Consider the following 288,358-nt stretch of genomic DNA (forward strand, 5'->3'; position numbering starts at 1 on the left):
ACAGCGTTTCAATTTTGGGTGATAGTTTAGAGAAAATTTGATCTTGATTAACAGGCAATATTGTTGCCTGGAGAGAAGAGATTTAACAATGGTAAGGGTTGGTAGGATTATTGGTAATCTGTGGATTACAGCCCCATACCTTAATTACATGTAAAAGTATTAGTACGGTAATGTATCACCATGACACAAAATTAGTTAAGGGAGGAGTGGGCCACTGAAGGGAGGAGTGAGCCTAGGCTCACTCCTCCCATGCACTGTGTGGCTCACTCCTCCCAAAACGACCCGCCATTGCTTCTGATGTCGACCTACATTTGAACGGAAGGATGTGGCCCAGGTTATGTCATCACACAATACCATAGTACATGCCTAATAAACAACAACAATGTGATTGTTATCTTGGTTTATTAGACAATAGGATGAAAAAACATGTTAAGTGAAATATTTACTTACTACCTTGAATTTTAGACTTTTGTTCTCCTATTGTGAGCAGGGTGCCAGGCTTCCATCCACTGTGGGTTGAAGTCAGGGGAATTCCCTGGTGACTTCATATGACAAGTTAACTGGGATAAACCCTGGCTAAATTTAGAAAAATTTTAAGTGGTTCACTTCTCCCCATGGCTCACTCCTCCCCACTCTCCCCTACTTGGGGGATCCGAGATCCCCTGAAACAGACATGAGATCCCTTGAAAACATGATTTGGGAAATGTTGGGGGGTCTCTAGCCTGACCGATTCGTTCATGTTTGTGGTGCCATTTGTTTGTTGACGCGTGTTGAAATGGAAGATTGGTTGTTGACATGATTTCCAGTGATGCTTTGGTGCTGCTGTGGATCAGATGTGTTGAGTAGCCTGACTGTTTTTTTTTTTCTTGCGTGTGGTATCATTGTTGACGCGAGGTTGTTTTTTGAACATGCCAATGCGGACACGATTTCCCCTGATGAGTTATGACTTCAGACTAGACCCCAAAGCCGTTTTGTTAGGACTTGGACTGTTTTGGCCTCTAGAGGCCGCTGTTATTTCCTTTTCGTGTCTTGTTTATTTTGGCCTCTAGAGGCCGCCACTGTTCCTGTGTTTTGTGTTTTTGTTAATTGCCTGTTAGTCCTAATTATCTTCACCTGTGTCCTTAATTAGTTTGTGTATTTATACCCCTGAGTTCAGTCCTCTTGTCACGGAGTCTTTGTGCTGTTATGTTTATCTCCAGTTTCCTTTGTACTGTGTTTTGTGGATCTTCTGAGCTTTTGCATTTTTGCCTTTTTCTTTTTGAATTATACTCTTTGTTTTTGTTTTTTTGTTTTGCCCTGGATTGTATATAGTGTACATAGTATAAATAAACCTTTTGTTACTTTTTCTACTTCTGCCTCACGCCTCTGCATTTGAGTCATTCCCCTGGTGGCCTAGTGGGGGTTTGCTGGATCATCACACCAACGAACCAGGTTCGAATCCCAGCAAAACCCTAACAGAAAGACTCCGTCATGACCGACTCAGCAGAGGCTGCTTCAACTGTCTACCCGGCCAACCTTCAGGGAATTATGGCAGCTTTGACACGCTTCGGAGCGACCATGGACGCTCATGGACGTACGCTCACCAGCCAACGTGAGGCCCTTGCTCGCCACGAGGAACTGCTTCAGCAAATTGGGAAAACCCTGGCACAGCTGACATCTCTGCCTGCATCTCCTGCTCCTGATCCAGTTCCTGCTCCTGATCCAGCTCCCACTCCTGATCCAGCTCCCACTCCTGCTCCAGTGCCTCCTGCCATGCTGCCTTCTTCACCTCACGAACCCAGCCTTCCTGCACCACAGAGGTATGACGGCAAGCACAGTGAGTGCCGAGAGTTCCTTACCCAGTGTCAACTCACCTTTGAGCTTCAGCCTACCACCTACACTACGGATCGCCGCAAGATTGCCTTTGTGATCACCTTATTAGCTGGTAAGGCGCGAGCCTGGGCTACTGCTATCTGGCAAAGACAGGGACCTGAGTGCTTTGATTTCCAGCTGTTTTCTGAAGAGATGCTTCGGGTCTTCGATCAGGCAGACATCAGTACCGACGCAGCCCGAAAGCTCATGTCCATCCGGCAAGGAGGAAGCGTCGCAGATTACGCCATCTCGTTCCGAACACTCGCAGCAGTAAGTGGATGGAACAAGACTGCCCTGGTGTCAGCCTTCCACCATGGTCTGTCTGACCCCATCAAGGATGGTCTGGCCTCTATTGGATGCCCAAGTGACCTCGAAACCCTCATCTCACATGCTATTCGTCTGGACAACAGGATGAGAGAACGCCACCAAGCCTTGAGCCCCCCCAGCCTCCCTACCTCTACCTGGAGACCGTCTACCTCCTTCAGTGACTGTCCAGAACCCATGCAAGTGGGTCGTACTCGCCTCTCCGCATCTGAGAGGGAGCGCAGAAGGAGGGACAAGTGCTGCATCTACTGTGGCAAGCCTGGTCACTTCCGAGCATCATGTCCCGAACTCTTGGGAAAAGGACCGCCCCGTCCAGCCAAGGGAGGGTTGTGACGGGGCCTACCCTCTCTCCCGGACTCCCTGGTCAAGGAATCTACATCCCGGTCTCCATCTCCTGGGGTGAGTCTGTCCACTCTTGTCAAGCTTTGATAGACTCAGGGGCAGCTGGGAACTTTATGGATATTCACTTCGCCCAAAGCATCAATATACCTACTGCACCTCTTGAAGTCCCTCTGTCTGTGTCTGCCCTCGATGGCCAAGCGTTAGGTGATGGAAGAGTCACCCAAGTTACTTCTCCAGTCTTCCTCCAGTCTCAAGGTCACAAGGAAGAAATATCCCTGCACCTGATTCCTTCACCTGAGTTCCCAGTTATTCTAGGCCTTCCTTGGCTTATTCGCCACAACCCTCGCATAGACTGGGTAACAAGCCAGGTTGTGGAATGGGGCCCTGCATGCCATGCCTCTTGTCTGCTCTCTAGCTCTCCTGTGTCTCCTGCCGAGCCCCCTGATCTCACCGAGTTATCTCAAGTTCCCACAGAGTACTGGGATCTCAAGGAAGTATTCAGCAAGAGCAGGGCCGCCATTCTTCCTCCGCACCGGGCCTACGACTGTGCCATCGACTTGCTCCCTGGGACTACCCCTCCTCGTGGCAAACTGTTTTCCCTCTCTCAGCCAGAACGCAAGGCTATGGAGGAATACCTCAAAGACGCCCTGGTCTCTGGGTTCATTCGACCCTCCACCTCACCTGCTGGTGCCGGCTTCTTCTTTGTCGGCAAGAAGGATGAGGGGCTTCGACCATGTATTGACTACAGGGGCCTGAACAAGATCACTGTGCGCAACCGATATCCCCTTCCGCTGATGTCCACTGCTTTCGACCTGCTCCAAGGCGCCACCGTCTTCACCAAGTTGGACCTACGGAACGCATACCACCTCATCCGTATCCGACAGGGAGACGAGTGGAAGACTGCCTTTAACACCCCGTCTGGGCACTACGAATACCAGGTGATGCCCTTCGGACTCACCAACGCACCAGCTGTTTTTCAGGCCCTAATCAACAACGTCTTAAGGGACATGATTAACCTGTACGTCTTTGTCTACCTCGATGACATCCTTATCTTTTCCAAGACCATGCAGGAGCACCGCCACCATGTCCGCCAGGTTCTCCAGAGGCTGCTACAGAACAATCTGTTCGCCAAGGCCCAGAAATGCGAATTTCATGTTCCCGAGGTCTCCTTTCTGGGATTTATTGTACGGACAGGCCAACTCCAAATGGACCCTGCCAAGACCCTGGCCGTCCGGGACTGGCCTACTCCCAAGTCCGTTAAGGAGGTTCAGCGGTTCTTAGGATTCGCTAACTTCTACCGCAAGTTCATCAGGAACTTCAGTTCTGTGGCAGCACCCATGTCAGACCTCACCAAAGGGACAGGTGGATCTTATGGCTGGTCTCCTCAGGCAGAAAAGGCGTTCAAAGACCTCAAGGCCCGCTTCTGCACGGCACCCATTCTGGTCCTCCCGGACACCTCCCAACCATTCATCGTGGAGGTGGACGCCTCGGACAGTGGTGTCGGCGCGGTACTCTCTCAACGTTCGGAAGGAAAGCTGCACCCCTGCGCTTACTTCTCCCACCGCCTGAGTCCTGCGGAGTCCCGGTACGATGTGGGGGATCGAGAACTGTTAGCGGTCAAACTGGCCCTTGAGGAGTGGAGGCACTGGCTGGAGGGAGCACAACATCCATTCCTGGTTTGGACTGACCACAAGAACCTGGAGTACCTCCAGCAAGCCAAGAGACTGAACCCTCGACAGGCTAGGTGGGCCCTGTTTTTCAGTCGGTTTGACTTCACCCTCTCGTACCGTCCCGGCTCCAAGAACACCAAACCTGATGCACTGTCCAGGCTGTTCTCTGCCACTAACAGGGAGAATGAAGTCGGGCCTATTATCCCGGTGTCCCGGATTGTGGCCCCTGTCCGCTGGGGTATTGAGGAGGCTGTTCGACAAGCCCAACGCCAGGACCCCGGTCCTGGGACGGGGCCACCGGGCCTCTTGTACGTCCCACATCAAGCCCGGGCCAAGGTTCTCCAGTGGGGTCACTCTTCCCCTCTCACCACCCACCCGGGAGCTCGGAGGACCCTGGACTTCCTGAAAAGACGCTTCTGGTGGCCTAACATGGAGCAGGAAGTAAGGTCATTTGTCCTGTCCTGTGAGGTTTGCACCAGAACCAAGAACCCACGACAGCGTCCCCAGGGTCTCCTGCATCCTCTGACCATTCCCCGGCGTCCCTGGTCCCACGTGGCAGTCGACTTCATCACGGGTCTCCCTGAGTCACAAGGTAACATGGTCATTTTGGTCATTGTTGACAGATTCTCCAAGGCCTGCCGCTTCATACCTCTGTGCAAACTCCCCTCTGCTCTTGAAACAGCGAAACTTATATTTAATCATGTCTTCCGAGTCTTTGGTCTTCCACAGGACATCGTCTCAGACCGAGGGCCCCAGTTCTCCTCCCGAGTGTGGCACGGGTTCTGCAAGGTCATCGGAGCCACTGCCAGCCTCTCCTCTGGGTTTCACCCACAGTCCAATGGTCAGACGGAGAGGCTCAACCAGGACCTGGAAACCACCCTGCGAGGCCTGGCTATGGATAACCCGACATCATGGAGCACCTGGCTGCCATGGGCAGAGTATGCCCACAACACCCTGCAGTCATCGGCCACCAAGCTGTCGCCATTCCAGTGCCAATTCGGGTTCCAGCCACCTCTGTTCCCGGACCAGGAGGAGGACGCGGGGGTGCCCTCGGTCAACCAATATGTGAGACGGTGTCGCAAGACCTGGAGCAAGGTCAGGAAGACCCTCATACAGACCTCCAGAACCAACCAGACTCAGGCCAACCGCCACAGAAGACCTGCACACACTTTCCGCCCTGGGCAGCGGGTTTGGCTGTCCACTAAGGACCTTCTGCTGCGGGTGGAGAACCGCAAGCTTGCTCCTCGCTACATTGGCCCCTTCAAGGTGGTGCGCAGGGTGAACCCTGTCTCCTACCGGCTCCAGTTGCCTCGGACTCTGAGGATCAACCCCACTTTCCATGTTTCCCTGTTGCGGCCTGTACTGACGTCTACGTATGCCCCTGCCCCTAGGAACCCCCCACCCCCCCGCATCTTCCAGGGGCAGACTGTGTTCACTGTGCATCGCCTGCTTGACTCCCGCCGGGTCCGCGGCGGGTTGCAATATCTGGTGGACTGGGAGGGCTATGGTCCTGAGGAGCGCTGCTGGGTTCCTGCTCGGGATGTCCTAGATAAAGAACTGTGTCGGGACTTCCATTCGGCCCATCCGGATCGCCCTGGGAACGTCAGGAGACGCTCCTAGAGGGGGGGGTCCTGTTAGGACTTGGACTGTTTTGGCCTCTAGAGGCCGCTGTTATTTCCTTTTCGTGTCTTGTTTATTTTGGCCTCTAGAGGCCGCCACTGTTCCTGTGTTTTGTGTTTTTGTTAATTGCCTGTTAGTCCTAATTATCTTCACCTGTGTCCTTAATTAGTTTGTGTATTTATACCCCTGAGTTCAGTCCTCTTGTCACGGAGTCTTTGTGCTGTTATGTTTATCTCCAGTTTCCTTTGTACTGTGTTTTGTGGATCTTCTGAGCTTTTGCATTTTTGCCTTTTTCTTTTTGAATTATACTCTTTGTTTTTGTTTTTTTGTTTTGCCCTGGATTGTATATAGTGTACATAGTATAAATAAACCTTTTGTTACTTTTTCTACTTCCGCCTCACGCCTCTGCATTTGAGTCATTCCCCTGGTGGCCTAGTGGGGGTTTGCTGGATCATCACACCAACGAACCAGGTTCGAATCCCAGCAAAACCCTAACACGTTTGTTTTCAGGATAATGGCTGGCTGATGAAATTATTGGCTGGCTAGCTGACTCAGCCAAAACCTTAATGGCTGCTGCAGCCACCAAAATGTTTATGGCTACAAATGGCTGATACTGGACGTCACTGTGTGGCATATATCCGGGCGAACGGATCAAATAAATGGGGGGAATAAATAGCAAATTACCACAGGTCCCCTGGTCTCTTACTTCATTGTAAATATAAATCTAGCAAGATTGTAGTTCAATGCTAATAATAAGCTAATCTGGATTGTTCGAGGAAGGCATCTAGCTATCTACTCTCATTAGCAATGACCAGTGAAGGACTGGCAGCTATCTTACTATGATGAAAGTAGAGTGGTGGAGTACTTTTTTTTTATCAATCTCGAAGTATGTGAAACAAACAAACAAACAAACAAAAAAAAAAACCTTTACACTTTCCCTCAGCAGCGGCAAAGAATGCAGCCATCTCGTCGATATCGGAGTCGATTGATGCTCTGGGTGGGTTCCCGGGTTCCCCAGTGTATCGTGGTAACGGTGTGAGGGGCGGGAAGCCAGACAGGTAGTCACAACGGCAAGCTTGTGGTGGCTCTCTGTGCTGTGATATCAGTTCTAAATCTCTACAGTGTATGCCTATACGTCTCTATTGTGTTACTACTAGTGTGTACAGTTGATCATGTTTGTGTCACTTTTCTTGTAGCTCATGATGTGGATAAACCCATTATTTGATGTACACAATTCTTAGTGGCGCAGCCAAATTTTATTAGATAGCGGCTCAAATTGGCTTACAAAATTATTGGCTGGCGGCGGCTCAAATTCTAAATGGCGGTTTTAGCGGCGCCTGGCGGCGGCTTCGGGGTCTACTTCAGACGCGATGCGTGTGTGAAGGTGTGGAGTCCGCGTGATATGTGCGTAAGATAGGCTTCTCATGTGTTTGGAGATCCGCGCTCCGAGACAAGCGCAAGCACACACACACACACGAAAATATCGGCATAGTTCGAACACTGCCGATAGACATGTTCGTCTATCCCTAACTGCTACATTGAGCAATAGGCTTACAATAGAAGGATAAAGTCTAAAACATAACAAGAGTATCATACCTTGTCTGTAACTGTAATTACATGCCTTACCTTTACTGAGCCAGTATGGTATAAAGTTGACAGTGGGGCATGCACGTGCGGGGCAGGAGTCATCATAGATGGACGGGAGTCACTTGCAGGTTGCATGTTCTCGTGGGATTTCAAAGTATCTCGAGAATTCAGAAAAAATAGCTCGAAAAACAGGGGGGAAAATTTGCACGAAAAACAGAAAAAAAGTTACTACGAAAAACGGGGGAAAAAATTAGCAGGAAAAACAGAAAAATAATTACTCAGAAAAACAGGAAGAAAAAAAATACTCAGAAAAACTGAAATAATTACCCCGAAAAACAAACCAAAAAAATAAATTACTCAAAAAAACTGGATTCTTTTTTTTTTCCAAGTGAAAGCAATACGCTTCCGTAATTCTGAACCTGTGATTGTCTGTTTTGCTGATATATCCTGGAAGTCACACAATCTCAAAGAATTCCAAGGTGTATGAGTGCTATTGGCTGTAGCTTGGTAAGTGATACATTCTTGCTGCATTGGAAGTGATCATAATAATTTGGAATATACCATAATTTAGCTGTTTGGTAATTTATTATTAAGCACCAAAATTAATGGTATTATTAATGAGACTGATTTAATGAGATTGATCACTCAAGACCAATTGCACCCACACAGTTGTGCCATCTACTCTACAACAGTTAAGAGCTGCTTGCATATTCACTAAATTGGACCTTAGGAGTGCTTACAACTTGGTGTGACGAACGGAAGACTGCATTCAGTACTACTTCAGGCCACTTTGAATATTGCATGATGCCATATGGACTTTCTTGCGCGCCCAACGTCTTCCAATATCTCATGTGCTCAGGGACATGCTGGGACATTATATTATTGCATATATCGATGACATTTTGATCTACTTCCTAGATGAAGTCACTCAGTGCAAGCATGTTAAGTCAGTACTAACCCAGGTCCTAGAGAACCAACTCTATATCCAGCGATGGGAATAACGGCGTTAGAAATAAACAGTATTACTAACGGCGTTACTTTTTTTAGTAACGAGTAATCTAACTAATTACTTTTTACATCGTTATAACGCCGTTCCCGTTACTTACAATAAAATACTATGCGTTACTTTATTAACGCTGTTTTAATCTGGCACACTGCTCGTTCAGCCTTTCTTTACTCTGCTTTAGTGTGGGGCGGGGAGACGCGAGACAACGGCACAATAAGCCAATCAGAGTAGATTTGGACAACATACATAGGTAGGCCATGCCTACTGCACTACTGCGCACTCTTTCAATCAGAAGACAGCGATGGCGAGCGGTCAGCCCAGCACTGCACTTTCAAATTGGAAATACAGCCATTACTTTTCATTACTTGAAATAAAAGGCAAAAATGTGTACGTGCAATGCACATTATGTCGAGGAACAAAACGTTTGTCCTCGTCAGTGGCCAGTAATTAGTAACAATTTTAATAACTACAAAAATAAATTTGATGTCTTCTCACATTGTCCCACAAAAATATTAATATAGTGTAGATAATGTTACTGATTGGTTCTGTTAAGTGTCCATTTCAGTCATTAAACACATTTAACATTCACTTTTATTATGATTACACTAATTGAATTTTATTTTATTTATTTTTTTTGGGGGGGGGGGGGTAACAAAATGTAACGGAATAATTACTTTCCCTGGTAATTAGTTACTTTAATGACAAAGTAACTCCGTTACTAACTCAGTTACTTTTCGGAAAAAGTAACTAGTAACTATAACTAATTACTTTTTGAAAGTAATGTGCCCAACACTGTCTATATCAAAGCTGAAAAATGTAAATTCCATGCAACTCAGATTTTGTTCCTGGGATACATCATCAGTGCTGAAGGCATAAGCATGGACATACGCAAGGACTTGCCTGTTACTACCTGGCCCACACCCACTACAATCAAGGAACTAGAACACTTCCTATGATTTTCCAGTTTTCATCGCCAGTTCATCAGAGGGCTCAGGGCCATTGCCTCTCCTCTCCTCTCACTGCCTTGCTCAAGAAAGGTCCCAAATGCCTCCAGTGGAACCAGGCCTTCAAACAGTTCAAATCATCCTTCACAACAGCATCTATTCTCAGACATCCAGATCCTGCAATCGAGGCTTTGCATGGTCACGTGACCCCATAGCAATGGTAACTATACTGCCATGACAGGGGGCACGCTTGGAGTGCTTCATTCAGCCAAGTTAGTTGTTATTGATCAATATCGGAAGGTTTTGCTGTGTTTTTGGATGTGAAAATTGTTTAGAACAAAACAAAGACATCAGATTTTTTAATTTACCGAAATATACCATCATGGGAAAACCTAGAGAAATTTCTAAACATAGCAGGGAAAATGGGGAAAAAACATTCAGTGGGGCTCAGTGCCGAATGGAGAGGTCAAAAACCCTATGGTATGCTCACTTCATTTCCATGAAGGTAAATATAACCAAAATAATAATTTCACAACTGCAGCAAGGTGCTCATTCTTATACAGTGAAGTGAACATGAGCAACACAGCAGCTTGGCACAGCCTCACCTTCACCGAGACTTAAAAAATGCATTTACATTTAGGGATCCTTCGGAGCGCATTGTATGCGCACTCGGGACCCAGTTGTTATGGGAAACACCTGATGCTAATTTGAGCACAATCGGCACGTGCATGTACAGTAAGGACACAGAGGCTTTGTGAAGTATTATCATTATCACTGTCACATTTGTTTCTAGCCATGTTGATGGCTCTGCTTCTGGTTTCATTTGTGTTTTGTTTTTGTAAATATCACGCCTGCTAATAAACACTCTTACTGCACTTAGAGCCGTCTACTGCCACATACCTGACAGAATACTTGCAAAGTCTCTGTGAAAACAGCATGCTGATTGCTCTCAAATCAGCATCAGGCATTTCCCATAATGACTGGGTCCCAAGCGCATGCACAACACGCTCTGAAGGATCCCTGAATGTAAATGCACTTTTTAAGTCTTGGTGAAGGTGAGGCTGTGCCGAGCCACTGTGTTGCTCATGTTCATTTCACTGTAAAAGAATGAGCGCCTTGCTTTAATACTTACCTTCATGGAAATGAAGTGAGCATACCATAGGGTTTTTAACCTCTCTGTCCGACAGTGAGTCCCATTGAATGTTCTTCCTCCATTTTCCCTTCCACATTTAGAAACTTCTCTCATTTTTTACTCCAATGATGAATTACTTTTGGTAAATTAAAAAACTTGATGTCTTTGTTTCATGCAAATCGTTTTGAACTACACCCTGTTGCTCTTTTTTTTTTTTTTCTAAAAAACTCTCACCAACTCAACAGAATTATGACAACAGGAATCTGGAACTTTTTGCAATTAAGCTTGCCCTTGAAGAGTGGAGACATTGGCTTGATGGGGCCACACATCCATTTGTAATTCTCACTGATCATAAGAACCTTGAATACCTAAAGACAGCAAAATGGCTGAATCCACATCAGACAAGGTGGGCACTCTTCTTCACACAATTCCAATTCTCCATCTCCTACTGTCCTGATTCCAGAAACACCAAGGCCGATGCGCAGTCCAGAATTCACACAGCCACAACTCTCAACCAAGAACCCACTCTTATCCTGCCACCTAAATGCTTTGTTAATGCTATCACCTGGGAAATTGACAAGGAAATAGCTCAAGCCCAGCCTCACAACCCTGCAGAATCCTTTCCTCCTGGTCTCATGTTCTTCCCTCCACAGTTCTGAGGCCAGCTCATTACCTGGGCTCATTCATCCCCTGCCACCAGACATCTTAGTAATCAACACACATATCAGCTCATCCGAAACAAGTATTGGTGGATGAAAATGATGTCTGAGATCAACCGGTTTGTTTCCTCCTACTCTGCCTGTGCCCAAGCCAAGGTACCCTGGGCTCCACCCATGGGCAAAATCTGTCTGCTGCCTACACCTCAAAGACCCTGGTTCCATTTGGCCATAGATTTCATCACAGACCTACCCAAGTCTTAGAATAATACAGTCATCATGGTGGTCACTGACCAATTGTCCAAGGCATTAAGACTCATTCCCCTGCCTGGCCTGCCCACAGCCTTTGAAATTGTCGAATTCCTCTTCTCACATGTCTTCCGGTACTACAGGATCCCTGAGGACATTGTTAAGTGACCAGGGCCCTCAGTTCACTTCCAGAGTATGGATCAAGTTCATGGACAAACTAGGGGTTTCAGTAAGTCTAACCTCGGGACATCATCCACAGTCCAATGGCCAAGTGGAATCTGCCAGTCAGGAGATTGGGTGCTTCCTGAGGGTGTTCTGTATGGAAAACCCCAAGGACTGGTCACAATTCCTCCCCTGGGCCGAGTACACCCAAAATTCCATAAAGCACTCTGCTTACACCATTTCAGTGCATTCTTGGGTATCAGCCACCACTGCTCCCCTGGAATGACTCACCCTCACAAATCCTGGCAGTGGACTCCTGTTTCCGAAAGAGTGAACAAGTGTAGGAAGGGGTTCACCAGTGGCAAGAACAGGTGGCTGGCAGGTATATGTTTCCAGTTGAGAGTATGCTGTGCGCGTTCTGGCTGCCACTTCTCACCAGAGCCTTTTATTTTCCCTTTTGTTTTTCTTTTTTGTGTTTGTGTAGTTTGATGTTTTTTTTTTGTTTTTTGTTTTTTAGTGTTTTGTCCACTGGTTGTGGTGTAGCTCCGAACCCAGTTTTGGACATTGGTTCCCTCCAGGCCTTAGTGCACTGTGGGTGATGCCTGTGCTCCTCGCTATGGACTTCAGTGAGATTGTTGCTCTTTTAACATCGTGGTTGTCAAGCGCTCTGTGCAGCAGCTTTTGTGTTTGGTGCAGTGTTCCAAGCGATGTTGCTTGGTGGTGTCATGGCGGCTGTGCAGGTGGTTTGGGACATACCAGAGCTCTGCATGGCAGTGCTTCTGTGCTCGCTTTGTGGCTCCATGGTGCAGTGTTCCAAGCAATGTTGCCCAGCTGTGTCGCCGTGGCTGTGCACACAGTATGGGACTTATTTTCATGTGCCTTTTGGTGGGACTGTGGCTGCTACACCATTGGAATGGCATCCTGACCTTCTTTTGGTAGACTTTTTTTCCCCTACAATTGTAAAGCGACCTTGGATATGAGAAAGGCGCTATATAAATTTAACTGATTATTATTATTATTATTATTATTATTATTATTATTATTAAAGTCTATGCAGACAAAGACAGAGGAAACACCCATGTGCTCGCTGGGAGACAGATTGTGGGTGTCCACCAAAGACCTGCAAGATCCCAATACATGCCGTAAGCTCCATGCCCAATACATTGGTCCCTTCAGAGCCCTCCACAGAATTAATGAGGTGTCTTACAGACTAGTGCTCCCACTATATTGCCGCATGTCACCTACCTTTCACATGTCATGCCTAAAACCTGCTATTCAAGGGCCCCTAGCCACCAATACACCAACCACTGAGCCTCCCTTATCCCCAGAACTGGAGGGACAACCAGTATATCAGGTCCACAAGATCCTCAACTTCTGTCATATGCACAACAATCTAGAATATCTGGTGTATTGGGAGGGGTACGGTCCAGAGGAATGCAGCTGGGTGCCTGCTAAGGATATCCTAGACCCGCTCCTCACCGAAGAATACCACGCCAAACATCCTGATAAGGCAGCACCCTGGAAAAGAGGTCACCCCAGAAAGGAAATCGCACTCAGAGTGAGTGCCTTGGGGGGGTTCTGTCAGTAATAGCACCGACAATCTGAGTTTGGAGTGGCCTCCAAATATGGCCACCACAGACTCCAATCCCCAAGCGCCACAGTGCCTTGCCTCTCCTGAATATTGAGGACACACCTGTTCCACATTTCCTGGTAATCAGCTCCCCCTGTTTAAGGACAGCAAACACACATGCACTTTGTGCACTCAGTGTTTCCACACCTGATCATACCAAGTCGTTGTTCCTAGTTATTGACTCTCCGTGACTTTGAACTTTTGCCTGATCTCTGACATACTGTCTGCATATCTGCTGACCCTTGCTCGACCCTGACTTTGTCATTTGTCTCACGATTTGGATTTGGCTGCCAGTTTGCGACACACCAGCTCTCCCCTGCGCTTGCATCCATACTGTAAGTGCTTGCACCCTGACGGTGAGCAGGAAGACAATAGCATGAGGATATAACATATACATCACACGAATATATCGTCTTCAGTAACTAAAGTATTTTTGATATTGGATTATTATTATGGCGGCACGGTGGTGTAGTGGTTAGCGCTGTCGCCTCACAGCAAGAAGGTCCTGGGTTCGAGCCCCGGGGCCGGCGAGGGCCTTTCTGTGTGGAGTTTGCATGTTCTCCCCGTGTCCGCGTGGGTTTCCTCCGGGTGCTCCGGTTTCCCCCACAGTCCAAAGACATGCAGGTTAGGTTAACTGGTGACTCTAAATTGACCGTAGGTGTGAGTGTGAATGGTTGTCTGTGTCTATGTGTCAGCCCTGTGATGACCTGGCGACTTGTCCAGGGTGTACCCCGCCTTTCGCCCGTAGTCAGCTGGGATAGGCTCCGGCTTGCCTGCGACCCTGTAGAAGGATAAAGCGGCTAGAGATAATGAGATGAGATGAGATTATTATTATTATTATTATTATTATTATTTCTACATTTTTCTGTATATAGATGTTAAACCAGATTTGTCCTTAGGAGCGAGCTACAACTAAGGTCCAAAGGAATTTAATTGTTTCTTCGTCAGCATCATTTTCATTTTTCCAAAACTTTACATAATATTCTCACTGTTGCTAACAATGCAGTCTTTTGGAGATGTTCTGTTTTAATATTCACGTTGATCTTTTTAATCCGTTGACCTAACTTATTTGATACTGCTCCAATCACAACTGGGATTACTTTCAAAGACCAAAGTTTTGCAATTTCTCTATTCAGTTCTTGGTACTTTTCTATTTTCTCATTTTCCTTCAATCCAACTCAGCTATCTCAGGGCACTGCTATATCAATTATTTTACAACACTTCTTTTTCAGGATTATTACAATGTCTGGTCTCCTGCACTCTATTTCATGATGACACTGAATTGTGAAGTCCCATAGAATTTTTACACTGTCTGTTTCAACTACAGGAAGAGGAACTTGTCCATACCATTTTTTCCATCCTATCCATTTGGAAGACTCCACATAAATGCCAATAAACTATGGTTGCCACTTTGTCATGCCTTTTCTTATATTTTGTTTGAACCATTTTACTGCACTCACTTATGAGATGCATAACTATCTCTCCCTTTTCTCAGCACATTCTGCAAGCCTCTGCATCAGAACTCTTGTCTATATGGGCCTTGATATAGTTTGTTCAGAGTGCCTGTTCTTGAGCAGCAAAAATAAGTGCTTCTGTCTCTGGCTTTAGGTCTGGTTTTGTCAGCCAATGCCACGATTTTACTTTGTCTATATCTTCACCCACCTCTTTTGCATATTGCCCATACATCCTTTTCTCCTACCAGGTCTTTTCTAGTTCTTCTACAATTTTGCTCTTGTATTCAACTGGGCTTTGACATCCTTCAGCTTCTATTACCTTTGCTGTCTTCACTGCTTCTAGAAAAGGTTAAATGCTGTATTTGACATACCACCCCAAGTTGTTCTCCTCACTTCTTATACATCCTTCAAAACTAATTAATCCTCTCTCTCATCTTGTCCTTGGTAAGTAGAGTCTACTCACGTCACTTTTAGGGTGCAAAGCCCCATACATACAGTTAGGTCCATATATATTTGGACACTGACACAAATTTTGTTTTTTTACCTGTTTACTGAAACATATTCAAGTTATAGTTATATAATGGACATGGACAGAAAGTCCAGACTTTCAGCTTTCATTTGAGGGTATCCACATTAAAATTGGATGAAGGGTTTAGGAGTTTCAGCTCCTTAACATGTGCCACCCTGTTTTTAAAGGGACCAAAAGTAATTGGACAATTGACTCCAAGGCTATTTCATGGGCAGGTGTGGGCAATTCCTTTGTTATGTCATTCTCAATTAAGCAGATTAAAGGCCTGGAGTTGATTTGAGGTGTGGCGCTTGCATTTGGAAGATTTTGCTGTGAAGAAAACATGCGGTCAAAGGAGCTCTCCATGCAGGTGAAACAAGCCATCCTTAAGCTGCGAAAACAGAAAAAAAACCATCCGAGAAATTGCTACAGTATAAGGAGCGGCAAAATCTACAGTTTGGTACATCCTGAGAAAGAAAGAAAGCACTGGTGAACTCATCAATGCAAAAAGACCTGGATGCCCACAGAAGACAACAGTGGTGAATGATCGCAGAATAATTTCCATGGTGAAGAGAAACCCCTTCACAACAGCCAACCAAGTAAACAACACTCTCCAGGAGGTAGGCCTATCAATATCCAAATCTACCATAAAGAGAAGACTGCATGAAAGTAAATACAGAGGGTTCACTGCACGGTGCAAGCCACTTATAAGCCTCAAGAATAAAAAGTCTAGATTGGACTTTGCTAAAAAACATCTAAAAAAGCCAGCACAGTTCTGGAAGAACATTCTTTGGACAGATGAAACCAAGATCAACCTCTACCAGAATGATGGAAAGAAAAAAGTATGGTGAAGGCATGGTACAGCTCATGATCCAAAGCATACCACATCATCTGTAAAACACGGCAGAGGCAGTGTGATGGCTTGGGCATGCATGGCTGCCAGTGGCACTGGGTCACTAGTGTTTATTGATGATGTGACACAGGATAGAAGCAGCCGGATGAATTCTGAGGTATTCAGAGACATACTGTGTGCTCAAATCCAGCCAAATGCAGCCAAACTGATTGGTCGGCGTTTCATAATACAGATGGACAATAACCCAAAACATAAAGCCAAAGCAACCCAGGAGTTTATTACAGCAAAGAAGTGGAATATTCTTGAATGGCCAAGTCAGTCACCTGATCTCAACCCAATTGAGCATGCATTTCACTTGTTAAAGACTAAACTTCAGACAGAAAGGCCCACAAACAAACAGCAACTGAAAACCACTGCAGTAAAGGCCTGGCAGAGCATTAAAAAGGAGGAAACACAGCATCTGGTGATGTCCATGAGTTTAAGACTTCAGGCAGTCATTGCCAACAAAGGGTTTTCAACCAAGTATTAGAAATGAACATTTTATTTACAATTATTTAATTTGTCCAATTACTTTTGAGCCCCTGAAATGAAGGGATTGTGTTTAAAAAAATGCTTTAGTTCCTCACATTTTTATGCAATCATTTTGTTCAGCCCACTGAATTAAAGCTGAAAGTCTGAAATTCAACTGCATCTGAATTGTTTTGTTCACAATTCATTGTGGTAATCTACAGAACCAAAATTAGAAAAATGTTGCCTCTGTCCAAATATTTATGGACCTAACTGTAGTTATTGTCTTTCTGTTTTTTTGATCCATCTGTGCTAGTTCTTGTTTATTCCATGTCAGTACTCCACCTCCGTACCTCACTAATGATATTGTCCATGTGTTTATGGCCCTTATTTTATTCTTCCCATTCAACTTTATTTTTAGGATTAGCTTTAATCTTTGCATGTACTCTTTTCTAAACCTGTCTTTCACGTCTTCTTCCTTAAGTTTATCTAACTCTAGTATCCCTAGATACAAGGGTAGGTCAAAAAGTTCTAAGACAAATTGAAAAAAATCTTTATTTATGAAAATAACAAAGCTATTTCTCTACATATCCTCTGTTTAAGTCTAAACACTTCTGCAAGTGATGTTTCCATTGGAGAATTCCTTCTTTGTATTCCTTTTTTTTAATCCTTTTGAATTCCTTTTGAAATTATAGCATTTGTCTTGGAACTTTTTAACTTACCCTTGTATTTATAACCACTCTTATCCACTTCTTTGATAACTTCCCCTCCTGGTAATTCTGTTTCTATACATTTTTCCATTTTTCCTCTTTTCATGATTACTGCTCCACACTTTTCAATTCCAAAATCCATTCCAATATCACCACTGACAGTGTGAACTGTTTGTACCAATGAGTCAATTTCTTCCTCACTCAACATACAGTTTCATATAATCCATAAACAAAATATGATTTATAATCTGTCTTCCTTTGATCTTATATCCTGCTTTCACTTTCTTGAGTACTGCTGTTAATGGCATCATGCTGATAACAAACAGGATAGGGGATAAGCTATCCCCCTGAAAAATACCTCTTTTTATTCTTACCTGACCTAGATTCTGTCCATTACATGATAGTTCTGTCCTCCAACTTTTCATACCTTGCTCCATACCTGGCTCTGACTCTGGCACTGGAGCTAGCACTGGCTCTGGCACTGGCTCCAATTCTGGTGCTGGCACTGGAGCTGACTCTGGCTTTTGCTCTGGTTCAGGTGCTGGCTCTGGCTCTGACGTAGACTCCGGCTCTTGCACTAGCTCTGGCTGGGGTTCAGGTGTTGGCTCTGATGCAGTCTCTGGCTCTTGCACTGGTCCTAGTTCTAGCTCTGGTTCAGGCGCAGGCTCTGGTTCAGATGTTGGCTCTGGGATTGACTGTGGATCAGGCTGTGGGACTGGCTCTGGAGCAATGGCTTCTAGGAGGAATTCTGGAGCAACTGTCTCCTCTGCTGTTGCTGTGTTGGCCACTGGAGGGAGCCCTGGAGCAACGGCCTCCTCTGCTGCTGCTGTGTCGGCCTCAGGCGTGATGGCCCCTCTCCAAAAAATTTCATGGGGGTCCTCTTTTTCTAATGATTCATAGATGAACCGGTGCATGGCTAAGAAAGTCTGTGAGCTCCGAAGGCACGGGTGCTCTACTTGGATAAGTTAATTTGCCCATCGGCGTGCTTATCCAGTAAGCAAAGTGAGCATGAAGCTTACCAAGATAGGTTCTGGAGACTTGGGCTCGTTGAGGTCTGTGTAGAAAATGTTACACTGTAAGCTGAATCCCCTAGGATGATATATTCCATTGTAGGGTGCCAGGGGGCTCATTCCAAAATGCCGCTGGAAATAAAAGACTAGGGGCTGAGATACGGAAACCCAGAAGCGGCGTGGAATGGAGTACTGTAATAATTTCGCGACATTCATTGTTAGGTGAAGTATTCTGTGAGGGATTGGTAGGACACATATGCAAGTGCAGAAGTGTTTATTAAGAACAGAGTAACAACAGGCAAACAAACCAAATTGGCAGACAAGCTCATTAACATTAAACTAGAGAAAGATCGGGCGAGGCACAAACAGACTAAATCAGGCAGAGACAAAAATGGAAACTAGGAACAGGAACAAGGATCAGAAAACCAGGAAATCTTACACTGAGAATAAGGTTCGGTAATGCGCACTAACGTAACATTATGCTTCACGCTGAGCGTGTATTAAAACAGTTTTTATATAGATGCATTGATTGTGCCTTAATCCAGCGCAGGTGTGCATCATTAACAGCACGTGTACGAGCATCCGCTTGGTGCGCACAGGCCAGAACACGCCCAAGAGTTCTTCTGGTGTGCATGCCAAAGCACACAGGACTGACAAATGGCCTAGGTTAACCAATAGTCATGAATGATTTTATTTATTGTTTCATCCAATGCTACAAGGAGGCACGTTCTAGTCAGGTGGGTTCACTGCATGGTATTGAATTTTTCTTTGTTCCACAAAATCAGGTCCAAGAAAATTCTGGTCAAATTCAAATTGGCTGAACAGTCTAACTGTAAAACAATAGCTGGTGTAAGGTCATACCACAGTTTCATTCCATGTCCAGGAAATAATCTTGAAATAAGATGTGTACACAAATCGAGGTAGTTAAATTTAAAAACAGATTACTGCAAAGACTATCAACCAGGCAAATATGTAGCATGCATTTACGATGCCAACTGGTATGGGAATACCATTAGGGATACCCTCTCACTTGCCAAAAACATTCTTCTCACTTTAACCAATGAAGCTTCCCTTCAATCATTTTTCCCATCCATCCATCCATCCATCCATCCATCCATCCATCCATCCATCTATCCATCCATTATTGCCTCAAGCAGTCTGAAGCTTACTCAGTACCAGCACCTACATAATGTCCACACAAAGAGTGAAGCAAAGTTGCAGCCTTATAAGGTCTTCTTCTTCTTCTTCTGAGCTGGCCATTCGACAAAAACAATGAGAAATTGTGCAGAGCACAATACTTGCGAAAATCACAAAGAAACGGAAGTTATGGCCAATTAGGTGTTTTTACAAGATTTGACCTTGGTGACCTTAACCCAGCATGGTGGTATAGTGGTTAGCACTATCGCCTCACAGCAAGAAGGTCCTGGGTTCAAGCCCAGCGGCCGATGAGGGCCTTTCTGTGCGGAGTTTGCATACTCTCCCTGTGTCTGCGTGGGTTTCCTCCGGGTGCTCCGGTTTCCCCCACAGTCCAAAATCATGCAGGTTAGGCTAATTGGTGGCTCTAAACTGACCATAGGTGTGAATGGTTGTCTGTGTCTATGTGTCAGCCCTGCGATGACCTAGCAACTTGTCCAGGGTGTACCCTGCCTCTCGCCCATAGTCAGCTGGGATAGGCTCCAGCTTGCCTGCGCCCCTGTAGGACAGGATAAGCAGCTACAGATGATGGATGGATGGACCTTGACCCACCAAAGACTAATGATGTCTTTGTATGACCCTAGTGAGTTTTTTCCTGTGCATTTTGGTGAAGATTGGTCAATCACAAAGAAACAGAAGTTATGGCCGATTAGGTGTTTCTATAAGATTTGACCTTGGTGACCTTGACCCACCAAAAACTAATGATGTCTTTGTGCGACCTTAGCAAGTTGTCTTGTGCATTTTCTCCTTTGTTCGTGCCATGATACACTTCCACAAACGTGTTGTGAAGATCAGACTTTGATAGATCCATGTTCTTTAAATAAAACAGGGTGCCCACTCACACCTGATTGTCATCCCATTGATTGAAAACACCTGACTCTAATTTCACCTTCAAATGAACTGCTAGAGGTTCACATACTTTTGCCACTCATAGATACGTAATATTGGATCATTTTCCTCAATAAATAAATGACCAAGTATAACATTTTTGTCTCATTTGTTTAACTGGGTTCTCTTTATCTACTTTTAGGACTTGTGTGAAAATCTGATGATATTTTAGGTCATATTTATGCAAAAATATAGAAAATTCTAAAGGGTTCACAAACTTTCAAGCACCACTGTATTGCTCCTGCTATAAAAATAACCAGGTTCATTTTTTCTTTCCAGATATTCTTTTCATATTCCATTTGTGTTTCCTGTCTACATTCCCCAATATCCTTTCCAGAAATTACTTGATCCCTTCTGGTGCTCTCTTCATTCGCCTGTTTCAATTCCATCCTTTTAACTGCTTCTGCATATGAAACTCTATCCCTGACTTTTATTTGCTGAATTTTAGTCTCTCGCTTCAGAACTTCACATCCCCAGTATGCAGCATTATGTTCCCATCCACAATTACAGCATTTTGGTCTTAATGCCTCCCCACATTCACCATAATCATGATCACCTCCACACTGAGCACATCTTTGCTACTGTATTTGTGCAATTTTCCGACACTTAAAGCACCTTGCTGGTTTCTGGATGTATTCCCTTACCCTATACACGTACCTCATAAATCCAAAGGACAATTCTCTTAGCATATCCTTTGTATCAAATTCTATCAGGACTGACATAGTTTCCTTTTTCCTCAACCTCCTTACTCGATCTTGTAACACTCTTAATTAGCTTACATCTCATCCTTAGATTTTCGATAAGCTCCTTCATACTAACTGAGAGAGGAATTCCAGGAATCACTCATCCTTTGCTCCCTACTCTCATTACTTTGGTTACGTTGATATTCCCGACATTTTGCATCCTTTTTGAATTTGCTCTTCAGATTTACACCGTTAACAAATTTCCGTAATTTAGAACTCTAGCATGCATCATCTCCCCTAATTGTTTTCTGATTATTTTTGTCAACTTCATTGGTTCTAGTTTTTTTTTTTTAACACCTCCTTCCCCTTCAGCCTTCACAGCGATAATCAGTGATTGGTCCTCTGGGTCCTCACTCTCCAACTCTCCCATATTGTCACCATCTATCCCCAGTTCTACCCTTATCATGATCTTTCCCATCATCCTGCAGACTGCTATCACTTTCTTCCTAACATATTGCTGTAGCAGTGGGGAACACTAAGCAAGAGCACCGTATACTGGACCTTCCCAGGCCGTTCACTTCAGGACCTGTGTAAGGAAGTATGGGCAGATGTGGTGCATTTGGCTGATTGCATGTACATACGTGACCATTACCTGGTAAGCGGCACCCTGCCTGCTTTAAAGGCCCATGTAGGTGGTCACAAATTTGACTGATCAGAAGTTTGTGGCATTCCAGAAAAATAATAATTTATATACCATTTTGCAAACCTGCATGCACAAAAGTGACATGTGTACTTGTGCAATTGATCCGTAGTTCTGAAAGAATTCTTTAGATTATGAACCATACCATAAAATGACATGGTATGTTTGGGATTATGAGCAGTTCCTTCCCCTCTCAATACTCTTCTCTTCCCATCATTCTGGAAGAAGTTTGATCTGTTCAAAGTATATTATTTCAAAACCTTGCAGGCTAGACAATCTTGTCAATGTCCAAATATTTATGGACCGGTCTTTTTTTTTTTTCCAACCAACAGTTTTAGCTTGCATGATTACAATCATTTAAAAAAACGTGTACACACACATTCTCAAACAAACTTTCCAATGATTTTCAAGTCCCACTTTAATTTCACAGTTAATTCTTAGGATTGTCTTTTAACAATACACAAATAATCTTTTTATTTAAACATGATTAAATAAGCTAAAATGACGTTAAATATCGAATATCAAATACAGAAAAAGCTGTGTTCAATGAAAATGGTCAATATATTAAAGCTAAGTATTACTGACTGGAGGAAAGCTTTATAAAGTCATGATTCTTATAGAATGTACATTTACTGGTTGGAGGTATGTATTAAGAAATATAAGCTATGACCAAAAAATCCTTCACTAGTTACAGAAATCTGACTTAAAAAAAAAAGCCCACCTTTGTTCCATGGTTGCCTATTTTTGTCAATTTTCATATAGTACAATTTTAAAGAATTTTAAGGATTATCTATGGAAATTGACTCAAAGGTGCAACACATTTTGTTGTGCTTAAATACAGGACCCAGTACAAAAGCTCAACCAAGCAGATCAAGTCAAAAGCAAGCACTTACTCAATGGAAAGTAAAAACAAAACCAAAAAAAAAGATGGAAAATCTGAATAGGCAATAATAATAGTAGTAAAAATATAGTGTTAAGATTAAAAACTTAGTTAAATGTTTAAAATATAAGTGCAAGCTAGAAAGTGTGTGAAGGATGAAGGATTCTGCCTGTATTCCAGGACAAGAGTCAGTCTCAGTTTCTTTTTGTAAACATAAACAAGCAAAGAAACAAATCATATTCTTCATGTATGAAGAACTCCAACCTGTGTCCTAGCCTCACCAGTGTAGACGTTCGTTCAATCCACAATCTTCTCATTTTTAAATAGTGAAAGAAGGTAATACACTGTACATGTGAACAGAAACAAACACCCCAAAATGTTCTGGTACAAGCTGATACTAGAACTTGCATCAGTATAAAAGTTTATATCATGGCTGCGATGAGCAAATCTATGTATGTCATGAGCCATGGTTTGGGCCACACCCAATACGACTGGGTATGAAAACTCGAGTCGCTTTCAAATTGGACAGTGCATAAAGGGCGACGTTAAATGTCCACGTTGACCAAATTTATCCTTTAGTTCAGCACAGATGTGCCCAAGTCGTGATGTATGTGTACTTTCTGGAGCAGGTTCTCAGGATTGTGGTCTGTAAACAGACCAGAAATCAGTAGAACAGGTAGCAAGTCACCATCTCAGCTAGGTTTTTCTCGATATTCTGTAATAGCTTTCCATAGCTTACACAGGATCCCACCCCTGTGTGTGTGTGAGAAAAAGAGAGAGAAAACAAATCAGCAACTGCAACCACTTGATACGTGTTACTTGAAGATTTAAGAGGCACTCTTTTCTTTCAACGTTTAGTTATCATTTGTTCATTTCAGCTCTCTGTAAGCTTTTATATAACTTATCATTAAATGTAAACCAATGGTGTCACGAATGCACTTGTTAATTTACAGCTGATTTGCATTTATCAACGTATAAACACGGATACAAAGGAAACCAGCAGAAACTTTTGTAAATCTGGCAAGAATTTTTAGTTCGGTTTGGCCTGATGAGAACATTTAGACAGAACTTTATAAGAAAAGAATGATAAACAAGACCTGTTTTGGAAATACAGTGGTGCATGAAAGTTTGTGAACCCTTTAGAATTTTCTATATTTCTGCATAAATATGACCTAAAACATCATCAGATTTTCACACAAGTCCTAAAAATAATAATAATAAGTTCAATTTATATAGCGCCTTTCACAAACCCAAGGACGCTTTACACAGGAGTTACCAAAAAAAAAAAAGAGCCACACTAGGAAGAGTAGTGTGAGGTAAAGAGAAAAGTTTTCAAGTTAGCTTTGAAGGAAGAGAGAGTGGAACAGTCACGAAGCGATTGTGGTAACGAGTTCCAAAGTTTAGGAGCAGCAACACCGAATGATCTGCCACCCATAGATGCCAGTTTAAAATGTGGAACAGTCAGAAGTCCACAGACAGAAGATCTGAGGGAGCGGGAGGGACAGTACAAATGAATTAACTCACAGAGATGGGAAGGGGCGAAACCATGAAGAGCTTTATAGGTTAAAAGCAAGATTTTGTATTTGATCCGAGAAATAACTGGCAACCAATGCAGTTGCTGTAAAACAGGAGTGATGTGAGCAGTGCGCTTGGTGAGTATGAGGACTCTAGCTGCTGAGTTTTGAATGTACTGCAGGCGATTGAGCAATGTGGCAGGGAGACCATAAAAGAGAGAATTGCAATAGTCAAGACGAGAAAAAATAAACGCATTGACCAACATTTTGGCATCAGTTTCCAAGAGAAAACGGCGGAGACGTGCAATATTGCAGAGGTAAAAGAAAGCATTCTTAGTAATTAGTTTAAGATAGGGTTCAAACGTAAGGGTGGAGTCAAAGAGAACTCCAAGGTTTTTTATAACTTGGGAAGGACTAATAGACACACCATCAACATCAATAGTAAAACTGGAGAAGTTCAGAACCTGTCTTTTGGTACCTACTAATAGAACCTCTGTTTTGCTAGCATTAAATTTAAGGCAGTTCTTATGCAACCATTGCTTAAGGTCAGTGATGCAAGTCCTTAGCAGCTGAACAGAGGCTATAGAAGGGGTGATAGTGATGTAGATTTGAATGTCATCAGCATAACAATGAAAGTTAAGGCCATGATTACGAATAATCTGGCCTACAGGAGAAACATATAAAAAGAAGGGGACCAAGGACAGAACCCTGAGGGACACCTTGAGCAACAGTAGCAGTGGATGATTTATGAACACCAATAGAGAGAAACTGTTGCCTGTTTGCTAGATATGACTGAAACCAGGCTAAAGCTAAGCCAGTAATAAAAGTAGATAAAGAACCCAGTTAAACAAATGAGACAAAAATGTTATACTTGATCATTTATTTATTGAGGAAAATGATCCAATATTACATGTCTGTGAGTGACAAAAGTATGTGAACCCTTTGCTTTCAGTATCTGGTGTGACCCCCTTGTGCAGCAATAACTGCAACTAAACGTTTCCAGTAACTGTTGATCAGTCCTGCACACTGGCTTGGAGGAATTTTAGCCCATTCCTCCATACAGAACAGCTTCAACTCTGGGATGTTGGTGGGTTTCCTCACATGAACTGCTCGCAACATTTCGATTGGATTAAGGTCAGGACTTTGACTTGGCCATTCCAAAACATTAACTTTATTCTTCTTTAACCATTCTTTGGTAGAACAACTTGTGTGCTTAGGGTCGTTGTCCTGCTGCATGACCCACCTTCTCTTGAGATTCAGTTCATGGACAGATGTCCTGACATTTTCCTTTAGAATTCACTGGTATAATTCAGAATTCATTGTTCCATCAATGATGGCAAGCCGTCCTGGCCCAGATGCAGCAAAACAGGCCCAAACCATGATACTACCACCACCATGTTTCACAGATGGGATAAGGTTCTTATGCTGGAATGCAGTGTTTTCCTTTCTCCAAACATAACGTTTCTCAAAACATTTTTCCAATAGCCTTCTGGCTTGTCCACGTGATCTTTAGCAAACTGCAGACGAGCAGTAATGTTCTTTTTAGAGAGCAGTGGCTTTCTCCTTGCAACCCTGCCATGCACACCATTGTTGTTCAGTGTTCTCCTGATGGTGGACTCATGAACATTAGCCAATGTGAGAGAGGCCTTCAGTTACTTCGAAGTTACCCTGGGGTCCTTTGTGACCTCGCTGACTATTACACGTCTTGCTCTTGGAGTGATCTTTGTTGGTCGACCACTCCTGGGGAGGGTAACAATGGTCTTGAATTTCCTCCATTTGTACACAATCTGTCTGATTGTGGATTGGTGGAGTCCAAACTCTTTAGAGATGGTTTTGTAACCTTTTCCAGCCTGATGAGCATCAACAACGCTTTTTCTGAGGTCCTCAGAAATCTCCTTTGTTCGTGCCATGATACACTTCCACAAACGTGTTGTGAAGATCAGACTTTGATAGATCTCTGTTCTTTAAATAAAACAGGGTGCCTACTCACACCTGATTGTCATCCCATTGATTGAAAACACCTGAAACCCGGAGTGTAACAATGAAAACAGTGTAATAATGGTCCATCCTGGCGCCCCCCCAGGGGTGTGTGCTCTCCCCACTGCTCTTCTCCCTTTACACCAACGACTGCACCTCAAGAGACCCACCTGTTAAACTCCTGAAATTTGCAGACGACACAATGGTCATTGGCCTCATCCGAGACAGTGACGAGTCTGCATACAGACAGGAGGTTGAATGGCTGGTCTGTTGGTGCGGTCAGAACAATCTGGAGCTGAACACGCTCAAAACTGTGGAGATGACAGTGGACTTTAGGAGGAGCCCCCCACCCTGCCGCCCATCACCATCACCAACAACATTGTGACTGCTTTTGAAACCTTCAGGTTTCTGGGTTCCACAATCTCCCAGGACCTGAAGTGGGAGACCAACACAGTCACCATCATCAAAAAGGCCCAGCAGAGGTTGTACTTTCTGCACCAGCTCAGGAAGCTCAACCTGTCTAAGGAGCTGCTGACACAATTCTACTCTGCCATCATTCAGTCTATTCTCTGCTCTTCCATCACTGTTTGGTTTGGATCAGTCACCAAACAGGACAAGAACAGACTGCAACGGACAATAAGGTCTGCAGAGAAAATTATTGGTGTCAGCCTGCCCTCCATCCAAGACCTGTACCTGTCCAGAGTCAGGAAACGGGCAGGTAACATCTCTGCAGACCCATCGCACCCTGGTCACAAATTGTTTAAACTTCTCCCCTCTGGGAGACGCTACAGAACACTGTACGCAAAAACAACCAGACACAAGAACAGTTTTTTCCCTCCGGCTGTCTCTGTGATGAACAGCTAAAACCGGACTCAAATATCAGTAACATCAACCGTGAAATATCTGCACACTCATACCGTCATTCTGTGCACACTGTATATTTATATTTACTAATTTATCCTTGCACTATGCTGTCTATACATATATTTACCTTTCTACATGTACATAGCTTTTTGTTTTTGTCTACGCTTTTTATCTGTTTGTACTAAGAGAGCTAAGTGAAACCGGAGTCAAATTCCTCGTGTGTGTTCACATACCTGGCAAATAAAGTTTTTATTATTATATTATATATCTAATTTCGGGGCGGCACGGTGGTGTAGTGGTTAGCGCTGTCGCCTCACAGCAAGAAGGTCTGGGTTCGAGCCCCGTGGCCGACGAGGGCCTTTCTGTGTGGAGTTTGCATGTTCTCCCCGCGTCCGTGTGGGTTTCCTCCGGGTGCTCCGGTTTCCCCCACAGTCCAAAGACATGCAGGTTAGGTTAACTGGTGACTCTAAATTGACCGTAGGTGTGAGTGTGAGTGTGAATGGTTGTCTGTGTCTATGTGTCAGCCCTGTGACGACTTGTCCAGGGTGTACCCTGCCTTTCGCCCGTAGTCAGCTGGGATAGGCTCCAGCTTGCCTGCGACCCTGTAGAACAGGATAAAGCGGCTAGAGATAATGAGATGAGATATATAATTTCACCTTCAAACTGCTAATCCTAGAGGTTCACATACTTTTGCCATTCACAGATATGTAATATTGGATCATTTTCCTCGATAAATAGATGACCAAGTATAATATTTTTGTCTCATTTGTTTAACTGGGTTCTCTTTATCTACTTTTTTAGGACTTGCGTGAAAATCTGATGATGTTTTAGGTCATATTTATGCAGAAATATAGAAAATTCTAAAGGGTTCACAAACTTTCAAGCACCACTATAGATTAAAAAAAACCTCACTTTAATCTCAGACTTTTCAGGTCATCTCTGGTAATGTAATGAAGGAGGTCATCCAGAGTGTAGTCCTCTGCTACAATCTACAGTATGAGAAATGCTAAATTAAGCATCACCAGTATATAGTGTTTTGTAATTTTTTTTTGTTTGTTCGTTAAAAAAAAAGCAATGTTCATCATGAAAGTGGAAGGATATGTTACCCTGTTTATAGAGTCTGCATCAGCTCCGTGGAGCCTGAGCCATTTGAGCAGCTCAGGGTCACCTTCGCTTCCCAGTGAACTCTGAGTACTCACCGAGGGAGTAGCAACACCTACAACAACAACAAAACCCTTAGCAAAAAGAAGTTTATTCAAGTGTACTATGAGTATACTTATTTTTTACTAAAACTGAGGAAGTATACTTGAAGTTGACTTTTTATAAACTATATTTTATATACTTAAGAATAGTATAGTGAAGTATACTTGGCTTATACTGAAAAGTATAAACAAAAGTCTAAGACTAAGTACATTAATACTAAGACTTACACTTTAATACTAAAACTTATACTTTAGTATACTTTTTACGTTTTTCTGCCACAAAGTACTAATACTTAGTATATCTTGCTCCAAGTGCATAATAAGGTCAAGTCATTGACTCATGCTTAACATTTAATTTATATATTAATATAATATAATGCTGGAGTTTAAAACTTTACAGCATATAGTATGTGTGCTCAATTGCATTATCGTTACACTACCGTTCAAAAGTTTGGGGTCACCCAGACAATTTTGTGTTTTCCATGAAAAGTCACACTTTTATTTACCACCATAAGTCGTAAAATGAATAGAAAATATAGTCGAGACATTTTTCTGGCCATTTTGAGCATTTAATCGACCCCACAAATGTGATGCTCCAGAAACTCAATCTGCTCAAAGGAAGGTCAGTTTTATAGCTTCTCTAAAGAGCTAAACTGTTTTCAGCTGTGCTAACATGATTGTACAAGGGTTTTCTAATCATCCATTAGCCTTCTGAGGCAATGAGCAAACACATTGTACCATTAGAACACTGGAGTGAGAGTTGCTGGAAATGGGCCTCTATACACCTATGGAGACATTGCACCAAAAACCAGACATATGCAGCTAGAATAGTCATTTACCACATTAGCAATGTATAGACCCCTTTCACTGACGTCACCCGAAACCGGAAGTAAACAGACCCTGCGCCATTTTGGAAGACCAACAAACTCATGATTAGGGGACAATAACGGCAGCGGTATGTGAACCCACGAGAATAAAGTGGAGTGGCAAACGACTTAAACAAACAAATCTGAGCTGTTTTATTTATGATTTATTGGCCCAACAGTAGACTTGAAAGAAACCTATGTGAGACTTGGCAAAAAACTGTGGATATAATGGATAAGTCTGTGCATGATCTGCGGACACTTTGAGGTAAGCAAACGCAAGAAATTCAGATTTAAAACATGCTAAATTGGCCCCAAGTTGATAACTGTATGAGGAGCAAGCCTCCCAGACTTCTACAATTTAATAATAATAATTATTTAGGATGGTTTGGGGCTTGCTCGCTGTTGCCAGGTTGGTTGTTGAGTAGCCTGACTGTTTTTTTTTTTCTTGCGTGTGGTATCATTGTTGACGCGAGGTTGGTTTTTGAACATGCCAATGCGGACACAATTTCCCCTGATGAGTTATGACTTCAGACGCGATGCGTGTGTGGAGGTGTGGAGTCCGCGTGATATGTGCGTAAGATAGGCTTCTCATGTGTTTGGAGATCCGCGCTCCGAGACAAACGCAAACGCCCCCCCCCCAGGGAAAAAAGGGACCCCCCGAAAATATCGGCATAGTTCGAACACTGAGTGTAGGCACTGGGTGTAAACAACAAATAGTTTACAATGTCTGGGTAGCAAACAGATGGCAGAATTGGTGTCCGGTCCTCCTTATGTTTCCATTCTCCCTTGCCCCGAGTCTTATCATATGGGTCAAACCCATCAATCACAGCCAGTTTCTCCACATACCGTGCCCTTTCTGCAGCTGGTAATGTACTCACATAACCAGAATTATCAGCCATCGTGTCACTTTACTCTTGCTCGTACTTTGTTTTATATTGTGAGTGCATGTACTTGGTCTTCCAATATGGCGCCTAACAAAATCTCGCGGCGCGGTGACATCATGTGAAAGGGGTCTATAGAGTGTATTTCTGATTAGTTTAAAGTGATCTTCATTGAAAAGAACAGTGCTTTTCTTTCAAAAATATGGAAATTTCAAAGTGACCCCAAACTTTTGAACGGTAGTGTATATACCTTAAAATCATACACAAAAACAGAAAAACTTTTGACTTGACTTTATTGATCAAGAGACCATTATGTTTACATTACTTTTTCCTTTCATTTTCTCCAGTAAGGAAGGACTTGATTTCATAGGTCTTTGTTTTTGAAATGTTTGAAAACATATCAAACTTGTTTTCAACATTCTGTCTTGTGATTTTGTAAATGCATCACACTCTTGTGTACATACCGGTACAGTATGAGTAAACTTTAAGAATACTTTAAGGAGTATATTTCCAGTATATAAATAGTAAGCTACAAGTAATATGCCAAGCAAACTTAAAGTATAACAAGTAAACTAGTGAAATAACCAACGTTTATAACAGTATACTTAAAGTATACAATATACTAAAAATAGGGACTCGAAGTATATAACTAGTACAATGGCAGTATATCGATAAGTGTACTTGTGGTATACTTTAAGCATACGAGAGGGATATACTGTACCAAGTACATTGATAGTATATAGATGAGTGTACTTGTTGTATACTTTAAAGTGTACTTTTGCAAACTTAAAATGAACTTTAAAGTATACTTTTATAAACTTGAAATGTTCCAATTTAGTCTGAAAAAGTATTAAATTTGTATACTTTCTAGTACACTAAAAGTACATGGTCTGTAGTATACTTGCTATACTTATACTGAAGCATACTTAATAAAATCAACTTTAAGTATACTACTTTTTGCTAAGGGAAGCCCTGAGTAACACAAACGCTTAATTATATAGTAAAATAGTGAAATTGCTTAATGCTGTGTGTGTGTGTGTGTGTGTGTGTGTGTGTGTGTGCGCCTGCCTACGGACTAACCAATGGGCTCAGAGCGAATCTTCAGTAGTTTAATCTCCTTCTCCCTCTCTTCCAAAACCTGATGCAGGATACACTGATACTCTCGTTCCCTCTCCACCAACTCTTCTAACAACCTGCACACACACACACACACACACACACACACACACACACACACACACACACACACATATATCAAGACCACCAAACAGAACTGTTTTTATTTTATCAAAAGTGTTAGAACTCCACCTGTTGGTCTCGAGCTTCATGCGGCCGAGTTCCATGCTGACAGAGCGCTGCGCAGTTTGAGACTCTGAGACAGTCGAACTGAGCGTGCTCACTCCAGACGTGGCCACCGTGTCATCATGGTTGGCAATGGTCGGGCTTCTGTTTTTACTGGTGAGGCTTCCATGATGGATGGCATCCTCATCGACGTCTTCCTGGTCAGCGGGGTCGCTTTCCGACGCCAAGCTGAAGTGTGGCCTGAGCTCTGAGAGAGAAATAAAAACCCAGACACACAAAAACTTAACACCAATGTTTATCTACATCAAACTATTAATCCATTTAAAGTTCTTGAACATACTATATATTTTTGCATTTTCCTAAACAAATGTATCTCAGAATGGCTCAAAATATTGTGTCTTCCTGTGATGCTTTTCTGTTCACCATGCTTGGAAAGAGTGGCTATTTGTGGAACACTTACTGTTAATATTTTCTTCCAAATAAAAGAATATACACCCAGTTAGGGTTCAGTGGCACAGTGGAGAAAGAGTTACTACCTGGCACCAGGATGGTGATGGCGGTCTGTACAGCTTTTCGGATGATGTTATCCAGCGCGAACATCCAGTGAGGTTTGATATTGTGATTCCGCAGCACTTTGTTCATCTGCGGACATGAGCAGTTCAAACACACGTGTATACGCAAAGACGACGCAGAGTAGACATTTCGCGATAATCTGAGTATTATATGTGAAGATTTGCTGTTATAGCAGCATGCCTTGTCATGTTTTATTTCTCTTATACAACCCCGATTCCAGAAAAGTTGGGAGAAAGTACAAATTGTAAATAAAAACGGAATGCAATGATGTGGAAGTTTCAAAATTCCATATTTTATTCAGAATAGAACATAGACGACACATCAAATGTTTAAACTGAGAAAATGTATCATTTAAAGAGAAAAATTAGGTGATTTTAAATTTCATGACAACAACACATCTCAAAAAAGTTGGGACAAGGCCGTGTTTACCACTGTGAGACATCCCCTTTACTCTTTACAACAGTCTGTAAACGTCTGGGGACTGAGGAGACAAGTGCTCAAGTTTAGGGATAGGAATGTTAACCCATTCTTGTCTAATGTAGGATTCTAGTTTCTCAACTGTCTTAGGCCTTTTTTGTCATATCTTCCGTTTTATGATGCGCCAAATGTTTTCTATGGGTGAAAGATCTGGACTGCAGGCTGGCCAGTTCAGTACCCGGACCCTTCTTCTACGCAGCCATGATGCTGTAATTGATGCGGTATGTGGTTTGGCATTGTCATGTTGGAAAATGCAAGGTCTTCCCTGAAAGAGACGTCGTCTGGATGGGAGCATATGTTGCTCTAGAACCTAGATATCCCTTTCAGCATTGATGGTGTCTTTCCAGATGTGTAAGCTGCCCATGCCACACGCACTAATGCAACCCCATACCATCAGAGATGCAGGCTTCTGAACTGAGCGCTGATAACAACTTGGGTCGTCCTTCTCCTCTTTAGTCCGAATAACACGGCGTCCCTGATTTCCATAAAGAACTTCAAATTTTGATTCGTCTGACCACAGAACAGTTTTCCACTTTGCCACAGTCCATTTTAAATGAGCCTTGGCCCAGAGAAGACGTCTGCGCTTCTGGATCATGTTTAGATACGGCTTCTTCTTTGAACTATAGAGTTTTAGCTGGCAGCGGTGGATGGCACGGTGAATTGTGTTCACAGATAATGTTCTCTGGAAATATTCCTGAGCCCATTTTGTGATTTCCAATACAGAAGCATGCCTGTATGTGATGCAGTGCCGTCTAAGGGCCCGAAGATCACGGGCACCCAGTATGGTTTTCCAGCCTTGACCCTTACGCACAGAGATTCTTCCAGATTCTCTGAATCTTTTGATGATATTACGCGCTGTAGATGATGATATGTTCAAACTATTTGCAATTTTACACTGTCAAACTCCTTTCTGATATTGCTCCACTATTTGTCGGTGCAGAATTAGGGGGATTGGTGATCCTCTTCCCATCTTTACTTCTGAGAGCCGCTGCCACTCCAAGATGCTCTTTTTATACCCAGTCATGTTAATGCCCTATTGCCAATTGACCTAATGAGTTGCAATTTGGTCCTCCAGCTGTTCCTTTTTTGTACCTTTAACTTTTCCAGCCTCTTATTGCCCCTGTCCCAACTTTTTTGAGATGTGTTGCTGTCATGAAATTTCAAATGAGCCAATTTTTGGCATGAAATTTCAAAATGTTTCACTTTCGACATTTGATATGTTGTCTATGTTCTATTGTGAATACAATATCAGTTTTTGAGATTTGTAAATTATTGCATTCCGTTTTTATTTGAGTGATTCCACGCTTATGGGTACTGAAATGGGGACATGAACTTATTCACCTAAAACCATTTCTTTTTTTACCATCAGGTCACAAAACATGTAATCTTTAATGAATAATATGTTAAAAGATAACTTTAATTTTCTGAGATGTAATAAAAACATATTTATATGCCAAAGTCAAGCCTATGAGTTCCAAAATGATGTCTGTTACATTACTTCTGTTACGATTGTCCATCTCGCGTCTGTTACAAATTAATTACAATCGAGCTATATACCATGTTAATCTTATTGAAAGAATGTGTATGTTTATTCTACTACACATGTTTATTAATTATATTTGCTAAAACATCACCTTCCTATGTTTCAAAAAGTAATTCTACATTGTTAAAATTGAGAATATATATGTCCACAACGCTTCTGTTACGTTCTGACTTTGGCATATAAATATGTTTTTATTACATCTCAGAAAATTAAAGTTAGCTTTTAACATATCATTCATTAAAGATTACATGTTTTGTGACCTGATGGTAAAAAAAAGAAATGGTTTTAGGTGAATTTTTAAAAATAAGTTCATGTCCCCATTTCAGTACCCATAAGCGTGGAATCACTCATTTACAATTTGTACTTTGTCCCAACTTTTTTGGAATCAGGGTTGTACCACAGCTATGTATATGCGAACACTTCAAATTATCAAACTTTCCATTTGAGACAAGGTTGCTGTCTAGGTCAGACATTGGCCATCGATGACCTGCCAGTCAGTCAAAAATAAACGTGTGCCATCCTCTTTGACGTTTGGTGTGTGTGGTTTGTTTTGGGTTGTTTTTTTTTCAGTACACAACAGTGTTCTTGCCACTAGATGGTACACAAACACAACACAATGCAATACCATCCAGGCAGATTCTTAACATTCCATGTTGCTCCCTATATTAGTCTTTGCTAAAAGGTGGTTGCTTTTTTTCAAGCAGGTTTTAATTTCTATAAACTCAGAAGAATTAAAGAAGAGTTCACTTCAGCAGTCACTCTGTTTAACATAGACTTAAATTTCAGCTACAGTCTGCAGATCTTGTTTGAAAATACATACCAAATGAAAGTTTTGCTTGACGAAAAACAATCTAAGAATTGTTTTTTTTCCCTTTTCTTTGAACCTGCTTGTCCTCAAAAAATATGAAATCTTCTTGTAACAGACACCTGCGCTACCGATTTGTACATCTAATGTTAACCAAACATGTTATACTTTGCATCGCTCCTGATCTCAAATTCGCTCTGCGAATGCTGAAACTGAGCAGAGACTCACCGCGTCCTGGAAACTGAACAGCACCACCTGCAGCTGGCTGATAGCGACGCTGTCAAAGTCCAACTCCAGTTTGAGCTGAGACAACGTGTTGGCAATAATCTTCCGGTCAGCCATTCGTACAAAATCTCCCAGGCTGGCCACCAGAGTGGAAATATGCTCATGCTTTAGCTTGGTCTCCTCCGCACCCTATACAGAGAGTACCAACTCGTCAAGTTTGTTTTATTATCATCATATCCATAGATAGTGCTTTCTGTGTACAGTATGCTCACCTGTGTGAGTGCTTCCTGCAGGTTGGTGACTATTTTGTCTCTGTCCTCGGTGAGGATGTGGTGCAATGTCGCCCTGCGCTCGCTGTCCTTTCTCAGCATAAAGAAGCCAGGATCCTTCTCTTCTGGAGACGGAGGAGCGCTGTGGTCCTCAAACTGCTCCACTGGGATGCTTTTGAACACACACATTCTCAGTCTCTACACACTCGTGACACAATTTCAGATCAATGGCCCAAGGTTGTCCCGATTTACTGTTTCTCCTCCTGTCTCTAGTTACCTGAGGAAGAGTGAGCGATGCCCTTTGACCTCTCTCTCACTAAGGCACTTGGTGCTGGGCTTGAAGACGAAGGGGTTGGCGCTCAGCTCGTTGTCTGGAGAGACGGAGCCATATTCACTGCTGCTGCTCGTATCCTCAACCACCACCGGAACAGGGAGGGAGATACTGCGCACATATTCTGGCAAAACATAGCAGGGATTAAGCTCCAGTTACCGTACACATCTGGACATGCTTTGTCATGTCCTCTTTCTCAGTTACTATAAAGCTCATTAATTTCATTAACAGATAGCAAAATCTAAAGGGATTAGCAGACTCACCAGTTGCTGGGGTCAGAGCTAGAAAAATACAAAAACACACATTCTTAGCATTATTCTTTTAACATGATGAGAAATTCACTTTAGCACTTTTAAAGGAAGCAGCTAAAAGCGCTTTGGTAAAACTGTAGACCAGAACGTGGACATGTCTTCGTGGAAGAAGGAAGTCATTAGCATTCAGAGATATGCATGTATCTTGATTTACCATGTATACATGTTTATATTCTTCAAGCAAATTTTAAAAACGTTCACAATCTGCACTGCTAATACTCGCCAGATAGGTACCTGACAGGATTTCTGACAGAACGATGAAGTAATTTTCCAAAAACCTCACAATCTACACCGGTATTGCTAGCCTCATAGCAAATATAATCTAACCTGACAGGATTTTTGAGAGAATGTTTAAGTATTTTTTTCCACAACAGTCTTCACTGTTAATGCTAACCTTATAGCTAACCTGACAGGGTTTCTGAGAGAACAGAAGATAAACTTTATTCATCCCTCGGTGGGGAAATTTACATGTTCCAGCAGCTCACAGATAGATAGATAGAAAGTGTCAGGAACAGACAGTAACAAAAAGAAATAGAGTGCAATAAAGGTATAAAATATAATAATAAAATTAAATAAATAAAAAAGTAAAAACACAGCGGGCGGCATGGTGGTGTAGTGGTTAGCGCTGTCGCCTCACAGCAAGAGGGTCCTGGGTTCGAGCCCCGTGGCCGGCGAGGGCCTTTCTGTGCGGAGTTTGCATGTTCTCCCCGTGTCCGTGTGGGTTTCCTCCGGGTGCTCCGGTTTCCCCCACAGTCCAAAGACATGCAGGTTAGGTAAACTGGTGGCTCTAAATTGACCGTAGGTGTGAGTGTGAATGGTTGTCTGTGTCTATGTGTCAGCCCTGTGATGACCTGGCGACTTGTCCAGGGTGTACCCCGCCTTTCGCCCGTAGTCAGCTGGGATAGGCTCCAGCTTGCCTGCGACCCTGTAGAACAGGATAAAGCGGCTAGAGATAATGAGATGAGATCTTCACTGTTAATGCTAACCTTATAGCTAACCTGACAGGGTTTTTGAGAGAAAAGAAGATAAACTTTATTCATCCCTCGGTGGGGAAATTTACATGTTCCAGCAGCTCACAGATAGATAGAAAGTGTCAGGAACAGACAGTAACAAGAGTGCAATAAAGGTATAAAATATAATAATAAAATTAAATAAATAAAAAAGTAAAAACACAGGGGGCGGCATGGTGGTGTAGTGGTTAGCACTGTCGCCTCACAGCAAGAAGGTCCGGGTTCGAGCCCCGTGGCCGGCGAGGGCCTTTCTGTGCGGAGTTTGCATGTTCTCCCCGTGTCCGCATGGGTTTCCTCCGGGTGCTCCGGTTTCCCCCACAGTCCAAAGACATGCAGGTTAGGTAAACTGGTGGCTCTAAATTGACCGTAGGTGTGAGTGTGAATGGTTGTCTGTGTCTATGTGTCAGCCCTGTGATGACCTGGCGACTTGTCCAGGGTGTACCCCGCCTTTCGCCCGTAGTCAGCTGGGATAGGTTCCAGCTTGCCTGTGACCCTGTAGAACAGGATAAAGCGGCTAGAGATAATGAGATGAGATGAGATGAGTAAAAACACAGGCCATGTATGTAATGTACACAACAAAATAAGAATAGAACTTAAGTAAGAGAAGTACTTCACCTGAAGTAGCAATATTGCACTAATTAAAGACTGGCAACTGAAATAGGAGTAGAAATATTGCACTAGGGAGTGAATGTTATTGCACAGCATAACATAACTAATGAGGATGCAATACGTGTGTAAAGTGACCAATAAATGACAAAAAAAAAACATCACAGGCTATGGACATAATTGTACACAACAATTATGAGAGTGAGACATGAATAAGAAAATACTTGCACTGAAAAGGATATGGTACCAGATAGTATCTGATATACTGTATTGTTGCACAGCAGAAGATGATGGCAATGAGATGCAGATAAAGTGACAAAAACTTGATTTTGACATTGAGAAAAAACAGTGCGACATTATGCCAGGTTGTCATTGAAAAGTCTGGCAGCAGCTGGGATGAAAGACCTGCGGTAGTGTTCCTTCTTACACCGTGGGTGCAACAGTGTGCTGCTGAAGGAGCTGCTCAGAGCACCAACAGTCTCGTGTAGGGGGTGAGAGCTGTTGTTCATGATTGGCATTAGCTGAGCTAACATCCTCCTTTCACACACCTCCTCAGTGGAATTTAGAGGGCAGTTCAGGATGGAGGCCCTTTTCACCAGCTTGTTAAGCCTTTTCCTGTCTCTCTCAGAGCTTCCACATCCCCAACAGACCATGGCGAAGAAGATAGCAGATGCTACCACAGTGTCGTAGAATGTCCTCAACAGTGTCTTGCACACGCCGAAGGAATTCAGTCTCCTCAGCAGGTGGAGACGACTTTGGCCCTTCTTGTACAAAGCATCTGTGTTGGTAGTCCAGTCCAGTTTTTTGTTAAGGTGAACGCCCAGGTACTTATGTTCCCTCACGATCTCAATGCCCATACCCAGGATGTTCACTGATGTAATTTGTGGTGCTCTCCTGTGGAAATCAATCACCATCTCCCTTGTGTTCCTGGCACTGATGTGGAGGTTGTTATTTCCACACCAGTTGACAAAGTCATTGATGTCCCCCCTGTACTCCTGTTCGTTCCCCTCTGATACACTTCAACAATGGCTGTATCGTTGGAGAACTTTTGGAGATGGCAGGTGTGTGTGTTATATCTGAAATCCAAGGTGTACAGGGTAAAGGGGGGGGAGTACTGTACCCTGGGGGGCTCCTGTGCTGCAGACTACTATGTCAGACACACAGTCATGATGTCTGACATACTGTGGTCTGTTAGTGAGGTAGTCGATGGTGCATGCAGCCAGGTGATGGTCAACTCCAGCTCCTTCTAGCTTCCCCTTAAGCAAAGATGGCTGAATCATGTTGAAAGAACTTGAGAAGTCAAAAAACATAAACCTCGCAGTAATTCCAGTGTCCTCCAGATGTAACAGGGATCTGTGTAGAAGTGTAGATAACAGCATCCTCCACACCGATGCCCGGTTGGTACACGAACTGCAGGGGGTCCAATTCCGCATTCACAAGGGGTCTGAGGTGATTGAGGATGATCTTCTCCATAGTCTTCCTCAGGTGAGAGGTAAGTGGTTTGGCTCCCTGGGGTGTGCAGTCTTTGGAACCGGAACCACACAGGAGGTTTTCCACAGGACAGGAACCTTTTTCAGACTGAGGCTCAGGTTGAAGATGTGTAGAATCACTTCAGAGTTGATTTGCACAGCCCCTCAGCAGTCTGAAGCTGATGCTGTCAGGACCTGTAGCCTTGTTTTGTTCTTCTTGAGCTCTCTTCTCACCTGATCAACTGTTATGGAGAGGCTGCAGGAGGGAGGGGTGATGGGTGGCTCCGAGTGTAGTTGGTGGGGGGAGGGAAGTGGTGCAAGAGGGGGAGTTGAGGGGTATGAGAAGGGTGCAACTGATGTCTGTGATGACCTAGAGGAGGGGGGAGAGGTGTGCCAGTAGGGGAGTGATAGGGGCACTGATTGGTCTGGGCTTTGGTGGGTGAGGGAGGGAGTGCGGGCAGAATCAAACCTGTTGAAAAACAGGTTCAGTTTGTTTGCCCATTCCAGGTCTCCAGATTCAGGGACCCTCCCACTGTCTTCACTGTGGACAGAGATGGGTTTCAGGCCCTTCCACACCTCTCGTGTGTTTTTCTGTTGCAGGTGCTCCTCCAGCTTCCTCCTATAGCACTCCTTGCTCTTTCTTATCTCCCTCTTGAGCTCCTTCTGCACTCTCCTCAGCTCCTCTTTGTCCCCAGATCTGAAGGCCCTCTTCTTCTCATTCAGCAGGGTTTTCAGGTCAGGAGTCACCCACGGTTTGTTGTTGGAAAAACACCGTACCTTCTTGGTCGGCACAGTATTCTCCACACAGAAATTAATGTAGTCCGTGATGCAGTGTGTAAGACTGTCAATGTCCGCTATGTGTGGACTACACAGCACTTCCCAGCACTTCTGTGGTCTCAAAAAAGTCCATCAGTGCCATGCTGCTCTCCTCCGACCATCTTCTCACACACCTAGTAGTGAGGGGTTGTTTGTTCACCATAGGTATGTAAATGGGGACTAGATGCACCAGGTTGTGGTCTGAACGGCCCAGTGGGGGGAATGAGCTGTATGTACCCTTGATGTTTGCATACAGTAAGTCCAGTGTCTTTCTGTCCCTGGTAAAGCAGTCAACATACTGAATGAAAGTGGGGAGAGTGGAGGACAGGAAAGCATGACTAAAGTCTCCTGAGATTAGGAGGAAGGCTTGTGGGTGCGATGTTTGCAGCTGTGATATTACAGTGTGTAAAAGCTCGCTCATCCGCGGCCAATGCTGCTGCGGCATCAGCTGCCAGCGGCATTTACACCGTTATCATGATAACGTACGAGAACTCCCTTGGGAGGTAGTATGGCCAAAAGCTAACAGCTAGCAGCTCAATGTCCCATGTGCAGTGCTGCTCTTTAATACCATTGGTTACACCATCTCTCGTTCACAAACATTGCTACCACCCGCCCATCCTCTTACCAGTCTCATTCGCTCTCCTGTCCACTCTCATGAGTTGAAAACCATCCAGAGTGATAAGTGAATCCAGAGTGAGTTCATTCAGCCAGGTCTTTATGAGGCACATGATGCTGCACTCCCAATACTCCCTCTGCAGCCTGGTCAGCACTGCGAGCTCTTCCATCTTATTAGGGAGTGAGCTTACGTTCCCCATAATAACAGACGGTATGGATGGTTTATACCGTCTTTTCCTCTCACAGCGCTTAACTCAAGCTCTGCATCCCCTTGTCCTCCTTATTTCCACAGGGATCTTGTGGTTCTCCTCAGGGAGTATCCTCATGCTGCACAATGCCAGCAGCTGATCGCAGGTATAAACAATCAAGCCGTGACTGAATGGCTTACCTGATATTGTTTTAAAAAGTCCCAAAACAAGTAAAAAACACAAAACTAGTCTCATCAAAAGCACATCCATACTAGCATGTGAACAAGTAAGGTTAAATACTTAGAAGGGTACGACTAAAGACGATAAAAAGAAACATAAAATAGGAAGAAAAACTAAGAGCTGCTGAAACTGGCTGCCACTCACACGGCGCCGGAAGTAGAAAAGAATGTTGAAGTAATTTTGTTCACTACAATCTTCACTGCTATTGCTAGCCTCATAGCTAACATAAGCTAACCTGACAGGATTTCTGAGAGAATGTTGAAGTAATTTTACAAATGCATGATAATCTACACTGCTATTGTTAGCCTCATAGCGAACATAAGCTAACGGTTTTAATTTTATGCACATTTGAAACTTTATATGTTAAAAAACCCTCTGTAATTTTCTTCTGGTCCCAAGAAGTATTGTTAATAAGTAATAATTAAAATAAGTTAGCGCAGATCGTGGCGAATTTCTGTCGGCTATTTTCGTGACCACTCAGCGCGTGACATCATTTAAGCCAAACAAACCACTTGAGTTGAGTCCACTTCCGTTTACTTGCATTGCCATTCAGTTTGAGTGCAGACGTGCGTTCAGGAATTTCCAAAGAAAAAACATGCCTTATTGTTGTGCAGTGAACCGTAACAACGGGACCGGTTCAGGAAGAAGTTTTTACCTTTTTCTGAGAGAGAAGAAGAGGCAGAGAGAGTGGATTGGCTTTGTTCGGAAGAGGAGAAGAGGCGGCGCGAGAGGATTGGCTTTTTCCAAAAAAGGAGAAGAGGCGGAGCGAGAGGGTTGGCTTTTTCCGAAAAAGGAGAAGAGGCGGAGCAAGTGGGTTGGCTTTTTCCAAAAGAGGAGACAAGGCAGAGAGAGTGGATTGTGCGCGTGAAACCAGAGCGTTGGCTTTTTCCGGAAGAGGAGAAGAGGCGGAGAGAGTGGATTGTGCGCGTGAAACAAAATCAAGCAGTCAAAGTCAAAGAAGAAACGGAGCAGCAATGCTCATGCAAAAAGGAGAAGATTGGAGGTAAACGTTTTTACTTTTGCTTGCAATTGACAAGTCAAGAATCCTGAGGGATCCTGTACAATCATTGTGGAAATGAGACAAAGGGATATTTCCTCGCTTAGAGTTGGCTATAAATAGTATAATGCCGCGGATGGTAGGCTAATGTGGCCTACCGGCGCACTGTCAAGTCATCGTTCCCTATATCCACTAGGGAGGGCGGTTTAATTATTCTTCAAAAGGGCTCTTATTTAGTATTACGACGAAAGTAGGAATTTATCATAACTACCAGGATAAATCGTTTGGGCACGAGTCTTGTTGAGGTCCGGGGTCACTGCGATCAGAGTCGGCCGAGTCGCTGTCCGATTCCGAGGCCGCACGGTCAAACCAGTGAGCCACATTCGCCGACTGCTTCGCAACGGCCATAGGTTAATGCATATATGGCTTCACCTCTCGATATTTAATTTGGAGAGTTCCTACTTCAAAATCGCTATCGCTTTCAGACATTTTACACAACCTCTCACGACCAAAGTCCGTACACGTGTGCTCGGTTCACAAGTAAACACAGAGCTGCTCCCGGTCTGTTTGGCTTAAATGACGTCACGACGACTCTCCCCTGTTGGTGAAAGTGCGCATAAGTGAGATGTAAACAAACCTTTGGAAATTGGGCAAAGCAGTATATTTTAACCGTTTTATTCAATTTTAGGGTGCAAATTAGACACCAGGAAGATTGAATTCGCTTTTTGGGTCGTTCTTCTAGACAATAAAGTTGATATTCTACGTTTCACCTCTGACCGTTGCCTATGACCTTTAAGTATTTTTTTTTCACAATAATCTTCTGTTAATGCTAACCTTATAGTTAACATAAGCTAACCTGACAAGATTTCAAAGAGAATTTTGAAGTAATTTTGTTCATTGTACATTGTGTGAACATTTTAACAGTAAAATAGAAGTTATTTATTTATTTGACATAGACAGTGCACATTAATCAACATAAAATGTAAATGTACCAGAATTAGCCAAAATGGCTATTTTTACATCTGTTATCTATGGACTGATGTTAAAAGGTCAGATATACCTAAAAAAAATTACACAGAGTAGTAAAATTAAATTAAAAAAAAGATGACAATCACAAACCACACAGACCATAACCTAATCTGTAAAATAGCAATTTATACAGTAAAATACAATTTGTGCATGTGCATACTACTTAATAAAGACACACCTGTGAAGTTGCTCCCCTTGGATTTTTTCCTGCGTGACGTGACGGTGAGGAACTCATGCATGAGCAGCTCGTTGGCTGTAGCGCGCAGGTCCGGGTCCGGCTCGAAACAGTGCAAAATGAATGCCTTGGCCTCAGCTGACATGGTGTCTGGAATTTCTGGATGGATCTTAAACATTCCCACCTACACACACACACACACACGGCAGCTCACTTAAACAGAATAAGATCACAAAAGTTAATCTATATAATTAATAAACAAAGAGGTACTTCATGGCTTAAAACCTCTATTTTATGAAGGCCTTAATGTCACTTTGCACAGATCAGCAAAACCTTTAGCACATGTCAGTGCTGGCAGCCTCTGTAACTGCATTCTCTCACTGACCGCATGGGATTATGTGTAATCCCCTTTTTTGGCTCTACTGACATTCCGTACATGGCTGAGGAATGTAGAGCTGAGTCTAAGAAATAGGACAGAATCAATAATACCGGGCTTTAACTAGACAATGAGCTGTCTGTGTTCACGAGTCCACTGCCACGAAAATGTTTATTTACATTCTCAGGATTCCTGACTGTAAAAATTTCCATGGAAAGTTCAATCAGCGTTTTTTTTTTTTTTTTCCATGTTCTCAGGAACTCCACTGGTGTACTTTCAGTAACTTCAGTGACTCAGCTACAAAGAAGGCCAAAAAAGTGTTATCTTAACTTTATACATTTAAATCTGACGATTTGTAAGATAACATGCCGAGTTGTTTTGTTTTAATAGAATAATAAAATAAAGTAGAAAGGTCAGTGACTTGTACAGCCGAAATGAAAGACTATTTTTATAGTGTACATAGGGAGTGCAGTCTGCTAAACAGTAGAAAGCACACAGGTTGTGTTTCATGTGATGATGTGCACTATTGAATCGCAAATTCCAAGATAATTGCATTACCAAATTGAATGCAAAATTTACTTTCATCTGAAAAGAGGACTTTGGACCACAGAGCAACAGTCTGATTCTTTCTCTCCTTAGCCCAGGTAAGACGCTTCTGATGTTGTTTCTGCTTAAGGAGTGGCTTGATATTACAACCCCGATTCCAAAAAAGTTGGGACAAAGTACAAATTGTAAATAAAAACGGAATGCAATAATTTACAAATCTCAAAAACTGATATTGTATTCACAATAGAACATAGACAACATATCAAATGTCGAAAGTGAGACATTTTGAAATTTCATGCCAAATATTGGCTCATTTGAAATTTCATGACAGCAACACATCTCAAAAAAGTTGGGACAGGGGCAATAAGAGGCTGGAAAAGTTAAAGGTACAAAAAAGGAACAGCTGGAGGACCAAATTGTAACTCATTAGGTCAATTGGCAATAGGTCATTAACATGACGGGGTATAAAAAGAGCATCTTGGAGTGGCAGCGGCTCTCAGGAGTAAAGATGGGAAGAGGATCACCAATCCCCCTAATTCTGCGCCGACAAATAGTGGAGCAATATCAGAAAGGAGTTCGACAGTATAAAATTACAAAGAGTTTGAACATATCATCATCTACAGTGCATAATATCATCAAAAGATTCAGAGAATCTGGAAGAATCTCTGTGCATAAGGGTCAAGGAAAGAAAACCATACTGGGTGCCCGTGATCTTCGGGCCCTTAGACGGCACTGCATCACATACAGGCATGCTTCTGTATTGGAAATCACAAAATGGGCTCAGGAATATTTTCAGAGAACATTATCTGTGAACACAATTCACCGTGCCATCCGCCGTTGCCAGCTAAAACTCTATAGTTCAAAGAAGAAGCCGTATCTAAACATGATCCAGAAGCGCAGACGTCTTCTCTGGGCCAAGGCTCATTTAAAATGGACTGTGGCAAAGTGGAAAACTGTTCTGTGGTCAGACGAATCAAAATTTGAAGTTCTTTATGGAAATCAGGGACGCCGTGTTATTCGGACTAAAGAGGAGAAGGACAATCCAAGCTGTTATCAGCGCTCAGTTCAGAAGCCTGCATCTCTGATGGTATGGGGTTGCATTAGTGCATGTGGCATGGGCAGCTTACATATCTGGAAAGACACCATCAATGCTGAAAGGTATATCCAGGTTCTAGAGCAACATATGCTCCCATCCAGACGACGTCTCTTTCAGGGAAGACCTTGCATTTTCCAACATGACAATGCCAAACCACATACTGCATCAATTACAGCATCATGGCTGCGTAGAAGAAGGGTCCGGGTACTGAACTGGCCAGCCTGCAGTCCAGATCTTTCACCCATAGAAAACATTTGGTGCATCATAAAACGGAAGATACGACAAAAAAGACCTAAGACAGTTGAGCAACTAGAATCCTACATTAGACAAGAATGGGTTAACATTCCTATCCCTAAACTTGAGCAACTTGTCTCCTCAGTCCCCAGACGTTTACAGACTGTTGTAAAGAGAAAAGGGGATGGCTCACAATGGTAAACATGGCCTTGTCCCAACTTTTTTGAGATGTGTTGTTGTTATGAAATTTAAAAATCACCTAATTTTTCTCTTTAAATGATACATTTTCTCAGTTTAAACATTTGATATGTCATCTATGTTCTATTCTGAATAAAATATGGAATTTTGAAACTTCCACATCATTGCATTCCGTTTTTATTTACAATTTGTACTTTGTCCCAACTTTTTTGGAATCGGGGCTGTAGGATTGCGACAGTTGTAGCCCCTTTCCTGAAGACATCTGAGCGTGGTGGCTCTTAATGGATTGACATCAGCTCCAGTCCATTCCTTGTGAAGCTCTCCCAAGTTCCTGAATCGACTTTTCTTGACAATCTTCTCAAGGCTGCGGTCATCCCTGTTGCTTGTGCAACCTGCCTTTCAGCAATGACCTGTGGCTTACCCTCCTTGTGGAGGGTATTGATGACTGTCTTCTGGACAACTGTAAAGTCAGCAGTCTTCCCCAAGATTGTGGTTGCGTGTACTGAACTAGACCGAGAGATACAAGGTGTTTATTTTGTTTTACTCAAACTTGAAATGAAATATTCAAAAATTTTGAGATATGGTGAGGTTTTTTTGCACGTTTGGCCATGTTTATCAAAATTAAAATAGAAAAATGCTTCACACATTTTAATTTGCATGTGATAAGTCTAGAATATATAAAATTTTCATTTTTTTTAAATAACTGATGGAAAATATTGAACCTTTTCACGATATTCTAATTGTTTGAGATGCACTAGTAGATATGCACTCTCTGAGTCACTTATTAGAAACGCCTGCTCATTATCACAACTATCCAATCAGCCATGAGTCTGCCTACAGGTGGGAGATTGACCATCTGGTGTCCTGGTGCAGGCAGAACAACTTGGAGCTCAGTGCTCTAAAGACATTGGAGATGAACATAGACTTCAGGAGGAGCGCTGCCACACCCTCCCCCATCACTCTGTTTGACTCCCCAGTGACCTCTTTGGAGTATTCCCACTTCCTGGGCACTACAGTCACTCAGGACCTCAAGTGGGAGACTCTGGTCTCACACCAATACCCCTTTTCCACCAAATCAGTTCCAGGGCTGGTTCGGGGCCAGTGCTGGTTCACAACTCGTTCAACTTGCGAGCCAGCTGAGAACCAGTTTACTTTTCCATAGCTCGCCGTGCTAAGGGGAGCCACGTCATTACGTCGCTGTATATGTCAGTTACGTCGCTGTATACATCAGTTACGTCGCTGCGTTTGCATAAACCTTGGCGCGAACATCGAAGCAACAACAACACGGAGAAGAAGAAGCAGCAACAACAACAATAATGGATGACTTCGCATTTGTACAGCTGCTTCTTCTTGACGCTTAAAAATGGCAGCCTTTCATGGTCTTGCGATTGTTGTTGGTCTTAACAACTCCACCCCGCCCCCCCGCTGACATAAGCGGTTCTTTCCTCTGGCCCAGCAGAGAGTTGGTGCTAGCCTGGAACCGGTTTTTCTGGCCCCAGAGCCAGTTCTTTGTCAGTGGAAACAGAAAACCTGGTTCCAAACTAAGCACTGGCCCCGAACCAGCCCTGGAACTGCTTTGGTGGAAAAGGGGCACAAGAAAGCACAGCAGAGGATGTACTTCCTGTGGCAGCTGAAGAAGTTCAAGCTGCCAAAGATAATGATGGTGCACTTTTATACCACCATCATTGAGTCCATCCTCACCTCCTCCATCACCGTCTGGTACGCTGCTGCCACTGCCAGGGACAAGGGCAGTCTGTAGCGCATCATTTGCTCTGCTGAGAGGACGATTGGCTGCAACCTTCCATCTCTTCAGGACCTGTATGAGTCCAGGACCCTGAGGAGGGCAGAAAGGATTGTGGCCGAGCCCTCTCACCACGGACAGAAACTTTTTGAGTCATTCCCCTCTGGTAGAAGGTTGCGGACCATTAGAAGCAAAACCTCACGCCATAAGGCCAGCTTTTTGCCCACTGCAACTGGCCTCATCAACAAGGTCAGAGACTCTAAACTCACACTTTCATTCTGTAACATTAATGCACTTCCTCTCTGAACTGCCATTTTGCACATTTCTTGGTCATGTCATACCATCTTCATTCTGTGAATTTTGATTGCACATTCTGGCACACACTCCACAGCTTGGCTATTTATTTAACCCACTGCACATATCCTCTTCTCACTCTTACCCCTTTCCCACCAAATCAGTTCCAGGGCTGGTTCGGGGCCAGTGCTGGTGCTGGTTCACAACTCGTTCAACTTGCAAGCCAGCTGAGAACCAGTTTGCTTTTCCATAGCTCGCGGTGCTAAAGGAAGCCACGTCATTATGTCGCTGTATATGTCAGTTACGTCGCTGTATACGTCATTAAGTCACTGTATACGTCAGTTACGTCGCTACGTTTTCATAAACCTTGGCGCGAATATCAAAGCAAAAACAACGCGGAAGAAGCAGCAGCAGCAACAACAATAATAATAATGGATGACTTCGTGTTTGTACAGCTGCTGCTTCTCGTCGCTTAAAAATGGCGACCTTTTGTGGTCTTGTTATTGTTGTTGGTCTTAACAACTCCGTCCCCCCACTGACGTAAGCGGTTCTTTCCTCTGGCCCAGCAGAGAGTTGGTGCTAGCCTGGAACCAGTTTTTCTGGCCCCAGAGCCAGTTCTTTGTCAGTGGAAACAGAAAACCCGGTTCCAAACTAAGCACTGGCCCCGAACCAGCCCTGGAACTGATTTGGTGGAAAAGGGGCAACATTCATGTCATGACTCTTCTTCATCCTGTGACCTCATCTCATTATCTCTAGCCACTTTATCCTGTTCTACAGGGTTGCAGGCAAGCTGGAGCCTATCCCAGCTGACTACAGGCAAAAGGCGGGGTACACCCTGGACAAGTCGCCAGGTCATCACAGGGTTAACACATAGACACAGACAACCATTCACACTCATATTCACACCTACGGTCAATTTAGAGTCACCAGTTAACCTAACCTGCATGTCTTTGGACTGTGGGGGAAACCGGAGCACCCGGAGGAAACCCACGCGGACATGGGAGAACATGCAAACTCCACACAGAAAAGCCCTCGCCGGCCACGGGGCTCGAACCCGGACCTTCTTGCTATGAGGCGACAGCGCTAACCACTACCCCACTGTGCCGCCCATCCTGTGACCTGTTTTTGCACATTCCAGGACATAGTGTACAGCTTGGACTTCTAAACAACTCATGAAAAAAGGGAGCCCATTTGGTGGCATCTGGTGACTTTTAGGAGCATTTTATGGTGGTACTGACACTGTACCAGCATGGGGTTCACATGAGTAATAAATAAAGTCATCATCCGACAACAATGTAGTATATAATAATGCTGTTTTATTACCTGAACCACTGCCAGAACACCACTAACCAAAAGTTTAAATGAGTTCTGTTGCAGTTAAAAAAAAATAATACCCCCTACAGACTGCGTTTACTGCACAAATGCCACAATCTTGAGTAGCACCTTTATACTTAGGCCTACTTAATACTTGAAACACCTTTAAGCACCTTAACAATCTACTGTGTCAACGTCTTCAGTTTCACTTCTTTCCTCTTCTCTTTCTGGCTCTTCTGTCCTACTCTCATTTAGCTGTCAAAAATATGAATCTTTGGGGCGCTGAATGCCATTCTTGCCTCTTTTCAGCATGATTGAAATGTGGAGATGTATATCCATCCATCCATTATCTGTAGCCGCTTATCCTGTTCTACAGGGTCGCAGGCAAGCTGGAGCCTATCCCAACTGACTATGGGCGAGAGGTGGGGTACACCCTGGACAAGTTGCCAGGTTATTGCAGGGCTGACACATAGAGACAAACCGCCATCCACACCTACGGTCAGTTTAGGGTCACCAGTTAACCTAATCTGCATGTCTTTGGACTGTGGGGGAAACCGGAGCGCCCGGAGGAAACCCACGCAGACACAAGCAGAACATGCAAACTCCACACAGAAAGGCCCCCGTCGGACGCTGGGCTTGAACCCTGGCCCTTCTTGCCGTGAGGCAACAGTGCTAACCACTACACCACCATGCCGCCCCGTATACCCACCATACAAAAACCATAAACTATGATCTCACCCGCGCACTAAACTGTCATGGTACCAGTGCAGCAGTAAAGTGATTGAGGGCATTTGTTGTGATTGGGGATTTTTCAGAGGTATTTCCAGTCTGCCTGAGTGCATCATGGCAGGAAACCGGCCCAAAACACTGATTTTCCTTCAGAATACGCCCAAAACATCGCAAGGTTGGAATCTGACATGATTTTTCAGCGAGTATCGGAGAAAAAAAATATAGCATGTTGGCATGAAATTAAAGCAACACGCAAAAGTACTCTGGGGGGAACAATTTTATATGGATTCCTACTTATTTTTTATTCTATTTATATTACTACGTTTGTCAATTTTTAAAAAATTTATTTTATCTTAACCGTTCAAGCACCAACCACCAAAGCAAATTCCTTGTATGTGAGGAGGTGCTTGGCAATAAACTCGATTGTGATTCTGACATGGCAGCAGCACAATGCATAAAATCATGCTAATACAGGTCAAGAGCTTCGGCTAATGTTCACATGAAAGATAACAAAGGGTCAAAACGTGATCTTAGTGATTTGAGCATGGCAACGGTAACTCAAACATTGCCTTGCACATTAAGAATGGGTTACGACAATGTATCGGGTTTCACCCCTGTCAGACAAGAACAGGGATCTGAGGCTACAGTGGGGGCAGAGGCTCGCCAAAACTGGATAGATGAAGACTGGAAAAAAAATCAAGCAACATTTTTTAATCTTAAACTTTCCAGATGAGTCCATTCACCTCAAGGTTTGATGTCTTGCTTTTTCGCTCATCACAGTGGTACATTATTTGTCGCCAGGTCATCACAGGGTTAACACATAGACACAGACAACCATTCACACTCACATTCACACCTACGGTCAATTTAGAGTCACCAGTTAACCTAACCTGCATGTCTTTGGACTGTGGGGGAAACCGGAGCACCCGGAGGAAACCCACGCGGACACGGGGATAACATGCAAACTCCACACAGAAAGGCCCTCGCCAGCCACAGGGCTCGAACCTGGACCTTCTTGCTGTGAGGCGACAGCGCTAACCACTACACAGTGTTTTCCCTGAGTCTGTAAAAAGTATTTTCCTTTGGAGTGGGAGCAGCCTACCCTATGAACAATAGGACAGTAGTAAATGTGTATTGTACAAATGTACATCAAAATAAAAGTTTGGTGCGATTCGAAGGCTATAAGGATTTTATGTTGATTTTATGGATTTCTTCCTCTGATACTACAGGTGGACGCCCAAAGGGGTTGACATGTATGACCTTCCTGGCCATTCTCCTCTGACCTCTCTTATCAACAGGGTGTTTCTGCCTGTTTCAGACATTTTAAACAAGGTATGTTTTTTTTTTTTTCTTCAGTACTCAACTGCTTTACACTCACTTTGCCAAGCGGGTATGCAAACGTGCATTTGACCTGCATATTTTCTTTCCCACGTATGTGCACTTCACTCTCCTTTACTTTAATGAGTGACTCATGTTATTGAACCACTTTATTCACACATTACTGTAATCATTTCATGACTTTGTTAATGATTAAAGTGTTGATAAGTCACAATGGTCATAAATCAGCTGCTTTTAGCGCTTTAAAGAAATCATAAATGAACAAAATATACATACAGGAAAAAAAAAAATCACAGACCGTGACTTTTTCTAAAGGCTTCCTAAACTAAACTAAACTAAACTAAACTTAAAATGACTTGCCATGAATTCTTGCATTTGGGACACCAGCCAAGTCTCTGCAAAAGCTTGTGAAACAAATTAGCAGAGGTTCTCTGACCTTAAACATGGCCGCCTGTGGTTCTCCCAGCTCATAAAAAGGTGGTTTTCCTGTGGCCATCTCTATAATGGTACAGCCCAGTGACCAGATATCCGCTGGTTTCCCATAACCACGAGGGCCTTTGTCTATGATCTCAGGAGCCATGTACTGTAACGTTCCTACAAAACAGATGAACAATAGTGCCATGTTCCATTAACATCGCAACAGATCTTATCTTGTGATTTTCTAGAAAGTTTTAAAATACCAAGTATATCTTATCAGCTACATTTTAAAAGCATAAGCATTTCTTTTAAATTAAAAAAAAATGTTTGAGACTCTTTGATACTATCAGATCAGTCATTTATCTGATGGTTCTGTTTTATTATTACTCTGAACTACTGAACACAATTAGGGTTAAGGCCACACCAATTCAATTAGTTGGTTCTCGGAATCGCCGCTTGAAGAAAATGCAAAATGAAAAAAAAAAAATCCAAATCAAACTCCCGCCAGCAGAAAAGGTCACGTGACATGAGGTCACGTGACGTCGAAAACCAATCAAATCGCCCCTTTCACTTTCGATAAAGACTTGTGGAAGAAACATGCCTGTGGAGGGGAGTCCTGCAAAGCCCATGTTTGTGATTGTTAGGATATTCAGCGAACAGAAGCGTAAAATCTTTGACAGGTGTGTTGAAATTCTGTTTACTGGTTTGCCTGTATTGTTTGGTCTATTTCTATGGAATCAATTTTGTGCCAAAATGTTCATACAATACTTTTGAAATATCAAACAAAAACGATAAATCAAAATTTAAAAAACATTTTTAAAAAGTAAATTTTTTTTAGACTGGCAAACTAATTATTCATGTAATCATGCAAAATATCAGTCTATTACTCTTCAGAAACCTTTTATTTTTGTTCCGCGCCTTTCTCAGTTTTGTTTGACGTAATTTATTTTGGTTGCGATTCCAGCTTTCTCGTTTGCGCTCCCTGACTTTTTGCTTGCAGTTTTGGCACAAACTTCACGTGTGGGCGGGCTGTCCAGGAATGCATTCCCATTGGCTAACTTGTGTTTGACTGACAGCTACGCTCAGCCATTCCCTACTCGGATTCTGGCGGACTGTTTGACGAGTGAGCGATCCATTGACGGTAAACAAGGATCGAGTGGACTTCAGTGGCGACTATGATATTGAATTAATTCAACAAAGTGTAAGTACGGGACAAATGTGTTGTATTTGTTGCAGTAGTACACAAGTCCACTCGATCCTTGTTTACCGTCAATGGATCGGTCACTCGTCAAACAGTCCGCCAAAATCCGAGTAGGAAATGGCCGCAACAGCTTCCGGGGGAATGGCTGAGCGTAGCTGTCAGTTAAACACAAGTTACCCAATGGGAATGCATTCCTGGACAGCCCGCCCACACGTGAAGTTTGTGCCAAAACTGCAAGCAAAAAGTCAGGGAGCGCAAACGAGAAAGCTGGAATCGCAACCAAAATAAATTACGTCAAACAAAACTGAGAAAGACGCGGAACAAAAATAAAAGGTTTCTGAAGAGTAATAGACTGATATTTTGCACGATTACACGAATAATTTGTTTGCCAGTCTAAAAAAATTTACTTTTTTAAATTTTTTTTTTATTTTGATTTATCGTTTTTGTTTGATATTTCAAAAGTATTGTATGAACATTTTGGCACAAAATTGATTCCATATATTTCCACCGCTAATTTTACCATCAGAGCATTTTTTTAAATTTTATTTTTATTTCGCCCGCTCACTTCATATTTCTCCTGAAAAACTCCAAGAACCAACTAATTAAATTGGTGTGGCCTAAAGCTGAATTCCGAAAGCCTGAATAGAAACACCAGAAGGTTCCAACACACATCAGTTCTAATGTGTGACAAGCCTATTAATGTCACAAATGCAATGTGATATCTTTCTATAATGTGTGTGAAAGTTAAGAAAGGCTCTGAGCAGATACAGGCATGGGACAAACACACTGCCTTTAATTCTCTGAGAAAAACCTCAGGGGACCAAATGTTCTCGAAAGAGCAGCTCAGTCCAGATTGTGAGTGCCTCTAGGGCTAAAAAGTGCCTAAGTGTTTAGCCAAGGAATGAAGGCTTACCAAGAAACGTTTGTTTAAAAGAACTAAATGTATTCTTCTACTGTATGTATTTTTTTTTTATAATCGCACTCATTAGTTTCCCAGGCAAACCAGTGCCCAAGTCAGGACTTGACAGAAAGTGAGCGAGACTGTGATGAAGATGAATTCAAGAGAAGAGACTGATTGTACGATAATACAACATTATTCGAGAACATTTATCACATTAAAAAAATATATAGTATTTTTCCATCTATGAATACCTTTGACTTATTTTATTACTTATCATATTAAAGGAACATCTGTGAAGCCTGACACTCAGTAATCTGTTTGTTTTCTCCAGTTTGCCTTAAGGGTATGTTACAGTTCAGTATGTACCAAGTCCACAACTATTTATAGATGAACTGAATATCCTGCGAGTAGAAACTGTAGTAAGAATAGCAATTGTTGTTTCTTAATTATATTAAGAAAGGAACAAGTCACTCGGTGGTGTGCTGTTGTAGGTAAATAATCACTGTGAAATGTTAAAATCACAAAGGTTATTATTATTATTTTTTATAACAGCACATCCGGAAGTGTTTTATTCCTTTTATACTGCAGCAATTGGTATGAGTCAATGATTACATTTTTTTAAATTTAATAAAGAATGCCTTGTCGCATTGCGTATATTTAACAGTTATTCCACGAAATCGAGTCGTACATGAGCTGATAGCGGACGAGATGCGTGTCGTGGCTCAGGTGGATAAGGCGCCATACCATAAATCCGGGGACCCGGGTTTGATTCCGACCTGAGGTCATTTCCCGATCCTGTCTCTCTCCCGCTCATTTCCTGTCTCTACACTGTCCTATCCAATAAAGGTGGAAAAAGCCCAAAAAAAATCTTTAAAAAAAAATGTCCGACAAAATCATTCCCACTGAGAAGGTAAACAAACCGGCGAAATAACAGTAGCAATTTGTGAAAAATGCTATAATAATAATAATAATTCATGAAAAATTAAAAAAGATACGTTCTTACCATCAAATACTTCCATTCCATATTTTGTTGCTTTTTTTTAAATATATATTTTTAGGGTTTTGTTTTCGAATAAAGTTTTTATTTCGTCCTTGGTTGGTTCATCAATATGCTCCGCCATCATCTTCTTCTTTAGGGTTTTTTGGCAGTTGGCAAACCAACTTAAAGGTGCATTACCGCCACCGACTGGGCTGGAGTGTGGAACAGGAGATACTGGGGGGGGGGGAAACTATTCTTTTAGCTATTTATATTTCTACTTGATAAGAATTTTTGGGGTTTTGTTTTCGAGTCGAGTTTTTATTTCTCCTCGGTTGGTTCAGCAACACAGTCCGCCATTTTGTTTTTCTCTACTCATGGTATATGAGCTGATAGCCTAGTAGTTGAGTCGCCAGTCAGAGCACGCGATTGCTCATATCCAGTGAATGTGGATAGAATAATGATAGTTATAGGTACATACTGTGGAACGAACTCAGATGTAGCTTGCCTTGGGACCACTAAACCAGAAAGCGCAAAGTTTTCCGTCCTCAAGACTTTCCTGTGCTGGAAAACTTCCTGACTGTTACATGACACTGGAAACTCCTTCCAGAAAGATTCACCGTATCGATTTGTTAAAAAAAACAGCACAATCTGTTTATTATTAGATTCTAATTATGTAGCGTGTCCGCCATGATGTCCAAGATAAGAGCTGTAATATACAGTATAAACCTGTGATTTTGCTCCTGTTACAGCAATTAATCAACACCTTCCAAGATTTCAACACTCCATTCAGTCATGAACGGCTAATTCTCTCAATCCAGCCATGACCGGATTATATATCAATCTGCGTCTGGGGTTGGTATATGATCAAATCACTGGAGCTGACAGATTAGAGAAGAAATTGTATTCGTTTTGCACATAATAAGTTAGTTGGTCGTTCAGAATTTTTGGACACTACGACAATGAATGGTAAAACTTCATTTGAAGGTGCTCGGGATGAAAGAGCCACCTGAATAAACTACAAAAAGTACATTGGAGAACATATAGTAGATACTCAGGAATGCAATTTTATTTGAGGAAACGTGTTGGATACCAGTGAAGGTCTCGGTGCAGGGGTTGATGCCAGCCAGGCGCTTTGACGTGCCAAAATCGGAGATCTTCAGAACTCCACTGTAGGTGTTTATCAGGACGTTGTCTCCCTGTGTAGGTGGAAACATATATATTTCTACACATGAGATGAGTCATCATAAGAAACGTGCATGACACTAAAACTGAGTCGTTTATAAATTTTAAGCAGGTCAGTTATGAAAATGTAGTAAAGGTGTGTGTTCCCGATTAGTTTAGATTTAGACAGAACTCCCACTTGCACACACACACACACACACACCTGTTATACAATCAACGAAGCAAGGATTTTTAAACATGGCAAAACAGATTCTTGAAAAACTTCATAAATCTTCTCGGTTACACAGATAACAGATAGCAACTTAATGACGTTCTTATCAGCATGATTCCTCAGAAACTGTGGCTCTGGTCCAAAACCATAAGAACACTGTATTTGTGCACTCAGAGGGATCGTCTAGCAGCCACGCAGCAGATGTCCATAAAGACAGTTCAAAAACAGATTAACATTTACTGGCGTGACCCGTCACACAGACTTAAGTAAAGAAATGAGGCGTGTATGATGTCATATTGTCACTCCATAACATGAACAACCCACGCATTCTAGAAAATTCCCCTCTCTCAACAGGACAGAGAAAGGCTTATCATCAAGGCATACCACTAAACGCTCGTGGTTATGACGTAATGTCTTTTTATTGTTTTGGTCTTAGCTATAAATAGAGAAACGACGTTGACAAGGAGGAGTGTCACTGGTTTCATGGAACAGATAAACAAGTAAAATGTTTGAGGAAATTCCACTGATGGGAAACTTACTCATTATTTATAGCACTGGATCATGTTCACCACCCATGAACCTCTGTGCTAATACACCATGAGTAATATTAAACAAGTAAACAACTTTGGTATTCATGACTAAGTCCACTTAAGGAACCAGCATTATTTCAAGGGTAATTGTTTAAATACGTAAGAAAGAAAACACCTGGGGTGTGCTGTTATAGGAAATGCTGCAGAGTTACTCTTCCATGCCTGTAGTTAAATATTTTCCAATAACATGACATCTTTTAATTAGCATTTATATTACACTGATTAAGTTATTCATCTGTTATGTTATTCAATTTTGGCCTGAATTAATATTTCCGTAATACAACCCCGATTCCAAAAAAGTTGGGACAAAGTACAAAATGTAAATAAAAACAGAATGCAATGATGTGGAAGTTTCAAAATTCCATATTTTATTCAGAATAGAACATAGATGACATATCAAATGTTTAAACTGAGAAAATGTATCATTTAAAGAGAAAAATTAGGTGATTTTTAGGTGGACAAGGCCATATTTACCACTGTGAGCCATCCCCTTTTCTCTTTACAACAGTCTGTAAACGTCTGGGGACTGAGGAGACAAGTTGCTCAAGTTTAGGGAGAGGAATGTTAACCCATTCTTGTCTAATGTAGGATTCTAGTTGCTCAACTGTCTTAGGTCTTTTTTGTCGTATCTTCCGTTTTATGATGCGCCAAATGTTTTCTATGGGTGAAAGATCTGGACTGCAGGCTGGCCAGTTCAGTACCCGGACCCTTCTTCTATGCAGCCATGATGCTATAATTGATGCAGTATGTGGTTTGGCATTGTCATGTTGGAAAATGCAAGGTCTTCCCTGAAAGAGACGTCGTCTGGATGGGAGCATATGTTGCTCTAGAACCTGGATATACCTTTCAGCATTGATGGTGTCTTTCCAGATGTGTAAGCTGCCCATGCCACACGCACTAATGCAACCTCATACCATCAGAGATGCAGGCTTCTGAACTGAGCGCTGATAACAACTTGGGTCGTCCTTCTCCTCTTTAGTCCGAATGATACGGCGTCCCTGATTTCCATAAAGAACTTCAAATTTTGATTCGTCTGACCACAGAACAGTTTTCCACTTTGCCACAGTCCATTTTAAATGAGCCTTGGCCCAGAGAAGACGTCTGCGCTTCTGGATCATGTTTAGATACGGCTTCTTCTTTGAACTATAGAGTTTTAGCTGCCAACGGCGGATGGCACAGTGAATTGTGTTCACAGATAATGTTCTCTGGAAATATTCCTGAGCCCATTTTGTGATTTCCAATACAGAAGCATGCCTGTATGTGATGCAGTGCCGTCTAAGGGCCCGAAGATCACGGGCACCCAGTATGGTTTTCCGGCCTTGACCCTTATGCACAGAGATTCTTCCAGATTCTCTGAATCTTTTGATGATATTATGCACTGTAGATGATGATATGTTCAAACTCTTTGCAATTTTACACTGTCAAACTCCTTTCTGATATTGCTCCACTATTTGTCGGCGCAGAATTAGGGGGATTGGTGATCCTCTTCCCATCTTTACTTCTGAGAGCCGCTGCCACTCCAAGATGCTCTTTTTATACCCAGTCATGTTAATGACCTATTACCAATTGACCTAATGAGTTGCAATTTGGTCCTCCAGCTGTTCCTTTTTTGTACCTTTAACTTTTCCAGCCTCTTATTGCCCCTGTCCCAATTTTTTTGAGATGTGTTGCTGTCATGACATTTCAAATGAGAAATTTCAAAATATCTCACTTTCCACATTTGATATGTTGTCTATGTTCTATTGTGAATACAATATCAGTTTTTGAGATTTGTAAATTATTGCATTCCGTTTTTATTTACAATTTGTACTTTGTCCCAACTTTTTTGGAATCGGGGTTGTAATTTCCAATGTTGAAGGTAAAACTAATTTATATTGCTTGATTACCTTGACCACTCCCAAAAAAAGGGTGACCTAGGATACACCAAAAATTACAGAGGAATAAGTTTATCAGTAATTGCAGCCAAAATCTACAACAAGATGCTACTGATCAGAATTAGACCTCACATTGAACCACTTCTCCATATAAATCAAAATGGATTTTGCCCAAACAGATCGACTTCAGCACAGATATTAACTCTTCGTAGACTAATAGAAGGAATCAAGGCAAAGAATTTATCCGCTGTTCTAACATTTGTTGATTTCCACAAAGCTTTCGATTCCATTCCTCGAGGTAAATTAATAGAAATCCTAGAAACATATGGTATACCAGCAATCATTGTCAATGCTGTGAAAATACTTTATGAAGATACAAAAGTACAAGTTCTTTCTCCTGATGGTGAAACAGATTTCTTTGAAATATCGGCAGGAGTTCTTCAAGGTGACACTTTAGCACCTCTCCTTTTCATTATTGCATTGGATTATGCCATGAGGATTGCAACATCTAATCCCCAAGAAATAGGCTTCACATTATACCACAGTCGCAGTTCAAGAGATCCTGCTACAACCATTACTGACACCGACTTTGCCCATGATATCGCTTTAATTTCAGATACACTAGAAAAAGCACAGTTGTTACTGCACCAAGTAGAAATCGCTGCTGAAACAATTGGTCTACATGTCAATGAATTCAAGACAGAGTATATGGTATATAACCAGTCAAAAGTGGATATTACTACATCAAATGGCAAAATACTAAAGTGTGTTGCCGACTTCCAATATCTGGGATCTTGGATTGATAATAGCAAGAAATACATGGATATCAGAATAGCAAAAGCATGGTCTGCAGCAAATAAAATGGAAAATGTGTGGTCATCAACCCTAAGCAGAAAATTAAAAACTAATTTCTTCAGAGCTGTTGTCGAAAGTGTGTTACTGTATGGTGCTGAAAGCTAGACGCTTACAAAATCATTAGAAAGAAGGCTTGATGGAGTCTACACAAGATTATTACGATTAGCTCTCAATGTTTCTTGGAAAGAGCACAAAACCAACAAAGAGCTTTATGGCAATCTTCCACGAGTGTCGGAAACATTAAGAATAAGAAGACTTAGGTTCATTGGTCACTGCTGGAGAAAAAAAAAAGATGAAATAATATGCAAACTTCTACTCTGGGAACCTACAGTACACATGGAAAAAGAACCAGAGGACGTCCCTGTTTCACATACATAGACCAATTAATTGAAGATACTGGACTGGACATACAAAATTTGCCAGATGTGATGAACGGCCGAGAAAAATGAAGGAAATTGACAAATATTTGACCGAGTATTTCACTCGACAAATCATCATAACCACCTTGACCGCAACGGAATCAGTGGAGCGAGGTATTGTAATCAGTGCGGTTTGTTTGTGTGTCTGTCTGTTAACAATCTAGCGTCTAGACCAGGGTTTCCCAAAGTGTGGTGCGCGCACCCCCGGGGGGTGCACGAGCTGCCACTAGGGGGTGCGCAAGATAAAAAAATGTAATGGCGATTTTTAACTCTTCTTCTACGCCGTAACGGTTCTGCAGTAGTTTGTGGCTTCATTCATTCATTCATTCGCGATGCTCAACTGGTTGAAATCGGCAAAACTAAATGCGCCACACTGCTATGCAACGAGATGGGCAGCGAACACAAATCCTTGCTGCTGCATACAGAAGTCCGCTGGTTGTCCCGCGGCAAAGTGTTAACAAGGCTCTTTGAGCTCCGACACGAGCTTCAGGTGTTTTTCGAGGACAACCCCTTTCCTTTGGCTTCAAGACTGCACGATGAAGACTTTCTGAAGAGGCTCGCCGACCTGGCGGACATCTTTTCTGCTCTGAATGAATTGAATCATTGAAGTGCAGACTGAGCCGCCAGCGCTGCACTTCACAATCAGATGGATCCTCTTCTTTATCTGTTCCTGATATGCTCCTTAATTGTTGTATCTCTTTAAAATGCATATGTTCATAATTATCATTGTTATTTTTACTGTTATTATATGTTAACTTTTTTGCAAATTAAATCCATTCTCAATTCATTTTCATAACCTTGTAATGACAGGGTTGTGTTGCTAGTGTTTTAAACAGGGATGAAAATCATATATTTTCCCCATATCTGGCTGGTAGACTACATGCCTCGATGTGATCTCCCTTTGTAATGAATTTGTGCATTTACCGTGTTGCAACGTTTTAAAACTGTTACATTTCAATCAAATTCTATCTAATTCAAATACGAGAGCACATAATATGTTAATGTGATTTCGATGTTCTCATTCGAGCACGACGTGCTGCCTTAAAGCTTTGGTGTTTTTTTTTTTCACTTTTGTGGTTTCCTGCAGGTGTGGCAAACGATGTTTGTTATCATTTTAGCAAGATTAAAGATGCTGCCTTTATAAGAAAGCGTGTGTTTTTTGAAACTGGGGAACTGGGGGTGCGTCAACCTGGTTGGAGTATAGAAGGGGGTGTGCAGCCAAAAAAGTTTGGGAACCGCTGGTCTAGACAGTTGCACCGATTAACTTCAAATTTTCACAGTAGGTGGACAATGGCCCATAGATTACCTGATTAAATTTTGGGGGTAACTGGGTCACGGTGAAAGTCAAGGTCACCGGAAAAGTCAACCATTTGGTCAAAATAACATATTTTCCATTATAACTCAAAAACATTTGCTGATAGACAGATGTTTACTATTATGAGCACATAGGAACTTGCATATGACCTTTCATTTGGCACCATGATCTTTGACCTTGAGTGACTCTGAAAGGTCAAACTCAAGGTCACGGATTTTCAGAGAGCTGTAACTTGAAAAAACGGTTGCTGGTAGACAGATATTTACCATTATCAGCTCGTAGGAAGTGCCATATGGGCTTGCATTTGGCGACCGTAAAAGGTCATGGGTTTTCAAAGGGCTATAACTTTAAAATGGTTCATGATAGACAGATGTTTACTGTTATGAGCATATAGGAACTCCCATATGGCATTTCATTTGGCACCAGGATCTTTGACCTTGAGTGACCTTGAAAGGCCAAACTCAAGGTCATGGATTTTCATAGGACTATAACCTGACAGCTGATGATTGAGAAATATTACCATTATCAACATATATATATTCTGACATGAAGGTTGGTACCTTGATGTCTCGGTGGGCGATCTGGTTATCATGCAAGTATTTGAGTCCCTCTAGGATTTGTTTGGTGTAGAAGCCAATGGTTGGCTCGTTGTTCTTCAGTGGACCCCATTTGGATCGCAGCAGTGCCGAGAGGCTGCCTGTAAACAACAATACACACCAGTTATAATTAACGGAAAAGAAAACTACTACTACTACTACTACTACGACCAAAAAAAAAAAGCATTTTTGTTCAGTGAAGCTAAACACATTAACATTAAAAACTAGAAATATTTCCTGCAAGGCTTAAAAATAAAATAAAATATAGGAATTCATTTGCGTCACTTCTAGTTTAGGGTGTAAAATCGTAGCAGGCGGGAAAAGAGACAATGTGGTGTATTCTACAGGGTGCGTCATTTCAATATGGTTAAAAAAATTGTGTTTTATTGGATATTCTAAATCTACAGATAATCATCTTTTAATTAAGGGGAAATTTGTTAACTTTGGTGGAGCCAATCCAGAGAACTTAACGAAATTCTTGAAGGTATCATCGCCTTCACGGCAAATCAAGTTTGGAGAAAATCAGCTGTAAACTTTGATGTGTAAATTTAAATTAATGCCAGCACACACACACACACACACACACACACACACACACATCACATATTTGGCCTACAAAGTCATATATATATATATATATATATATATATATATATATATATATATATATATATATATATATATATATATATAGGTTGTTTTACAGTATAATAATTTGGTGACAGACACATTATAGATGAAGGAATATATTTACGGCAAAAGTGAAATTTGATCAATGATATGTGGGTCATTTTTTAACGTGCTCTCGTTTCAAATCTTGAAATGTGACACTGGACTCATTTTGTCGAGACGTGCCCCATATTATGTGGAATAACTGAATTCTCTATCATCCAAAATGGTCTTATTTTTAATTCTTTTACACAATCAAAAACATGTCCAAGTTGGTTTGGTATGGAACATTGCAAAAATCAAGCAGAAAATCCCACCAGCTTGAATGTGAACTTGCACACCAGTCATCAGTCGTCCAAAAACAAAATAAAACCTCTTCATTTTGCACGAAAGGTGAAAATAATCTAAAAAAAAAAACCTGCAAACTAATTTCTTTTGGTACTAAAACTGTACTGATACCCACACGTAAAGCACGTCCGTTTTTATTTCTCACTTTATTACAGACATTTCTACTTTTTTTTAACCACTAAAGACATGCTTAACCTCCATCTGCAAGCCTCCATCTCACCTCCTGGCACCTGCTCCATAAAAATCTTGATGAAGCCATCTTCACTGATGGAGCCCAAGTACTGCACGATGTTTTTATGCTTCAGGTGCTTGTGCAGCGCAATCTCTTCATGCAGAGGCTGAGAATACCTACACACACGTATGCACAGACACACAATTACGACAGCCCTACAAACCTGTTCAGATTATACAGTGGATATAAAAAGTGTACACACCTTGTTAAAATGATAAGTTTTTCTGATGTAAAAAAATATGAGATATTAGATATACCATGGAGCACAGTGAAGACAGTCATCAAGAAGTGGAGAAAATATGGGACAACTGTGACATTATCGAGAACTGGACGTTCCTCCAAAATTGATAAAAAGACAAGACGAAAACTGGTCAGGGAGGCTGCCGGGAGGCCTACAGCAACACTGAAGGAGCTGCAGGGATTTCTGGCAAGTACTGGTTGTGTACTACATGTGACAACAATTTCCCGTATTCTCCATATATCTGGACTATGGGGTAGGGTCGCAAGACGGAAGCCTTTTCTTACAAAAAAAAAAAAAAAATCAAGGCCCGGCTAAACTTTGCAAAAAAATACATCAACTTTCCCAAAAGTATGTTGGAAAATGTGTTATGGTCTGATGAAACCAATGTTGAACTTTTTGGCCACAATTCCAAAAGGTATGTTTGGTGCAAAAACAACACTGTGCATCACCAAAAGAACACCATACCCACAGTGAAGCACGGTGGTGGCAGCATCATGTTTTGGGGTTGTTTTTCTTCAGCTGGAACAGGGGCTTTAGTCAAGGTGGAGGGAATTATGAACAGTTCTAAATACCAGTCAGTTTTGGCCCAAAACCTTCAGGTGTCTGCTAGAAAGCTGAAGATGAAGAGGAATTTCATCTTTCAGCACAACAATGACCCCAAGCATACACTGAGATCAACAAAAGAATGGCTTAACAAGAAGAAAATTAAAGTTTTGGAATGGCCCAGCCAGAGCCCAGACCTAAATCCAACTGAAAATCTGTGGGGTGACCTGAAGAGGGCTGTGCACAAGAGATGCCCTCGCATCCACAGATTTGGAACGCTTTTGCAAGGAAGAATGGGCAAATATCGCCAAGTCTAGATGTGGCAGGCTGATAGACTCCAACCCAAAAAGACTGAATGCTGTAACTAAATCAAAAGGTGCTTCAGCAAAGTATTAGTTCAAGGGTGTGCACACTTATGCAACCAGCGTATTGTACATTTTTTTATGTTTTTCGCCCGAACAGATTTGTGTTTTTCAATTGAATTGTACAGGTTATAGGTCACATTAAAGTTTTGAAATTATTCATCATGGTCTCATTTTTTCACATCAGAAAAACCGATCGTTTTAACAGGATGTGTACACGTTTTATATCCACTATCTCTCAAGCACAATACCATAATTCTTGACTAATTTGGTCACAAACAGTTGTGACAGATTGTAGCCGTATTCCCAGATTCCCAGATGTTATAACCCAGAACCATAGGCTATGCACAGATGCTGGCATTCAGCATGTCCAAGCGGGGTATGAGTATTTAAAACCCTGTACCGGATCACGCAGGGGCAGGACTCTCCCATGCTCTTCATTATTAAAGACAGTGATGGAAGCTTGAGGGACTGGTTAACAAACATTATTCCGCTTGACAAATGGCCCACTGTTGGTACTGTATTTTGACTGAAACCTTCATTTATTTTGCTCTTATGTGTGCAGATGTTACTGGTTTTCATATCCACACTTGTGTTACACAGCTGCAGAAAGAGTTTTTTTTTTTATTTCTGGGAAATCCAACACTGAACAACTAGTACATCAACATTTATAATTAATATGTGACATTAATGTGAGATTCAAAGGCAGGAAAGCTACAGGGAGTCCCTGCCCCTGCAAAAGGAACACACATTTGCTGTTTTAGAGACATAGATAAATAGTGAGATTAAGGGAAATGAGTTTAGAATCATTTCTAATTTCTGTAATTGCACTCCCTCATTTCCTGTGTGCTCTAACCACTAATTCTTCTGAATGCATTTAAAGAATCAATACTGTATCTCAGTAACAATGAAACTACAAGCCGGAGCATGTAGCATTAAGTATTTTTAAAGTATACATTAAAATAAAGGTATGCACCAAAAGTTCAGCTGCTGAGATTATAAAGCAAGTTTGAGGTTCAGTTCTGCACTGATTTCAGACTTGGTGTCGTCCCTTAGCAACTACCTGACTTGCCTGTCTTGTACAGTGGTGCTTGACAGTTTGTGAACCCTTTAGAATTTTCTATATTTCTGCATAAATATGACCTAAAACACCATCAGATTTTCACACAAGTCCTAAAAGTAGATAAAGAGAACCCAGTTAAACAAGTGAGACAAAAATGTTGTACTCGGTCATTTATTAATTGAGGAAAATGATCCAATATTACATATCTGTGAGTGGCAAAAGTATGTGAACCTCGAGGATTAGCAGTTAATTTGAAGGTGAAATTAGAGTCAGGTGTTTTCAATCAATGGGATGACAATCAGGTGTGAGTGGGCACCCTGTTTTATTTCAAGAACAGGGATCTATCAAAGTCTGAGCTTCACAAGACACGTTTGTGGAAGTGTATCAAGGCACGAACAAAGGAGATTTCTGAGGACCTCAGAAAAAGCGTTGTTGATGCTCATCAGGCTGGAAAAGGTTGCAAAACCATCTCTAAAGAGTTTGGACTCCACCAATCCACAGTCAGACAGATTGTGTACAAATGGAGGAAATTCAAGACCACTGATACCCACCCCATGAGTGGTCGACCAACAAAGATCACTCCAAGAGCATGGCGTGTAATAGTCAGCGAGGTCACAAAGGACCCCAGGGTAACTTCTAATCAACCGAAGGCCTCTCTCACATTGGCTAATGTTAATGTTCATGAGTCCACCATCAGGAGAACACTGAACAACAATGGTGTGCATGGCAGGGTTGGGCCTGTTGGTTTGGGTCTGTTTTGCTGCATCTGGGCCAGGACAGCTTGCCATCATTGATGGAACAATGAATTCTGAATTATACTAGCAAATTCTGAAGGAAAATGTCAGGACATCTGTCCATGAACTGAATCTCAAGAGAAGGTGGGTCATGCAGCAAGACAACGACCCTAAGCACGCAAGTCATTCTACCAAAGAATGGTTAAAGAAGAATAAAGGTAATGTTTTGGAATGGCCAAGTCAAAGTCCTGACCTTAATCCAATCGAAATGTTATGGAAGGACCTGCAGCGAGCAGTTCATGTGAGGAAACCCACCAACATTCCAGAGTTGAAGCTGTTCTATACGGAGGAATGGGCTAAAATTCCTCCAAGCCGGTGTGCAGAACTGATCAACAGTTACCGCAAACGTTTAGTTGCAGTTATTGCTGCACAAGGGGATCACACCAGATACTGAAAGCAAAGGTTCACATACTTTTGCCACTCACAGATATGTAATATTGGATCATTTTCCTCAATAAATAAATAACCAAGTATAATATTTTTGCCTCATTTGTTTAACTGGGTTTCAAGCACCACTATAGCTACTTCTAGTTCAGCTTATTAGTTTTCAAAAAACAACTTAAAAAATGCAAAAATTTAGGTCTCTGCTTGTGCACCAACCCAGTCAGTTTCCCTCTGTTTGAACTGGGAAATCAAAATTTCCAAGTTCCCAGTTGGAAGAGCCTCACCAACCCCAAGCTCAAAATCCAAGATGGCTGCTCTGTGCATCAACAAAAACTGAAAGCTGTAGTAATATACTGTTTATCAGCACAGTCTCATTAAATCAGTCGGACACACTGTACCGTCCAACTTCTGTTTGTGGACATGTTGCTACGGTGTTCATATCCGCAAAATACACCATAACGCGGTGTTTTCAACAAAGGTTACCAATGGTACAACAAAGGTCTTCCTGTCGGCGTCTATCTTGGTTTTCCGACTTCTTGTCCTGGAACATGGTCAGCTCGGTGTGACGTAATTCCCAGTTCCTACTTCCGAGGAAAACGGAACACAACATAATTCCCACCTACCCACCAGACTCATCTCTCCTTCCAACTTGCGAGAGTGAAAACTACAAAACACATAGTTCCTCTGAGACACACAAAACCAGCCAACTTGGTTGTCAATCTTTTTTTGGATCTGCTGCTCATGCTGCATCACAGGGCAGGAAAGTGCTATCCGCCCACTTCCACATACTGTACATGAGCTCATAAATACCCTGGAGTGACTAGTGTCACTGTGATTGATCTGGTAGGGAAAGGATGCTCGAGAACTACCTAGCATTTTGTGAAGACCAGCCAAATGTCATTACAACCTACAAATTGTCCTGCATTACTGTCATTATGAGGATATTTGGTGCCCACACACACCACTGCCACTTTTTAAGAGAGCACTTTAGGTTACTGTCAACATTGTTACCTCCCACTACAAGTAATTACATAACAGTAAGAGGAAGCTTACATAATTTGACATTATTGATGCTCCCAGATCGTTCCTTTTTTTGGGGGGATTTCGCACAGAATCGTATCATTTTATCACTATCTCGCTGCATTTAGACATGTCTCAGACTGCTGAGTCACGTCCATACTCATCATCGTCTCGACATTTTGTCTCTTGTTACAGTGCAAACAAGACTGTGACAATAGAAAAGTTCAGCAGCATATCATGAGAAGAAAATCCCACATCAGGGCTTCATTGTTCACACACTCACACAAATATCACATCTACAGTACTGTGCAAAAGTCTTGGCTAATTATGAAGGCTGCTGGATTTTGCTGCAAAAATAAGAAGCAAGTGCGACAGTCAAAATCTCTAGAAGAACTGTGGCTGGTTCTGGAAGATTACCAGTATTTTTTTTTAAACGTAAAAACATTTAGTTTCATTGCGTTAGAAGGAATTTTTGCTCTACAGTGTTTCTCTGCTCCAGACTTTTGAAATCATTTTTATATCCAAGTGCTTCTACATGTTGTGTTCTATCGAAATTGGAAGGCTGCGTAATTGACAGACGGACAAAAAATGTCCCAGTGCACGCGACTGTACACTCTTCAAAATAACAGTTACATTTAAAACAGATAACAGTCCAAATCGAGAGACAAACCTGTTCTCAAAACAGGCAGAGGTCGAAGAAAAATAGGCAACACCCAGGAATAATGAACATTACAACATTTCACATCGTTGTGTAAGTTTAAATGTGGCACAAAGCAAAACTACACACACACACGTTTTTTTGGCTACAGTAAAGCGAGTCCTGTGTATCATCGTACCTGCTGTCCCGCTCGGGAATCTCCTTGATTGCCAGCCGCACCTGGTTACTGAGGTCACGACCTGCATAGACGATGCCGAATGTGCCTTTACCCAGAATCACCCTCTCGCCGTGCTCGTCGTATTCATAGTCATACTACACACACACACGGGAGGAGTGTATCACTAATTTGTGAGAAGTAATTACACAGGTATTTAAAAAATGTTATATTAAAAGGAGCTATCCAAAGTTATGATGCTTTGTTCACAGACAGTATATTTGAAAAAGCAAGCACACACACACACACACACACACACACACTCTCAAGCACTTTATAGAAACTGAGTCATATTTGAACAATGACTCATTGTTTCAGGTAATTGTTGCCATTTATTTAATTACACAATGGGTGGAGTCCACTACCAAGAATAACTTGTATGAATGAATGAATGAATGAATGAATGTGTGTGTGTGTGTGTGTACCTCTAAAGTTTCAGAGTCACACTCCACCTCGTCTGAACATTTCCAGGTTTCTTCAGTCAGACTGTTGACCAGCTCACAGAACCTGCAACACACACACACACACACACACACACAGATGCAAAACCATTTTCCCTTAAATCACATGTAACACAAACTGACATCAAACTTTTTTTTTCTACTTTTGCTTGATTTGCTTAGCAAAGCGCGCACGCGCACACACACACACCTTTTGCAGTGGTTCTCTGTGCAGAAGTAGATCTGGAAGTCTTCAGAGTTGTTCACTACATAGAGGAAGGAGCTGCGTTCATCAAACTTGGAAATGCTGTGTGAGAGAGAGAGACAGAAAGAGAGACAGACAGAGCAAGACAAGAGAGAGAGACACACATACAGAGTTAGAGAGAAAGATAGACGGACAGACAGAAATAGAGATGGAGATAGAAAGTCAGAGAGAGAGAGAGAGAGAGAGAGACCTTCAACCAATCTTTTACTGGCACAACCACTTGAGTTAAAACACCACTTCAGTACATCTCCAACTGAAAAAAATAAAAATCACACAATGTGGTAAACTTCAATTTCACAGTGTTTCTACACACACATTCATACTCCACAATTGACAATCCATTGTTTTAATCACCATTTTAATAAACAACTGTAAACATTCATCAGACACACTACATAACATGTCTCCTCGTCCCCACGTTTCAACAAATTCATTTAGACATGAGGTCATTTTATAATATGAAAACTCGATTTTCAAGCGAGCTGCCACTAAACTGTTGGTCATGAAAACAGGGTCACCCAACCGTAATCCCTGCATTTTATTTCTCCTTGTAAGCCAAATACTCACTTTAGCCTGACCTATCAAAAAATTATAAATTAAAAAAACAAACAAACTGGCTTCTTCAGAGCATGACCTTCAGCACGCACTGGGATGTTTTGCAGCCGAGAGTGAAGCAGCTGGGATAAGAGTCAGCACCTCTAAGTCGAAGGCCATGGTTCTCTGCCAGAAAATGGTGGAGTGCTCCCTCCGGGTTGGAAGTGAGTTGCTGGCCCAGGTGAAGGGGTTCAAGTATCTCAGAGTCTTGTTCACGAGTGATAGTAAAATGGAGCGTGAGCTGGACAGGCGGATTGGGGAGGTGTCAGCAGTAATGCAAGTGTTGTATCGGACCATCGTGGTGAAGAGGGAGCGGAGCCGGAAGGCAAAGCTTTCTATTTACCCGTCAATCTATGTTCCAACCCTCACCTATGGTCATGAGCTTTGGGTAGTGACCGAAAGGATGAGAGCACGGATACAAGCAGCTGAAACTACCTTTCTCTATAGGGTGGCTGGGCTCACCCTTAGAGATAGGGTGAGGAGCTCAGACATCCGGTGGGATTCCGGAGTAGAGCCACTGCTCCTTCAGGTCAAAAGGAGTCAGCTGAGGTGGTTTAGGCATCTGATTAGGATGCATCCTTGGCACCTGCCTTTGGAGGTTTTCTGGGCACGTCCAACTAGGAGGAGACCTCGGGATAGACCCAGAACACGCTGGAGAAATTATATATCTCATCTGGCCTAGGAGTGCCTTGGGATCCCCCAGGAGGAACTGGAAAGTGTTGCTGGGGAGAGGGATGTCTGGAATACCCTGCTTAGCCTGCTGCCACCGCAACCCGACTTTGGATAAGCAGAAGAAAATGGATGGATGGAAGGATGGATGGACTATGAAAAAATTAAGTCGGCTAATCTGCCTTCGCTTTGATGCACTGTACTTTAGACTAAAAATGAAAATTACCTCACTTAACTCCTCTTCAACATCCATAAACCATTTCTGCAATAACGCAAACAAACTTCTTAGCCTACTACACTTAAGCCATAGATGTTGTAGAGTTTCCCCTTTCTGACAAAAAGGACACCTACTATCTGCCCTGGGATCTAAATGTGCCACGGATCTGTTTGTAGCCATGACCCCATGCACTATTCTCCACTGCAGAGCTCATCTCATCTCATCTCATTATCTCTAGCCGCTTTATCGTTCTACAGGGTCGCAGGCAAGCTGGAGCCCATCCCAGCTGACTATGGGCGAAAGGCGGGGTACACCCTGGACAAGTCACCAGGTCATCACAGGGCTGACACATAGACACAGACAACCATTCACACTCACATTCACACCTACGGTCAATTTAGAGCCACCAGTTAACCTAACCTGCATGTCTTTGGACTGTGGGGGAAACTGGAGCACTTGGAGGAAACCCACGCGGACACGGGGAGAACATGCAAACTCCGCACAGAAAGGCCCTCGCCGGCCCCAGGGCTCGAACCCAGGACCTTCTTGCTGTGAGGCGACAGCGCTAACCACTACACCACCGTGCCGCCCACTGCAGAGCTGCAGTGCATTTATCTATGGGAGCTTTGTACAAGGACCTCCAGCATCCTTTGGGGGACGAGCATGGTGTAAGCAAAACCGACCACCTTGATTCCTGCAGTTCAACCAATGTCACCTTATGAATGACCTTAACAACTACAATATATAAAGTCTTTTTGGATGTTTCTGAGAAGTCTGCTAATTGGAGTGTCTTGAAAGAAAGAAGTGCCCGTTCCTCTTCATCCTGGTTTTCCATTGTAGCAGTGATAACCAAAGATGGGAAGAGCATTTCCCCTCCATGGTCCTCCAGAACAGAGTCCATCCCTAGTGCCTTTCTGAAATCACCAGAAAGTGAGGATTTCATCCAACATTCTCTGTAGCAGACGAATTGACTTTATTCCAGATTCCTCACTCAGTGTTTCAGCTGATTTCCATGTCCTTCCTTTCCTAATATTGGTCAACTTCATTAGTCCAGCCCTTACAAAAGAGATGCTGGCCTCTTCTACCCCTCGGACTTGCTTGATCCATCCTGGTGCCCTGTGTCTGGTCGGAGTTTTATCGCATCGCTCCTGTGAAGGACGGCCCTATGAGGACAGTTGAGGGTTATACCTGGAGGATGCTCTGGACTCTTACAGTAATGCTTTTATGGCTGAGGACTACAGTTGACTTGCTAACTTTAGGACTGCAGTTGTCATGAACAGTTTTGCACTCAAGTTTCCATCAATGAAGAGTTATAACATCAACGAAACTGTCTTCATGTTAAAACTGTTAATGTTATAGTCATGCTGTCTGTTGTTGCCCAAATGAGGATGGGTTCCCTTTTGAGTCTGGTTCCTCTCGCGGTTTCTTCCTCATGTCGTCTGAGGGAGTTTTTCCTTGCCACCGTCACCACAGGCTTGCTCATTGGGGATAGATTAGGGACAAAATTAGCTCATGTTTTAAGTTGTTCAAATTCTGTAAAGCTGCTTTGCGACAATGTTTATTGTTAAAAGCGCGATACAAATAAACTTGACTTGACTTGACAAAAGCACTTTTTACACTTACAGAGTTCAATATCCTGCTCCATATGAAAGGATTGTAAAGGATTGGTTCCTGTCCTACGTTACCATAAAACTGTGTAGCAACTCTCAGAGCTTTAATGACCTTGCTCCAAGCCTTAAGCATGGCTTGATAAAAACCCATAAGTTCATCCTTTCTTGTCTCATCAAAAAAAGATGTTTGTCATATTCCAGATTTCCAGCTTTATGTAAAAGTAGACAGGCTGTTTTTGTCCAAGCCAAGTCTCCTCTGTATAGAAGACCTGTAGGCTATAATGTGACTATGTAAGTCAATTAGTCCTTGACCTCCTTCATGAAAGGGTAAAAACAGAACAGCAGGCCTGGTCCAATGGTAACGCCACCAGAAAAAGTTAACCAGGTTCTTCTGATTCTCCTTAACAAGTGTGTCTGGTGGATCCAAGACAGTGAATCGGTGCCAAAGCATTGAAGCAATCAATTTATTTATAACCAGAACTCTCCCCCTGTATGATAACTGGGGCAGGACCAATGTTCATCGAGACAACCAGACACCTGCCTCCTCTACAATCCCTTCCCAGTTTTCTTTTGGAAATCCACATTACCCAGGAAAACACCTAAACATTTAACTCCCTCCCTACTCCACTCTAATCCGACTGGCAAAATTGGCAATCCTTTACCTTGCCACTGACCCATGAATACATGTCAAGTTATACGGTTTCCCTGTATTTTGTACGGGAAAATGCAATTTTTTGGCTAATACAGTGTACACTGATTTTCATAAGGGAAAATTACGTTTTGTATCAGAGATGTTTTCCGTTACTCCGAGAATTTTCTTAGCATCCACCATTTATTTTTTCAAACACGCATGCCCAGTGAAATGGAACTATTTTCGATTTATGTGGTTTTATAGTTGCATGTGGTTTTCTCGGTCATTTGTAGTTGAGCAGTCTTCGTGTGCACATCAAATTTGACAAGTTTTATCTTTTAAAAATGGCATCTGGAAACGTAATGGTAAAGAGAAAACTGGAAAGCATCTGAAGGAATGGGAAACTCTGGATGGAGAGTACAAAGGATGGATCCAGACATCTTTGAATGGCCCCCAATATTCGTTCTGTGTTCTGTGCAGAAAGCACATTAAAGTGGCAGCTTCAGGTTTTTATGACCTGAAATTGCATTTCCAAACCAAGGCACATAAAGACTGTGTCGTTAAATGCAGGACCTTCAAGTCTATGGAGCAGCATTTTGGTGCAAATCCATCAGCTCGGACTGCCCAAACTTCTGTGATGGCTGCAGAAGTTATGTTCTGCCAATTTCTCATGGAACACAACATTCCCCCGACTGTGGCAGACCGTTTTTTGCAGCTAGCGAAAAAAATGTTTCCCGATTCAAAGACTGCACAGTACGGAAGCCGAGAGAGGCACTTCATATAATCCTTTTTTTATTCACCTTGTTATCCCAAGATAACGACATAATTAATTCAGGATCTCGAGAAAACAACACAACTAATTCGAGATCTCGAGAAAACAAAACCGTTATTTCGAGATCTCGAGAAAACAAAACAATTATTCCGTGATCTCGAGAAAACAAAATTATTTCATGATCTCGAGTAAACAGCTGAGAAATGGTTCATTCAGGTGCGCCAAGAGACTTGTGATATGCTGACTTTGGAGCTATTTCTCATTCTGTATAGACGCAACTTTGGTCATTAGAATGTCTGGAATAATCGATCACCTAATAAGGCAATATTTTGATCAGGGGTTGACACAGGGAGAGATTGCATTAAGTCTTTTAATAAGGGATAATTTCAAAATTAGTCCGCGGCACCTCCGCAGAAGACTGGCCCGGCTTCGTCTCTACCGACGGAGATACAGTGATCCAGCTGAGATCATGAAATAATTGTTTTGTTTTCTCGAGATCACGGAATGATTGTTTTGTTTTCTTGAGATCTCGAAATAACGGTTTTGTTTTCTCGAGATCTCGAATTAGTTGTGTTGTTTTCTCGAGATCCTGAATTAATTATGTCATTATCTCGGGATAACAAGGTGAATAAAAAAGGTTATATGAAGGGCCTCTCTCGGCTTCCGTAGCACAGGTAAGCATTTGTGGTTTTTTTTTTTTTTAAGTTTTTACTGTTTGCATGTAGGAAAGCTTCCTCTATTATCATGATAATTTAGGGAGGCGATACTGGGAGTCGCCGTTTATACAATGGCAACTGTAGTTACCCGGCGATTTCTGGTTTCGCTTCCCTAAACATTTTAATTGCTGATAAACATTATATGTAGACACAAATGACCAACACTCGTTACTACCATCAGTCGTCAGTAAACTGGAAAAGTATTGAATGAAGAGTAATGGTGGTAACGACCGTTGGTAACCTGTCTCTAAAATGTGTAGTAGGGGATGGAAGCAATTTAACACCATTTACATGTTTGCCATGCTCTGATTTTCTTTTATTGACCAGGAAAATAATCTGTACTTGCCAGTTATGTATGTAGACCTAACCTTTTAGTCATTTGTTGTTCACCCAGGATTTTGCATGCAAATGAATGAAGACGACCATGGTCATCAAAGGAAGTTTGGCCCCTGCTTATACAAATCCTGTCATCGAAAAAATGCGCCAGCGGCCGTTTAACCTTATGATAGATGAGAGCAACAACAGAAACAGCACCAAGCGCTTGGTCATTCTGGCACGCATTTTTGAAGATGTCTGTGTAAAAACTAGAATGCTGGATTTACCAGAACTTGCTTCTGATAAAGCTTCAGCGATATTTGAAGCTGTTGACAGCTTCATGAGGTAAGATAATGCATGATCAATGCATAGAAGACCAAGATTAAGCTCTTGAGTGGTTGATAAATCAATGATATCACACATTATATAATAAATCAATCAAAGACGTGGTTAGGTTAACATGGGGCAGCCATAGCCTGAGGTTGGGCTGAAGCGCCCTTGAGCAAAGGCACCTAACCCACAACTGCTCCCCAGGCGCTGTAGCATAGCTGCCCACTGCTCTGGGTATATGTGTGTGCTCATTGCTCACTTGTGTGTGTTCACTGCTTCAGATAGGTTAAATGCAGAGGCTAAATTTCACTGCGTGCTTAAGTCTGTGCTTGAGTGTACGTGTGACAAATAAAGGCTTCTTGGCTTGGCTTCTTAAATCTTAAATCATTAAAAATACATTGCCCATTAGCGTACACAATATGTTTGATTTGCATGTACTATAGTGTCAGTATGTCTTTTTAATCTATTTGAAAGCCCATCCATCCACCTATTATCTGTAGCCGCTTATCCTGTCCTACAGGGTCGCAGGCAAGCTGGAGCCTATCCCAGCTGACTATGGGCGAGAGGCGGGGTACACCCTCGACAAGTCGCCAGGTCATCGCAGGGCTGACACACAGACAACCATTCACACTCACGGTCAATTTAGAGCCACTAATTAGCCTAACCTGCATACCTTTGGACTGTGGGGGAAACCGGAGCACCTGGAGGAAACCCACGTGGACACAGGGAAAGCATGCAAACTCCACACAGAAAGGCCCTCGTCAGCTGCTGGGCTCGAACCCAGGACCTTCTTGCTGTGAGGCGACAGTGCTAAACACTACACCACCGTGCCGCCCCTATTTGAAAGCCATTTTGATAATATTTTCTAATCAGTACACAATAATGGACCGTGAGCTGGCCTAGTGGTTGGCGTGTCCGCCTCAAGACTGGGAGATCATAAGTTCTACTCATACCAAAGACCATCATAAAAATGGTACCTACTGCCATCTGGCAAGGCATACTGCAATACTGTGAGTAGAGAGTCAAACCCCTGTAGTTACCAGAGGACTGGCCCCCCACTCTAACTCTAGCTATGTAATAGGCAAGAGGCCAAGGGCTACAGAAACGGAGATTGGCGCCACCCAATGCACCTCAAAAGACTGGTCTGTACTGGCACAGGAGATTGCCTGGGAAGATTAGGTCCTGGCATTGCAGGGACTTTGACTTGACGCAATAACAAGACAGATCTCCAATTTGTTAGTAACCCAGGATCACCCTTTTTAGATAATAGTGAAAGAATTGCTCTTGTAAGAAGAAGAAACCTTTATTCATCACATGCACACTTCAAGCACAGTGGAATTCATCCTCTGCATTTAACCCATCTGAAGCAGTGAACACACGCACACAGAGCAGTGGGCAGCCACAACAAAGCATTTTGTACAACTCAAAATTAACTTAGCAGAGTTAAAACAGTCCGTAAAAACTTCCCATTGGCGTTATTGGGGTTATGTTTTCCCAATAACCACCAAAAACCCTTATAAAATTCTGATAGGAGACCATCAATACCAGAAGAGCGCCCATATGGCATTTCCTGAACTGCTTTCAACATTCCGTCCATTGTGATACAAGTTTCAAGAGAACCTACTTGGACTGGCCTCAGCGTAGGTAGTCCTTCACACATCTCTTCAACTGAAAAAGGGCCACAACTTCCAGCACTAAAAAGATTCTCATAAAATCCATAACCAGTTTTCTCATTTCGACAGACTCTTCTGTGAGGTTCCCATTGGGACGCTTAACGTGCATATCACGGGTAAATTCAGGAGCAAGATCGATGTAATTCTCCTATTTTATATTAAACTTTGGTCAAATATCTGTAACATTTTGCATTTTGTGCAATTTTTTTACCTTGCGCAATACCAGAAAAATTCATTTGAAATCAAGCCATTTGAGGTGAATTGGTCCGCCTCTGAAAAAACTTGGCATTTGGATTTCCCAGCAAACACTGATTTCCGTGACGTCACGTGCGGGACGCCTCCCTCTGAATCCTACGTCAGCGCTGGTTTGTTTATGAGAAAACGACCTGGTGGTTTTCAGAGGTGGAAAAACCCGGGTGCAGAAAGTAAAAACCCTGCCACATTTTTGCTCCAGCCAATTCAATGAACCAGCTGATCCTAATTACCACATCCCCTAAGCCAGGTTGATGAGCTAATTGGTGAAATCACCTGTGTTGAGAGCACAGGCAGAAGTTAAACCTAAGCAGGACTTTTACTTTGTCAATCCAGTTTCTCCACCTCTGGTGGTTTTCTGCACATTTCTTCAACGTTATCACGTAATTATTAAAATGTTTAACAGATGTATCGTTGGAGGGTGAAGCAACACCAATCATGATGGGATTAGTACTCATCGTTTTCCAAAAGACCGGACAATGAGAGAGAAATGGGAGCGCTTTGTGCGAGGCACCCGGAAGCTGACGACCAAAGCAGAGCCGAGAAAAAGACCAAGAAAATCGGCGATTCACAAGTTGACTGTTGCCAGGGTAAGAAATAAGAGAGACTATACTCTAAATTAGGTGTTCCTGTGTTTGTGTGGTACACGGAAAATGTCATTTATTGACACATACAAAAGTAAACAACACGAAAGCGCTGGGCGATAATACACTTCCTTCACATGTATCAAGGGATGATGTGTGTGTCAGGGCTTGAGATCTTGGGACCTGTCAAACACACTAAATGTATATACAGCCCTGCTTAGCCGATTCCATGTGTGTAGCTTATGAAATCTTTCTCCTACAGTAGCCAGTACTCTTCTAAATGAAGAAATATATGAATACAGAATAGTAATTAGAAAAAATATGATTTATGTAACAATAGATAGATGAGCATTGATACATGAATCCATGGGTTTAGAAGCTCAGGTGACAGTTCCATATTTCAATGCAAATTGCTAGCTGCTAAACTTGGTCTACACAGGCTGTGCACTGAATCCCATGCAAGCTCTCGCAGCCTGCTGGCGGATCCGCACATGACATCACGAATCTGGCTCCAGACTTCCTTGGGATTTTTCCAGAAAGCGTTTTGTTATTTTATTTTTTTCTGCTGTAGACGGATGGCCTTGTGCAAAATTACCCTTCTGGATGAGTGTGTAAAGGGACATACTTTCATATTAAAAAAAAACAGGAAATTGGTCCAGGATATGCACTTTAAGGTGGAGCAGCAGGTTGTGTTCCCTCATTTTCTTTCCCAGTTTAAAGAACAAAGACGGAGGAGCAGCCATGTCTTTGAGAGTGGAAATCCATGCCTTTATCAGGGCTCCCTTTCCTTTCTCCTGTAGAAAGGAGCCAAGAGCTCTCCTCGTGTTCTCTAGCTTTGCAATATTACTATGATCATTTCTATCTATCATTTCTTCCTCAACCAGTTTGGTTTCCTCTTCTAGTCTTTTATTGCACTCTTCTCTACAGCTGATGAACGTGCCATGTACTGTTGACGGAAAATCCGAATTTGCACTTTCCCTACCTCCCACCATGAAATTAAATCCTCAAATTCATTCTTTCTTGATTTCCGTTGTTCCCAAAAAGCTGAAAAATACCCACAGAAAGCATTATCCTGAATTAAGTTAATACTGAAATGCCAATACGAATTTTGGGTTGAATAACCAGGCAGCGATAGATCTACTGTTATCATATGAAGATCAGAGAAACCAATAGGTAATATTATTGCTGTTCTTGCATGAATTCTATGATGTTTACTGAGATAAAGCCTATTGAGTCTGGCAGCAGTTATTCAACCCTCTGCGTCTTCCACCCATGTATACTGCTGTCCTGTTGGGTGATAATCTCTCCACACATTCGTCAACCCATGTTCCTTCACTAAGCTAGATAATGATAAAGCTGACTGTAGATGTGGTTCCTCTCCGTTCCTGTCTACTGTAAAGTGTGTCGTACAATTCCAGTCCCCTCCTAGCACAACCAAAGAGTTACTATCATACTGTTTAAGAATATTACTGAGCTTTTGAAAAAAAAAAAATCTGATCTATGCCACCATTGAAAGCATAGACATTTATAAATATAAAGAGTGTATTTTTAAGTGTAGCCTGCACTATAATTGCCCGACCCTGCTCTACTTCACTAAAAGGAACATTTTGAAAGTCTCAAACTCTGTGAAAAGAGTATTGCAACTCAATACCAAATTAGTACCATGACTTAGAAAAACCTGCCCACTCCAGCTCATCCCCCAGTCCACCTCATTGTCCCTAGAGCTGTGTGTTTCCTGCAGAAAAAGAACAGTGATATTTTTGTTCCACTAAGCTCAGTAATCATAGCTCTCTTATTCCTGTCCCTACCCCCATTTATATTTAAGGAGCTAATCCTTAAACTTCCCATAAAAGGAGGAGAAAAAAAGAGAGCCCATACAAGTGGAAAAAAGGCACCCTCGGTGATTTACCCATTTTTATTTACATCCGCAGACAGGAGCGTTTCCCTGTTTTTCCTTTCCCAGTTTGGTCAATAACTTTTTTTTAAACGAAACCTTTTTTGTTTACTCGGGTCCTCTTTTTTCGACTAAAAATATTTTTCACATTTAAGGTCACATGATATGCAATCGAATGGAAACACGGACCATTCGCAATTTGTGTTTTATCGACTTTTTAACTGCTTCTATTTTGCGCAAAAAATGCAATCGGAACCCGCCTGGTGTCGTCCTGCATTGGTATCAGACTCACTTCGCCATTATAAATGACACATGACATTAGATATTATTCCACTGCGCTGCTGAATTCTCCATTCTGATCGGTCAGAAGGTGTTGATGGTGATTCCTCTACAATAAGAGCTCTGATAGGAGTTCGGGCTGTAATTCAGATCTCCGGTTTATATTAACACGTGTTACCGTTTCTATTGTATCAACTTACTTCAGGACCTACAGTATAAAGTACATGTTCCACAAACACATACAGAGTCTCCAGTCTCAGAGCTTTATAACAGTCGAGGTAAAGCAGTAACTTGAGGTTTTGTCTGGTTTCTCTGTAACATGACAAACTGCATATTTTTCGTCTTATTAACTTCCAGAGAGGAAGAAAAAAAAAAAACGAGGCTGATGAGGGAACGATGAGGTTGCTATAATGTAAGTGATAATAGGAACAAACCTATTTTCACATTAAATGCAATGATAAATGGATAAAAAGTAAGACAATGTCGAAATGTAATTATTGACAAATTGCTGTGGGGTAAGAGGCCATGCTGGTATAGTTCCTCTGTTTGCCTGCTCTATCGCCCTCTCTCACACACACACACACACACACACACACAGATAGAGAGAGCTAAGCAATCAACAAAGACCTCACTATTGCACTTCACCAAATACTGAAGGGACTTTCCTTTTGGTACCCAGTGTGTGTGTGTGTGTGTGTGTGTGTGTGTGTGTGTGTGTGTGTGTGTGAGATGAAGCAGGCGAGCAGGCGGACTTCAGAACGTGTTAAACAGCTTGTGCATTGAACAACTGTTCATTTTGTGCCGTGATGAGAGTGGGAGAGTCAATGTGTGTGTGTGTGAATATATGCGTGTATGAGTATCTGCTTTGTATTACACTCTTCAATGAGTGGACCTTCAGTGGATGTTCCCTAGCAACCCAGACTCTGCTCTGACCAATCACAGCGCAGCACTGAGACAGTCAGGCCTTTCAGGTATCCTCCGGTCAGTGGGCAGAAAATAAACTCACCCGTCCTCGACACTTATATTTCCGTGACCCATTTTCAATTTTTACTGCAGGTGGAATAAAATATTTCTTTTTTTATCGTTTCCCTGTTCCTAACAAAACTCTTTTCAGAACGTATCTATTATCTTGATAGGGTTGTTGATGATTTTGATATGAATCGTCGTTTTTTTCATTCTTCGAAACGGTAGTTGCCAAGACAACCATCCTGCTTAGAAGTGGGTTAATTTAACACAAAAAATATTATAGACATTTCAAGGGCAAAATGTAGTCAAATATGTGTACGTACAACATGGATACGTCAGTTAATATAGCTGTTGCTTATGATGTTTCTATGATGGCGTATTAGGGCCATTGTAGGTTAAAAAAAAGACTCTTCTCCAGAATGCTTCACTTTGCAAGGCTGGATCAATGTCGTGACACCACCAATGCCATGGCTGAGCCAAGAGTTATAGGAAATGCACTTTTCCTTCCTTGATTGCAAAATATAAAAGAAAAGCACGAAGAAATTTAACTACATTTCTCAGAATTCACTGCAGCCGGTAAGGATGTGATTGTTGTCTCGGAGAATTTCAGAGTTTTCTCTCATAAATCTACAAGTTTTTTTCTCTGAATTTTACCCCCTCGCCCAGCTATGTTTTTTTTTTTAACTTGCAATGGTGCTAATATAACATCAAAAGTCTCTGCTTGGGATAGACTTCGAATTCAAATATATTTTGGCACTGAGGAGTGTGAAGTTCATTGTTTTTTTTTTTTTGTTGTTTTTTTGTAGAGCCGGAGATGATTCAAATCACTGTGTTTGTTTTAGTAAATTATCATTTTTATACTTGTGGTGTAGTGGTTAGCATTGTCGCCTCACAGCAAGAAGGTTCTGGGTTTGAGCCCAGTGGCCGATGGGGGCCTTTCTGCGTAGAGTTTGCATGTTCTCCCCATGCCTGTGTGGGTTTCCTCCGGGTGCTCCGGTTTCCCCCACAGTCCAAAGACATGCAGGTTAGGTTAACTGGTGACTCTAAACTGACCATAGGTGTGAATGAGTGTGTGAATGGTTGTTTGTCTCTATGTGTCAGCCCTGCGATGACCTGGCGACTTGTCCAGGGTGTACCCCGTCTTTCACCTGTAGTCAGCTGGGATAGGCTCCAGTTTGCCCGCGATCCTGGACAGGATAACCGGTTACAGATAATGGATGGATGGATGGATGGATGGATGGATGGATGGATGGATGGATGGATGGACACTTGTACGGCAGATGCTCCATATAATCGAAGATTAATAATCAAAAAAAATAATTAAAAAACTGACACATTTGTTTAATGTTTCTAGAAAGAGTACGCAGTGTTCAGACTTTGTAACAGTCAGTAGGTTTTCCACCACAGGAAAGTCTTCAGGAATTTGTGCTTTGTTGTTTCTCGGTAACATGACAAGCTGCGTACTTTGGTATTACTAATATGAGAAAGGAAAACAGAGGCTGGTAAAAGAAATGATAGCCTTAATGTAAGTTATAACCTGAACTCACTTGTTTAGCAAATGTTCCCCAGCATTAAATGTAACTACTGTATAAACGTATGATGTGTCAGTCTATCATTAATTAAAAAATGTAAGTGTTGACAAATTGCTGTGGTATGAAAGGAATGAAATGCTGTAATTATCATGTAACAGCACTCCTTCACAAGCTGTATGTATGAATGACATCTTAGTTCATTTAATTCAGGATGTATATACGTTATAGTTGTAATGCTATACAATCTAAATAGTTTGTCTGGGTCAATGGGACATCATCGCGTCTCAATGAACAGGACACAAGGGTTGCTGTTGTTGCTTGAGGCTGTAAGTGGCTCTAAGTCTTCATTTTCAGTAATACAGAAGTGTAGGCACTCATCCCACACTCTGTTAGTGAACTCAGTGCTGGTCATGGTTCGACATGTGTCTCGTTTTGAACTTTAAGGTGAGAGAAGACTCACCTCACGCCTCGCACTGACGCCGCACTGAAATTCCACTCATGGATCCCCTTATTCTGAGAGAGAGAGAGAGAGAGAGAGAGAGAGAGAGAGATGTCATATCATAATGTACTGTAGTTTTCCCAGTGTTTGTGTGTGTCATTTTATGCCTAAGAAGAAATGCAGAAGTAAGAGGTAGAATTCAGCCCACAGTAGAGACAGAGGGAGACAGAGAGAGCAAAAGTGTGTGTATGTATGTCTGATCTTTTGTATTACAGGCAGAAATAATGAAAGATAGAGGAATACAAACAATGATAACATTTATATAATAAGGCACACATGGCCAGATTTCCCTCAAGTGTGTGTGTGTGTGTGTGTGTGTGTGTGTGTGTGTGTGTGTGTGTGTGTGTGTGTGTGTGTGTGCTTGCCTGCATTCGGGACAAAATGATTGAAATGCAAAAGGACAAGAGAGACAAACAGACAAAAGAGAGACGATCTATTATCATAATGCACACAGATGTGTGTGTGTGTGTACGAGACAGAAACAGTAGGAGTGTGCATATCTAATGAGTCCGTAATAAGAAGTGTAAGAGTCTGAAGGTCATACAGTGCAAATTTCCTTCACACACACACACACACACACAGTGATGTAAATGTAGATCCCTGTCAGTAGCGCACTGACCGATCTGGTTAAATCCATCATAAATCAGGTGTATGCCGTCATACGCTGTAATTGTCTGCCACAGTCCATGTGTGTATTCAGTGTTTGCGAGGATGTGTACTGAGTCATCCAATATGAGGAGTTTGTAGTTCTCATCTCATCTCATTATCTCTAGCCGCTTTATCCTGTTCTACAGGGTCGCAGGCAAGCTGGAGCCTATCCCAGCTGACTACGGGTGAAAGGCAGGGTACACCCTGGACAAGTCGCCAGGTCATCACAGGGCTGACACATAGACACAGACAACCATTCACACTCACATTCACACCTACGGTCAATTTAGAGTCACCAGTTAACCTAACCTGCATGTCTTTGAACTGTGGGGGAAACCGGAGCACCCGGAGGAAACCCACGCGGACACGGGGAGAACATGCAAACTCCGCACAGAAAGGCCCTCGCCGGCCACAGGGCTCGAACCCGGACTTTCTTGCTGTGAGGCGACAGCGTTAACCACTACACCACCATGCCGCCTCGAGTTTGTCATTATGAATGAATAAAATTATTTTTTTTAAAAACCTTTATTTTGAATGTGTGCATATTTGCGCAAATCATCAGTTGGCTTTGTATTGCAACAACACCAGTATAAAACATTCAGTATAATGTGAGGTTTATGGACCTTGAATGCAATGTTTGATTTCTTTTTCATTTTATGTTCATTTCTCTTTTTATGTATACTAGAATGAAGCTCCCTGTACAATTAGTGTAGAGCAAATTTGCCAAAAATTTTGACGAATTAAGTTGAGGTTCAGACTTTTTTCCAAAGCAGTGTAAATTAATGTTACTGGTATTGTTACCAAATTTAACACCAACAAGTAGCAAGTGAATGCATGACTGAGTGGGTGACTGAGTGACTGAATGAGTGACTGACTGAATGAGTGAGTGAATGAATGAGTGACTGAATGAGTGAGCGAACAAGTGAGTGAGTGAATGAGCGAATGAGTATATGAGTGAGTGATTGAGTGGGTGAGTGAATGAATGACAGTGAATGATTAACGAGTAAGTGAATGAGTCAATTAACATGTGACTAAGTGAATAAATGAGTGAATGAGTGACTGAGTAAATGAATGAATGAGTGGCTGATTGAGTGGCTGATTGAAGGAATTCATGAGCAAAGGAGTGAGTAAATGAATGAATGAATAAACAAGTGACTGAGTGAGTGAATGATTGAATGAGTAATGAATGAATGAATGAATGAATGAATGAATGAATGAGGGACTGAGTGAGTGACTAAATGTGTGAGTGAATGACAGTGTAAGTGAGTGAGTGAGTGAGTGAGTGAGTGAGTGACAGTGTAAGTGAATGAATGAGTGAGTGAGTGAATGCCTGTGTGAGTGAGTGAGTGAGTGAGTGAGTGAGTGAGTGAGTGAGTGAGTGAGTGAGTGAGTGACAGGAGTTACTGAATAAATAAAAGAATGAATGACTGTGTAAGTGAATGAATGAGTGACTGGGTGAATGAGTGACTGGGTGAATACGCATGAATAAGAATGACTGTGTGACTGAGTGAATGAGTGAGTGAGTACATGAGTGAATGAATGAGTGAATGAAAGACAGTAAGTGAATGCATGAGTGAGTGACTGAGTGAATGAGTGACTGTAAGTAAGTGAATAAATGAGTGAGTGAATGAGTGACTGGGTGAGTGCGCAAATGAATGAGCAAGTGAGTGAATGAGTGAGTGAATGAATGAATGTGTAAGTAAATGAGTGAGTAAATGAGTGCCTGGGTGAGTGAGTGAATGAGTGAGAGTGAATGAATGAATGCATTAGTGACTGAGTGAGTGAATGACTGACTAATGGGAGGGTGAATTAATGAATGAGCGAATGAATGAGTGAGTGAATAAATAAACTAGTGAGTGCGTGGGTGAATGAATGAGTGAATGAAAGACTGTGATTGCATGAGTGAGTGAGTGAGTGAATGAATGAGTGAGTGAGTGAGTGAGTGAGTGAGTGAGTGAGTGAGTGAGTAAATTAATGAGCAAGTGAGTGAGTGAGTGAGTGAAGGACTGAGTGACCGAGTGACTAGGTGAGTGAATGAGTGAGTGACTGAGTGAATGAACATTTAACTGAATGAGTGAGTGAGTGAGTGAGTGAGTGAAGGACTGAGTGAGCGAGTGACTGGGTGAGTGAATGAGTGACTGAGTGAATGAATGAATTAATGAATGAATGAACATGTAACTAAATGAGTGAGTGACTGAGTGAATGAATGAATGAACATGTAACTATGTAACTAAATGAGTGAGTGAAGGAGTGAGTGAGTGAGTGGGTGAGTGGGTGAGTGAGTGACAGAGTGAATGAATGAATGAATGAATGAATGAATGAACATGTGAGTGAGTGAGTGAGTGAGTGAGTGAGTGAGTGAGTGAGTGAGTGAGTGAAGGAATGACTGAGTGAGTGAGTTAAGGACTGAGTGAGCGAGTGAATGAGTGAGTGAGCAAATTAATGAGCAAGTGAGTGAATGAGTGAGTGAGTGAGTTAAGGACAGAGTGAGCAAGTGACTGGGTGAACATGTAACTAAATGAGTGAGTGAGTGAGTGAGTGAGTGAGTGAGTGAGTGAGTGAAGGACTGAGTGAGTGAATGAATGAGTGAGTGAGCAAATTAATGAGCAAGTGAGTGAATGAGTGAGTGAGTGAGTGAGTTAAGGACAGAGTGAGCAAGTGACTGGGTGAGTGAATGAGTGAGTGACTGAGTGAATGAATGAATGTGTAAGTAAATGACTGAGTGAGTGAGTGAGTGAGTGAGTGAGTGAAGGACTGAGTGAGTGAATGAATGAATGAGTTAGTGAATTAAGGACTGAGTGAGTGAATGAGTGAATAGGTGAGTGAATGAGTGAGTGAGTGACCGAGTGAATGAATGAATGCGTAAGTAAATGAATCAGTGAGTGAACGAGTGCCTGGGTGAGTGAGTGAGAGTGAATGAATGAATTCATGAGTGAGTGAGTGAGTGAGTGAGTGAGTGAGTGAGTAACTGGGTGAATGAATGAATGAGCGAGTGAATGAGTGAGTGAATAAATAAATAAGTGAGTGAGTAAGTGAGTGCTCACTTTGTCATCAGGAGCCACATGCCAAATGGAGAGTGTGTTGTGTTCCACATCTTTGTTGATTGACAGGTAAGACGGCTGGTAGACTTTAGTGGGCTCCAGAATCAATACCTGTCATAAATACAATATTCAATTATAATGAATATGTTAATAACTAACAACATTTATAAATCATTTGCTGCCAACAAATGATATTCGAATAAGTAAGGTCTAAAGAGCATTACTATGAACTATTCCTGCCTCACGAGTGATAAGAAACTAATAGTTTTGTTAAATTATATATCTCAAACATAACATTATTCTTTACAAAGTAAAAATGTTTGTTATAGACGAAAAACAGTAGATATGATAATGTCATGGTAAATTATGTGCATAACTGTCCTGAATCATGATTGAACATGGCTGAATCCTCAAATCTGATTGGTCAGAGAAATGCACTCACTTTTATACAACTGTACGGCTCGGACAGTAGTTCCCGCCGGAACATAAACGAGAGGTTTATATTAAATCACTTGGTTGAATTCGATATTGTTTCTAAAGTAACAGTTCATTCACAGGGAATTGTATGGTGGACACTCCACATAATCTAAATGTAATAATAAAAAAGTAAAATAAAATCGGTGATAGGAGGATGAAGATTTCTAGGAGACATTTAGGTAACGTGGACTGATGTCCCTCCTTCCCCCCAGTGCTCTGTAACAGTCAACAGTCACGGGGCTTTGCAAATTTTCCTAACAGGAAAATCTTCAGGACAGAAGAGTTTACGTACATGTTCTGGTATCTTGGTAAAATGACAAGCTGCATTTATTATTTTTTTTTGTCCCATTAACAGGAACTAACTTGATAATTAATTAATTTAAATGTAGTGCGCAGATGTTTGTGTGTGTGTGTGTGTGTGTGTGTGTGTGTGTGTGTGTGTGTGTGTGTGTGTTTCATACAGGGAAACGGACAGATGATACATCCTTTTTGGTCGCCTCTACCAGGAAGTCCATCCAAAAATCCACTAGTTCCTGTTTAGGCCCTGGAGGCTCAGTTGAAGGTTTCTTAAAGTGCTGATAGACCAGAATGGTTTCAACCACCGAGCAGAGGTACCTGAAATGTGAACACACACACACCAGCAGTTGTATTATTTTTATTATAATTTTAATTATTATTAAGACGTTCCATAAAACACAGATAGTAAGTTAAAGTTAAACCATTTTTGACTAAACTAAGAAATCCCATTTAATTAAATCTTCAATTAAAAATAAAATACAAAAGCAAAAAGGAGAAATAGTCGTTCCTCTCCAGGTTCACTCTATATTCCAGCCAAGAGCTGCAATATATAATAAATAACACATAAAAATCCCAAGCTATTTTTATCTCGTCTGCCTCTCCTACCAGCCAACATTTCTCAGGATTCTGTTTAATCCTCTGCAAGTTTCATTCAAATACAGGAGTTTGGGCAATTTTGGAGTTCTGTGAGTGGAAACATCCTATTAATGAGAGAGGTCATAATAGCCATAACCACTTTTTACAACCGTGGTTGAGCAGAAAGGCATGTCACAAACCACAACATGCCAAAATGTGATGTGGATGAGCTCCACCAGCGTTGGGTTCCACTCCCGTCAGCCAAGAACAAGAATCTGAGGCTACAGTGAGCACAGGCTCACTGAAACTGGACAGTTGAAGACTGAAAAAAACCCCAGTGATGTTGATATCTGTCTAGAAGCTATAAGACCAGGCAGGAAGTTTGAAAATGCGTGTGCATGTAAAACCAGTTTGTTTGAAATAGACTCAAGGGACAAACTTTAGGTTTGAAGCTCTTCCCTGTGGCTCCGTTTTTAAAAAAGTGTGTGTTAGATGTCTTTTGATGACACACCAGCCTTATGGGAACCAAGAACGAGAAGTGTACAAGACAGTATAGAAGCATGTCTGACTGCAGGCCAGAAGAACATTACAACACACACACACATATATATATATATATATATATATATATATATATATATATATATATATATATACACAGTGGTGCTTGAAAGTTTGTGAACCCTTTAGAATTTTCTATATTTCTGCATAAATATGACCTAAAATAGCATCTGATTTTCACACAAGTCCTAAAAGTAGATAAAGTGAACCGAGTTAAACAAATGAGACAAAAATATGATACCTGGTCATTTATTTATTGAGGAAAATGATCCAATATTACATATCTGTGAGTGGCAAAAGTATGTGAACCTTTGTTTTCAGTGTCTGGTGTGACCCCCTTGTGCAGCAATAACTGCAACTAAACGTTTGCGGTAACTGTTGATCAGTCCTGCACACCGGCTTGGAGGAATTTTAGCCCGTTCCTCCGTACAGAACAGCTTCAACTCTGGGATGTTGGTGGGTTTCCTCACATGAACTGCTCGCTTCAGGTCCTTCCACAACATTTCCATTGGATTAAGGTCAGGACTTTGACTTGGCCATTCCAAAACATTAACTTTATTCTTCTTTAACCATTCTTTGGTAGAACGACTTGTGTGCTTAGGGTCGTTGTCTTGCTGCATGACCCACCTTCTCTTGAGATTCAGTTCATGGACAGATGTCCTGACATTTTCCTTTAGAATTCGCTGGTATAATTCAGAATCCATTGTTCCATCAGTGATGGCAAGCCGTCCTGGCCCAGATGCAGCAAAACAGGCCCAAACCATGATACTACCACCACCATGTTTCACAGATGGGATAAGGTTCTTAGGCTGGAATGCAGTGTTTTCCTTTCTCCAAACATAACGCTTCTCATTTAAACCAAAAAGTTCTATTTTGGTCTACTCTGTCTACAAAACATTTTTCCAATAGCCTTATGGCTTGTCCACGTGATCTTTAGCAAACTGCAGATGAGCAGCAATGTTCTTTTTGGAGAGCAGTGGCTTTCTCCTTGCAACCCTGCCATGCACACCATTGTTGCTCAGTGTTCTCCTGATGGCAGACTCATGAACATTAACATTAACCAGTATGAGAGAGGCCTTCGGTAGATGAGAAGTTACCCTGGGGTCCTTTGTGACCTCGCCGACTATTACACGCCTTGCTCTCGGAGTGATCTTTGTTGGTTGACCACTCCTGGGGAGGGTAACAGTGGTCTTGAATTTCCTCCATTTGTACACAATCTGTCTGACTGTGGATTGGTGGAGTCCAAACTCTTTAGAGATGGTTTTGTAACCTTTTCCAGCCTGATGAGCATCAACAACGCTTTTTCTGAGGTCCTCAGAAATCTCCTTTGTTCGTGCCATGATACACTTCCACAAACGTCTCTTGTGAAGATCAGACTTTGATAGATCCCTGTTCTTTAAATAAAACCGGGTGCCCACTCACACCTGATTGTCATCCCATTGATTGAAAACACCTGACTCTAATTTCACTTTCAAATGAACTGCTAATCCTCGAGGTTCACATACTTTTGCCACTCTTTTCCTCAGTAAATAAATGACCGAGTATAATATTTTTGTCTCGTTTGTTTAACTGGGTTCTCTTTATCTACTTTTAGGACTTGTGTGAAAATCAGATGATGTTTTTGGTCATATTTAGGCAGAAATATAGAACATTCTAAAGGGTTCACAAACTTTCAAGCACCACTGTATATGTTTGTACATACCAGACAGGTGCTTTAAGTTTGAAGAGCTTCTCAGAGGCTTGTAAAACACGGGTGTTGTCACAGGCTAGAATGCTCGCGCCCAGGAAAAAGCCCACATCCCAATAACTCTGGAGCTTATCCAGACTGCCTTTCTTTCCCAGGAGACTGCTCAACTTGACACCTATGACACACACATCAAATTATTATAAACATGCCTAACTAATATGACTCCCTGCAACAGACATAATAATATATATTAACTCTAAACTATATCTCTGTCTTTCATGTTGCTTACTAATATCTTGAAATACACACACACACACGGATATTACACCTGCTCTCTGAGGACCAGACTTCAGAAACATCCTGTCCCTTTATTTGGCCCTTTTTTTTCCTCACTTTTTTGAAGAGTTGCACACTTTCAAATCATCTCGCCCTTCCTACAATCACTTTTAGTTTGTGGTTTTAGAGGGTGTGTTTGCTTTCTGATGCCACATTAAGCTCCTCCAGCATGATGTTTGAGATTAGTCACACAAGTTAGATGAATGCTAGCTCCCTAAACGCCTCCAAAGCATCCTTGTGTAAACGAGCCAAATTCGACATGCACAATGCTCGTGCGGGGTACAGACCAAAGGTTTGGGTTTCTGCTTGGATTCTATTGAAGTCGAGCAAAAAATGATCAAGAAGTCAGTACTTCACCCCCAGCTCTCACCCACTGAGGAGGAGGGGTGTGGACGTGAGAGGCAGGACTGAGTGAAAATGGGCACAGATTCACAGATTCTCACTCAAGGCTAGAGGCTGGAGGAGGTGAGCCGCCTACCTCTGGTTAGAAGGCGTTAACATTTTTTTTTTAAATAAAAACTTCATGATGTACAGAAGTACCAAACAGTCAACTCTGTCACAATCAGCCTTCAGGATGATTTTAACTAGTAGATTGTGTTTTGAACTACAACCCTGATTCCAAAAAAGTTGGGACAAAGTACAAATTGTAAATGAGTGATTCCACGCTTATGGGTACTGAAATGGGGACATGAACTTATTTTTAAAAATTCACCTAAAACCATTTCTTTTTTTTTACCATCAGGTCACAAAACATGTAATCTTTAATGAATGATATGTTAAAAGATAACTTTAATTTTCTGAGATGTAATAAAAACATATTTATATGCCAAAGTCAGAACGTAACAGAAGTGTTGTGGACATATATATTCTCAATTTTAACAATGTAGAATTACTTTTTGAAACATAGGAAGGTGATGTTTTAGCAAATATAATTAATAAACATGTGTAGTAGAATAAACATACACATTCTTTCAATAAGATTAACATGGTATATAGCTCGATTGTAATTAATTTGTAACAGACGCGAGATGGACAATCGTAACAGAAGTAATGTAACAGACATCATTTTGGAACTCATAGGCTTGACTTTGGCATATAAATATGTTTTTATTACATCTCAGAAAATTAAAGTTAGCTTTTAACATATCATTCATTAAAGATTACATGTTTTGTGACCTGATGGTAAAAAAAGAAATGGTTTTAGGTGAATAAGTTCATGTCCCCATTTCAGTACCCATAAGCGTGGAATCACTCAAATAAAAACGGAATGCAATAATTTACAAATCTCAAAAACTGATATTGTATTCACAATAGAACATAGACAACATATCAAATGTCGAAAGTGAGACATTTTGAAATTTCATGCCAAATATTGGCTCATTTGAAATTTCATGACAGCAACACATCTCAAAAAAGTTGGGACAGGGGCAATAAGAGGCTGGAAAAGTTAAAGGTACAAAAAAGGAACAGCTGGAGGACCAAATTGCAACTCATTAGGTCAATTGGCAATAGGTCATTAACATGACTGGGTATAAAAAGAGCATCTTGGAGTGGCAGCAGCTTTCAGAAGTAAAGATGGGAAGAGGATCACCAATCCCCCTAATTCTGCACCGACAAATAGTGGAGCAATATCAGGAAGGAGTTCGACAGTGTAAAATTACAAAGAGTTTGAACATATCATCATATACAGTGCATAATATCATCAAAAGATTCAGAGAATCTGGAAGAATCTCTGTGCGTAAGGGTCAAGGCCGGAAAACCATACTGGGTGCCCGTGATCTTCGGGCCCTTAGACGGCATTGCATCACATACAGGCATGCTTCTCTATTGGAAATCACAAAATGGGCTCAGGAATATTTCCAGAGAACATTATCTGTGAACACAAGTCACCGTGCCATCCGCCGTTGCCAGCTAAAACTCTAGAGTTCAAAGAAGAAGCCGTATCTAAACATGATCCAGAAGCGCAGACGTCTTCTCTGGGCCAAGGCTCATTTAAAATGGACTGTGGCAAAGTGGAAAACTGTTCTGTGGTCAGACGAATCAAAATTTGAAGTTCTTTATGGAAATCAGGGACACCGTGTCATTCGGACTAAAGAGGAGAAGGACGACCCAAGTTGTTATCAGCGCTCAGTTCAGAAGCCTGCATCTCTGATGGTATGAGGTTGCATTAGTGCATGTGGCATGGGCAGCTTACACATCTGGAAAGACACCATCAATGCTGAAAGGTATATCCAGGTTCTAGAGCAACATATGCTCCCATCCAGACGACGTCTCTTTCAGGGAAGACCTTGCATTTTCCAACATGACAATGCCAAACCACATACTGCATCAATTACAGCATCATGGCTGCGTAGAAGAAGGGTCCGGGTACTGAACTGGCCAGCCTGCAGTCCAGATCTTTCACCCATAGAAAACATTTGGCGCATCATAAAACGGAAGATACGACAAAAAAGACCTAAGACAGTTGAGCAACTAGAATCCTACATTAGACAAGAATGGGTTAACATTCCTATCCCTAAACTTGAACAACTTGTCTCCTCAGTCCCCAGACGTTTACAGACTGTTGTAAAGAGAAAAGGGGATGTCTCACAGTGGGAAACATGGCCTTGACCCAACTTTTTTGAGATGTGTTGTTGTCATGAAATTTAAAATCACCTAATTTTTCTCTTTAAATGATACGTTTTCTCAGTTTAAACATTTGATATGTCATCTATGTTCAATTCTGAATAAAATATGGAATTTTGAAACTTCCATATCATTGCATTCCGTTTTTATTTACAATTTGTACTTTGTCCCAACTTTTTTGGAATCGGGGCTGTATTTTCAACCCATAAAATGCCAATGTATTTATATATAAAAATAATTTTGTCAACATTAACACAGGCATTGATCCATTTTGTCACAGTGCAGCTCATAAAACACATTTAAGTGCTTTGTTGCTCTTGTACCACAGCAATTTTGCCAACAATTACAGAACCCCTCATACGTTTTCACATTTAAAGGGCATATCACGGGTAAATTCAGGAGCAAGATCGATGTAATTCTCCTATTTTATATTAAACTTTGGTCAAATATCTGTAACATTCTGCATTCTCTGCAATTTTTTTACCTTGCGCAATACCAGAAAAGTTCATTTGAAATCAAGCCATTTGAGGCGAATTGATCTGCCTCTGAAAAAACTTGGCATTTGGATTTCCCGGCAAACACTGATTTTCGTGACGTCATCTGCGGGACGCCTCCCTCTGAATCCTACGTCAGCGTTGGTTTGTTTATGAGAAAACGACCTGGTGGTTTTCTGCAAATTTCTTCAACGTTATCGCGTAATTATTAAAATGGTAAACAGATGTATCGTAGGAGGGTGTCGCAACACCAATCTTGATGGGATTAGTACTCATCGTTTTCCAAAAGACCGGACAATGAGAGAGAAATGGGAGCGCTTGGTCTACACAGGCTGTGCACTGAAACTGCGCAAGCTCTCGCAGCCTGCTGGTGTTTCCGCAGATAACGTCACGATTCTGGCTCCAGACTCCCTTGGGATTTTTCCAGATGCGTTTTATTATTTTATTTTTTTCTGCTGTAGACAGATGGCCTTGTGCAAAATTATCCTTCTGGATGAGTGTGTAAAGGGACATACTTTCATATTAAAAAAACAAAATTGGTCCAGAATATGCCCTTTAACTTTAAGAAACATCCATGAAACAAGCGTAAAGGAGATAGGCAGAACCTTTATTTTTAAATAAGTTTCTGAGTGGATAGTATTTCCATCCTTGACTCTTGTATGCTGCATAAATGGGAATTTAAAAAATATATTTGAGAGTTAAAATCAACTGCAAAGTTGGCGTTCGAGTTGCCTCGCTGAGCCAGCCAGCCCTGAGTGCATGACATCACTGCGGTAACCGGTTTTAAGGCCGAGGCCTTTTACAGCTATAGACCAAAGTCAAATAAATAAAAATGTATGGTGAAAGTAAGAAATACCGTTATCGACTTGCTCAACTAAGACTGATTTGACTTCACTGATTGTGGGTTGACTCTCATTAAAACAGGATGGGTGTTATAACTTATGCAACACACATGTACATGCATGCATTTTCACTGATAAAACGTAAAAGGCTAATTAAATAATCAGATGAACTGAGACAATCACATTCTGAAGCAAATTAAATAATCTTATACCAGTAACTTAAACACACAATACAAGTCATATGTATTAATCTAAATGCAGGTAAACAATGTGGGTTGTTGTTTTTGTTGTTTTGTATCCAAATGAGAGTCACACCTTACCCGTCTGTGTTCTCGCTTCTTGAAGGCCGACCTTGTGGCCGATTGTTTTGAAACAATCTGACTTTCAGTTGTTTGTTCACTTCTCCGTTCATTCGCTTCTTCCACGTAAGGGTGAGATATTGCTGCTGAGGCGAGAATATCCAGCAGAGAAATCAGACGGCTGCTCCACTCATTCTCCATTTTCTCTATACTGAGTAATCCATCATTAATGCTTGGCTCAGGCAATTACTAAAACCCGGGACGGGATGTCACTGGTTTTAGCAACAACCGTGGGGAGGTCACTGCCCGAGCGATAATATGTCCCGTCCCCGGTTTTACCAACAACCCTCGGCTCACGCTCCGGGAGAACTGGTGCAACTGAACTTACTTTCCTTTTCTTGTAGTTTTCTTTGCCTTTAATTGCTGGTACTGCACCCTCTTTCAATACGGGTTTATAGCCAACGCTCCTCAACAGATCAGAGGTTTCATACGAGTCTTCAGTAAAATGTGCAGAGCAGAAGACAGACCACTTCGTAGGCGCCCAATGTGCCCATGAATTTCTCGCAAAACGCGTCCAAATCTTTGCAGTTTGAACATTCTTGGGCCATGAATGCAGCGTAAATCCACCTTCTGTCATGTTGCTGCACCCGCCAACAACACATCAACGTGGCATGGCGATAAATTAGCTCAAAATGGAGGATCAGAGTTGCAGTCAGCTCTGTGTTTCAGTATAGCAGAAATGGCGATGAGACCGATAGACTTCCTGCTGTGACGTCACAGATGTCAAGGTCATTCACTCAGACCGCTACCTATATGAATCACTTTAATCGTAAAAATGACTATATTAGATTTATTGTTAACGCTTAAAATGATTCCTGTACCATTCTTGAGGTCTTAAGTCATTTATAAACAAAAAGTGAGGCCATGGTTCTGCATATCTTCTTTAAGAGTAAGAATCTGCCTATGATTGGGGAAAATATAATAAACAGTGGCACATCATTTCAGAGAGCATCATTTCAGTTGATTTTTCCACAAAGGAACAAGATATTCTGTAATTATGATTTGTGGATGCTATGGAAACATCGATTACAGGAATCTTTCTAAGAAATCGTTGCAACTTGAATCATGGTCAGCAAAATTGAAGCAAAGAGTATGTGTACACATGATACTTGGATTATTCATGCTATTTCACTTTCACAGGTGGATTTCATTTCAGGCTAAAATACTGTAGCCTTACTCAACAGTTATCAAATAAGTGAAAAGTAGTATTCATTTTCAGGAACAGCTTTTTGGCAACACACACATTAATCCGAGAGACAGAATCCAACTATCCTGTTTCCTACTTTCCATTTCTAACCATTTCATCACCCCTTCAAATCTGCCTGTCTACACACACCTACATTTCCATTTCACTTGTTCCCCCATTCAGGTTGCTGGAACGGAAGCTGCAGGAGTGAGGAGCTCAATTATGCATTTATTCCCTGACAAAAATTTCACTGTGTGTAATTACGCAGTGGGCGACGACAAGGATGACAGTTTTATTTTAAGCCTCAATGCTGGATTCTGCAGTAAGAGTTTAAACATTAACAAGTGCTGTCTTACAGAATATCCCCCCTCCCCAAAAAAAAGGCCACACGTAAAGTGTTGCAGTGTCTTTGTAAGCTCCAATAAGGGTTAGGTTAGGGTTAGGGTTAAGAGGTTTGGGTTAAGATTAGAACATAGGATCCTGGGAACCCTGGGAGCATGTGTGTGTGTGTGTGTGTGTGTGTTACCCCTTTTCAACTAGCAGGGAATGGATTCTTGAACCGGTTCCATTCAGGATTCTTTGAACCCTGGTGCCAGCTAGAGAATCGGCCCACGTTTTCACCAGGATTGAGCGGAACCGTTGTCATCGAGGATGCATCATGAACAGTGAGCGTTGCACAATTCACAACGGTAGTAAACAGGAGTAGCAAATCTATTATGTTGGTGCACATTGATTACCTGCAAGTTTTTGTTCTGTTATTGCAGATATTTGTTTTTGGTCCATGTTTTTTTTTTCTGAAGATGTATCCTTGTCCGTTGCGTTCTCCATTGGTGCGCTCCACTTCCTTTCCAAACTAAAGACACACCCACTTATGTTGTCATGGTTTGCACTGGAAAAACCAGCTATATTTTGGTCCCAGCTAGGAACCAACTTTTCTGGTTCCAAACCAATCTGCTTTTGGTCGAAATGCTCCGAATGGTTCAAAACTTGGTGCATGAACAAGAACAGAACCTGTTCCCTGTTGGTTGAAAAGGGGTATGCGTGTATGTTTCTACCCACCCACTTTACGGAGCTCGAAGGAAGAGTCAAACTGGTGACCAGCGGCCAGCAAAAGCACAGCGTAATTTATACCCGAGTGCAATGTGGGCTCCGATTCAAACCCTTTCCTGAACCTATTGGGGATAAGACAGGAAAGACAGGAGTTCTTGAGATCATTTTCTGTATAATGAAGCTATTTGTTAAGTCATTTATCCCAAGAAGTCACTTAAACCTATTAACAGAACATTACTGGTTAAAAAAAGTGACACACTTTAAACACCAATGTATTATAATTTCATGAGTATTCGTGTCACGTGATGCTTGCTTTAACCAATGGAATTTATTAAAAGCTATAAAAACAGATAATACTCTGTCTTTGAAGATTATCTATCTACGACCTTAGTCATTTTTTATTCGAACCAATGTATTGTAGATCTCATGAGAAAGACCAAGAGCTTGATCGCAATAACACGCAGCTTATTGAAAAATGTAGCCTGTTACCGAGAAACCGCAAAGCCCTCCATCCAGATGAATTAAAATTTACAGCTTTACCTCTGAAATAATCAACAGCTTATTTCTAAACAGCATTTCAACCTTCAACGTATCAATAATGACGCTCGTTACAAATCTATTTCGGTTGAGAATCCGCTGCGTACGCTGTTACGAAAGAACAAGCGTGTTAATATAAACCTGAGATTTGACTTTTACTGTACTCAGCGCTACTTTCAGAGCTGCTGTTATGTACAATGAATCAACGCTTAACCAGTCAGATCTGAGAATTCAAGAGCACTATGATAGAAAGTGTAATTAAAATTTCTAAGCCTGAATAAGTTTATTAGAGATTTTACATTGCAGTATAATTAGAAAGCGAAATGCATGCTACATTTACTGGAAGGGTATACATATTTTCTGTTTCATAATGACGAAATTCCCTCCACCACTTCCTGTTTCTCAATTACTTTGTTTTATGAAAACTCATTCAGTCTCAATGTGTCACTTCTGTTTTTTTGAGTATTTGGATTATGTACTAGATGTGTATTATACGAAGTGAATGTAATGCTTGTAAGATGCACCAGTGCATTTGGCGAATAAAGCTTTTGCTCACCATTGTATGCTGCTGTCTCGGCTTTGAGTGTCAGAGAAGTGCGAGTCCTGAAACATGTCTTTATAGATGCGTCCCACCAAGCAGTAAATGTCCGAGGCCACTTGCTCTTCAGATTCCACCAGTGGCAGCATGATGTTCAGAGCTCGCTGTCGGTCCCCAGGCTGGTTCCTCCTAAATGTGGGAGGAATGGAAGCGTTAAGCCTTATGGGTCAAAATCCATTTCACCAATTGGAACGTGAAATGATACTGAAAATGAATTTCCCAACATGAAGCGTCATATAAGGTGGCACGGTGGTGTAGTGGTTAGCGCTGTCGCCTCACGGCAAGAAGGTCCTGGGTTCGAGCCCAGCGGCTGACGAGGGCCTCTCTGTGTGGAGTTTGCATGCTGTCTGCGTGGGTTTCCTCCGGGTACTCCGGTTTCCCCCAAAGGCATGCAGGTTAGGCTAATTGGTGGTTCTAAATTGACCATGAATGTGAATAGTTGTCTGTGTCTATGTGTCAGCCCTGCGATGGCCTGGTGACTTGTCCAGGATGTACCCCACCTCTCGCCCATAGTCAGCTGGGATAGACTCTAGCTTCCCTGCAACCCTGTAGGACAGGATAAGCGGCTACAGATAATGGATGGATGGACATGTCATATCCATCCATCCATCCATCCATTATTTGTAGCCACTTATCCTGGCCAAGATGGAAACCATGAATTAGGGTTTGCTTTTGAAAAGCGGGTGAAAATTGAATCTGCTGAGTTTAAATGATTCTTTCCTGACTCATTGGTAGCGCATGAAGGCCTCAGCCTATTACCGTCTTATATATCTTAAATAGATACCAAAAATGATTTCTGTTTAAAGAGAACGGATAAATATGAATCATGGGGAAAAAAAAGGTTTTCTATACTACATTTCCTCTACCTTTCCTTTGCCCACACACACACCCCTGCACTCAGGGGAATCCCTAAAGATATTAACATGCAATCACTGAGATAAAGATAAGTGGTTTAAATTTAACCACTGTGACATCAAGGAGCTAGTTAGTAAACAGAACATTATGATGATATCCTTCGTTAGCTTGCATGCAACTTTAAGGCAAGCTCTACCATGAACCACTCATATCAATATCTATAATTAATGTCATGTTCAATTGAGTCCAAAATTTAATTTGGAATGAAATTCTTAATTCTAGGTTGAATTTTTAGTCGAAACGTCTTTCATCGATATATTGGACTACTTCCAGTTTCCTACATTCTGATTGACTACCTGCTGATAGTGGCGCCAATGCGATTCTTCCCTTGCTTCATCTCTGCCTAAGGAGAGTGATACAGCATGTCCAGCACCCCGACCTCCTTACCTGTAAACTCTGTACATAATCCGTATACGCCATCATGCTTGTCATCATATACAACCCCAAACTGGGAAAAAGTTGGGACGGTATGGAAAATGCAAATAAACAAAGAAAGCAGTGATTTCAAAATCTACTTTGACTTGGATTTCGCTGCAGACAGAATGAACCCAAGATATTTCATGTTTTGTCTGGTCAACTTCATTTCATTTGTTAATATACATCCATTCCCGAGTTTCAGGCCTGCAGTACATTCTAAAAAAAAAAAAAGTTGGGATAGGAGCAATTTAGGGCTCGTGATGAGGCAAAGCAATTAAATAATGATATGATTTGAAATAGGTGATGTCAGTGTGACTGCAATCATGATCTGGTACAAAATCAGTCTACTTTGAGAAACAAAAGATGGACTGAGGATCTCCAGTTTGTCAACAAATGCATGAGAAAATTATTGAAATGTTTCAAAACAATGTTCCTCAAAGAAAGATATGAAGGGATTGGGATATTTCACCCTCTACGGTGTATAATATCATTAAACAATTCAAGAAATCTGGAGGAATTTCGGTGTGTAAAGGGCAAGGGTACAAGCCTAATCTGAACACCCGTGATCTCTGATCCCTCAGACGGCATTGCATCAAGAACCGTCATTCATCTATAGATGATAAAACCACATGGGCTTGGGATTACTTTGGCAAACCTTTGTCAAGCACTACAATATGGAGTTACAGCTACAAATGCCAGTTAAAACTTTACTGTGTAAAAAGGAAGCCTTCTGTTAATTGTGCCCAGAAGCGCCACTGAATTCTCTGGAGACGTGTATTGTGGTCAGACAGATCTGTATTCCAGGTCTTTTTTGTAAGAAATGGACACCATGTGCTCCGGACCAAAGACAAAAAAGACCATCCAGACTGTTACCAGCCAGGGTCTGTCATGGGTTGGGGTTGCGTCAGTACCCTTGGCAAAGGTAACTTACACTTCCATGATGGCAGCATTAATGCAGAAAAGTACAGTGAGATTTTGGAGCAGCATATGCTGCCTTCAAGACGACATCTTTTCCAGGGAGATTTCAACAAGACAATGCAAAACCACATTCTGCACACATTACAAAGGCATGGCTGCGAAAGAAGAGGGTGCCAGTCCCCTCTGTCCCCAATAGAGAATGTGTGGCGAATTTTGAAACGAAAAATATGACAACGACGACCTCGTACTGTTGCACGCTTTAAGACCTGTTTGCAGGAAGAATGGGACAAAATAACACCTGCAACGCTTCATCACTTGGTGTCTTCAGTCTATAAACATCTTTTAAGTGTTGTGAGAAGGAATGGAAACATTACAAAGTGGTAAATGCTTTATGGTCCAAACTTTTTTTGAAATATGTTGCAAGAATCAAAATTGAAATTGGTGTCTATTTTGAATATTTAATTTCAATTTCAACATACCGTCCCAACTTTTTCTGATTTGGGGTTATAGTCATGCTGAGTTGGTCGATTTGCAGTGGTGCTTTTGTGGCTGGGGACTGCAGTTGACTTGCTGACTTTAGGACTGCAGTTGACTTGCTGACTTTGGGACTGCAGTTGTCGTGAACGGTTTTGCACTCGGGTTTCCGTCGGTGGGGGGTTTATAGCATCAACGAAGCTGACTTTATGTTAGGACTGTTAATGTTATAGTCATGTTGTGTGTTGTTGCCCGGATGGGGATGGGTTCCCTTTTGAGTCTGGTTCCTCTCGAGGTTTCTTCCTCATGTTGTCTGAGGGAGTTTTTCCTTGCCACCGTCGCCACAGGCGTGCTCATTGGGGACAGATTAGGGATAAAATTATCTCATGTTTTAAGTCTTTCAAATTCTGTAAAGCTGCTTTGCGACAATGTTTATTGTTAAAAGCGCTGTACAAATAAACTTGACTTGACTTGATTTACATCATGAATTTCTGAACATTGCTGAGTGCTAAACGAAGGCCTGCCACTTTTGGTTTTAGGAGCTAACAGCAAAACCTGACCATTGTTTTTCTCCTGTTAAACTCCATTGTATCCATACAACAAATGTCATGCCTTGATTATCAGAACGGCACACAACTCACAAAACAGGAAGCTACGGTACAGGACCGACCAATACATTAGCACCAGAATCGCTAAGCACATGAGAAATATTTCAATATTAAACATGTTTAACATGTTTCCAATAAGGTTATAAAGGCTATACCTTCATAACAAGGTAAAGAAGAGAATGTGAGATTGTGAAAGCAGCCATAACATTTATATCCTGTTTATTCCGAACATGCATATTTGATGTTTGAACATGTTGATCGAATAACAACGCAAACAATGGACTCCAGTCTTCAGCTCAGACAAAATAAGTGAGAAGGAATGAGGTGAATGCAGCACCAAATAAGAGAAGCAGAAAGAATGTAACTCAAGAAAACCCCTATTAATCCATTAAATGTCTAGGTTCACATTCGTGAACCCCTACTACAACACACCTTTCCTATTAGTTTCACTGTAGTTACTGAATAAATAAACTTAAATGGTTATCATGTGGAAAATTCCTTTTAATTTTGTTCTAAGGGTGTGCACATTTTGGTTGCATCGTCGCTTCTATTAAACACTTTTACTTTGTACTAACTATGGTTTACATAATATTTGGCATACATATACAGTTGTGGTCAGAAGTTTACATACAGTGACATGAATGTCCTCTTGGATATGAATGTCATGGCAATATTTGGGCTTTCAGTCATTTCTTTGAACTGTTCTTTTTCTGTGGCAGAATGTACAGCATACATCTTAAATTTAAAAAAACAACACTAGAATTTGTAGCACAAGTTTTAATTTTCTTTGGGTTTTCTGAAATCAACACAGGGTCAAAAGTATACATACAGCACACCTAATATTTGGGTAAAATGTCTCTTCACAAGATTCACCTTGACCAAACATTTTTGTTTACCATGAACAAGCTTCTGGCAGAATTCTGGTTGGATATTTCATGACTCTTCATGGTAGAATTGGTAGAGTTCAATTAAAAAAAATTTTTCTTGGCATGGACTCAACTTACAAGCACGGTCCATATATTTTCAATAGGGTTGAAGTCAGGACTTGTTTGAAGCTTAATGTTAGCCTGCTTTATCCTCCACAACCAGCTCTGATGCGTGTTTGGGTTCATTGTCCTGTTGTAACTCTCAAGTCGTGTTCAAGTTTCTGATGGTTTATGCTGAAGAATTCTGAGGTCATCCTCCTTCTTCATTATTCCATCCACTTTGTGCAATGAACCAGTTCCACTGGCAGCAAAACAGCCCCAGAGCATGATGATCCTACCACCACCACCAGCTGGTACAGTGTCCCTCTGTACATGGTGGTCATTGTGGCCAAACAACTAAATCTTTGTCTCATCTGACCATACAGCTTTTCTCCAGAAGGCTTTTTCTTTGTGTGGTCGGCTTCAAACTTTAGTTAAGGTTGAAGATGTCAATTTTGGAGCAGGGGGTTATTTCTTGGATAGCAGCCTCTTAGTCCATGGTGATCTGAACTGTAGACAGTGATCCATCAGCTTCCAGTTCATGACAGGGCTGTGCCATGGTGGTTCCCAGGTTGTTCCTGATCATCCGAACCAATTTCCTTTCAGCTGAGGGTGACAGTTTGGGTTTTCTTGAAGCAAAGTGGTTTGGCAAAGTGACTACACTTCACAATAACTTGTATACGATTGTTTGCACTGATCTTGGAATTTGCAGTTGTTTAGAAATGGCTCCAAGAGACATTCCGGAGTTGTGTATATCTGCTATCCTCTTTCTCAGATCTGCACTGAGCTCCTTGGACTTTCCCATTTTACTGTGTGTTGGTCAATCCAATGAGTGCTGTAAACAAACCCTTTTTATGAAGGCACAGAGAAGTCTTCATAAAAATCTGTAGTCAATCACGATCACTAACAGGAAGTTAAGAGACCTTGGCCTTGGCAAGATAAAAGACATTTTGGAAATTTCAGCACCTCTGAATTAATAATCTAAGTGAGTGTATGTAAATTTTGACTCTGTATGTATAATTTTGACCGTGTGTTGATTTCAGAAAACCCAAAGAAAATTAAAACTTGTGCACCAAATTCTAGTGTTTTTTTTTAATTAAAGCTGTATGCTGTACAATCATTCTGCCAAAGAAAAAGAACAGTTCAAAGGAATTACTGAAAGCTCAAATATTGCCATGACATTCATATCCAAGATGACATTCATGTCACTGTATGTAAACTTCTGACCACAACTGTATATATGAGTTACAGCTAATCAATGACTTATTAAATACATCACAACTAATTATATATGCAACCCTTAATGTAAAATACAATGGATAGCAATAGACAAATTGTGAGAGAATACATGAAGAGCTAAAAATGATAGGAAAGAAGCTCTGAGAGATGAACAGAAGTCAGGAAAACAGAAAAAACAGAAAGAGGACAGAGGCTGAGACACTGAATGAGCCAGAAGGTAAAAAGAGAGATATACAGAGGGGAAAAAAAAGAGTAAGATAGGGTGAAAGACACTGGCTGAACACTTGGGGGCGGGAAATAATATGCAAATGAACAACTAGAAGGACAAACAAAAGGATGAACATATGAGAATAAGCGAAAAGACTGGAAGAATAAATGCCAAAAGGTAAGAAACGGCGAGAGAGTCATGAATTGTCCACATTTTTATCTTATCTGCATACATATCATCCCACTTGTGCACCTACACACATCTATACGCTTACACAGCTCACTATCACAAAGCCGAGTTCAGACTCACTGGGATGCTTCATCTGCGAACCAGCATTAGGTGTCGTTTCCACTGGTTTGCACTTTCTCACATCTCCCCTGTGACACAAGTCATTCAGCGTGGATGGCTCTGATGCGTGACATGATGAACCGTCCCCAGGGTGACAATTACCAGAGAATTTCATGTCCCTCTGCAAGCTTTTGAATCCCCCTTACTGCCTCATTTCAGACAGCACATAAGTGCAATTAAATCTCTCTTCACGTAACATGCTGCTATTTTTTTTTCAAGGGCTGGTGCTTGAATGGAGGAAACTGTTAGAATGCAGTTGAAAAGTGGGATGTGTTATTTAATAAATAAATAAATAAATGCAGTGAATAGAAGTTTAAAAAAAATGATGATATGCCCACGAGTCATGAGTGTATTACCTGGCAAGGAGACATCACATCGATGCTTTTATAAATAAAACGCAATATTAACACATGCAAATGAAAAGGGAAGCCCATGAACATTATAAATGTCTGAAGGAAAGTAATTCTTACACACACACGTTACCTGTTTAGAGCGAAGGCATAGTGGAATTTCACATGAGGGTTGGCAATCGGGTCAAATGTTGGAAGCTTTTCTAGAGTCTCGACCAGCTTCACGATGGATTCATAATCCTACAAACGGACAAATAAGACGTTTTATTTTATTGGATTTCCAAGCAAAATATTACTTCATTATGTAGCTGAGCAGTGCAATGTCACTGGATAAGCCATCATGGACAAGCCAAACTTTATACATATTCGGTGCAATTCAGTATCATTCAAGACCATAGGCTCCGCCTCCAAAGTATTTGTAGGTCATTTACAAATTTTTTTATTTCAGTGTAAATCAAAAAGTACCAAACGGATTTGGATGAAATTTGGAGCGAAAGTGAGCCATCAGCCAAGGAACAATCGATTAGATTTTGATGCAAATCAGAATATGTCCAGTATGTACAGTAGATCCAGGATCCAGATATGTATGCGGATCCAGGATTTTTTTTGTCTGTTCCCAACATAACTCAAAAAGTAGTGAACGGATTTGGATGAATTTTGGAGGAAAGGTGAACCATGGGCCAAGGAACAATTGACTAGATTTTGATCCAAATCTAGGTATGTATGTAGATCCAGGATCCAGATATGTTTTGGGATCCAAGTTTGTTTGTTTGGGTTTTTTTTTGTCTGTTCCCAACATAACTCCAAAAGTAATGAACGGATTTGGATGAAATTTGGCGTACAGCTTTAGTATTATCCTAAGTTCAAGTGATTTGATTTTGATGCTCATATGTAGCTTAGCAAAAGTATGCACTCTACCATGTGCCATACTAGTGTAAAAATAAGATTATGCAGTTTATAAATGTGTTTCGATGAGATTCAGCCATGTATTTATGGAAGATTTTGGTTGAGATAGATGTCCTTTACTTGTTAGCTACATCAGCCTTAGTAGTAATTTTTGTGTAAAAATAACTAACTAAATAAATAAATAAAGCAACCATAGCACACCAAACCTGTCTTTGCTAAAATCGACTACATTCTGCATAAGTGAAAAAAAAAAACTGGAACTTTCACCAAACCTTGAAATATCTCACTTGTCCAAAAACAAGCTTCGATTTCTAAATAAAATGTCTCTCATGATTGATCATAAACATGAGCTTTGTTTTGTTAGAATGCTGTTTTTGCAGCAATGAGAGACAGTTATTTCATTCCCAACACACTCTGCATTATTAATGAAACCCTCCCATATGACACTCTTGAGGCACTACACAGCACGAAACCGCTCAAAGCAATATAAATAATGCAGTCAACGTTGATCATATGCTGATCTTCATATTATTTATTGATGAGGCGTGAGGTGACATGCGAGTGGCATATGCTAGATGCTGGTGGTAGTGAAGGAAAAATTATAGATACTTTTATCCATGTTTGGCACAGATTGCTTTATACTGTATTTTCTAAATTGCTTCGATTGGACTGCATTATTTGTCATTAGACTGAGACGTTTCTATTTGGTCTAATTTCAGCGCACTGGACTATGTCTACTGACTACTTGTTTTGGTTATGTCTACTTATTTTCAGCTGAACTGCATCACCTCTTTCAGACTGGACTGTCCAAACTTTTATTAGACTTCAGGAGGCATATCAGGTGAAAATTCAAATTCAGTCCAAACTGCTTGAAATTGCTTTAATTGGATTCAGAAGTGAATGCTGAACAACATAATTTTTACAGAATTAAAATATGTTTATCGGTTCTTGAGATATTACAAATCAAAGATTGAAAAAACGTCTTAATTTTTCGAAAACTGCCGTAATATCCTGTATGAGGATCACATGGTCCAAAATGGGCCTCATTAACCAATGAGATCAAATGTATTTTCTTAATAACTTTTTTATTTTTCAAGATATTTACATGGAAATTGGCAGGCACATACAGTGGGGCAAAAAAGTATTTAGTCAGCCACCAATTGTGCAAGTTCTCCCACTTAAAAAGATGAGAGAGGCCTGTAATTTTCATCATAGGTACACTTCAACTATGAGAGACAGAATGGGGGGAAAGAATCCAGGAAATCACATTGTAGGATTTTTAATGAATTAATTGGTAAATTCCTCGGTAAAATAAGTATTTGGTCACCTACAAACAAGCAAGATTTCTGGCTCTCACAGACCTGTAACTTCTTCTTTAAGAGGCTCCTCTGTCCTCCACTCGTTACCTGTATTAATGGCACCTGTTTGAACTCGTTATCAGTATAAAAGACACCTGTCCACAACCTCAAACAGTCACACTCCAAACTCCACTATGGCCAAGACCAAAGAGCTGTCAAAGGACACCAGAAACACAATTGTAGACCTGCATCAGGCTGGGAAGACTGAATCTGCAATAGGTAAGCAGCTTGGTGTGAAGAAATCAACTGTGGGAGCAATTATTAGAAAATGGAAGACATACAAGACCACTGATAATCTCCCTCGATCTGGGGCTCCACGCAAGATCTCACCCCGTGGGGTCAAAATGATCACAAGAACGGTGAGCAAAAATCCCAGAACCACACGGGGGGACCTAGTGAATGACCTGCAGAGAGCTGGGACCAAAGTAACAAAGGCTACCATCAGTAACACACTACGCCGCCAGGGACTCAAATCTTGCAGTGCCAGACGTGTCCCCCTGCTTAAGCCAGTACATGTCCAGGCCCGTCTGAAGTTTGCTAGAGAGCATTTGGATGATCCAGAAGAGGATTGGGAGAATGTCATATGGTCAGATGAAACCAAAATAGAACTTTTTGGTAAAAACTCAACTTGTCGTGTTTGGAGGAGAAAGAATGCTGAGTTGCATCCAAAGAACACCATACCTACTGTGAAGCATGGGGGTGGAAACATCATGCTTTGAGGCTGTTTTTCTGCAAAGGGACCAGGACGACTGACCTGTGTAAAGGAAAGAATGAATGGGGCCATGTTTCGTGAGATTTTGAGTGAAAACCTCCTTCCATCAGCAAGGGCATTGAAGATGAAACGTGGCTGAGTCTTTCAGCATGACAATGATCCCAAACACACCGCCTGGGCAACGAAGGAGTGGCTTCGTAAGAAGCATTTCAAGGTCCTGGAGTGACCTAGCCGGTCTCCAGATCTCAACCCCATAGAAAATCTTTGGAGGGAGTTGAAAGTCCGTGTTGCCCAGCGACAGCCCCAAAACATCACTGCTCTAGAGGAGATCTGCATGGAGGAATGGGCCAAAATACCAGCAACAGTGTGTGAAAACCTTGTGAAGACTTACAGAAAACATTTGACCTCTGTCATTGCCAACAAAGGGTATATAACAAAGTATTGAGATTAACTTTTGTTATTGACCAAATACTTATTTTCCACCATAATTTGCAAATAAATTCTTTAAAAGTCAGACAATGTGATTTTCTGGATTTTTTTTTCTCATTCTGTCTCTCATAGTTGAGGTGTACCTATGATGAAAATTACAGGCCTCTCTCATCTTTTTAAGTGGGAGAACTTGCACAATTGGTGACTGACTAAATACTTTTTTGCCCCACTGTAGATGGTTGTAAACCGAATACAAACTTTGAAAAATTAGCAAAAACACATTATGCAAATTAGCATTGATTATGCTAATTAGGTTAAAATGTTAAATCGGTACACTCTCTTCTTCAAAGTTTCACCAAATGGCTTTATTTGTGCAATATAAAACTGATCTTAACTCTCATTTATACATCACAAAGAGGGAGAAATCAATGTTAATTATAAAATATGCATAAATAAGCACTGAATGTCATTCACATCTACCTTCTTCTATCAAAATAAAAAAGTAATAAAAGATTATTTCTAATCCCCTCTTTGTGCTCTGTAGGCCTTTGTAGTTCTACTAGTAGGGCCTACTAGTGTTTATATGAAAGACTATAAATGATAATTTCGATTAATATTCACAGCTTTCAAGGCAAACCTTAAAAAAACTGTGTGAGCCACATCCAATAAACAATTCCATTTAATTGAATTGAAACTGATACTTGCGTTTCTGACTTCCGGGTTTTTTTAAATATCATTCCGACCACCAAGATCTCAATATTTTTCATCGAAACAACTACAGTTATTCTAAAATAGTTATTTATTTGCATGAATCAGTTTGATTTGAAAAACTAAGTAGGTAAAGCTATGAAGACTCACTTCAAAGTCTCCCATGAAGCATAATGTCAAAACTAGCTGACGGAAAATGTTGCTGAATACTTCACCAGAGACAGTGAGAGCGAGAGAACATCCCTATAAAAGTTATCTGATTGATATTCACAAGCAATCCAGTCAGAAACTAATCAGAAGAGTGAGAGAGAGAGAGACTGACTGCTTTCCCGTGGCTCAAAAAGCACTGGCAGTTTCCCGACATCCATCCTGCCGTTACTCCCAAAGTACTGAGCAGATCTTATCGAGATAAAGTTCTTTTTAATGATAGCTTTTTAATGATAGTATTTATGTTGTGGGTGGTAGAAAAGGGCAACTGGACTTGCTTGAAGATTCTTGAAAACGTTTCACCTCTCGTCCAAAAGGCTTCCTCAGTTCTGTCTGACTAATAGGGAGTATCAGATATTTATCCTCAGAGGATAAATATCTGATACTCCCTATTAGTCAGACAGAACTGAGGAAGCCTTTTGGACGAGAGGTGAAACGTTTTCAAGAATCTTCAAGCAAGTCCAGTTGCCCTTTTCTACCACCCACAGTTTACTATGACCTGGATGATTGAGAATCTTCACAGACAAGATAGTATTTATGATAGAAAATATTCAAAAGTTAATCAATGACAGATTTGGAAACTTAGATGAGCATCTGCATGCAGAATTTTCACAGCACGGCCAGCGAGCGTCTGATATGCTTAACTTCATAATAGTTTAGAGCAGAGTGTGTCCTGTTTGCATTTAGATACATTGGTCTGCATCTGGTTCCATTAGACCTGACTGTATGTAAGGGTCAAGGCCAGAAAACCATACTGGGTGCCCGTTATCTTCGGGCCCTTAGACGGCACTGCATCACATACAGGCATGCTTCTGTATTGGAAATCACAAAATGGGCTCAGGAATATTTCCAGAGAACATTATCTGTGAACACAATTCACCGTGCCATCCGCCATTGCCAGCTAAAACTCTATAGTTCAAAGAAGAAGCCGTATCTAAACATGATTCAGAAGCGCAGACGTCTTCTCTGGGCCAAGGCTCATTTAAAATGGACTGTGGCAAAGTGGAAAACTGTTCTGTGGTCAGACGAATCAGAATTTGAAGTTCTTTATGGAAATCAAGGACGCCGTGTCATTCGGACTAAAGAGGAGAAGGACGACCCAAGTTGTTATCAGCGCTCAGTTCAGAAGCCTGCATCTCTGATGGTATGGGGTTGAATTAGTGCGTGTGGCATGGGCAGCTTACACATCTGGAAAGACACCATCAATGCTGAAAGGTATATCCAGGTTCTAGAGCAACATGTGCTCCCATCCAGACGACGTCTCTTTCAGGGAAGATCTTGCATTTTCCAACATGACAATGCCAAACCACATACTGCATCAATTACAGCATCATGGCTGCGTAGAAGAAGGGTCCGGGTGCTGAACTGGCCAGCCTGCAGTCCAGATCTTTCACCCATAGAAAACATTTGGCGCATCATAAAACGGAAAATACGACAAAAAAGACCTAAGACAGTTGAGCAACTAGAATCCTACATTAGACAAGAATGGGTTAACATTCCTATCCCTAAACTTGAGCAACTTGTCTCCTCAGTCCCCAGACGTTTACAGACTGTTGTAAAGAGAAAAGGGGATGTCTCACAGTGGTAAACATGGCCTTGTCCCAACTTTTTTGAGATGTGTTGTTGTCATGAAATTTAAAATCACCTAATTTTTCTCTTTAAATGATACATTTTCTCAGTTTAAACATTTGATATGTCATCTATGTTCAATTCTGAATAAAATATGGAATTTTGAAACTTCCACATCATTGCATTCCGTTTTTATTTACAATTTGTACTTTGTCCCAACTTTTTTGGAATCGGGGTTGTACTTATCTCCATTAGATTGGACTGCATTTAATTGTGTCTATAGCTATAAACTGCAATGTATAGTATGTCAGTCCATTTAACTGGACTGTGCCTACTCCATGAGATTGGACTATGACAATTCAAATCGATTACGTCTACCTCTATTATATCATGAATAATGTCACTGTCAATAAAATGGACTGTGCTGATTTCTATTAGACTGGACGTGCCTCTGTTAAATTGGACTATGCCTTCCACTGGCAGGTTCAGGTAGTTCTTATCTCTGTTAAGCTTTGTTCATCTCCATATGACTGGACTAGGTTCTGTTAAACTGCAGTGTTCAGTCTCACACTATGTATTGTGTCTCGCTGTTAGATTTGGCTATGTTGACTCCTGCTAGGTTCATTAAAAATGGACTGTTCCTCTGCTCCACTGGGCTGTCACTCCCATCCATTCGACTGGACCATGTCTATATGCATTAGACTGAAATTTGTGACCCTCTCTTCGATCAGATTGTATTTGCTTGTAGGAGACAGGAAGCCAAATGCAGATAGCGGGAGCCCCTGGAGACTCACTGCTTATTAAACATTTAAAATCAGACATGAGTCGTGTTTCAATTTCGAGAAACTCGACTCCTATTGCTCTCAGTGGATACTTTGAGTTCTGATTTAAAGAGTGGCCTGTATATTGGATTAAAATTACTATTGATTACTATTAAAAATGGTTTGTGCCTTAGCAATGTGGAATATCTCTGATAGAAGTAGCTAAAGGAAGTAAACTGGGCCTCCAGAACAACTTCAATACACTTTGGTATCGATTCTACTGGTGTAAAGAACATCATTCAGCCGAAAGATATTCCCTTGGTGTTTTGATAATGCTTGCTTAGATCGAGCGCTGTCTAAAACAGTAAAACAGCTTGCAACAGTGGCTTGACGTCTAGTGAGTAAACTATTCCGTGAGACCTTGTGCATCGTCGATGGGGTCAGGGTCATCCTGATGGAAGACACCACTCCCATCATGAAAGAAATGCTTCATCAGAGGATAAAGATGATCAGTCAGAAGGACTTGTTTTGATTTGTAGTGACACTTCATTCAAAGCAGACAAATGCAATGACTACGACTTTGGCTGTCTTTATTGATAATGACTTGATTATAATGAGAGAAACACTGACCAACAACAGCAATGGTTTGCACCTCAATTGGTGAAGATCTCACCTGTATGTCTCTGTATGACAACAGCAGGTTGATCACGATGTCGGCTGACAGACACTCAACGTTGTCCAATCGCTGCTGGATCCGCCCCAACTCTGCTGCAAGCTCCACCCCCGTGTACAGCTCACGTGCTTTGCGGATCTCGTTCAGAATGGTTTCCCGGAAGTACTGGCTATAAAAGCACCACAAACACAACAGTTTACTCGAACACTTGCTATCAAGTGTTGAGAATGGATCACCACCCAACAAACTACTGTACCGGTATATCTTGTCAGGGGTGGTGCTGTAGTAGTACCTTTCCACTACCCGACAGGGGTTGGGAAAACAAAAACTCTTGGTTGTAAATTGGATTTGAAATCAAATCAAATCTTGAGTCAACCACTACTGTTCCTGAATCCATACCAACCACTAAGAATCTTCTTGTTGGCCAAGTTTTGCTCACAAGTTACTCAAATAAAGCTGTTCTGACCAAGCTACGCTTTTCCGCCAAGAATTTTTGGCTAAACTCGTGATGAGATTTCTGTTTTTCACATGATTATCTCCTGAAAAACTTCTTAGCACATAAGGAGTCATGACGCATCTCTTCCACACACACCTATCTAACAGAAGCACCCGAAGTGGCTGAATCAGACTGAAGCAGTGGAATTCAAATTCGAAGTCCGTAGGTTTAGATTTTGAGATAAAGCTTGTTCCGCTCTAAAAATGATTTTTCCAAATCCGAAAATTACACCGCAAAAAAAAACAAAAAAACAAACAAAAAAAAAACCCGTTCAGGTCATCAGGGAATATTCATGAACAATGATCTATAATTGAACAATTGTCTTTGAACAATGGTCTATAATTCTTTTTGTCCATGCATGTCATACATGAGGTCATTCAGCAAATTTAGGGTTTATCACAGTCAGTCTTACTTCATCCCCAGGCTCAGAATACAAACAACAGAATGCAAAAAAGTAAGAATACCTAGAATTTTTGGTTCTTACAGTCGTTTTTCACAGTAAAATATTTAAGCAGGATTTTTTTCATTTTATAGCCCTCTGGTACCTACAATCCTCAATGCAACTGCAGTAAAAACATTGACAACTGTGTTCCCCTTCTGCCCAAATGACCCACTGGCAGTTTTGGACCCCACCCTTGTGACCTGACATTTAAGGAAAAAGTGCTCTAGGGTTCATTTCTGGACAGTAAAATTATCACCAAGAAGCCAGATATGAAAGAATTAGCAAGATACATTTGGAGATGTTACTGTATGGAGTACAGTTTCTCAAAGGAAGCTTTGACCTACTGGATGATTATTACTGTTCTAGAAATGCAATTAAAATATTCAAATAATACATACTATAACTAAAAAAGAAAGAAAAAGAAATCAGTTTGAAATTTTTTTGGGGGGCACAGTGAGTTTTCTCAGTCTAACATCCATGACTCAGAGCTTTCTCGGTGTGACAAAGAGGAACTTGTGCATTGAATAAGCACACACACACACCTCAACAGATCCCTCCAACCCTCCAGCATGTCTGTACTTTCCCTGTGATGAGTAACCTAGTGTAATCATTAGCAACCTCTCATCATAACATGCAACCATAAATCAGAAAATCTAATACTGAGATAATAAAAGCAGACCTTGAGAGTCTCAGAATTAGAATGAGTGTGTGTGTGTGTGTGTGTGTGTGTGTGTGTGTGTGTGTGTGTGTGTGTGTGTGTGAAGTTTCACCCACCAGGAGCTGGTCTGTGTGCTGGTGAGAAGCTGGGTCAGGCGATCCACCAGAGGCATGCAGATGGGACCGAGCAGAGCCTCAAAACCAGGCTGCATCAGCTCACTGAGGCCTTTCATGAGGCTGCTCTCACAGCAGTACACCTTATTCTGAGGAGTCACCATGTACGGAATAAACAGGTAGTTCGCCACACAGGACTGGGAGAGAGAGAGAGAGAGACAATGATAGGCACCGGCAGCAACGAAATTCAAACATTTATGGGCACCATGTACACAATGAAAAAGTAGTTAATGGAGTCGCCATGTACTAGGACAAAATGAGCACTCAGAGAGAGAGAGAGAGAGAGAATGTTTTTGCAGGAATCTGCCTGGCTTTCTTTTTTATCTGTCTATCTGGCTGCTTGTCTATGCTACTATCTATCTATCTATCTATCTATCTATCTATCTATCTATCTATCTATCTATCTATCTATCTATCTGCCTGCCTGCCTGCCTGCTTGTCTATCTCTCTATCTAGATAGCTATCTACCTATCTATTTATCTGGCTGCTTATCTATCTATCTATCTATCTATCTATCTATCTATCTATCTATCTATCTATCTATCTATCTATCTATCTATCTATCTGCCTGCTTGTCTATCTATCTACCTGCCCGCTTGTTTGTCTGTCTGTCTGTCTGTCTATTTAACCATCTGCCTGCCTGTCTGTCTATCTGCCTGCTTGTCTGTCTGTCTGTCTGTCTGTCTGTCTGTCTATCTATCTATCTGCCCGCTTGTCTGTCTGTCTGTCTAACCATCTGCCTGCCTGTCTATCTGCCTGCTTATCTATCTATCTATCTATCTATCTATCTATCTATCTATCTATCTATCTATCTATCTATCTGCCCGCTTGTCTGTCTGTCTGTCTGTCTGTCTGTCTGTCTAACCATCTGCCTGCTTGTCTGTCTGTCTGTCTATCTATCTATCTGCCCGCTTGTCTGTCTGTCTGTCTGTCTGTCTATCTGCCTGCTTGTCTGTCTATCTATCTGTCTGCCCGCTTGTCTGTCTATCTGCCTGCCTATCTATCTATCTATCTATCTATCTATCTATCTATCTATCTATCTATCTATCTATCTATCTATCTATCTATCTATCTGTAACCCCTTTTTAGCGGGTGCTAGTGCACTCAGTAAGAGCTAAAATGAATTACACTAAATATTAATAAACAATGGCGCAACAGGATTCCTAAATTCTCAGCGGTGGAATGGTGAGCTGGCTGAAACTCCTGATACCACAAGTATAATTAATAATTATTATTTTTATAACTGTGTAGTTGAAGGTGAAGAATATAAATGTGAATAAAGTAATAACAATTGCAAATTTAGTAGCTCGGTGCCTCCACTGGGGAAATACTACACTTACTTTGAAGCTAGTGCAGGACGTATCTCCTCAGAATGTTCATACAAATAAATGTGTAAAAGTGAGTGTAACGCTAACCAAACTACCTAAACACCAGTCAGTTGTGAGAAGGTAAATGATCTGCCAAGACCCAACATGTGAATTGAAATACAGTAGTACAAAATTTATTGAATAATAAAACAACTCAACTAAGAAAAAAAAAATAAATAAAGGGAGAGAGAGAGAGAGAGAGAGAGAGAGAGAGAGAGAGAGAGCGCAAGCTAGAAAAAGTGACACAAAGTTTATAATTTACGTGGGCTACGTTTACAACTTAGAGAACCGTAGTTGTGATAAACATTTACTATAAAAACAAATGATCACTCGTATAAACCCTTCCGATCAACCCCAAACATCAGAAAACAGACACAAAACAAAACAGCGCGCAGTTGGGGCCCTTACGATGGTGCACTTGATGGCAGCTCCCTGAGCCGCAGGCAACACAGCAACCGCTGCGCTGCCCAGCAAGAACCACAGGTCCAAACCAGAGCCAAACGTTAACGCGCACGGGCGCGCATGTGTGTGTATGTCAGTGTAAGTGTAATCACGAACCAGCATCAGCAGTTGCTCGCCGAACAGCCACTCGGTCCCGCACCGAGTCCTCCACAGCAAGCGGGTGGCGAGGAGAGGGGGGGGTTCCCCGATGGGGCCCAGCAGCAGATGGCCACACGAGAAGGGGGGTGGGTTGGCTAAGAGCTAGCTCCGACGAACAACAGTCCACGTTGCGAGCCGACCACCAACCACACCGCGCACACTCCGACGCAATGTCCCTTCTGTCCCGTTTGTTCTCGATGTCCGTTATAAACAGTCCCTCCACGACTCAATAAAAAAAGACAAAAAAAAAAACACAGACCACAAAACGCGCCCGTCTCTCTCCACTGTCCAAACGGCTCCGCTCGCCTCTCTCTCTCACGAGGTGATCCAATGTTCCCGCCCTGGAATGTTCGAGTACCGCCTAGTTCGCGGGAAAACATATTTATCGCTCTACCATTGGGTATCACGGAATTTCAAAAAAACATACATCAACAATACATGGGATTGGACAATACAGATCAGAACATTTAAACATTGAAAACTGATGACGCCACAAGGCATCACGGTAAATGGAGTCAACCAGGCACTACAATGCAATACAAAAAAAATGGCTGATATCCCAATGAACAGTATCAATGACCTTATTTTAGAGGTCCTTACATTCTCCCCCCACCAAGAAAACAGCATGCCCCCATGCTGGGTCACACGCATCAGAAAGTGAACAGGAAAGTAGAGATAGAGAAAAAAAACAATAAAGAAATTACCAAGACAAAACAAACACACCAAAACAAACAGAGACTAGTGCTTAAAACTAGCAATGGGTGCATTGGCAGTTGTGCATGGGACTAGAAACGGCATGTGTGTGCATGTGCTACAAAGAGCCTGTGGAGAACACCACCAGGCATGAGAAAACCGGTGTGGTGTAGCTATGCGTTTGCTCTGCACGCCCAGCTGGCCATAAGTCAAGCGATTAGTAGGCTTCCTATCCCTATGTGACCTACGTACGGCGAGGGGTACTGAGTCTGAGGCAGCTACCAAGGGAACATTAGGAGAGCTACCCTCCCGGTCTGCAGCTACCAAGTCTTCAGCTACTTCAGAGGGCCTATATGGAGGGACAGGGAGTGCAGTGTTGGGTGGAGCTAACGTTACATCACTCGGTGCGTGTACTAACCTGGGGCTTCTAACAGCGGTGGAGACACATGGCGCAGCAGAATCTGGTACCCATCTAGCAGGCAGAGGAGCGTGTTGCACAGCATCCTCAGCATAACAACCATATTCTGAATCAGAATCTGACCCACTAAACTGTGCACAGACCACAGGGGGCAACACCTCAGAGACACCAGTTCTAGTCTTCTCCTTTGCTGATCTACGCTTCACAGCCCTTGGGCCACGGGCTGGAGCGGCGGCGACCACAGGACCTAGTCTTACCTCCTGTCCCAAAGGCAAGATATGGTTACGGTGCATCACCTTGACTGGGCCGTTACCATCAACAGGCTTGAGTCTGTACACTGGAAGATCAGACAATTGACTGTCTACCACGTAAAGGCAGGAATTCCACCTGTCAGCCAACTTCTGCTTCCCTTTTAGGCCCAGGTTTCTAATCAAAACCCGATCCCCCAAACTCAGGTTATGATAGCGCACTTTCTGGTCATACCTTGTCTTATTGCCCTCATTCATCCTACTCGCGGAGGCACGGGCTAACTGATAAGCAGCCTGCAACTCCTCCTTCAGCTGTGTCACATATTTCAAATGTGAGGAGAACGAAGAGTTATCTGCCGACACTCCAAAGCACATGTCAACAGGAAGACGAGCCTCACGACCAAACATCAGGAAGTAGGGTGAGTATCCCGTTGCCTCATTTGGAGTGCAATTGTAGGCATGCACCAAATGCGAAATATGCTCACTCCATTTGGACTTTTGGTGGGACTCAAGAGTGCCGAGCATATCCAACAGCGTCCTGTTGAATCGCTCTGGCTGAGGATCACCTTGTGGGTGGTAAGGAGACGTTCTTGACTTCCTAACCCCCAACATGGCCAACATCTCTGAAATCAAGCGACTCTCAAAGTCCCTTCCCTGGTCAGAGTGTATTCGGGTGGGCAAACCGTAATGAATGAAATACTTTTCCCACAGTGTCCTTGCCACCGTAACTGCGGTCTGGTCCCTAGTGGGAAAAGCTTGGGCGTAGCGTGTGAAATGGTCAGTGATAACCAACACATTGCAAACATTTCGAGAGTCAGGCTCAATCGAAAGAAAATCTATACACACCAGGTCCATGGGCCCTGAACTCTGAATGTGGGAAAGAGGGGCAGCTCGTTGAGGTAATGTCTTCCTCTTGATACAGCGCTCACAAGTCTTACAGTATTTCTCTACGTCAAGCTTCATTCTGGGCCAATAAAACCTGTCGCGGACTAAACTGTACGACCTGTCGAACCCCAAATGGCCACTGTCATCATGTAGCAACTTACACACAAGACCCCGAAGTTCCTTAGGCAACACCAGCTGTCTAACATGCCTGTCACTCAGCTTAATTGTCCTGTATAGTAGACCCTTATCAACAGAGAATTTTGCCCACTCCTTTTTCAGGACCTTAATGTTGGGATGGCTGTTCAGGATGCTACTAGCAGGCTTCTTCAGGCTCACAGCATGCCAAACTTCTCCCAGAACTGGATCACTCTTCTGAGCCTCTTGAAGCTCACCAGGACTGAAAGTAGGCAGTCCGTCAGGTGCTACCGCTGCAACATGACAGAAAGCAGTCGGAACAGCAGACTCGTGGCTACAAATCTGATCAGCCACACAAGAAAAAGAAGAACCTGTTCTCTGCGTGGCCACTACCTGACAGATAGCTCGAACACCGGGAGCCGGAATCTCTTGCCACTCATCATCAGGAGACAGACTGATGTGAGGGCGTCGTGAGAGCGCGTCAGCATCCACGTTTCTCCGACCAGGCCTGTACTTCAAGCTGAAGTCGTAAGTGGACAAAGCGGACAACCAACGATGACCAGTGGCATCTAGCTTTGCAGACTTGGTGATGTAGGTCAGCGGGTTGTTGTCAGTCCTGACCTCAAAAGTGGCGCCATAAAGGTAGTCATGCAGCCTGTCAACAATTGCCCACTTCAAAGCAAGAAATTCCAACTTGTGAGCAGGATAATTCCTCTCAGAAGGAGACAGGCTGCGACTAATGAAAGCTACCGGGCGCAAACTCCCATCAGTCTCCTGATACAGAACACCACCAAGACCATCCAGACTGGCATCCACATGCAATACATATGACTTCTGGGGATCTGCAAAAGCGAGAACAGGCGCTTGAGTCAACCTCTGCTTCAGCTCCAGAAAAGCAGACTCGCACTGATCACTCCATCGAGGACCAAAGGGCTCAGAGGGCCGAAAGAACGGTTTCGGGTCAGCGGCTTGTGAACTCAAAGTCTTCTTCCTGTGAGACTGACAACCCTGAAGCAGTTCATTCAGAGGACGACACAAAGTTGAAAAACCCTTCACAAACCTACGATAATAGCCGCAGAAACCCAAAAATGACCGGAGCTCCGTAACGGTCTGAGGTCGAGGCCAAGACACGACAGCTTCTATCTTAGAGGGGTCAGTGGCTATACCGTCCTGTGAAACTATGTGCCCAACATAGTTCACAGACGTTCTCCCAAACTGACACTTGTCCAAAGACAGCTTGAGGCCTTCAGCTTTCAGCCTGTCAAGAACCTTCAAGAGCCGCTCTTCATGCTCCTCCAGTGTACGCCCAAAAACGATCAGGTCATCCAAGTACACGAGAACTTCAAGAAAATTCATGTCTCCGACTGTCCGCTCCATGACTCTCTGGAAGGTGGCAGGGGCACCACAGATTCCCTGAGGCATGCGCTCAAACTGATAGAACCCCAATGGACAGATAAAAGCAGTCTTCTCTTTGTCAGCCTCACTCATAGGAATCTGGTAGTAGCCACTTCTCAAGTCCAGCACAGAGAACCACTTACTACCAGAGAGACAATGGAGGGCGTCCTCGATCCTGGGAACTGTGTACTGGTCTGGGATTGTGCGCTGGTTAAGCGTCCTATAATCAACACACATCCTGACCTTACCAGACTTCTTACGCACTACAACAATGGGAGAAGCATAAGGACTCCGAGATTCTGAAATGATGTCATGCTTCTGGAGCTCTAGCAAATGCTGACGCACGTCCTCCAAATCAGCTGGAGCCAAACGCCGTGAACGCTCTCGAAAAGGTCGTGAATCATTCAACCTTATGTCATGCTGTGTGCTTTTCGAGCAACCAACATCCCACTCACTGCAAGAGAACACTTCCTTCCTCAGCAACATTTTCTCACAGAGACGCTGTCTTGCCTCCTCTGGCATAGAAGAAGTGCCAAAATCAAAAAAGGCAGAAGAAAATGAACTGGTGTCTGCAGAACTACAAGTGGATGGAATCTGTGGCACCACGTCAACTGGAAAAATGTGAGCAAGGGGACTGCCTCTCTTCACAAGGACATCGCGAGAAGACACATTCCTCACATTAACAGTAATTCGACGGCATGATACAGCAGAGACAGGATGAACTTCAGGCCGAACCTCGAGCTCAGGAACAGACGCGTCATCAGCACTAACAGGCTGGTCAATAAGCACCACGGAGTCATTGAGCTCGCCTGGGAACTTAGGTAGCCCTGAAAGCTGCAGCTCCTGCCCAGGCTTTAAAAGAATAGGTTTAGCTCTGGTGAACCACACGGTGCCATGCTTATCCACATCCTCAGGCAACACACTGGTGTGCTTAATGGACTCAAAAGCCTCTTTGATAACAGGATGTATGGTCAGTGCATTCAAGAATCCGTCACCAGCCTGTTCGCGACAGGAGTGGAACAATCTCCTCACTAAATGAGTGTTCGTGCCGACCAAAATGGCTATACCTTCGTTTGCCTGCGGGTCAGGACACACAAGGGCTAAAGCGTCCACTACCTGAGGTACACCTGTGACAGCCTCCGTGAACTCCAATCTGAGCGGTAAGTAGCCATCATATGGGTATTTGTGAGAGCTCAGACCCCATATTTCAAGATTCGTCACCGGCTGCAGTGGCAAGTGTTTCAGATATGCATTGTAAAAACTTCGATACAAGATGGTGACTTGAGAACCACTATCAAGTAGAGCTTTGGCATAAACACCCTCTATCTGCACGGGTACCTCAGCCGAGGGCCCCACTAACCCAGATGGCAGTTGTGATTGGCTGACACTGATTGGAGGTGAACAATGAGCAGAACGGGTTTTGCGTGACGGGGCTCGGTGCCGTTCCTTCACTGAGCTCCGGGAGAGTTTCCCTGCTGCTTGACCCTCTTCAGCAGCTTCTGATTCACTAACCGCAAGTTCTCATGACGCGTGCACTCACGAGTGGTGTGGCCATCTTCACCACACTTATAGCAGAAAATGCCAGGAACAGGAGTGGGTGCTGTAGATTTCGGCAAGCTTGAAGGAACAGTTCTTGTGGAAAAAGCTGGGGCAGTGGTCTCCGTGCTCTGGCTTGCGCTACATGGTCTGACTGGAGTAGCAGGGGCTACAGTGACAGCAGTCAAAAGTTTCGACACCAAAGATGACAGCTCCTTGACCTCTTTCCTCAGACTATCCACCTCCGATGCCACTGGGCTCACTGGCACATGGGGAAGAGCAACAGCAGCTGTCACGGGCACTGGAGGAAAAACAGTGGTTACGGGTGCCTGTGGAGTAACAGCAGAGGAAACAGAAACTTTCGCACTCTCTCTCGCACTAACCCAGTGTTCTTCCTCCCTCACACTTCGCATCAACTCTGAAAAAGAAGGCGGAGCTTGCAGAGTGTGCAGAAGTCGCACACGTAAAGCCACAATGTCAGTGGTGAGAGCACCTTTGAACAGCTGCTCAAGACGAGCACGATTTAGGCCGGCAGCGTCAATCCCCCCTCTCAGAAGAGCGCGGTGAAGAAGCTTATCTAAGCGGTACAAGAAAGCTGAAAGCTTCTCTCCGTCGTCCTGAAAGGTATGGCGAAACAAGGCCATAAGATCAGCTCCACACTCCGTAGAACCATAAGTAGTGTCAAGAGCAGCGAGATAATCAGTAGCGGTAGCTGACGGACTACTGACTTTTAAGAATCTTACTATGTCTGCAGCAGGCCCACGCAAACTCTCAACGATGCGCTGTCGCTTCGCTGAGTCACTGCACTGCCACTCAGTGACCATCTGTGTAGCCTGCTCCATCCAAGCCTCATACTCTTCCTCACCAGCAGGAACAGGACGAAGGCCAGAGAACAGCCTCAGCTTTCTATACCCAGGCGCATCAACAGATGCCTGGCTACAGCGATCAACAAGCTGACCGATGGCATGCACAAGCTCAAAACTGACATCAGGTTTAGGAGGCTGTGGGCCCAGCACAGCCGCCTTAACATCACCCATGGACTTACCCTCTTGCTGCAGAAATGCTGACAGCTTGGCTTCAAAATCATCGCCTGCAGGAACAGAACTAGCAGTTATTAAGCTACTCACAACATGAACAGCCCAAGGACCTGCATCACCTACCACTCCCACTTCAGGAGGGACACAGCTCTGATCCAACTCAGCGGAAGTCTCCACTAAAATGTACAAGTGCCTACCAGTGCTGTCACTACGGCGACCACGTATCCGAGTCCGACCGAAGACTTTCACTGTACTGAGCACGCGGCTAACAACATCATTCGTAGCCTCCAGTGGCACTCTGCTAAGAAGAATAGCATGAGACAAGTCAACATTCTCTTCACGGCTCCACTCAACAGCCTGGTTAAGCTCCATGTTAAAAGCTGCACAGCAAATGGCAATAACTAGAGAAAAAAAACACTAAGCAAACACAGCTACCTACTTGTTTTGGTAAACAGGACAATCCCAGCGGTGCCTCCAAAATGTAACCCCTTTTTAGCGGGTGCTAGTGCACTCAGTAAGAGCTAAAATGAATTACACTAAATATTAATAAACAATGGCGCAACAGGATTCCTAAATTCTCAGCGGTGGAATGGTGAGCTGGCTGAAACTCCTGATACCACAAGTATAATTAATAATTATTATTTTTATAACTGTGTAGTTGAAGGTGAAGAATATAAATGTGAATAAAGTAATAACAATTGCAAATTTAGTAGCTCGGTGCCTCCACTGGGGAAATACTACACTTACTTTGAAGCTAGTGCAGGACGTATCTCCTCAGAATGTTCATACAAATAAATGTGTAAAAGTGAGTGTAACGCTAACCAAACTACCTAAACACCAGTCAGTTGTGAGAAGGTAAATGATCTGCCAAGACCCAACATGTGAATTGAAATACAGTAGTACAAAATTTATTGAATAATAAAACAACTCAACTAAGAAAAAAAAAATAAATAAAGGGAGAGAGAGAGAGAGAGAGAGAGAGAGAGAGAGCGCAAGCTAGAAAAAGTGACACAAAGTTTATAATTTACGTGGGCTACGTTTACAACTTAGAGAACCGTAGTTGTGATAAACATTTACTATAAAAACAAATGATCACTCGTATAAACCCTTCCGATCAACCCCAAACATCAGAAAACAGACACAAAACAAAACAGCGCGCAGTTGGGGCCCTTACGATGGTGCACTTGATGGCAGCTCCCTGAGCCGCAGGCAACACAGCAACCGCTGCGCTGCCCAGCAAGAACCACAGGTCCAAACCAGAGCCAAACGTTAACGCGCACGGGCGCGCATGTGTGTGTATGTCAGTGTAAGTGTAATCACGAACCAGCATCAGCAGTTGCTCGCCGAACAGCCACTCGGTCCCGCACCGAGTCCTCCACAGCAAGCGGGTGGCGAGGAGAGGGGGGGGTTCCCCGATGGGGCCCAGCAGCAGATGGCCACACGAGAAGGGGGGTGGGTTGGCTAAGAGCTAGCTCCGACGAACAACAGTCCACGTTGCGAGCCGACCACCAACCACACCGCGCACACTCCGACGCAATGTCCCTTCTGTCCCGTTTGTTCTCGATGTCCGTTATAAACAGTCCCTCCACGACTCAATAAAAAAAGACAAAAAAAAAAACACAGACCACAAAACGCGCCCGTCTCTCTCCACTGTCCAAACGGCTCCGCTCGCCTCTCTCTCTCACGAGGTGATCCAATGTTCCCGCCCTGGAATGTTCGAGTACCGCCTAGTTCGCGGGAAAACATATTTATCGCTCTACCATTGGGTATCACGGAATTTCAAAAAAACATACATCAACAATACATGGGATTGGACAATACAGATCAGAACATTTAAACATTGAAAACTGATGACGCCACAAGGCATCACGGTAAATGGAGTCAACCAGGCACTACAATGCAATACAAAAAAAATGGCTGATATCCCAATGAACAGTATCAATGACCTTATTTTAGAGGTCCTTACATATCTATCTATCTATCTACAGTGGTGCTTGAAAGTTTGTGAACCCTTTAGAATTTTCTATATTTCTGCATAAATATGACCTAAAACATCATCAGATTTTCACACAAGTCCTAAAAGTAGATAAAGAGAACCCAGTTAAACAAATGAGACAAAAATATTATACTTGGTCATTTATTTATTGAGGAAAATGATCTAATATTACATATCTGTGAGTGGCAAAAGTATGTGACCCTTTGCTTTCAGTGTCTGGTGTGACCCCCTTGTGCAGCAATAACTGCAACTAAACGTTTGCGGTAACTGTTGATCAGTCCTGCACACCGGCTTGGAGGAATTTTAGCCCATTCCTCCGTACAGAACAGCTTCAGCTCTGGGATGTTGGTGGGTTTCCTCACATGAACTGCTCGCTTCAGGCCCTTCCACAACATTCTGATTGGATTAAGGTCAGGACTTTGACTTGGCCATTCCAAAACATTTAACTTAATTCAGAATTCATTGTTCCATCAAGCTGTCCTGGCCCAGATGCAGCAAAACAGGCCCAAACCATGATACTATCACCACCATGTTTCACAGATGGGATAAGGTTCTTATGCTGGAATGCAATGTTTTCCTTTCTCCAAACATAACGCTTCTCATTTAAACCAAAAAGTTCTAATTTGGTCTCATCCGTCCACAAAACATTTTTCCTATAGCCTTCTGGCTTGTCAACGTGATTTTTAGCAGACTGCAGATGAGCAGCAATGTTCTTTTTGGAGAGCAGTGGCTTTCTCCTTGCAACCCTACCATGCACACCATTGTTGTTCAGTGTTCTCCTGATGGTGGACCCATGAACATTAACATTAGCCAATTTGAGAGAGGCCTTCAGTTGCTTAGAAATTGCCCTGGGGTCCTTTGTGACCTCACCGACTGTTACACGCCTTGCTCTTGGAGTGATCTTTGTTGGTTGACCACTCCTGGGGAGGGTAACAATGGTCTTGAATTTCCTCCATTTGTACACAATCTGTCTGACTGTGGATTGGTGGAGTCCAAACACTTTAGAGATGGTTTTGTAACCTTTTCCAGCCTGATGAGCATCAACAACACTTTTTCTGAGGTCCTCATAAAAATCTCCTTTGTTCGTGCCATGATACACTTCCACAAACATGTGTTGTGAAGATCAGACTTTGATAGATCCCTGTTCTTTAAATAAAACAGGGTGCCCACTCACACCTGATTGTCATCCCATTGATTGTAAACATCTGACTCTAATTTCAATTTCAAATTAACTGCTAATCCTAGAGGTTCACATACTTTTGCCACTCACAGATATGTAATATTGGATCATTTTCCTCAATAAATAAATGACCAAGTATAATATTTTTGTCTCATTTGTTTAACTGGGTTCTCTTTATCTACTTTTAGGACTTGTGTGAAAATCTGATGATGTTTTAGGTCATATTTATGCAGAAATATAGAAAATTCTAAAGGGTTCACAAACTTTCAAGCACCACTGTATCTGCCCGCTTGTCTGTCTGTCTGTCTAACCATCTGCCTGCCTGTCTGTCTATCTGCCTGCTTGTCTGTCTGTCTGTCTGTCTATCTATCCATCTGTCTGCCCGCTTGCCTGTCTGTCTGTCTAACCATCTGCCTGCCTGTTTATCTATCTATCTATCTATCTATCTATCTATCTATCTATCTATCTATCTATCTATCTATCTGCCCGCTTGTCTGTCTGTCTGTCTGTCTGTCTGTCCAACCATCTGTCTGCTTGTCTGTCTGTCTGTCTGTCTATCTATCTATCGATCTGTCTGCCCACTTGTCTGTCTGTCTGTCTAACCATCTGCCTGCCTGTTTGTCTGTCTATCTGCCTGTCTGTCTATCTATCTATCTATCTATCTATCTATCTATCTATCTATCTATCTATCTATCTATCTATCTATCTGACTGACAAACTATCTGCCTGCTTGTCTATCTTTCTGTCTGTCTATCTGTCTGGTTGTCGATTCTACTATCTGTCTGTCCATCTATCTGCCTGCTTGTCTGTCTGTCTAACCATCTGTCTGCTTGTCTGTCTGTCTATCTATCTATCGATCTGTCTGCCCACTTGTCTGTCTGTCTGTCTAACCATCTGCCTGCCTGTTTGTCTGTCTATCTGCCTGTCTATCTATCTAACTATCTGACTGACAAACTATCTGCCTGGTTATCTATCTTTCTGTCTGTCTATCTGTCTGGTTGTCGATTCTACTATCTGTCTGTCCATCTGCCTGCCTGCTTGTCTGTCCTTCTATCTAGAAATCATACAGAGAGAGAGAGAGAGAGAGAGAGAGACTCCAGGCTTCAGCTGCTATTCAGTTGTACTGTTAACTGTAATAAAGCTTTATTAAATTGAGCTGAAGAGACCTGGCAGCCATTCGCCGTATAATACACAAGATATTACGAGGAACAGTGTGTGATGCTGAATGTGTGTGTCTCAGCAACTCCAAGTAAGAAACAACATGCATTGAACACTGTGTTTCTGAATACAGAGAAAGAAAAAAAGAGGGAGAGATATCTTTCTCTTTCTTCCTCTCTGTCCTTCACACACGCTTTGATCAGTTCTATATATACACACACGCACGCACGCACATTGCTGGTGTGGTCAGAAGCTTGGCTGAGTCACCTGTCACAAGCTCATTCATATTTTAAACAGTGAGGGCTACAGAGAGAGAGAGAGAGAGAGAGAGAGAGAGAGGAGAGAAAGTGCACTTTCGTTCAATGTAGAAATCAAGCCCTTTGACAATTAACTTTTTTCAGCTGCCTTACAAGCACTGTTATTAACCTATAAAAGAGAACACCGTGTGCTCAGCCTCCATTTTCTCTCTGTTGAGCAGTCGACTTGCATAACCGAACCGGAGCAGACGACGGAGGTCAAAAGGCGAAAAGTAGGTGCCGAAGAAGAAAAAATTACAAAAGCCAGAGAAGGAAGAAAGGAGCAGTGAAAGCGAGAAGAAGAATCACACTCTTGCTGTTAGACAGAGAGTCAGCGCTGGTGTTTCCTGCTACCTGCAGCTCAATGCCACCTGATCCCCTGAGCCACTTATAGCCTCACTGAAGCCTAGTGAGCAACCCACTAACCCTGCTCTCTCAGACAAAGAGATAGAGATAGAAAGAGAGAGAGAGAGCGCGAGGGGGGGAGATATTAGAAGAAAGAGCTTTTCATTACCAGACTAGTCAGTGCAACTGCTAGGGTGCTGCTTTGTTTTCCTGATACATCTCAGATAAATCAACTCATGTTTCAACACAGCCTCGGTCTGAGTTGATATCATTTCTTCAGTTGGAAGAAAGGATATTTTACTTTAACCCCAGAACAATAATCTGTTTAGCTGTTTCAGAAAGCAACATAAAACTTTAAAGCAATTTTGTTCTTTATAAACAGGTTGTTTTTTTTTTGTCTCGCTGATGTGTGGCAGCCAGGGAAAAGCTTTCACATGGTCAAATTTTCCACTCCATACAGTTCTGAAAGCTACACGTGAACAGCGACTGTAATCTGTTTCTCTCTGGAGCATACTTTAGGCAGGTAGTGATTTGGCTCTGAGTTGACTTGAGGGCAAGAAATGAACCAAACGTGCCGTGTATTTCGGGTTGTGCGGAACATTTTTGAGAAATATGAGCTCCGCAAAAGGTTTGGACCAATGAACCAATGGATGTGACACATAAAATGTTTTGAACTAATGGAAGAGTATTGCTGCAACACCAGACAAAGAAAAATGGATCAGTATCACGTGATAATGTGAATTGTGTGTGTGTGTGTATATATATACTCACAGTGTTTTTCTGGCACACGACCTCCTGCAAAAGGAACACAAGGGACATGTGTGAGTTTCTAAGGCCCTCAGTGAGGCCAATAAAACTTTACAGCGTCTGCTCTAAATCCTTTATTTCATCTGAGTCCCGCTAATCTGCTCCCGGATGCATTAAGAGCTCATTAGTGTTCCCAGACAAATGAGCCCCGACATGCACACGATCACAAAATGCATCCCAATCATGGCAGGAATGCCATGCAGCCAGCATCCAGGTAACTCTTGAGCAACACCCTTCGATGCTTCGAAGAGAAATCTAACTTAGATGTTGGGTGTCCAGTTTTACATTCGAGCTACAATGCGATCATAGCTAACAAGTATTATTCGATCAACATTCACTGGATATGAGCAATCGCGCGCTCTGATTGGCTACTCTACTACTAGGCTATCAGCTCATATACCATGAGTAGAGAAAAACAAAATGGCCGAGCGTCTTGCTGAACCGACCGAGAACGAAATAAAAACTACTCGAAAACAACACCCCTAAAAATAAAAAAGCAACAAAATATGGAATGAAAGTATTTGATGGTAAGAACATATCTTTTTTTAAATTTTTCAATAATTATTATTATTATTATGGCATTTTTCACAAATTGCTCCTGTCATTTTGCATAAAGTTTTTATTGATCGAATTTGCAAAAAAATAAAAACAAAAATGCTCTGTTTCTCAAAATCCCATGAATGAGGATAGAATAAAACAGTCATTCCACTCAATCTCGTCGTACATGGCTTATAGCCAGCGCCTATCCGACTCAATTTCGTGGAATAACTGTTAAATGGAAGGAATGTCCAAATTTCCTCAATGTCTGTTTTTCCAGTATACATGTGATGTTAAACTTACTTTCTTTTTTTGTTGTTGTTGACAAATTATGGCAAGTAAAATATATGATTATGATGGTCCAGGATGGCTGCCACCATGGGCACAGATGTCTGTTAAACTTTGGGTGGGTAAAACTATTTTAATTTCTTGCAAATTATACAAGAAATTCATACAGGAAAGGGAATTGTATATCAATTTTAATTTTTCTGAACTGCCCCTTATGCAACTTCAGGGCACGGAGTAACACACTTGGAGGGAAGCGGTATCCGACTCTTCCGCTTACAGACTCTCATGATTGGCTCGAGTTGCTGTGATTGATAGGACAGGGACAATATGCCACTCCTCCCTCCCTGAGAGTACGGCCAATTTTGCTCTGTTGGATTTCCGGCTACAGATGGCTGTGGCATCATCGGGAGCCCTCAGCACACGTTTCTGTTCTGATACTGAATTTGTCTGAATATATTTATGGTTGAGATCAGTGTTGTAGTCAAGTCACTAAACCTCGAGTCCGAGTCCGGTCTCGAGTCCCCAGTGTTCAAGTCCAAGTCAAGTCCAAGTCGTTGAAAAAAATTTCGAGTCGAGTCCGAGAACAAGACTCCAAGCGCACCATTTGACGGTGGCTGTTTTAGCGCCATTAACATTAGTTTGTTCCTGAACATGATGTATGAACAGGTGAATGTGCTTCTCTTTATCAGGGAGTGCGAAGTATTCTGTCAGAGATGGTTGGGAGACGGATGTAAGTGCAGAAGGTGTGTTTATTAATCCAAGTGAAGACGGTAAACAATCCAGAATGGCAGGCAAAATCATAAAACGGTGAAACAGGCGATAGGTCCAGCGAGGCACAAACAGGCTCTCGTAGACTCGGCAGAATCAAAGACGAGAAACAAGAAATCAGGAAACCAAACAAGGAAATAAGGCTCGGTAATTTGTCAGCAACGCAACTCAATACTTCGCAAAGGAAGAGTGTTTTCACAGTTTTTATATGAGCATGCTGATTGCGCCTAAAAGGGCTGATGACACGAACATGACTCTATGCAATTTCTTAAATAAACTATACAACATGGCAAACATGTTAGAGTTCTGTTATAATTACGTGAAAAGAAGCTGTTGTTACGCGAATATCCAACTTTTAATTGCACAGCGCAAGAAAACTGGGTCCGTGGCTCGCGGCCATGTTGTGATGTCAGCGGAAGAACACGCTGCGGTTCACTGGCTGTTCTACTCTGGTTCTACTCAATGGAAATGGCGCATGAAAACGCCGGTGAACTCTCTAGTGCTAGCTCTTCCTCTTCTGGGAGTCTAGAATTGTGTTGATCTCTTCCGAATAGAATCTATGATAGCCTACCCTCTTTACCCTTTGCCTCGCGTTGCTAGGTGGCAGTTACATGAAAGCCGCAAACTTTCACAAGCAAATACATGACTGATATCACGCCGACTTTATGATTACATTTATGATTATCATGTAGAATCTATAGCTCTACGTACCTTTATCTTATGTCATTTCACAACACATGTTCTGACAGGAGGACTGTCTTTGGAGGAGTCGCCGGAACACTGTAGGCGGTGTTGCCAGATACTGTTCAAAACCCACCAAAATGCACTTGAAACCTCCCAACTGGGCGAGAAACCTCCCAATCTGGCAACACTGACTGTAAGCACTGCTGATGGTAGTAACACGTTTGTGCTGAACTGAACACCCAAGAGATTCTTTTAAGCTGGGAAGGGTGCCAAAACAATCCAAATCGAAGTGTTCAGAGCACAGGACGGATGTTGGTGAGTGCGCCTGACTTGCTTCACCCACTTCGCATGCACCTCGGGATCTCTGGGAAACTTGAATAAACTTGTAGGCTGGTGCGCGGAGCGCTGGGGGCAGGGTTCAGGCGCGCTGGCTGTCACAGGTGCACCTGAAGCCGTTTCATATTAATTGGCGGATGAAGGTGTCTCATAAATTGCAGTGTTTTTGTGTGGTCGTAGTATTTTGCTGAGTACTTGTATACTCATCCGATTACCTTCTGCTCACAGACTGTGATTTATTTAATTAAGCACGTAGCACTTTGCATCTGCTGTCTGGTTTGCCTGTTTATGTATTTTTTTTTATCTGGCTCTAATTATGTTTTTATTGATGACTTTGTAAAAATAAAATATTTTCTTAACTTTTATTCTCCTGTTTCCCTGATTTCCGTGTCACTAGTTGCCCATAGAACCTGTGGTGGCTTATAGCCACTGGTATAAATTGGGTCTCTTTACAAACTTACCCCATCCTTGTGGGTTTTGGAGCAAAAGCCAGCAACACAACGCGAAGGCATAATAACTATATATATATATATATATATATATATATATATATATATATATATGTATAATAATAATAATACACGGGCGCAGATAGAGGGTGGGACGGGTGGGATTCGTCCCACCCAGGTTTAAATTCACCTCGTTCGGTCCCCCCCACTTATAGGGAGGAAAAAACATCTATGCTGTCTTTCTTTGCATAAGGCAAACCTCACGGAAAAATCAAAAGACTAATTACCATTCGGTTTATTGAGGTGCACAGCAGTATATACATAGTTGCAACAACTCACATAAAACAAAACAAAGACTGATATTCGGTTGGTTGAGCTGCGCAGACTGCACAGGTTGCGAGCTCGAGCTTGGTTGCTATGGTTACCCACAACAAGTTTGACAGGCATATTGGGGTTGGGGTTGGTTTGCAGCTTTGTCCCCCCTAGTTTTTTGTCCCCCCCAGTTCAAAAAACGTATCTGTGCCCCTGTAATAATACTAATAATGACAAACTGAACACCTGTCGCATCAACAACAAACTTGTAAGTGAGGAGGAAGATTCTTTCGCTGATGTCATATAGCCCCTCCTCCTCTTTCGTCTCCTGGGTGCTGCAGCCCCATCAAATTTGCCCAAATAGCCGCGTTTTTTTATCATAACTTGTAAAATAGGCGCCTTCGTGAATTAATATATGGATCATCGGGAATTACTTTTTATGTTATAAAACATCGCCAAAGATGTCAAAAACATGTCATCAGCACTTTAATCTTGTACAGGTGCAAGTCGTTTACTAAGTCTGCTTAGTGCACGCGCTGTCCGGAACGCGTACAAGGGTCTATGCGCAGGTGTGACACTCTTGCATGAAATTAGTACAAAAATTAATGTAGATATAAATATCTTATGCCAAATTATTATGGCATGTTGCAAAAAATAAAGTAAAAATCCGAGTCCTCGTCTCCAATTTACGAGTCCGAATACAGTTAATGCACGAGTCTGAGTCATCAGTGCTCAAGTCATAAGTCCTTAGAATTCGAGTACGAGTCCTTTGTGTGCACGTGAACTCACGCTTATTTTCCAAACCAGAACTCCACCATGTTGGACGATAACAACAAACAAGATGGCGGCGCTTCACGTATGAGCTGCAGCAACGCTTCATGATTTTCTTTTGATTTCATTGCCTTTGAAGAACGACAAGGCCTCCTTTGTGTGACATAATTGCGATAATAACGCTACTCGAGACAAAGAGAAACGGTTCTTCAGAATTCCCAAAAGAATTAAAAACGGTGACAAAACGGATGAAGACCTGCTCAGAGAACGCCGTGCGTACGCTGTGGTTCAAAAACATAAATCCTAAGGACTTAACTGAGGAAGAAAGCTAATTACACCCGCATGTGCATGTGTGTGGTGACCACTTTATATCTGGTAAGAGTTCATTGCTAATTAAAGCTATGTTTTCTGCTGATTAAACTGAACTTTTGAGCTTTAGCGTCAACACTCTGCTTCTCACCTTGCAGGAGCACCGGCAAACCTACAGAACGCGATAAAACAAATCCAGATTGGGCGCCAAGACTCAAATTAGGACACGATAATATCAAGACGAAAACTTATCTCGCGGTATCAAGAAGCGACAGGATAAGTGAAAGATCTGCCAAGAAAGCCACAGTAGAAGGAGCGCAAACCTTAGCAAGCTTGGATGCACAAGGATAAGTGCAGGTCAACTTTGCCAGGTAAGATATTAGCGAACAGCGATGCTGTTGTAGAGCAAGATAGTTCATGCTGATATCAGGGTATTCAACTGGTGGTAATGAGGCTAAATCCTCTATATAATCGGACGGCTTTAACATATACGGGTCAAATCTTGACTTGATGGAGGACTCCAGAGAATCATAATATTTCGAGAAAGTCAGAGATGCATCACAGTTATTGTTCGCACGAGCAGAGGTGGACAAAGTAACCAACTTCATTACTTAAGTCAAAGTACAGATCCAACTGGTCAAATGTTACTCCGATACAAGTGAAAGTTGTACAATCAAATTTTTTACTTAAGTTAAAGTACCGAAGTACTTGCTTTTAAAAATACTTACACTACCGTTCAAAAGTTTGGGGTCACCCAGACAATTTTGTGTTTTCCATGAAAAGTCACACTTTTATTTACCACCATAAGTTGTAAAATGAATAGAAAATATAGTCGAGACATTTTTCTGGCCATTTTGAGCATTTAATCGACCCCACAAATGTGATGCTCCAGAAACTCAATCTGCTCAAAGGAAGGTCAGTTTTATAGCTTCTCTAAAGAGCTCAACTGTTTTCAGCTGTGGTAACATGATTGTACAAGGGTTTTCTAATCATCCATTAGCCTTCTGAGGCAATGAGCAAACACATTGTACCATTAGAACACTGGAGTGAGAGTTGCTGGAAATGGGCCTCTATACACCTATGGAGATATTGCACCAAAAACCAGACATTTGCAGCTAGAATAGTCATTTACCACATTAGCAATGTATAGAGTGCATTTCTGATTAGTTTAAATTGATCTTCATTGAAAAGAACAGTGCTTTTCTTTCAAAAATAAGGAAATTTCAAAGTGACCCCAAACTTTTGAATGGTAGTGTAAGTATTACAAGTAAATTTTCTGTCAACGCATCGTTGTATCATTGCCACAACGCTTACAAAACCTAACGCCGTTACCAAAGACAGAAATGTGAATTCACAAAATGAACGCATGCCGTGCCATCATGGTGGTTTAACGTTAAGCTAGCTAGTCAGTGAAACTCCACCTGACATGCTAGCAAACTCTTTTCAAACTCAAAATCATATTGGGTCGTTAATGCTACTAGAAAATAAAGTTTTACATTCTGTTCATTTGGTAAGATTATCCTAAAACATATTTCTGAAAGGACTTCAGATAAGTTAATGTTATTCGTGTTAGCATAACTCCGTTTTTACATGCTAACTAACAGTGTCCAAGTTAACTAGCTATGTGTAAACGTTAGCCGTGGACAAGGCTACGGCAACTTGGCGGGCAATTCCATTTGACTAACCAGACTGCATAGCTATTCCATTATAACATTATCGCTAGCTCTAAAAGCACAGACAACTTCACTGAAAGCTTTCTCTTGGAATAAAACGTTTATATCCCTCAATATGCTTCCGCAGGTTGAACGGCGAGGTTTTGTAGGCCGTGATGTGGCTCGTTTTTGGCAAACATTTAAAATGAAATGAATCTTTAATCCTTTCAGAAAGCTGAAACATGGGTTCTAGGTGAAGCCACGAGTGCGTGCATTCCCCAGAAGAATCGCCTCCTTCCATTCTGCCATCAACTGATCATGTTCAATTAATGCTGCTGAGAAACTGATCTTGATTTTATACAGTCTATGGATGTGACGTGACCCTAGTGATTACTGATCGGCTGTCTCAGCATCACCTGCGACAAAACCAATCACGTTTTAGAAAAAAAAAGAAATAAACATCCACTTTCAAAGCCGCCTCATAGTAAAGAGTCACAAGCAGCTTGGTAGAAATGTAGTGGTGTGAAAAGTACGATATTTGCCTTTCAAATGTCGTGAAGTTAAAATCATAAGTTTCCAAGTACAGTGGTGCTTGAAAGTTTGTGAACCCTTTAGAATTTTCTATATTTCTGCATAAATATGTCCTAAAACATCATCAGATTTCCACACAAGTCCTAAAAGTAGATAAAGAGAAGCCAGTTAAACAAATGAGACAAAAATATTATACTTGGTCATTTATTTATTGAGGAAAATGATCCAATATTACATATCTGTGAGTGGCAAAAGTATGTGAACCCTTTGCTTTCAGTATCTGGTGTGACCCCCTTGTGCAGCAATAACTGCAACTAAACATTTCCGGTAACTGTTGATCAGTCCTGCACACCGGCTTGGAGGAATTTTAGCCCATTCCTCTGTACAGAACAGCTTCAACTCTGGGATGTTGGTGGGTTTCCTCACATGAACTGCTCGCTTCAGGTCCTTCCACAACATTTCAATTGGATTAAGTTCAGGACTTTGACTTGGCCATTCCAAAACATTAAATTTATTCTTCTTTAACCATTCTTTGGTAGAACGACTTGTGTGCTTAGTCATTGTCTTGCTGCATGACCCACCTTCTCTTGAGATTCAGTTCATGGACGGATGTCCTGACATTTTCCTTTAGAATTTGCTGGTATAATTCAGAATACATTGTTCCATCAATGATGGCAAGCCGTCCTGGCCCAGATGCAGCAAAACAAGCCCAAACCATGATACTACCACCACCATGTTTCACAGATGGGATAAGGTTCTTATGCTGGAATGCAGTGTTTTCCTTTCTCCAAACATAACGCTTCTCATTTAAACCAAAAAGTTTTATTTTGGACTCATCCGTCCACAAAACATTTTTCCAAAAGCCTTCTGGCTTGTCCATGTGCTCTTTAGCAAACTGCAGACGAGCAGCAATGTTCTTTTTGGAGAGCAGTGGCTTTCTCCTTGCAACCCTGCCATGCACACCATTGTTGTTCAGTGTTCTCCTGATGGTGGACATTAACATTAGCCAATGTGAGAGAGGCCTTCAGTTGCTTAGAAGTTACCCTGGGGTCCTTTGTGACCTCGCTGACTATTACACGCCTTGCTCTTGGAGTGATCTTTGTTGGTCGACCACTCCTGGGGAGGGTAACAATGGTCTTGAATTTCCTCCATTTGTATACAATCTGTCTGACTGTGTATTGGTGGAGTCCAAACTCTTTAGAGATGCTTTTATAACCTTTTCCAGCCTGATGAGCATCAACAATGCTTTTTCTGAGGTCCTCAGAAATCTCCTTTGTCCGTGCCATGATACACTTCCACAAACATGTGTTGTGAAGATCAGACTTTGATAGATCCCTGTTCTTTAAATAAAACAGGGTGCCCACTCACACCTGATTGTCATCCCATTGATTGAAAACACCTGACTCTAATTTCACCTTCAAATTAACTGCTAATCCTAGAGGTTCACATACTTTTGCCACTCACAGATATGTAATATTGGATCATTTTCCTCAATAAATAAATGACCAAGTAGAATATTTTCATCTTATTTGTTTAACTGGGTTCTCTTTATCTACTTTTAGGACTTGTGTGAAACTCTGACGGTGTTTTAGGACATATTTATGCAGAAATATAGAAAATTCTAAAGGGTTCACAAACTTTCAAGCACCACTGTACAGATACTCAAAAAGTGTACTCAAGTAAATGTACTTCGTTACTGTCCACCTCTGCGCACGAGATGGCATTTTGGATTTGCATATCGTCCGACATGGTGGCAGACGCATACGTCACACGATTTTGTCACGTGGTTGAACACAAAGAACAGCATCATCCCAGAGCGGCAAAAATGTAAGGCGAAAGGTTTTTGTGTGAATTATTTTTTATTGAAGTAGACATTCAGTTCTTATCAACTGCAAAAATGTGATCTTTTGTAACTGCGTACATTTGGACTGATTGGAAAAAAAATGAATTCTGTAAATTAATTTTGACTTTTCAACCAATTAACCAGATACTTTAATCCTTAGCTAAATGTACTAGTATTTATTGTGGTTCTGTCTATCTTATGAATACATCACTAAGCGTTAAAGGTGACAAATGAAAATGTAAAATGTCATGCCGTGAGGTGTGAAAATGATAATGATCTCTGTTTAAAAATGACATCTGTGCAACTCCACGATATCTCATCTGGACTGCAACCTGAACCGCTGCGTGCTTCACTCCTGTGTATGTGTGTGTGTGTGTGTGTGTGTGTGTGTGTGTGTGTGTGTGTGTGTGTATGTATGTATGTATGTATGTGCATGGCCTCCTCTACTGCGTTGAACACTGTCCCTGCAGTGCACTCGTATGTGAAATCGGCGCCTGAATATCATGCACTCTGACGCCCCGAGCCTTTCGCAATCTATTTCGCCATTAAATTAGGCCGCAGACAGGACCTGCTGAAGCTGATGGGATTTCTGTGCACTGCAATCAAAGGTGTTAAAAGTGAAATGAGTCATCCAGGGTGTTCATGCGCCAAAGCAACACTTAAAGCTCTCAAGCTATTTATAAGACATGAGAACAAAACTCCGCAGCCTGCTATAGTGCAATCGGCTACTGTGCATACGAGGACAGCGAAAGAAAACATATGCTATTTGAATGCTTGCTATTCACTTACAGTCAGGTCCATAAGTATTTGGACAGTGATGCGACTCTTATAATTACGCCGTATTTGGACGTTCAGACGCTCAGCTTTAATTCAAGCCATTTCACAAAAACGCTGCATTAATTAAGCGTTTAGGAATTGCACCTTTTTTTTTACATCGTCCCTCCATTTTCACGAGCTCAAAAGTAATTGGACAAGCAAACATCATTATAAATGAAATATAAGCCTCGTTTTTAATACTTGGATGCGTATCCTTTGCAGTCCATGACCAACTGAAGTCTGGAACCCAGGGACCTTACAGAATGCTGAGTTTCCTCCTCCCTTGAGATGCTTTGCCAGGTTTTTAATGCAGCTTTTTTGTCTATCCTCCTACCTTCAGTTTTGTTTTCAGTAAGTGAAAAGGAGAATTGTGTGTGATCGTCCACTTTCGTTGTTTTCCGTAGTTTTCCAGGGCTTTTCGGATTCCTGAGCTCGCCAGCGCATTCCTTCTTTTTAAGAACGGACTAAATTGTCGATTTGACCGCTCCTTGAAGTTTCTTCTGTCTGTCTGGAAGGTGTGTGAGGGTTTTTTTGTTGTTGTTGCTTTTTTTTTCAGTCTAATGATGACCTCCTTCACTCGCATCAACACCACTTTGGACCACATATTGAAAGTTCCCATGAAAAGCCACCAAATGCAAATTCAACATTTGGAATCAGCTCCAGACCTTTTATCTCCTTAATTTGTCATGAAATGAAGAGGAAGCAGGCCATAACTTGACATAAAACTGCTTATGAGTCAATTGTCCAATTACTTTCGAGCTTGTGAAAATAGAGCGACTGACTATGTACTGTTCCGGCTGTAATTCCTAAATGGTGAATGCAATATTTTTTGTTAAACCCCTTGAGTTAAAGCTGAAAGTCTGCACTTCGATCACATTTTGCTTCATTTCAAATCCATTGTCGCGGTGTACAGAGGCAAAATAAAAAAAAATAATAATAAATTGCGTCACTGTCCAAATACTTATGGACTTGACACTTTTTAATCATGAAAACCCCAAACTCGGGCGGCACGGTGGTGTAGTGGTTAGTGCTGTCGCCTCACAGCAAGAAGGTCCTGGGTTCGAGCCCCGGGGCCGGCGAGGGCCTTTCTGTGTGGAGTTTGCATGTTCTCCCCGTGTCCGCGTGGGTATCCTCCGGGTGCTCCGGTTTCCCCCAAAGACATGCAGGTTATGTTAACTGGTGACTCTAAATTGACCGTAGGTGTGACTGTGAGTGTGAATGGTTGTCTGTGTCTATGTGTCAGCCCTGTGATGACCTGGCGACTTGTCCAGGGTGTACCCCGCCTTTCGCCCGTAGTCAGCTGGGATAGGCTCCAGCTTGCCTGCGACCCTGTAGAAGGATAAAGCAGCTAGAGATAATGAGATGAGAATGAGAACCCCAAACTCATGCAGTCAAATTTGTATATATATATTTGTGTCTCGGTTAAGTTCTTGGAGCTTTTTATTATGATTTACGCTCTCGCCAAACCATCTAACACGTTCACATCTTTTAATCGATTAAAGGAGCAGTAAGGAACTTTAGCTTGAGTTAGTTCGACAAATACAAAAGCTACCTGGAGGTTCTGCAGTGAGTCGGAGTTGGAGTCACAGTACAGGATGATGTTGTTGGCCATGCTGAAACTCTCCCTCACTCCCAGGTGATAGAAGAGAGACGGCTGTCGGAAAGCGTCTGTCATTTCCACCACGGCAACATCTGGAGGACGACATCACAAACTTATTAGACAGGACTCCCGGTAAGACTTACAGGGTCATGCACGAATAATGAGATTATGCCAATTTATTAGACACATCTAATATACTGTAGCTATGTCAATTATCCCCTTTTTATCAGTTAAGAATAGATCTTGTCATGAAGCAGCTTTATATACATCTGGATGTAGAGTTAGATCATTAATGAGCAAGCCAGAGGACACGGTGATGAAGAAAAGCTCTCAGAAATGACACAACATAACAAGAAACCTTGAGAGGAACCGGATGCCAAAGGGAACCCGTCCTCTTCTGGGCGAAACCTGGATTATGGGTCATTACAGGACACAGATGTAGAAGAGTAAAGGCAAACAGTACTACATTTGTGGCAGAAAAATACTCTGTATATCTAAACCGACTGTGTGTGTGCGTGTGTATACGTGTTGTGGGACTGATTTCCATAGGGCCTGTCCCTAGCACAAGTTGTCAGTGACTGCATGTAAATATTGACAGGAAGTCATTACTTCTGGTGTGTGTGTGCTGGTAAAACAAGAGGAAACGATTCAAATGGTGAACTGAACAGCACACACGCACACACACGGTGACAATTAGTCATTAATCTATCTGCTAAATATTTAACTTGTTTAAAAGGCACTTGTCTGACGAAAAATGACTAAGACGGACTAATTTCACGGGTGTGCGCTGGCGCTAGTCAAGGTTTGCTAGCAAGAACAAAGCTAGCTGCAATGTAGGCTAGCAAGGCAGCGTCCATAAAACACAAGCCCCTTTGAGAATGTTGAAGTCATTATGCAACTATGATTATGAGATAAAATGAAGTATTTAATGAAAAAATGATCAGACTAATCATGCTAGTTAATACACAAACCCTTGCTGAGTCATGCTAGCTAACCTAACTAGCTTTCATTCCATGTTAGACAAATTAGCCTTTCTTTCTTTCTTTCTTTCAGTAAATTCACATTACGTGAATACAAACATACTCTAAAGCGCTGGATAAGTGTAAAGGGGTGTTCACACGGCAACTTTTACTCGGGTGTAGCACCGGGGCTGCCCCAGTAGAGCGTTCACACGGTACAAAGTTATACCGGTGTAGCCCCTGAAAGCTGCTTAAACCGGTGCAAATCTGACCCTGCTCGGGAGGTGGTTTAAGAAATTTACTCCGGAGTAAATGCTAGTTTGCGGGGCAGCACCGATATAAAATGGGACGTCTGAACGCTACACCCTGTTCATCCACGTTGTTTTCCCGGCGCTTGGTGATCATACATGTCAACCTTTGGTCAAGCAAACCTGTATAACCAACCTCCAAAATCCGTATTTCCCTTATAAAATCCGTATAAGATGCAAATTAAAATAATTTACCTAAAATTTGAATGATAATTAACAATAATTGTGGCAGCGGGGGCGTGGTCAAGCACCGGTCTGTGACAGGAGGGCGGAGTCAGGGAAGGTAAGCGGCAGAATCACTACACCTGACGGCAATTAACCTGTGTTTGTGTGTCTTCCCAGTGACCGCGCCCTATTTAAGGAGGGAGAGCGAGAGCAGAGGGGAGCTTCTCTGGACGAGACGCTAGTGTGTGTCTCTCTCTCTATGTGCCGAAATATTGTTAGACTGAAAAGTGTGGCAATAAAGCCTTGTGTTACACCTAATCTCTGTCCTGCCGTCCTCTGTGCTCCACCCACACGTTCGAACTGGTTACAATGATATATCCCAGTTACTTTTTATTCAATATTAATAACAATAAACCTTCAGAATGAATACAAAGTATTTTTCCAGTCTCACCTGTGAAAGGTAATCCCATGTGATCTCATTTGAACGGTAAACCTGTTGGTACAGTTAAACGCAGCACATGAATGAGGCATCTTTATTCTCGGCTACTGTCTAGACGCTATACCAGAGACGGTTGAAGAATCTCCACTTTGCCCCATCCAATATGGATGACGTATGATTCTACGCAGAAGGCGGCGTCTATGTTTATATGTCTATGACTTCACGGTTGGTGGGATTCTCGCAATGTGGTGTGCGCATGATCAAAAGTGGAACGAAGTCTCGCTACCACAAGATAACGCGCGATTTCATAAGACTCTTTACTGGCTGTCTGTGCTGTACAATACATTTATCATCGTGGGAATTGATTATAGCTCTAAATAAATATTGAAGTTTTTTTAAAGAATCCGTATAACTTTATTTATACACCCGTATACTACGTTTATTGAATCAAATCCGTATAAAATACGGACATTCCGTATAGGTTGACATGTATGGGTGATGCCATGACAACCGTCCACATGGCCATGAACGACACGAAGTCGTCGATTTGTTGCCGAATGAATTGTAGAATGCGTTGTTTTCGTGCTCTCTTGTACTTGCGCAACCTTTCCTTTCTCTCTTTTACCCTTTTACAGTGTCTGATAGACCACAACGTAGAAAGTTTGTCTGAAGAAGTATAAACCATGGTTTTTCGATATATCAATCACAAACAAGGCAGTACAAAGTACAAACAAAGGAAGTACATTTTCACGCATGCACATATTTCATTTCCGCATTATTACTATCGTATAGCACGGTCGCAAAAACTGCCATGTGAACGCAAGTGGGGCTGCACCGGTGCTAACACGCTTCTCTCTAGTAAGCAGGTTTGTGACGTGTGAACGCTCCACAAAATTTACACCGGTGTAAGATATATCGCAACAAAATAGATCAGTTCAGCATCGATGCAAATATGTGCCGTGTGAACACCCCTTAACCTCCTAAGGCCCAAGCTGTTTTTTTACATGCATTTTTTTATTTCTCTTTGCTATTTGGGCTTATTAGAACCTGATTAGAATAAAAACTAAGCATCATCTTTTGATAAGATGTACTTTTAGAGAAAAAGTATGTCCACATATGTGGATTCTTGTTCCGAATTTCTAAAACGTGCTGTCCACACATGTGACCGCTAAGCCCTAGGAGGTTAAGACTGCGAGGGCGCAAAGGACCATTTTTAGCGCTTTTTATTTTGACTCGTGCTAACATTTTTCATTCCCCCATGAACGTCCCACAGAAATGAAGCTCTCCAGCAAGCTGGATTGCCTCCAAGTCACTGCACTGTAGCGTCTTTGAACAACTGTTGTTTTCAGAAAGTTAATTACGTAAGTAAATTAAAACTCTCAAGGTGTAACAAGCAGTGAAATGCACCCTACAGGCAATGACTCAGCAAAAACAGACGATTGCTCCTCGTATTGCATTTATTCATTTAACAGACGCATTTCATCTACCACATGAAAAACGAAGCACAATCCAAGCTCGCAGCTTTGAGGTTATGGCTTAATGATTTTGCTTAAACATTGAACATCCAACAGCGACCACTACCCCTTGACCCACAGACACAGAAACCAAGTTATAGTTAAACCTAACCTAACTTTTACCTCAGCATTTGTTTTTTTCCCCCCACAAGGCCGAACATGTGATCCCCACCAAGATAAAACAACATTCCCACGCATACAGTGCCTTGCAAACGTATTCAACCTGCCAGTATTTTCTACTGTAAACTAATATGACCCTGAAATACATTTTCGAGAAGAAGAAACCTTTATTTGTCACATGCGCACTTCAAGCACAGTGAAATTCATCCTCTGCATTTAACCCATCTGAAGCAGTGAACACACCCAGAGCAGTGGGCAGCCACACCAGAGCGCCCGGGGAGCAGTCAGGGGTTCGGTACCTTGCTCAAGGGCACCTCAGCCCAAGGCCGCCCCACATTAACCTAACTGCATGTCTTTGGACTGTGGGGGAAACCGAAGCACCCGGAGGAAACCCACGCAGACACGGGGAGAACATGCAAACTCCACACAGAAAGGCCCTCGCTGGCCGCTGGGTTCGAATCCGGAACCTTCTTGCTGTGAGGCGACCGTGCTAACCACTACACCAACGTCAAAATCCATTATTTGTCAGCAGATCCTTAAAACCTGAAACGTTCTCCTTGCGTATGTATTCAACCCACCTTTTGCTACGATGACCGCTGTTGTTAACGCTACTGTTGTGGTAAGTTTCCTACCAGCTCTGCACACTGTTTTGGAGTGATTTTCACCCATTCTTCCTGGCAGGTTTGCTCCACTTTCTTCAGGTTGGTTGAATGTTATTTGTTCACTGCAATTTTAAAATTTTCAGTGCTACAGATTCTCAATGGGATTCAAATCTGGACTTTGACTTGACCATTGTAGAACATTCACCGTTTCTGTTTTAACCACCCCTCAGAACTCTTCTGCACTAAAAACGTCATTGTACGAGGAAAGCTTATGAATATGACAGCAAAGTTCTTTAAATCTCAAATTAGTACTTTTCCCCCCAGAACTTTGTCCTGGGCTTGTTTTTATAGCTCATTGGTCTTTAGGAAATGTTCTCCAACTTCTCTGAGGTCTTCCAAGAACTGGTGCGTGTACACTGTCGTGGAAAAATGACAAACACCAACACCAGTCTCGTCCTTTTGCAAGTCAAAGAAGGTTTATTGCAGAAACGCACACATAGTGATGAGGGTTCAAGACACCAGTCATACCGCCTCTTTGTTCTCAAATCTACATATACTCTTTACTAGATAAAAGGAGACACCTATTGCATTACATCTATTGCATTGCATGCCCTGATCACGCTCCAAGAGCGTGATCAGCTCTCGAGCTGATTGGTTCTTCTCTAATCGCATCTGCTACGCACGTAACGAGCATGATAAGATGAACATGTTTCGGTACAGAATGTTCTAAGTCGTTAGTCCTTAAAGAGGCAACACCTAGAGAAAAGGAAAATTACAAAACAGTAGGACACGAAAATTTACTCTACAACACTGAAATTATGTGACATTATAATCGCAAAAAGGACGACTCCATTCAATCAAATAGTTAGTTAAAAGTTAAAGTCCTTCCCGCACCATGTGGCGCATCGGGCGGCACCGATCTCCGTAGCCCTCGGCCTCTCGCCTGTTACATAGCTAGGGTTACAGTGGGGGGCGTGTCCTCTGGTAACCACGAGAGTTTAACTCCCCACTCGCATCTGTATTGCAGCGTGCCTTGCCAGATGGTAGTAGGTACCATTTTTATGATGCTCTTTGGTATGACCCGACTGTGAATAGAACTCACAATCGAGAGGCGGACACGCTACCACTAGGCCACTAGCTGGTATTCAATCAAATACTAAGACTTATAACAGCAAACCTACTTTAGGCGTTTTATAGTGATAGAATAAATGCTTATGCAATCACCACTTATATGTTGTTGTTTTTTTTAAGGTGTAGATCCTTTCGCAAATGATTTGGGTTGTTCCCACTCCCATTATTGTATTCTAAACTATTTTGTTGAAATCCATTTCAATTCCAGGTTGTAACACTACATAATGTGGAAAAGTTCAAGGAGGAGATGAATACTTATACAAGGCGCTGTACGCTCACTGTAAACTTTAACAGGAACTTGTTCTTGGTTCTAAGATTCCTGTTCTTGGCTGCAAGAGTGGAACCCAATGTCTTCTGCTGTTGCAAAAGATGCTTTTCTGCTCATCACGGTTGCAAAGAGTTGCTATGAGTTCCTATAGCCTTCCTGGCAGCTCGAACCAATCTGGCCATTTTCCTCTGACAACCTTTATCAACAAGGTGTTTGTTTCCACCCACAGAACTTTCACTCGCTCAGTGTTTTTTGTTTTGCATACCATTCATAGATTGTAAACTCTAGAGACTGTTGTGTGTGAAAACCCCAGGAGATCAGCAGTTTCTGAAATACTCAAACCAGTCCATCTGGCTCAAACCAACACCCATGCCACAGTGAAAGTCAGACTTTGAGATCACAATTTTTCCCATTCTGATGTTTGAAGTGAACATTAACTGAAGCTCTTGATTTGTATCTGCATGATTTTCTGCATTGTGCTGCTGTCAATGGGTCGGCTGACTGTCAAGTTGAGTGGCTGATTAAACAGCTGCATAAAACCGCAGGTGTAATAAAGTGGCCGGGGAGTGTACAGGTACTTACGACCACGGGCGATTGCTCTAAGACAACGAGGGAGGCTCAGCCTCCTCTAAAAATGACGAACATCGTGTAGGATGAATTGCGCTAGGCTTATGTTATAGCCGACCTTATAACATTGCTATTTCCGATCCAGAATCATAGAAATATATGTGCTCAACCCAACTACAGTGCGAAATCATTCCGTTATAACTTTCCCCAGTTCGCCTAATGTGTGCGTGAGTTTTTCCCCCTCGTGACAGCGCGATGCAGCCCAGCCTCAGTGGACTTCAATGGCATTTGGGAGCTCTGCGCTTTTCAATATCAAAATGCAAGACGGTTATTGGACAAATACTGCAAAAATGCCCGCCCCACGGACTCCCAGCCTCACAGCGGGAGGGACATGGCAGTTTCCGCGAGGAGACTGGGGATTTGATTGGTGAAAGCGGCCAGATATTTTCTTTGATTGACAGCTCTTTCAAATATAGACAGGCAGCGGTGAATTTCAGTTCAGTCCCATGCGGATTCGCAAGTGGTGTGGTGTATTGTAAGAGATCAGCTTACATTTCGATTTCATTCATTACATACGGTTTCTACCAGCTTTTTTAGTTTGTATATATTTTCATTGTAAATAAAGTGTAAATATAGTGTTGTCAAGTTTGCTATCTTAGTTCCAGAAGTTTCGTTTATTTGAGTGACTGAACTTGAACTTGAGGGGGCTAGTCAGCTAGCAAGAAAGCTGCGCACGGATGCCAAGCATTGCTGATTTAATTTTGGCGAAGCCATTTGCCAGTCTTCCTTTCGAGGAAAAAATTAAAATTAAAGAGCAGGGTAGACCAACGCCTCAAATTGACTTGGTGAAAAAGGTAGGGAATAATGCTCGTTCCTTTCAGCTCTCCTGGTACGAGAAAGTGAATTGGCTAACAGCAAGTGACCCACATCAACAACAGTAAATAGGCTACTTTAGTAATATGTCATGGATGGACCAAAAATATAGAATCTATTTAAAATGTTTATGCTGAGTATATTATATTGGAATATATATTTCTCTGGATATGAATTAAACACCGCTACAATTTGGAAAACATTTTTAAACAAAAACACAGCCGAGAACATTTCACACTACAGACCTGGATTAAAAGTGAAGGGTTATCAAAATTGTCAATAAAACATTTCTCAGTCAAAATAAGTAAAATATAGGGAAAGTGTCATTGAATGAAATGTGTGGCACCCAGCTCTGTGTTTGGCTCCCCAAGGTCAGTGCTTGTGCCTATTCCAGAACACTCTGCTGGTACTGCTGAGGTTCCTGACAAAGAGCTGTTTTCAATAATGATCAATTTTTAAACAACATGCCACAATTTTAAAATATAAAATGTTAAAATATACCCCCCCAACACCACCATCATGTATATTGGACAGTAGGCTAATGGGCCAAAAGAACCTGTTATTTCACAGTTTGTGACCCTGCCAACAATCAGCCAGATCAGAGGCAAGAGTATGGGCAAAATTGATGTGTTTTTTCTTTTTTCTTTTTAAATCTGGAAATATCGTAACCGACCAGCCTCCCCTGTTTGAAAGACTACCAGCCGCCACTGCTTACGACCTATGCAACTTACGACCGATCGACTTTACGACCGTCTGGTTATGACTGGCAAGTGTTTCCCAGCTGAGCTAGCTGAGCGTACGACAGTTTCCGCCCCAGCTCCCGGCAGCGCCTCTCGCCGCGTACAACAATTTCCGCCCCAGCTCCAGGCACACTCGCAGTCTCTCTCGCGCTCCCTCACGCACTCCGGCATACAGTTTCCGCCCCAGCTCCTGGTTTATGAAACGAGCAAATCCTCCCGCCAGCCCGAGCGCTGCAACAGCTGATGATGACGTAGATGACCCACAGCCAAGCACCAGTGATGCCAGCGGTCACTAAATTTTGTATTTTGCTATGTTTTACATTTGTATTTTGGTATGTTTCAAACTAAAATGTTTTCTATTTTTCACACCTGTATTTCGTGGTTTTTGTTTTGCACATATTAAACGAATTGTACTGTACGCAGTGCAGTATGCAGTGTTTGACTTAAACCAAATAATGAGCCAAGGTAATGAAATAAGAAAATGTTGATAAATTAAGACTTTAAGATGATTACAATATCATCACACATCACAATATACTTACGTTCATTTAACATAGGCCGACTTACGACCAGATCGGTTTACGACCGGTCAGTCGTAACCAAACACAGTCGTAAGTCGACAACTACCTGTATGGTATATCCCACTCACATATATATTGATTTGGATGAAAGCCTCAGTACAAATTCAGAATAGTGATTAAGTATAGTGAAGTATTGCCAACAAAGAATAAATGTACAGTCACACAATCATTGTACTGTGTCAAATACAACCGTCTCATATAAACAGAGCTCCTGGATTGAAATTCTACAAGGAAGGGGAAGGGGCGGGGGAGCCATTCTCGATACCTGGCATACACATTTGCCCTCTGACCCATTTACACACACACACACACACACACACACACACACACACACACACACAAAGTAAAACAAAAAGACAAAAGCTCACTCAGGTGTGGTAAGGGAGGAAGTCAGGGCAGTTTCTGCCCTCAAATCTCAGTCTCGTTCTCTCTGCTACTTGATAATGCATTCCTGACAGGGCCATTGAATGATCAAAGCAACGGCCTAATAAATCCAGATAAGCTCTTCAAGTGTGAATTTATGTGACTGAGCATGCATGTATTTCATATTTATGAAGTCATTTACTTTCCGAGTCCCACTACATCGAAAAAGCTTTTAAAAACAAGTATTGCTCTTTTATTGTTAAAAGCTAAGAGCAAAACCAGTCTGTTATCCCTTATATTTGAACTCACTGACATTGTTTCCCTTTGTAATACTATCGTAACTGCGTAAGAAACAACCAACCAACAAATTAGCACCGGAATCGCTAAGCACAATCAAAATATTTCACTATAAACTTATTTACTGTGTTTCAGGGTGAAACTTCCCTTTAATTTAATCAACTGCGTTCAGCTAGAGTTAGTGTGAACTTGCCTGTCGGGTGAGACACACAGTTACTTCGCTCAAGCTTGAGGCGTTGTTCAAAACGAGTCTTTAATTCACTGATTATTACGAATACGTGCTGTGAAATGATGCCGACGGCATGACTAGCAAAGTGCTCGAGAAGTTTATCTCTAACGCTGATGACTGCCGGAAACTTCAGAGACACGCATTCCATTTGTGTCAGGCCTTTTCCAGCAGGCATGGGCCTGATGAAGCTCTACATCACTGAGGAATGTGTGGAATTTCAGCACAGAGGTGTGTGGATGAGTGAGGGGGATAGCAAATGGAAAAGCAGGGTGACTAACTCCTGATCTCAGTAGATTTCCAGACTGAGTGGGAGATATGACGAGGGCATTCGCTACCTCAGTAAATTCCAGCAACAATAAACAATACGCTGAGCTCGGTTTGAACTCGGTTTGATGTTGCAAGGATAGCTCGTCGCTGCTTTCATGATGTCTTCATAAGCAATCATAGAAAATCAATAAATCATTCACAAAGATCATCAGAAACCCCTTTAAAGACCTGGATCTTAGTTAAACAAGACACAGAAGTGATCACGGCGCATTGTAACTGTATGGCTGGCGAAGAATTGTGTCGCGACCTTCATGCATATGGACTTTGTGAGGAGTGAGGAGGAAACAAAGAAATAGCTGGGGACTTTAGTGCTTTGTGACTTAAAAAAAAGTACCATAAAATACCGAAACATACCAAGAAAAGTACTTGGAAAACGCTAAGGACAGAGCTGAAAGGGATATACGAACCTTACACCAAGTGATCACTGCAAACTCGACTCGGCTCCCTTCGATTTCAGTCAGAGGTTCAAAAGCCACCTTTCTCGACGGCTTTTTTGCGAAAATGTTTTTGTGAAAATTAGTTCACGGGGAACCCTGAAGAAACTTTTATCAGTTTCACGGTTTGATCGATTCTAACGACCTAAAACAATGCAAGCGTAAGGCGTTTTTCATGCGAGCAATGCACCTTCTCCGTACAAACGCTTTGTCAGCTGAGCTTTGGTAGCCTACCGGCTAAAGTTTTGAATAACTAATGAGGCGGCTGTGACATCACGTGAAACCCAGCAATACCGTGAGTCGCGAAAAACAAAAGGCGAGATTTGAGGCGAGATTTGAAGGAGATGATGGAATCAGAGTGTTGTATGTCCTGTGGCAGGGGATTCCAGAGGCAGGAGGCCGAGCAGCTGAAGGCTCTCGACCCCATGGTGGACAAGCGAGCAGGTGGGAGGGTGAGTTGGATGGAGGAGGAGGACCTGAGAGTACGGCTGGGTATGTTGGTGTGGAGGAGCTCAGTAAGGTACTGGGGGGCGAGGGTGTTGATGGCCTTGAAGGTAAAAAGTAGGATTTTATAGATGATGCGAAATTTGATAGGAGGCCAATGGAGTTGCTGCAGGACAGGTGTGATATGACTGAATGAGGGGGTTCTGGAAATAATTCTGGCGGCAGAGTTTTGAACCAGTTGCAGTTTATGGATGGACTTGTCAGGTAAACCAAAAAGAAGAGAGTTACAATAGTCAAGGCGGGATGTAACCAGGGTGTGGACCAGGATAGCAGTACTGTTGGGTGTGAGGGACGGGCGCAGGCGTGAGATATTACGTAGATGAAAGTAAGCTGACCCAGTGACATTATTTATGTGGGACTGGAATGACAGAGTGCTATCAAGGATGACACCCAGACTCTTAACCTGAGGGGAGGGGGAAACTGAGGAGCTGTCAAAGGAAATGGAGAAACTGTTTATTTTTGAAAGGGTGGATTTAGTGCCAATGAGAAGGACCTGTTTTATCACTGTTAAGTTTAAGGAAGTTATGGGAGAACCAGGATCTGAGTTCCTATACGCAATCGGAGAGGGAGGTGGGTGGGAGAGAGGAGGTAGGTTTGGTGGACAGGCAGAGCTGGGTGTCATCCGCATAGCAATGGAACTGGATGTTAAATTTACGGAAAATACTGCCGAGAGGAAGGAGGTAGAGAATGAATAAAAGCGGTCCAAGCACAGAACCTTGGGGTATACCAGAAGAGAGGGGGAATGGTTGGGATGTGAATGTTTTCAGTTGGACCAACTGAGTGCAGCCAGAGAGATATGATTTAAACCAGTCCAGGGGTGTGTCAAATAGTCCAATAGCAGCTAATCTGTCAACGAGGATGGTGTGGGAGATTGTGTCAAAGGCCGCACTCAAGTCGAGGAGGATGAGGATGGTAAGGAGTCCAGTGTCAGCAGCCAAGTATTTAAAAGAAACAGAAATAGCTAAAAGAATATAGTTGTTTTTCCCCCCCAATATCACCTGTTCCATACTCCAGCCCAGTCGGTGGCAGTAATGCACCTTTAAGTTGATTTGCCAACCACTAAAAAAAAAACCCTGAAGAGGAAGAAGAAGAAAATGGCGGAGCGTGTTGCTGAACCAACCGAGGATGAAATAAAACCTCTACTCGAAAACAAAACATGGAATAAAAGTATTTGATGGTATGAACGTACAACCCCAATTCCAAAAAAGTTGGGACAAAGTACAAATTGTAAATAAAATGGAATGCAATGATGTGGAAGTTTCAAAATTCCATATTTTATTCAGAATAGAACATAGATGATATCAAATGTTTAAACTGAGAAAATGTATCATTTAAAGAGAAAAATTAGGTGATTTTAAATTTCATGACAACAATACATCTCAAAAAAGTTGGGACAAGGCCATGTTTCCCACTGTGAGACATCCCCTTTTCTCTTTACAGCAGTCTGTAAACGTCTGGGGACTGAGGAGACAAGTTGCTCAAGTTTAGGGATAGGAATGTTAACCCATTCTTGTCTAATGTAGGATTCTAGTTGCTCAACTGTCTTAGGTCTTTTTTGTCGTATCTTCTGTTTTATGATGCGCCAAATGTTTTCTATGGGTGAAAGATCTGGACTGCAGGCTGGCCAGTTCAGTACCCGGACCCTTCTTCTACACAGCCATGATGCTGTAACTGATGCAGTATGTGGTTTGGCATTATCATGTTGGAAAATGCAAGGTCTTCCCTGAAAAAGATGTCGTCTGGATGGAAGCATATGTTGCTCTAGAACCTGGATATACCTTTCAGCATTGATGGTGTCTTTCCAGATGTGTAAGCTGCCCATGCCACACGCACTAATGCAACCCCATACCATCAGAGATGCAGGCTTCTGAACTGAGCGCTGATAACAACTTGGGTCGTCCTTCTCCTCTTTAGTCCGAATGACACGGCATCCCTGATTTCCATAAAGAACTTCAAATTTTGATTCGTCTGACCACAGAACAGTTTTCCACTTTGCCACAGTCCATTTTAAATGAGCCTTGGCCCAGAGAAGACGTCTGCGCTTCTGGATCATGTTTAGATACGGCTTCTTCTTTGAACTATAGAGTTTTAGCTGGCAACGGCGGATGGCACGGTGAATTGTGTTCACAGATAATGTTCTCTGGAAATATTCCTGAACCCATTTTGGGATTTCCAATACAGAAGCATGCCTGTATGTGATGCAGTGCCGTCTAAGGGCCCGAAGATCACGGGCACCCAGTATGGTTTTCCGGCCTTGACCCTTACGCACAGAGATTCTTACAGATTCTCTGAATCTTTTGATGATATTATGCACTGTAGATGATGATATGTTCAAACTCTTTGCAATTTTACACTGTCGAACTCCTTTCTGATATTGCTCCACTACTTGTCGGCGCAGAATTAGGGGGATTGGTGATCCTCTTCCCATCTTTACTTCTGAGAGCCGCTGCCACTCCAAGATGCTCTTTTTATACCCAGTCATGCTAATGACCTATTGCCAATTGACCTAATGAGTTGCAATTTGGTCCTCCAGCTGTTCCTTTTTTGCACCTTTAACTTTTCCAGCCTCTTATTGCCCCTGTCCCAACTTTTTTGAGATGTGTTGGTGTCATGAAATTTCAAATGAGCCAATATTTGGCATGAAATTTCAAAATGTCTCACTTTCGACATTTGATATGTTGTCTATGTTCTATTGTGAATACAATATCAGTTTTTGAGATTTGTAAATTATTGCATTCCATTTTTATTTACAATTTGTACTTTGTCCCAACTTTTTTGGAATCGGGGTTGTATCTTTTTTTATTTTTCAAGAATTATTCAAAGATTTTGTCAGACGTTGTGTACAAAGCTTTTATTTATCGAATTTGCAAAAAATTTAAAATAAAAAGGCGCTGTTTCGCAAAATCCAGTGAATGTGGATAGAACAAAACAGTTATTCCACTCAATCTTGTCGTACATGGCTTATAGTTGACTCGGTGCGACGGGCCTCATTGGCTATCAGCTCTTGTACGACTCGAGTTTGTGGAATAACTGGTAAAGATGTGAATTCCTTGTAGGTAATATTTAGTTACTATTCTGTTAACATGACACATCCTCATATCTTCTGAGGCTAAGTTATCGTTGACTATAGTTATCCAGCTAACCTGTATGATCTTTCGAAAGCGTTTCCCGCATTCTATGCCTGTCGAGGTTCCATTGCTCCCAAGATTTATAGTACGTACTGTGTAATTACCTTCCATGCAACAAAAAAAAAAAAAAGGACTCGGATCCTGAAATGGCACAGCACATTCCGACAAAACTGCCTCCAAAATCCAAAAAGCCTACAGCAACAGCAGTAAAGTTAATCTTCACTGTATGTGAAGTGATTATTATCTAGTCTTTTGTCACTAGTCAGGCAGATTAGGTCATGGCTGAAGTTTTGGTGGTAGAAGAAGCTGAACCTATACCAGAAAGCTGCAGGTTTTAAGATCCAGACATTCAATCCTACAGAGTCCTTGGGTGGGTTGGCCTTGATGGCTTCAGTGAAAGAAAAAAAAAGGTGAACACTTTACGAAAAGTCAAAATGTTCAACATAAATTATGTCACGTTTTGTATGTCTATTTACACATGATGATGTTCTACAAAAGCGAAGATACATAGTAGCCGATTTTAAACTACATTCAAGCTAGATTAATGTTTTCGATTTCATAAAATCGGTGAAATTTAGTTCCCTCTGAAATTTGGTCATTGTGGGACATGTTTATTTCTATTATATTTCAAAAAACCAGGCCATTCTGTGGCTGGGAAGTTATTTAATTTGAGGGGATTGAAGCAAATAATGTGTATGAAATCGCTCGCTTCAAGCAGTCAAGCAGGTTTACCACCTTCTTCTTCTTTTGGGTTTTACAGCAGCTGGCATCCACGGTGTTGCATTACTGCCATCTACAGGTTTACCTTTGACCATGCACTGACAGTTCCATCATTCTGTCGCTAAATGAACAGCTGATCACACCGAGGTGCTCGCTTTTCTTCTTGTCTCTTCTACTCGCTTTCCGTTATTGTAGTCGGTCTTCCGCGTTTTATTTGCACGCTCAAGTCCTCCATTTTTCTCTCCTGATTTAAATTTGTATCCCACAGTGCCTTGCGCGAACGGGGAAAGTCCGCCACGTCATGCATGATGTAGTATCTTGTACCGGGTCATGGTGAAGCAGGAAAAAATAGTGGAGAATTTAGGGCCATGTGGCCCTAAATTCATTAATTGCTCTATTTTTTTTAATAATAAAATTGGAAGTCTGTGACTCAAATTCAGTAGCTTTCAGTCCACTAGACAAAAATAATTGCGTGTCGGGGAAAATTCTTTTTATGACCTACACTTGAAAAATCTGAAAGGCAGTCTAGCTTTAAATAAACCTTCTTACTAGAAGTGTTAAACCGCATTATACGCCTGCTCATGCGCAAAACGGACATTTGTCTTAGCGTTAGTTTGTGGTCTAGGTTTTTTTTTTTTCTTTCCCTGGGAAAAATTTTTTGAATCCTGCATGTGGAAGGTGCACCGATAACAAAAGCTTATTCAACCTGTCTGACAAGCTTCCTAGAATTAACTCGCTCTGTTCCTAAATTCCGACTCCTGAGTCATGCTCCAAAAGCAAAAACAATTGAGGGGATTTCGCTGAGAGTCTCTGAAGTCCAAATCATCAGTAAAAACTTTAGAACAAAGACGAGATGCCTGGCAGAAAACTGTCAACCTCGAGAGCTAAGAAAGCGATATTTATAGGTCAGAGAATGAAGAGGACGCTCCCTTCCTGAAAACCAGAACGGCTTGTTCTTTCTCCTGCATGTTTATTGCCATTATGATTTTGCTTGGAGTTGTGGCACTTGAAATGAAAGCATGCGTTAATGAGATTCAAATTACGGCTGTGGCTCGCATCTCTTCCTCTTGCTCTCATATTTGGTTTCACCAACATAATGGGCCAAATGCTTTTTCGACAGCCACTAATTTTTGCACATGCACACTATGATTTTTTCCCCCTCACTACCTCATCTCTCGTATCTCACATGACTACTACCAACCATGGAGGTCGGCACTCACATTTGTTCCCTCCAAGATACGCAAACCCAATGGCGTAAAGCTTAGAGAAGCAACTTTGGGATTAATAGGTTGCCAGATCAATTCCTTGGACCAGGAGGAAAATGTATGGGTGGATGAATGGCGAGAGAACAGCACTTTCCCTCTATATCCATAGCTAAAGTACCCTTGAGCAAGGCACCTAGACACCTAACTGCTTCCTGGGTGCTGCCCACTGCTCTGGGTATGTGTTCGCTGCTTCAGCTGGGTTAAAGGGATAGTTCGGGATTTTTGACATGAATCTGTATGGCATCCCCATCAATAGTGTCGTGCAAACACACTGACTTACCCTTGACAGCATCCTGTGAGTCCAGTTCTTGTCCAGTTTTGGTCCAGACGAAAGTAGTCCGGCAAGTTTGTTGGAGTCACGAAAGTAAAACGTTTTTCGTCTCAAAACAGTATGTGTTCAAAAGAGTGATATATTTGCATCACAAAACCGTTGCCAAATAAAAAGTCAGACCTCGAAATCGCTTGGCACTATTTTCTCTCCCTTCTTATCACTGCGCGCTGCCGCCAGGTGACAGCCACGGCTGTTTCATTCATTGTTTACTGCTAGCAAAGTTAGCGACAACATGTCTGACTACGACAGCGACGTTGAATACATTGACTTCATCTCACAGCCAAAGGGATATCTTTATGAACCCGAATATACAGATGAAGAAATTCGCCAGATGGAGTTAGAACGGGCAGAGAGAGAAAGGGTGGACAGAGAAGTGGAAGAAGGTGAAGCTGGAGCCGCAGCTGGAGCTACAGCCTGGATAGTCGCAAGTGCGCACCATTTTCACAAATATATTATTGTATAGGTTATAGAAGGTGATAAATTTGTCGCTGTTCTTGCTCTCAAATTAGCTTGTTAGCGCCGCTGATCTGAACTCCTAATCACTGCCAAACAATGGGAAAGGTGTTGATTCCTGCGCAGATGTCAACATGACAGCGCACAGTGATACCGAAGGAGACAAAATATAGTGCCAAATAATTGCGAGGTCTGACTTTTTATTTGGCAACGGTTTTGTGATGCAAATATATCACTCTTTTGAACACATACTGTTTTGAGAAGAAAAACGTTTTACTTTCGTGACCCCAACAAACTTGCCGGACTACTTTCGTCTGGACCAAAACTGGACAAGAACTGGACTCACAGGATGCTGTCGGGGGTAAGTCAGTGTGTTTGCACGACACTATTGATGGGGATGCCATACAGATTCATGTCAAAAATCCCGAACTATTGCTTTAAATGCCGAGAAAGAATTTCACTGTGCTCGAATGTATATGTGACAAATATAGATTACATTCCTCTTCTAAACACACTCGGCGAAAAGTGCTATCTGTCCTCTTTCTCATACATAACCTCTCATGCCCCTTTTCCACCAAATCAGTTCCAGGGCTGGTTCGGGGCCAGTGCTGGTGCTGGTTCACAACTCGTTCAACTTGCGAGCCAGCTGAGAACCAGTTTGCTTTTCCATAGCTCGGGGTGCTAAGGGGAGCCATGTCATTACGTCGTTGTATACGTCAGTTACGTCACTGCGTTTGCATAAACCTTGGCGCGAACATCGAAGCAACAACAACACGGAGAAGAAGCAGCAGCAACAACAACAATAAAATAATGGATGACTTCGCGTTTGTACAGCTGCTGCTTCTCGTCGCTTAAAAATGGCGATCTTTCGCGGTCTTGCTATTGTTGTTGGTCTTAACAACTCCGCCCCCTGACGTAAGCGGTTCTTTCCTCTGGCCCAGCAAAGAGTTGGTGCTAGCCTGGAACCGGTTTTTCTGGCCCCAGAGCCAGTTTTTGTCAGTGGAAACAGAAAACCCGGTTCCAAACTAAGCACTGGCCCCGAACCAGCCCTGGAATTGCTTTGGTGGAAAAGGGGCATCAGAAGCCCATGATTGACCGGTGTTGCTCTGATTAACAGGGAAGACGCAGTATAACAACCCTCCCACCTTGAGAGCAAGGCCAATTTTGCTCTCTTGACCCCCAGCCACAGATGGCGTTGGCATTGTCAAGTTTCATGCTCACAATCTCCTGTGACAGAGTGAAGCACTTGACAGCTTTGAATTTTAACTAGTCATTTGTGGCTTGAGGAGTGAATGCAAAACGAGAACAGAATTGCTGGGTTTCATGTGACGTCACATCCGCCTCATTAGTTATTCAAAACTTTCGCTGGTGGTCTACCAAAGCTCAGTTGACAAAGCGTCTGTACATTGCTGGCATGAAAAATGCCTTACACTTGCGTCGTTTTAGGTTGTTCGAATCGATCAAACTGTGAAACTGATAAAAGTTTCTTCAGGGTTCCCCGTGAACTAATAAAAAAGGGTGAACGAACACAGGATTTCACAAAAAGACGTCGAGAAAGGTGGCTTTCGAGCCTCTCACTGAAATCGAAGGGAGCCGAGTCGAAGCATGCTCGAGTTTGCAGCGATCACTTGGTGAAAGGTTTGTATCTCCCTCTCAGCTATGGCCTTAGTGTTCTCCAAGTACTTTTCTTGCTGTGTGTCGTTATTTTACTGTACTTTTTTTAAGTCACGAAGCGCTAAAGTCCCCAGCTGTTTTTTTGTTTACTCCTCACAAAGTCCATATGCATGAAGGTCGCGACAAAATTCTTCCCCAGCCGCACAGTTACAATGCGCCGTGATCACTTCTCCGTCTTGTTTAACTAAGATCCAGGTCTTTAAAGGGGTTTCTGATTATGTTTGTGAATGATTTACCCGAGAAATAAGAGCCAACACAAGTGAGAATCAAACCAACTGTTGTTTGTTTACACTTCAACTTGCAGCGCTTCGTTGTAAAGACGTGAATGAAAAGCTTAAAATATATATATACTTACACGGGCAAAAACAAGACAGGATTTATTCGGCAGCGACTTGACACCGAGATCGTTTACCCAGCCACGTACAAAAAATTTGTAAGCCTCCATACTCTTCCACGCTTTCATCTGTTCCGCGGTGTAGAAGGATGTCTGCAACACCAGATAGTTCGAGATGTCGGGGAACTCGACTGAAAAGTAGTTTTCGAGATAAAGCCTCCTTTCCCAGACTGTACGGGTCGATTCCATTGCACATAGCAATCTTCTGAATATATCTAAAGCGAGCAGTGGCTTCTAGATTACCAGCATTGTCTGATAAGTTATCGCTAGTTGTTTGCACTACGGCAGCCGTTTAGTCCACCAGCTATTTCACTTCTGGTAAAACCACTAAGAAAAGTCACGTGACTGAAACCCAGCAATAATGGAGCGTCAGTGTGAGTGATGTGTATCGGGACTCCAGGAGCCAACAAAAAAAGGTGCAGGAGCAAATAGGAGGTCAGAGATCGAAGGAAGACAAGAAAGTGGTAGGGGTGAGAATGCTGAGAAACATATCTCATACCTTGTCATGATTATGTGCTAAACGCCCAATTTTTGCAATCATCACCGACATCCTCTTTCTTTCTCCTCTTTCCTTTGGCTGTCGGCGCTTTAATTTGTCCTTGACAGGATCTTTTTTTTTTTAAAGCAATTTTATTACCATGTCTTCAAGCATGCTGATTTATGGCCCAATTCCAACGTAGAATACTGACGGATCATTTCCAACGATGTCTTGGCAACACAGACATCAACGGGGTATCGATATCCGGATGTTAACTTCCCAAGGTGCTTCGAAATGACTAAGTTTCGCCTGGTCATGTCGGGCTGAAGACTGTATTGACATGAGGTCCTCTTGAGAAATCAAGAGCTTCAGCAAACATTAGAATGAGGAAAAATTATGAACTCTGTTGACTTTTCCCTTGCTGGAAATACACTCACCGTGCACTTTAATAGGAGCTTGGTCTTGATTCTAAGATCCCTGTGCAGGACTGGAACCCAATGTGTTCTTCTGCTGTTGCATGCTGAGATGCTTTTCTGCTCACCACGGTTGTAAAGAGTTCCTATGTCCTTCCTGGCATAAAAGCTCGAGCCAATCTGCCCATTTTTCTCAGACCTCTCTTATCAACAAGGCGTTTGTTTCCACCCACAGAACTGTCGCTCACTCAGTGTTTTTTTTTTCTGTTTTTCGCACCATTCACAGGGCCGCGTTAACCCTTGCCGAGGCCCTGGGCAGACACACCCCTGAGGCCCCACCCCCGCCTGTTGTCAACTGTGCTCAGCAAATTCACCCCCTCAGACGTGCCTGTCTAACTAGACACAGAAACTTAAATAATGACAGTGGCACAATTAGAAATACTATTGAACGATAAAACTTTATATCCATCAATACCTATTTAATCGAGAAAAAGCAATGGTACAGAGACGCAGATTGTTTTGCAGGTCAAGGGGCCCACAGGGCCCCTCCTGGGAAAAAACAGGGGCCCATTTCTACAATGGGGGGCCCAGTGATTATCCTTCAGTTGAAGCGAACCTAGTGAGCGAAGCGAGCCCAATGAACAGCTGGGGCAGCCCAGGGGCTGTTTTTTTTCTTCTCAATTCTGTTTTTTTTTGGTATTAGAAGCCATATGAAGCAATGTAGATGACAAAAATCAATGCTTCAACCAAATATATTGAGATATTGTTTAATCAGTGGCAATATTTTGGAATTCAACCACAGGCCACTATATATCACATCTATATTATCTCCTCCTTGTAAATTATAATTTATTTTATTAACTTGTTTTCAGTTTGGTGTAGGGCTATAGTAGTAGTAGTGGTGGTTGCTGTTGTAGTAGCTGATGTTGCAGTAGTTGTTGTAAATCTAGTATGACTAATTACCTTGGGTATCAGGGGTATCAGTCTTTTCAGGTGAATGTACTCTCTCTCTGCCGAAGAATGACAAAATAGATGTATTTTTCTTTTTTTTTTCTTATCCATGTTTTCTTGTCTCTTTCGAATATTCGTACATAGACCGTAAGACGCCACCTAGCGAAAGACTTGGATCAGGTTTTACTCGCTTGGGACGCTACAAACGGGGCGGCGTAAATACACGAACGGGTCCGACGTATATTCAATATGGCGGCGGTCAAAACAAATTCATCCGATGCTGAAATCTGTTGAATATCCAGATAATTATGTTGGAAGTTGCATATTTGTGCAAGATTTTCGATATTGAGACCATGAAGTCAAATACGCCACGAAACATTCCAAATAGGGTATAAAATGCTCGCGTCCATATTGGCCCCTGCCCCTCTCGACAATGCGTTCATTATTCGAAATAGTGCGTCTTAGACGCGGCCGCGCCAACAATCTGAGTCTCTGATGGTGAAATAGGCAATTACATGGTGAAAAAATCCATCAGACATCACGGTTAACAAGTCTGGTTAACTAAAGTTTAGCCTCAAGAAGCCTTTGAATGAGTGAGTCAATGAAGAACATGTCAAGAACATAACCGAGGCCTACAACAGTTTCTTTAGTATTCAGAACAAGAACATTCATTTGGTATATAACCATTCGTTTTCACTTTGGAATCCAGGCGACTTTTAACTTGTGAAAACAAAGAGCGATAACAAAGAAAGAAAAATATCTTGCTTCTCAGAAATAAATCTCAAAATGTTAGGCTATGTGAAACATTTCATCCTTTCACACACGTAATGTCCCAAACAGCAGTGGCACACAGCTTTGCGCATTCAGTTTGACAGCCATGGGTCAACTTACCGTACAAGGGCACTTTCCTACTTTTCTGGAAAGCAAAGTCATTAATTAAATCATTGAACTCAAGCTGGCGTAGCGTGTGAAGACATGGTGGACAGTGATCATATTGACAATGACGGGTGATTTATGCGACGGGACAAGGTGGGCTTCTTTACGGGTGGCGAAATGCATAAAAAATGTTATCAATATGATCAAAACTTCTGAAAATATCGTTTCATATTTTCCGATCTCGCTACTTCCGAGGCCCTGGGCAGCTGCCCATGAAGCCCATTAGGATAACGCATCCTTGACCATTCAAAAGGGGTGTTCACACGGCAACTTTTACTCCGGTGTAGCACTGGGGCTGCCTCGGTAGAGCGTTCACACGGTACAAAGTTATACCGGTGTCGCCCCTGAAAGCTGCTTAAACCGGTGCAAATCTAACCCTGCTCGGGAGGTGGTTTAAGAAATTTACTCCGGAGTAAATGCTAATTTGCGGGGCAGCACCGATATAAAATGGGATGTCTGAACGCTACAGGGGTAGACTCGCTACGCGTGAGGAGAGTTGATTACATACGGGCATTGCATAATTTGCATCCTGGTATTTTGCACTTCCAAAATGGCAAATATCAACAACAACAGAACTGCGTGTCTTCCAGTGTTGCCAGATTGGGCGGTTTTAAGGGCATTTTGGCGGATTTGAACATATTTTGCGCTGGAAAACGTCAGCAGTATCTGGCAACACTGGTGTCTTCATCCACGTTATTTTCCCAGCGCTTGGTGATGCCATGACAACCGGGAAAAGGAAGTACATTTTCACGCATGCGCATATTTCATTTCCGCATTATTACTATCGTATAGCACGGTCGCAAAAACTGCTGTGTGAGCGCAAGTAGGGCTGCACCGGTGCTAACACGCTTCTCTCTAGTAAGCAGGTTTGTGACGTGTGAACGCTCCACAAAATTTACACCGGTGTAAGATATATCGCAACAAAATACATCGGTGCAGCATCGATGCAAATATGTGCCGTGTGAACACCCCTATAGTGTGTAAACTCTAGAGACTGTTGTGTGTGACAACCCCAGGAGATCAGCAGTTTCTGAAATACTCAAACCAGTCCACCCGGCTCAAACCAACACCCACGCCACAGTGAAAGAAAGTCACACTTTGAGATCAGGATTTTTTCCCATTCTGCTGTTTGAATGAAGTGAACATTAACTGAAGCTCTTGATTTGTATCTGCGTGACTTTATGCGTCGTGGTGCTGCCGAGGGATCGGCTGATTAGAGGACGGCAAGCGTATGGGTGTTCCTAATAAAGTGTCCGGTGATTGTAGACCTGCTGCTGGGTTTGCTTTATAAACAAAATAGTTCTTGGTTATAAGTGCCAGCTTAAGAGTAATATTGTATAATTAAGAGGTGCACGAATCACTGGGTTCAGTTGGAGTCATGCAAAAAAGCTGTCACTGGCTTCGAGCTACATCACTTTCACTTCCTGTCTTATCACACCAGGATGAGGCTGTCTCGCTCCCTCCAATCTGCTACTTCTGCACAAGCCTGAAACTGACGCGATAATGCAAACACACACACACACACATATGTACATGCACAACTGCTGCTGATCAGGAAACTGCAGCAGTCACCTCAAGTAGACTGTGAATCCCACAAACTAGTGTTTTGCTCTCACATGCTGTTTGCTTCACAGTTACTGTGTTTTACTGAAACTGTATCCGTTTGCTGCCTCACAGCTCCAGGATCCCCGTTTCAATCCTGAGCTCGAGTCTGTGGTTTTTGCTTGGGGTTCCTCCAGGATCTCTGGTTTCCTCGTACTGTCTAAAAAACATGCATGGAGGCCAACTGACTATTACCCCTTTTCCACCAAATCAGTTCCAGGGCTGATTCGGGGCCAGTGCTGGTGCTGGTTCACAACTCGTTCAACTTGCGAGCCAGCTGAGAACCAGTTTGCTTTTCCATAGCTCACGGTGCTAAGGGAAGCCACGTCAGTTGCGTCGCTACGTTTGCATAAACCTTGGCGCGAATATCGAAGCAAAAACAACACGGAAGAAGCAGCAGCAACAACAACAATAATAATGGATGACTTCGCGTTTGTACAGCTGCTGCTTCTCGTCGCTTAAAAATAATAATAATAATAATAATAAGTTAAATTTATATAGCGCCTTTCAAAAAACCCAAGGACGCTTTACAATTATAGACAAGGAAAGAAAAAAATAAATAAATAAATAAAAATATAATAAAAAATAAAAAGTAAAAAGTCCACCAAGTAGGGGTCAGGATGTAATTCCCGTGGTGTAGCAGCCACAGTCCCACCAAAAGGCGCACAAAAACAAGTCCCACATCTCCAGCACCGCCGCCGTGACGCCGTCAGCAACATCGCTTGAACACCACACCGTGGATCCACACAGTGAGCAGAGAAGCTCCGCCACGCAGAGCGCTGGTGTGTCCCAAACCGCCTGCACAGCCGCCGCGACACCACCGAGCAACATCGCTCGGAACATCACGCCAAGCGTTAAAGCACAGAGCGCTGAACAACCACGATGTAAATTGAGCAACAGGCTCACTGCAGTCCATAGCTGGGAGCACAGGCATCGCCCACGGCGAACCAAGGCCTGGAGGGAACCGGCGCCCCAAACTGGGTCCGGAGCTACACCTCAACCGGCAGACAAAACACTCAAACAAACACCAAACTACACAAACACACAGGAAAGAAAAAAAATAGAAAAAGAAATAAAATAAGAGCTCCGGTGAGAAACGGCAGCCAGAACGCGCACAACATACTCTCAACCGAAAACGGAAACGGCGATCTTTCACAGTCTTGTTATTGTTGTTGGTCTTAACAACTCCGCCCCCCCCGCTGACGTAAGTGGTTCTTTCCTCTGGCCCAGCAGAGAGTTGTTGCTAGCCTGGAACCGGTTTTTCTGGCCCCAGAGCCAGTTCTTTGTCAGTGGAAACAGAAAACCCGATTCCAAACTAAGCACTGGTCCCGAACCAGCCCTGGAACTGCTTTGGTGGAAAAGGGGCATATGATAAACTGCCTTTACATGTGGAGGTGCCTTGTGATGGACCGGCGTCCAATCCCGCCTCTATCCCACCCATCTCCGGATCCGCTGCGACTCCCAAAGATTTGAGACTGAAGTTAAATAAGTTTGGTTTATAAAGTTGTTAAACGAAGGTTTTCTTTGAAACAGTCACTGATGAGTAAGACAGGTTGGTTGGTTGCTTGCTTGCAGTGTCAGTCAAATGGAGCGTTCTGTAAAAATAGACTGCATTTGGGCATGTTTAGTCATGAAAAAATACAAGATTCTCTCGTCTTGCGAGACGAATTGAAATATTTCCAAAACAAGTGTCAATTCCTAGCTCAATCTTATACGCCATTAAATTGGGCACGTCATGCACTACATACATTCTATAATCCCATTACTCCCTATGCCTATCTCTATACCCTTTTCAGGCCTAGAAATTTATATATTTTTCACCAGCCAGCCGGACTGGTCACCTTCCAAAGTAACTCGCCAAACAGAAAATCAACTCGCCAAAATTTGTTCATGCATGAATTTTACTTCTGTCAAAAATAACACAAAAGAGAGTAGTTACCATTGTTCATGACTAATGTGCATTTATTTCAAGACCCGAGTATTTTGATACTGTTGTTAAATACATAAATGAGAACAACACAGAGCACCATAATATAATATCAACAAATAATAATATATTGGAAAACTTGGCAACTTGGTGTATGAGTATTGAAAACAAATATACTTACTATCATGACTATAGCACCCAAAATATGTCCAACATGCTTTCTGTATTTAACCATTTATGAGAGAGAAAGCATTAGGAGCTTCATATTGACTAGGAATCAACTTGAAAAAAATTCCATAAATTCCATAAAAATCGTATCACAGCCAAGGCCTACCCTGCTCCCATGTTTGCTTAGAAGTCCTTTGTTGTTCCTCCTCTTCAGACCGAGGTCGCTTTGTCCCCGTCTCTGGCGGTTTCTGTACACCTTTCAGAAAATTCCACATCGCGACGTAGCTTTGGCAGATGTAGATGTAAACAACAACAAAAACACACGTGTTTAAATGGGCGATAATGCAGCCACATCTATTGAATTTGATAACGTGATGTGGCAGTGGGGGCGTGGCCAAGCGTCGGTCTGTGAATGGAGGGCGGAGTCAGGGAAGGTAAGTGGTGGAATCATTGCACCTGATGGGGATTAACCTGTGTTTGTGTGTCTTCCCCAGTGACCGCGCCCTTTAAAAGGAGAGGAGAGCAGAGAAAGGGAGCTCGCTCTCCCCAACCAGAACACGTGTGTGCGTGCGCAGCTAGGAAGTGATAAAAGGCTGAAAAGCTAGCCATAAATAGTTCATTGAGAACTCAGTTCTGGCCTGCCGTGCTTCTGTGCTCCACCCACCTGGTCCAATACTACACGTGATTACCGCGATATTCAACGGGATGCGTTATATGCATGCGCAGTAGTGAAAAAAACGACAGCCTGACTCGTACACAATATGATTCGGAATTCTTCGGTAGTTTCCGTCCTGCCGATAAACACATCGATTAACACAGACACGGCACACGCTTAATATGTGGTGGCTTTAGTTGACGGTGTGTCTGAAACTTCGCTTCATATATATTTTTTATTTTCAACTAGCCAGCCGGGCTGCCTCGTGACAGGAATTACCCGCCGAATGACAAATTACGTTGCCTCGGGCGACCGGACCACCGCAAATTTCGAGCCCTGCTTTTGGATATCCAGGTTTTGGCCTGTAATAAAACACAACAGGATGTGCTGTTAGAAGACACTGGAGAACTTTACAGAAAACGTGACCAACGAATATCAATGCACACTTGAAAGTTGTCAGTAAGTTGCTGCACAATCATATAAACCTTCCAGCTGAATCGAAAATTAAGCAACGCCTTCCGACCAATCGTAATCGAGTATTCAACAAGAAACTGTTCAGAGGTGATAGCCTTCCTGACGGAGTTATGATTTTACTTCATGTTAATGTTATATTGCAGACATCAGGCTTGTAGGACTCAAGTCTAGGACTCGGACTCGAGTCCGACTCGTGCCCTAATTTTAAGGACATGTGACTCAACTTGGACTTGAGCATTAACTGTATTCAGACTCGTAAATTGGAGACGAGGACTGGGATTTTTTTCTACGTTCATTTTTGTACTAATTTCGTGCAAGACTGTCACACCTGCGCGCCTTGGCGCGTGCATCAGATAGACTCTCGGGCGCGCTGTAAACGACTCGCACCTGCACAGGATTACGGCGCAATTAGCGCACCTGTATAAAAACTGTGAAAACACACTTACTTTGCGAAGTATTGAGTTGCCTTGCTGACATATTACCGAGCCGTATTTCCTTGTTTGATTTCCTATTTCTCGTCTTTGATTCTGCCGAGTCTACGAGAGCCTGTTTGTGTCTCGCTCGACCTATTGCCTGTTTCACCGTTTTACGATTTTGCCTGCCGTTCTGGTTTGTCTTCACTTGTATTAATAAACACACCTTCTGAACTTACATCCGTCTCGCAACCGTCTCTGACAGAATACTTCGCACTCCCTGATAAAGAGAACGCACATTCACCTGCTCGTACGTCATGTTCAGGAACAAACTAATGTTAATGGCGCTAAAGCAGCCACCATCAAATGGTGCGGCTGGAGCCTTGTTCTCGGACTCGACTCAAAATTTTTTTTAATGACTTGGACTTGAACACTGGGGACTCGAGACTGGACTCGGACTCGAGGTTTAGTGACTCGACTACAACACTGGCAGACATATTGCGAAAGCAAGCGAGCTAGTCGACAGCTGTGAGTGCTAACAATAGCCATGTCTGTTTTCTTACACAGCAATAAGGCATGAGGTACATGGACATGACAGCGACGTGCTACGCCCCCGTCCCTCAATGCTCTCTCTTGTGGACTCCAAGAGTAGTCAGGCAGTGCGCGTTCATGTGTTTTGGAGGAGGAGCTTTGAAGGAAGGCCTGAAAGGAGTGGGTGTGATTTTTCGGTTGGATACTTTCACAATCTAATTTACTCTTGCTGGTTTCTTCAAAATTGCCGACCCTAGTTTAAGAAAGGGACTTTCAGTTTCACAAACTGCGACGTGATTTCAGTCAAGCCATAATCGCACTTGCAAGATCGACAAGATAAATTTCTTTACAAATCAGCATTACCAGCTCGCACTCCATACATTTTATCTTACGTTAAAATACGAATTACCTAATTTGAGTAAGCAGCAAGCTGTTAGACAGATAAACTGATGTTCCTTTGATTTGCTCATCTAGATTTTGAGCAACTAATCGGGCAGTTCGCTCTCTTCCTCTCTTTGTTCTCTCACACACGTTCTGTTTCTAGACAGCGTTCCAGCTTGTGCTGTAGATCCTCTTGACCCCGTTTTTTCGATCCTGAGCCAGAGCCAGGATAAATGAAACGCTCCGCATTTAGACAACAGTGCACGTAAAGCCTCCTGCTGTGTGTTTATACAGGCACACGGCTGAGCTGCAGTCTTTCACCGGCCTGCTGCTACTTACTACGACTGTATTTCCAGTACATATAGTGCAGTGCGTGCGTGCGTGTGTTTTTGCATTGTGCAATTCTTGCTCTCTTTGGCTCTCTGTCTCTGGGAGTTGCGCCACGCTTGGCTGTCTCTCATGCAAACGTTAATCTGACACAGCAAATCTGATCTGACGATAAACACGCATTCAGCTGGCAGAGCTACTGTATACAACAGCGTAACATTATGTTTAGGTACACGGTGTGTGGAATTTGGCGTAACTTGTATGACCTTGGAGTACAGCCGAACAATAGGCACTTATAGAAATTACCTCTGCTGTTGCACGCCTCATGATGACATCATCTGCCCTTACAGTTTCCTGTTTCCTGCTCAAAAACTCACTCTGACTGCCAGGCACACTGGCCATGCCTTCAAGCTTATTTAGATCCCTCATAGAAGGACATGTTTGAGCTTTTTTCATAAGTTAATTCAGCTGTCACGTTATTGTATCAAGTCTCAGTAGATTTAAGATCTCTTAATGGTTCAGGATTGTCATGCATTTCTGACTTCTTCTTTATTAAGCTTGTGCTAACCTTCAGAAAAGTGGAGTGAAGCAGCCATTTGACGACATTTAATCTGAACGTCCCTCGGTATAAGAAACTATATCGTGTGCATAAGGACTCGCACAGAATGAGAATCTTGGATTTCCACCGACGCATAAGGTAGATGACGAGATTTTCTCTCGTCGTACAGTGTAAGCTCTGTTTAATTTGGAAGGAAGGTTGTGAGTGGGAGCAGGCCATCAAGCAACGAGTGCAGGTGGGAGCAGGGCAAAAAAGTACTGTGGAGAAATCCCACACAAAAGCCTCGTAATTATGAAATAGGGAAAAAAAAATGCAGGAAGGAATTCTGCATGATTTCAGTTAGTGATGGAAAGTAAAGAAAACTTTTCACTGGTGGAAACTTTATCTCTGACTATTAAGCGCTGACACTGGAGACTCCTTCCAAAAAAATTTCAATTATTTTGTTTCAAAACAACAACGTTTTTCATTTGAAAAAGATGGACTAGCTGCCATACAAGTTCTATGTTCCCTGAATGAGCTGCTGTTATAGAAATGATAGGCCTCATGTATTAAGCCGTACGTTTAACAGTTGTTCCACGAAATCGAGTCGTACGTGAGCTGATAGCCGACCAGGCGCGTAGCGCCGATATTGAGTGGAATAACTGTTTTATTCTATCCACAGTCACTGGATTTTGAGAAACGGAGCATTTTTATTTTTACTTTTTTTGCAAATTCGATAAATAAAAACTTTATACAAAACGTCCGACAAAATCATTTCCGCTTTCAGAACGGCGAAATGACAGGAGCAATTTGTGAAAAATGCTATAATAATAATTCTTGAAAAATAAAAAAGATACGTTCTTACCATCGAATACTTTTATTCCATATTTTGTTGGGGTTTTTTTGTTTTTTTTTGGGGGGGGGGGGGGGGGTTCTTGGCAGTTTCTTGTTTTTCTCTACTCATGGTATATGAGCTGATAGCCTAGTAGTAGAGTAGCCAATCAGAGCGTGCGATTACTCATATCCAGTGAATGTGTGTGTATATAAGGTTTCTGTCTGTCTTTCTCTCTGTCTGTTCACCGATGCAAATTGACACGGCTGGACGCACATACTCCATACTTTGCACATGGATTGGTGACACCCCACAGGACAACATTTTCGACTTTCCTAAACATGGGATTAGTGCTAATCCAACACACTATTCATTTCCCACAGACTACATGCTTGTGCTAACACACTGCGCGCAGCCTCTGTGGGGAAGCCCCTCCCCGACTCGCCTGAGAGTTTTGATTGTACGGGACCTCGAAGAGCACCATCCAGAGGAAATCAGGTTCATGGGCAATAACTGCTTGTGTATATTTGCAGTTTGCCTTGTAGCCAGAACTACGACCTTCAATGTGGAGTCATCAAGAAGAATCCACATCTGTGGTTAATTCAAAACAGTGCAAGTACGTAAAGTCAGAATCGACGTACTGTCAGTGTGTTTATGTGAGACTCTGAATGTGGGGGCAGGACAAGAACATTCGAAGGAAGAGTGGCACGTGGTACAAACAAATCCGAAGCACCGATATATAACATCTCAAACGTGACTCATGTGCCTTTAAAGAGTGCGACTCTTTAGTCCACTAACACTGCAGTACAATGAGCCAAACACGCTTACATGATTCTTCACAGACCACAGTGACCTCAGTAACCTCACTCACCTCACCTCAAACGCTCGACTCATGTCTGTCCCTTGCGTACTACTTTTGTTAACTGACAATGTTTTGAGTTTGTTAAAACAAATCTATCAGTGTCCGTTTGACTTAGCTAACGCTCAACAAGTGCATAGCCACCGAAACCATTCAAGCAGTTGCCAAATGTACAGCTGGTGATATTATTCCAGTCTCCCAATACTCCTAAAACTGCAAATGGAAGAAGTTTGGGGTTCTTCTTTTCCTGTCTTTTTATAAACCACCAGTTCCAGATGATTAACATGATCATCAATCGCAATTTTTTTAAAAGAATAACTGAACCAAGGAAAAAAAAAACTATCGCACGATCCTCTTCAGTGAATTTAGCAGAGGTTCGCTGAAGCTGGTTCTTTTTTAAATTTAAAGCAACAATTAATACAGACCTCCGGTCAAAGTTCTCTCCAAAGCCAGGCCCTCAAAACACTGTTGCTGTACGAGCCGTCCAAGCTTTCTGCATGGCTGATTGGTTGATGTTTGCGATCCATAATAGAGATCTCGATGTAACTTTCGTTCCCTGATCAGCGAGCGAGAGCTTAACAACATTACTGAAATGGAGACCACCGTCAATGGGAGGATAGGAGAGTATGTCAAGAATCTCGGAATGCTTCACCCCCTCCTCAAGGACAAAGGTATACCAAGAGATTTGAAGGTGGCCTTATACACCTCCATCTTGTGGCCCATTCTGCTCTATGGCTGTGAGGCATGGTTGCTGACCACAGGGACTAAGAGTTACGTTCAGGCTGTGGAGATGAGAATCTCTAGTGAGACTCATTAGAGGAGTGACCAAGCGCGATCGGCTGAGAAATGATTACATCAGGGAGCAGCTCGGGGTCCAGAGCGTGTTGAAGATCATTGAGCAGAGCCAGCTACACTAATATGGCTGTGTCAAGAGAACGGATACCACCAGGACCCCAGCAAGGTGGCTTGAGTGGCGCCCTAAGACAAAGAGACCTAGAGGAAGCCCTAGGAAAAGGTGGATGGACAACATCAAGGATGCTATAAATGCAAGAGGGTCGACATTGGAGGATGTCGAGAGGGCTGCCCTATACACCAGCTGGAATGAATGGAGAGCTTTCTGGCAGACAGGCAGCAATGCTTAACTGGTGTCTGATGATGATCAGCGAGCCAGAAGTGGCAAGGCAAGCAAGGAAATACTCCCTGAAATGAAATGAGGAAGAAACCTTGATGGGAAACCAGACTCAAAAAGGAGCTGGTCCTCTTCCAGATGACACCAGAGACTGGGATTATAAATCATTACCATCAGGTGTGGGAGAGTAAAAAAATTAATTATTCACAGACTATTCACTGAAGCATAAACTGTTTTTGTTTTTTTTTTTGGGGGGGGGAGATTGACATCTTTAGGGTCTCCATATGGGACTGACGACAGCAGCAAATTCAGAAAGCTCCATAAAGAACTTGATCCAAGGTTTGTTTTTGTGTTTCAGTGAGGTAACCGAGGTACAGCTGTGCATGAGAGTATGCTCAGGAAAAGGTCCGATCACGTTTTGGTTTTAGACGTGTCTCAGCATGCCTCTGCCATCCTACAGAAATCTCAGACAAAAGCTTTCTGAATGCTCCAAATGTTTGCAAGAAGCAAAGCCAACAAAGGAGCAGGTGTGCTCTCGTTTTCAGCGAATGGCGCTCATTTGTGTTTACAGTTATTCATTAGGAAGCACCTTTTATCTAACCAGACTTGCAACTAAAACGGTACATTCTAAGCATAGCTCTCTGACGGTTAAGAGCCTTGCCCGAGGGCCTAGCTGTTTGAAACTGCCCTGGATGTGAATTCACACCTTTCAGGTCAATAGTGCAGAACCTTAAAGGAGCTGCCTGTATTGTGGATTAAAAACTATAATGAAAACACCAGCAAACTATCTTCTTTCCACCTCCTTGACCCTACTTTATTTGCCTTTTGAGGAAAATGTCCAGAGCGGCTCTTCTTGAGCTGGGGGTGGAGTTTATTTCAGGGCTGGGAAGATTTTAAAAGGAGTCTAAAATGAACAAATGAAAATGAACAAAGCATGGGAATGTTGAAAAGCATGTTGGTTATCGTGTATATTTGGAATGATGTGATCATTATAGATCTAGAAACACTTCAAAAATGACAAACCGCACCTTTAACTGCTGAGCGACCTGACTTTTCATTTTTCACAGGCCCAAATAATTGTCATTAGACACTTTGCAATGACATTAAATGACTAACTTGACTTCACGCTTACTTCTAGATACAGCAGAAAGTTGCCTACTTTAGTTCATGCCTTGAGGGTAAACTGGGCTGCTATAAATATTCTCAGCTGTCATTTATACAGGGTGTATTTGTGTATGTTCCCCTTCTTTATAGCTTACTCTCATGCTTTGCTGCAGCTGATGGAAAAAAAAACAGAAATAAACCAAAACGAGGAGAAGCGTTAGTGTAGTGAACATATGTTGGCAAGTTGCAACTGTAGTACAATCTTGCCATGTCACTGATAAACTCTTTACTCTTTATAATAAAAGACAGCAGACTCCTCTCAGGATATTCAGACTATCTCTACTCCTGCATGCACATAACATGACTGCACTCCTTAATGTCAATGATTGACATTTCACGCCTATTTTCTGACCTTCAGCATGAAACGATGCAGGGGGGATACCCCACTGCGACATCTTCAATCTCTCTTTCTTTTGTTCTGGTATTTCATGTCATATATATATATATACACCACAGTGTTCTTGAATTCTTGCTTCTCAGAATTCTCAAAAGGTGTTGGAGTAATTTCCCACTCATTCACCGATGAACTTCAAACAGCTTCAATGGGCTCAGGTTGAAGACCAAGTCTGAGATTCGCTGGACTTTCTGAAACACTTCCAAATTGCTGGGTTTCAGTCACGTGACTTTCCTTAGCAGTTTTACCGGAAGTGAAATAGCTGGGGATCTAAACGGCTGCCGTAGTGCAAACAACTAGCGATGACTTATGCTCGTAATCTAGAAGCCACTGCTCGCTTTAGATATATTCAGAAGATTGCTGTGTGCAATGGAATCGACCCCTACAGTCTGGGAAAGAAGGATTTGTCATACGATCTCGAAAACTACCCTTCAGTCGAGTTCCCCGACATCTCGAACTATCTGGTGTTGCAGACGTCCTTCTACACCGCAAAACAGATGAAAGCGTAGAAGAGTATGGAGGCTTACAACTTTTTTCTATGTGGCTGGGTAAAGGACCTCGTGATCAAGTCGCTGCTGAATGAATCCTGGATTGTTTTTGCCCGTGTAAGTATGTTTTTTTAAGCTTTTCGTTCACGTCTTTACAACGAAGCGCTGCAAGTTGAAGTGTAAACAAACAACAGTTCACTTGATTCTCACGTGTGTTGGCTCTTATCTCTCAGGTAAATCATCCACAAAGATCATCAGAAACTTCTTTAAAGACCTGGATCTTAGTTAAACAAGACGGAGAAGTGATCACGGCGCATTGTAACTGTACGGCTGGGTAAAAATTTTGTCGCGACCTTCATGCATACGGACTTTGTCAGGAGTGAGCAGTGAAGAAAGAAGCAGCTGGGGACTTTAGCGCTTCGTGACTTAAAAAAAGTACCGTAAAATAACGACACACAGCAAGAAAAGTATTTGGAGAACACTAAGGACAGAGCTGAGAGGGAAATACAAACCTTTCACCAAGTGATCGCTGCAAACTTGAGCATGCTTCGACTCGGCTCCCTTCGATTTCAGTGAGAGGTTCGAAAGCCACCTTTCTCGACGTCTTTTTGTGAAATCCTGTGTTCGTTCACCCTTTTTTATTAGTTCGCGGGGAACCCTGAAGAAACTTTTATCAGTTTCATGGTTTGATCGATTCGAACAACCTAAAACGACCGAAGCGTAAGGCATTTTTCATGCCAGCAGTGCACCTTCTCCGTACAGACGCTTTGTCAACTAAGCTTTGGTAGACCACCGGCTAAAGTTTTGAATAACTAATGAGGCGGATGTGACGTCACGTGAAACCCAACAATTGGACTTGGGATAAGTTTGGTCTGTAATACCTCTACAAAGCTCTTCAAAACTCGTGCAACTTGCGCTCAACCGTTCTACAGCCTCATGACTGCGCCACGTACCGTACCATGTACATACTTATATCCATGAATGATGGTGGTTGAAATGTGACTAAGCTATACTAGGCAATTCTGAAGCACTCAGATGATGCAAGATACGTCAGACCTTGTTTTTCAAAAATAAAATGACAGAATATCTGTTTTGTTGTTTTTTTTTTTTTATCAAGTCCCAAGGATAGGAACCAATGTCATGAGTTGTGAAGGAAAGCCCCAAGTGTCTCACCACAAGTCCTATGACAAACATAATGTGGAACTTGCAGCAGAAATCTGTCCTCGGTGACAAAGGGCTTGATAATGAGATGATAAGCAGAAACAGTGCAACTGAAAACACTGCAAACAGTTCTGTGGTTCAAGAACCAAAAAAATCAAGCCCGATCACACCTGATCTGAGATCCCTGTGATAAATCGCTCTGTACTGCATGCTCTGCTGCGTATCTGCGGAAAGCCGGTGTGGCTACCGTATTTGATACCAACCAAGAAGCAGCACATTTGAGTCAATAAGTTTGATAGACTGGCGACTCGTTCCATTTTTATTACCATAACGTTCCCACTGTACTGGGAAAGACTCTGGATCCACCATAATCTTGACCTTCACTTACTAAAGATGACTCACTTGAAGAAAAAAGTTGCTGTACAAGGACAAATCCTTCTCCTAGGTGTAATCGTTGATTTATTTTCTTTACTTGTACAAATACCCTTATATTACATAGAACATAATGGATTAAATCATGGCCTTAGCAAAAGTGTATTACATCACTAAGGAAACTTCCAGTTTGTCCCAGTCATGCTTGTTTGTGTTTGGATGCACCTACCATCAGTCACTTTATAGACACTATGGGCCACCGCTGATCCTAGGGACCAAGCTTCATAAACATAAGTGGGAATTATTCAAATAACCAAATCCACCTAATTCTTAAAGACTTAATCTTGAAAATAAAAAGACGAATGCACCTTAACATTTACCTACAAGTAAATGCCCTACACTGAGTGCAGAATTATTAGGCAAGTGAGTATTTTGACCACAACATCCTTTTAATGCATGTTGTCCCACTCCAAGCTGTTTAGGCTTGAAAGCCTACTACCAATTAAGTATATCAGGTGCTGTGCATCTGTGTGATGAGAGGGGGTGTGGTCTAATGACATCAACACCCTATATCAGGTGTGCATAATTATTAGGCAACCTCTTTTCCTCTGGCAAAATGGGTCAGAAGAGAGATCTGACAGACTTTGAAAAGTATAAAATTGTGAGATGTCTTGCAGACGGATGCAGCACTCTTGAAATTGCGAAGATGTTGAAACGTGATCACCGAACAATCAAGCGTTTCATTGCAAATAGTCAACAGGGTCGAAAGAAGCGTGTGGGGAAAAAAAGGCGCAAAATAACTGCACATGATCTGCGGAAAATCAAGCGTGAAGCTAACAAGCAGCCATTAGCATCCAGTTCTGCCATATTCCAGAGTTGCAACATTCCTGGAGTGTCAAAGAGTACAAGGTGTGCAATACTGAGGGACATGGCCAAGGTAAGGAAGGCTGAAAAACGACCACCACTGAGTAAGGCACACAAGATAAAACATCAAGACTGGGCCAAGAAATATCTTAAGACTGATTTTTCTAAGGTGCTGTGGTCTGATGAGGTGAGAGTGACTCTTGATGGGCCAGATGGATGGGCCTGTGGCTGGATCAGTAATGGGCACAGAGCTCCACTCCGACTCAGACGCCAGCAAGGTGGAGGTGGAGTACTGCTATGGGCTGGTATCATCAAAGACGAGCTTGTTGGACCTTTTCGAGTTGAGGATGGACTCAAACTCAACTCCCAGACCTACTGCCAGTTCCTGGAAGAAACCTTCTTCAAGCAGTGGTATAGGAAAAAGTCAGCATCTTTCAAGAAGAACATGATTTTCATGCAGGATAATGCTCCATCTCATGCGTCCAAATACTCCACTGCGTGGCTAGCCAGTAAAGGTCTGAAAGGTGAAAAAAATAATGACATGGCCCCCTTGTTCACCTGACCTAAACCCCATAGAGAACCTGTGGTCCATTATAAAACGTGAGGTCTACAAAGAGGGAAAACAGTACACCTCTCTGAACAGCGTCTGGGAGGCCGTGGTTGCTGCTGCACACAATGTTGGTCGTGAACAGATAAAGAAATTGACAGAATCTATGGATGGAAGGCTTTTGAGTGTCCTCATGAAGAAGGGTGGCTATATTGGTCACTGATTTGTTTTTGTTTTGTGTTTGAATGTCAGATATGTTTATTTGCAAATCTGGAGTTGTCATATCAGTGTACCTGGTGAAAATAAATAAGTGAAATGGCTACATATTTGGTTTTTATTAAGTTGCCTAATAATTCTGCACAGTGAAAGTTACCTGAACACGTACATATTCTCCTAAAATGGCCAAAACTAAAAACGCCCCACTCTAACTTCCATACATATTCAGCTTTGATATTTATGAGTCTTTTTGTTTGATTGAGAACATAGTTGTTGTTCAATAATAAAACTAATCCTCAAAAATACAACTTGCCTAATAATTCTGCACTCCGTGTATTATGTACCTTCATGACTGTTTCTCTACAAATTGAAATTTGAAATTCTTTGTTGGAAATCATGGACACCGCATCCTCTGGGCTAAAGAGAAGAGAGACTATACGACTTGTTATCTGAACTAAGCACAGTTCAAAAACCAGCATCCATGATGGTATGAGGGGACAATAATGCACAATACATGGGTAGCTTGCACATCTAGGAAGGCATCATTACAGGGTTTGAAGCAACATATGCTGCCATCCAGATGTTTTTTTTTTTTCCAGCAAGACAATGCCAAACCACATTCTGCACGTTTTACAACTGCATAGCTCCGTAGTAAAAGAGTCCGGGTGCTAAACTGACCGGCTTGCAATTCAGACCAGTCGCCCATTGAAAATGTTTAAAACAAAAAAATGTGGCAAAGAAGTCCCTGAACAGTTGAGCACCTGAAATCCTATATCAGGCAAGAATTTCACTTTCAAAACTACATCAACTGCTCTCCTCAGTTCAAAGAATTACAGAGGGTTGTTAAAAGTAGAGGTGATGCAACATGCCCCTCTCCCATCTTTTTTGAAAAGTTTTGCTGGCATTAAAAACAATAAAGTCTCTCAGTTTCAACATTTAATATGTTGTCTTTGTACTATTTTCAGTGAAATATAGGCTTTTTGCAAATAACTCGCAAATCACATTCCATCCATCCATCCATTATCCATAACCGCTTATCTTGTGCAGGGTCGCAGGCAAGCTGGAGCCTATCCCAGCTGACTATGGGTGAGAGGCGGGGTACACCCTGGACAAGTCACCAGGTCATTGCAGGGCTGACACAGACACAAACAACCATTCACACTCACATTCAATTTAGAGTCACCAGTTAACCTAACCTGCATGTCTTTGGACTGTGGGGGAAACGGAGCACCTGGAGGAAACCCACGCAGACACGGGGAGAACATGCAAACTCCGCACTGAAAGGCCCTTGTCGGCCGCTAGACTCAAACCCAGAACCTTCTTGCTGTGAGGTGACAATGCTAACTACTACACCACCGTGCCGCCCCGCAAATCACCTTGTTATTATTTATATTTTACACTGCGTAACAACTTTTTTTGGAAACTGGGTTGTATTGTTAAAGGCTGTAATTAGCAGTGCATAGAAGGATATATAGTAGTACACATTTTACACACAGTATACTCTCAGAAATAGGGGTGCAAAAGGAGTCCATTTCTATCCCCCAAAGTACAATGTACACTGATGACCCGCCTTGGGCTCATTATTGGACTTCAAGGTGTACCTTTTAGGGTCAAAAATGTGCATATATGTTCCTAATCAGTATATAAATAAGGGGTACAAATAAGGGGTGTGTTTCCCAAAAGTCTCTTAACCCTAAGAGCATCTTAACAAGCAGAGTGTTCATTGTGCTGCACGTTCTAACATTTAAAGGGGAACCGAAGTCATTTTTAAACTTGCTTTATTTCTTAATTAACATGCTATTTAGTTACGTTTTCAGTTTTATTAACCTTATATCGTGACTCGTATTGGCATATTATATGACACTTACCAGCCTTTTCGGTTTTTAGCCATGTTGAATGTTTGGTCCATGGCAGGTATCACTTATCAGCGCAATCTTCACGAGACTTGTGCGAGACTTCAAACGTGAAGTGTCAGCGCCGCCATTTTGAAAACTGTTTACACAGCGGCCAGCTCGCCATAGCATTCCAATTTAGATTAATTTCGAGATTTGCCAGCTTCATCGGCAATGGAGTGTCAGTCCTACGCGCTGTGGCACGTGCACCTGAAGGCGCACCTTGGGCTGCACGCACGCCGAGTGAACTCCAGCACATGCGCCGTGAACAAGGTGCACCTGAGCTCAATTAAGGAACTGTGTGTTTGCCTATTTAAGGATTGTGCTGATTGCATCGCAAAGTATTACGATACGCATGTACGCATTAATTACCGAGCCTTTCTACCCGTTGTCTTGATTTCCTGTTTCACGATCCTTGTGCCTGTTTCCCGTTCTTGTCCTCACTTAAGGCCTCTGCATGCTCGTGCGACAAGGCTTTCGCAGATAGCTTTTCGCAGACAGTTGTAATTTATCGTTGAGCGGGGAGTATAGGCGTGCGCGATGTTATTCACCGGCACAACGCAAGGGGGCGCAAAGTCGCTAGGAGTAGTTGGTGGGTGTGGTTAGTGGAGTGTTTATCCTCCAGTTACTTATAATGACTAGAACTTTTTTTTTTATAATGACTAGAACTGGAGTCGTATAGATGTACGTACTTCCTCAATCAACCGCTCTTCGTGCTGCTCCATCTTCGCTCGGGTTTTTAAAAATGCCGGTCGTGAAAACAAACCAAACCGGGAAAGTAGGGAAGCGGAAGTGCGTGTACAGCGGATGTAGAGTGGACCAATCAGAGCCCTCTTGTCTGCGGCGCTGTCTGCGAGGCTTCTGCGGTGGTCACAATTTTTGGGAGGTGCGCGCAGAGCGTCTGCGAAGGTGGGGGGGCTACGCAGACACTGTCTGCGACGCTATCTGCGAGGACTGGGTTGTCAGCATAAATTGGCCTTTAGCCTTTGATGTACCATTTGCGCCTCGACCGACCCTATTGCCCGCATTCTCATTTTTGATCTAGCCTGCCATTTTGGATTGTTTGCCTGTGTATATATTCTCTCACTGTATTTATATTCTGCACTTTATTAAACTGTAGACTTCTGCACATACATCCGCCTCCCTCGCGTACATGACATGGAGATTATTCCATACGACTTCGAACCAACGTGGAGTAGAGAAGAGTTGGAAAGACGACAGGATAAGGACTAGTCCGTCGCGCTGGTATTTACGTCATTTCTGTCATGCAATTAAAACGTGCCAGGTCAGGCGGCTGGTGGGTTTTCAAAATAATAAATGCATGCATGTATTTTTGTGATAAATACATATCATACTGAGCGTATTTCCCATATAATCCTCACTAAGGTTTCGGACAGCACTACAAAATGGCGTCCTCGCTATATAGTGCATCTATATAGTGAGTAGGGAGCGATTTCGGACACAGGGAAAACTTTTGGCTTGATTACGTCAGCATTCGAAGGAGGGCGCGCATCTTTTGACAACGTTGGTCACTTTGATTTCCACTGTACGTTTTACTTCCGTCCTACCGCGAGTTGGCCTAGCGGTCAGCGTGTCCGCCTCTCGATCGGGAGATCGCGAGTTCTACTCCCGGTCGGGTCATACCAAAGACCATCATAAAAATGGTACCTACTGCCATCTGGGGAGTCAAACTCTTGCGGTTACCAGAGGACTAACCCCCCGCTGTAACCCTAATAATAGGCGAGAGGCCGAGGGCTATGGAAACGGAGATCAGCGCCGCCCTTTGCGCCACATGGCGTGGGAATGACTTTGATTGATACGAAGTCTCGCACAGGTCTCTGCAAATCTCGTTTATGGCCATTGCGTTGACATATGGACTGAGGTATTACATAGCATGTTTCAAACACTCATACCTTGCTATAGCAGTGACAAAATAGCTGTCAGAAATGCATTCCGACATCTTATGAAATGGGATAACTGAATTTTGATGAGAAAAAAATTGCCTTCAGTTCTCCTTTAACGATGATCTTTGTGCTGCGATGCTTTGAGGAAACTCAGGCCAGTACGTTAGAGAGTACTGATCCAGTGACAAGCCATTGTACCCTTAAAAGTACTTTGTTTTCTGAGAGTGTATAGTATGGAAGGCTGTTTCTGCCATCATAATAATGACAAGGTTTCTCCTAATAACGATTTAGCCTGCTATCTAATAATAATAATGAGATAGTCATACTTTTGAAAAGAGTTTCTCATCCATTATCTGTAGCCGCTTTATCCTGTTCTACAGGGTTGCAGGCAAGCTGGAGCCTATCCCAGCTGACTATGGGCAAGAGGCGGGGTACACCCTGGACAAGTCGCCAAGTCATCGCAGGGCTGACACAGAGACAAGCAACCATTCACAGTCGATTTAGAGCCACCAATTAGCCTAACCTGCATGTCTTTGAGGGGAACCGGAGCACCCGGAGGAGAACATGCAAACTCCACACAGAAAGGCCCTCGCCGGGCTCGAACCCAGGGCCTTCTTGCTGTGAGGCGACAGTGCTAACCGCTATACCGGCTGAGCGCGGCACGGTGGTGTAGTGATTAGCGCTGTTGCCTCACAGCAAGAAGGTCCTGGGTTCGAGCCCAGCGGCCGGCAAGGGCCTTTCTGTGTGGAGTTTGAATGTTCTCCTCCGGGTGCTCCGGTTTCCCTCACAGTCCAAAGACCTGCATGTCTGCATGGTGGGTCTAAATTGACCGTAGGTGTGAATGGTCATCTATGTGTCAGCCCTGCGATGACCTGGCGACTTGTCCAGGGTGTACCCCGCCTCTCGCCCATAGTCAACTGGGATAGGCTCCACCTTGCCTGCAACCCTGTAGGGCAGGATAAGCGGCTACAAATAATGGACGGATGGATGTGCATGGCGGAAACGTGCTTCCATATCCACACGGCATTTTTTCACTCAGGGTACACATTTGGAGAAATAAGATGTTATGCAGGTGTATTTCAAAAAAACATGTCAAGTTTCTTGTATTAAACTTATATGTTTACATTACTGTCATCGGATCACCACAGAGAACACTTTTTAAATTTTGTTTCCATGTTGATTCTTTCATTTTTTTATGCCTTTTTGGTCCATTTTAGGGCTGTTTTGGCATGTTATACTGTTCCACTGTACATAGAACTATATAACATCATACAAAATCCCGCATTTCTAGTGCATTTTGCGCTATAAGATTGATATGAAATGATCATCTTTGCTTAATTTAATATATGCATAGAAAGGAGTCATTTATCACCTGGCAAAAATTTTGCAGTTCTTTAATAATGTGTCCGTCGTTATGCCAAATGACGTTTTTGGTCAGTGTTCTCAAAAAGGAACCCAAAAATTCAATCACTGATTCTTTTAATGGTATCCATTTTGGTAGTTTCAATCTATGTAGGCATAATGCACAGAAAAAAATGTGTTGACTGTAAGGCACTGACACCTTTCAGCGTTCATTGAAAATGTTCACTGGGATAATGGAAAAATGCACAGTAAAGGTATAAAAATGCCTTTAGTCATTACAGACTTGAAGTAATTGCACTGAGTAGTGGTTTAATTGAGAAATGTAGTCTCCGTAGCCCCCAATTCTTTGTTAGGCGTTTCTTCGTTAGAAAAGATATTTGATTCTGTGCTCATTGCCATACAAATTGTATTTCATAATATTTCCAATAAAATAAATATATGTCATTTACCAGCTGGGAGGTTCGTATCGTGAAACACCGTGACCGAGGTCTTGAAAGTACTGAGCGAGGCCCTCTGGGCCGAGGTCAGTATTTAAGGTCGAGGTCACGGTATTTCACCATACAGACCGACCTTAAGCTGGTAAATAATATATTTATTTTTTTCTTTACCAAATTCTAACAGAAAACGAGAGCGCCCGAAAGGGAAAACCGAGCCGAGCCGCCATTTTGAATCCTCATTCATGTCTGTAATGTAAATGGCTTCCTCCTCGGTATACAAGTGCACTTCCATGGCAGGAAAAAAACTACATTTTGCCACCTATGTAGTCCTGTATTTGTACAAAATTGAGTTATTCAGGATTCAGCCATGTTTTTGCTCGGCGTTAGCAACAGCTACAGGTTTTTAGCTTTCTCCTGAAATGTTTTATTTTATTTTTTCTTCCTCAGGGTAGTATAAATCGCTTTCGCTGTGAACACTGTCATTATCGCTATCCATGCTGTAAAATTAATGCTATTCTCCTGAGAAATGCTGGCAAAAATTTATAAGATTTTTGATCATCTTATAAAAAAAAAAAGATAAATGTTGACAAAAAATTCTACTAAGTTTGTTGTTGTTGTGAACGAGCGAGTCACCAGAGGTCTGTAACCGGAGTCCGTATTGTAGGATACGGACCCGCTCGCCAGCCAATCAGAGCGCAGGATTTGATAGAAACCGCACTGGGGAAAAAAATGTTACTAATGAATTGTTGAAAATTAGCCCTGTATGTTTCTCTCCAGCAAAAAAAAAAAGTATCTTTAGAAAGGGTGGTGTAGTGGTTAGCGCTGTCGCCTCACAGCAAGAAGGTCCGGGTTCGAGCCCCGTGGCCGGCGAGGGCCTTTCTGTGCGGAGTTTGCATGTTGTCCGCGTGGGTTTCCTCCGGGGGCTCCAGCGTATAGAATCAATTTTGTGCCAAAATGTTCATACAATACTTTTGAAATATCAAACAAAAACAATAAATCAAAATTTTTTTTAAAAAGTCAATTTTTTTTAGACTGGCAAACAAATTATTCATGTAATTGTGCAAAATATCAGTCTATTACTCTTCAGAAACCTTTTATTTTTGTTCCGCGTCTTTCTCAGTTTTGTTTGACATAATTTATTTTGGTTGCGATTCCAGCTTTCCCATTTGCGCTCCCTGACTTTTTGCTTGCAGTTTTGGGACAAACTTCACGTGTGGGTGGGCTGTCCAGGAATGCATTCCCATTGGCTAACTTGTGTTTGACTGACAGCTACACTCAGCCATTCCCTACTCGGATTCTGGCGGACTGTTTGACGAGTGACCGATCCATTGACGGTAAACAAGGATCGAGTGGACTTCAGTGGCGACTATGATACTGAATTAATTCAACAAAGTGTAAGTGCGGGACAAATGTGTTGTATGTGTTGCAGTAGTACACATTATGCAGGCGTGTTTAACGTTAGTAAGACAGCTATTATATTGGGTAGTGGAGCGAAGTCTAACATTTGACTTGCCACAAAACACCTGCATAATGTGCACTACTGCAACACATACAACACATTTGTCCTGCACTTACACTTTGTTGAATTAATTCAATATCATAGTCGCCACTGAAGTCCACTCGATCCTTGTTTACCGTCAATGGATCGGTCACTCGTCAAACAGTCCGCCAGAATCCGAGTAGGGAATGGCTGAGCGTAGCTGTCAGTCAAACACAAGTTAGCCAATGGGAATGCATTCCTGGACAGCCCGCCCACACGTGAAGTTTGTGCCAAAACTGCAAGCAAAAAGTCAGGGAGCGCAAACGAGAAAGCTGGAATCGCAACCAAAATAAATTACGTCAAAATTGTCAAAAAGTCAAAAATTGCCTTTTTTTTTTGTGTATTTTGATTTGTCGTTTTTGTTTGATATTTCAAAAGTATTGTATGAACATTTTGGCACAAAATTGATTCCATACCAGCTGGGATAGGCTGCGACCCTGTAGAACAGGATAAAGCGGCTAGAGATAACGAGATGAGAGATTGCGAAAGCGGTTCGTGACGTCACGACGACTGCCCCCTGGTGGTGAAAGTTGGGCAAAACAGTATATTTTGTTCGATTTCAGGGCGCAAATTCGACACCAGGAAGATTGAATTCGCTTTTTGGGTCTAGACAATGAAGTTGATATTCTACATTTCACCTCTGACCCTTGCCTTTAAGACATGTGGAAACAAAATGCAATCTGACAACTTTAAATAAATAAATGACAGTTTTGGAACAGAAATGTGAACCCTGGGTGAAAGAACAAAAAAATGCCGAGAGTGATGTTTGAACTTGGACCTCGCTGGAATTTGGCTCCTGGAATTTGGCTCCTGGGTCCCCGGCGCGCGCTCACTGTCTGCTCTGTGGCTCAGCAGCGACCCACCTGCGTTGTAGAACTGGTCCAGCACAGCCATCTCTCCGAAGTCCAGCTTGCCGAACTGGACCACGTCCAGCCTGCAACCTGCGGCGTCGCATGCATCCTTCAGGCACTGCAGGGCCGCGCTCTCTGCGGGCCCCGACTCCGAGTTCAGGACGTATGCGACACTCGCGGCTCGGCTCTTGCACGCGCCACCAGAGCCCGAAGATCCTCCGATACACCCGCCACCGCCATCCGGGCAGCTCCCACTCCCACTCACACACACAGTCCCCGCGGGTGCGTTCCAGAAATCTCCGGCCGCAGGGACCGAGGTGCCGTCGCCGTCCGCGTGAAGGCACGACGCGCTTCCTCTGTGCGCACATTCCGGTGCCGGCACACACGCACCTCCCTCCCGATCCGAGTTCATCATCGTCGTCGTCGTCGTCGTCACACTTTTAAATCCCGATCCCCGCGTGCGTCAAAGTCTTCCGCTCGCGCTCCGACATCCTCCGTGCAACCCAATCATGCATTTTCCCTGCACGAGAAAGCGCATCTGAATCGTGCGATCAGATCAGATCAGATGAGATCAGATCAGATGAGATATGAGATATGAGATGAGCGCGCGCCGCAGCTGGATGGAAGTCACGACCCAAACACCTCCGAGTCGCGCGCGCCGAAGAACCGGAACATTTCACGCGCGCACTTCTTCTTCTCCACGACGCGCTCGCATAGTTTCATCAAACTTCACGCAGCTTCGCTGTCAAACTCCTCCCTGCGCTTCACACACAGACACACACAGAGAGAGACACACAGAGAAATGTCTTCCCTTTTTTGGAAAACAAAAACGTCACCGCGTCTGAGATGAAACACAAAAACAAGTTGTGAAATCGTTTCCCGACGGCAGACTGTGCCCGTGTTGGACCCTGCCCTGTTTCTACTGTTATCTCTCTCGCGCGCGCGCGCACACACACACATACACACAAGGGGTAGGGGGCGGAGTCTGAGGACAGGGCGGTGACGTGACCATGTAGGGAAAGTGTCAAAGCCTCTTCGAGTATGTTTACTATGGAAACTGTTCGACCGTTCTATTTAGCTATTTCCCAATTAATTACGAGCGGTCTTTAGACAGGAAACAATATGAGTATCTCGTGCACACGGGAACAAGTTAATTATCTTGTGCGCACAAGCTATTTATCCTGGAATGTTTTTGTAATGTCTTGTGTGCAGAAGTCATTGTCTTGTAGGAACAAGTTCAGTATCTTGCGTACCAATGTTATTATCTTGAGAGAACAAGTTCATAATCTTGTGTGCAGAAGTTATTATCTTGTGGGAACAAGTTCAGTATCTTGTGTGCAGAAGTTATTATCTTGAGGGAACAAGTTCAGTATCTTGCGTGCCAAAGTTATTATCTTGTGGGAACAAGTTAATTATCTTGTGTGCCAAAGTTATTATCTTGAGGGAACAAGTTCAGTATCTTGCGTGCCAAAGTTATTATCTTGAGGGAACAAGTTAATTATCTTGCATGCCAAAGTTATTATCTTGTAGGAACAAGTTCAGTATCTTGCGTACCAATGTTATTATCTTGAGAGAACAAGTTCATTATCTTGCGGGCAGAAGTTATTATCTTGAGGGAACAAGTTCAGTATCTTGCGTGCCAAAGTTATTATCTTGTGGGAACAAGTTAATTATCTTGTGTGCCAAAGTTATTATCTTGAGGGAACAAGTTCATTATCTTGCGTGCCAAAGTTATTATCTTGAGGGAACAAGTTAATTATCTTGCATGCCAAAGTTATTATCTTGTAGGAACAAGTTCAGTATCTTGCGTGCCAAAGTTATTGTCTTGTAGGAACAAGTTCATTATCTTGCATGCCAAAGTTATTATATTGAACAAGTTCAGTATCTTGCATGCCAAAGTTATTATCTTGAGGGAACAAGTTCATTATCTTGCATGCCAAAGTTATTATCTTGAGGGAATAAGTTCAGTATCTTGCATGCCAAAGTTATTATCTTGAGGGAACAAGTTCATTATCTTGTGTGCAGAAGTTATTATCTTGAGGGAACAAGTTCAGTATCTTGCATGCCAAAGTTATTATCTTGTAGGAACAAGTTCAGTATCTTGCGTGCCAAAGTTATTATCTTGAGGGAACAAGTTCAGTATCTTGTGTGCCAAAGTTATTATCTTGAGGGAACAAGTTCATTATCTTGCATGCCAAAGTTATTATCTTGAGGGAACAAGTTCATTATCTTGCATGCAGAAGTTATTATCTTGAGGGAACAAGTTCAGTATCTTGCGTGCCAAAGTTATTATCTTGAGGGAACAAGTTCATTATCTTGCGTGCCAAAGTTATTATCTTGAGGGAACAAGTTCATTATCTTGCTTGCAGAAGTTAGTATCTTGTAGGAACAAGTTCAGTATCTTGCGTGCCAAAGTTATTATCTTGAGGGAACAAGTTAATTATCTTGCATGCCAAAGTTATTATCTTGAGGGAATAAGTTCAGTATCTTGCATGCCAAAGTTATTATCTTGAGGGAACAAGTTCATTATCTTGTGTGCAGAAGTTATTATCTTGAGGGAACAAGTTCAGTATCTTGTAGGCAGAAGTTATTATCTTGAGGGAACAAGTTCAGAATCTTGCGTGCCAAAGTTATTATCTTGAGGGAACAAGTTCATTATCTTGCGTGCAGAAGTTATTATCTTGTAGGAACAAGTTCATTATCTTGCGTGCCAAAGTTATTATCTTGAGGGAACAAGTTCATTATCTTGCGGGCAGAAGTTATTATCTTGAGGGAACAAGTTCATTATCTTGCGGGCAGAAGTTATTATCTTGAGGGAACAAGTTCATTATCTTGCGTGCCAAAGTTATTATCTTGAGAGAACAAGTTCAGTATCTTGCATGCAGAAGTTATTATCTTGAGGTAACAAGTTCATTATCTTGCGTGCAGAAGTTATTTTCTTGGGGGAACAGTTCATTATCTTGCGTGCAGAAGTTATTATCTTGAGGGAACAAGTTCATAATCTTGTGTGCAGAAGTTATTATCTTGTAGGAACAAGTTCATTATCTTGTGTGCCAAAGTTATTATCTTGTAGGAACAAGTTCATTATCTTGCGTGCAGAAGTTATCTTGTAGGAACAAGTTCATTATCTTGTGTGCCAAAGTTATTATCTTGAGGGAACAAGTTCATTATCTTGTAGGCAGAAATTATCTTGAGGGAACAAGTTCATTATCTTGCGTGCAGAAGTTATTTTCTTGGGGGAACAGTTAATTATCTTGCGTGCAGAAGTTATTATCTTGAGGGAACAAGTTCATAATCTTGTGTGCAGAAGTTATTATCTTGTAGGAACAAGTTCATTATCTTGCGTGCAGAAGTTATTATCTTGTAGGAACAAGTTCATTATCTTGTGTGCCAAAGTTATTATCTTGAGGGAACAAGTTCATTATCTTGTAGGCAGAAATTATCTTGAGGGAACAAGTTCAGTATCTTGCATGCCAAAGTTATTATCTTGTAGGAACAAGTTCATTATCTTGCATGCCAAAGTTATTATCTTGAGGGAACAAGTTCATTATCTTGCGGGCATAAGTTATTATCTTTTAGGAACAAGTTCATTATCTTGCGTGCAGAAGTTATTATCTTGGGGGAACAAGTTCATTAACTTGTATGCAGAAGTTATTATCTTGTTGGAACAAGTTATTTTCTTGGGGGAATAAGTTCATTGTCTTATGTGCAGAAGTTATCATGTGGGAACAAGTGCATTATCTTATGTGCAGAAGTTATTTTCTTGGGGGAACAAGTTCATTATCTTGTGTGTAGAAGTTATTTGCTTGGGGGAACAAGTTTTTTGTCTTGTGAGTAAAAGTTATCTTGTGTGCAGAAGTTATTTTCTTGGGGGAACAAGTTCATTATCTTGCATGCAGAAGTTATCTTGTGGGAGCAAGTTATTATCTTATAGGTGCAGGTTATCTTGTGCACACAAGTTATTTATCTTGCAATGTTTTTTTAATGTCTTTTGTCCACAAGTTATCTTGTACACAGTAGCTATTTATCTTGTTTAATGTTTGTAAAATCTCATGTGGGACCAGTTAGCTTGTGAGAACAATTTAATTATCTTGTGAGAACAAGAGAATTATCTTGCTCTCAAGTTATATGTAATGTTTATTATAATCCATCCATCCATCCATTATCTGACTACTGTGGTATGCAAAAGTTTGGACACCCCTGGTCAAAATTGCTGTTACTGTGAACAGTTAAGCAAGTTGAAGATGAAATGATCTCCAAAAGGTATAAAGTTAAAGATGACTCATTCCCTTTATATTTTAAGCAAAAACAATTTTTTATTTCCATCTTTTACATTTTCAAAATGACAAAGAAGGAAAAGGGCCAGAAGCAAAAGTTTGGGCACCCTGCATGGTTAGTACCGAGTAACACCCCCTTTGGCAAGTATCACAGCTTGTAAACACTTTTTGTAGCCAGCTAATAATCTTTCAGTTCTCACCTGGGGGATTTTCACACATTCGTCCTTACAAAAGGCTTCCAGTTCTACAAGTTTCCTGGGCTGTCTTGCATGCACTGCTCTTTTGAGATCTATCCACAGATTTTCAATGATGTTTAGGTCAGGTGACTGTGAGGGCCATGGCAAAACCTTCAGCTTGTGCCTCTTGAGGTATTCTATTGTAGATTTTGAGGTGTGTTTCGGATCATCATCTTATTGTAGGACCCATCCTCTTTTTAACTTCAACTTTTTTACAGATGGTGTGATGTTTGCTTCCAGAATTTGCTGGTATTTATTCGAATCCATGCTTCCCTCGACCAATGAAATGTGCCCTGTGCCACTGGCTGCAACACAACCCCAAAGCATGATCGATCCACACCCATGCTTCAGAGTTGGAGAGGTGTTCTTTTCCTGGAATTTGGCACCCTTTTTTCTCCAAACATACCTTTGCACATTGTGGCCAAAAAGTTCTATTTTGATTTCATCAGTCCACAGGACTTGTTTCCAAAATGCATCAGGCTTATTTAGATGTTCATTTGCAAACTTCAGACGCTGAATTTTGTGGCTAGGATGCAGGAAAGGTTTTCTTCTGATGACTCTTCCATGAAGGTCATATTTGTTCAGGTGTCGCTGCATAGTAGAACAGTGCACCACCACTCCAGGGTCTGCTAAATCTTTCTGAAGGTCTTTTGCAGTCAAACAGGGGTTTTATTTGCCTTTCTAGCAATCCAACGAGCAGTTCTTTCAGAAAGTTTTCTTCATCTTCCAGACCTCACCTTGATCTCCGCTGTTTCTGTTAACTGCCATTTCTTAATAACATTACAATCTGAGGAAACGGCTACCGGAAAACACTTTGCTGCGTTCTTGTAGCCTTCTCCTGCCTTGTGAGCATCAATTATTTTATTATTCAGAATGCTTAGAGGAGCCCATGGCTGTTGATTTTAGGGACAAGTTTGAGGAGTCAGAGAATTTATTCAGCTTTGAAATCTGCATCATCTGACCTTTCCTAATGAAGAATTTGAACAAGCCACAGCTCAATAAGCTAATTGAGGTCTGGAACCTTGGTAAAAGTTACCTGAGAACTCAAATGTATTGGGGCGCCCAAACTTTCACATGGTGTTCCTTTTCTTTTTTCACTCTCCAGTTGTACAAACAAAAATAATACACAAATCTTGAAGAAAACGCTGAAAAGAAACGTCTCGTCTTTACCTTTATGCCTTTTGGTGATCAGTTCATCTTCTGCTCACTTAACTATTCACAGTAACAGACATTTTCAGGAAGGGTGCCCAAACTTTTGCATACCACTGTATGGGCGAGAGGCGGGGTACACCCTGGACAAGTCGCCAAATCGTCACAGGGCTTGTTTATTGTAATATTCAATGTAATGTTCGTTGTAATGTTTATCGTAATATCTTGTACACATAAGATGACTTATCTTTAAGACTTTCGTAGCTCCGTAGGGAACAGTTCAGATCCAAGATGTAGGAACTCAGCCTACCAGTTTAACAGTGTTCAAAATGCATGCATAAAAACACCGGCTGTAAACCACCAACCATCTCACAACCATGCTTTTAGAAAGGTAGCTTGGTCTTTTCCCATTAGTGTTATATGCATGCATGCATGTTGCACAGTGCTAAATTGGTTGCGATAAGCTTTTGATTGCTAGGCTAAGTTTGCTTTTTTTGCCTGGAATAGTTGTTACCCTTTATAGCTTTTATGGTTTAATTATTCATTTGGAGAAATGAATATTTCGATACTTGTAATCAATATGCAATCTTCAGTTATGCAAAAGACTTATTTGAAATGATCGGGGTGGGTTTCCCAAAAGCCCCTTAACACTAAGAGCATCTTAACTAGGAGAAAGATCATTCATTGTGCTGCTTGTTCTAGCATTTAACGATGATCTTTGTGCTACGATGCTTTTGGGAAACTCAGGCCAGAGCAGCACACAACCGCTAATTTGTTACAGGAATAATGAAAATACAGCAGCAACCAAAAAAAGTGCACCAGAATAAATAAGCATGGCATAACTAAGCTTATTTCAGTATAACCATAGTTCTTCAGAATGGGGCAAGTTTCATATGAACTTGAGAGGGTTTTCAACAGCCAATGGAAAAGGACAGTCAGTAAATCTCTTGGTTACTGTCTATTCGTAGTTTCACATGTTCTCCTTGTGTCCAGGTGAGTTTCTATAGGGTTCTCTGGTGTCCTCCTACCTCCCAAAAACACACTGGTAGGTAGACTGACTACTCTAATTTGTCCGTAGGTGTGAAACGATTGCGTCTGGTGTCCCACTCTGGGTGCGTCCTGTGCCAAGGTGCATTTCTGGATCAACTACAACCCTGACCAGGATGAAGTGGTAACTAAAGGTGACTGAATGAACGAACTGCAAACTGTCATAAAGCCCTGTGAGATGTTTTAATAATAATTTCAGTCACTTTGATGACCTCAAGTGGTGGACACTGGCTAATGCATGAAGGAAGAAACAACTTCCAGCACCAGACATCCTACTCAAAAGTACAAAACCAAGACTAATTAGTGCATATGTTATTGTTTCATGCACTTAAACGTGCATTTCTGAGCCATTTGAGATTCAGCCAGACTTCAGGAGCTGACTGAAAAGGAGGAATAATTAATTATAATGTAATAAATGGAATGAAATATTAAACATGGTTCATTTTGCTTCAGTACCCAAACCCAAATTTGGTTAGTATTGCAAGATCAGTAGTCGTCGTGAGCATTATTGTGAGTTGAATTAGAAAGAATAAAGTGTGACGCCACATATATTCAGGTGCTTTGTCTTGCCCGGGTTGCCAGATTGGACTGCATGTTAGTCTGCTTTTGTTTGAAAGTTTGGCAACAACACATTGAATTTCAACACCGTAGAATGTATTTTTGTTTTCATCTCATCTCATTATCTCTAGCCGCTTTATCCTTCTACAGGGTCGCAGGCAAGCTGGAGCCTATCCCAGCTGACTACGGGCGAAAGGCGGGGTACACCCTGGACAAGTCGCCAGGTCATCACAGGGCTGACACATAGACACAGACAACCATTCACACTCACATTCACACCTACGGTCAATTTAGAGTCACCAGTTAACCTAACCTGCATGTCTTTGGACTGTGGGGGAAACCGGAGCACCCGGAGGAAACCCACGCGGACACGGGGAGAACATGCAAACTCCACACAGAAAGGCCCTCGCCGGCCCCGGGGCTCAAACCCAGGACCTTCTTGCTGTGAGGCGACAGCGCTAACCACTACACCACCGTACCGCCCGTATTTTTGTTTTATGTAGTATATTTCAACCAGCAAAACTTCCCAAGAATGTGAATTTAACTTAATTGAATTAAAAACCAGAGTTATCGTCAACTGTTTGTCGCTCCAGTGATATTCCAGATGAAGATTTTCTACTTATTCCTTCATCATCTATATATAAACAATACCATTTACATTATCGGGTGTCTGTTGCAGTAGTGCCGTGTTGGTATCACATGCATTCATCTACTAGTGATGGGAATCACTTCACTGATTCGATTTGTTCAAACAATTCCTTTAACCGTGCGATATTCCAACCAAAGTGCTTATCTGATAATAGAGCAGTGGCTACAATTATCGACAGTCCATAATTATCGACACCTTTTCAGATTTACCAATAAAAAACAATTTTACAAAGGTGAATTTCAGTTACAACAGTTATTATTGGTTAATTCATCAACCAGAAGACCCTCCTCGCCCTTTGATCTTGTCGTATGATGACACAGCTCGTTACCCAAGATGGATTTTTTTTTTTAGCACAATTAGCAATTTGAGGAAAACCCAGACGTTATCATCGCAGGTAAGCATGGTGGAAAGATCATGGACATGTTTTTACTTATCAAATTCACCGATATTTCATGATCTCTTTGTCGAAACCTATTTTGTTTCTTACTCTTACGTTTGACAGTCGCCGTTTTGTATCTAAACGGGCGTTTGAGAAGTCATGTGAGGTGTCGATAATAGCGATCACTTTCACCGGTGTCCACCATTATCGACACCCTGTGGAATTAAGCGGCATTTACAACTGTTATGGATCGATCTTTGTGTAACATTGTTGAAGTAGATGAAGCACTTTAAGAAAAAATAAAAGTGCTGTGATTTTTTTTTTTCTGATCCATAACAGAATGGGATGTTTATAGAGTATTTGGAATCCTATTGCAATAAATAGAATTAGACTAGAATTAAATTCCTAGCATATAAAAAATTACATGCTTAAACTATTCAGATTTTTCGATTCCATGTAAATATCTACCACATATTACAATATCAGTCGACATTTAGGCGGCACGGTGGTGTAGTGGTTAGCACTGTCGCCTCACAGCAAGAAGGTTCCGGGCTCAAACCCAGCGGCTGGCGAGGGCCTTTCTGTGTGGAGTTTGCATGTTCTCCCCGTGTCTGTGTGGGTTTCCTCCGGGTGCTCCGGTTTCCCCCACAGTCCAAAGACATGCAGTTAGGTTGGCGTGGGGCGGCCTTGGGCTGAAGTGCCCTTGAGCGAGGTACCGAACCCCTGACTGCTCCCCGGGCGCTGTAGTGTGGCTGCTCACTGCTCTGAGTGTGTGCATGTGTTCAGCACTTCAGATGGGTTAAACGCAGAGGATGAATTTCACTGTGCTTGAAGTGTGCATGTGACAAATAAAGGTTTCTTCTTCTTATATTTTGGTTCGAAGAATGACATGCAACCTTTAACCTGGATGTTCATGTGGGTACAATGTCAATTCCCTGTTGACATTTATTGGTAAACTACAAAACTAGAAATTAATACAAACAGCAACAAATGACTAACAAAATGTGATCTACGAAAATACTTCGAAAGTGGGTAGAAAGTGGAACAAAAAGATTTTCTGACTCAGGTTAAACATTATCAGTTCATTTGTTTACAAACATTAGAATTACTTCCTCATTTACGTAAACACCGACATCGATATATTTACACTACCGTTCAAAAGTTTGGGGTCACCCAGACAATTTTGGGTTTTCCATGAAAAGTCACACTTTGAGGGCGGCACGGTGGTGTAGTGGTTAGCACTGTCGCCTCACAGCAAGAAGGTCCGGGTTCGAGCCCCGGGGCCGGCGAGGGCCTTTCTGTGTGGAGTTTGCATGTTCTCCCCGTGTCCGCGTGGGTTTCCTCCGGGTGCTCCGGTTTCCCCCACAGTCCAAAGACATGCAGGTTAGGTTAACTGGTGACTCTAAATTGACCGTAGGTGTGAATGTGAGTGTGAATGGTTGTCTGTGTCTATGTGTCAGCCCTGTGATGACCTGGCGACTTGTCCAGGGTGTACCCCGCCTTTCGCCCGTAGTCAGCTGGGATAGGCTCCAGCTTGCCTGCGACCCTGTAGAACAGGATAAAGCGGCTACAGATAATGAGATGAGAAGTCACACTTTTATTTTCCACCATAAGTTGTAAAATGAATAGAAAATATAGTCGAGACATTTTTCTGGCCATTTTGAGCATTTAATCGACCCCACAAATGTGATGCTCCAGAAACTCAATCTGCTCAAAGGAAGGTCAGTTTTATAGCTTCTCTAAAGAGCTCAACTGTTTTCAGCTGTGCTAACATGATTGTACAAGGGTTTTCTAATCATCCATTAGCCTTCTGAGGCAATGAGCAAACACATTGTACCATTAGAACACTGGAGTGAGAGTTGCTGGAAATGGGCCTCTATACACCTATGGAGATATTGCACCAAAAACCAGACATTTGCAGCTAGAATAGTCATTTACCACATTAGCAATGTATAGAGTGCATTTCTGATTAGTTTAAAGTGATCTTCATTGAAAAGAACAGTGCTTTTCTTTCAAAAATAAGGACATTTCAAAGTGACCCCAAACTTTTGAACGGTAGTGTGTATAAAAGATATTTTGTACTAAATACAAGTCTGTGTAAAACAAATTTTAAATAAAATATATGTTTTGTTAAATTAATACCACATCCAGATTTTTTTAAAATAAATAATCATCTGGATGTTGATAATTGTGGAATGGTGTCACATGATCTGATACGCTAAGTAATCAGGAATCAGCCCTTTTTTTTTTTCCAGTGGAAGTTTGAGTAATCATTCATGTACAATTTACGTATTGAAAGTCCTTTTTACTTTTGCAACAACCAAAAGATCGTTAAGGTGTCGATAATTGTAGCTGCGGTTTTAGTATTTAAACTTGGTGCATGCTATGAAATTAGGAATCTTGCAGAATTTCACAAAAACAACCACAACTTTAGACCAAAGCAAACGTGGTCAACTGCACTTGAAGTTTCGGTCCAATGTCCTGATTTTGTCCCTCAGTTTTAGTAGGAATAATAATATATTCATGTTAGGAACAATCCCCCTTTTGATTGTAGAACAGAATCAGCTTGTCCTCCAAATGTTTGCTCTGTCTTGTTTACAAGTTAAATGAGCGTCCATTCATTCTTCTGCTTGGCTTCGGGTTTAATCTCTAGCCTGCATAATCACTGGATAATGTGAAAAGTCTAATAATTTCAACCTAAAATCGGTCCATTTTGTTTTTCCTCACTAGAATTGGGATGCAGCCTACTTATGAACGTTATTTAAACAGCAGTCTGGGTTTTACTTTCATAGTGTTTTATGGGTAAATTTGGTAAAAGTACTGAGAAATTACACTAGGTGAAAGTATAACCTAAATAATGCGTCGAAATATTGCTCAATTAAAAATCTAAGTGTCCAGCCAAAATGTATTAAAGTGAAAGTTTTAAAGTGACTGAAATATGAAAAACTAAAAAGTAAACACTTTAACTGACAAAATTTACTTGTATAAACATACCTTTTATTCCTGATCTAAAACTGTTAGAACATTATTTTCATTTTAAAGCAACTATGGTTTTTTTTTGTTTTTGTTTTTATCTTGGAAATGTAAGTAAAAGTAAGCCTACAGGTATTCAATTCTAATCATACTCAAATATAAATCTGGCAAAATACATATTAATGATACCATTAAAATACAATTATCAAGTATTTTCCACCCCTAGCTGTGGACATACAGTGCCTTGCAAAGGTATTCATCCCCCTTGGTGTTTGTCCTCTTTTGCCGCATACCAAGCTGGAATTAAAATGGATTTTTGGAGGGTTGGCACCATTTGTTTTGCACAACATGCCGACCACTTTAAAGGTGCACATTGTTGTTTTATTGTGACACAAACAATAAGATGAAAATACAGAAATCTGGAGTGTGCATAAGTATTCACCCCCTTTCGTATGAAACCCCTAAATAAGAGCCGGTCCAACCAATTCACTTCATAAAGGCACATAATTAGTTGATTAAGATCCACCTGTGTGCAATCAAAGCGTCACATGATCTGTCACATGATGTCTGTATAAATCAATCTGTTCTGGAAGGACCCTGACTCTGCAACACGACTAAGCAAGCAACATGAAAATCAAGGCGCCTCCAAACAGGTCAGAGACAAAGTTGTGGAGAAGTATAGATCAGGGTTGGGCTATAAAAAAATATCCCAAACTTTGAATATCCCAGGGAGCACCATTAAATCCATTATAGCAAAATGGAAAGAATATGTCACCACTACAAACCTGACAAGAGAAGGTCGCCCACTAAAACTCACAGACAGAGCAAGGAGGGCATTAATCAGAGATGCAACAAAGACACCAAAGATAACACTGAAGGAGCTGCAAAGATCCACAGCAGAGATGGGAGTATCTGTCCTTAGGACCAGTTTAAGCCGTATACTACACAGAGAGCAGGGCTTTATTGAAGAATGGCCAGAAAAAAGCCACTGCTTAAGAAAACATGTTTGGAGTTTGCCCAACAGCATGTGGCAGACTCCCCAAACACATGGAAGATTTTCTGGTCAAATGAGACAAAAATTGAACTTTTTGGCCATCATGGGAAATGCCGTGTGTGGCGCAAACCCAACACCCTGAGAACACCATTCCTACAGTGAAGCATGGTGGTGGCAGCATTATGCTGTGGGGATGTTTTTCATCTGCAGGGACAGGAAAGCTGGTCAGGACTGAAGGAAAGATGGATGGCACTAAATACAGGGCAATTCTGGAGGAAAACCTGTTTGAGTTGGCCAGAGGTTTGAGGATGAAGCAGGACAATAACCCGAAACATACTGCTAAAGCTACACTGGAGTGGTTTAAAGGGAAACATTTAAATGTCTTGGAATGGCCTCATCAAAGCCCAGACCTCAATCCAATTGAGAATCTGTGGCATAACTTGAAGATTGCTGGGATGGACCATTACACAGAGGAAACGTCTATTGTGGTCAGATGAATAAGTATTCCAGGTCTTTTTTGTAAGAAATGGACGCCATGTGCTCCGGACCAAAGATGAAAGGACCATCCAGACTGTTACCAGACTTTTCTGCATTAATGCTCCATCACACTTCTGTGATGGAGCATTAATGCAGAAAAGTACATGGAGATTTTGGAGCAGCATATGCTGCCTTCAAGACGACATATTTTCCAGAGATATTTCAACAAGACAATGCAAAACCACATTCTGTACACATTACAAAGGCATGGCTGCAGAAGAAGAGAGTTCCTGTCCCCTCTGTCCCAAGAAAAAATTATTACACACCTTAAAGACCTGTTTGCAGGAAGAATGGGACAAAGTAACACCTGAAACACTTCATCACTTGGTGTCTTCTATCCCTAAACATCTTTTAAGTGTTGTGAGAAGGAATGGGAACATTATAAAGTGATACATACTTTACTGTCCCAACTTTTTTTTTTGAAATGTGTTTATTTTGGGAAAAAAAAATCACGAGGTAAAACATGAAATGTGCTGTTGTATTGTTTTGAGTGCAATACAGGTGAAAGATAGTTTACAAATCATTTTCAGTTTTAATTTCAAGTTCAACATACGGACCCAACTTTTTTATTATTCTTTTTGAATAACAGCATTTATTTGCATGCACCTTGGAGGTTTGTACTGTAGCTACTGTACAGTATGTCCTGATGAAGTTCTATAGTACTATTGTGAGGGAAATTTAATGGATGAACATTATTATTCTCTGTGTTTCTTATGTTGAGCTAAAGTGGCTTAGTGTACTGAGAAGAGATGTTTTCCACATGCTGTAATCGCCTTTCTGTGACCTTGGTGGTAATAAGCAGGGTGCTTGAGTTCTTCCTAACTACACATCTTCTCATGATGTAACTGCCTTTCCTGACCTTGGTGGTGATAAGCAGGGAGCTTGAGTTCTCCCTAACTTGCATCTGCCTGCACATACCAAAGCATGCCAGGTGCACTCATTAGCAAAGCTTCATAGAAAATTTTGAGCCAATCACGTGAAGACACGGGCAGTAAAGTGAATGCCTTTAGAGTATATAGATAACAGCCACTAAAACACAACTCAGAGCGTGCGTGTACTCTTGGCATCACTGAAGTGGTGTCTTCTTCTCTTTCCTTTCCTATTTTATATATCTTTTATATGATCTACTATAATAAATAACTGAAAAGACAACTGCTAAGCATTCTGAAGTGTTTATTAGAAGTTTCCATTACAATTTGGCGTCCCTGGGTGGGCCCTACGCGTCTGATCCTCGGACGACGGAACACTCCCAAGGCTACGGTGCGGAGCTGAGAACTCGGACGAGAGACCAGACCGTCAGGGCTCACCAAACCAGTAAGTGATAACTTTGCATTCTTGTGTAAAGAAATTAGTGGAAACAATAATTAAAGATTGATATAAGAGACAGACAGAAGTTTGTCCGAGCCCAGGAGGACTGCTAAGCTGTGGTACAATCAATATGTTTGCAGACAACGGATAAAACACAATTTTGAGACAATAAACCGCGAGTAGTTTATTGGGCTGTGTAAGAGAATTATCCGCCTAAGTGACGACTGGGTAATCACTCGCCTACTTGAGGAGGGGAAGTACGGGTGCGTGTTTCGACGGATTCACGTTCAGTGATTCGTAGCAATTGAATCTTGCTCCCTTTGTTCTGTGTGAACAACTGGCCCGTCGGGGGAACGGGATAGAGAGGTTCAATCACAAAAACGCAAAGAGACACCGGTGTGCATGCAAAATATTGATGAATTAACAGAGTACTGTCCTCCTCCAAATTCTGAAACAGAGAAACAGATTTTGTACACGTGCGTGAGTTGTCTTTGAGGTTGTTGTGCTAAATGATACCTACTTTAGTTTAAGGCAAATGTCAGATAAATTGTTTACTAATAAGAACGCACCTAAAGGATTATTGTGTCGCATTTTTGGACATAGTCCAACTTGTTCTTCTTGTGATCCTAATAAAAAACTCAGCCATTGTTGTCATAACCTATTGATATAACAGTGTACAATGAGGAGCAGAAATGGTAAGTTAGGGAAAGAAAAGAAAAAGCAAGTAAGTGTGAGGCTACATGTGCGATAATAAGAATTGGATGTTCCTATGACAGCCCAAACATCCAGTTTATAAAAACCTCATATGGTGAGGATTGCTTAGCACAGTTTGATATATGGATAAAGGACTTAGGATTCCCTGAGAAGGGCAGTTTTAGTCCCAGGCAGATAGAACAGTTCGAAGAAAAGTTGAAACAGAAGGAAAAAGAAGAGTCTGCAGATAATGTTAAATTCTTAGGGGACTGGACGGCGTTTTCTGCATGGAAAGAAGAAACACTTAAGAGAGAGTACAAAAGAGAGGCAGGGCTCTCACCCTCTTCTCGGTGTTTGAAATTTCAGATGGACCCTGACCTGGAGTCTGCCCCACCACCCCGACACACACTGCCTCCTCAGCAAGGCGGAGCATCATTCCCACAAGCGCCTCACCCACAGAAAGGGGGAGAAGTCGAGACAAAGAAAAAAAACTGAGCCTCTGGAATCTCTCCCAGCCTACCAGCCGCCTCCAGTGTCAGCGCCTCCCCTCGCTTCTCCATTACACACGAGATCTGGTCTTGCATATGGCGACGGAAGAGACACCCTCCTGGACCCGACCACATGCTCACCAGTGGGTCCATAAGGCCGTAACCTAAAGTCTGAAGTCCTTCATCTTCCAATGGTGGAAGTGGCTGGAGCTGACAGCATGCTTCTAGTCCACAGACCCTGGATGACAGCTGATATCAAGGAAAGCATGGCTTCTCTTCCCAACGTGAGAAAGGTAGGAGGAAAGAGATTTGGTAATGAGCTGTTGATATTTTGCAGAGAATTCCGACCAACCACCCATGAACTTCGCCACCTACTCATGATCAAGATGGATATAGATTGGAACAAAGTTTCCAAAGAGTGGCCGGAAGCTGACTAGCGAATGACTACACCAGACTGGAGTGTAGCTGGCAATGGTGAGTACAGAGATACCATCACTGCTCTCTGTGCTCGTCTGGACAGTGCTTTTCCCTTGAACATAGACATGACTAAGATCAGTATGTGTAAGCAAGATGGTGAAGTGGTGTCAGTGTTTCTCGCCCATCTCACCACCACGCATGAGAAACACAGTGGCCTGACCAGGCCCGTGACCCTGGCTGCAGTGGAGGGCACTCCTGAGCCTCACCAAGATTGAGCAGCACACTGTGCATGCAGAAAAGCTGCTGAAAGAGAAGGAGAAGACAAAGTCAACACAAAGAGACCAAGACCTACACGCCGCCACTCTCACTCTTCTCCAGACTGCTCAGCCTGGACCTAGAGGAAGAGGTCAAGGTAGGGGCCGAGGCAGGATGACCTGGGGTGACTCGTCCTGGATAAAAGGCGCAACCTGCTACAACTGCAATCAGAAGGGACACATTGCTCGAGATTGTCTCCACAGTAGCAGCCAGAGGCCCCGTGAGGAGTACAGCAAAGCAGACTGACGGGCGGACTCCAGGAACGGGCCCCACACAGAGAACAGGGGAGGTAACACACACACACACCTGATGATACACATACACATAGACAGGAACATTCACACAATGTTAAAACACATTAGTAGCAGCACCTGCATGCAACAGCAAGACTACACAGAAACGCCTGATACACCAGTCCAAATAGATACACCTGAAGTTGCATTAAGTTTGTTAAAATGCACAACTACTCCCTTCTATGCCCCTCACTGTATGTGGGCATGTGTTGATTTTTTTTTTTTTTTAGTAGATTCTGGAGCAGGACACTCAGTCATACAACATGGGGTACTTCCAGTAGACCCACTGCTCAGCTCAAATTAAATTCAGACAATGGGCATCTCAGGACAACCTGTAACCGAAACTTTCTCAGTCAACCTCCCGTGTAAAAGCAAGGGAGGAATAGATACATCCCACTCATTCCTCATCTCGCATACATGTCCAGTAAATTTGTTAGCACGTGATTTAATGTGCAAATTAGGAGTAAATCTCACGTCCACTCCAGATGGACTAACTATTGAAGTAACTGAAATGTGCGGTGTGCAGTATGGGTTTGGAAGCCCCCTGTATGTGTATGTCTGGCGGCTCTGCTCAGATCAACTTGCGCAAACTCCAAAACACCTTGTACAGCTCGCATACTTGAACACCTCATCAGTTGACACAGATTATATGAAAGAGGAAGATTTGCATTGTACAGCACATGCTCACCAAGGGCAAGATGTAGAGTTTGAAAAGACCTGGTTTGCAGACCCCCACGCACGTGAAAGATTGACCCTCAAAACTACATATTGGTTTAAACATTATTGCGCTGTGCAGGTCCATTTTGCTCGTTGTCCAAACAGCTACATCAATGTTCATCGCAGTGTTCTCAAACATATTATACGTGGCCTCATGTCAGAGGACTCTGAGGTCGACTGCTGCCAGCATGATTTCTTTGACATCGATAATTCTATACCCCATGTCTCATTAGCAAAGCCATGAGCTGCCCATTGGAAAGACATGGGGAAATGGGTCAAGAAGTGCGCAGCCAATGGCAATGAATGGTCCCAAACAGAGGACCCTAGTGTGTTGTTTTGCCAAAGGCTTGGGGTCTACAAACAAAGTCATGCTATGTGTGTGCATGTTAAGCGCAGCGTAATATTAGCCACTGATGACCAGGATCCTGGGGACCCTGACCATAGTGGCCTGTTTGTCTCTGTTTCCACAGGCATAACTCCAGCAGAGGTGCACCCCAAATTGGCGGGAGTTCCAAATTCCGTTTGGGCGAAGGGTAAACATGATGTAGGCCTAATAAAGAATGCTGAACCAGTGGTGATCACCCCCAAATCAGATTTCAGGGCTAAACAGACCCAATACCCACTTAAACCAGAAGCAATTGCAGGTATAAGACCGGTCTTTGATTCGTTGCTGAAGGCAGGTGTAATTGTCCCTTGCCAGGACTATCCAGTGCGCACTCCTATTTTCCCAGTTAAGGTGGCAAGAAAACCGTCCCAGCCCGATGAGTGGAGGTTTGTCCAAGATCTGCAAGCACTCAATGCTGCGGTTGTCCCACGCGCACCTGATGTCCCTAAAGAGTGCTCTGCAGACCACACCCACTCTGGGACTGCCTGACCCCAATAAACCATTTGTTCAAACTGTAGATGAAAAGAAGGGTTTCATGACCTCTGTTCTTTCACAGAAACACGGGGATAGATTGAGACCTGTAGCCTACTTCTCCAGCAGGCTGGATCCAGTGGCGGCTGGACTTCCTGTTTGCCTGCGTGCAGTTGCTGCAGCTGAAAAGGCGGTAACTGCCTCCAGAAATATTGTGGGGTATTCTAACCTCACCCTTTTGGTCCCACACGCTGTCTCCCTGCTTCTGTTGGAGAAAAAGACGTCACATTTGTCAGCACAGAGATGGTTGAAGTATAACACTGTCATACTTGATATGCCTAACATCATTGTGAAACATTGTACTGTTCTGAATCCTGCCTCTCTTCTCCCTACAGAGGACAATGGAGAGCCACATTGCTCTCACTAACAATTTTTGTTCCCCCAGGGCAGACTTAAAGAGTGACCCTTTGGAAAATCCAGACATGGTCCTCTATATGGATGGTTCAGCCTCCAGAGACCCAGAGACGGGAAAGAACAAAGTAGGTTTTGCCGTAGTCTCAGATCACGAGGTCCTCAAGGCGTCGTGTCTACCCTCAAACCTGTCGGCACAGGCCGCAGAGCTCTGTGCCCTTCTTGAGGCATGCAAATTGGCTGCAGGGCAATCTGTCAATCTTTTTACAGACAGCAGGTACGCATTTGGTGTAGTGCACGATTTTGGCACCATTTGGAAACACAGAAATTTTCTCACTAGCACAGGATCTCCCACTGCACATCATAAACTGGTCTCTGAGTTGTTGGATGCTATTCTACTCCCTAGAGCCATTGCTGTGTGTAAGTGTGCTGCCCATACTAACAATACTGATCTTGTGTCTCAAGGAAATGCCAGGGCGGACGTGGCAGCTAAGTGTGCAGCCTCAGCTTCCAGATCACCCTCTAACCTTGCTTTTCCTCAGGTTTCTATCCCCTGTTTACAGCTAGCGGACCTTCAGAGCACTGCCACCCAGGACGAGAGAAGTCTGGAAATGGGCCGGCTGTATCTTTGCAAACTTGGTCTGGGTTTGTCCCTCGGGCCGTCCCTGTCTACCAAAACACATGTTCCCTTTCTATGCAAAATTGGCACATGGGCTCACCCATGTGTCAAAAGGGGGGATGGTAGCAGAAGTAACAAAGAGGTGGTTCACAAAGGGGTTTTCAAATTATGCTGCAAAATTTTGCAAGCAATGCTTGATATGTGCACAACATAATGCAGGTCAAGGTATCAAACTAACTCAAGCAGCACAACCCAATACCAGACAAACCATTTGATCACCTCCAAATGGACTTTACTGAACTGACACCTAGTGAGGGGAAAAGGTATTGCCTGGTAATAGTTGACGTTTTCAAAATGGGTTGAAGTATTCCCCACAGCTAAACAAGACTCAGAGGCAGTAGTCAAAGCACTCCTGAGAGATATAATTCCTAGGTGGGGTATACCTAGCAAAATCTCAAGTAACAATGGAACACCCTTTGTTAATGCAGCCCTAAAGAAAATAGGAGCATTCCTAGGGATAGACCTGAAACAACATTGTGCCTACCATCCTGCCAGTGCGGGAGCAGTAGAGAGGGAAAATGGGTCCCTTAAAAAATAAACTAAGCAAAGCTTCTGCAGAAACAGGGCTAGGATGGACAAATGTCCTCCCTGTAGTACTCACACAAATGAGGGTGCAAATTAGACCTAAGCATGGGTTAAGCCAATTTGAAATTCTGTTTGGACGAGTACCCAACATAGGGATAGGGCCAGCTCAAGGAACACTGCCAGACACTACACTGTGTGATGATGCAATGTTGAATTACTGTGCAACATTGTCCTCTGCTTTGAAATCTATCCACAAACAAGTAAAAGAAGCACTTCCCAAACCCACTGAGGGACCTCTGCACGATCTACAACCAGGGGATTGGATAGTGGTGAAGGATTTCCGACGAACCAAGTGGAACAAGCCATGGTGGAATGGCCCAGTCCAGGTCCTGCTCGCAACCCCAATGGCAGTGAAGGTCACGGGCAGAGTGACGTGGATCCACGCTAGCCACTGCAGGAGGGTTCCTGAACCAGCTGAGCAGAAGGGAAAAGAAGGCCTAAGTGACCCAGATGCTGACTAAAGCTCGTGAGGAAGAAAGGCATCACTACATGGAACAGTGCGAGTATCACATCAATCATGCACGCACCCTCAATAGGGAGAGTATTTCAGTGTCTAGCCGATAGATAAGTCTTTGGGTTTCAAGTTTCCTCCAAGTCCCGGTGAGGTGGGATGAGGGCTGATAGGGCATGCCCGCCCTCTGAGCACCAATATACGTCAAGAAGGGCAAGGGTTAACTCCGTAACATCATTGAGGCACTGAACAAGATGCGCAAGGTTGCTGAACAATTACGAGCAGATGAACATGGAGGAGTTGAAGACAGCTGATGGTGTTGGTTCAGTGGATGGAAGACTCTGATTCCATCCACCATACCGGTCCTGGGCTTAGTGATTGTGATGCTATGTTTGCTCCCTGTTTTCTGTCAATGTTGTATGTCTGTGTTTCAGAGGCAGCTGACAAATATTGGTTACCAGATGATGAAAATAGACTCAGACGACTTGCCTGACTGGCCTTCAAACCCACACGAAGACTATAACCCACCGTTCGATGACATTAGCACAGTTGACATGAATTAGTCCGAACTTAAAACACTTTCATTTATGGTTGTTTCCTGTTCTATTATTCCTGATCTATGTATATAGCTTGCTAGCATTAACTTAAGACGCCTATGTCTTATAAAAACAGCCTTAGCATTATCCCTGTACACTCAATGACATGTTAAGTCGAATCTCTCTGGGAATTCTTATCACTGAAACTGTGTATATTTCTTTTCTTTTAGCAATTATTATCCTGTAGGATAAAAAGGGGGGAAATGTGAGGGAAATTTAATGGATGAACATTATTATTCTCTGTGTTTCTCATGTTGAGCTAAAGTGGCTTAGTGTACTGAGAAGAGATGTTTTCCACATGCTGTAATTGCCTTTCTGTGACCTTGGTGGTAATAAGCAGGGTGCTTGAGTTCTTCCTAACTATGCATCTTCTCGTGATGTAACTGCCTTTCCTGATTTGGTGGTGATAAGCAGGGAGCTTGAGTTCTCCCTAACTTTCATCTGCCTGCACATACGTACCAAAGCATGCCAGATGCACTCATTAGCAAAGCTTCATAGAAAATCTTGAGCCAATCACGTGAAGATACGGGCAGTAAAGCGAATGCCTTTAGAGCAGGACTTTTCAAAGTGTGGGGCGCGCCTCCCCTAGGGGGCGCCAGAGTTCTTCGGGGGGGGGCGCAATGTGAGGAAAAATAAACCAGAATAAGTTACTATTGCGGACATTTAGCGAACTTCAGCTAGCCTTTACCAGAGACAAAATGGATCGATTTTTAGTACCTAAAGCTACAGTGAGTGAGGAGACAGAGTCTGGGTCAAGCAAAAAAAGAAGGAAGTATGACCACGATTATTTAAAGTTTGCAATTTCATGGACTGAATCTGAAGATGCTCCACTGCCACAGTGTGTTGTCTGCCAAGAGGTGCTAGCTAACAATGCTATGAGATGTTTAAAATGTGTAAAACAAGATGTTTAAAAAAAAAAGCACAGATGTTTAAAATGTGTAAAAAAAAAATAAAGATGTTTTAAAAAAGCACAGATGTTTAAAATGTGTAAATGAAAAAAATAAAAAGGTGTACAACAACCATTTTTTTTAAATACGAATGGAACATTAAGTATAGCAACAACAAAAATTGTAAGGGGGGGGCGCTGTTGTTTATTTGCTCTCTGAGGGGGGGGCTGACTCTCCTACACTTTGAAAACCCCTGCTTTAGAGTATATAGATAACAGCCACTAAAACACAACTCAGAGCGCGCGTGTACTCTCGGCATCACTGAAGTGGTGTCGTCTTCTCTTTCCTTTCCTATTTTATATATCTTTTATATGATCTACTATAATAAATAACTGAAAAGACAACTGCTAAGCATTCTGAAGTGTTTATTAGAAGTTTCCATTACACTATAGGATTGACTAAATCAGTGTTTCACAGGGGCATCGTGGCTCAGGTGGATAAGGCGCCATACCATAAATCCGGGGACCCGGGTTTGATTCTGACCCGAGGTCATTTCCCGAGGCCTTCCCGTCTCTCTCTCTCCCCCTCATTTCCTGTCTCTACACTGTCCTATCCAATAAAGGTGAAAAAAGCCCCAAAAAAATCAGTGTTTCGCAACCACTGGGCCATGAAATTTTTTCAAGTTTGAAGCCAAATACTAAATAGCTCAGGATGTCATAGTGTCCCAAATCCGTTAGCTGCTTTGCCATATACTTTTCAAGTGGAACAAATACATTTGTGGGTAAATTAAGAACAAGCCTTTATTTTGTCATATTTAACCCGCGCATGCGCGCGCACACACACAGAAGGAGGCTGAATAAATAAATCCATCTCTCTAGCCACTTTATCCTGTTCTACAGGGCCGCAGGCAAGCTGGAGCCTATCCCAGCTGACTACGGGCGAAAGGCGGGGTACACCCTGGACAAGTCGCCAGGTCATCACAGGGCTGACACATAGACACAGACAACCATTCATACTCACATTCACACCTACGGTCAATTCAGAGTCACCAGTTAACCTAACCTGCATGTCTTTGGACTGTGGGGGAAACCACCTGGAGGAAACCCACGCGGACACAGGGAGAACATGCAAACTCCGCACAGAAAGGCCCTCGCCGGCCACGAGGCTCGAACCCAGGACCTTCTTGCTGTGAGGCGACAGCGCTAACCACTACACCACTTTGAAAAATATTCATTCATTCATTCATTATCTCTAGCCGCTTTATCCTGTTCTACAGGGTCGCAGGCAAGCTGGAGCCTATCCCAGCTGACTACGGGCGAAAGGCGGGGTACACCCTGGACAAGTCGCCAGGTCATCACAGGGCTGACACAGACACAGACAACCATTCACACTCACATTCACACCTACGGTCAATTCAGAGTCACCAGTTAACCTAACCTGCATGTCTTTGGACTGTGGGGGAAACCACCTGGAGGAAACCCACGCGGACACAGGGAGAACATGCAAACTCCGCACAGAAAGGCCCTCGCCGGCCACGAGGCTCGAACCCAGGACCTTCTTGCTGTGAGGCGACAGCGCTAACCACTACACCACTTTGAAAAATATATATTTTTAAAATTCCTATTTATGCAGCATACAAGAGTCAAGGATGGAAATTCTATCCACTCCGAAACGCATTTAAAAATAACGGTTCTGCGTATCTGCTTTAAAGTAGAGAAGGTTCAGAACCCTTCCCTTGGGCTAAATGGAGAAAGGCGCGTTTGATTCGTTCTGGCTTGAATCGACTCGCTTAAACGAGTTCGGAAAAGAACCGATTCCATGAATCATTTCATCAGCAGGATCTCCGTCGAGGACAAAAGCGGCGCACCTGCGTGAAGGCTGGAGACGGAAAAGCAGCTTTGTTTCTCCTGAAATCATGCTGATCTGGGGTTTGATCAGGGATCGGCTGCTACAGGGATCATTTTGTTGATCTGAAAGTTTAAAAAAAAAACAGGATTATAAGAGACTATTTAGGGCGAACGATGATGATGATATCAGGGCTGTTTTATCACCAGCTGGCCTTTGTGATTTTCTGCCTCTCCAGTGGGAATGCAGGCGTCGCTCCTCGTTCTTCTCAGATTTCCGATCTCAAGTCCAAGCTATCCGGGGTGGAGGAGCTGCTGGAGGAGTTCCGCAAGCAGCTGCAGCAGGAGGATGACTCTGATCACCAGAGCGCAGAGGACGCCGGCGATGCGTGTCGTGTGAGCGATTTCGACGCGGCCGAGGAGCGCATCATCCGCGCCATGGCCTCCATTGAGCGCGGCGCCACCTTCCTGTCGGCCCCGGGCCGCGTGTACAGCCGCCGGGACTGCGTGCGCGCCTGCTGTGCCGAGCCTCGCTGCACTACGTCCATCGTTCAGGAGCAGCCGCTGCCGGACAGCGACGGTGCGGGTCTGCGCTGCTACCTGTTCAACTGCACGTACGGCGGCGCGAGCGTGTGCGCCTTTTCCTTTCAGCGGGGCTTCAGCACCTTCAGCCGGCTCGCGCGCAACGTCAGCGTGTCCAGAGAGCGTCACCGGAGGCCTTTGGAGGACGAAGATGAAGATGGTGACTCGTCGATGCGAGGTACAAGCAAAACGGTTTGGAGATCCACCGGTCTGGGCTGCGACTAGTCGGAGACGCAACAATTGCGATATGCGAATTAGCGGCAATTTTCACTTGGAATCACGGAAACTGACTTGAGAAGGGTTCGTGACGGCTTCGCGACACCGGCGACGCGTTTGCGGCTATTTTGAGAGAAATTTTCTTTATCCTGTTCTACAGGGTCGCAGGCGAGCTGGAGCCTATCCCAGCTGACTACGGGTGAAAGGCGGGGTACACCCTGGACAAGTCGCCAGGTCATCACAGGGCTGACACATAGACACAGACAACCATTCACACTCACATTCACACCTACGGTCAATTTAGAGTCACCAGTTAACCTAACCTGCATGTCTTTGGACTGTGGGGGAAACCGGGGCACCCGGAGGAAACCCACGCGGACACGGGGAGAACATGCAAACTCCACACAGAAAGGCCCTCGCCGGCCACTGGGCTCGAACCCGGACCTTCTTGCTGTGAGGCGACAGAGCTAACCACTACACCACCGTGCCGCCACTTTGCGACTCATGCGAGGAAATTGAGAAGGCCCGCGAATGTTTCAAGACACTTTTGAAACTATCACGAATGACGTTCGCAAGCACAGTGAGATACTGGCTTAAACCTGAGATCATACACCAGTCAGATGCTCCTGAAGATCTGGTAGCTCTCTCTCTCATAGGCACAAATTGATAGGCCCTTCGAAATGCATTAAAACCAGCAATCCACTAAAACATGTCACTGGATTCATACCATTGACCATTCTGGTTGAACCACCAAGACACTTTCATTGACCACGTAACTTTTGTCGTGCAATTTTTTGACACAAGCAAAAAATTGCTTCGTGTGCGGATATTTGCGACGGATCGCAGGTATCAAAAATGCTTGATCTTCTGCAATGAAAAAAAAATGCCAGTCGCTCATTTGTTGCAGAGATATCGCCGCCACATCTGTGTGTCTTTGCAATAACGAAGCAGTCACGTGATTTCCACGTGCCTTGCATCCCCCCTCCCTAAATCGCCCACTGGTCGCAGATAAACGCGCACACACAGCTCCAGTGGTGCTTGAAAGTTTGTGAACCTTTTCGAAGGTTCTCTATTTCTGCATAAATATGACCAAAAACATCATCGGATTTTCACACAAGTCCTCATCTCTCATCTCATTATCTCTAGCCGCTTTATCCTGTTCTACAGGGTCGCAGGCAAGCTGGAGCCTATCCCAGCTGACTATGGGCAAAAGGCGGGGTACACCCTGGACAAGTCGCCAGGTCATCACAGGGCTGACACATAGACACAGACAACCATTCACACTCACATTCACACCTACGGTCAATTTAGAGTCACCAGTTAACCTAACCTGCATGTCTTTGGACTGTGGGGGAAACCGGAGCAGCCGGAGGAAACCCACGCGGACACAGGGAGAACATGCAAACTCCACACAGAAAGGCCCTCGCCGGCCACGGGGCTCGAACCCGGACCTTCTTGCTGTGAGGCGACAGCGCTAACCACTACACCACCGTGCCGCCCCACACAAGTCCTAAAAGTAGATAAAAAGAACCCAGTTAAACAAATGAGATAAAAATATTACTCGGTCATTTATTTATTGAGGCAAATGATCCAATATTACATATCTCTGAGTGGCAAAAGTATGTGAACCTCTAGGATTAGCAGCTAATTTGAAGGTGAAATTAGAGTCAGGTGTTTTCAGTCAATGGGATGACAATCAGGTGTGAGTGGGCACCCTGTTTTATTTAAAGAACAGGGATCTATCAAAGTCTGATCTTCACAACACATGTTTGTGGAAGTGTATCTTGGCATGAATAAAGGAGATTTCTGAGGATCTCAGAAAAAGCGTTGTTGATGCTCATCAGGCTGGAAAAGGTTACAAAACCATCTCTAAAGAGTTTGGACTCCACCAATCCACAGTCAGACAGATTGTGTACAAATGGAGGAAATTCAAGACCATTGTTACCCTCCCCAGGAGTGGTCGACCAACAAAGATCACTCCAAGAGCAAGGCGTGTAATAGTCGGCGAGGTCACAAAGGACCCCAGGGTAACTTCTAAGCAACTGAAGGCCTCTCTCACATTGGCTAATGTTAATGTTCATGAGTCCACCATCAGGAGAACACTGAACAACAATGGTGTGCATGGCAGGGTTGCAAGGAGAAAGCCACTGCTCTCCGAAAAGAACATTGCTGCTCGTCTGCAGTTTGCTAAAGATCACGTGGACAAGCCAGAAGGCGATTGGAAAAATGTTTTGTGGATGGATGAGACCAAAATAGAACTTTTTGGTTTAAATGAGAAGCATTATGTTTGGAGAAAGGAAAACACTGCATTACAGTATAAGAACCTTATCCCATCTGTGAAACATGGTGGTGGTAGTATCATGGTTTGGGCCTGTTTTGCTGCATCTGGGCCAGGATGGCTTGCCATCATTGATGGAACAATGAATTCTGAATTATACCAGCGAATTCTAAAGGAAAATGTCAGGACATCAGTCCATCAACTGAATCTCAAGAGAAGGTGGGTCATGGAGCAAGACAACGACCCTAAGCACACAAGTCATTCTACCAAAGAATGGTTAAAGAAGAATAAAGTTAATGTTTTGGAATGGCCAAGTCAATGTCCTGACCTTAATCCAGTCGGAATGTTGTGGAAGGACCTGAAGTGAGCAGTTGATGTGAGGAAACCCACCAACATCCCAGAGTTGAAGCTGTTGTGTATGGAGGAACGGGCTAAAATTCCTCCAAGCCAGTGTCCAGGACTGATCAACAGTTACTGGAAACATTTAGTTGCAGTTATTGCTGCACAAGGGTTCACATACTTTTGCCACTCACAGATATGTAATATTGGATCATTTTCCTCAATAAATAAATGACCAAGTATAATATTTTTGTCTCGTTTGTTTAACTGGGTTCTCTTTATCTACTTTTAGGACTTGTGTGAAAATCTGATGATGTTTTAGGTCATATTTATGCAGAAATATAGAAAATTCTAAAGGGTTCACAAACTTTCAAGCACCACTGTACCCGAGAGGGGAAACGTGTCCCCAAAAATCGCAATACGCTTGCGACGAGAAGTCACCCGTGTGCGCTAGGCTTAACGCATCCTGATACGTCCCTGATAAGGACAGGAAAATACATCATCAGTGTATCAGTGCTTTTCATCTTGTCCTGCCAATCTTTACAGTCCGAACAGCCTGTACATGGATATTAGTTCTTGAAACATTTTTGTTTTCTTGGCTAACCCATGCTCAACAAATCTGGTGTAATAACTCTTTGTGGGGCCATCTGACCTTCTCGCAGAACTCGCATTTTAAAACCAAGTGTAAACTGGGCCTTTGATGCTTGCACTGTGTTTGAATTTTGGACCGGAAGTGTCAAAAAGTAAAGCCTCAGCTCGATTCTCATCAAGGTGGCCATTTTATTGAGCCAGATTTGGATGGTCGAGAATTCTTTAGTGTTGAGTCGAGTTATAGCTCACGTCTTCGATATTGGAGAACAATATCGATTCCCAGCCAGTGTCTGAGGTTTGCTGTTGGAAGAACGGGGAGTGGAGAATTCCTATAGCTATGGATTCTTCACTTCCAAGCCACATCAGTTGATTAGATTTCTCCAGGAGAAAAGTTTGTAAACACAAATGTACAATATATAGCCAAAAGTTTGTGGGCACCTATCTGACCATTCCAGATTTAGTCCCACTTATAACCTCCATTCTTCTGGGAAGGTTTTCCACTAGATGTTGGAGTGTGGCTGTGGGGATTTGCGATCATTCAGCTACAAGAGCTTTTGTGAGGTCAGCCACCGATGTTGGGTGCAGTGAGCATTCCCGGTCATCCCCGAGGTGTTGAGTGGGGTTGAGGTCAGGGACTCTGTGCAGGCCATTGAAGTTCCTCTGTGACAAAACCTCCTCAAACCGTTTCTTTATGTTGCTCGTTTTGTGCATGGGGCATTGTCATAACACAATATTGGTGAAAATAATGCAGGTCATATTAGTAATGCACCGATGTGAACATTTCTGGCTTTTTGACTGTGTATTGTTGTTTTATTGATTGTTACCAGCTGTCGGCTAATCCCTCCAATGACTGATTTAAACAGGCGCGTTTCCCCAAATACATTTTCACATCAGCACAAAGCAGGTCTAGATTGTGTCCCGCACTCCTGGAACAGCTAACAGTTTGTTTGGTCAGGAAACCTGGTTAATCATTAACAGCTTGGACCCTTGATACAGTCCCGTTGCACTAGTTTAAAATAAAGTGATTTTTATTGGGTCTGCAGTTGAATTTCTTTGTTTTTACAGTTAGGTCCATAAATATTTGGACAGAGACAACATTTTTCTAATTTTGGTTCTGTACATTACCACAATGAATTTTGAACAAAACAATTCAGATGCAGTTGAAGTTCAGACTTTCAGCTTTAATTCAGTGGGTTGAACAAAATGATTGCATAAAAATGTGAGGAACTAAAGCATTTTTTAAACACAATCCCTTCATTTCAGGGGCTCAAAAGTAATTGGACAAATTAAATAATTGTAAATAAAATGTTAATTTCTAATACTTGGTTGAAAACCCTTTGTTGGCAATGACTGCCTGAAGTCTTGAACTCATGGACATCACCAGACGCTGTGTTTCCTCCTTTTTAATGCTCTGCCAGGCCTTTACTGCAGCGGTTTTCAGTTGCTGTTTGTTTGTGGGCCTTTCTGTCTGAAGTTTAGTCTTTAACAAGTGAAATGCATGCTCAATCGGGTTGAGATCAGGTGACTGACTTGGCCATTCAAGAATATTCCACTTCTTTGCTTTAATAAACTCCTGGGTTGCTTTGGCTTTATGTTTTGGGTCATTGTCCATCTGTATTATGAAACGCCGACCAATCAGTTTGGCTGGATTTGAGCACACAGTACGTCTCTGAATACCTCAGAATTCATCCGGCTGCTTCTGTCCTGTCACATCATCAATAAACACTAGTGACCCAGTGCCACTGGCAGCCATGCATGCCCAAGCCATCACACTGCCTCTGCCGTGTTTTACAGATGATGTGGTATGCTTTGGGTCATGAGCTGTACTATGCCTTTGCCATAATTTTTTCTTTCCGTCATTCTGGTAGAGGTTGATCTTGGTTTCATCTGTCCAAAGAATGTTCTTCCAGAACTGTGCTGGCTTTTTTAGATGTTTTTTTAGCAAAGTCCAATCTAGACTTTTTATTCTTGAGGCTTATGAGTGGCTTGCACCGTGCAGTGAACCCTCTGTATTTACTTTCATGCAGTCTTCTCTTTATGGTAGATTTGGATATTGATAGGCCTACCTCCTGGAGAGTGTTGTTCACTTGGTTGGCTGTTGTGAAGGGGTTTCTCTTCACCATGGAAATTATTCTGCGATCATCCACTACTGTTGTCTTCTGTAGGCGTCCAGGTCTTTTTGCATTGATGAGTTCACCAGTGCTTTCTTTCTTTCTCAGGATGTACCAAACTGTAGATTTTGCCACTCCTAATATTGTAGCAATTTCTCGGATGGGTTTTTTCTGTTTTCGCAGCTTAAGGATGGCTTGTTTCACCTGCATGGAGAGCTCCTTTGACCGCATGTTTTCTTCACAGCAAAATCTTCCAAATGCAAGCACCACACCTCAAATCAACTCCAGGCCTTTTATCTGCTTAATTGAGAATGACATAACGAAGGAATTGCCCACACCTGCCCATGAAATAGCCTTTGAGTCAATTGTCCAATTCCTTTTGGTCCCTTTAAAAACAGGGTGGCACATGTTAAGGAGCTGAAACTCCTAAACCCTTCATCCAATTTTAATGTGGATACCCTCAAATGAAAGCTGAAAGTCTGGACTTTATGTCCATGTCCATTATATAACTATAACTTGAATATGTTTCAGTAAACAGGTAAAAAAACAAAATTTGTGTCAGTGTCCAAATATATATGGACCTAACTGTATGTCATGTTGATTTTTTCTATTCTTTGTTTGAATGATGCTGGAAATAATACTAGGATAATTTTTGACTTGAAACAGTTGGTGAAGGTCACAATATACCATCATGGGTTGCCAGTTTACTTGGGTGGACTGGTGTTGAAAGTAAAACTGGTGTTTACTCTGATTTTTTTTTTTCCTCTCAGAGCTGGACGAACCTCCACGCAGTGATGCTGGAATGGACGTGGTGATCCAACTGCCTACAGACTGGGCCATACTGGATGGCAGGGACAGCATGGATGACCACGGTGTTGTGCGTTACGAATGGGCTCTCGTTAAAGGAGATCCGTCTATCAGTATGAAGGTATAGACACTCAAGAGTGCACTGGATAACTCGGATTATGAGAAGCATCTGCTTTGCAGTTCTGCTTTTTTTTTTTTTTTAGTTCTTAACACACAAGCACTACATTGCAGCAGCAGCACAATGGATAAGATCGAGTCAGGTAATGTTTGTATCAAACATCACAATGGGGAAGAATATGATAATCGAGTTCTGCTCTATCTGAGGCTACATTGGGCACAGGCTCTTTGACAGTGCACATTACTGTCATTGGCGTCTACCTGCAGAGTTTGCCGCTCACTGGACGTTTTGTAGACTGGAGAATCCCAGGAGCTTCGGAAATACTCAAACGAATCTATCTGGCACCAATGGTTTCAGTCATGCTGTGGTGCAAATCCATCACCCTGGAGTTGATTTTTTTTTCCCCCAATAGCTGCATGTCTTGATGTATTATACTTTAGAGATTTACACTTAAGCTAAGACTTCTTTGGTGTTTACGCAGGTTACCCACCCAGGTCTGCTGAAGCTGAGCGGGCTCAGAGAGGGCGTCTATACTTTCCAGATGACGGTCACTGATACGATAGGACAGAAGAGTTCTGATAACGTCTCTGTCACCGTGTTGGCGCCTGAACGTCATGCAGAAGGTTAAAAAAACAAAAACAAACTCGTTCCATAACTACTAAATATCTCCGTCTGTGTGTATCACTATACTTTTGTGCGTGTTCTGTTGTTTCTCTTGCAGTATGTACTCATCATTGCTCGCCGTACCAGTTCATGTGTGATGACGGCTGCTGTATCGACATCAGCTACGCCTGTGATGGCAAACAGCACTGTCCTGATCGCTCAGACGAAGACTTCTGCAGCAACTGTGAGTTTATCTTCAACCTTAAAATCCTAGCTTAGTCTGATTCATTTTAAAGCATGTTTTGTGAATATTATCTAAGGAGTCTCCAGAGTCAGTGCTTTGTCACAGTCAGAGGTAAACCTGTAACCAAGTTCTCAGGCATGTGAAAGTCTTCGGAGTTATTACTGATAACAGGAATTAACTTCGAGTGATTGATATTTTTTTTTTATCATCATCTCACAGCAAGCAGTGTTAAAACTACCAAATATTTCTAATGTGACTAAAAGCAAGGGAATTGAACGGCCTGTTGCCGTTTTTTAATATACGGTATTTCTCCTATTTAGTTGACGGAGGCCGCAAGACGGTGACTCACACAGCCAGCGCTCTGTCTCCAAACGGAGGAGCCAGAGAAGCAGACGGCCGTGCCATGATCCCTTCAGGAGCACGCAATACCGAAACCCTCGTTGAGCCCAAACAACAAAAACAGCCTACAGGTGGCCAAGGTAACGACACCGCCCTCATCGAAGACATACAGTTCGTAAAGATCATCATACAAAATCTTATAGGTCAAGGTTATAATGTGTGGCTTTAACACCACACGCATCAAGGTTTCAGAGAAGAATTCCCCTCACTTTCTTTTTTTTTTGGATCACCCTCTTGCTTTTTGGAAACAAAGCCCCTCTGTGTCTTGTTACCTGATCCTCTACAAATCTCAAAGCTGCTCCTTGTAGCGAAGGCCAACTACAGGCTTGTTACTCATGTCCCTCTCTCTCCTCCAGCTCATTTTCGGTCTCTCAAACCTACAAACACACACTCACTCTCTAGCTATATATATACACACTGTATATAACCTACACTGAGAACTTCGAGAACATCTTGAGGAGCTGATTAGATGGGCGTTTACCTCAGATGTTACTTCATCTCTCTCACTCTCTAGATCCCTGCATGATGCCCCCTGTGGTTGGTCCATGTAAAGGCGTTTTCGCACGTTGGTACTATGACCCCACAGCCGGAGAGTGTAAACACTTCCTGTACAGTGGCTGCAAAGGAAACCACAACAACTTCCTGCAGCAGGCCGACTGTGCAAATGAGTGTATCCAGAAACCTGGTGAGATTTCGATGAAAATCCTGACTTGTCATTATTACATGGAGGATTCAGTAGCTCATTCGGGATTAGTTGAAATGAAACCGTATAACTAGATTTCTGTTAATTGTTAAAAGCACTATAGAGATGAAAGTGCATCCCAGATATCACTACGAAAGATGTGAATGCTGTATATGGAAAATGTGTTTCAGCTCCAGGTGATCAGCAAGCTGCTGCAGCGCCTCCTCCCACCACACGCACAAACACAGGTCCTGCACTTCTGCTCTCGTATACTGTTTGTTTGTTACTTGCTTTAAGTTTATATGTTCCTGAGAAACCACAAAGCCATTTGCCCCGACCATGACCGAAGTCAAAATTTATCTGTTACAAAGTGCTAACACGAGAGAATCATTCCATAAATGTGAAAAAAAAATTGCCTTATTTAACAGAAATCTTCACCCTGTCAATAATAACATTCATATCTTGTCAGAGCTGATGTTAGAGAAAATCAATTAACGCTGCCTTCTTCTGACCAATCAGAATCAAGAATTCAGTCGCGCTGTGGTATATTTATTGATCAACAATATTTAATAAGGCGGTGCAATTCAGCTAAGGCTGGTTTAAATGGAGGCCTGTAATATAACTAAACATATACAAGCACCTAAAAAAAGTATATAAATATGTGGATATCGTATGCAGTTGGTGGATGGCTCAGTTGATAACATCACTGACTTAGTGTACTCTGGTGCAGGAGGTCATGGGTTGAGGCAACTCCAGTGAGGGCCTGTAGACAAGGCCCTTAATGCTACCTGCCTACCTCATAAAAATGAGAGACGGAAAAATAAGAGTCATGCTGGCTCAGACGTCACCTGGTCTAACAAGGAAACAGGGCAGCCTGATGAGAAATGGGCTACTGGAACAAGAGCAAGACACTCATGGAGAAGAGCTGGGAACACTGGACTATTGGAATCCTACTATTCAAGTAATCCCAGAGAGAGGGGTTACATGCAAAGGATGTGAGACCAATGGATGCTTCAATACCCAACATTTACAGTAACACCAAAACAACTCGTAATTCAGTGTTCCAATATCCACAAACAGCAACTGCAGATCACAACTAGAGATTGATGAGATACACTCCTCCTAGGGCGGCATGGTGGTGTAGTGGTTAGCGCTGTCGCCTCACAGCAAGAAGGTCCGGGTTCGAGCCCCGTGGCCGGCGAGGGCCCTTCTGTGCGGAGTTTGCATTTTCTCCCCGTGTCCGCGTGGGTTTCCTCTGGGTGCTCCGGTTTCCCCCACAGTCCAAAGACATGCAGGTTAGGTTAACTGGTGACTCTAAATTGACCGTAGGTGTGAATGTGAGTGTGAATGGTTGTCTGTGTCTATGTGTCAGCCCTGTGATGACCTGGCGACTTGTCCAGGGTGTACCCCGCCTTTCGCCCGTAGTCAGCTGGGATAGGCTCCAGCTTGCCTGCGACCCTGTAGAACAGGATAAAGCGGCTAGAGATAATGAGATGAGATGAGACACTCCTCCTATGGCATGGAGGAGTCAGGATGCCAGGTCAGGGGGTTGGTTGGTTGGTTGGTTGATCATCATCCCCCCCACACTCGGAAATTGAGACTGGGAGCACCCCAGCAACACACCTTTACGAGCAAGAGATTAATGCAGATAGCAACAAAGCTGAACATCTTGAACCACCACCGTGCCCGACTATCATGACTGTGTGAAGTACCTCCTGAAAATCTCCTAGATGATGTGAATGCAGCAATACGAACAATCCCTACTATGACCATTACTGAGACACATCACAGCAACAGTGATCCTGGAAATGCTTGGCTAGAAGATGGACACAAACCATAAGGTGCAATATCCACCATGGAAGAGAAGTTTAGAGGCTAAGATCAAGGTGACCCAGAGAGAAGTTAACCAGCTATCAGAACTCCAGAAAGGCATGACAAGGAAAAGGCTACTTAAGAAGTTCGGACTGCCAAACAAAGACTCTCAGCTGTAGCTATGCATCTAAGGAAGTACACAAGCAAAGCTGAAACCAGGAGAATAAACAGGATGTTCTCCACTCAACCATCAAAAGGTATACATCCAGTGGCAGGGTAATAACATAGTTCCAGATGCACAAAGGCTGGAGACTGAACAAGACTGGAAAAGGATATAGGAGAAGTTAAAATCACATAACGACAGTGCTCAGTGGCTAATAGACCTGAGAGCCAAATACAGCAGTCTCCATGAACAAGACCCAGTAACCATCACTGTGGCAGACATCCAAGTAAGAGTCTCGAAAATGAAGAACTGGACAGCACTAGGCCCAGATATGGTTCACGCCTACTGGCTAAAGAAGCTAACATGAGCACTTGGCAGCACAGATGAACCAGCTGCTCAGAGATGGGGCTCACCCGGAATGGCTGAAGGTCAGACGGTCCTGATCCTGAAGGACCCACAGAAGGGAGCAGTCCCATCCAGCTACTACCCGATAACCTGCCTCTGCACAAAATGGAAGCTCCTGTCAAGCACCATAGCGGATAAGATGAGTAGGCACATGACTCAATACATGAGCGAGGCCCAGAAAGGAATTGGTAGGCGCACCAGAGGAGCAAAACATCAGCTACTGGTAGACAGTGCAGTAGCTCGAGACCGCAGAACCAGACATGCCAATCTGTGCACTGCCTGGATTGACGACAAGAAAGCCCATGACTCAATGCCCTACACATGGATCCTGGAATGCTTGAAACTGTACAACATCAATAGGACTCTCAGAACCTTCATCAAGAACTCAATGAGGCTGTGGAAGACAACCCTAGAGGCCAACTTCAAGCCAATAACACAGGTCACCATCAAGTGTGGCATATACCAAAGAGATGCCCTGTCCCTGCTGCTGTTCTGCATAGGACCGAACCCCCTCAGCCAGATCATCACCAAGAGCAGGTATGGATACACACTGCAAAATGGAGCAACCATCAACCACTTCCTCTCCAGGAATGACATCAAGCTGTATGCCAGGTCTGAGTGGGACATCAACTCACTGATCCACACCACCAGGATCTACAGCAATGACATCGGAATGTCATTCGGACTAGATAAGTGTGCCCGGATGGTAAGAAGGAGAAGGAAAGCAGTCAAAACTGAGGGGGTGGTGCTACCAGATGGCATAATAGGAGACATGGAAGACAGCTACAAGTACTTTGGAATCCCACACACAAATGGCAACCATGAAGAGGCCTCTAGGAAAGCAGCAACAGCCAAATACCTATAGAGGGTAAGGCAAGTCCTAAGAAGTCAGCAGAATGGGAAGAACAAGGTCTGGGCCATCAACACCTATGCCCTGCTGGTCATCAGATACCCTGCTGGCATAATAAGCTGGCTGAAGGAGGAGATAGAGGCCTCTAACAAGAAAACTCCTGACAATGCATGGGGGGGGTTCACCCCAAGTCCAGCATCCTTAGGCCGTACGCTAAGAGGAATGAAGAAGGCTGAGGACTAATGAGCGTCAGAGCCACTATCCAGGATGACACAACAAAGATCCACCAGGGAGATGGCCCCAAATGATGAAGTGCTTATAGTGAATACCTCAGGCAGCAGAAACCCAAGAAGGAAGTGCAAGAGGAACCATCATGGAAAGACAAACCACTGCAGGGAATATACCACTAGCAGATAGAAGTGGCTGATACTGAAAAATCCTACCAGTGGCTGGATAAACCTGGACTGGAAGACTGTACTAATCATAGCTGCACAGGAACAGGCCCTAAGCACAAGATCGATAGAGGCCGGGGTCTACCACACGAGGCAGGTCCCCAGGTGCAGACTGTGCAAAGATGCCTCTGAGACAATCCAGCACATAACAGCAAGGTGTAAGATGCTAGCAGGAAGAGTGTACATGGAACGCCATAACCAAGTGGCTGGCATGGTGTACAGAAACGTCTGTGCCAAGTATGGACTGGAAGTCCCAAGGTCAAAGTGGGACACACCTCTGAAGGTGGTTGAGAATGACCAAGCTAAGATCCTGTGGGACTTCCAGATACAGACGGACAAACTGGTAATGGCTAACCAACCGGACATGGTAGTGGTGGACAAACGGGAGAACAAGGCTGTGGTGATAGATGTGGCAATACCAAGTGACAATAACACCAGGAAAAAGGACCTTGAAAGCTTGAGAAGTATCAAGAGCTAGAAAAGATGTGGAAGATGAAGACAACAGTGGTCCCCCTGGTGATAGGAGCCCTTGGTGCAGTGACCCCCAAACTGGGAGAGTGGCTCCAACAGATCCCAGGAACAACATCCAAGATCTCTGTCCAGAAAAATGCAGTCCTAGAAATAGCTAAGATACTGCACAGAACCCTCAAACTCCCGAGCCTCTGGTAGAAGACCCGAGCTTGAGGGGGGGAAAAAAATACCACCCAAAGGAGGGGCGAGTGGGGAATTTTTTATATAATATATAAAAAATATTATAAAATAAATTACACAAAAACTATAGGCTATGAATACATATATATCCAAACTAAATACACAAATGAAGTCTGAGATTCTTCTTGAATTTAGGGAATGATGCTTCCTTTCTCAAACTACTTGGAAGTGTGCTCTACACTATAGCCCCATTTAAGTGAAAAGAACTATGGTACTTTGCAGTTTTAGCAAGGGGCAAACGGAGAAGATCTTTATTTCGAGTATTGCATGTTTGGAAATTGCGCGAGTAGCAAAAGTCATGTAAAACAGGCACAAGGCCATTTACGCACTTGAAAATTTGTAGGCAAATTTATTTCCTGCGAGATTCTAATGATTGCCAACTAAGAATGCGACTGATTTCATGCTGTTGGATTTTGCAACCCTCAGTAATACTGACTGCACGCCTCTGAAGTTTTTTCCAAATAGTCGTGATTAGTTTTTCCACAACAATCCCAGACAGCTGAACAGTCATCAAACAGGGGAAGTATCGTGATGTTATACAAGGTGATACAAGCCTCACGAGGAATGATCTTACAGGCTTTCTGGAATATGTCCAACCGAGATTTTGGTGGAAACGTGGTCAATATGGTCATTCCAAGAGAGGGTTGGATCAAGCATAACACCAAGATACTGGAATTGATAAACTCTACTTATTGTATGCCTTAACACAAAAATTAGTAACCCTGGCTAGCCTTTGATGTGTACCTATAAGCATTATTTTGTTTTTTTGAGTAGTGTGTGTGTGTGTGTGTGTGTGTGTGTGTGTGTAGTTGCCAGATTACCCAGTGCCGAAGCCAAATCCAAGAATTCTGCATCATTTTCCCAGAATGCTCAACCAGTAACTAAGGCTCATACAGAATTGATTGGACACGCGCCGCCAGAGTCAGGTTTGTGTGTGTCATATTAATTTTTAGCTAGCTAAAAATATACGAGTAACAGAAATACGACCAGGCATACAAGTTTTTTTTCTCCACAAGTATAGGTGCAATCCTGGCTCTGATTCTCGGGGTGATTATTAGTGCTGTGCTCTTGCTGATGGTGGGCTGCAGATTGCGTGTGCGACGTCACAGGAGGAAGAAAGCTCTGCCGCTCACCACCGAGGAATCTGATTACCTCATCAACGGCATGTACCTGTAGTCCAGCACACACACACACACACACACAAAGGAAGCAGAGTATGCTTACAGGATGTGCAGATTTGGAAGGGAAAACCATGGATATAATTAAAATGTAGAATATAATAATATAGAATATCAGCTGCTACATCGAGTCTGAACACATCTAAACCTTCTGGTATGAAGCAGTTCCACTTGTTTTGATATTCAGTGTCTTAGAGTCATAGCAGGAAGGCCTTCAAAGGAAAAAGTCACCAGGATGTCATTAAATTCAACTAAAAATAAAATAAATACTGGAAAAACCTGCACCTAACCTGTCAAGAACAAGAGTCTGAACCTGGACGTTCGAAGACCAGGTGATGTTTTTCTTTTCCAGTATAGTTTCGTGAGGTTGTGCCTCATGTAACCTCAGATTCCTGCTCTTGGAACCTGATGTGGTTTTCTGCTGTGGTAAACCATCTGCCTCACAGTTTGACATATTACGATGCTTTTCTGCTCACCAAGGTTGTAAAAAGAGTGGTTATTTGAGTTACCAAAGCTTTCATATCAACTCGAAGCAGTCTGGACATTCTCCTCTGATCTCTCTCATCAACAAGGTGTTTCCACTGGCAGAACTGCTGCTGTTTTTTGTTTTGCGCGCCATTCTGTGTAGAAACCTGTTGTGTGTGAAAATCGCATGAGATCAGCAGATTTGGTTTGAGTGGCTGATATCCTTTCCTAGTGTATTTTGAAGACATAGATTTAAAAAAAAAAAGGAGAAACAGGAGTCCGGCATTTCCAAATTTAAATAATGAATTGTGCATTAAAATGAAAATTCTTGAACAAACTTTGAAATTAAGGACACATTGGAATGAAATCTACGACCAAAACCTAAAAACAAGTCCTGTATTATTATTATTGCATAGTATTTAAATACAACCCCAATTCCATAAATTTGAGACACTGTGTAAAACGTAAATAAACAAGAGTGCTCCGAGAGCACACTATCCCGCATTGGGATCCTATCAAGTTTCATGAAATTCCTCCAAAAATTGTGAGAGGAGTTGTTTTCAGAAGGTGAGTACCCTTCCTGGGACGGACATCGCCACGACATAATCCCCCTTTGGACCTTTCGGCCAGCGGGGGATAAAAATTGTGAGGGAAGTTGATTTCAGAAAGCAAGCACACCTTGATGAAATTGCCAAAGTATAAGTTTGTTAATAATCATCAAGCGCATAACTTTGGTAAAATTTGCCCAAATTAAACGAAATTTCAATATGCGTGTAACTGTCATATAACAAAGCCTTTTGCCAAGTTTAGTGAAATTCCTCCACAAATTGAGGAGTTGAAATTGTCAAAGAAAAATTGTGAGAGTTTGGGACAAAGTACAAATTGTAAATAAAAACGGAATGCAATGATGTGGAAGTTTCAAAATTCCATATTTTATTCAGAATAGAACATAGATGACATATCAAATGTTTAAACTGAGAAAATGTATCATTTAAAGAGAAAAATTAGGTGATTTTAAATTTCATGACAACACATCTCAAAGTTGGGACAAGGCCATGTTTCCCACTGTGAGACATCCCCTTTTCTCTTTACAACAGTCTGTAAACGTCTGGGGATTGAGGAGACAAGTTGCTCAAGTTTAGGGATAGGAATGTTAACCCATTCTTGTCTAATGTAGGATTCTAGTTGCTCAACTGTCTTAGGTCTTTTTTGTCGTATCTTCCGTTTTATGATGCGTCAAATGTTTTCTATGGGTGAAAGATCTGGACTGCAGGCTGGCCAGTTCAGTACCCGGACCCTTCTTCTATGCAGCCATGATGCTGTAATTGATGCAGTATGTGGTTTGGCATTGTCATGTTGGAAAATGCAAGGTCTTCCCTGAAAGAGACGTCGTCTGGATGGGAGCATATGTTGCTCTAGAACCTGGATATACCTTTCAGCATTGATGGTGTCTTTCCAGATGTGTAAGCTGCCCATGCCACACGCACTAATGCAACCCCATACCATCAGAGATGCAGGCTTCTGAACTGAGCGCTGATAACAACTCGGGTCGTCCTTCTCCTCTTTAGTCCGAATGACACAGCGTCCCTGATTTCCATAAAGAACATCAAATTTTGATTCGTCTGACCACAGAACAGTTTTCCACTTTGCCACAGTCTATTTTAAATGAGCCTTGGCCCAGAGAAGACGTCTGCGCTTCTGGATCATGTTTAGATACGGCTGCTTCTTTGAACTATAGAGTTTTAGCTGGCAACGGCGGATGGCACGGTGACTTGTGTTCACAGATAATGTTCTCTGGAAATATTCCTGAGCCCATTTTGTGATTTCCAATACAGAAGCATGCCTGTATGTGATGCAGTGCCGTCTAAGGGCCCGAAGATCACGGGCACCCAGTATGGTTTTCCGGCCTTGACCCTTACGCACAGAGATTCTTCCAGATTCTCTGAATCTTTTGATGATATTATGCACTGTAGATGATGATATGTTCAAACTCTTTGCAATTTTACACTGTCGAACAACTTTCTGATATTGCTCCACTATTTGTCGGCGCAGAATTCGGGGGATTGGTGATCCTCTTCCCATCTTTACTTCTGAGAGCCGCTGCCACTCCAAGATGCTCTTTTTATACCCAGTCATGTTAATGACCTATTGCCAATTGACCTAATGAGTTGCAATTTGGTCTTCCAGTTGTTCCTTTAACTTTTCCAGCCTCTTATTGCCCCTGTCCCAACTTTTTTGAGATGTGTTGCTGTCATGAAATTTCAAATGAGCCAATCTTTGGCATGAAATTTCAAAATGTCTCATTTTCGACATTTGATATGTTGTCTATGTTCTATTGTGAATACAATATCAGTTTTTGAGATTTGTAAATTATTGCATTCCGTTTTTATTTACAATTTGTACTTTGTCCCAACTTTTTTGGAATCGGGGTTGTACACCCTCATGAAATTGTCAAAGTACAAGTTATTTAATCAAGTTGATTTCAGAAGGAAAGCACACACTCATGAAATTGTCAAAGTATAATTTTATTAATCAAGAGCTGTAACTCTGGTAAAAATGTGACCGAATTAAACGAAATTACAGTATGCATACTACCGACATATAACAAAGAATCCTGCCAAGGTTTGTGAAATTCCTCCAAAAATTGTGAGAGGAGTTAATTTCAGAAGGTGAGCACCCTTCCCGGGATAGACGGATGGACTGACGGACATCGCCACGACATGATCCCCCTTCAGGCCTTTCGGCCAGCGGGGGATAAAAACAATGACAATTTGCAAACCTTGGAAACCCTGTATTTCATTGAAAATAGTACAAAGACAACATATCAGATGTTGAAACTGAGAAATGTTATTGGTTTTTTTTGAAAAATGTATGCTCATTTTGAATTTGATGTCAGCAACACATTTCAAAAAAGTTGGGGTGGGGCCTGTTTACCACTGTGTTGCATCACCTCTACTTTTAACACTCTAAATGCTTGGGAACTGAGGAGACCAGTTGCTGTAGTTTTGAAAGAGAAAGGCTGTCCCATTCTTGCCTGACATACAATTTCAGTTGCTCAACAGTTCAGAGTCTCCTTTATTGTATTTTGTGCTTCATAATGTGTCAGATGATTTAAATGGGAGACAGATCTGAGACTGCAGGCAGGCCAGTTTAGCACCCGGACTCTTATTATGGAGCCATGCAGTTTAATGTGTGCAGAAAGCAGTTTGGCATTGTCTTGATGAAATAAGCAAGGCCTTCCCTGAAAAAGAGTTTGTCTGAATGGCAGCGTATTGCTCTGAAACGTGCATACATCATTCAGTATTCATGATGCCTTCCCAGATGTACAAGCTACCCATGTCATGTGCACTAATGCACCCTCATTCCATCACAGATGCTGGCTTTTGAACTACGCATTGATAAGCCAGATGATCCCTCTCCTCTTTAGCCTGGAGGATGTGGTGCCCATGATTTCTAAAAAGAATTTCTACTTTTCATTTGTCAGACTTCGGGACAAACTTCACTTCAGTCTGTTGTAAAAGAGCTCGGGCCCAGAGAAGGTGGTGGTGTTTCTGGATATTGTTTATATCTGGTTTTAACTTGCATTTGTGGATGCAGTAATGAACCGTTTTCACAGACGACGGTTTTCTGAAGTGTTCCTGAACCCATACAGTGATTTCCACTACAGACACGTGTCTGCTTTTAATGCAGTGTCTCTGAGGGCCTGAAGATCACAGGCATCCAATGCCAGTTTTCAGCCTTGTCTCTTGCATACAGAGATTTCTCCAGATTCTCTGAATTTTTTCATATTATGATACATTATGGACCATCAATGATATGATCCCCAAATTCTTTGCAATTTTACATTGAGTAACGTTATTCTTAAATTGTTGCACTGTTTGTCTCTGCAGTCTTTCACAGAGCGATGAACCCCTCCCCATCTTTACTTCTGAGAGACTCCGCCTCTCTGGGATGCTCTTTTATACCCAATCATGTAAATGACCTGTAACCAATTAACTAAATTAGGGTTTTTTTTTGTTTTTTTAATCATTACACAACTTTTTCAGTCTTTTGTTGCTCCTGTCCCAACTTTTTTGAAATGTGTTGCCGACGTCAAATTTAAAATGAGCATACATTTCTATTTTAAAAAAAAAAATCTGTTTCAATATTTGATATGTGGTCCTTGTACTATTTTCAGTGAAATATAGGCTTTCCAAGATTTGCAAAATCATCATATTCTGTTTATTTACATTTTACACAGTGTCCCAAATATATGGAATTGGGGTTGTAAATCAAAGGTAAAGAAACAACTATATTCCTGTAAAGTTATTCATTTTAATAAGACTCACGAATAAGACAATAACACTTTGCTTTTTTTTTTTTAAATCTGTACATTTTTGGCCCCATTTGTCTTTAAAAAAAATACTGAAAAGTTTAAGTTTATCCAGAAAAATTAGATTTTTAAATAAATATTTTTCTTATGACCTAAAGCTTTTACTTGTATATGTTTTAGGTTTCATAGTTATTTCATAATCTTGCCTTCTCTTATGCCTACGTTTATAACTTTCTGTAAACGTTTTTGGACCTACAGTGGATATAAAAAGCGTACGCAAGCCGTTAAAATGATCGGTTTTTCTGATGTAACAAAATGAGACCACGATAAATAACTTCAAAACTTTTCCCACCTTTAATGTGACTTATAACCTGTACAATTCAATTGAAAAACAAACAAATCTGTTCGGGGGGAGGAAAAAAACAAAATACAATAAGCTGGTTGCATAAGTGTGCACACCCTTTTTTTTTTTTTTAACTATTATATTTTCTTTTGATAAAGTCTTGTGTCTAAGGGTTTTACGTCTTTGATACTGTTTTTAAATTTTATACCTTCTAATTTTAGAAGGCTTACTCTTATTTTAATTCTTTTTATTCTGTTAAGCACATTGAATTGCTTTCCAAGTATGAAATGTGCTATATAAATACATTTTGCCTTGCCTTAAACTAATACTTTGCTGAAGCACCTTTTGATTTAATTGCAGCATTCAGTCTTTTTGGGTCAGAGTCTATCAGTCTGCCACATCTAGACTTGGCAATATTTGCCCACTCTTCCTTGCAAAAGCGCTCCAAATCTATCAGATTGCGAGGGCGTCTCTTGTGCACAGCCCTCTTCAGGTCACCCCACAGATTTTCAATTGGATTTAGGTCTGGGCTCTGGTTGGGCAGTCCCAAAAGTTTTCTGGGGGTCGTTGTCGTGCTGAAAAGATGAAATTCCTCTTCAGCTTTCTAGCAGACACCTGAAGGTTTTGGGCCAAAATTGACTGGGATTTAGAACTGTTCATAATTCCTCCAACCTTGACTAAAGCCCCTGTTCCAGCTGAAGAAAAACGACCCCAAAACATGATGCTGCCACCAACATGCTTCACCGTGGGTATGGTGTTCTTTTGGTGGCGTTTCTGCACCAAACATGCCTTTTGGAATCGTGGCCAAAAAGTTCAACCTTGCTTTCATCAGACCATAACACATTTTCCCCACATGCTTTTGGGAGAGTTGATGTATTTTTTATTTTTGCAAAATTTAGCCAGGCCTGGATGTTTTTCTTTGACCCGACCTCATAGTCCAGACATATGGAGAATACGGGAGATTGTCGTCACATGTAGCACACAACCAGTACTTGCCAGAAACTCCTGCAGCTCCTTCAGTGTTGCTGTCGGCCTCTCAGCAGCCTCCCTGACCAGTTTTCATCTTGTCTTTTCATCAATTTTGGAGGGACGTCCAGTTCTCGGTAATGTCACTGTTGTCCCATATTTTCTCCACTTCTTGATGATGGTTTTCACTGTGCTCCATGGTATATCTAATGCCATGGAAATGTTTTTGTCCCCTTCTCCTGACTGATACCTTTCAACAATGAGATCCCTCTAATGCTTTGTAAGCTCTCGGTGAACCCTGGCTTTTGCTGCAGGATGCAACTGAGTAAATGCCTGAACTTTATTTGGGGTTAATCAGAGTCATTTTAATTGACGGAAAGTGTGAACCTAAAAAGACTGACTGCTGTAATTAAATCAAAAGGTGCTTCAACAAAGTATTAGTTTCAGGGTGTGTACACTTCTGCAACCAGCTTATTGTACGTTTTTAAATTTTTATGTTTTTCCCCCGAACAGATTTGTTTTTCAGTTGAATTGTACAGGTTAGAGGTCACATTAAAGGTGGGGAAAGTTTCGAAATTATTTATCATGGTCTTTTTTTTTTTTACATCAGAAAAAAAAGATCATTTTAACAGGGTGTGTAGACTTTCTATCCCCTGTAGAGTGAGGGGTACATAGGTATTCATCAGACACTATTTAGTGCCTCCATCCTGTACATGCATGATTGCTATGTCTCAAGTGTTGGTTCACTAATATTAATGTAACTAATGACTCCTATTTCTCCATCTAGGTTTTTAAACACCTCACTGGTTATGCTTATGAATACATGCTTTTCCTTTTAAGTACAAAGTCAAGACATCATGCATGTAAATTTGAAGTGAACGCAGTATGTACTGTATGCACTGGACGTATGTTAACTAACACAACTTAAAGAATCAGGAATTAAAACCTTTACGTCTGAACTTACTCTGCGGCCGTCAAGCTCCTGTTTTTTCTCTCCAGCCTGCTACCGTGTCATCTCGAGCTACTCTGTCCTGTAAATGTGCTGCTATACTTTCAACACCCGATGTACACCTATCTGTGGAAATGTATCATGATTATATTTAAAAATATATACATCTATATGATTTTGTTCAAGCTCCGATGACCTTTGTTCCCCACATCATTATGGGCAGTGAAAGGGAAGCATTCTACAAGTCTACGCACCTTTAGGTTTTTGAAAAGTTTTGCACGGCTTCTCCAATACGAAGACTGGAAGATCTCTCAAAAAGGTGCTTCCTGCCAACCAGCTGCCAATCACTGAAACAGTAATGAACATGACTGACATCTTGAATTTAAAGTAAAGCGATAACAGGAACCTGTTCCATGGATGTTCCGTAATATTAAAACAACTATACATGGATTTAAAAAAAAAAAAAAGTGTCATATCTTTCTTTAAATAAAAGCATATGACTTTGGGATGTGCCGTTATTGGAAACTAATCAGGTAGTGATGGACCACCCTGTTGATTATTTTCCTAGATCTGCACACCTCCAAGTGTGCTGGGAGGAAAAATAATGCGTTCTTTTCAGTTTTTGTCGACTTCTAGCTCCTTCGTAGAACCATAGGCTCAAAGTTATCGAGTTCTGATACTTATCAGATTGATCCAAAAGTCAAGAACTAAAAAAAAAAAACCAAAAACATTCACGAACAGAAGACTGACCCAACATACTACAATCTGTTCAAACGTGATTAAAAGGAAAAAAAAAAGAAAGACGAGACAATGATTTGCACTGCATTGGATTTTATTTGTACAAAGCCACGTGTCACAATCAGCATGGTGACAGCCAGCATGTCCACAGTGGAAGAGGACTCACAAGCTCAGCCCTGTGTATATGTAAGAGAGATAGAGAGAGATAGAGAAAAAGAGTGTGTTTAACACGCATGTGCTTGCTGAACGTGGTGTGAACCTTTGCAGCGTGTTGGACAGCGCAAACGTAAGCAATTGTTCTAGGATGGCATTAGCAACGAGCTGTTTGTTAATCACTTCAGGTTAAAATAGTGTCATACCAGTCTGAGCACATCTACGCTAAATTGTACTGCAGCTGTGGGATTTGATGGGGATTTAGAGCGGAGCAGAGGCTCGGAGGACTGTACACGCCGCTTCGCACGTTCCAAAGAAACTCATCTCGATGATGCGCAAACCAAGTTGACTGAATTTGATCTTTAGATTTACATCATTATTTTAGTGTTTTTTTTTTTCCTTCTTCCAGATTCTGGTAAATGTAGCCTAATAGTGTGGAATTCTTTGAAATAAATTCGCAGAAACAAAAACAGCATTGTGAGGTTGAAGGGGGGAAAGAAAGAAAAGGAGGAAAAAAATTAAAAAATATTCCCAGCCAAAATTTCAGACCGTTCCACACGCTCAACAAAAATCATTCAGCATGATTTCAGGGGCGCCCCTTTAACACGGGCAGAAAATGGCATGTGGAATCACCCTTTAGTAGCTTTAAGATCACGCCTATTCCTATAGTCCAAATGAGAAACAGCACCAGCTCCAAACAAGCTGAAACACATGTAAACAAATGCCAAAAAAAAAAAAAAAAAAAACAGCTGCAATACTGTAGTTCTCACAAAAAAAAAAGTGCACCTGCAAATCAACAAAGAGAAAAAGAACAATTCACAAACCCAAAGCAAACTGCAGAGATGAAATGTCAAAACAAAGCCGCTCGTTTAGGGTTTTTCCCCCTTTCTTTTTTTAAAGCAGCCTTTTTAAAGTCGTCCATCCTGAGGGCTTGTCGGCCACACGGCGGTCAGACTGTCCCAAGAGCGAGTGTGCAGAGAGCGTGGCTTTTCTTCATCGTCCGTATACCATCTTGTCGTTAGTTGTTAAGTCCAGATGGATGCTGCGTGTGTGTGTGGTGTGTGTGTGGTGTGTACTTGCATGTATGATGGTGAATATTGCCAGACTGTTGTTTCAGAGTTCATCCCTATGAAAGACAAAAGAGAAAAGAGTTACTCAGGCAAAAACACTCGATCTCTCTCACACACACACAGGGTGACATGCGAATTGACTTTGCCAGTATGCCACATGCTCTTGTTTAGATCTCGGCATTCATTTAATACATTCACACACAATATCTATGGAATCAATTTTGTGCCAAAATGTTCGTACAATACTTTTGAAATATCAAACAAAAACGACAAATCAAAATACAAAAAAAAGTCAATTTTTTTAGACTGGCAAACAAATTATTCGTGTAATTGTGCAAAATATCAGTCTATTACTCTTCAGAAACCTTTTTTTGTTCCGCGTCTTTCTCAGTTTTGTTTGACGTAATTTATTTTGGTTGCGATTCCAGCTTTCTCGTTTGCGCTCCCTGACTTTTTGCTTGCAGTTTTGGCACAAACTTCCCGTGTGGGTGGGCTGTCCAGGAATGCATTCCCATTGGGTAACTTGTGTTTGACTGACAGCTACGCTCAGCGATTCCCTACTTGGATTCTGGCGGACTGTTTGACGAGTGACCGATCCATTGACGGTAAAGAAGGATCGAGTGGACTTCAGTGGCGACTATGATATTGAATTAATTCAACAAAGTGTAAGTGCGGGACAAATGTGTTGTATGTGTTGCAGTAGTGCACATTATGCAGGCGTGTTTAACGTTAGCAAGACAGCTATTATATTGGGTAGTGGAGCTAAGGCTAACATTTGACTTGCCACGAAACACCTGCATAATGTGCACTACTGCAACACATACAACACATCTGTCCTGTACTGACACTTTCTTGAATTAATTCAATATCATAGTTGCCGGGGCGGCACGGTGGTGTAGTGGTTAGCGCTGTCGCCTCACAGCAAGAAGGTCCGGGTTCGAGCCCCGTGACCGGCGAGGGCCTTTCTGTGTGGAGTTTGCATGTTCTCCCCGTGTCCGCGTGGGTTTCCTCCGGGTGCTCCGGTTTCCCCCACAGTCCAAAGACATGCAGGTTAGGTTAACTGGTGACTCTAAATTGACCGTAGGTGTGAATGTGAGTGTGAATGGTTGTCTGTGTCTATGTGTCAGCCCTGTGATGACCTGGCGACTTGTCCAGGGTGTACCCCGCCTTTCGCCCGTAGTCAGCTGGGATAGGCTCCAGCTTGCCTGCGACCCTGTAGAACAGGGTAAAGCGGCTAGAGATAATGAGATGAGATCATAGTCGCCACTGAAGTCCACTCGATCCTTGTTTACCATCAATGGATCGGTCACTCGTCAAACAGTCCGCCAGAATCCGAGTAGGGAATCGCTGAGCGTAGCTGTCAGTCAAACACAAGTTAGCCAATGGGAATGCATTCCTGGACAGCCCACCCACACGTGAAGTTTGTGCCAAAACTGCAAGCAAAAAGTCAGGGAGCGCAAACGAGAAAGCTGGAATCGCAACCAAAATAAATTACGTCAAACAAAACTGAGAAAGACGCGGAACAAAAATAAAAGGTTTCTGAAGAGTAATAGACTGATATTTTGCACGATTACACGAATAATTTGTTTGCCAGTTTAAAAAAAAAAATTGACCTTTTTTGTTTTTTTGTATTTTGATTTGTCGTTTTTGTTTGATATTTCAAAAGTATTGTATGAACATTTTGGCACAAAATTGATTCAGCCAATTCTCAAACTTGATCTACCTGCTCAATCTGATCAAACCAGGATGTTACTGCATTACATAAGCTTAGATCACAAGTCTTGGGTACCAATAAATAAATAAATAAAATAATTGCGATGTTGGATAGAAGGGGCACAATAGACATCCAACTAATCTCTCAAGGCAGAATGGAATAGGAACGACTCCTACTTTCCTTTTAATAAGGATTTTTCTAGGATTGGAACTCTTCAGAATTTTATGCTTCTTAATACTATGGAGTGTCTGCGAAACAAATTCCGTCCCGTCGTTGCTCAGCGTTTGCTCGCATTCAAAATGACAGCAGCAAAATCCGCCATCCTGGAAGACTTTGCCGTGTCAAAAAAATTTCAACTTGAATAAACAAATACCTTTTATTTCATTTATTATTGAAGCTCAGAGTCTGTGGAGCATCCTGTGACCGAGATCTTACTACAGAAATTATAACCTATAAGCACAAGGGGATGCGTTAATATAAACCTGGGTTTCGAACTACAGCTGTCTGTTATAGAAAATTAGTCAACACCATCTGACCAATCAGAATTAAAAATTCAACTGCGATGAGGTATAATCCTTGTTTAAAAAACGAAAAAGGCACCACTGGAATATGGTTCAGATTGCACCGAACATGCGTGTGGACGTTTTCCAACAGACTGTGATGAGGAGGATACACTCACAGGCAGGGCTTTCCACTAAGGCTCATACTAGCCAGCCATGACAAATAAGTAGCCAGCCGGGGGGGTAAACACAAAAACTCCTGTGCACACAGTTCCCAGGATTAAATGCATTTTCCACAGACCATTTATTTATTCATTTTACTCAAAAACAAAGTAAAATGGCAGTAAATATTCTCTCTTTTCTTGCGTATTGCATCATGAGGCGTTCCTGGCTTGTAAATCTCTTATTTTCGGTGCATGACACATTCACGCAGCTGAGCATGCTATGAATTAACAACGACAACGGTCTGCAGTGGGGCGACACAATTACACACTCAGCGAACATTTCTCCATTTGTGTACGAAAATACACTCCAATGACTCAGTTTGGGTTCATTTACAACCAACGGTGTCTTTTGATGCCAGCATGTAATTGAATGAGAGAAGACTGGTTTACCAGAGACAAAATAAGCGTCATCTCTGCTTCCGTTCCCTCCGACGGCCCCGACACACTACTGCCTAGAGCCCTGCACTCCCGCGGGAGTCCCGCGGGACCCGACGCAAAGCAGTGCGGCGCGGGACAAATTTTGAAAGCTCATTGCGGGCGCGGACGGGAGGGGGAGTGCACATTGCAGGCGCGGGCGGGAGAGGTGATAAGCTGCAGTCCCGCTAACTAAAAACGTGTTTAAAATAAAATTTATAAATTATTAATTTATGTCTATCATATATAATTTGTGCTGGATATTTTATTTGGCATAAATAAAAACATTTTAAGATGCCTAAATTTGCAGATGTGGTCTAATCTCGCGTACGTTTCCGATTCCTTTCCGCTCTTCCGTGTTTGAGATCTCCGATCATGGCAGAAGAGCAGAGCTCCTCTAGTGAAGCTCACAGTGCTTCAGAAGTAAGTGCTGCTTTAAAAAGAGGTACATTTACCATTAAAAAGTCAAGAGTATTAGTCCTAAGTATTAAAAAGTATTAACTAGTATTAAAAAGGACTGTATCGCACAGATTGTTCAATTTAAAGCGAGAAATAGACAGTGTATAATCTGAGGAGCTGGTTGTGGTTGCGCAGCACTTCATATGAGAGGAGAATGAAATCGCGGTTGGAATCATAACGCCAGACTCGGAAGTGGGAGTGCGCAAAGCGAGAGCTGTCAATCAAAGCGAGAGCTGTCAATCATGAGCGCATGCAGCACTCAACTTGGAATGTGTCAGCAGAATGTCAGAGTGAGTCTAAACCATAAACTTACAATAAATGAAGGATCGGTCAGTGGAGAGCTCAGCTAAGCTCAGCATGTTTAATTCCCCAAGCCAATGACAAGAACTTTCGTGAGAAATGACGCGAACGTCTGCATCATGCAGGATTTGCGGGCGGGAGCGGGACAAAATATGGCAGGCGCAGGCGGGAGCGGAACTGAAAAATCATAATTCTTTGCGGGAGCGGGGGGGAGCGGGACTGCACAATGCGGGCGCGGGCGGGACTGAAAATTCTGTCCCGCGCAGACCTCTACTACTGCCTCCGCCGAGTGCGCGCACGCACACCGCATGTCGGGGCCGCGGATGAGTTACTCTCCCTCGATCAACGAAGTTGACGGGGAATTTGTGGTTATTATCGGTACAAACAGCGCGAATCACAACATAAATGAGTGCGGTTCAGTTTGACATTATTGTCAGTCCGTTAGATAAACATTTAATTTTATTAAAATCGAAAATTAATATTTAGAGCCTGTGGGCTACAAAAATAGTCATTAAAGTAGCCGGCTGGACTTAATTGTGTAGTCGGCTGTATGGCCGGCAGCCGGCGCTTGTGGAAAGCCCTGCTCACAGGCCACTTTAATAGGAACGTGTTCTTGATTCTAAGATCTCTGTTCTTGGCTGGCAGGAGTGGAACCCAGTGTGGTCTTGTACTATTGCGTGCTGACATGCTTTTCTGCTCAGCACGGTTGTAACGAGTTGCTATATCCTTCCTGGCAGCTTGAACCAATCAGGCCATTTTCCTCTGACCTATCTTATCAACAAGCCGTTTGTTTCCACCCACAGAACCGTCGATCATTCGAGGTTTTTTGTTTTTCGCACCATTCATTTAGTGTAAACTCTAGAGACTGTTGTGCGAGAAAGTCCCAGGAGATCAGCAGTTTCTGAAATACTCACACCAGTCCATGTGACGCAGTGAAAGTCACACTTTTTTCCTGTTCTGATGTTTCAAGTGGAGGTGTCTCCCCCGTAACCCGGTACATTACATTTTCTAAATGTTCAGGGGTTTCATACTTAACATCTTGTACTCACAAGTCTCACTATCGTGTATTCTTTGATTATCCAGTATTCTATCCCGTCACATTGGATTAACGTTATATTTTCAAATGAAATTGATCTAAAAAGCCCGGAACTCCAATTACGGAGTATACCTCGGTGTGACGTCACAAAGAAATCCTGTGTGGCGGAACGAGTGCCATCTCGAGTAAAATGTGGGTCATAAAACAGAAGCAAAGCTCAAAAAAAAAAAAACCTGAAACGTATACAGTGTCAGCTTAAAGGAACAGTCCACCGTACTTCCATAATGAAATATGCTCTTATCTGAATTGAGACGAGCTGCTCTGTACCTCTCCGAGCTTTGCGCGACCTCCCAGTCAGACAGACGCAGTCAGACGCGCTGTCACTCCTGTTAGCAATGTAGCTAGGCTCAGCATGGCCAATGGTATTTTTTGGGGCTGTAGTTAGATGCGACCAAACTCTTCCGCGTTTTTCCTGTTTACATAGGTTTATATGACCAGTGATATGAAACAAGTTCAGTTACACAAATTGAAACGTGGCGATTTTCTATGCTATGGAAAGTCCGCACTATAATGACAGGCGTACTAACACCTTCTGCGCGCTTCGGCAGCGCATTGATACGGAGCTCAGATATCAATGCGCTGCCAAAGCGCGCAGAAGGTGTTAGTACGCCTGTCATTATAGTGCGGACTTTCCATAGCATAGAAAATCGCCACGTTTCAATTTGTGTAACTGAATTTGTTTCATGTCACTGGTCATATAAACCTATGTAAACAGGAAAAACGCGGAAGAGTTTGGTCGCATCTAACTACAGCCCCAAAAAATACCATTGGCCATGCTGAGCCTAGCTACATTGCTAACAGGAGTGACAGCGCGTCTGCCTGACTGGGAGGTCGCGCAAAGCTCGGAGAGGTACGGAGCAGCTCGTCTCAATTCAGATAAGAGCATATTTCATTATGGAAATACGGTGGACTGTTCCTTTAAGAAACGAAAAGGTAGAGGCAAGAAATTGTAAAATAGATAAATAAATAGCTGTTAAGTTATATGTTTTGACAATAAAACAACAGTGTTTTTCTTCTAATTTTATCATACGTGACATGACTGGTTCATCTATAAAGGTGGGATGACTAATATAAGTACCGATTAATAAAATGGTGGACGTGACGGATGTGTCTGTGAAACTGGAACAAAAAAAAGCTAAGATTATACATTATGCAAATAAATAACACAAATGGTATTGCGGGACGGAACACTTGTTATACATGAGATGGAACAGCATATAAAAAACCCGGAAGGCAAATACAAGAAAATCTTTTTCACGGTCCGGTTTCCATCAAATCGTGCGCTCTGATTGTCTCGCGAGCGGTCCGGAATCCTACGATACGAACCCCGGTTACAGTCCTGTGACGACTTGCTCGTTTACAACAACAAACATAGTAGCAATTTGTCAACATTTATTTTCGCATTTCTCAGTATAATAGCATGGATAGCGATAACGACAGTGTTCATGGCGAAAGCGAGTTTTACTACCCTGAGGAAGACGAAATAAAAGAAAACGTTTCAGGAGAAAGCCGAAAACAAACTTGTAGCAGGTTTGTTCTAAATATGGTTTCCGTTTCGGGTGATCTCATTTTCTGTTATTTTATTTTTTTAAAAATAATAATTTATTTACCAGCTTCAGGTCGTTCAATCCCGTGAAATACCGTGACGAAGGTCTTGAAAATACTGACTTCGGCCCAGAGACCTCCGTTAGGGTATTTCACAACACAGACCTCCCAGCTGGTAAATAATAGATTTTTTTTTTCGCGGTGCAGTTTCCATCAAATCCTGCGCTCTGATTGGCTGGCAAGGTTATGGACCTCTGGCGACTCGTTTGTTCACAACAAAACATAGCATTTTGTGTCAACTTTTATCTTTTTTTTTGTATAATGCTATCAGAAAACACATTTTTGCATTTCTCAGCCTAATAGCATTAATTTTACAGCATGGATAGCGATAACGACAGTGTTCACAGTGAAAGCGAGTTTTACTGCCCTGAGGAAGAAGAAATTAAATAAAAGAAAGCATTTCCGGAGAAAGCTAAAAACCTGTAACTGTTGCTAACGCCGAGCAAACACATGGCTGAATCCTGAATGACTCCTATTTGTATAAATAGGGGACTGCATAGGCGGCAAAATGTAGTTGTTTTCCTGCCATGGAAGTGCACTTGTATACCGAAGAGAAAGCAATTTGCATTACAGCCGTGAATGAGGATTCAAAATGGCGGCTCGGCTCGGTTTTCCCTTTCGGGCGCTCTCGTTTTCTGTTAGAATTTGGTAAAGAAAAAAATAAATATATTATTTACCAGCTTAAGGTCGGTCCGTATGGTGAAATAGCGTGACCTCAGCCCAGAGGGCCTCGCTCAGTACTTTCAAGACCTCGGTCACGGTATTTCACGATACGGACCTCCCAGCTGGTTGGTTGCATGCATACATACATACATACACGTGACACCACATTAAAAACACATGACGGTACTGTTCCGCCCCGGGTTATGGGAGATGCCGAAGTGAACGTTAACTGAAGTGCTTGATTTGCATCTGCATGATGCATCGTGCTGCTGTCAAGGGATCTGCCGATTAGAGAACTGCAGGTGGGTGTATGGGTGCTCCTAATAAAGTGGCCAGTGAGTGTATATACTCTCAACAGTTTTGGAACCTGCGAAAAAAAAAATTTTTTTTAAATCTTCACACTAATCTTTGGGTGTAAACTCTACTTATTGGAGACGTGCTTCTCTTCTAAAAGCATTAAAAGTATAAAATCAAGCCATCGCAAGATGCAATGAAGAAACTGGTTTGGTGTATTCAAAATGTACAAAAAAAAAAACAAAAAAAAAAACTTTCGTTTCCTAAAACAGGAGAAGAAAGTTAAAGGGGGGGGGACCAAAAAAAAAAAAACACGTGCGGGCGCTTGTCATTGTATGGAGAAAGTGCACAAACAAAAAAAAATAAACAACAGGCGACTAGCAGCAAAGGCAGCCTTTTCTTGCTCCAGACCACATCATTTCACCTGTTCCCTGGGGAAAGGAGGGAGGGGGAAGAGAGGGACAGGAAGTCACTTCCACCTGGACCACTGCTTGTCTTTGTCTGTTAAAGGCACATAAATCACCCCCATGAGGGGCTTCATTTTGGTGCTGCCGTCCTCCAGCTTGTCATGCTGCTCCAGCATCTGGTTCCCTCCAGCTGGTCCGACTGGCAGGATGAGCCGCCCGCCGGGCTTCAGCTGGTCCAGTAACTACGGGAGACACGCAACAACCTTACTGAGTACGCATGCGGCAATAAGCGCGAACGCTTGTTATTAGGAATAACAACTGTACCGTGTCAGAATAACGACTACGTGTCGGTGTATCGTTGTATGAATGTACGCACGTTGAAGCTACGCTTGAGTTTCTGGGTGGAACTTACAGCCTGTGGAACAGAGGGAGCTGCAGCTCCGACGTGTATCGCATCATAGGGCGCCTCCTCCGGATAGCCCAACCTGCCATCGCCAACTGCAAACACACACACACACACACAAAAATCAGCTCCTATAACCGATCTCAACGTCCCGCTTCTTCTATGAACAGATGGGCAGGTTGCCGCAGCGATGCCACCCTTGCTGTGATGCTACTTGAGTGCGGAAAGAGACCAGGATTCAGACACGCAACGCTGAGTAATTAGGCACTCGTGCCTTCGTATTTCAAACAGAACCTCTTTACTGTCTTAGCAGCTTGACAAAATGGAGCTAAAAAGGTAACCCAAGAGACGATCATTCAGTAGATGCAGATCGTCCTGCAGGCAAATTTATGAGAAATTAAATAAGGAAGTGTGAGCGTCTGTACTCGTGCCAAGATTTGGATCAGAATTCAAAAATCACAGAGCTGCTGCAACACTGGTGTGACGAACCTGGACAATTTTGAATTTAAAACCTCCAGACTAATGAGATTTTTGGACAAGTCCTACATGTGGTAACTAGCAAGGATGAATTCCAAGCCGTGGTAAGCTCGCTTGCTCTCCGGCCCCATCTAAACATATACTGCGGTGTCTGAAAACACAATTTAAAAACGCACGAGTATGCCAGCTCAGTAGGTAGCGAATGACGACGGTATGTCAAACACCTCAGGAATAACGTTAATAGACGGTTAACGAGAGGTTTAGGGGTCGACCGATAATCGGCCTGGCCGATATATCGGGCCGATATTCTGCGTTTTTAAGGTTATCGGTATCGGCCATAATTTCCACCGATATGCCGATAACATTTAGTCTGGCTTGCCAGTAAAATATCAGGTACATATGGCAACGCAACGCTTGCTGAAAACGATGCAATACACATGCCACACCTCTACGTGCGCTGTAAGACGGTCCCATCGGAGACACCAGAACAATAGAAGTAGGACGCATGAAGCACTCACATGAAGCACTCACAGGAACAAGCACACAACAAGATGATGGCTGCGACTACGCGAGGAAATCGTGCCTTCTGTGTGTACAAATTAGTTTTAGTAGTGTGCATAGTTTTATTTAACTTAATTTTCTTATTGTGTGTGAACATTTTGAAAAGCATTTTTATTAGGGCTGTCAAACAATTAAATTTAATCGCGATTAATCTCAATTTCATATAGTTAATCGCAATTAATCGCATTTTTTAAAATCTATGTAAAAGAATAAGGCTTTTAAAGTGAAATGTTACAATTAAAATGAACACATTTTATGCTAGAAGTACTTGTTAAAAACTGCTGGGACAAGAGAAAATGGTAAGGGAGTTTATTCACTCTCATACTAGGCTAGCCTAGTAAACTAGACCCACCCGCCTAGCGGCCAAAAACATTTTTTGCCTAGCGAGTGGGTCTAGCCTCGCACCATATCAACAAAAACACCCCGGGCATCAAATCGTGCCCGCCAATCACAACGCAAGGTTTTTGTTTGGATTCTTTAGGCGGGCTTTTGCAGGAGTGACGACAAAGCTGCGCGACGCTGGAGAAAGCGCAACAGGAAAGATGGCTACGGCTAGTGAACAGCGCGCGTTTGACTCCGCTTTGGAATCAGTTTTAGAAGAATTAGACTTGGAGTTTTCGTTGAAACATGAGCAGGAAGAGGCTCTCCGCTCATTCCTTTTCAAGAAGGATGTTTTCGCTGTTTTCCCGACCGGCTATGGCAAAAGTCTGATCTACCAGCTGGCTCCGCTCGTAGCCAAAAGGATGGGGCTAGTTTGTGCAGTACGAAGAATTAATAAACAGCTTTGAAACATTACTTTTTGATTGTTTCTTATTTTCCCGTTATTTTAAATTTAAGGGAAATTATTTCACCAAACACCACTAAATAAAAACTCTCAAAAACAGTTTAAGCAAACCCTTGAAAAACACTTGAAAAAAAATAAGCGTATGTTAAGTATGTGGTACAGACTCCAAACTTGTGGTCATTATCTCCAAACTTCTTAATATCTAGAACCTGTTTATTAATTAATACGCATTTTGAAAAATTATTTATTTCAAGGCCTCCCCCACTGCTTTCTGTTGCTCTGACTACGTCACAGTCACTGTTGCGCTGATTGGTCAGAGCGTTGGCCTATACGCACAGAGACAGTTTGAAAGACAGCGGTTTGTTCCTACCCACACCCTTCAGAAATGTCTACGGATCGAGGCCAGACTGAGGCCCAATCCCAATTCTAATTTCTACCCCTCCCCCTTCCCCTTGAAACTGAGCTACAAGGGATAGGGCTTGAAATTCAACCCTTACATATTGGGATAGCCCTTCAACGATCGCATACGTCATCGCGTACCTCCGTCAGCGTTTACGTTAGCAAAATGCGACCAAATGCGTCATTGGCTGCGACCAGCCGCTACAGTCAGAGCCAGAAATCTCTGCTGGCAGGGTGTGATTTGTTAACTAACACCACTGAATGGGATATCTTTGGCGCTTCGTGCACCACATCCGACAGAATGAGGTGTCAGAACACTCATGTAAACAATAAAAGCGAGAATAACAGAACAAAACGTACGCAGTCAAGCAACCGAAAACAATACTCACTCCCAAAGCTTTTTAGCAGCAGCTTGGATTTCAGAAATCGCTGCTCATTCTCAGCTCGAAAGCGAATCAAGCGGCGTGTTTCCTCTGGATAACAACTTAAAACACGTAAATAATGGAGAAAATACATTTATGACAATCTTTCGCCGCGGGAACCGCCATCTTTATGAAATCCGCATGAAATCTCGCTGAAATCCGCATGGCATTGTGGGAAATCACTCAAACCCCTTCGTTCGGAGTCAGCTCCAGGAAAATCTCCGTTTGGAGGGGTACAGAAGCCCTCCCCCTTCCCCTACCCCTCCGCGTTAACTGGGATTGGGATACCCCTACCCCTTCACGTGAACGCGCAAAATGGAGGGGAAGGGCCAAGGGGTTGGTCCAAGGGGTGAAATGGGATTCGGCCTAAATATTCACATTTAGTCTGGCTTGCCAGGCTAATACTAGGCAGTACTGAACATACAAAACACAAAATTGGATTTTGTGATGGATTAGGGAGCTGTAGTCTCAAATATAAAACATGTAGACACATGCTACTGTGTCTCAGTTCAGACATGTGTGACACAAGAAAATAAAAATGAAATAAAACTTCAATTGTGCTGGAGTTGTATTCAGTCACAGCCTGTAGGACTTCACAGTGCTGTGCAAACAAAAATAAATTGCAGTTGGACTTCAATAAAAGACATTTAGTGTCCTATCACAGTGCTACAGCATACTGAAATCTCACTTTACAAAATTATTTTAAAACTGCAAAGTGCATACCAAAACCAACTCAATCACACTCTACTTTTGAAATGAAACTTTTGAAATGAAACTTCCCGTTTAACAGACCTTTCTCCATCACTCACACTTACTGAAGCAGCGCGCGACAAGCCTCAACAGGAACTACGGGTGACTCGCAGGGCCAAATTAGAATTTGCGTTAACGCCACTATTTTTTTTTTTAATCGCGATAAATTGAGATCACGTTAATGCGTTATTATCGTGTTAACTTCGACAGCCCTAATTTTTATATAATTTATATAACTTTTTATATTTTGTGTGTGAACGTTTTGAAAAGCAGTCTTATCCAATAAAAAAAAAAAAATTCAAGAAATGGTTCAGTTACTTGTTTATTTAAAAGAAAAGCTGTATACAAAAGTGAATGCAATGCAGTGGTTCATACAAAACAGCGAGAGTGCTGCTTGTTCTAGTCATGTGGTTGTGACGTCATCGTAAACAAATCCGTTCTACTCATCCAGACGACTTCGCAACGGCACCGTTGCCAGATTTTTCCACTCTGGAACCCCTTCTCGTTTTGGGGCACCCAAAACGCCGGTGCCGTGTGGACGCCAGGCCGAAACGATAAACAATTTTATCAGATTCACCTGAATCCGTTGCCGTGTGGACAGCCTCTTAGAAACCGGCTCTTCCATTACTGCTGTTTCTTCCACGTTTTCTTGATGAGGTGTTCTAGAAACGGCACTAAAACTTAGCTTCGAAGCCACAAAATGCAACTTTGATGGGGAAAAAATATATATAATAAATTGCTGACCTCTTCACGTCAAAAGAAGGAGGTAAGTTTTGCTTGTTATGACATGGCGAATTATTAACACAAGAGGAAATACTTGTAATTCGCAACTAAAAAGACTGCAGCTACACTGACAGCTTGAACATGCTTTCTAGTGCGACTGTGTTGCGCTTGCGCAGAACGGTGTCAGTCCTGCGCGCCTTACGAGCTCCGGCACGCGCGCCGTTAACAAAGAACACCTGTCTTTAATCAATGAACTATGTTTGGGCTATTTAAGGACCGCGCCCATGCAAGGACGATGCCAAGTAGGAACGCGAAAAAACCGAAAAATACATTTCTCCATTCGGAAAACCGGAGATTTTCAAGAGTTTTGTCAAAGACTTTCATCTATATACAACTGTGGAACTTTACCTTACCAAGAAGTTTGATGCGTCCTGATGATATCAGTGTCGGGTCGTCCTTCTTAACGTTGTTGACCGAGTCGTCCACCAGTTCCTTTATGTGATCGATCCCAATGACTTTTCCCTTTGGCCCCACCTACAGTTCAAAACACAATATGCTGATAAATTATACCAATTTCATGGTGTTAGATTACAGGAATGACGAACTGCTTGCTAGTTAAGGTTGTGTCATCTGAAAGAGCTCATTAAAAGAGGTGAAATTTGGGGTGGGGGGAGGGAGAGATACTCTAAGAAGCCGATTTGCGACTCACCATTCTGGCGAAACAGACTGACAGGATGCCACTGCCTGATCCCACATCCAGGGCTTTGGCACCTTCATATAGCTGATCATGTAACAACTCCAGTGCATATGCATGCTACACACACAAAAGAGACATCAGCACCTGTTCTCATGGCAGTAGTCCAACAGTATGCTATTTGGATTCAAATGACCGGCTTTGTTCACAAGTCTGATGCCTGTTATGTACAATCAGCATTTAGAGGCGATCAAAGCAGCTGTTGTACTAAAAAAAAAAAAAAAAATCTGATGGATGGGGGGAAAAAAAAACAACAACTTCATTCGGTGGAACATATCCAAATGATATCTAACTGCAGTCCCACAGACCCATCTTGAGCAAAGCCTCACAACGAGTGCAAGAAAGTTAGTATGAACCAAGAGGAATGAAGGCTGCCTGAAACCATGTAGAGTATATTCTCATTTTTTAGATTGTCGAATGATGCTGAATGCATCAAAACTTTGAAAATACATACATACAGGAAGCAGAAAAAGTTATTTTAAAAAAAAAGCAAAAACGTTTTATATTTTAGATTCTTTGAGGTAGCCACCTTTTACAACCCCGATTCCAGAAAAGTTGGGACAAAGTACAAATTGTAAATAAAAACGGAATGCAATAATTTACAAATCTCAAAAACTGATATTGTATTCACAATAGAACATAGACAACATATCAAATGTCGAAAGTGAGACATTTTGAAATTTCATGCCAAATATTGGCTCATTTGAAATTTCATGACAGCAACACATCTCAAAAAAGTTGGGACGGGGCAATAAGAGGCTGGAAAAGTTAAAGGTACAAAAAAGGAACAGCTGGAGGACCAAATTGCAACTCATTAGCTCAACTGGCAATAGGTCATTAACATGACTGGGTATAAAAAGAGCATCTTGGAGTGGCAGCGGCTCTCAGAAGTAAAGATGGGAAGAGGATCACCAATCCCCCTAATTCTGCACCGACAAATAGTGGAGCAATATCAGAAAGGAGTTCGACAGTGTAAAATTGCAAAGAGTTTGAACATATCATCTACAGTGCATAATATCATCAAAAGATTCAGAGAATCTGGAAGATCTCTGTGCGTAAGGGTCAAGGCCGGAAAACCATACCGGGTGCCCGTGATCTTCGGGCCCTTAGACGGCACTGCATCACATACAGGCATGCTTCTGTATTGGAAATCACAAAATGGGCTCAGGAATATTTCCAGAGAACATTATCTGTGAACACAATTCACCGTGCCATCCGCCGTTGCCAGCTAAAACTCTATAGTTCAAAGAAGAAGCCGTATCTAAACATGATCCAGAAGCGCAGACGTCTTCTCTGGGCCAAGGCTCACTTAAAATGGACTGTGGCAAAATGGAAAACTGTTCTGTGGTCAGACGAATCAAAATTTGAAGTTCTTTATGGAAATCAGGGACGCCGTATCATTCGGACTAAAGAGGAGAAGGACAACCCAAGTTGTTATCAGCGCTCAGTTCAGAAGCCTGCATCTCTGATGGTATGGGGTTGCATTAGTGCGTGTGGCATGGGCAGCTTACACATCTGGAAAGACACCATCAATGCTGAAAGGTATATCCAGGTTCTAGAGCAACATATGCTCCCATCCAGACGACGTCTCTTTCAGGGAAGACCTTGCATTTTCCAACATGACAATGCCAAACCACATACTGCATCAATTACAGCATCATGGCTGCGTAGAAGAAGGGTCCGGGTACTGAACTGGCCAGCCTGCAGTCCAGATCTTTCACCCATAGAAAACATTTGGCGCATCATAAAACGGAAGATACGACAAAAAAGACCTAAGACAGTTGAGCAACTAGAATCCTACATTAGACAAGAATGGGTTAACATTCCTATCCCTAAACTTGAGCAACTTGTCTCCTCAGTCCCCAGATGTTTACAGACTGTTGTAAAGAGAAAAGGGGATGTCTCACAGTGGGGAAACATGGCCTTGTCCCAACTTTGAGATGTCTTGTTGTCATGAAATTTAAAATCACCTAATTTTTCTCTTTAAATGATACATTTTCTCAGTTTAAACATTTGATATGTCATCTATGTTCTATTCTGAATAAAATATGGAATTTTGAAACTTCCACATCATTGCATTCCGTTTTTATTTACAATTTGTACTTTGTCCCAACTTTTTTGGAATTAGGGTTGTACTTCGATGACAGCTTTCACCTGGAATGCCTTTCCCACAGCATCAAAGGAGTCCCCATATACACTGGCTGCTTTTCTTTCACTCTGCAGCCCAAACCATCTCAGCTGGGTTTACATCAGGTGATTGTGGAGGCTGGAGGTGTGTTCTGGGTAGGGATGGCGAAAACTAAAAAAAAAACTTGACCGACCACCGAGCCTCATTAGCCGGTTAACCTACGAGTTTAAAATTCTAGAATTGGAATTATTAGAATCTATTCTAAATCTAACCGCGAGCATCCGCACATTCAGTCCCAGTCGCTGCCCTCCACTCAGATTACCTTTTCTACAGCGTGAAACATTTAGTCAAACGCGGCACTGATGTCGAGGGGTTTGTATTGGAGCGGAGGACAAATGGCTCCAGCTTAGAGACAGTTTCAGTTGGCCATGATGGCGTTGAAAATAAAGTCAAGTTCTAGAAGTACATAACATTCAGTGATGGGAATAACGGCGTTAAAATAAAGGCTGTTATAATGCCAAGTAATCTAATTAATTAGCTACAATCGTTAGAACGCCGTTACCAATATCAACACGCCATTACTGCATGGTATTGAAGTTGCTCTGAAGCCGTCACCGACTTGGCTCACAGACATAAAAGCTGCGTTTGTCACTCCCCCTCCAGACACCGCTGTCATTTCATTCTCTCCCCTTCCCTTCAAAAGTCAGCATCTGCGCCTTTAGTTTGTGTGGAGAGATATGATCTGCAATAACATGCATTGTTGGCTACAGACCGAAATATACTTTCAGAATGCACTGGCCAAGGCAGGACTAAACTCGATGCGCCTTCTAATAATTTTTTTTTTAAATTAACAGAACGATGTGCCTTTTGGCGGATGCCGCCTTTTTCACGGCTGAATCGCGCAGATCCGATTTTTTTTTTTGGGGGGGGGGGGGGGCCTTGGAGTGTCTGATTATAATTTCACCAAAGTAAATTCTGTATATAAGCAAATGCCGTTACAGTCCATGAAACATAGGAAGTATGAGAAGAAAACAGTAAATCAGAAAGCTGCGCACATTTGCGCAGCTTTCGCGCAAACGTGCGCAGCTTTCTGATTTACTGTTTTCTTCTCATACTTCCTGTTTCATGGACTGTAACGGCATTTGCTTATTTAGTAATTTTAATACAGAATTTACTTTGAAATTATAATCAGACACTCCAGCACCCCCCCCCCTAAAAATAAATAAATAAATAAATAAAAATAAATAAATAAAATATCGGATCTGCACGATTCAGCCGTGAAACAAGCGGCATCCGCCAAAAGGTACGCCGTTTGCATCCCTGAATTATAGTAATTTGTAAGCTAAAAAGCCTGTGTCTACACTTTTCTTTCGCCAAGTGCCAGCTGTCTTCAACTGGGGCGGGAAATGACTGAATGGGTGTTTCTGATTTGTCAGCTGTCGTCCTTACACCACATGGCATGCCCCAAGTTTTTACAGCACAGAATTCCAGGTTCTCCGCTCCAAAATCGGCAGCTTCAAAACGATTGATTTTTTTTTTTTAACCGACAACCAAAAAAAAAAATTAACCAGTTGAAGTTGATTCGGTCAACCATCGGTCAAACGGTCATCGGTTAACATCCCTAGTTCTGGGTCAATTTCCTGTTGGAAAACAAACAATGGTCCCATTAAGCGCCAAGCAGATGGAATGGCATGTCGCTGCAGAATGACGCTGGTTAAGTGTGCCTTCAGTTTGCCTTCATAAATCACCAGCAAAGCACCTCCACGCTTCATGGTGGGAACCACACGTGCAGATACCATCCGCAATTTGGACTCACCAAGCTAAAGTCCAGATTTCCACTGGCCCGTTCCTTGTGGCGTTTCTTTTGGCTCAAGCAATTCTCATCATCCTCACGTAGGTATCCCTCAGTAATGGTTTCTTTGCAGCAATTCAACTGTGAAAACCCGACTCGCGTAGTCTCCTCCTCCGAACGCCTGATGTTTTGTGGCGTTCGTGTAGTCTTTAATCTGACATGCTGTTAATCGGCGATTTCCGAGGCTGGTAACTCTAATACACTTATTCTCTACAGCAGAGGGAAAGGCTTGGTCTTCTTTTCCTGGGACGGTCCTCAGAAGTTGATGGCTTTTGCAACTGCACTTGAAGACACATTCAAAGTTCTTGCGCTTTTTATAGACCTGACTGATCATGTAAAGTGTTGCCAGGCAAAACAAACCTCGCCCGGCAGCACTTATTCTATACCTAGATGTTTTGATGGTAATATTTCTCAAATCGTCAGCTGTCAGGTTACAGTCCTGTGAAAATCCATGACGTTGAGTTTGACATTTCAGAGTCACTCAAGGTGCCATATGGCACTTCCTATAAGTTAAACTTCTGTCTACCGTCAACCGTTTTCAAGTTACAGCCCTTTGAAAATCCGTGACCTTGAGTTTGACCTTTCAAGGTCAGAGATCATGGTGCCAAATGAAAGGCCATATAGGAGTTCCTAGTAGGGATGGCGAAAACTAAAAAAAAATCTTGACCGACCACCGAGCCTCATTAGCCAGTTAAAGTCGGTTAACCTATGAGTTTAAACAGGGATGCAAACGGCGCGCCTTTTAGCGGATGCCGCCTTTTTCACGGCTGAATCGTGCAGATCCAATTTTTTTAGGGGGGGCGGTGGAGTGTCTGAATAATTTCATCAGAGTAAATTCTGTATGCTCAAAGGAAAGCAATCGGATCTGCACGATTCAGCCGTGAAAAAGTCAGCATCTGCGCCTTTAGTTTGTGTGGAGAGATATGATCTGCAGTAGCATGCATTGTTGGCTACAGACCGAAACATACTTTCAGAATGCACTGGCCAAGGCAGGACTAAACTCCATGTGCCTTCTAATAATAAAATAAATATATATATATATATATATATATATATATATATATATAGTAATTTGTAAGCTAAAAAGCCTGTGTCTACACTTTTTTCTTTCGCCGAGTGGCAGCTGTGTTCAACTGGGGCGGGACATGACTGAATGGGTGTTTCTGATTTGTCAGCTGTCGTCCTTACACCGCATGGCATGCCCCAAGCATTTATAACACAGAATTCCAAGTCCTCCGCTCCAAAATCAGCAGCTTCAAAACGATTGATTTTTTTTTTTAAACCGACAACCAAAAAAAAAAATTTAACTGGTTGACGTTGATTCGGTCAACCACCGGTCAAACGGTCATCGGTTAACATCCCTAGTTCCTATACGCTCATAATAATTTGTCCATCAGCAACCGTTTGAGTTATAAAGGAAAATGTGTTATTTTGACCGAAAGGTTGACCTTTCAGGTGACCTTGACCTGATTACCCCCAAAATTTAAAATCAGGTAACCTACGGACCATTGACCACCTACCCTGAAAACGTGAAGTCAATCGGTCTAGACGCTAGATTAACAACAGACACACAAAACAAACCGCACTGATTAGAATACCACGCCCCATTTACTCCGTCGCGGATGACGCAATAATGGATGTTTCTCTTTACTTAGTTGGGCAGTATATTTACTATTTGATCTCAAACACAGTAAGTAGGCACCAGTGGCAGCTGCTGGTTTTTAAAACAGGGGAAGCCCATTTTACGCATTCATCGTAAAACCTGTAGGCCGGATATCAAAGCATAGAAAGGTGTGCCCCATTAGCATAGTGAACTAGACAACCCTACCTAGTGGCAGAAAGTATTTTTGCTTGTACATTTCATGTTATAGTCTGGCTTGCCAGGCTAGTGCCTCATATCCTTAATCAAAAATATCAAACAACCAAAAATCACTGGCTATTCAACGAAGAGCCTTGAACATCATACCCTGATATGCAACACAGAGTCTTTAACACAACACCCAGCTGTGCAACACATCCTTGAACATCTTCTGCAACACAGTCTGGAAATTCATAACCAGGTAGGCTATGCAACACACAGAACCTTGAATATTATACCCAGGTATAACCTATAACACAGAGCCCACCATTCTCTTCACATTACTGAACAATATACACACTTCAGATTCATGAACATATGATGCACACTATTTATACACAAATTCTGCCCTCCGCTCCTTTTCCAGAAAATGGTCTGTGACCCTGTCATACTAGCTGGTTGTGCTTTCCAGAGACTTCACCAATTTCTGTTAGCAGCTAGCACTGCAGATCCCAATAAGGCTCAAGCTAGCCTACAACCAGATTGAACTACAAATGAAATAAACGAGTGAATTCGCGAATGATCAAACTGATAGAATGGATGAAAGTTAACGGAGCACAACGAGTAATATTTACATTTATTTACAGAGTAATGTACAGAGACATCAATGAGAAGAAACGTTTATATGAAAAGAAAGTCGGACAGCACTTTGGCACACGACTACACTTTCTCGACATCCGCTGGGGACTGACTGATCATGCTTCCGTGTTCCTCGCCGACGCCGAAGTACAGAGCCCGCCCTCCTCATGTCTTTCAAACACTACCTCCAATAATCCTTCATCAGCCCGGCTTCTTGTCCCTCCCACTGTCTCGTTTAGTCCCAGAGAAGCCCGGCTTCCCTGGAAGTGACGATTTTGTCGATTTTAACCAATAACAACTAGCCGAAATTGGCTGTTCAGAGCCCTCTCATAGACTGCAACGGATACCCGGCTGCCAGTCCATAGAGCCCATTGAAATAAGAAAGGTTACAGCCAGTGTTGCCAGATTGGGCGGTTTTAAGTGCATTTTGACGGGTTTTGAACATATTTTGGCTGGAAAACGTCAGCAGTATCTGGCAACGCTGGTTACAGCCTGGCAGCAAAGGTGATTCTCGTAACAAACTGCAAGTTCGTCAGACATCACTCAAATAAGTTACAGGATAGTTATGAACGTAAATACAATCTTGGGCATATATTATGTTATGCAAGTTATTGTTTTAATGAGAATTCAACGTCATAGATGCCGCAGTTTGGGGAGAGAATTTTAGGGGAAGCTCGGCTTCCCTTGTTGTCTCTGAGAAATCGCCCCTGGTAGGCACGAAATTCCACTAACTTTTGACGAGGCGTACCTGTTAATCGAAAAGCATTCCAGGTGACTACCCCATGAAGCTGGTTAAAGAAGAACTGAAGTCATTTTTAAACTTGCTTTATTTAACGTGCTATTCAATTACATTTTCAGCTTTCGTAACCTTATATCGTGACTCGCAATTAAATATTATACTTGTCGGCCTATTCGGTTTTTAGCCGTGTTGAATTTAGTTCGTTTGGTCCACGGCAGGCATCGCTTATCCGTGCGATCTTCACGAGGCTTGTGCGAGACTTCGAAACGTCAAGGGTCAGCGCCACCATTTTGAAAACTGTTCTCCAAACGAAATGTTGCACAAAAACGAGTTGAAACGATGATTACTGCCTACATTTGTCAGACTTTCCTGATTGCTATCAAAACAAACAATACTTCCGGCTTGATCACGTCAGCATTCGAAAGAGGGCGTGCACGTCTTTTGACAAACGCTGGCCGCTTTGATTTCCGCTGTATGTTTTACTTCCGTCCTACGATGTCTTGCACGGGTCTCGACGAATCTTGTTTACGGCCGTTGCTTTGACATATGGACTGATATGTTACATAGCGCATTTCAAACACTCATAACTTGCTGAAGCAGTGACAAAATAGCGATCGAAAAGGCATTCCGATATTTAATAAAATGAGAAATAGAATTTTAAGGATTTAAAAAAAAAAAAAAAATTTGCCTTCAGCTCTCTTTTAATATTCTGCAAAGCATCAAGATAAACAGTGGCTACTTTGAAGAATCTAAAATATGAAACTTTTTTTTTTAAATACACAATTCCATACATGTTCCTTGAGTTATTTCATATTTTCGATATCTTCAGTATTGCTCTACAATGTCGAAAACAGTCAAAAATACAGAAAAACCTACGAGTAGGCGTGTCCAAACTTTTGACTGGTACTCTGTGTCTTATCGAATACTTTTAGTGAATGATCATTTCGCTACAAGCTCGTGTTTCAGGCCAACTTTCGATGCACAACCTAATGCTAACTAGCTGGTTGATGTAAATTGCAAAATAAATAAATTCTAAAACTCTGGTTTGTGCTGTCTGCTTACGCGTTATTGCTGCACGGCCACTCGAGCAGCAGCTTTACGCTGTTCTACAAGACTGATACCGAAGGTGAAAGCTTTCTTCTAGATTTTAAAAAAAAAGTGTCAGAACTGGAATGAAGTGTTGATTAAAGCATTGAGCCATGAGAGTGTGTTAGTGATGTTATCATGAGATAAAATCTAGTCTTAGGCATGACACGAAGTGGAGTCTTGAACGATCTTAATATTTTCTTCCAGCTGTTTAGGATGTACCAGAGCTGATTATCTGATATTGCCTTTAAAAATAAATAAAATAAATGAAGCATCAGTGTCATGTCTTTCAGAGACTTGGAACATACCATATGTGGTGCACTGATAGTTGCCTGGTATCCTGTGGAAAGTCAAAAAAAAAAAAAGTGGTCATTACTCTAACACAGAACCGCTAAAACACACACAGCATGCTGTTCTCACAATGTGAACATTGCAATGCATCTGAAAACAAAACGAGTCACGCCAGAGCACTGGTGAACTCACAAACCCGATCAGCAGGACTTTTTCCGCCGTCGGAAAGCAATTAGGACTGAGGTTTCTAGGCCGCGGCATTAAGATTTCCCTTCACTGGAACCAAGAAGCTCAAACCTGTTCCAGCATGACAATGCAACTGTGCATAAAGCAAGCTCCATGAAGACATGGCTCGCCAGCTTTGAAGTGCGAGAGCTTGAGAATCCTGTACAGAGCCCCGACCTCAACCCCACTCAACAGCTTTGGGATGAACTGGAATGCAGATTACACCCCAGGCCTCCTCATTCAATATCAGTCATGCCCCTTTTCCACCAAAGCAGTTCCAGGGCTGGTTCGGGGCCAGTGCTTAGTTTGGAACCGGGTTTTCTGTTTCCACTGACAAAGAACTGGCTCTGGGGCCAGGAAAAGCGGTTTAAGACCAATAACAATAACAAGACCGCGAAAGATCGCCATTTTTAAGCGACGAGAAGCAGCAGCTGTATAAACGTGAAGTCATCCATTATTATTATTGTTGTTGTTGCTGCTTCTTCAGTGCTGTTTTTGCTTCGATATTTGCGCCAAGGTTTATGAAAACGTAGCGACGTAACTGACGTATACAACGACGTAACTGACGTGGCTTCCCTTAGCACCGTGAGCTATGGAAAAGCAAACTGGTTCTCAGCTGGCTCGCAAGTTGAACGAGTTGTGAACCAGCACCAGCCCCAAACCAGCCCTGGAACTGATTTGGTGGAAAAGGGGTATCAGAGATATCCATAAACGCTGGTGGTACACGGATTGGTCTGTGCCGGCTACTCAATCTCAGAAAAAAAAAAAACCTTGCCTTTCAATGTTCAAGCAATTTATAATCTCTGCTGCAAATCCAATTATTCCATCATGAAACTGTCTTCGATTCGGATGGAGCTTGCTTTATGCACAGTTGCATTGTCATGCTGGAACAGGTTTGAGCTTCTTGGTTCCAGTGAAGGGAAATCTTAATGCCGCGGCCTAGAAACCTCAGTCCTAATCGCTTTCTGACGGCGGAAAACGTCCTGCTGATCGGGTTTGTGAGTTCACCAGTGCTGTGGCGTGACTTGTTTTCAGACGCATTACGATGTTCATGTCTAGCGTGACCGGAAGCGACACCATGTTTGTTGATCGATTTTCGCGCTATGATTGGCTGAACTGGACCACGTGACCACACTGTAGCGCGTGTAGTTATGTTACAGAGCCAGGCAGCGTACTACGCAGGGTAACTGAGAAAGCCAAGCGCGCACACATCTGGAGGATTTTACAGGGAAATGGTTCGTAATTTATTAGCTCAAAACGCACCAGAAGCCATGTCAATGTCAATTTTCTTCTTTTAGCTGGCAACTTCAGATTTTCTGGAGAACCCTGCATCAGTGCCTGACTTCACTAATGCTCGTCTCTAAACGCTCCATAATTCAGTGAAAAGTGATCACAACATTAAAGGTAACTAGAAGCAGATAAAGTAGAACATTTGTTATTTAATAAGTAAAAAATGCTGTGAAAAAGTATTTGCCCCTTCCTAATTTGTTCCATTTTTGTACATTTGTCACGCGTAAATGTGTGTCATCAAACTAATTTTAATATTAGACAAAGATAGCCAAAGTAAACACAAAATGCAGTTTTCAAATGATTTCATTTACTGACAGAAAAAAAAAAAAAGTTACCCAACTCTGCCTGGCCTGATGTGAAAAAGTAATTACCCCCTCAACCAATTAACCTCAATCAAACAAGTAAGCAAATTTAATTGATAATTGGGTTCAATTTCACTAGCCACACCCAGGCATGATTACTGGCAGATCTGTTCAAGCTAAATATCACCAGGTTGCCAATGTGAAATAGGCTAATAGATCTTAAAAAGATATCGCAGAGTAAACTGTTACAAGAACAGATGCGCAACAAAATAATTGAAATCCATCAGTCTGGAAAGGGTTACAAAGTGATTGCCAAGGCTCTGGGACTCCAGCGAACCACACAGAGCCATTATCCACAAATGCAAAAAACCCGCAACAGTGGCAAACCTTCCCAGGAGCAGCTGGCCTTCCAAAATTCAACCAAGAGCACGTCGACGACTGATCTAGGAGGTCACAAAAGAAGCCCGACAAACATCTAAAGAAATGCAGGCCTCACTTGCCTCAGTTAAGGTCAGTGTTCAGGATTCTACAATAAAGACGGCACTGGGCAAAAATGGCATCCATGGGAGAGTTGCGAGGTGCAAACCACTGCTGACCAAAAAGAACACAAAGGCTCATCTCACATTTGCCAAAAAGCATCTTGATAACCCCAAGACTTTTGGGATAATATTTTGTGGACTCATGAGTCAAAAATATCATTTTTTGGAAGACATGGGTCCCAGTACTTCTGGCGTAAGGCTAACGCAGCGCTCCAAAATAAGAACACCATACCAGCAGTCAAACATGGTGGCGGTAGTGTGATGGTCTACGGCTGCTTTTCTGCTTCAGTACCTGGATGACTTGCCACAGCTGATAGAACCATGAATTCTGCTCTCTACCAGAAAATCCTGAAGGAGAATGTCTGCCCGTCAGTTTGTGACTGAAAACTCAAGTGCAGCTGGGTTATTCAGCAGGACAGTGATCCAAAGCACACAAGCAAGTCCACCTCTGAATGGCTCAAAAGAAATAAAATTAAGCTTGTGTCGTGGCCTAGTCAAAGTCCTGACTTGAATCCAGTCGAGATGCTGCGGCAATATCTTAAATGGGCAGTTCATGCTCGAAAACCCTCCGATGTTGCTGAAGTGAAACAATTCTGCCAAGAAGAGTGGGCAAAAAATCCTCCACAGCGATGTAGAAGACTCATTGCAAGTTATCACAAATGTTTAATTGCAGTTGTTGCTGACAAGGGTGGCCCAACCAGTTATTAGGTTGAAGGGGGCAATTACTTTTTCACATGGGTGATACAGGTTGAGTGTAAGTAAACACAATATGCAGCTTTTAAATGATCACTCCATTTATTAAAAGTAAAGTGTTACTATCTGTATCTTAGACTTAGTTGGATGACCTAAAACATTTAAATGAAGCAAAAATGGAAGAAATCATATATATAGTGACCGAGGCCTTGAAAATACTGACCAAGGCCTCTGGGCCAAGGTCAGTATTTTCAAGGCCGAGGTCACGGTATTTCACGATACGGACCGACCTTAAAGTGCATATCACGGGTAAATTCAGGAGCAAGATCGATGTAATTCTCCTATTTTATATTATACTTTGGTCAAATATCTGTCACATTTTGTGCAATTTTTTTTACCTTGCGCAATACCAGAAAAATTCAGTTGAAGTCGAGCCATTTGAGGCGAATTGGTCCACCTCTGAAAAAACTTGCCATTTGGATTTCCCAGGAAACACTGATTTTCGTGACGTCGCGTGCGGGACGCCTCCTTCTGAATCCTACGTCAGCGCTGGTTTGTTTATGAGAAAACGACCTGGTGGTTTTCTGCAAATTTCTTCAACGTTATCACGTAATTATTAAAATAGTTAACAGACGTATCGTAGGAGGGTGGAGCAACATTACATTCTTCATCCAAAGGTGAAGTAACATTGCGCTCAGGTGACAATTCCATATTTCAATGCAAAATCGCTCGCTGCTAAACTTGGTCTACACAGGCTGTGCACTGAAACCGTGCAAGCTCTCGCAGCCTGCTGGCGCTTCCGCAGGTGATGAGACGAACCTGGCTCCAGGCTCCCTTGGGATTTTTCCAGATGCGTTTTATTTTTTTCTGCTGACAGATGGCCTTGTGCAAAATTACCCTTCTGGATGGGAGTATAAAGGGACATTCTTTCATTAAAAAAAAAAGGAATTTGGTCCAGGATATGCACTTTAAGCTGGTAAATGTTTAGTTCTTCGCCAGGTGTCTTCAACCTTTCGACAGAACTTCCTAAAGACACTGAGGTCGTACAGTAAGTCGTCTTTTCTGGTGCATTTTCTGCCCTTTGCTCCTCAATGAACTGCTGGATTTGCTCGGTGTTAGCGACACTTACAGGTTTTCATCTTTCTCCTGAAATGTTTTCTTTTATTTCATCTCCCTCAGGGCAGTAAAACTCGCTTTCGCTGTGAACACTGTCGTTATCACTATCCATGCTGTAAAATTAATGCTATTCTACTAAGAAATGCGAAAATAAAGGTTGACAAAAAATTGCTACCATGTTTGTTGTTGTGAACGAGCGAGTCGCCAAAGGTCCGTCACCGGGGTCCGGAAAGTAGGATTCCGGACCGCTCGCGAGCCAATCAGAGCACGCGATTTGATAGAAACCGGGCGGCAAAAAAATAAATAAAAGCACAATAATGCAAGCGAGGATGGAGCAACCTCCAATTTCAAGCTTGGTCTGTATTATTTAACCAGGACTACCGATCAGTACAATTCACCAAAACATGACCGGACACCGAATTTTACTTTGAGGTTATGCCAATGTTGCAATAACGAATAACAAGCAATATAACATGCAGTCACACATTCATCTACCCAACGACTTCATACGTACCTATAGACTGTGGAGAATCCATATAAGGATTACATCTGGAGAAATGGGCTCGATCTGTGGTTAGCATGACTTCATACACACGGTCCGACTTAATGATGCCATTCTCTGAAGAGACACACACATCAACAGGTTCAGGTTGTGCGGTTAAAACACACACACACACACACACAAACCATTCTCCCTTTTAACTCATGAATACGCAGGGAAAATCCAATATTCCGGTAACTTCTCATCCTATCCTCTTCATACACACGCAAGTTATGTAACTGACATTCTGTGCGATGATTAATCACGTCAAAGCGAACAGTGTGTGCAGGCCTGGCTATTTCCAGCAGGTATGCGGCAGAGACGAGCGCCAAGATGTTAACGCACCAGTTCGTTTTGAACCAGGCTCGGTCGCCACACGAGTGTCAAATGACAAGGCCGCAGGCCAAGAATTGCACTAATCCAAAAGGGACTAGTGGAACACGAGCCGTGGCAACAAAGACAGAATCGTGTTTTAATTCCCAGAATATTTCGTCGATGACAACTTTCACACTTGGTGGATGTGGAAACGTTGATGAAAAGGAGATTCTTGTTGTATTTGTTCGTCAGGACTGACAGCGACGATTACGTAATCCAAGCACGACACGGGAATCGGAATTCGATTCGATGAAGGCACGTTGATGGAGGTATTCGGATGAAAGTTGAAGCTTTGGAAGCTGACCTGCTTGTGCAGACTGTACAGACGAGAAGGCGAAAAAGCCCAACAGACTAATTCACTAAAAGCATCACTCTCTCTGTGTACAAGTGAAGCAAGGGCTCAATCCCAGTGCACCATGATCACCAGGTCGTCGGATAGGATTGTGGGTATACCATTAAAGTAAAAATAGACCAGCATGCTTCTGAAACGAGATAAAACTAAAAAAAAAAAAGCAAACTCAGGATGCCAAATTATAAAATCTCAGAACTACCGACATTCCAAGGTACACCTCGTTATCAAATCGACGCAGCGTTTTGGCGCTTTCTGAATGACCAGACATGATTGACAGGCAGCTCAGAACTTGTCCTTCTCCTGATCGGCTGGTTCTTGGCGGTCCATAGTGAACCCTAATCAGAACCAGGTTTTTTTCTAGAAAAATTTAGTATGAGGGCGCTCACCATGGCGAGGGAGCCATGGTCCGTCCCCCCCTGCCGTGCGAAGCCTTTGAAAAAATGAGGCTACAATGGAACATTCTGAGACTATCTGAGAGGGAAATTGTAACAAATTGTCTGTCAACATTGAAAAAGAAAGTAGTAATAATCTTCTGCCCCAGACAATCTTTGGCTTTCTTCCGTTTCGTGCCGCGGGACGACATCTTTAAATGTCCAAGTGTCAACAAAAATAACTCGCGAACTACTTCTGTCAAAAGCTCCTGCGCCGGTGGGTGAAAGGTCATTCAGTCTCGAGAAATCTCGCTCTACAAGTCAGCTGACCTTGTATGTAACCCATGTCAAATCTCCCGAGAGCAGCCGCGACAACTAAACAACATGGCGTCTCAGTCTGGAAAACGCCAATTCGGATTGTTTTTGCACCGTCTGGCGGTGTATCTTCTATGACTGGAATATTTTTGGAGTAATTATAACGTATTTGATGATCAGACACATTGTCACATGGTGTTGCTGGGATGTTTTCATGGAGAAAAGATCGTTTTGAGAAAGACTGCATGTTGTGCAGTAGCATATAAGTGCATGGCCTAAGTGTGACTTGGGGTTCAATCGGCATTTCGGTAAGAGGGCGCAGCGCCCCGTTCCCCGGTTTAGACAAAAGCCTGAGAACGTTGCTTTAACACACACAAAACACAATCATGTCTTAGAAAAAGCCATGACTTGAAAGCTACCAATTTTGCATTTCTGGGTGGAGAAAGGAAAAAACATTTCTAAATTTTCCATATCACCCTGTCTCGTCCTCTTAGGGCCTCTGCATGCTCTTGCGACAAGGCTTTCCAGATAGCTTTTCGCAGACAGTTGTAATTTATCGCTGAGCGGGGAGTAATAAGCATGCGCGATGTTATTCACTGCCACAACGCAAGGGGGCGCGAAGTCGCTAGGAGTAGTTGGTGGGTGTGGTTAGTGGAGTGTTTATCCTCCGGTTACTTATAATGACTAGAACTGGAGTCGTATAGATGTACGTACTTCCTCGATCAACCGCTCTTCATGCTGCTCCATCTTCGCTCATGTTTTTAAAAATGGCGGTAGTGAAAAACCAAACCGGGAAAGTAGGGAAGCGGAAGTGCATGTACAGCGGATGTAGAGTGAACCAATCAGAGCCCTCTTGTCTGCGACGCTGTCTGCGAGGCTTCTGCGGTGGTCACAATTTTTGGGAGGTGCGCGCAGAGCGTCTGCAAAGGGGGGGGGGTTACGCAGACGCCATCTGCAACGCTATCTGCAAAGGGTGGGTTGTCAGCATAAATTGGCCCTAAGTGTGACTTGGGGTTCAATCGGCATTTCGGTAAGAGGGCGCAGCGCCCCTGTTCCCCAGTTTAGGCAAAAGCCTGAGAACGTTGCTTTAACACACACAAAACACAATCATGTCTTAGAAAAAGCCATGACTTGAAAGCTACCAATTTTGCATTTCTGGGTGGAGAAAGGAAAAAAAAAACATTTCAAATTTTCCATATCACCCTGTCCCGTCCTCTTACTCGTTACTGCCAGGACTTTTGACATGTTTCGAGGCCACAGCATGCAAACAGAAAATAAACCGCTATTTTTTTTTTTTACACAATCGGTAAGACGATATCAGTCGATATATCGACTACAGGCCCATATAGAATCGCCCCACCCTATGGCCGCTGCGCTGCCACGCCCACCTACGGTAGCTAACACATGACAAACAACTCTATCGGAAATATATATTATGTTTGGCGACTGATAAACGTTTACACTTGAAAAACAAACACGACAAATTATCCATATTTAAATAATTCGCGTTATTATTAAGACAAAGCAGACTGGCTAGGTTAGCATGACATGACATAGCATAGCATGACTGGTAACGTTATATAGAATATTATATAGGTTATATAGAACGTTATACAGAACGTTAAATAGATTATACAAAAAGAACAGTGCTCAGTTATATTAAAAAAATTAAAAAAAAGTTAAACAGTCGAAGAATAAAACTCGCTAGCATAGTGGCTAACTCTGACAGAAAACCACCAGCGCTTTTTTTTTTTGGACTCGCGCGACACTATGTGTGTGCGCGCGCCGTTGCTATAGCTATAGTTAGCTAGCTAGTCACGTAGTTAAGACGACAATTTAAAAAAAAAGCGTTCTATGTCTCCAGTCATGGAGTTTTTTAATTATTTACTCAATTAATTTATTCATTAACCAAGTTTCTAATATGCACAAAAGTATGACTAGTCAAGGTTGGTCTTTCTAAACCGACTCACTGCGGAGGTTGTTGACGAGCTCCGCTTGGCTGGCTCCTCCTGATTTCCAGGCCATGATTAAACACACTCTGCGGATCAGGTAGAGAGCGGCAGTGAGAGCTGCGCCTGCGCATAACACTCTCCCCAGCAAGCTTACCACTTCCCATACAGACGGAGCCGCTACGTCACCGGACATCCTCCCTGCGCGCGCACTACACTACACTCCACTCCAGCAGTTCCTTCAGCCCAGCTCTCTCAGTATGCTGGCTGTGTTGTGTTCATTGCAGCTAATAAACAAGCGTTTCTATTTCGGGTTTTAGTGTTATTTATTATTAATTTTTTTTATTTTTTATTTTTGCAGAATCATCACGATTCAATCATGGTCGCGTGTCAGAGTGTCACTGCTGCGCGCGACCTGTAAGAGGAGCCTGTGAGCTCTATGACGTCATTTTACAGAGACGCTCCGGATTGGTGGGACTCAGTGCTGAGGCATTGTGGGCAGTGTAGTTTTAAATCCAAAACCATCCCCCCCAAAAAAAATTGTCTTTGATTGATTGATTTTATTGAGTACAACCCCGATTCCAAAAAAGTTGGGACAAATTGTAAATCAAAACGGAATGCAATGATGTGGAAGTTTCAAAATTCCATATTTTATTCAGAATAGAACATAGATGACATATCAAATGTTTAAACTGAGAAAATGTATCATTTAAAGAGAAACATTAGGTGATTTTGAAATTTCATGACAACAACACAACTCAAAAAAGTTAGGACAAGGCCATGTTTACCACTGTGAGACATCCCCTTTTCTCTTTACAACAGTCTGTAAACGTCTGGGGACCGAGGAGACAAGTTGCTCAAGTTTAGGGCGACAGTGCTAGCCACTACATCACCGTGCCGCCCCATCATAATACAGTATAAAACCAAATAAAAGAAAAAATAATGACTAGGGATGGACATGTAATAAGTAAAGATATAAATAAATCAATTAACAAAATAATTACATAACCAAAAATCTAAGTATATTTTAAACAATACAAAAAAAAAAACCACACAAAATTATATTTAAAAAAATACAATTCAATTAAATTAAGTACAATTTTATTTGTATAGTACTTTTAACAATGGACATTGTCACAAAGCAGCTTGACAGAAACACATACATTCCAGATATAAACTTTTAATTTATTAATGTATCCCTAATGAGTTGGCGCTGAAGGTGGCAAGGAAAAACTCCCTGAAACATGATGAGGAAGAAACCTTGAGTGCAAATAAACTCAAAAAGGAACTCATCCTCATCTGGATGACACCAGACAGATCGATTATAAATAATTTATCTTTATTAACCTTAAGGATTTTAAACAATTATGAATATGCTGTAAATATTCTTTCATAAGTCCTGTCAGGTTAGCTCATACACTACCGTTCAAAAGTTTGGGGTCACTTTGAAATTTCCTTATTTTTGAAAGATAAGCACTGTTCTTTTCAATGAAGATCACTTTAAACTAATCAGAAATACACTCTATACATTGCTAATGTGGTAAATGACTATTCTAGCTGCAAATGTCTGGTTTTTGGTGCAATATCTCCATAGGTGTATAGAGGCCCATTTCCAGCAACTATCACTCCAGTGTTCTAATGGTACAATGTGTTTGCTCATTGCCTCAGAAGGCTAATGGAGGATTAGAAAACCCTTGTTAGCACAGCTGAAAACAGTTGAGCTGTTTAGAGAAGCTATAAAACTGACCTTCCTTTGAGCAGATTGAGTTTCTGGAGCATCACATTTGTGGGGTCGATTAAATGCTCAAAATGGCCAGAAAAATGTCTTGACTATATTTTCTATTCATTTTACAACTTATGGTGGTAAATAAAAGTGTGACTTTTCATGGAAAACCCAAAATTGTCTGGGTGACCCCAAACTTTTGAACGGTAGTGTATCAAATGTTTAAACTGAGAAAATGTATCATTTAAAGAGAAAAATTAGGTGATTTTTTAAATTTCATGACAACAACACATCTCAAAAAAGTTGGGACAGGGCCATGTTTACCACTGTGAGACATCCCCTTTTCTCTTTACAACAGTCTGTAAACGTCTGGGGACTGAGGAGACAAGTTGCTCAAGTTTAGGGATAGGAATGTTAACCCATTCTTGTCTAATGTAGGATTCTAGTTGCTCAACTGTCTTAGGTCTTTTTTGTCGTATCTTCTGTTTTATGATGCACCAAATGTTTTCTATGGGTGAAAGATCTGGACTGCAGGCTGGCCGGTTCAGTACCCGGACCCTTCTTCTACACAGCCATGATGCTGTAATTGATGCAGTATGTGGTTTGGCATCATCATGTTGGAAAATGCAAGGTCTTCCCTGAAAGAGACGTCGTCTGGATGGGAGCATATGTTGCTCTAGAACCTGGATATAACTTTCAGCATTGATGGTGTCTTTCCAGATGTGTAAGCTGCCCATGCCACAGTCCATTTTAAAGGAGCCTATGGACAGAGTCCTCAGTGCCATCCATCCATCTTCTACCACTTATCCGGATCCGGGTCGTGGGGGTAGCAGCCTAAGCAGAGCAGCCCAAACTTCCTTCTCCCCAACCACTTCAACCAGCTCTTCCAGGGGAATACTGAGGCGTTCCCAGGCCAGCTGAGAGATGTAATCTCTCCAGCGTGTCCTGGGTCTGCCCCGGGGTCTCCTCCCAGTGGGGCATGCCCAGAAAACCTCCCTTGGGAGTCGTCCAGGGAGCATCCTAACAAGGTGCCCGAACCATCTCAACTGACTCTTTTGGAGTCCTCAGTGATTTGTTGGAAATTGAACAAAATGTTTGAAGTATGAAGATAACTGTAAAATTCTTGCACATGATCAGAACCATATTTGCCAGTACCAGATGGAAGTTTACCGAGTAACGAAGAGGCAATGGCGGAGAAATCCTGATTGAAGTTTACGGCGACCTTTCTTGAACGAGTTTAAAATTAAACTTAAGATCCTGAACATTTGCAAAAGCAGAAAGATTTTATGATATTTTAAAACATTTTCCGATTGAATTAGATAACTGAGATAAAACTGTTTACCCTTGTATGTATGTATGTTTTTTATATTAATCATTAGTTTACTTCCTTGTCTTTTCCTTTTTTCCTTTCTATCCATGGACATCTTTAACGACAGCATTTCCTACATAATTTATTTTCAATTTTGTATTATAAGTTGATTATACAAGATATATTGGTTTTGTACATTTGTACTTTTTCAACAAAGTGTATGAAAAAAGGATAGTGTAGTTTTGTGGACACATGCCCATCACACCAATATTCCAGATTTAGTCCCACCTTGTTCTTATAAGACCCTCCACTAGATTTTGGAGCCTGGCTGCGGGAATTTGTGTTCGTTCAGCATCAAGAGCATTCATTAGTGAGGTCAAGCACTGATGTCAGGTCAGGAGGCCTGGGGTGCAGCCGGCCTTCCAGTTTTCATTCGGGTTGAGGTCAGGACTCATCAAGTTGAGTTCTTACACTCTAATCTTGGCAAACCATGTCTTCATGGTGCTCGCTTTGTGCACAGGAGCACTGTCATGCTGGAACAAGTTTGGGCCTTTTAGTTCCGATGAAGGGAAATTGTAATACTCCAGCATGCAAAGATATTCTGGACAACTGTGTGCTTCAAACTTTGTGGCAACAGTTTGCGGAAGAACCACATACTTTTGGCGACATAATGTAATTGTATACATTTGGAATAGAATGCCATTTCTCCACAAGATAAGTTAGTTTCTGAGATCACTTAGCAGATATAAATAGTTGTTCTGTCATCAGCCTATCTTTTTTCCTCTCTTGAATTTCTCCTGTAACAGAGAAACTGCAAAGCTGTCCATCCTGAACGTTTTCCTGTGTCTGAAAATGTATGTACAGTACAGCTTTATTTCTGATTGTTACAAAGCAGTGACAATGAAGACTCCTTCCAAAATAAATATAAAGACAGCTTGGGGAAAAAAACACATATGGTTGTGATGGTCAGGTGTTCATATATACTTTTCTTCATATACATAGTGTAGTTTCTCCAAAATGGCATATATATATAGATATAATATCATCCAGGGCGGGATGGTGGTGTAGTGGTTAGCGCTGTCGCCTCACAGCAAGAAGGTCCGGGTTTGAGCCCCATGGCTGGCGAGGGCCTTTCTGTGTGGAGTTTGCATGTTCTCCCCGTGTCCGCGTGGGTTTCCTCCGGGTGCTCCGGTTTCCCCCACAGTCCAAAGACATGCAGGTTAGGTTAACTGGTGACTTTAAATTGACCGTAGGTGTGAATGTGAGTGTGAATGGTTGTCTGTGTCTATGTGTCAGCCCTGTGATGACCTGGCGACTTGTCCAGGGTGTACCCCACCTTTCGCCTGTAGTCAGCTGGGATAGGCTCCAGCTTGCTGCGACCCTGTAGAACAGGATAAAGCCGCTAGAGATAACGAGATGAGATGAGATAATATCATCCACAAGATGAGTTGTGACATGTTGTCAGCAAAACATCATCATAACAACCCCTTCTTTAATCGTGGAATACCGTGACCAAGGTCTTGAAAGTACTGAGGTCAGTGTTTAAGGCCGAGGTCACGGTATTTCACCATACGGACCGACCTTAAACTGGTAAATAATATATTTATTTTTTTCTTTACCAAATTCTAACAGAAAACGAGAGCGCCCGAAAGGGAAAACCGAGCCGAGGCGCCATTTTGAATCCTCATTCATGGCTGTAATGCAAATGGCTTCCTCCTCGGTATACAAGTGCACTTCCATGGCAGGAAAAAAACTACATTTTGCCGCCTGTTTACACAAAATTGAGTCATTCAGGATTCAGCCATGTTTTTGCTCGGCGTTAGCAACAGTTACAGGTTTTTAGCTTTCTCCTGAAATGTTTTATTTAATTTCTTCTTCCTAAGGGTAGTAAAACTCGCTTTTGCTGTGAACACTGTCGTTATCGCTATCCATGATGTAAAATTAATGCTATTCTCCTGAGAAATGCTGGCAAAAATGTGTAAGATTTTTGATAATCTTTTATAAAAAAAAAAGATAAATGTTGAAAAAAAAATGCTGCTATGTTTGTTGTTGTTGTTGTGAATGAGCGAGTCGCCAGAGGTCCATAATTGGGGTTTGTATTTTAGGATACAGACCCGTTCTCCAGCCAGTCAGAGTGCAGGATTTGGACCGAGAAAAAAATAATATGCAATTACTTTATATTTTATCAGTGTTTTTTTTTTTTGTTTATTTTATTTCGGTTTTTATTAGTATTTGGGAATATTAGTGATTATGATCCTTGACTTTTATTTAAAACTTGAATATTATTTAATTTAGGATTTTTATAGAGCTGTGGCCAGATTTCATTCAGTGATGCATGGTGAATAGGGTTATGACTGTGAAAGTGTTTTCAAAATTTCTACTTTCCTGATGTTGCATTTGGTGAACTTTTACTCATATATTACTTTTTTGAAGTTATTTTTACTGGGTCATGCAAAAACCTCCCGCACCCAACATCACCTCACTTTTGATAAATGCATGTGTATTAAATAAATAAATCATGATTATAAAATAAATTCATTGAAAGATGTGTAAAGTACTTTTATATAACAATAAATTGCTTAACAATTGTTGTAATAATAATTATAATTGTTAATTAATACAAATTAATTCGTATTAATTAACAATTATAATTATTATTACAACAATTGTTAAGCAATTTATTTAATTTGTATTAATTAACAATTATAATTATCATGGGGCGGCACAGTGGTGTAGTGGTTAGCGCTGTCGCCTCACAGCAAGAAGGTCCGGGTTCAAGCCCCATGGCCGGCGAGGGCCTTTCTGTGCGGAGTTTGCATGTTCTCCCCGTGTCCGCGTGGGTTTCCTCCGGGTGCTCCGGTTTCCCCCACAGTCCAAAGACATGCAGGTTAGGTTAACTGGTGACTCTAAATTGACCATAGGTGTGAATGTGAGTGTGAATGGTTGTCTGTGTCTACTGGCCCTTTTCCACTACCCTTTTTCAGCTCACTTCAGCTCGCTTCAGCCCGACACGGCTCACATTTCGACTACCTCAGAACAGCATGACTCAGCTCGCTTCAGCCCTGCTTAGCCCCTAAAACTCGCACGGTTTTGGAGTGGGGCTGAAGCGAGCCAAACCGAGCCGAGTGGGGCTAGGGGCGTGAACAGACACTCCCCTGTGCACTGATTGGTGAGGAGGAGTGTCCTCACATGCCCACACACGCCCCGCGAGCATGCTGGGATCTGTAAACACCGTAAACCCGGAAAAAGAAGAATCACGAGAATTTCTGAAGCCTTATGCGCCTCGCCTCATCTATACGCTCTTGCCAGTATCTGTTGGCGTTGTCGGTGACAACAAGCCACAGCACCAAGACCAGCAACACTAACAACTCCATGTTTATTGTTTACTATCCGGGTCGTGAGACTACCGCTTAAAAGCTCCCTGATGTCACTGTTTGCGCCGCCTAACGACATCACGTGACGTCCACCCACTTTCGCTAACTCCACCCAATGTGTCCACCCACTTCCAGTCAGCATGGTTCAGCGCGGTTGTAGTCGAAATGCAACTCCAACAGCCCCACTCAGCTCGACTCAGCCCAACTCAGCACGGCACGGCTCAGCCCAACTCAGCCGCGTTGGTAGTGGAAAAGCAGCATTAGTGTCAGCCCTGTGATGACCTGGCGACTTGTCCAGGGTGTACCCCGCCTTTCGCCCGTAGTCAGCTGGGATAGGCTCTAGCTTGCCTGCGACCCTGTAGAAGGATAAAGCGGCTAGAGATAATGAGATGAGATAATTATTATTACAACAATTGTTAAGCAATTTATTTAATTTGTATTAATTAACAATTATAATTATTATTACAACAATTGTTAAGCAATTTATTGTTATATAAAAGTACTTTACACATCTTTCAATGAATTTATTTTATAATCATGATTTATTTAGGGGCGGCACGGTGGTGTAGTGGTTAGCGCTGTCGCCTCACAGCAAGAAGGTCCTGGGTTCGAGCCCCGTGGCCGGCGAGGGCCTTTCTGTGCGGAGTTTGCATGTTCTCCCCGTGTCCGCGTGGGTTTCCTCCGGGTGCTCCGGTTTCCCCCACAGTCCAAAGACATGCAGGTTAGGTTAACTGGTGACTCTAAATTGACCGTAGGTGTGAATGTGAGTGTGAATGGTTGTCTGTGTCTATGTGTCAGCCCTGTGATGACCTGGCGACTTGTCCAGGGTGTACCCCGCCTTTCGCCCGTAGTCAGCTGGGATAGGCTCCAGTTTGCCTGCGACCCTGTAGAACAGGATAAAGCGGCTACAGATAATGAGATGAGATGAGATGTATTTATCAAAAGTGAGGTGATGTTGGGTGCGGGAGGTTTTTGCATGACCCAATAAAAATAACTTCAAAAAAGTAATATATGAGTAAAAGTTCACCAAATGCAACATCAGGAAAGGAGAAATTTTGAAAACATTTTCACAGTCATAACCCTACTGGTGAAGCTCTGTGAAAAATAAATAACTTGTTTTCGAACCGCAATTTTTTTGGCTACGTAGAGCCACCGTAGTGAGCAGAAACGGACAAACCCCGCCTGCGTATCTACGATTGGTCAATAATGTAACGCCTTCTTGATCTTATTGGTTAGATTAGCGAGAGCGCAAACTCGTAGCCAATCGTAGTCCAGGCTCAGTGCGTGACTTGGCGGAAATACGGTCGGGGAAAATCTCAACCGAGCCTAATCGAAATTAAAGCGCGAATCAGAGGGGGAGAAATGGACTGCGTGAACGCGAAATATGTGTCACAGAAGATCAGTAAAACGCGATGGAGGCCTGTTGCAGCAGATTCGTTACAGCAACCGGAAGTGTTCGCGACGGGCTCGTGGGACAATGAGGTGAAAAGCGTTTTAACACATGGCTGGAAGCTAGCGCGTGAGCTAGCTCAGTTAGCAGGTGATGGACACGACTTCCGGTTTCACCCGAGAAACAGCGCGTGGCTAAACTGATTTGTGTGTTTCAGGATAATAAGCTGTGTGTGTGGAGTGTCGGAGAGAACGGAAGTGACGACATGGAGGACGAACTGGACGGAGACCCGCAGCTGCTGTGCGACTACGAACACGGCGGGGATGTGTTGGACCTCCAGGTGGGTTCGGATTGGAGCTCATGCAAGGCTGCCAGCTCATTGGTTAATAAAACCGGAAGTGAATTGTAAATAAAAACGGAATGCAATAATTTACAAATATCAAAAACTGATATTGTATTCACAATAGAACATAGACAACATATCAAATGTCGAAAGTGAGACATTTTGAAATTTCATGCCAAATATTGGCTCATTTGAAATTTCATGACAGCAACACATCTCAAAAAAGTTGGGACAGGGGCAATAAGAGGCTGGAAAAGTTAAAGGTACAAAAAAAGGAACAGCTGGAAAACCAAATTGCAACTCATTAGGTCAACTGGCAATAGGTCATTAACATGACTGGGTATAAAAAGAGCATCTTGGAGTGGCAGCGGCTCTCAGAAGTAAAGATGGGAAGAGGATCACCAATCCCCCTAATTCTGCACCGACAAATAGTGGAGCAATATCAGAAAGGAGTTCGACAGTGTAAAATTGCAAAGAGTTTGAACATATCATCATCTACAGTGCACAATATCATCAAAAGATTCAGAGAATCTGGAAGAATCTCTGTGCGTAAGGGTCAAGGCCGGAAAACCATACTGGGTGCCCGTGATCTTCGGACCCTTAGACGGCACTGCATCACATACAGGCATGCTTCTGTATTGGAAATCACAAAATGGGTTCAGGAATATTTCCAGAGAACATTATCTGTGAACACAATTCACCGTGCCATCCGCCGCTGCCAGCTAAAACTCTATAGTTCAAAGAAGAAGCCGTATCTAAACATGATCCAGAAGCGCAGACGTCTTCTCTGGGCCAAGGCTCATTTAAAATGGACTGTGGCAAAGTGGAAAACTGTTCTGTGGTCAGACGAATCAAAATTTGAAGTTCTTTATGGAAATCAGGGACGCCGTGTCATTCGGACTAAAGAGGAGAAGGACGACCCAAGTTGTTATCAGCGCTCAGTTCAGAAGCCTGCATCTCTGATGGTATGGGGTTGCATTAGTGCGTGTGGCATGGGCAGCTTACACATCTGGAAAGACACCATCAATGCTGAAAGGTATATCCAGGTTCTAGAGCAACATGTGCTCCCATCCAGACGACATCTCTTTCAGGGAAGACCTTGCATTTTCCAACATGACAATGCCAAACCACATACTGCATCAATTACAGCATCATGGCTGCGTAGAAGAAGGGTCCGGGTACTGAACTGGCCAGCCTGCAGTCCAGATCTTTCACCCATAGAAAACATTTGGCGCATCATAAAACGGAAGATACTACAAAAAAGACCTAAGACAGTTGAGCAACTAGAATCCTACATTAGACAAGAATGGGTTAACATTCCTATCCCTAAACTTGAGCAACTTGTCTCCTCAGTCCCCAGACGTTTACAGACTGTTGTAAAGAGAAAAGGGGATGTCTCACAGTGGTAAACATGGCCCTGTCCCAACTTTTTTGAGATGTGTTGTTGTCATGAAATTTAAAATCACCTAATTTTTCTCTTTAAATGATACATTTTCTCAGTTTAAACATTTGATATGTCATCTATGTTCTATTCTGAATAAAATATGGAATTTTGAAACTTCCACATCATTGCATTCCGTTTTTATTTGCAATTTGTACTTTGTCCCAATTTTTTTGGAATCGGGGTTGTAAATGAGAACAACACAGAGCACCATAATATAATATCAACAAATAATAACATATTGGAAAACTTGGCAACTTGGTGTATGAGTATTGAAAACAAATATACTTACTGTCATGACTATAGCACCCAAAATATGTCCAACATGCTTTCTGTATTTAACCATTTATGAGAGAGAAAGCATTCGGAGCTTCATATTGACTAGGAATCAACTTGAAAAAATTTATTCCATAAAAATCGTATCGCAGCCAAGGCCTACCCTGCTCCCACATTTGCTTAGAAGTCCTTTGTCGTTCCTCCTCTTCAGACCGAGGTCGCTTTGTCCCCATCTCTGGTGGTTTCTGTACACCTTTCAGAAAATTCCACATCGCAACGTAGCTTTGGCAGATGTAGATGTAAACAACAAAAAAACCCACGTGTTTAAATGGGCGATAATGTGGCCACATCTACTGAATTTGATAACGTGATGTTGCAGCGGGGGCGGCACAGTGGTGTAGTGGTTAGCGCTGTCGCCTCACAGCAAGAAGGTCCAGGTTTGAGCCCCGTGGCCGGCGAGGGCCTTTCTGTGTGGAGTTTGCATGTTCTCCCTGTGTCCGCGTGGGTTTCCTCCGGGTGCTCCGGTTTCCCCCACAGTCCAAAGACATGCAGGTTAGGTTAACTGGTGACACTAAATTGACCGTGAGTGTGAATGGTTGTCTGTGTCTATGTGTCAGCCCTGTGATGACCTGGCGACTTGTCCAGGGTGTACCCCGCCTTTCGCTTGTAGTCAGCTGGGATAGGCTCCAGCTTGCCTGCAACCCTGTAGAACAGGATAAAGCGGCTACAGATAATGAGATGAGATGAAAACGTCTCTGTAAAAAGTGCATTGTTAATTATGGTAAACGTTGATTCTGTGTCTGTTTCGTGCGCGCGGCTCTGAGACCAAGAACAGGAAAGCGAATGAGCGCGCGACTCGGCGGAGGAACTCGGCGCACTTTCATGAAGCTGTTAAATTTACATTTTCGAAACAGCGCAGTTGTAGCCTTCCTTGTTTGTGATTTTAGAAATAAATCATTTGATAAGCCAAAGCAGTAGAGTGGAAAGTTTTAACTAATGTTTGCCTTTGCCTTGTGATATTATGGCCCTTTTCCACTACCCTTTTTCAGCTCACTTCAGCTCGCTTCAGCCCGACACGGCTCGCGTTTCGACTACCAAAAACCAGCACGACTCAGCTCGTTTCAGCCCTGCTTAGCCCCTAAAACTCGCACCGTTTTGGAGTGGGGCTGAAGCGAGCCAAACCGTGCTGACTGAGGCTGGGGGCGTGAGCAGACACTCCCCTGTGCACTGATTGGTGAGGAGGAGTGTCCTCACATGCCCACACACGCCCCGCGAGCGCGCTGGGATCTGTAAACACCGCAAACCCGGAAGGAGAATAATTACGAATTACGAGAATTTCTGAAGCCTTATGCGCCTCGCCTCATCTATACGCTCTTGCCAGTATCTGTCCGCGTTGTCGGTGACAACAAGCCACAGCACCAAGACCAGCAACACTAACGACTCCATGTCCTCCATGTTTATTGTTTACTGTCCGGGTCGTGAGACTACCGCTTAAAAGCTCACTGAATCAGTGACATACAGAGCATCGTGGCCGAGTTCGCGGAGCGCAAGGCTCGCCGTATGCCCTTCAAATAATGCGCGCAGTAGGCTATTGATGTTTTATTATGAGCCATGTACAGTATGTCGCCTAATGTTTTTTTGTTTCTGAGTTACATGTTCGTTTGAAGGACTTAATGTACAAAATAACATAGTTGCACCCCGTAGTGTTGAAATTGGTAAACACAGTGCATTCAGTGAGGTTTGCACCGCCCTCCTTTTATTTCTGACTCTTCCTGTCACCGTTGCAACCTCTGAGCGCTCATTCGTATGCCCTTCAAATAATGTGCGCAGTATAGGCTATTGATGTTTTATTATGAGCCATGTACAGTATCCTAATGTTTTTTGTTTCTGAGTTACATGTTCGTTTGAAGGACTTGATGTACTAAATAACATAGTTGCACCCGGTAGTGTTGAAATTGGTAAACACCGCAGTTGCGGACATTTTGTAGCCTAAAATGATGTTATGATAAGCTTTAATAAAGGGCCCGGTCATTTGCCCCGCCCCCGGCCCGGCTCTGACTTGTTCCGCCGCTGTCACTGATGTCACTGTTTGCGCTGCTTAATGACATCACGTGACGTCCACCCACTTTCGCTAACTCCACCCAATGTGTCCACCCACTTCCAGCCAGCACGGTTCAGCGCGGTTGTAGTCGAAATGCAACTCCAACAGCCCCGCTCAGCCCGACTCAGCTTGACACGGCACGGCTCAGCCGCGTTTGTCGTGGAAAAGCGGCATTAGAGAGTTTAAGAGGATCTTGGTGGGATTGGGTCCTCTGCGTCTGTATCTTGCGTGCGTGGGAGAGCAAGAACAGGAAAAAAAAAACAAAAAAAACAAGAAGATAGGGCAGGCTATGTGCGAGAGCGACCCCCAAAAGAACGCAGTTCTAGACACTGCGACACGTACACAGTTGATAAGGCAAACTGTTCAACAAGTTTAAAGTTACCCCTACTCTTTATTCAAACATGGTGGTGTATACTTTTTTTTTTTTGTGTGTGTGTAGGTGACACGGATGCGAGATTGTTAATGTATCTTAGTTCCATAGGCTACGTGGTTATCTTTTGTCCTCATTGCTTGGGCCAGATCAAACCATTAAACAAGCTTCAATTATTCTTACTCAGGCTTTCATCTAAACGGGGGAACAGGGGCGCTGCGCCCTCTTACTCTCGGCGTGCGCCCCCTTACCGACTCCGTGAAAACATCCCAGCAACACCACGTGACAATGTGTCTGATCATCAAATACGTTATAATTGCTCCAAAAATATTCCAATCATAGTAGATACACCGCCAGACGGTGCAAAAACAATCCGAATTGGCGTTTTCCAGACTGCGGCGCCATGTTGTTTACTTGTCGCGGCTGCTCTCGCGTGATTTGACATGGGTTACATACAAGGTCAGCTGACTTGTAGAGCGAGATTTCTCGAGACTGAATGACCTTTCACCCACCGGCACGGGAGTTTTTTTTTTTTTTTTCATTTAAATTTTTTTTATTGAATTTTTCAGACACACAGAAATAAGTACAGTTTCAAGATGCACGTTTTTTCTTTTGGTGTGTTTTGGTGTTGGCATCCTCTCATACACAAAAAAGGATTGTGAAATCCAAACAAACATGACACACAAGGAATCCATAAGAAAAGAAACAAGTCCACCAAATGAATGATGCAGGGTGCTGCATTTAGGCTCTGGTCTGCTTTGTGTAGCTCCAAAAAAGTTCCCAAGAGCTCCTCCCTTCTTCTTCTTTGCCTTTCAGCCTGCAGAGCATAGTTTCATAGGACGCTGTCTCCACCATTGCAGCCAACCACTCCCTCAGATTAGGAGACATGGCTGTCTTCCAATGTCTTAAAGTCACTCTGGAAGCTGTAGTCAGGCCCACCATGATAACAGAAAATGTTCCTTTAGATACATTTGGTAACTGAGACCTGTCCCCTATAAGACACATCACAGGAGTCAAGGGGATTGCTAAGCCACTCCATTCACTCAGGAAGTTGACAACTTCTGCCCAAAATGGAGCCACTAATGTACACTCCCATATACAGTGCAAGAAGGTTCCCAATCCTGTTTTACATTTCCAACACTTATTGTCAGTCAACAGTTTCATTCTATGTAATCTCACAGGAGTGTGATAGTATCTGTGTATAATCTTGTACTGTGTGAACTTCCCTCGTGCCTCTTTTACATACTTCCCACAGCCTGCCAGCATATCCAGCCATTTCTCCTGAGCAATATTTATTCTCAGATCCCTCTGCCACAACAGCTTCACATTAGTGGACTCCTCACTTACAGAAAAATTTGTTATTTTGTAAAATTGTGAAGCTGTGCAGCGATCCAGTGGCATTTTCATATATTCCATAATAAAATTCTCTGAAGAGTTACTAATTCGGGAATTTACACAATCCCTGATTTGTAAATATTTCCAGAAATGTTGTTTCCCTTCTAGTTTAAAATGACTGATTAATTCCTCATAAGACATAAATTGTCCATTTTTGTATAGATCTCCTATTATACATATACCTCTTGGTGTACTGGAAGCAGTGGCACTCGACACTTTACTAATATGGATGGCAGGGTTAAACCATAATGAAGCGTAAGGCTGTACATAGTGTGAAACCTTATACATTTGATGTACTTTGGGCCATACTTCCCTAGAGTGGACTAATACTGGACTTATGTCACTGCGCTGAGAGAGTATCTCCTTTACACTAAATGGTGAACACAACTCATTCTCAATGTCCATCCAGTCAAACCTGTTATCTGTCAGTTTCCAATATTTGGCCAACTTAGCCATTTCAAAAGATATGGCATATAACCTTGGGTCTGGTAACCCTAAACCCCCTTTTTCCTTAGAAGAACAAAGTTTACTTAGTTTGATCCGAGGTTTTTTGCCTTCCCATAGAAACTGTTTGACTACATCATATTTCTTAAAAATAGTGGGTGGTATCGTGATTGGCAACATCATTAATAGGTAATTAAATTGAGGAGCTATTATCATTTTGATAATATTAATTTTCCCCCACAACGTAAGTTTAATCCTCACCCACTTCTCCAGATTTGTTTTGATTTTTTGTAATAGAGGATTAAAATTTAGCCAAGGCAGCTCTCCCAGATCTTGACTGAGTTTAACACCGAGATACTTGATGCCTTTGGATACCCACTTAAATTAAAATTTTTCCACCATGTGAGGGAGGCATAATGAAGTTAATGGCATTGCCTCAGATTTATTCCAATTAACTGTGTAACCTGACAGTTTAGAGTAGGACTGAATAGTTTCCATCAAGTATGGCAGGGATGTCCCAGGGTCCGTCACCACAGCTAGAATATCATCCGCAAATAACAATAGTTTGTGTTCTTGGCCACCACACTCAACTCCCTTAACACTTGTATTTTTTCTAATACTGACAGCCAGAGTTTCTAAAAAAATTATAAACAGTAGGGGGCTCAAGGAACACCCTTGACGGGTCCCTCTAGAGATGCAAAAGAAGGGTGATATTAGTCCATTAGTTATTACTGCTGCCTTTGGTTCTTTTATATAATATCTTTACCCACTGAGAAAAACAGGGACCAAACCCAAAATGTGACAAAGCAGAAAAGAGAAAGCCCCATTCTACTTTATCAAAAGCCTTCTCGGCGTCTAAAGAGATGGCAGCTATGGGACCATCCTTAGAATGGGCAAGCCACAATAAATGTATTAACTTCCTCATGTTATCTGTGGAGGATCTATTCTTCATGAAGCCTGCTTGATTTTCATGTATAATATTGGGTAAGACTTGTTGAAGACGCAGAGCCAATACTTTGGTCAATATTTTACAATCCACGTTAAGCAAGCTGATTGGTCTAAAATTTGCTGGGTCTGTTGCGTCTCTATCTTTTTTTGGAATCAAAGAAATTAAAGCTTCATTAAATGTTGGTGGTACATGGCCTTTCTCAAAAGCCTCCTGATACACCTTAACCAACACTGGGGCCAAAATGTCTATGTATTCTTTATAATACTCTGCAGGAAGTCCATCATTACCTGGAGATTTCCCAGTATTCATCAATGATACAGCCTTCCTTATTTCTCCTTCTGTTATAGGTGACTCTAACTTCCTCGCTTGATCTATGTCAAGTTTGGGCATGTCAATATTAGAGAAAAACAATTCCTGCTCCCTTTGGTTATCATCGCAAGATACTGTTGATGTATATAGTTTCTCATAATACTGTTGGAATGTTTTGTTTATGTCTGTTGTTGAGGTTACCAGTTTATCCCCTTGTCTAATTGCTGAAATTAGACTTGAGGAGTCTTTACTTTTCACTTGTCTGGCTAATATCTTACCAGTCTTTTCCCCACCCTCATAGAAATTAGTTTTTAATCTATATAAGGAGTATTCTACTTTTTTATTGTAGATTTCCTGCAGCTGAAACTTAAGTTTACATAGTTCCTGATATTTAGATTCTGAAAATTTCAGTGCCAAATCATTTTCCCTTAATTTAATTTCATCTTCCAATTTTCTAATCTTATTTAGGTTTTCCTTTTTCTTCAAAGCTGAGTACGCTATCAATTTCCCTCTTATGTAGGCTTTTGAGGCTTCCCAAACTGTTGAAACATTCTCTATACTACCTATGTTTAGCTCAAAGAAAGATTTCAAATCTTCACCTAACAATGTCCTAAAGCCTTGATCTTGTAATAAGGAGGTATTCATTCTCCATCTGGTGCTCTTAACCATATCCGATCCAGCCATCATACACATTTCCACCGCTGCATGGTCTGTAATGGCAATACATCGTATATTACAACTACTTGCACTGTTAATTAAGGGGCTTGCAATTAGAAACATATCGATTCTGGAATGTGATTTATGGCAATGGGGAAAAAAAAGTATATTCCCTCTCCCGAGGATTGGTAAGTCTCCAGACATCTACAAGCGCCATGTCTTCTTTTAACATGTGTATTGCTTCCCTATCTTTAGTCATCAGTGGACCTTTAAACTGACTTTTATCTAATATAGGATCCATGACTTGATTAAAGTCTCCTGCCAGTATTATTTGCCCATCCATTTCTCCTAGAACCTTATTCACCTCATGAAAAAAGTGTGGGTCCCCTTTATTTGGCGCATAAATGTTGCATAATATCACCTGTAAACCCTCTATTATCGCCTCCACACATATCATTCGTCCCTCTGTGTCTTTAACCTCTTTAAGCAACACAAAGTGTATGTTTTTACTGACCAGAATCATTACTCCATTGCGTGAACTTAAAAGTGAACTATAAAAAATATGCCTGACCCAGCCTGTTTTAAATTTTTCTGATTCCCCTTCATTTAGGTGGGTTTCCTGTATGAAAACTATGTCTGCCTTATTAGTCTTCAAATATGACAGCACTTTACGCCTTTTGACTGGATTCCCGCTCCCATTAATATTCCAAGACATATACTTAATACATCTCCTTGTCATAATTGTTCAAATGTCCCTCCATAATCATGTCTACAACACTGTGTATGATCGAGATGCCCACACCTACTGGTAGCTTTCTTAGAGGACCTGTACTTTGCAAAACATGTACACACAAACTGGAAAAAGAACATTTTCAAAACGAAACGGGTAAAAAGAAAAAAAAAGAACTAAGAAAAACCAAAATTCAAGCCAGACAACGTCTGACAGTCCTGAAGCTGTCATCTGCAGCCTTGAATGTTCAACGAAAAACCTTATCTGGTCCGTGGGTTACCGCTCCTCCCGCCTGTGTCCCCTCGGTGGCAGCTTTGTCACGTGAAACTCCCCCGACGTGATCTTTACAACACGTATGGGCTCTTGAATACAAACATGCGTCAGCTCTCCTCCCTCGTTAAATGCTCAATCTCCATCCTGGTTGTTGTTGCTGATGAACTTGTCTGTCGCTGTAGTGAAGCTCACGTTTTTCCCCTGCCGCTTAAAGCGCAGTGTGGCCGGATAGGCCAGTGTGTACTTCACTTCCATCTCCTGAAGTTTGCGCTTCACCGGTGTGAAGGATTTTCTCTTCTCCGCCAATTCTTTCGTCATGTCGGGGAATACCGACAGCCGACATCCTTCCCACACGAAGCCCCGTTTTTCTTTTACCACATTTATTACTTTATCTCTCGCTGACTGTCTCAGGAACCTAATGAGCACCGGTCTCGGCGGTCGTCCTGGGTCCGGCACGGGTGTGAGCGTGCGATGTGCTCGCTCCATTTCAAACTCAGCAGCATCAGCCCGAATCCCCAGTCCCTCTTCTAAGATTTTCTGAACACAGCTCAACAATGTCCCATTGGTCCCAAATGTCTCCTTCAAACCCACTAGCCTCACGTTATTCCTTTTGCTATTATTTTCCATTGCTTGAACGCGCTCCCACATTGCCTCTATTAGCTTACTTTTCTTGTCCTTGTCAGCGAGGGTCTGCGCCGTAGTTTCCTCCAGGCGCGTGATGCGTGTTTCGGCCTCCGACAGTCTCTGTTGCATGGCCTGCACTGTTGTTTTCAGCTCAGTTGTCGTCTCCTTAATAGCCGAGACGTCCGTTGCGACACTTGACAGTGTTGTGCTCATTTTAGCAATTTCTGTGAACAAACTGTCTAAGGAGGCAGGTGGCTCACCTGCTGAGCTTTCCTCATGTTGGGGGCTTTTCCGGGTCGCCATGCGGTCTGCGCTTTTAAAATACTTCGACATTTCGCCTATTTTCTGTTGTTTCATTTCAATAAGGCAACACCAACCATCTGTTCTAGAAGGCGGAGGTAGATCTTTCTCAAATGCGAGCCTCTTTTTTTGAAATAATTTACAATTTTACACGTCGGGGAGAGGAGAGTCCCTAGACTGCCGCCATCTTGTTCGCCGTACCCACGTGACTCCCACCGGCACGGGAGTTTTTGACAGAAGTAGTTCGCGAGTTGTTTTTGTTGACACTTGGGCATTTAAAGATGTCATCCCACGGGACGAAGCAGAAGAAAGCCAAAGACTGTCCGGGACAGAAGAAGATTACTTCTTTCTTTTTCAATGTTGACAGACAATTTGTTACAATTTCCCTCTCAGATAGTCTCAGAATGTCCCATTGGCGCATTTTTCAAAGGCTTTGCATGGCGGGGGGGGGGACAACTGGCACCATCTCCCCCCCCCCCCCCCCCCCCCCCCAATTCGCTCCCTCGCCATGGTGAGCGCCCTCATACTAAATTTTTCTAGAAAAAACCCTGCTTACTCTTGCCACATACATGATTTTATTTTAATATTTTTCCAAAACTGATATTCAGTTCAAACGTAATTTCAGGAATAGATCTCCATGTGTAACTTGTAATTCACCCGTCTCATTTTTAAATGTGTCAAAAAATTTTCGGTGAGTGCTTAGCGCGCACATCACAGACCTCAGCGATTTTAAAATGTCGGCTACGGCCCTGATTCGAGCTGCGCCGTTCCACTGAGCCAGCCAGCCAGCCCTGAGCGCGTGGCATCACAGCGGGAACCAGTTTTAAGGCTGAGGCCTTTGACAGCTATAGACCGAAGTCGTATAAATAAAAATTTACGGTGAAAGTAAGAAATGCCATAACCGACTTGCTCAACTAAGATTGATTTGATTCCACTGACACTCATTAAAACAGGATGGGTCGCAAACCAAAGCTAAAAATGGTTACTCTGAAGTAGGGTTCGATTTACCTGATCTTAGAAGGTCCCAGCTGTGTGCTCATTTACGATTGGATCTTCAATAAGACGACCTCTGTCTGGCTGGATGTTGACTCTCATTATCTCTAGCCGCTTTATCCTTCTACAGGGTCGCAGGCAAGCTGGAGCCTATCCCAGCTGACTACGGGCGAAAGGCGGGGTACACCCTGGACAAGTCGCCAGGTCATCACAGGGCTGACACATAGACACAGACAACCATTCACACTCACATTCACACCTACGGTCAATTTAGAGTCACCAGTTAACCTAACCTGCATGTCTTTGGATTGTGGGGGAAACCGGAGCACCTGGAGGAAACCCACGCGGACACAGGGAGAACATGAGTGGTGTAAATAATCCTCACTGAGGTTTCGGGCAGCGCTACAAAATGGTGTCCTCACTATATAGTGCCCTTTCTAGTGAATAGGGAGCGATTTTGGACACATCTGCCAACGTTGTCAAAAGACGCGTGCGCCCTCTTTCGAATGCTGACGTAATCAAGCCGGAAGTTTTGTTTTGATAGCAATCAGGAAAGTCTGAAAAAAGTCGGCAGTAATCATTTAAACTCGTTTTTGCGCAATGTTTTGTTTGGAAATAATGGTGGCCCTGACCCCTGGCTGAAGCTTCACGTTTCTAAGTCTCGTGAAGATGGCGCGGATAAGCGACGTGGACCAAACAAACTAAATTCAACACGGCTAAAAACCGAACAGGCCGATAAGTAGAATATTCAATTGCAATTAGTTGCCAATACGAGTCACGATATAAGGTTACTCAAACCGAAAACGTAATTAAATATCGCGCTAATTAAGAAATAAAGCAAGTTTAATAATGACTTCAGTTCTCCTTTAACTTATCGCCGTGTTCTCAAAGCTGGGCTTCCCAAGTCTACACGGTGCAGTGAAACGTTAAGACGTTCACCAGCCAATCAGGTTACGCTTTCCTTGTGAATATTCATGAGCCACCCTGTAGGGAAAAAAATTGCCACTGGCGCACTTGCTAGACCGTTCCGTTATGTTCGCCAACTTGGGAGGATCCATCCTGTCAAGGAAGCTTCTTCGAACCGTTGAGTGATTCGATAACCTCGCCGTGATCTAGAGCTGGGCGATAAATCGATTTTATCGATTAATTCGAATTTACAGTTAAGGACGATGTGTTTTATGAAGATCAGTTTTAACTTCCGCCACCGACGCTCCCTTCTGCGCATGTGCAGGACGGATCGGGCACCGACGCTATAGCCCTCCTCCCGCGCGCTTGCCATAGACGCACGCAAACATGGCAGCGATTGGGGGGGGGGGTAGCTGCAACTTGTGTCTAAAGGCCAATTTATGCTGACAACCCAGTCCTCGCAGATGGCGTCGCAGATAGCGTCTGCGTAGCCCCCCCCACCTTCGCAGACGCTCTGCGTGCACCTCCCAAAAATTGTGACCACCGCAGAAGCCTCGCAGACAGCGTCGCAGACAAGAGGGCTCTGATTGGTTCACTCTACATCCGCTGTACATGCACTTCCGCTTCCCTTCTTTCCTGGTTTGGTTTGTTTTCACTACCGCCATTTTTAAAAACACGAGCGAAGATGGAGCAGCACGAAGAGCGGTTGATCGAGGAAGTGAGGAAGTACGTACATCTAATACGACTCCAGTTCTAGTCATTATAAGTAACCGGAGGATAAACACTCCACTAACCACACCCACCAGCTACTCCTAGCGACTTCGTGCCCCCTTGCGTTGTGGCGGTGAATAACATCGCGCACGCCTATTACTCCCTGCTCAGCAATAAATTACAACTGTCTGCGAAAAGCTATCTGTGAAAGCCTTGTCGCAAGAGCATGCAGAGGCCCTAAGAAAGGAGTAACTTCTGTGATCTGGAATTGGTTCGGTTTCGCAGCGTCGGACGCAGACCAAACAAGTCCTTGTTGTAAGGTGTGTTTGAAAACGGTTGCTTCCAAAGGAAGCAGCACGACGAATTTATTCCAACCCCTGCTGCTCCCAGCGGGATGAACACAGCCGCAGCACGAGCGCACCATCCACAGTAAAGCAAGCAACCGTCCCGGACACATTTTCGAGCTGTGCGCCTGATGATACGAATGGGGCGCAGTGGAAGGCAATCACAGATGCTATCATGATGTTTATTGCAAAAGACATGGTGCCCGTACATGCGGTGGAAAAGTCGGGGATTTTTTTTTTTCCTATTTTGTCAGCTTTATTGAAAAGGACACTATTTTTTTTTTCGCAGTCCAAATCCTGCGCTCTGATTGGCTGGCGAGCGGGTCTGTATCCTACGGTACGGACCCCGGTTATGGACATCTGTCGACTCACTCGTTCACAACAAACATAGTAGCATTTTTTGTCAACATTTATTTTTTTTATTATTTTTTTAAATAAGATTTATAATATCAAAAATCTTAAATTTTTGCCAGCATTTCTCAGGAGAATAGCACTAATTTTACAGCATGGAAGGCGATAACGACAGTGTTCACAGCGAAAGTGAGTTTTACTACCCTGAGGAAGACGAAAAAAAATAAAACATTTCGCGAGAAAGCTAAAAACCTGTATGTTAAAGCCATTTTTATGTTTAACCAGGGTTTTTTCTAGAAAAATTTAGTATGAGGGTGCTCACCATGGCGAGGGAGCGAAGCGGGGGGGGGGTTGTCCGTCTCCCCCGCCTCCGCCGTGCGAAGCCTTTGAAACATTGAGGCTACAATGGGACATTCTGAGACTATCTGAGAGGGAAATTGTAACAAATTGTCTGTCAACATTGAAAAAGAAAGAAGTAATCATCTTCTGCCCCGCACAGTCTTTGGCTTTCTTCCTCTTCGTGCCGCGGGACGACATCTTTAAATGCCCAAGTGTCGTCAAAAACAACTTGTGAACTACTTCTGTCAAAAGCTCCCGCGCCGGTGGGTGAAGGGTCATTCAGTCTCGAGAAATCTCGCTCTACAAGTCAGCTGACCTTGTCTATGTCAAATCTCGCGAGAGCAGCCGCGACAAGTAAACAAACAACATGGCGCCTTAGTCTGGAAAACGCCAATTCGGATTGTTTTTGCACCGTCTGGCGGTGTATCTACTATGATTGGAATATTTTTGGAGTAATTATAACGTATTTGATGATCAGACACATTGTCACGTGGTGTTGCTGGGATGTTTTCATGGAGAAAAGATCGTTTTGAGAAAGACTGCATGTTGTGCAGTAGCATATAAGTGCATGGCCTAAGTGTGACTTGGGGTTCAATCGGCATTTCGGTAAGAGGGCGCAGCGCCCCTGTTACCCGGTTTAGACGAAAGCCTGTTAACTGAAAATTCATATTTGCATTGTAAGAGATGTAAAATAGATATAGATTGCATATATGTACATTTAGAATTAATATTTCCATTAATACTTTTTATAATACAGTATTTCTGGTTAATTTGTAGAATAAGAAGAATATAAATGCATCTTAATGTTAAGAATTCATTTAGTAATGTAAGAACGTAGTTATTACGAAGCTGTGATGCAATTTGACTTGCTGCGGAAGTAGTATAAAAACGTGATCACGCACTAAAGACAACAGAACAGAAGCCTTGAGCCAAGGAGCACCACGGTCTTTTGACCGGCACCATCGGCGACGTGCCTTGCTGCAGCACGTCAGATTTAGAAGTTAGGAATTCATCTTTTGTTTTGTATGATTTAAAGTTTTAGTAAAGATACAGACAACTCAGAAATGCTGCATTCAAGACTTTTTTTATTTCTGTTGTGTGCCGCGTCTGAAAGAACTTCGAGGTTCAAGGCTAGTGAGAGCGAACCTGCACTCGCACCTCTAACTGTTGCTAACGCCGAGCAAAAACATGGCTGAATCCTGAATGACTCCTATTTGTATAAATAGGGGACTACATAGGCGGCAAAATGTAGTTGTTTTCCTGCCATGGAAGTGCACTTGCATACCGAGGAGGAAGCCATTTGCATTACAGCCGTGAACGAGGATTCAAAATGGCGTCTCGGCTCGGTTTTCCCTTTCGAGCACTCTCGTTTTCTGTTAGAATTTGGTAAAGAAAATTAAATATCTTATTTACCAGCTGAAGGTCTGTCCGTACGGTGAAATACCGTGACCTTGGCATTGAATGAGGGCCTCGCTCAGTACTTTCAAGACCTCGGTCACGGTATTTCACGAGACGTGTCAGTGCCAGTTTGAAACTAAGCTATGTTGGAGAAAGCTTTCTAAAAGTTCCTGTATGCTCTCACTTTTTACAATGGCATGGTCTGCCATCTCCTCTACAAGCTTTTTTGGTTTCTGGTTGCACTTTCACCCCAAAGGGGAAATTTAAGTGAAAACAAAATAAAGGCAAAACTTGTTTTGAACCATTTCTTTGTCATTTTTAGTAGGGGGGGAAATCGATTAAAATCGGATTTTTTGTGAAAAAATCGAAGATTTTATTTTATTTTTTTTTTAGGCCATATCGCCCAGCTCTACCGTGATCTCATGGAAACAAAATCAGCCGTATGATTCAGAATCGGCATTCGCTTTGTTAGCCGAGTACCCTTACACGTACAAGGAATTTGTCTTGGTAGCATTTGTGTTCACAAAAATGATCAACGTGACTGAACCAGCAAACACAGTTGGGGACAAAGGAGTACGCTGCACCATGAGAACTCAGAACAGAGCCTAATCTAGGGTGTGTAATATGCGATAATGCACGTTTTTTATCTGTCTGTCGCACATCCACTTTTTGGGCACGAGAGTGATATCGTGTATCTATTCATTTTGTTGCGCATTTATAAGTAGAGAGCGTGTAGTCGCGTTTTACTGAATCTTGTGCGTATCAATTTGTCAGCACCAGCTAGCAAGCACTGCGGTAAATGTAGCGTTGTTTACACACCAACCGGAAAATATCGGAAAGGACCGAAGTATTCCGAATGGTTTATTTAGCGGGTAAAACAGTTTTGTGAACTATTATATCATTGGTCACTGAACGGGAAGAGAGTGTATCTCAACCAATCGTGTGAAGTGTCTTTTAAAAATACCCAAAAGCACATGGCATATCGTTCTGTCTCATCCAAACATAACAATGTCAAAACGCGTGGTCACGTTGAAAGACCTTTGGACGAAAAAAGGAAACAAAACGAAGACACAGAAGTGACGGATACTAATCCAGCCGACATTACACAACCCGATGCAAGTACTACCGATGAACCAACCAAGAAGAAAACGAAATATGAAACCGAAGTCGACAATGTTACCACCGAGGTGACAGTCCAGGCAGATACGAGTTCAGCTGTCGTTATCGTCGATGAGCCTGAGGCAACGGGGACGAAATCGAAACGCGATGAAACTAAAGACAACGCAACGAAGAAAAAAAATGAAGTATGAACACACTTCATTACATTTTTCAAGTTCAGATCTGATCATAATGTTTGTGCAATACTATAAACTGTGGATAAGTGTTTGCTGGTATGGTTTTCATATCACTGTATTAAAGGATATGTATAGTGCTATAATTATGATATTATATAGATTATAGATTAATTATATGATATAGATTTTTTTTTTCTTTCCGTGCTTCCACGAAGGCAGTCACATTTTCTGTTCTCCCTCTCCCTCCTTTTTTTCCCTGCTTGTGCTTCTGTGTCTTGTCTCGTCTGCTGTACTTTTTGGAGAGACTCTTCCTGCATTACTTTGTAAACTAAAAAAAGCATGGAATTGATAAACTGGTCTCCTAACGAAATTGACACAGTTTTCTCGACGAGAAGTTTGGGTTTGGGGGAACCCGTCTGTCCTGCCGGAACGTTTGGGGCTGGTTACACGATGGATGTGTGGGAGCGGTGGCAGGTCGTGTGCCTGGCGATTTCTTTCTGTGGAGGACATGGAAGATATCTACCTATTCGGAACCATGATTACAGGACTTTTGCTGATTTGGATTAGGCATTGCCCTGGTATATCGAGGAAATCAGACAACGGTAACAGCTGTTCAAAGCCCCACAAAGCTGCCCGATATGATTGGAGTGGTGGGCAAAGCTGTTGGCACTCAGACTGTGGACATTCAGAACTTTAACCACAAAATGGTTGTCATCTTGGAGCAGCTTTCAGCTTTGCAAGGAATACGTTTTTCGGAGATCAGTTTGAATAGAATGGACGGAATGGACAAATATGGACGAGCGGTGTGGATGTGCCAAGACTGCGTCTGGAAAGACCAAACGATTCATGTCTTATTGACATGCGGCGCCCTGAGACAGCACTGGCCTTGGTTCAGGCCGTTGCTGAGGAAACATTTCCCCCTGAAGATCACTGCCGGGAGACACCCTTGCATTCCTCTCTAACTCTCCGTGGTCGCCATTTTTACCCCCAGTGTGACAAGTGGCTGCGTGACCAGCGCCTTCATGGCTGCAGGAGCGGACGGCTGCTTGCTTGTGCTGGATTACCTACCCCCTTAACCCCCCCCCCCCCCCAAGTCCCGTGTTTAAAGTGTACTTTAAATGTAAACTTTAAAGAGGTTTTTAAATGTTCCCACACTGTACTCCTGACAGGAGCATACTGGGGGGGGGTGTTCTTTTTTTTTTTTTTCCTTATTTCTCCTCATGTTGTGTTTCCTTTTTATCTTTATCACTGTCTTCCTGTCCTGTCTACCCTATGTCAATTGTATGTTGTATATGTACGGACAGGTTGACGGCTAATTTCGCTGGTACATGTGACTAGTGACCAATAAAGGGCATCATCATCATTAACATCTGATACGAATGTTTGTTACATGTATTTAGTTTTATTAATAAAACTGTTCTGTTTATAGATGTACTCTTATTTTTCTGTCCCCACTAACTGGAACAAATGAGGGATATTTTTACCCATGTTAATATTTTCTGTCCCCTGTTTCTACAACTAGTGCAGGATCTGTCCCTTATTTTCAAATTCTTAGATTAGGCTCTGTCAGAAGCAGGGTTGCCAGATTGGATGGATTGTGTGAAGGTTTTTTATTTTATTTTTTTTAAATCTACCATCGAGCACTTATGCAAATGTTTCGTTTCCATTTCAGTTCCTGGATCAAGATAGACTCGTTACAGCGTCATCAACCGGAGCAGTGACCGTCTACAAACTCCATCCTGACAGCCAGGTATTAAAACGTTTGCCTTTGTAACTTGAATTTTTAGTTAGGATTCTTATGTTGATCAAACATTGCTAGATCTTATTTTCTGTCTAAGCTTCAGGGTTCTATCGATGTCTGTCCATCCTGTACAACGTGTACACTGGACTGCATTCATTGGCAAGTTGTGATCTAGACCCCTTGCGCATGACGTCACATATCACGTGATAATTTCACCTGGGGGTCAAACACACTGTCTTTTCATGTAAGCAAGGCTTAATCTGTCTTCAGTATGGTTCGTTTTAGCGCCGTAGTTGTTCAGATCGTTCAAACGGATAAAAGGGATCACTGTGTTGCCGCTATCGAGAAAAACGTTGAAAAACGACGAAGAAACGAGCGGTTAAAGAGAATACGACGAGAGGAGTGAAGCCTGGAAACGCCCACCCACTGAACTTTACAACAGCTGCATGCATGTGAAATGGAAAAATAAATTAAAGCAGGATAAAAAGTACAACCCTGATTCCAAAAAAGTTGGGACAAAGTACAAATTGTAAATAAAAACGGAATGCAATGATGTGGAAGTTTCAAAATTCCCTATTTTATTCAGAATAGAACATAGATGACATAAAATGTTTAAACTGAGAAAATGTATCATTTAAAGAGAAAAATTAGGTGATTTTAAATTTCATGACAACACATTTCAAAAAAGTTGGGACAAGGCCATGTTTACCACTGTGAGACATCCCCTTTTCTCTTTACAACAGTCTGTAAACGTCTGGGGACTGAGGAGACAAGTTGCTCAAGTTTAGGGATAGGAATGTTAACCCATTCTTGTCTAATGTAGGATTGTAGTTGCTCAACTGTCTTAGGTCTTTTTTGTCGTATCTTCCGTTTTATGATGCCCCAAATGTTTTCTATAAGTGAAAGATCTGGACTGCAGGCTGGCCAGTTCAGTACCCGGACCCTTCTTCTACACAGCCATGATGCTGTAATTGATGCAGTATGTGGTTTGGCATTGTCTCATCTCATCTCATTATCTCTAGCTGCTTTATCCTTCTACAGGGTCGCAGGCAAGCTGGAGCCTATCCCAGCTGACTACGGGCGAAAGGCGGGGTACATCCTGGACAAGTCGCTAGGTCATCACAGGGCTGACACATAGACACAGACAACCATTCACACTCACATTCACACCTACGGTCAATTTAGAGTCACTAGTTAACCTAACCTGCATGTCTTTGGACTGTGGGGGAAACCGGAGCACCCGGAGGAAACCCACGCGGACATGGGGAGAACATGCAAACTCCACACAGAAAGGCCCTCGCCAGCCCCGGGGCTCGAACCCAGGACCTTCTTGCTGTGAGGCGACAGCGCTAACCACTACACCACCGTGCCGGTTTGGCATTGTCATGTTGGAAAATGCAAGGTCTTCCCTGAAAGAGACGTCGTCTGGATGGGAGCATATGTTGCTCTAGAACCTGGATATACCTTTCAGCATTGATGGTGTCTTTCCAGATGTGTAAGCTGCCCATGCCACACGCACTAATGCAACCCCATACCATCAGAGATGCAGGCTTCTGAACTGAATGCTGATAACAACTTGGGTCGTCCTTCTCCTCTTTAGTCCGAATGACACGGCGTCCCTGATTTCCATAAAGAACTTCAAATTTTGATTCGTCTGACCACAGAACAGTTTTCCACTTTGCCACAGTCCATTTTAAATGAGCCTTGGCCCAGAGAAGACGTCTGCGCTTCTGGATCATGTTTAGATACGGCTGCTTCTTTGAACTATAGAGTTTTAGCTGGCAACGGCGGATGGCACGGTGAATTGTGTTCACAGATAATGTTCTCTGGAAATATTCCTGAGCCCATTTTGTGATTTCCAATACAGAAGCATGCCTGTATGTGATGCAGTGCCGTCTAAGGGCCCGAAGATCATGGGCACCCAGTATGGTTTTCCGGCCTTGACCCTTACGCACAGAGATTCTTCCAGATTCTCTGAATCTTTTGATGATATTATGCACTGTAGATGATGATATGTTCAAACTCTTTGCAATTTAACACTGTCGAACTCCTTTCTAATATTGCTCCACTATTTGTCGGTGCAGAATTAGGGGGATTGGTGATCCTCTTCCCATCTTTACTTCTGAGAGCCGCTGCCACTCCAAGATGCTCTTTTTATACCCAGTCATGTTAATGACCTATTGCCAATTGACCTAATGAGTTGCAATTTGGTTTTCCAGCTGTTCCTTTTTTTGTACCTTTAACTTTTCCAGCCTCTTATTGCCCCTGTCCCAACTTTTTTGAGATGTTGCTGTCATGAAATTTCAAATGAGCCAATATTTGGCATGAAATTTCAAAATGTCTCACTTTCGACATTTGATATGTTGTTTATGTTCTATTGTGAATACAATATCAGTTTTTGAGGTTTGTAAATTATTGCATTCTGTTTTTATTTGTAATTTGTACTTTGTCCCAACTTTTTTGGAATCGGAGTTGTACTTTGGATAAAATTGTTACCTTCCGTTACACACTTCTCAACCTGTGTGACTCAGTTGTGCCTTTTGAATGGAGAATAAATGAAGAGGGAACTGAACATTAACCGTTTACTGAAATTATTATTGCAAGGGCAGTGGTCTCAAGGTTTAGGGGAGTAAAAGGGTACGAGGCAGAGAATAGGCGGGTACAATTTAAAAAGGCTGAAGCCCTTCACCGTGAACCGTAGGCGAGAAAACTGGGTTTATCTGAGACACGGTTTCAAGGCATTTGGGGAGGGATTTCCAATTTATTGTAAACGGCAATAGAGAGTCTGAAGTGATGGTGATCGATACTAAAAGTTTCAATAGAACTGCCATATAGTAATGAAACAAAAAGAAATTTGACACTACAAAACTTTTATATATTTTTGACATGTAACTGTTAGTTGATTTTGTAAACCTCAAAAATGTTTTGTATCGTCAAATTTCTTGTTGATTCATTATTCAACTTCTGACCAATCCGAGTACTGATCAAATCCTAAAGCTTCTAGAGCGGTGTCTGTCGTGATATCAGGTTCTTTACATGTTCGATCTTCCCCTTTATCCTTCTTTTCTTTGCTCTGTTGCCTTTTGCACAAGTCTCTTCACTTCAGATGAATTCAGATTAGGTGTGTGCATGTATAAAAAGTGTACACACCCTGTTAAAATGATGTAAAAAAAAAAAAAAAAAGAGACCGCGATAAATAATTTCAAAACTTTCTCCACCTTTAACGTGACCTGTACAATTCAGCTGAAAAACAAACATCTCTGTTAGGAGGAAAAATTAAAAAAATGTCCAATAAACTGGTTGCATAAGTGTACACACCCTTAAACTAATACTTTGCTGAAGCACCTTTGGATTTAATTACAGCATTCAGTCTTTTTGGGTCGGAGTCTATCAGCCTGCCACATCTAGACTTGGCGATATTTGCCCACTCTTCCTTGCAAAAGCGCTCCAAATCGGTCAGATTGTGAGGGCGTCTCTTGTGCACAGCCCTCTTCAGGTCACCCCACAGATTTTCAATTGGATTTAGGTCTGGGCTCTGGCTGGGCCGTCCCAAAACTCTTCTGGGGGTCATTGTCGTGCTGAAAGATGAAATTCCTCTTCAGCTTTCTAGCAGACACCTGAAGGTTTTGGGCCAAAATTGACTGGTATTTAGAAATATTCATAATTCCCTCCACCTTGACTAAAGCCCCTGTTCCAGCTGAAGAAAAACGACCCCAAAATATGACGCTGCCACCACCATGCTTCACCGTGGGTATGGGGTTCTTTTGGTGGTGTTTCTGCACCAAACATACCTTTTG

General features: G+C 42.5%; 4 protein-coding genes across 6 annotated transcripts in view; 2 read left to right on the plus strand and 2 right to left on the minus strand.

Moving 5' to 3' along the window:
* Positions 1-22,080: 22,080 nt before the first annotated feature.
* Positions 22,081-182,978, minus strand: map3k5 (mitogen-activated protein kinase kinase kinase 5). Its single transcript, XM_060913964.1, has 30 exons — positions 182,062-182,978; positions 137,810-137,949; positions 126,926-126,949; positions 112,809-113,002; positions 111,097-111,265; positions 103,907-104,013; positions 97,290-97,460; positions 96,206-96,318; positions 89,320-89,479; positions 86,645-86,798; positions 85,710-85,817; positions 81,979-82,031; positions 68,431-68,526; positions 68,205-68,286; positions 67,744-67,877; positions 62,489-62,616; positions 61,216-61,352; positions 55,300-55,405; positions 51,148-51,305; positions 42,849-43,029; positions 35,653-35,670; positions 35,336-35,513; positions 35,062-35,230; positions 34,793-34,978; positions 31,703-31,808; positions 31,173-31,413; positions 30,945-31,057; positions 28,022-28,131; positions 27,828-27,904; positions 22,081-23,313 (listed from the first exon to the last, which is right to left on the minus strand). Exons 1-30 carry the CDS (start codon positions 182,462-182,464, stop codon positions 23,253-23,255), a joined length of 4,077 nt encoding a protein of 1,358 aa, XP_060769947.1. The 5' UTR covers positions 182,465-182,978; the 3' UTR covers positions 22,081-23,252.
* Positions 182,979-205,401: 22,423 nt separating this feature from the next.
* Positions 205,402-220,838, plus strand: lrp11 (low density lipoprotein receptor-related protein 11). The gene is made up of 9 exons (XM_060907029.1): positions 205,402-206,148; positions 212,276-212,433; positions 212,912-213,053; positions 213,152-213,277; positions 213,598-213,756; positions 214,191-214,361; positions 214,550-214,606; positions 219,561-219,677; positions 219,773-220,838. Exons 1-9 carry the CDS (start codon positions 205,566-205,568, stop codon positions 219,925-219,927), a joined length of 1,668 nt encoding a protein of 555 aa, XP_060763012.1. The 5' UTR covers positions 205,402-205,565; the 3' UTR covers positions 219,928-220,838.
* Positions 220,839-227,778: 6,940 nt separating this feature from the next.
* On the minus strand, positions 227,779-258,632 carry pcmt (protein-L-isoaspartate (D-aspartate) O-methyltransferase). Of its 3 annotated transcripts, none has more exons than XM_060913967.1 (8): positions 258,497-258,632; positions 255,087-255,191; positions 250,425-250,456; positions 241,830-241,934; positions 241,534-241,654; positions 237,014-237,099; positions 236,718-236,843; positions 227,779-228,981 (listed from the first exon to the last, which is right to left on the minus strand). In XM_060913967.1, the coding sequence occupies exons 1-8, from the start codon at positions 258,549-258,551 to the stop codon at positions 228,976-228,978; spliced, it is 636 nt and encodes a 211-aa protein (XP_060769950.1). In that variant the 5' UTR covers positions 258,552-258,632; the 3' UTR covers positions 227,779-228,975. The 3 variants fall into 3 exon arrangements, with proteins under 3 accessions (XP_060769950.1, XP_060769949.1, XP_060769948.1); XM_060913966.1 differs by having other exon boundaries at positions 236,619-236,843; XM_060913965.1 differs by having other exon boundaries at positions 236,674-236,843; positions 258,497-258,631.
* Positions 258,633-266,153: 7,521 nt separating this feature from the next.
* The window catches only part of nup43 (nucleoporin 43), a 42,281-nt gene continuing 20,076 nt past the window's right edge, over positions 266,154-288,358 (plus strand). The window contains exons 1-3 of the mRNA XM_060913968.1: positions 266,154-266,363; positions 266,489-266,611; positions 284,493-284,570. Of these exons, the coding sequence (XP_060769951.1) occupies positions 266,244-266,363; positions 266,489-266,611; positions 284,493-284,570 (321 nt within the window). The 5' untranslated portion in view covers positions 266,154-266,243. The remainder of the gene's footprint in view (positions 266,364-266,488; positions 266,612-284,492; positions 284,571-288,358) is intronic.

The sequence above is a fragment of the Neoarius graeffei genome, chromosome 2, assembly GCF_027579695.1.
Source record: "Neoarius graeffei isolate fNeoGra1 chromosome 2, fNeoGra1.pri, whole genome shotgun sequence".
NCBI lineage: Eukaryota > Metazoa > Chordata > Actinopteri > Siluriformes > Ariidae > Neoarius > Neoarius graeffei.

Excerpts from the sequence above, each read along its gene's own strand:
- map3k5 (XM_060913964.1), bottom strand. The coding sequence starts at position 182,464 with ATGATGAACTCGGATCGGGAGGGAGGTGCGTGTGTGCCGGCACCGGAA. Across the intron at positions 104,014-111,096 it reads TGTCATACAGAGACATACAG|GATTATGAATCCATCGTGAA; the intron begins GTGAGATCTTCA and ends GTCCGTTTGTAG. Across the intron at positions 96,319-97,289 it reads CGAGACAGCAGCATACAATG|GTTCAGGAAAGGGTTTGAAT; the intron begins GTGAGCAAAAGC and ends TATCCCCAATAG.
- lrp11 (XM_060907029.1), top strand. The coding sequence starts at position 205,566 with ATGATGATGATATCAGGGCTGTTTTATCACCAGCTGGCCTTTGTGATT. Across the intron at positions 213,278-213,597 it reads CGAAGACTTCTGCAGCAACT|TTGACGGAGGCCGCAAGACG; the intron begins GTGAGTTTATCT and ends TCTCCTATTTAG. Across the intron at positions 214,607-219,560 it reads CACCACACGCACAAACACAG|TTGCCAGATTACCCAGTGCC; the intron begins GTCCTGCACTTC and ends GTGTGTGTGTAG.
- pcmt (XM_060913965.1), bottom strand. The coding sequence starts at position 258,551 with ATGGCCTGGAAATCAGGAGGAGCCAGCCAAGCGGAGCTCGTCAACAAC. Across the intron at positions 250,457-255,086 it reads GGATTCTCCACAGTCTATAG|GATACCAGGCAACTATCAGT; the intron begins GTACGTATGAAG and ends GACTTTCCACAG. Across the intron at positions 241,655-241,829 it reads CAGTCTGTTTCGCCAGAATG|GTGGGGCCAAAGGGAAAAGT; the intron begins GTGAGTCGCAAA and ends TTTGAACTGTAG.